This window comes from Prinia subflava, chromosome 22 (genome assembly GCF_021018805.1).
Source record: "Prinia subflava isolate CZ2003 ecotype Zambia chromosome 22, Cam_Psub_1.2, whole genome shotgun sequence".
Classification (NCBI taxonomy): domain Eukaryota; kingdom Metazoa; phylum Chordata; class Aves; order Passeriformes; family Cisticolidae; genus Prinia; species Prinia subflava.
In genome coordinates, this window is record NC_086268.1 from 6,929,445 (window position 1) to 7,186,781 (window position 257,337).

Below are 257,337 nucleotides of genomic sequence, written 5' to 3' on the forward strand. Positions count from 1 at the left end.
GTTCCCCATTTGTTTGCAGCAGAACAGTGTGGGGAGATCCTTCCTGGGGGGAGATCGAGAACAAAACCGAACTTAAAAGATAGCATTTGGAGGATTAGTGCAAGAACATCACTAATTATTGTCCCAAAGTTCATCATCAGCATCTAAAATGTTTGTGCCATGCCCTTGGCTGAGGGCTGGGCGGGGTAAACAGGGGAGCACAAACAGCATTGCTTTTATTATCTTCCAATACTTTTACTGTATTCCCCTAAGAAATGCAAGAGCCAGTTTAGTCTGAACACATCCCTGCTGTGCTGCACAGGCTGGGAGGAAAGAAATATTCCCCCTGGCTCAAAGCAGTTGCAATTCCCAGCTCCATGGAAGCTCCCTGGAAGAGTGAGTACTGCCTATTTAATTTTTTTTATTTTCAATTTTATTTTTATTTTTGTATTTTATTCTTACATTTTCTGCTTTTGGAGCAGGGCTGGAAGAAGATCAATGCTTTGTGTCCAGAAAAAAAAGCCTTGAGGAGCAAAAAAAACCAAGTAAGTGCAGTATTTTGGGCTCCCACGTTTGGCACCCAAACACAGAGGATGGTTAATTTGGATTCTGGAGCAGACTGTCTTCCTGAGCAGTGGTTTCTCCAGGATCTGGTTGCCTTTAAGTTGGGCTGATGTGGATCTCCAGTACTGGAGTGAGAGCTTGTATTGTGCTCCGTGGAGGTGATGTGCTCCCGTTGTTAATAATCCTCCTGGGACTAGAATTAGGGCCATTGTGTCATTTTGTTATTGACTGGCTGCCACTAAGGGGAGGCTCAGTGCAGAGGTTACAACCTGGTGAACTGAGCTTGGATTGAAAAGAAGGGGAAAAACAATCTCTTTCCCCTTTGATCAACTGATGTCACTTTTTTCCTCGGTTGTTTTTTTTTTTTCCCTGCCCAAATGTTATCTTTGCAGTGCTGAATCTTTTGCTGAGGGTTTTGCTGCATAAAATGTTGGTTTTGTTGGTGATATTTCTTCTTTCTTTGAATAAATATAAGTAAGAGCAAATAGTAATCATCCTGCTGTGTGTTTTAACGGGTTTGAGGGGATCACACTCCAAGCCCAAAAGGGTTTCTTTGAACAGGGCACCCAAAATTACCTGTTACAATGTTAGGTGACAGAGCTGCCTCACATTTGAGGTATGACTAATGTTCATCATGTCAGTAGAGTAGAAAGAAGACATGAGGTTGTTGAGGCTGTGGCTATGTTTGTTGAACAGTTCCCAGCTAGCCTGGGTGGGATTGATATTTCCTGTAACATCTTCTCTCCCAGTGAAGCCTGAAGGGAATAAAACTCATTGAGTAGAGTCAGCCAATGGCCGGGGGTTGGAACGAGATGATCTTTAAAATACCTTTTAACCCAAACCATTCTGGGATCCCATGACTGGACAAGGTGCAAGTGATCAGTAAAGTCCCCACTGTCCACCCAAAACGATTGCTGGTCATGTGCTGTGGACACAGGCAACCCTGAAATAGGTGGGAGCTGGGCACATGCCCCACTGCAGTCCCTGCCTCTCCAAGGTGGGTTAGGATGTGTGTCTGGGTGAGTTTAATTACTGGGGACCTCATTATTTATCATGCACAGACCTGACTGATGCTGTTCCTGTTATTTTCTGACAGAACACTGAATTCCTTGTGTAGCTCCTGTGGTCTGTCTGCACTGTTGGTCCCCAGGGAGATGCAGAGATGTGGATGATATTTTTTTTTCCATGTCGTGGGCTGTGATTCCCTGAAAATACCTTGGCCAGAAAGCAATGCTGTGTCTCTTTGTTTTTCCACACATTGTTAAGCTTTAAACAATGCTGCACAAGCCAGGATCTAAGGTAATTCTTACCTGCATTTTACCTTTTTTCTTGCCTGTTGGCACACAGAAACACTAAGACTGGTGGCTTTGATGACAAATATTCTCTGCTGCTCATTTAAATTTGGAGAATTGATCGAGGTATCCAGAACACATGTGCTGAAGTGTCTGGAAGGACACTCCAGATTAAATTCACAAGTTGTCTCACACCAAGGGCTGGGAGAATGTCAAGTTTTCCCATTTCCACAAATCCTCTGCTGCTGGTAAACGCCAGAAACAGGTTTTTATCCTGGAGAAACTGGCCATAGAAGCCTTTAGAGGATGGCTGGGTGTAATTTGGATATCTTCTTGCCTCAGCCAGAGGGAAGAGAAACTTCTTGAGACCATATGGAAAAGTGCTGCTTTATAGACCTCAGTACTCAGATCTGTATGCAAAACCTTTTACTGTCGTTGCTGAGAGGTTTGCTGGAGATTCATGGTTTGAAGAGTTGAAATCAGCACTTTCAGCACCACTAAAATCTATTGTTTCAGCTTAATTACTTAACTTAGCTTCCAAACTTAGTGCAATTGCTGTTCAGAAGACAATTGGATTTTCTAGGTCACTCATCTCTTACAGAACTTATAATTTTTCATTACTTTTTCTTCTTTTTTAAAAATCTTAATGCATTTCTTGCCTATTAACTCAAGTGATTTAAGAAAAAACTGTCAGCAGCACATGTTTATTTTCCTCTGAGGATGCACAACCTGGATCTCATCCAAGGCTGTGGTGAGGCTGCACCTCAAATTGTGTGCTCAGGTTTGGGTCCTCCACTACAAGGAAGACATCGTGGTGCTGGCGATTGTCCAGAGAAGGGAACAGAATTGGAAAAGTGCTGCCAAGGAGGGGAAGTTTTCCAGCTCTGGCAGGAGTAGTTTTCTTGGGAAGCTGAGGATTCTTGGATGTGCCTGGGTGGTGATCATGAAGTCTTTGGTGGAGAGGAGGCTGCTCCTGCTTCAAGGATGCTCTGGGTTCCCACAGGAGTTACACAGTGTAATAGGGGTGATACACCCATTGTTAATTATTAATATATTTCCACTGTACTCCGTGAAACTTCAGACCACCAAACAGTTTGCTGAAAGAGTGTGTATGATGAGATGCTCAAATATAATGGATCTTAAGAGTTAGAGTAGCATTATTGAAAAATATACAGTTTTCCCCTGGATGTATCATCTGTGTAATCTCTTAGTACTCACATGACTCACCTCTTTCCTTACATGTCTATGAATTCCTGGTAGGTGTTTCTTTTCCCAGCACTGCTTTGAAAATAGATACCAGTGACTGTGTTTTGTGGGGGGAAATAAAATTTTAAAATCCATGTGTGCCAATGTGTTTCACCAAACAAATTGTCCTGTTTAATAACCTTAATAATATTTATTTTCCCTTCAGGCCATGGGGAGGTTCATGCACTGTGTGAGTACTGAGGCTAGTGCCTGGTGGCTAACAGCTGGCCTGGAGGCCTCACAGTTATAAATAATTATAATTTTATAACATATATAACTAATTATATAATGACCCTAATGATATAACTCGACCAGTTTGAGCCATTGGGGAGCCAGTCTAGGCTGTTGGGGACATGGGCAGCCGTTGGCCAGTTATCCAGATGGCAACTGATTCAGCCCATCAGGACCAACCACATGGACTTTCAAGACTATTTAGGGAGAGCAGCACTCAGTAAGAGTTGGCTGTGGTCACATGAACTTCAGTGTGTTCCGTTGCCTTTCCCCGAAACTGCGCCATTTGTGTTGAGATGCCTCACTGTGCCCAGTTTCTGTTGGTTCTGTGACTTCACCTGGAGCATTCCTTTCAGCACAGTGGAGTCTGGTGAGATGGTTATTGCATGTGCTACTGATTTCCAGAAGGCAACTTGGAAACACCTTTGGTGTAACTGTTTAGATCTGGTGAACCTTTTGTCCTCACGAGGAGGAGGTGAGGAGAAACCTGAGCTCTGCTTTGGAGTCTCCAAAGAGGAGAAGCCTCTGCAACAGCCAGGCTTCTCTCTGCCTTCTTGCCTCAGTTTAAAGTTGGATATAAAGAAAGGTTTTTCTAATGCTTAATATCTTTATCCAGTACTTTCCTCTGGTTTGATTGTGTGTGCTGGGTAGAAATACCCAGATACAGTGATTCTGTGGTGGGGGCAGGAGTTACCTGGACTAAGAGATGAGTTACCTGTATTTGAACCATGAGCTGCCAGCACTACTTGGAAACCTAGCTTAAACCATCAATAGTGCAGCAAAACCTGGGAAAGCTGCTCTCCAGAGTGGCTGCTGGGTTGCTGAAGGAACAGCAGTTGCCTCTTGCTCACCTTGCTATACTGGTGATTTCAATTACCCCTCATTTCTCAGGGTTGTAATGTTAGAAAATAAAGTATGTAGTTCTTTCATTGATGTGTGAGTGTAGTAGAGAGGTGTTATTTGAATCTATCAAATAGCATTGTTTGTATTTGATTTGTAGCATATTTGTGATTCATCTGTTCTGCTGACCTGATGTGTTGCCCTGCAGTGCTCCATCAGCTGTTCCATCACCCGGTGAGTGCTGTCACTGCCATGAAAGGGTGGGGAAAAAAATGTTCTTTCTTTTAGGATTTAGGTGGTTCTTTTTTCCCCTCTCTGGGCTGCTGGCATCTAATGGACATGGTGCAGCTCTTGTTTCTTCCTTTGTCTCTTCCTCACTGGGAGACTCTATTTGCAACACAATGGACAAAACCCCACCTATTTCTTCAATTTATCAGAAAAATAATTCTACCTGGCCAAGCTGTGGCACAGCTCAGGTAAGGGCTGGGTCTTAACTACAACTTGGGCCCAAGCAGTGTCACAGAAACAGAAATTTTTGTTCTTAAATACATGTGAAACTGATTTAGTTTATCTTGAAATTGAAAATATTTGTTTTACATTGTGTAATGTTCTACACAAGGGCAGGAGTTTGAGTTTGTTTAGTTTTAAAGAGAATTTTAGTTAGATTTAAAAGAGGGTTTAGGGGTTTAAAAAGAGGGGATTTGGGGTTTAAAAGAGCAAGTTTAGGATTTAAAAGAGAGTCTTTTAGGTTTAAGGAGTTTTTTTGTATTGTGCTGTAGTTCTGCTTTAACCTAATGTTGTATCAAACATTTTTGTAACAGAAATGTTTGGAAGATGGGAGCAGAAAAGAAAAGTTGGCCCCAAATCCTTGTTGTTCCTAGGGATCCAATGAAGAATGGAAGATGCTTAGCTGCTGTTTTTAATTATTGACTGACAGAAAACTAAGTTACCATATACATATCTGTGTACAGTTTAAGTCTCCTGATGTTCTGTTGCAAATTCCAAGTAAAATTTGGATTTAATTGGCAAAATAAGAACTGGAAGTGCACTTCCCAGCTTAACTACAAGAGGCACAGCTGTAGAGTTTAATTAACCAACTGATTAATTATCACTTGAGCACATGGATTACTTGATTGAGCTTCTGTAGAAACCAGGTTTATATTTTAGACCATATATTTTTATTTATTTATTTATTTTTATTTTAGACCATTATATTTTTTATTTTTAGACCATATATTTTATATTTGAGCTGAAGCCTCTCAGAGAGAACTGGATGTGTAAACATGACTGTTTTGTGGGCAAAACTTTGCCCACAAAACTGTTTTGTGGGCAAAGAAATTCCTGTTCTTCTTGGGGTAGAGAAGGTTTATTCTGTATTTTGTGTTTAATTGTGAAGCTTCTTCTCTTCCAATTAAACCCACTTAAAATATTTTTAAAAAAGAAAAGTAAAAATAAAGTAACTTTTGCTTTAAACTTTTGCTTTATGGTTTGCTTACTTTTATTTTCACTTATTGTTATTTACTATAATTTTCACCTTTTTTTTTTTAGTTATTTTAAATTATTTTTTATTTTTAGTTATTTTTCTTTTCAGTTACTTGTATTTTCACTTCTACACTTTATTTTTAAAACAAAAATATATTTAAAGACAAAAACCCCCATCCAAACATTGCCAGCTGCCCCCATAGTTGTCCCACCTCAGCCAAAATCCAAACAACTGAATAGGTTCTGCCCTGCTGTTTACCACTGTAGAAATGAAAATGAAAGTGCTTTCAGCTAAAAAAAAGATAAATCCAGCCTGGCACCATCCAAGAGACCAGAGTTTCCCCCTTTTTTTGAGGTTGCCATAGACAGAGCCCTACCCCTCAGAGACCTTGCAGCAGGAGACACTAAACAGCTGCTATGCTATAATCCAGAAGGGGGATTAAACTCAACCATCTGCATCTCCCTTACCACTCACTGACATTGTCCAGAGCACAGAACTAGAAGCACCCTCAGCCTCTTCATCATCAGAGCAATATATTTTACAAGGGGAGATTCTTCACAGCCACACACACATGGGATGAGCAGAATGTTCAAAGCCAAGAGTAAACACATTCAAAGTCTCAGGTTTTTTACTTTCTACTGCACAGTCAGATAGAGAAAAGCCCCTGGTGTGCAGGCAGGGACTCAGAGGAGAGAATAGGTGTGCTCCCTGCCAGGGAATGTTCCCAAGGAGCAGGTGAGGATGAGGAAGGAAATCCCAGCTCTCACATGAAACAGGTGAGGTTCTCCTGAGAAGTTGCTGCCTCCAGAGAGGCCTCCAGCCCAGGTCCAGAGGATGTATTTGGACCAGTTCATGTGGCCATGGAGACTGCAAAGATGTTGAGGATGTCAGCAGGATCACCCTCAGGTAAACGGACTCCCCTTGCTCCTTCTGCTCTCACATTCAGGGATCATATGGGGAAATCTAAGGCATGGAAACAGAACAGAACAGTGAAGGCTCCTACCTTCCCACAGCACAGCCAGGCTGTGGGACCCAGAGCTCCACGAAGCTCTAACATGGGAGGATGATGAAGCATTCAGAAAACTGGGATGCTGTTCCAGTATGACACAGCAATTCAGGTATTAAGTTCCACAGACTCTGTCCCATCACCTCGTCCCCTTAAGTGTCTTTACCCCCTCTCACTGACACACATCATGGCAAGGTTTTGGGGACATGGGACCACGGCCCTCAGGTCCAGCCCCTCCCACCACCTTCAGCCTCACACTCCAAGCACCAGAATCCGTTCAGAGATGGGCTCAGGGAACCTCCCTGACACCATCCAGAGACTGATGGTATTAAACAAGTAGCTTGTTCAGCACATAGCCTGTTTTCAAATTGCTCTCAGGAATGCAGTGCTGCTGGAAATAATATTTTTCATTAACCTATTCTGGCAGCACACACAGCCTCTGGGTCAGGGGTTAAGTGCGTCTGCCACAAAGCACAGTCTCCACACAGGTCACTGGTAAATACAGCAAAATGCTCACGTTTTTAACCCACTCACTCCTGCAGAACCACATACACGTGAATTAAACCCTCATCTCTGTCAGATGCTGTGCTCAGCAGAATCTTCTCCCCGCCTCTGCAGCAAAGGTACCAGTGCCTGCTGGGATAAAAACATGAATTTATAGAAAGGAACCCAGAAGATTAAGGCTGCTCTGATTCCTGCAGTGGGGAAATAGCTTTTGAGCCTGCTGCTTTACAGTTCCCTAAGACTTCCATCCCATGATACTGCTAAGGATCACAGCCAGGTGATCTGCATGTGGTCCCACTGAGACATGAAAGCAGGAAAGCTCCACTCACCCTTGCTTTCCCTACCTTACTCTATTATGTCCTCTAAAAACTGTCCTTTTAATCACTGTTGCCTCTCGCTGTACAAATGTGAGAAGCCTTCATCACCACAACAAAGCCACCGATGCCACTGACTGAGTTGCATCTGCTCTGGAGAGCACCCAAATTCCTGTGTGGTGGTACCAACTTTAAGCACCACACTCTTGCTGGACCAAAAGGACACCTCACCTCAAGACTTGCAGCTCTGAAGCACCCCAGGTCAAAGGATTAGGAGGGTTTATGCGCTCCATCAGGTGAATGTCACCTTTTGGTGGGGCAACAAGGAAAGGCTCTAGGCACTGCACCACCACCTGCTTGAGCTCCTCACGAGCACCTTTAGTCTCTTCTGTTGGCCAGGGCTGAGTGATCAAAACCCCATTTCACACAAGTGTTGCTCTGCAAATCAGAGACAAGTATGGTTGGTAAAATCAACCCATCCACTTCCCATCCACTTGCTCCTGTGCACAGAAGGGGTCTGACATTGATCACTGTGCCCTTGCAGGAGGGCTAAAAACAGCTTCAGGAGAAGGGAGAGAAACTGACCCAGTGCTTCCTCTGTTCACAATTCCCAAAGGCTCTTCTTAAACATCCTGTTTCCTACCAGAGAGCTACACTGCTCCTCTCAAAGCACTTTTTCCTTAAAATCAGTTTTTCTGTCGAAATGTAGCTCTCTAAAACATGCTGCAAGTCTGTCCCCAACCAACTGCTCCACTGTGCTCTGAATCATGTAAGCATCTTGCTGCCATGAAACTGCCGATATTTCCCCAAACTGCCCCATCACCACTTTGCTGGGATCAGCCCCTGCACTTGCACAGCTGATACCAGAACACTTGGGACATGCCTTAGCATCCATCTTCAAGCAGCTGAGTTTCAATATGACTTTTCAGAAGCTGCGGTCAAAATCCATTCAGAGAATCTTGGCAATCTGTACCAAAGTGTGGAACTAATAGACTTTGATTCCAGCCTGATGCATTTATTTTGCAGGACTAATTGAACTTATCAAAGGAAAAATCTAATACCCAAATTCAATTCTGGAATTCAATCTGCAGCCTCTGCAATTTGTTTCCCTCGCAGGTCACCCTGCCTGGGGGTGCAGTCCAAGAATGGCTTTGGGCTGCAAATATGCTTTGCCATAACTTAAATTAAATTTAGTTTAAAATCAAAAATCTTTCCCAAGTAGTTGTGACAAGCCAACAGACGGCATTTTCTAGGACAGCATCTGCTCTTTCCTCAGTGTCTGAATAATTTAACCACAATATGGAGGTTCCAGTGGAACCAAGGAGACCAGGTTTAAGGAGAAACAGGACATGCAAGTGCTTCCTGTTCCAAAATTGCTGAACCTTCTTTTTTCCTCCTCTCCCTCTCTTCCTCCAGACCTATTGGAAAATGCACAGATCAATATGGAGGAAAATTAATTCTCTCTATTGACCTCTAAAATGATATTCAAGTAGCAATGACTCTTTGGATATTTCACTGAGATGAGAGAGGAGGAATCTGTGCTTGAGGTCACACCTCAAAGGAAAATAGAGAGGAATGACACATGGGAGCAGAAACAGATTTGAGCTTTACAGGCTGTTAGTTTTAGGTGTTCTGGAAGAGAGACCTAAACCAAACAGTTATTTCCCTCATAAAACAGCAGCAGCGATACAGTGAGCACTAACCTTAATTAGCTGATCCTGCCCTGGGCTCTATGACTAATTATTTCAGATCTGGCCATCCACAAGGAGCAACTACAGAAACTTGTGTCACTGTGAGGTCTTCTTCCATGCCTTCGTATCTAGGAATTCTAAGATTTCCTGCTGTCCTCCTTCTGCTCAGCCCCGTTCCTGAGGCCTGTAGGTAGCACAGGCTCTGAGCACACAGCACAGGGTCCCTGTGGCTCCCAAGGAAGTGCAGGTGGATGGCCAAGGACAGAACAGCTCGATCACAAAGAGCCTTGGCTCTGCCTGCTCCCACAGGTTGTGTGAGCAGTGCCCTGCATGGCAGGAATGGGGAGAACCATCTGCAGGACCTTCCACATGCAGCCAGAGGCAGCCCCAGCTCTCCCCGACCTGCACTCCAGCAGCTGCTTTAATGCTACTCAGGATCTGGCTGTCAGTTTAGTGTCCTGCCTCCTTCTCTCCACAAAGGTCACCAGGATCTGGAAATGCCACAAAATACTCCAGGCATGGTTATACACCAATACTTGAACAGTCTTTCTCACGGTCATGGAATGGTCACATGAGTTTGGCAGGACACGGTGGGAGGAGGGGGAATTAGAGCGAACCCATGAATAAAGAGAACAATGTGGAAGTTAAAGTGTTTATTGATGTGTTTAAACTTTGTACATTCCCCACAGACCACACTAAGGAGTTTGCAGGTAAATCTGTGCATAGTGGGAAGAAACACGGAAAGGGGAAGAAAAAATAAAGTCACAGGAAAAATAGAAAAAATACACCACAGGTTACCAGAACCCCCAGATTTAAAAAAGCCATGAGCATTAACACCAACTATACAAGCATTACAAAGACATGATGATGGTGAGTGAACAATGCCCCTTTTGGTCTTCTTGGGGCCTATGCATCCCATTTCTCTTAAAGCAGGCAGCATCCCTTCCCCAACATGTCACTCTCTTCCCTGCCCAGCTAAGACAGCTCTGTGTCTGTCAGCTCCTGAGGTCCCAGTTATCGCAGTGATTTGTCATTTCTGGCCCAACATCACCCAGGGAGATGCAAAGGCTCAAAAATCTGCAGCTCTTAACTACTTACCATGTTGGTGAGGCAGGAGAGCTGGGGAAATTAGAAAGTAGTAGCAAGAGGGGGCTGTTAATGCCAGGTGAGTTACTGAAGGAAATTGGCTGAGAACAGAGGATTTCAATGCAATACCAGAATTTCCAACTCTAGAGCAGAACTGAATCTGGAAGGGGAATGTGCAGACATCAGTATGCACAAACCATGTTCTAACATTCCACTAGAATAACTATAAACAGAGATGCTAGAAGCCTTTTAACTCCTTGCCTCCAGGGAGTCTTGATTTCTAGAGCCCAAGCTGCTAAGCAGCAGGGTGCACACCACTGGCATGTAAAGATGGGGGGGTTGTTTTGTTTCTTTCTCTTTTCTCCTTTTTTTTCTTGGTATAAGGAATTTTGTTCGTTACCATTCCCAATTGCTTCCTTGCTTATGCTGTAATACCTCCTACCCCTAAATTAATCTCTTTGCAACTCCCAGTGAAATTCACTAAAACAAAAAAAAAAAAAAAAAAAGGAAAAAAGAAGAATGCTTTATATATAAAAGCCAAAATGACTGAAGAGCCACAACTGTGTCCTTTTTTCAAGGTAGGCTGGTACAAACGACCCTCAATATACAGGTGGTCTATCAGAAATAAAAATCAACATTTCCCATTTTTATATATATAGAGCTTGTATCAGACAACAGTACAACAGAACTGGTATTTCTCAGATTATTAAAAAAAAAACCTACATCTCAGTCAAATATCTGCAATAGATCCATTTTTCCCATTTAAGGAGATTTATATATCATATTGTTATATTATCATTTCTTCACCCATTTAAAAGAATGGAAATTGCAACTCTACAGTAGTAATTATAGTCTTAATGATCCAGGAGTTCTGAATGTAAGATGAAGTCCTCTTGAAGCAACTGTTGGTCAGTAGTTGATCCAAAACACTGGACTACTTTGGCCCTTCGCCCGGCACCTTTTCCTGTCGGGGCTATTCTATCTTCATCTCTTTTATATCTGCATCTGCTCCAGGTATTTGTAAGTGGGATTCTCGTAGCCATGGTTTTGCATCTTGCTCAGATGCCGCTCCTCAGGGGTGAGCATCGGGTCAACCTTTGGAAAAAACATATGACAGTGGTCAAGGAGAGGTTTCCAGGACTGATTCCAAGAGACAACAAACACAGAGTGAATACTGTGGTGAGCAGTAAACAGGGAAAAAAGGTAAACTGCAAAAGGTAATGGAGTTGCTTGTTCAGGAGCTGATGCCTCCTGCCCACCTAATCCCCTGTGGGGATGTTCTCACAAATCTGTTATTGCTCAGCCAACACTGCAAATCAGGGACCCACTTCTCCCATTATAGAGCTTGTTATGATTTCCTGCATGGGTGGGGCAAAGGGAAAAACAGCTTTCTCTGGGCTCCATTAAGTTGTCATAGAAATGTACAAGGAAGAAGGATCTGCTCTTCAGCATTTGGCCAATCACAACATCTTAATCATCAATTAGCTGGGAGGATAAATTGCTATGGATTGACTAACTGACTGCCCTGCTGAAGATATTGCCTAAAAAGCTGATTTACTGCTAAATCCTACCCTGAGCCAGCCATGGAAGCCTAATTGAATCCTAGTGATAAGCAAACACAACTCTGGAGTGGCAGGTGCCACCACAGCACACCGGGGACTGGCACCTGCACACCGAGGAACAAGCAGTGGTGGTGTCAGCAGGGACAGAGTTAATTCCTACCCAGCCAGAAGCAGAATTCTCCATGGCCTGGCAGCTCCTGCCATCCTCTACCCCCACACACAAGTGATTCAACACTGACTATTTTCATCCTCACTTATGGAGCTATTTCTCACCTCCACAATTCCATGGCTGATGGTTCCATACTGCCTCTTCCTCAGCATCACCAAGCTAATGACTATAACTGTAGCTATGGCAACAGCAATCACCAACAGCCCAATGAGGGCACTGCTGCTGAAGCCGAAGTCATCACGGAGGGAGCTGTCATTATCCTGGAGGGAAGAAAACAGAGCAGGCTGAGGAAGAGCTATGAGGGAGATGCCTTGCTGAACACAAACCTAAACCATGGCCACTAGTAAGGTCTTTGACCCATCTGTGGTATTGAGATATGACTGATTATACACTAGACAGTGTATATGTATCATCCCTAAGTATTCCACCCCTAAACATTTCACCTCTATATATTCCATCAAAAGGGTAACAAATGCCAAATTCTTTCCCCACTTAGTAGCTCTGGACAGACACTGGCCCATATCACTTCCCTATCCCACAAAACACTTTTGTAAGAGGAGTCAAGTTAATATCTAATGTGTGTTCACTGTTTACATCTTTATGCATAAAGAGCTGTACTGTGTTTCACTCTGCATGAGCCCCCAGAGCAGCATCCAGGCACCAAACCCTGAATTCATGGTAAAAATGGGAATCACAATCCAGCTTTAGGAATTTGCCAGTCCCTGGATTCAGCAGCCACAAACGTACCGGCTCATCCACCAGCCCTCCAACACGCTCTGCGTTGAAAATCATCTCCTTCACATCAAGGGTTTCATCAATTACCTAAAAACGGCCACAAAAGTGTTTTATGGAAGGATCCACACAAAACAGGGAGGAGAAGGAAGAGACCTTTAATGAACACTAGCAAAGGCTCAGGACTACTTACCATCTCCCCTCTGTTCTCAACAGAATGGAATGTTCTTCAACTCTTATAAGCCACCAGAGATAGTATTACAGCTAATTACCTCCAGACTACCTCAAACTGAAGCCCCCCCCTCAAAAAACCCAATAAAAAATAGGTGCTAACTTTGGACCCAGCATTTCTGTTATGTAAGATCTAACCTGTGGCTTTAAAAGAGCATTGAAAGGAAGTCAAAAGCTGACTTTTTAACTTTTTATACCCATGCAACTGAGGCAAAGTGGCTGTCTCTAGAACCTAGAGAATTCTTAACTCTGTGGGTAGAGACAACTGGTGCTGTGTCGCTCACCTCAGAGGAAGGTGAGGCCCTCCCTGCCATGAAAAATATGTAGGAACACAGATGGAACACATTAGCACTCGATGTTTTCAGACAGTGAGCTACCTAGTGAAAATAAAGGGACATCAAAGGGTCTCTGCTTGGGAAAAGCATTCCTAAATCAGAGAGCTCTCAGACTCAAACTGCCAAAGATCTGAAGCTTTCTCCTTCCCTCCCCCTCCCACCCTTCTGATGCTAATCAGTATTAAGAGCCTACCACAGTCACCAAACTGACTCCCCCACACCATATGGATAACGAACACACTGACATTCTGTGAGCTGGAATGAGACATGGAAACAAGCCACTGCTATTAATTAGTGTCCACGGCAGGTTTAGCTTCACAAAATAAAGGTGGAGAACTCACCACATTTTCATCCACCTTGTTCTTGCTGTTAATCACTTTTTCTTCAGCGCCAATCAGCCCATCCAGCTCAGTCATGCCAGAACCTGCACCGGAAGAGCGAGGAGAGCCCATCAGGCCTCAGGAACATTTTGGAAGGGTCACCTACTCTGTGTAGAGCTGCCATGGATCGTGCGTTGAACTGCACAGACTGCTGAGTATTAACCTGTCCTCATGCTGCTGTGTCAGAATGCAGCTCACAAGCTACAGTGACAAATGATTAGGAGGGCTGTTAATGAGGGGAAATGAGGTGGCAATGAGAGGAGCAGACAGGACTCATCACCAAAATCAGGCTGAGGTGTCAATCCAGACAAACCACACTGTTAAGTGTTTCTGTTAGATGTCTCCAGACAAGGCATAACACACAGTTAAGGGCTGCAGGTGTCACCCTGGGTCACCAACACCCCTCCGTGACCCTGGACAGGAGTGGACACACATCCACCTGCCAAGAGCCAGCACACAGAATGCTTGCAGCATCGCCCATTCTGCTGAAGTAAGGCACATCAGCAAGCACCTCGGGAATGAGAATTCCAAGGTCACCTGGCGTGGCTCTGTAACGAGCTACTGTCCCATATCTGGCACAAGCCCAGAAACAGTAAATCCCAGGGCAAGCGAGGAGCAGAGACTCCAGCCTTTGTACCAGAACACTACTACCGCACTTCCAGGGTGGAACCAGCACTGGCTCAAAAGAAGAGTATCAATTAACAGAAGGCTCTGCATAAACTGTTCTGATTCAAAGCATTTATAAATAGATCAGATCAGTGAGAGAGTCTGATGCAAACTGCCCTGACCTGACACAGCACATTAGGAAAAACACCAGTGTTCCAGTGGCGGTGGGGACACTGCAATGACCTGTGACGCACTAGTGCAAGAACAGGACAGTGAAGCCTGAAACCTGCAGTGGGATCTTTCCAATGATGTGGGGGAAATTCTCCTACAGCACTTCAGGCTTTGCTGGTGACTGCAAACGCCCCTGCTGCACAAACTGCTGAGCTTGCAAGGTGCCCAAGACATTATGTCAACAGCTGCTGGAATTGGCAGCATGTTCTTTGATGAGATGCAAGGAAAGGCTACTTGGCTTCAAGGCAAGTTTTTACAGTCACAAGTTTGTATTGCCTGAAAATGCCACAGAAATAACATTTCACTATGAAACCTCTCAGGTTTTAGTGCATCACATTTTCCTTTGGAGGCAGTGACCAGATTCCAAGCACAGCCAAGACTGCCAGTCTGACTTCTCACAACTATTGACTTCCATAATACCATGACCTGCTTCAATGATTGGGATTTTCAGGAGAAACCAGCCACAAATAGTTTGTACAGAACTACCGTATCAGCTTTTGGCCTATGGTTGCATTATTCCAGTCTCAGGAGCCAATCCAGCACAGCCTCCAGGGCTGAGAGTTCAGCTTCTGCACTGAGCTCTATTTGTGCTCTGTGTGCTGTACCAAGTAACAGACCCAGTTCTACGTAGCTCAATGGCACAGTTTAAATTTTATACCTCACAGGGAAAAAAACCCAAAAACGCATACCTGCACAAAAATCCCCCCCCATCCCACCAACCCAAAACTCCCTTGAAACCCTTGAGCAATTCAACGAAAAGGGAAGGGAGAGGAGGAACAAGTATAAGACAATCGTTGTCCCCAGGTCATCAGAGACTCTTATATTCACCCAGACAGGGAGAACTAACACAAATTAATCACCCTCAAGTCAACAAAGCAGTTGTCCAAAAATTTAATAAATAAAAAAATCAAACTAAAGTATCTCCCAATTCTTGCCAGAGCAGTCAGCACACTGTACACTGTTCCACAAGAGAGATGAAGGTGACTTACACTTGCAGAGAAACACGGATAATGAGAATAGTTTGAAGCTATTTGGCCTTCACTGTGTTACAAAACTATGTATGCTCACATGAAATAGTTATTAGCAAAATTTTTTGCTCTCCTTTGAGATATACACAATATATTTGGAACCAAAGGCAGATTAAAACACTGGGTTTACTCCACACACAGCTCATGCAGCACTACTCTGCAAGAGCCTCCCATTTCTACTGATCTTTCCCTGATTCCATATCACTAACGGAGACATTATTTAATGCTAATATTTCTATGCTGCTCTTAAAGCCGCATTTTAGCCAGGCAATGAGCTACTGCAGAATTAATCCTGAGTTAAGGGAGAAAAGGAAGACCATACACACTTTGCTGGTATGGAGAGATGCTATGTGTGGGAAGGTGATGCCGAGGAAAGCACAAACATGGAGGAGGAGTCTCCTGATTTATCTGTCCCATACTAGCTGACTCCATAAGGACAATTAGATGGGAAACAGCCTGTGTCCTGAAGAACACTCAGTCCTTGTTTAGTGGTGTCGTGCAGCATCGAGGACAGGTCCCGCAGAAGGCAAAAGAGCCTCTGGACTGTTCCCCACCAGCACAGCAGGGTTTAATCTGAGAAGTGTCACACATGGAGAGATGCAAAGCACCACTGCAGACACTGGCCAAGGCCACCTTTCCCAAGGGCTAAGAGCCACTCCAGGTACTCCAAGACCCTTGTGAGCCCATCAGGGAGGAACACAGACAATTAGATGCTCAGATGAGCTGGCTTCTTTAACACTAGGCCTAAACAAGCAAAACTGAACATAACTGATCTAAGTGAAAGCAGGGAAATGAAAATCAAGGTGAGTATGGAACTAAAATGAAGCTATCAAACACACTGAGGAGGTAGGAGAGTGATTGAAAGCACTGTGAGGGAGCAGCTTAGAACCAACCTTTTTTCATTGGATGGTACAAATCCGGCTGAGGATCTAGCAGGAGGGAAAACAAAAACAAAAATAGCAGAAAAAGGAGATTAAGAGAGAAAGGAAAAAAGGCTTGTGCATGATTTCTGACTCAGACTCTGGGAAAAGCTTTTAGTCTACAGCTTTAAGCTCAGGACTCTGTTCAAGCTTTTTTAAAGTAAACACGCACACACCAGGTTGTCAACACCCAATTATACAAAAAAAAATTATATACATATTAAAAAAAAAAAAAAAGGGAATTCCTTCAGCCCTTCAGCAGGTCACAGCACCAAGATTAAACATTACACAAGAACATTTTTATTGAAGACTGAAAATTAATTCCGGCGTCAAGACACACTGTAAAAACTTAACACTCGCTGCAAAATGAAAAGAGAGGACAATTTTGCAGAGAAGAATCAGAAAATCATTAGAGCAGCTCAGCAGACATTACGTGCAGCACTGCTTCTCCAGTGAGAGTCCTGTCAGGGCCACTGCTTTATTCTGTGTCACCCAAAGAGATGGCGCTTTCTCTGTTCCAGCTGAGCCCACTGTCTAAGGAAAATCACCAATGAACCCCATGTTCAGTTCCACATACCTTCACTTTCAGGCAAGGCTGGGAAGGTTTTCACCTGGAATGGGTGGAAAGGTTTGCCATCCAGGGGAATTTCTTCACTTTCTTCAGAGCTCACCCTGACATCCACCTGGGACTCAGAAATGGAGGATGTGAACTGATCCATGTCTGCACGCTGCTCCTGCAGCAGCTCATCTGAAAGGAATAAGAGGCATTATTACACAAACTGCATGAAATCTGGCAGCGACACAGAGAGGCAGATGGTTTGAACCAGGCTGAGGCAGGACTGGCAGGGGAACACTGCTCTTAGAGCTGCCAGGTTATTTTATCTTGCATATCTCATCTGGAATTCTCAGTAAAGGCATTGGTTAGAAATACATTCAAATAAGGGCCAAAAGGTTTGATGTGGCAAGAGGTTTTGGCAAGATGGGATTAACCTATAAGGGAAGAAAGCATCTGGGTTTTTTTAATGGGTCTTTTTCATCTCCCTTAGAGAGACAGCTTTGCTATTCTGAACATTGTTGATTAATTTTTTTTTAAATGGACAGTGAAAATTTTTGAGAACAAGCTATTCTGACTGGCTATTTTGTAACATCCAGACAGTATCTTCCCTGAGCCCAAGTGCTTGTTGTCAAGGTCACTCCCTCAAATGAGAGAGCAATCTTTTGGAATATCACTGGATATAAAAACTTGGGAGTCTTTACACAGCAACATAGGAGCTGGCACATACTCACCAATCTCATCCTGGATTTCTTCAGCCACATATGGCACCTTGTACAGCAGAGACAGGCTTTGATTCATCCGTTCCTCAATCACATGAAGATGTGTCATCACCTGCAGATGTAAAAGAGTGTGTTGGAGTAAGCAAGAACTGTCAGTCACTTCACAGTACAGTAAGTTCTTTCCTTACTCAATAAAATATCTATTACTGGTGGATCTGCCATGGTAAGCAACAAGGGACACAGATCCATCCAGTCCAATTCACTGACCGATGCTCTCACACTTGACTAGAAATGGCTGTCTGCAGACAGGGCTCTCAGGAGTTTGGGAAATGTTAGGAGTAAGAGAGGATTCAGCTGACTCTCACTGTAACCAGCTCTCCACTGGAAACACTAAAAGCCACAAAGCTGGTATTTCCCATATGCCCAACATAGTCATAATTCATCTCATGTAGCAGCTTTATTAAATGGATTATCATTCCTGACTGCTACAAAAGATACAGGCAAAAAGAGCAGACAGGCTATTTTATCAGCTCTGGTTTCAGAACAAAGGTTCCTTTCAAACCAACTGTGACATTACATTTGTCCTACACCCACTCATGGCAGCAGTGTTCTCCCTTCCTTTGAGAAATACATTCAAGTTCTGGGCAAGCTCAAATCACTTCTCCCAAGCACGTTAAATCCAGCAATGAAGTCAGGCCTGACCTGAAGAGGGTGCTGCATAATCAGGGATCAAGGAGAGCAAGGAAAACATTTACATGGATGGCCAAACATTGCAAAAAGCTAGTCAGATGGACCTCTTTCACAGTCTGATGTGTGCTTGACCTTTAAGAGCAAGGATGAAAACAATTTAATTTTGCATGTGGCAGCTTGTCAATCAGAGAAATCGACTGAGGAGCTTAGAGTGCATGTGAAAAGTAAAGGGAATGGAAATTGAACTGGACCACTCATCCCTCACATGTCGATTTGTTGACACTGTAGCCTTCAGAATGAATTAAGGACTGTTTAGGGTTTAGCTTAAGAATACAGTTCACACACTCTCTCCTGGGCTGTGGCAGCAGTAGAACAAAACACTGGGTCAGGCTGAGCTTGACATGTCTCTGAAAACGTGATCATGAATTCTACATGGAGAGCCAAGCACCATCATAACCACCACAGCTGCCACCATCCTCCTGGGAATGTGTAGCTTAACAAGAATCCCAACCAGTGGGAGATCAGGAGACACGAGGTGAAGGTTCACTGCCAACACCCAGAAACAAAATGGAACCCACGGAATCTGCCACCTCTCAGAATGAGGTTGGCTTCTGGAAAATCACTGACACCACTCTGCTTCTCACCAGAGATCAACAGGCTCCAGGCCCTGCCCTACACCCTTAACCCAGGCTATTTCCACCTCCTGGTTATACAGTTTTTTATGCATTTTTTCCCCGCTGCCTATTTCTTCCTCTTGGCAGCACTGGATGTACTGCACTGTCTTCCTCCAGCTCTCGATTCTTTCTTCGTCTTGTTTGACTTTTGTGCATTGCAGAATTCAAAGATATGCAGCATACCAGCCACAAACTGGGACTAGGAAGATACTCTTAAAGCTGCAACTGGACAGTGAATTCTCTCTGAACCTGAGAAAGGGCACACCCTCCAAACACATCTTCCGGTGTTAACAGGCCAATCTTGATTTCAATTTTGAATCAGTTTGGCCTTTCAGTACATCTTTCACCACTTTAAAACAAGTGAAAACAAGTATCAACATAATTCCAAAGATTTGCAGTGTATCTGCAATGTAACTCTTACAAGTACAATGGCTAGGTTTGAAGCAACATATTCACATACACTACCCAGCAGAAGGGAGAGGATTTTCTGGCTGTTCAGAAATAAAATACAGTGTAATGGTGCAGTGGGTCTAGTGCTGGCCAAACGCCAGTGCACCCACTAGAATTATTAACTCATTTTCTGCTGTGAGATAAGGATTAGAAGCGGAGCAAAGCAGGCTCAAAATTTTAAAGGATATTAAAAAAACTTTATCAACAGAATTAAAAGAAAAATAGTAAGAAATCAGAATAAACCTTCAGAAAACTTCTCCTCGCCTCCAACTTTAATTTCTTTTTCCCATTGACAATGTAAAGAGACAAATTTGGTACTTCCAGTCAGTTTACCACTTTTAAAATAATCTTTCTTCAGATGACTTAGGGAGAGGAGTTTCTCCTGTCATGCAATGGAGACATTTCCAAGAAACTGTGTTCTTCTGATTTTATTTTTATGAATAGCAGCCGCCCTGAAATCTAGAATCATGAAGTCCCTCCCATGGTTTGATAGTTTCCCACAACTACTCCTATGGGTAATTTCAGTTTATTGGGGTGCAATTTTAAGGATGAACTGTTCTAGTATAGAAAGAAAAGTTCTTTTATCTCTGGGAAAAGGTTTTCTTCTTCCATTCCTGGGGCATGGTTTTAGCTCTCTCATTTCTCTCTGTTCAAAGTTGTCATTGGATCACAGACACCTCAATATATGCTTGGCTTCAACACGGGTGTCTCTGCTCATAGCTGTGGTTAGAACACTACATCCCTCCAATGCATACCATGAGTTACAGGGGGGAAAAGAAGCCTGATGCATCAATTATATCTTCACCATAGCATTACAAAAGAATTTCAGCCCAAGACTAAGGCATCTCCTCATTCTCCTCCCATCTGGGATTTGACTCCTTCTTCACTGATTTGGTATCTCCATGTTCTTTCCTTCACATGTCTTCACCCTTTCCTTTTCCTCTCACTCAAGAGAGGATTGATGTCTGCAAGTTCCATCTGTGCGCTGAGAGTCAGCACCTCACCAGGCCTGCGGATGGCCACGTGGCCTCTGCCAGGCTGTTTCTGGCCCCTGCCGCAGGGCTGCCTCTGCTCTCAGCCGCCAAGCAGAGCCAGCCCGGCCCGCTCTGGAACCTGGCAGAGGCAGAATCTCAGCCGAGCCGCACCGTGCTGAAGGCTGAGCTGGCTGGGCCACACGGCAGAGCGGGGCCGGCCTGGCCTGGCCAGCGTCCCGTTACCTATTCAAAGGCCTGAAGCAAGAGGGTTCTTCCCGGGGCTTGTTCATTTTTAAATGAGACTTCACAGATGCATGATCGGTTTTCTTAAGTGGTTTAACAGGGTGTCAATATTCAAATCCAGCCAGCTGATTGATTCTGTTGGGTCTGGAGGAAGCTGTTAAGCAGTCCTTGCAGAGAATCACTTCTGTAACTGATGGATTTTCTCTTTTCTCTAAAAACCAAGCTATGTTAAACCATGACAAATGGTACAACATAAACTCATCAAAACCAGACTTTCTGATAAAGCTATTGACATTGATCAAATGCTTGGAAAGGGTTAAGAATTATGCTTTGGAAACCAGGCAATAACTCTGCAGAGGCACAAGAAAATTCCCACAAACTTTAAACACATGCACTATGAAGAACAAGCCTAAGGAAAGCAAAATGTAGACAGTTGGAAGTGAGGAAGTCTGTTCAAGATAACCAAGTCCTCAGCAAATAAATTTCAGGGGTGCTTGATAAAAGGAAATATAGAACTGATACTGACCTAGTTCTAAATCCCTAGACTTGTCACTGTGACCAACAATGTATAAAACAGAGCTTAAATTTTTGACACTGAGTCAGGCACCAAGGAAAACCACGCAGAGGGAGTGTCTGGTGACAGGAAGTAAGCACAGGAGAGAAGGCGAGCTCCACAAGGATGAAGCTGCTGTAGTACCCAGCAACACACAGCTTCCAGAGCCTCCAACAGCCAGGGCTGGGCAACAGTGGCTCCCTTGACAGAAATTTGCTCATACCTGGGATTTCATCTGCGCAGCCTTCTCCGGATCCACTGCCAGGACGTGCTGGTAGTGGCGGATGGTGTGCAGCCTGTCCTTGTTCTCGGCACGGACATAGCGCTTCAGGGCCTGCAGGATGCGGTGGGGCTGCAGAGGGGGAGCAGGGAACAGGTCAAACCACTGGAGTGAACCCAAACCTGCAGCTGAAAACAGCGCTTCAGGTGTGAGCCTGCTTTGGAGCTGAACAGATCTGTCACCTGCACTCAGCCCCTGGATATTTTTTTTTAATTAAGCCTGTTTGACTCAAAACACCACACATTACGAACATGGCCTTACAGACACCAAACAAAGCAAGTTTTATTCCCCAGGCAGGAAGGAGAGGGAGCCAATTACAGACCCACTGCCAAGTCTGCAGCACCAACTTCCACAATGCAGAAGCTTTCTAGGAACCAATTCCCAGTTTCTGCAAGCCACGAGCAATCTTCTTACCAAGACATTCCCACCTGCCATTCTACCCAGTGCTATCCCTACTGGAAAACATGCTGGGAAGAAACTCACACGTGGTGGGTCAGCCTGCAGGGCAGCCAGGTAGTTCTCCAGGGCAATGCGACGGCGATCGTTCAGCATGGCTTCCACACGAGCCAGGTGAGTCTCCACCAGCTGCTGCTTCTCACTCGCTGCTTCTTTCTCCAGAGATTTCACCATGGCCTGGAAGTGCTAGAACAAAGAAATGCACTTCATGACCAACAACTCCTGAAACTCCTCAGAACTAACGAAGTCTGTCAAACTCCATATCAAATCCATTTACAGTTAGGAGAGAGAGGCATGGAGAAATGCTGATGCAGATTTCATGTCTGCAAATTCAGTAGTGATAATCTGCCTTCCAAACTTCCTTCACAAGCTATTTGAAAGATCTGAAGAGTGAAAAGAACCTTGCAAATAAAGATCATGTTGGGGTTGGGAGATCCAGGCTATGCTGAAGAACTGACACAATATTAACACTTTCCCCTGACCCTGCAATATGAGAACAGGATTGATTCCTTCAGCCTGGAGCCATTAATTTGAATATGCAGAAGTTTACAAAGGTACTGTATAGGGAATTTTCCTTCAGCACACCTTCAGATCAAATCTCTCTGTATTCTTTTAGAAAGGTCATAACCCTCATTTCCAACCCAACCAGAATAGTCCACTAAGTGTTACGTTTCAACAGAGACAATGACAAACTTTTGGATTTGCACACAGTTCCAAACAGTGACTTATATTACAAAATGCAGGCAGAAAACTGTGTTCCAGGATAAAAATCCAAAGTGGGCTTAAAAGCTGGAGTCAATTACTTAGTTGTATATTGGTTTGAGAGAAATTCACTGAATTGCCACTGCCAGAAGAGCCTTCCCCTAATGATCCCACACTGCAATCTCTCATTAACTTCCCAGTCCAAGTGAACTCTCCTCATAAGGCACAAGATTAGCATTTTGGCAGCAAACCAGCTTTATCTGCTGTCTAAGCTGTTTTCACGAAGTCTGCCCGTGCAGGAAATGTGTGCCCAGAGAGCCAGGGCTGACTGAACCAGGCTCTGAGGCCAGCAGTTAGTGCAAAACAGGCCAAAGATCTGGAATTACAATTTGGCTCCACTGTTGCTACACTTGAGAAGTGAGATCACTTTCTACTAGTGTGTGTAGGAAAGGATGTGGCATAGTATCAGATCATCTCCAGTTTTGAGAACAAAGCAAGCAATTGAATCAAGCCTCCTCTAAAAGGGCAGCTGTTGACAGAGCAGGAAGGCTGTTCTTGCATCTCAAAAATGGAGTCTTTTGGCTCTGAATACTGCAATCTCTCTCAGTAACTTCTCCCTTTAGGTCCTTCAACTCTTACCTGGATCAGAGTCTGCCTTTCTGCCTTGGGAAGATTTACAGCCTGGTGCTCTGCTTCCTCCCACTCCTTTTTCACCTGGACAGGGAAAGGACAGAACACATGAACAAGACACAAATTTACATCTTGTCTTTATGAGCTGATTTGCCTTCACAGGCAGATCCTAACACAGCCTGACAGGGTTTTGAAGGCACAAAAGAGCTGTTGTGGGGTTTAAGCCTAGCACTTAATCCCTGTGAGTAACAAGCCAAGCTTCACACAATCCCAGAAGGGTTTGGGCTGGAAGAGACCTTAGAGCTCATTTTGTTCCACCCCCTGCCATGGGCAGGGCCACCTTCTATTAGGCCAGATGGCTCCAAGCTCTGTCCAACCTGATCTTAAACACTTGCAGGTATGAGGAATCCACATCCCCTCTGGGCAACCTGTGCACCCTCTGAGTAAAGAATTTCTTCCCAGCATCTAATCTAATTCCTCTCTGCCAGCACTGGAGAACTAAAAATCTGACTCCCATGGTATGGTCATACTGAAAGAAACACACAAAAGGCTGGGAACTGGAAAGCAAGTCACTTCACCACCGATTCTTCCTATTGTCCTAGAGTGACTTCCAAAACCAGGACACAAGAAAAACAGGGGCAGCAACCCTACACATGAACAACGGCACAGCACAAAGCCTGAAGGCTGACACTCACCCGGTCCATGCGGTTGTGGTGTCTCACCTCCAGCTGCTCCTTGGCCTTCTGGAAGCGGGCATGTTCATTGTCATCAGCAGGGGTTTCAAAGTAGACATCCACATCATCAGTTGGCACTGCATGAAGAGGGAAGGGTAAGTAGATCAGAAACCTGCAATCCTGGATTGCAGAGGGCAAGAAGAGGAACCTCCATGCCTGCCTAATTAATAGTCTGGCAAGCTGAGCCTACTGAACCACCACCTTCCAGAGTCCGTTTTGGAATCTTTATGGTGCCAATTTTCTGCCCAACATTAGCTCCATCAGCCCAAATGGCAGCAATGACCACAGCTCACAACACTGTTTGGCCTGCACAGTGCTGAGGTGAGCAGCACCCAGCTCCAGAAACAGTGCCTGGCATGGCAGGATAAAGAATTTATTTTCCCTTCCCTTCCACATTGGCTTTGGATGATTTAAGTGACATTCTGTGTATTAGCTATTTGCTCACAAGCTGGCTCCAGACATCATTAATATGATTAGGGAGTTTGACAATAAATCTGCACAAAACCAGTATTTTACACTTCAAACCTACCTTTCCTACCAGATGCACCATGCAGGACTTACAGGCAATGATATTAGACAAGACAGCAACAGAAGGAGGCTCAGTGTGACAAAGTGACTTGTTCAATACACTGGATGGTTTGTAACTTCTAGGCATCCAAATTCGACAAGAGGAAAAACAAAATTTCAGAACTGATAAACTTCAAGCATCTACAGAATCCACATCAGGAGCTCTGTATTCTATATACTGCAGTTCAGAAAGTGCTGAAAGTACTCCTGTGCTACAGTTTTAGGAACGATACATCCCAGAGCCTTTCTGAAAGATTTGTGGCAAACATGATGCACTCTGTTGTTGCCCTTCGCTTCAGGGAAGGCACAAAGGGACAGTTAAGGCAACCTGTCATCCATATTAGTTATTCAGGTGGAAAATCCTCCAACATGTCATTAAAGACCACATGCTTCAGAAAAAAATTACCTGGCACTTCAGCATGAACACTGGGTAAGAGTTTAGCATGCACTGCACCCACCAACCTTCCCTCTAACTAGGAGAAAGTAATGACAACATACAACATAGACATTATTGTTGTGTGCAAGGGACAATGTCATATCAGTCCTGTATTCTGGGCCTGCTCCTGGCATTTCTGAACCAGGCTTGGACACAGAGAATTCTCTTCCCAGCCCCAAATCCTTCTGTAACAGGACAATCTTTTGTACAAAAAGCTCCTGACATCCGCATCTTTTCTTTCACAGCCTCAGTTAGATCAGCCCAATCTAAAGCACTTGCATGAAGCACATTTTGTAAACAGGATTATGGCTGTACAGTCAGGCTGCCAAGCCCCAGATAACACAAAAAGCCTTTCAAAAGCTTTAATGGTAGCTGAAGTGGAAGTGCTGGAGTTCAACAATAAGATTAATAAGGAGGTTAAAATGTTTTTGGTAGTTTTATCATCTGACATAAAAGCCAGTTGAAATTGGTGCCAAAACCCTTAAGCACTCAAAAACACAGGGATTGAGTTGATTTGTATTTCATACCAAGCTGAAAACGGAAATCTGAATTCTATACTACTGGTCTGGTATTTTCCAAAATTAAAATAGCAAGAAAATCCCTACTGCCAGGAGAACAGTAGCCTGCTTTTCAGGATCTACAGGCAAACATATGCATGGTAACACAACTGGGGAAAGTAAGGGCTTTCTTAAATGTATTTTGATTAAAAAGCCAGTTAGGCAAGAGGTCAGAGACAGCCCCTAGTCCCTGGTATAGATCTGGAAGTGGACAGCTAAGCTCTCAGCAAGACCTGCAAGTCACCAGGGAGCATGACAGCATACGGTGAGGGGCACTTTCCCCAGGAACAACCACCCTACAGATCTAGGGAAATGGAGACAGGAGGAGACTGCTGCAAAGGGACAGACACCAGAACCAAAGGGATAAGCTACAGACGGGTCCTCTACTGCCCAAGGGAAGGAGGAGGAGACACCACACGCCAGACAGACAGTGGCCAGCTGCAAAAGGCCAGTGGGAGGCAGGACTTACTCATCTTTTTACACACAGCCATACAATACTCCTCTGACTCAAAATTGTTCCTGTTGCCTCCGCAGCCTCCATATATAAAGCGAATGCATTTTCTCTTGTTAGGATCGAAGTACCAACGAGGCATCACAGCCCGGCAGGGCCCTGTCATGGCCTCCTGGGAGCAGACAGCTGTGTGGAGACGGTGAGAACGTGAGCTGGTGAGGAGCACAGGCCTTGCTGAGCGATTTACATGATGCAGAGGTGGCTCTACTTCACCCTTCCTCTGAGGCACCGGCCTCAGCATTGCTGCTGCACGAACCCAAGGGCTTCTGTCGGTTTTGGGGGGTTTAACATTCCAAAGCATCCATCACAAGTTGGTCAGGGAGATGCCTGCATGAGGTGCTTTGGAGATAGCCAAGCAGCTCGCTCCGTCTCTATATGGAGTTCTCATCTGTGAGAGATTTCTCCAAAGCCAAGGGCTGGGATAGCAACAATCTGCTCTGCTGTTGCCACAGCATTACGCCCCAGGTGCCCCAGTGGAAGAGCCTCCACTCTATAAAACCAATAGCATGGGAAGTCAGTCAATTAGGGCTGCTTAAAGCATCAAAGGATTTCCAGTTCACTGCACTCTGCCTGGACAGACACTCCACATCTCCCAGGGCAGGTGCAGGAGTAGGTGAAAAAGCAGGCTAAACAAAGGGAGTCATCTCCATGCCAGCACAGACACTGAGGTTTTAAGGTTTGAAACATCTATGCACCAAGTATTAAAACTTCATGTAGCCATGGCACAGGGAATGCTTCATGGTGAGCCAGCAATACCAGCTGGGCTGTTTTGAGGCAAGAGAGCAGATAGACTGTATAAATTAGCAACTGTTCATGGTACTTGAGGGGAAAAAGGACTGTATACCCCCAAAACAGACACCTCAATCATATTCCTCCAAGCCTCTTACAACACCTGCAGATCTGCAACAGCCCTGTACACATATGAGCTAAGCCTTGTTTCAGCAAGGAAAATTATCTGCAGCATGCTGGCATTTTACCAAAAAGATGCGAGAAATGCTGGCAATGATTCAGTGATCTGTAGCTAATTGAATTTCATTCCCTCTCTGCTCCTCCCTCCTCTGCAGACACTTCTACATGCAAAGTGTAGGACATCACATAATGCTGAGGCACCACACCCTGAGCCCTCTGCAAGGGCACCTACCACTCAACAAAAGCTGCCACCAGCACAGTAAATTCTACTACTACAGAAAGCATACCTTAACATATAATGAAATTGAGGCAGCTGTGCTGGCTGGCTTTCTTTTGTGGAAGAAAAGTGTTTATGCAAAGGCAGCACCAAGGATGTTCCTCACCCTTAAATGACCAGATGGCACCTCTGCAGAGTATGGACCCCCACTTTCAGCTTCCTCATTTTAAGCTGGTATAAACTACCAGATTTTAAATTTACAGTGGACCCCAAATGTCCCTTTAAGACTTTTCCAAAATTTGCAGATATGCCTTTTCTGACTCATCACTGCACCTTCATGAGGTGCTTGTTCAACATGCCAAATACTGGGCTTCCCACAAGCAGAACTGTTTATCTGGAAACATATGGCCCATGCTCTAGAGTTAATTTCAACACTTGACACAAGCATCATCAGCTTTCCTCTGTTTGCTAACTTATGCGGCAAATAAAACTTCTAAGTGGCACTTATTGACTTGATCAAAACCCCATCACTAACTGACAGCCAACAGGAATGATCTCAAGGGAGCAGGAGGCCTGTGGACTGGAATGCGTCTTACATTTCATGTCACTGCTCACTTCTTTTTCAGCCATAGCCTTGTCGCTGCTGGGCTCTGTGGGGGTCTCTTCATTGTAGTCGTCAACCTTGTAGCTGTCATAGTAGTAATCACGGTCTTCCACCACATCCTCCTCCTCTTCCCCTTCATCATCCTCATCCTCATCTTCCTCCACAGCTGTTCCTGTGAAGTCTTCTACACCTGCCTCTGTAGGGAACTCACTGGTGGGACACAGAAAAATTAGGGAGTAAAGTTAAGGCTAATCACTTGGATGTACCATAATAATAATTCTTTCCATCTGTTCTGGAAACACCAGAAATGGGAAAAATAAGTGTACCAGCTAATGATTAGCCCATCACTCACAGCAAGGGGACACCCCTCACTACTCTCCTGCTGCTGCAGGCAGAGTTTCTCCACGACTCTGGCTTCATGTGGCCTCTTTCCATTTTTCAATAAGTGAAAGTATACCTTTGGAACAGGTTCCTACTGTAGAATCCCAGAATGGTTTGGGTTGGGAAGGACCTTAAAGCCCATCTTGTTCTACCCCCTTCCCTGGGCAGGGACACCTTCCACCATCCCAGGTTGCTCCAAGCCCCATCCAACCTGGCTTTGGACACTTCCAGGAATGGGGCAGCCACAGCTTCTCCAGGCAGCCTGTGCTAGGGCCTCACCATCCTCACAGGGAAGAATTCTTTCCCAGTATCCCATCTAATCCTGCCCTCTGGCAGGGTGAAGCCACTCCCCCTTGTCCTGCCCCTGCAGGCCCTCATCCAAAGACCCTCTCCAGCTCTCTTGGAGCCTGTTTAGGCATTGGAAAGGACTCTAAGGTCCCCCTGAAGCCTTCTATTATTAAGGCTGAATGACCACAACTCTCTGCAGGGATGAAGGGAGAGGGGGTGTTTAGCTCCTCCAGTAAAAGGGGCACTGCAAACCTCTTCAGACTCAGGACACTCCTTTAGGAAAATCAGAAGCACAGAAATTTGCTTAATCCTCCCCACAAGGGAGTTGCTGTGTGAAATATTCCCAAGCAACAGCTTCATGGTACAAAGCTGTCAACATCTACACCAGTAAGAACTGTACCTCTTGTAAAGGTCATAGTCTTCATCCTCATCCTCTTCCTCTTTGGACAGAGCCTCATCCACAACCTTAGTCCGGGGACAGCACACATATTCTGTTCCGTGGAACCGGTCCACTCCGCAGGGCAGGAGCATCCCGTAGCTGTGCAGGATCATCCCTTCTGTCAGACAGGCCTGAAAGGGGAGCCCATTCATGTCAGTTCAGCATCATGCTCTTCCTTTGGATAAAGCTCAAGTTTGCCTATCAGAGATCCCAAGAACGGTTTAAGTTTTACAGCAAAAACAACAGCAACATATGACCTAAATCTGAACATCAAAGGAAAGGGGATTAGAAACTTAGTGTTAAAAAAAAAAAAAAAAAAAACACCACCATGAAAGTCGCAGATTCAGAAACTCCCAGTACTTCCTGGTGTTAACGTTTCACACCCTGGCCCCAACAACTGCTGGTCCGTCAACCTGACAAAGTTCAGGGAAAAAAACCTAAACATTTTGTGCCAGCTCAAGGGAGAACACTTGAAATAACCAGAAAAGGTGTTTGCTGGGCTGGCCATTTCATTAAACTTTCTCTATTAAACTTTACATTGGAGCAAGTGAATAATTGCTCAAATAGACTTTGGGTCAAGACCATTTTACCATGCTGTAGATGAAAACCAATTAGATAATTCAAGAAAAAGTAAAATGTAAACCATGCTTAGACATTATGTCTATACACTTCTCTTAAGATAAGGAAATACTTGCCTTTGAGGTGCCCCAAAAAGAAATGAAGAAAAGCTTTATTATACCTATCAGAATCCTTTTGTGGTTTGCTTTGTTACAGCACAGATTTTAAATGAGACAAATATTGCTGGAAAAGTTCTCCAACTACATTTAAAGTAAATGATTTTTTCAATTTTCTAGACATTAACAAGTTTATCCTCAATTAAAAGACAATTCCTCTAGTACAGCTTTATTTAGACAGATTTTTGCTCACAGGATTTTAAAGAAATAGGAATCTTAAGTGGAGCATCCTTAACCTCAGCTGGTTAACAACCGGTCATAGTGTTGCTGTTTCTACAATTGTTGCTTCTACAAAATGGAAAACATGCATATTGTGTCATGATCTTGTTTTTATTACCCCAGCTTCGAATGGGAGTGCAGAGCTTTTGCAACAGTTTAGCTAGTCAGATAAAAAAACCTACCAACCCATCCCCCCAAAACCATGGGCTAGATTTATTCTGACAATATAATCCCTCTCTTATGTAAAACCTCCACTAATCAGTCCCAACAAAAATCAGTTTGCTCTCAGGCAAGCCCTCCCAACCAAATCCCCAACAGAAGGTACATTAACGCAAAATGTGAAAGAAAAATAGGAACTATCATATGCCCACTGTATCTCCCTCAGAAAAGAAAAGAAAGAGGGATGAGCCATTGGTTAAAGCAGTATCCCAGAGATGTGATTTCAATTCCTAGCTCTGTGATATGGATAAGCTATTTAGGACAGCTTTTCATGAAGAATAAATTGCTACACAGGTTTTTAAAGTCACTTGAGTACTTTTAAATTTTTATTTCCTTGCTGTCTGCCTCAGTTCATTGATTGGAACATGGGAACAGCAATACAGAGAGAAACACTGCTTGCTCCAACACTACAAGCATCCAAGTGGACAGATCCAGAATAAACATCTTGTCCCAGTGGCTCCATTACCTCCTTTGCCACAGTGTGCCAGTGCTGGTGGCTTTCACACACATCCATGCGTTCCTTGTGGAAGAACCGGCATTTCTCAGGAACCAGCAGAACATCGCTTACAAACTCACCCACTGAAAAACACAATGGCCACAGTTCACACTTGTCCAGGTTCCAACAGCAAATAAAGCCCCCATCAGAACTCCCCCAAAGTGCACTCTGTGCATGTGCCTTGAGGGCTTGGTATAGTCTTAAAGGAGACAAGTCACACCAGCTCTGAAAATTATTTCTGAGAATCTGAAGAAAAACAGAGCCTCAGAGATCCCAAGGTAAAACCATGAGCACAGGGTGATTGGGCTGACCCCTAAAGCTGAACTGAAGGCAGAGTTTACAGTGCAAGTTAATAAATAGTTCTCCTTCCATGAAAGGATTGACTCAAGAGATTTCACTCAAATCTTTGAGAAGACTGTGTCTGCACTAGGAAGTTTCAAACTACTTAATCACCTATTTTCAAATGACCTGCATCATACCAAAGTTCCCTCATGCTGTCTGCTGCTGTAAGAGCCTGGAAATTTTTATATGCCGACAGTGTTATCTATATTTTCAGTATTTAAGCAAGACTTGTTTGGTTTTGTTTTGTTTTTTCTCCAGATGGTTTAATTCAAGATCAACTGCAGCACATTCACTGCCCTAACCAAAACACAGAGGGCTGGAAAATAAAAACAATACAGCCTAAATATCAGAGTACAACCAGTCATCAAATACACTGCATTTCAATATCTAGACAACCACAACCTTACTAGCATAAGGAAGCTTTGGCACAATCTTTGTGCAAAACCTGGACTTTTGCTTTTGAGGAAGATAGGAGAGAGAGAATCCCTCTGCTGTACAGACTCTACTTTAGTTGGACTTAAAAGCTATTTAGACTAAATTTCCATCATCATTCAGTTTGTACTAACACACATGAATTAAGGATCAGAATTAAAGGAGCATCATTTCCTGTTCTTACCCCAGAAGTCCCAGCAAACACTGCTGCAGGAATCCAAACATGAAATTTTCTCACAGCTGAGGTTTTTCTTTCTTTCTTGCAGATTCAAATGCTACATTTAGTAATTTTAAAATAAGGAGCGAGCTAGATACTCTGAGAAGACCAGGAAAAGATCTTCAGCCCAAGTGTTTCAAAGCAGCATTCCCTGCACACGTGACCAACACCTTTAGGAGTCATTTGTTAAAATTGAAGAAAAGCTTTTAAGTCAAAGACTTTTTCTCAGTCTCTCCACAAAGCAGAATTCTTTGTCTAAATTTTTCACACCATCTTTTCAAAATATATTTTAAATATTGTTCGCATGACCAATTTTTTGCAGCTCCTTACTGGCAATACTAAAAGGTCATGGACACATCTACGAAGTACAGAGAAGTTACATGGTTTAGAGTTAGATTACCTGATAACTGAAGACAATCAAATCAAATGACCTTCATATCCCTTGGCAATTTCTTACATTTTAAACCAACAGAGGGATTCTATTACCCCCATTTTCTTATCTCAAAACAGGCCAGTTAGAATTTTGAGTTAACCTTTCATCCTACTCTATCAGGAAAGGTTTAAATGCATCTGGTAAGAAAAGTAAAACTGAGCTAACTATAAAACCAAGAAACTGTGGTTATGGGGGCTAAAGGCAGCAGATTCATGGGTTCTTCTCTCCACCTTTGAAATACAAAGGGGTTTTCCTTGGTGCAGGAGGTGCAGAGAAGATTAAACAGGGTGACAGGATCCTACCTCAAGGTACTCTGTGCATTAATGTATCATGGAAAACACAGCAAAGAAATGGAACAAAATCCCTCAGTTTGACTAAAATCCCAGAGAAACACATCATCTACTTACAACAAGCAATAAGACAAAGAGATTTTATAGATATATGGCCTCCAGACTTGCAACTCAGATCTGAAAACCAAAGCTGCCTCACAGGCTAGAGCCTGCAAGTCATGAACACTGTGAATTATACTAATGAAAAACCTGCATAAATAGTTCAATACTTATAAAATTTTAGGGCAGTGTCAGTAAAATCAGCTTATTTTTCAGCTGGAGAATAGGTCTGGGGTAGGATCATTTCTAAAAGAGATGACTCCTTATAAATCCAGGGATCTTGCTTTCACCCTTATTTCCATCAGGAGAAGTTCTCCTTGTGATAACTTGGGCTTGGTTGTTTTCCAAACCTGAATTTCCACATCTATAAAGACTAGCACCTTCCTCCCAGGATGCGTCCACAATAAATTTTATGTTTGATGAAGTGGGTTGAGATTGTCTAGTAGAAGGCATTACATCAAGGACAAAGTACACACATGGTTCTGCTGCTTTGCTGCCCCATCTAATCACACAGTAACCTGAGATACACTCACAAATTATGAAAACTGGTTCTTGCTGACTTCTCCCAGCCATCAGACTCTCCCAAGACTTCTTACAAGCCTTTTCCAGCAGATAACTGAAAACAAAGCCAGCTGAGACTAAGATCACTCCTAAGAAGATACAAGGGGCACTGCAGTGTCACCCACAACCCACAGGTCAGAAGTCACAAGTTAACCAGTTACAACATGCTGCCTGATTCCAGTGGGTGGGGAGATTCTGGAAAGCACCATGAAATCCATCACAGTTTATCTCATACTTCTTCACAGTTCAAAATGGGGACAGGGGATACAGCTGCAAGAAAAAGAGCCTCTTTGAAACAGCAAAGTTTAAATATAGTCATTGAAATAGAATAGAGATCTCTTGCCAAGACCAAGCAGGAAGCCTGAGCACACTGAGTCTCCAAGGCAACAAAATATTAAAGCTTCACAAAAATAGGATCAAAGTATTAAATCCCAGTGTCTTTGTGGTACACAGATACAATAGCCTTCAGGTTTTTATGGCAGTTACAGAGAGAATGGGGATTTGTTTTTCACACCAGGCACTATTATTCTACCGCAGCTGTTACCAAGCTATCGATCTGCTCCAGAAAGGCAGAGTTCCATCTTGTGGAAAGAAAAACATTTCAGTGGGAGTTGTAGAAATGACAACCTGATACAAGACAAGTCTTACAAACTGAGCTGTTTTCTCTGTAAGAAATCAGGAGGCTTCTCCCTTGCTTCTCCCAAAGGAATGCACAGCACACCCACAGCACACACTCACCCAGACATTTGTAGGGCACGACAATGTGAGTGTGGTCCTTGCACTGCTTCTTCCCACGCTTGCACCAGCTGTCAATGCTGACGGGCTGGTTGGCTTCTACCACGTTGGTGATCTGAAGGTCTGGGTACATCTGGAAAGCAGAACAGAGAGAGAGGTTTCTCTCCAGAAAGGACCGAGAATATGTAGAGCGGCTCTTACCAGAGTAGTGAGGCCGATTCTCTGCACAGGAACAAATTGGAGTTTGCACATGGACACACACACTTGTCTAGATCAAGCTCAGGACAGCTGGAGACATAAAAAAGCTCCAGCTGTCTGTCACACAGAGCTTCAGAAACAGGTATGCCACTGCTTTGAGGTAGGAGGAAGCCAGGTCAGGCAAGAGTCCTCACTGGCACCAAGCTGAGAGGACTGGATTTTAATAGCAGTGGAGGAGGAGCATTTGGGTATTTGGGTTTGAAGGAGATGTAGCTGTTTAATTCTTCCTGGAGCAGCTACAAGACCCCCTAGAACAGTGATCACCAGCAAATAGGGTTTAGTAACATCTTTGGACTCTCTCAACACTTGTCAAATTATGCACCCATCTCCTCAGGCTCCTCATGCCTCATCCATTTATGATGTATTAATTTGATCCTTATGCCCTGCTCAAGTTCTCAAGTCCAGACATTGACCTACATTTAAGCTTCTACCACATGAAAGAAATGCAGCCCCAGTTATATCAGCCTTGTAAAACAGTTTAAAAAGTTTTCCAGTCCAGACATGGTACATTCTGTTGCTTTCCCATTTAAAAAAATACATTCCTTGTGGTATTTTACGTGCTGTCACCTCCGAGGAGCAATTAAAGACACTAGACAAGATCAATATCTTACATTGAACACACTAGAAAATGGTTATACCTTTTTCAATAAAGTCTAAAGAGCTCAAAAATACTGACAACATATGATTAAAATATTTTTCTAATATTCTGACTGATCTGAACATGCCACTGAGAAGAGCACAACCACATTTTAACTAGAATAGGTGTCAGGTTTCATTTTACATAACAGGGAGCAGATACTGGTTAACCAGCTCAGGGGCAGAACACTGGGGTAAAGCCCTGCAAACAGATAACGATACCTCTGACTTACTGACCAAGGACCCTTCTGTGGCAGTGTAAGCTTATCTGAGGTAGCTTCTAAATCCCACTGCAGTGTCCTCTCTGCTCTTCCTGGACAGTAACGCAGCAGAACAGAGGAAGGAACTGGACTAGGCAAAAGCAAGCTAATCTGCTGCAGGGTTAATTTGCTACTGAGCAGCTAAATTGGAATCCAATTCCTCACAGCAGTGAAGATTCAGGATTACACAGAAAATCTCACCTCCTGGCAGTATTGCAGAATCTCCTCCTTTCTTCCAAAGCAGCTCTTGGTCCCGGAAGTGTCAGGTTCCCATTTCCCAGTCTGAATGTTCACATGCATATTTAGCTTCCCACAGAACATGGCAATTTGAGGTTCTGCCACCGCAAACCCTGTCCCAGCATTGGCTGCAAGGGCCTGTGAAGACAAACCAAAACAAACCAACTTGATTGCATTATCTGATCAAAGGCTCAACAACTCAAAGAATTAGAAACCCTCTGGTATCTTCTCAGACAGCTCCTGCTTGATCCAGAATACCCGTGGAGTCTTGCAAACAATTTTTTAATGACATTCCTTGAGATGCTGAGACCACCCCAAGTTTTCACCAGCAAGGCATTTTTTTTTCCCAAACCCTGTTTTGATAATTGAAACAATAGCTTACCAAAACCAAGAGGAATTCCCACTAAAAGGCAGCACTACCTGAGCTAAAACAGATGTCTGAAAAACTTCCTAAATAACAAACAACTTTTGGCAGAAGGACCTCTGTGAGGCTGCACACAAGCAAGTATTACTATGACTAACAAATAACTGCATCCCATTGCAAGCATCCTGCTCAAAGTTAAAAGCTATGTGTTTATCCTAATATCAAATATTTGGGATAGAAATACCAAAGATTTTTGCTCAAACATACAAATAAAGATAATTTCTGCTGAATCAGAGAAAACAGATGTGACAACCAGCTTCTCAAAGCCTTTTGTGTCCCATTCTTATGGGGAGCTGTTTCAGATTTGTATTCTGTGCATTTCCCAGACTGCACCAGCAGACATGAACCTGACAGCATAGGCCCACATTTGGTCAAACTGCATACTGATCAATGAAAACAAGATCAGTGCCCCTTTCTGAAATCCTGCTGGCTGACCAAAAGAGGAAAAGAGGAGTCAATTAAATTGCAGATTTTTTTTTTTTTCTGAGAAGACCAAGCGGATGCTGGGCACTGAATAGGCTCACCTTAAATAACTACTAGCTGCTGTAAAAGAGAATGAGGCATAAGGCAAAAAAACAGATGAACTCCAAAAGCTCTTTATGGTGTTTAGGAGAATGGAATCCATTTCAAGTACTCCAGATAGAAAGAGCAATGCACAGAATCTGCTGGCCCTAAGCTACTTTTCCACTGGCAGGCAACACAACTCCAGGCTACCAGTCCTGCCTTCATATTTAACTTTTTGTGCACTGAAAAATGCATAAATTACTGTGAGCACTGTTCATTCCCTACTGCCTGCAGAGCCCCATCGACTCATATCAATATCTGTATTCTTAAGGGAAATAAAGGAGTAAAGAGTAGAACTCCACTGGACAACTTTGTGCAGCTCTTAGTTACTGGATATTAGGAAGAAGAATAACTCCACTACAATTAGCTCATTTCTCCCCCTGCCATTATCTCTCTGCCTGGAGATAAGCCATTTCAACACTTAGAAAGTCAAGGATTGTTTAGTGCTGAACACAAGATTAGTGCTTGGGGGAGAAAACCAACCCGAGGCACAAAAGCATAAATTCAAGTATTAACTCTAGAAAAGTGACACCATGAGTTATAAGTACTATTCACCCGTGCATCATTTAAGAGAAACAGTCTTATACAAGTGGTTTCTACTTACTCTGACCCTTACAACCAACAGATGCTCATGACAGCATGTTTTAGCACAGACTACAAAGTAATGAAACAGTGAACTACATGTAAGAGATAGCAGCATTTATGTACCTGTATCAAAATGCTGCCAAGTTTCACATATATTTTCAAGTTTACTGTGGGTATGTTTGTTGTACTCTCTGTCCTAAGGAAAAAGGAGTCTCGTAGTTCAGGTACAGAAGGGACTCTGAGGAATAGACTGAGGCTGGGAATATGGTGCAGTAACTTGGTTATTTCAGAAATTAAGCCTTTAATAAATATCTTATCACAGTGCACTTGTGACAGGTCTTGCACCACGCTGCTGACACACCCTGCTGTGTCTTTTCAGAAGAAAGAAGCAAATGCAGAATGATCCTTCAGAACCCCCTAAACATACACAAACATTTTAGGAGTCTCCTTTTATCTCTCTCCAAACAAACACCACTTTGGTACCAACAATCATTTTCCAGAGAGCACAGGACCTGACATGCTAAAGGAAACAATCCCTAAACAGTTTTTGTTTGATGACAACATTGCAACTACATCCAAATTCCACTCCTGGGAAAAAACTGAAAAGAAATGCAAGACCAAGAACCCAGGAAGCATTAACCCTTGTAAGAATACAGGCCATCAAAAGAGAATAAATGTATGTGATACGATGGCGCTGCTGATGCCTGAAATCTGGCTCCTTCAAAGCGAACTTAACCAAGTCTACAGCACAATAAAGGAACTTGTGAGCAGAAGAGGTGCAGGCTCCAACAAGAGGCAGAAACATCCATAAGTAATCCATTCATCACACCTCTTGCATGAGCAAACTCCTGTTCAAACACATACCAACCTTCTGAAATCATGACCACCCTCTATTTACATACTGATTCGAGCCAGTCTTTGGTTTTGCTGCCTCTCCAGTTTGCTCCTTGCAAAGGTATCATTCCTCCTTCTTGGATTGCTCACATAGTTTGCATATCAGTTGAGTGCTGTTGCTGTAGCTACCAGAACATGCTAAGCCCCAATTCACAGCTGAGCAAACGAGACTAATTACTTGCTTGATTTCATCACTTTTAATCAATCTTCTGTTGAACTGTGCTGTTGGGTGAGTTAATGAACTTTGAGATACACAGTTGATTCTTTAACCCCAGGAACGGCAAGGCAGGATTTTTAAGCAATGGCTTCAATTTTTCCTGAAATGGCAGTCTACTCCAGTCCTCAATCATATCAGTTATTTAATTTAGTACTTTAATCTCATTTTAGCTGTTATGAGAGAATACAGAACCTCCAAACTTCATGGAGGGCACACCTTTAACACTGACACCTATGCAGGGAAAAAGGTCAGTTGGAAGAGCCTTTTGGGACCAAGTAACTTTCTGATGTTTCCCACAGTTGGCTTTGGTGTATGAAAACTGCAAGCACATCCCTCAGGCTACACTCAAGCATCAATCTGCAAAAGGAAGGCTGTGGAGCACATAAACCAGCATAAAGCTTGGGATAAAGCCATGTCCTTAGTTAAGCTCTTTAGTACTTCAGAGAATTCACCCATTCCACATTGTAAAGGGATGAACAAACCGACAGCACATTTTTCTCTGGGAATTTCCCAGCCATAAATGGAAGCAGCTGCTTCTTTCAGTGTTGGGGAGCAACTATTCAATCTCTTAAACAAGCAGCCTGACAGATCGGGAAGGGCAACACATATATGATGGAAGAGTTCATCCAGTTGTGTATGTCCTTATCAAACATTACTTTAGTAGCTATTATCCTATTAATACATACCCATAACATGAGAGCAAGACCACTGTTATTTGGGAAAAGACTGTTCCATAAACCATTCCTCACTGGAACTTGCATTTACAAGATGTTTCAGGAGAAACTGGGCTCTGCCTTTTGGTGTAATTCTGTAATCCAGTTTGCTTTCCAAGACCAAAGAATTTTTTGACTCCATAAACATATAAATCTCTGGCCAGTTAATGTCAGTTAAATTCCTCATCCTGCCATCCCGTGTCTGATTTATGGTCCTGAGACACTGGAATTAAAGCCTCTAAATCTTCCTTTTCTCTGATGGAAGTATATTGCCCAAGTATACTGGCTTTTATTTACTACTGGCCTCATCAGCTTGTGACACACACTTTGATGTGTGAGCATTACCCACCTGGAGGCCTGGGCTCCAGGCGCTAAAAAGGGACATATTTGTTCTTCCTGCAAGTATCCCTCATCCCAAAGGAGGGACACAAGGCTAGAGACTTTAGTAAAATAAAGAATATTTTACATCTACCCCTGAAACACAAGCAGTACATTGCAGTTCTGGTTTGTAAAGACCTAAACATGAAAACCACATCCATGTCCTTTGCCTTTTATTGCCATGATCTGTTAAACCTCATCACAACATAACTTATTTCACATGCTTTCCACATAATTCCCTATGGAATGCTATTCTAGCATGCTGCTGGGGACTTCAGGATTGAAGGGTGATTGGAGCTTTTCTCTTGTAAGAGAAGCTGGTAATTATAATTCACAGAAATAAGTTCCTGAGAGCTTTCGTTAATAGCAAAAAAGTATCTGCAAAATATCATATTTAACTGAATTCTGAATTTTCAGAGAGGTCAAACATGACCACAGCCTTGTCCAGCTGATCAGATTAGCCAGAATGAGCCTTTATTCCAGCAAAACCAGAGTGGATGGGAGCGTGAAAAGCATGGAGAGTTTGTGAGGAGAACCCACATCACCCATGCTTTCCATCAGGCTTCCTCTGTAACAACACATGAGTAGCTCTCTGCATAAAACCATGGAAGATTAAGGTGTTTTAAGACTAGAACTCCAGCCTCTAGAACTTATAAACTGCTGAAGAAAGCTCCAATGGAGAATTGCATTGACTTGGTGGCCAGAGAACAGATTACTGGTTGCTGAGGGCATACCCTGCCTTAAGTGACAAGGCAGGGCCCTTTGTAGGATTCTCTACAGGTCAGATCAAATTTCCTGCTCCTGAGAGCTTCGTGTATTCCACAACCAATTGCTGCTACACTTAAAAAAAAAAAAAAAAAAAAAAAAAAAAAAAGCAACACTGGTTATTAAATCAAGGTCCATGTGAACCACAACCTGAGGCACTTTGGAACAGGCTGTTCAGAACTGTCCTTATCCAGCTAAATCACACTACCCACCTTAAATTAAAGGAAAAGAATAACTTTTTCTGGATTTTTTTAAAAAAAATTCATTTACTACTCTATCCAAGCAACTCTGTAAATCTCCCTATGTCAGTGCAATACCCACATAATATGGAGGATAGAAAATGAATGCTTTCAAGACCACTGAGGAATTCTAACAGTTCCTTTGACACAAAAATGAGCCCTGTTACTTTTCCAGCCTTCCTGTAAACACAACCCTCCATGGCTGCTGCTTTTGAATGTGTGAGGATTCTAATGTTTTGCCCTTTCTGGGCTGAAAATTTGGTGTGAATGTTTACGCAGGGACTAAACCACTTCAACTGCACCCCCCCATATTACTGTTGCCTCCAGCTGATGTCCATGAGCCTTTTTCCTTCCACAAGGAGAGGCCAGCCCTTGGCCAAATGAAAATTAAGAAGAGCTGCAGTCACAAACTGAAGCTATTGGAAGGAAAACAACTGAGTTGGTATAGTAAAGCTCAGCCCTCCTGGATCACAATGCCACACGGCCCTTAAATCTACCATTCATTGCCATGAATCTCACCTGGGAATTAATGGTAAGTCTGTATTCAGGAAACCAACACTTCAACTAAAAAGTGAAGGGAAGTCGGCAGAAGGACTTTACACACAATAACTTCTGGACAGAATACTTAAAATTCCCCTGGTTTTGGATTTATAACTTGTAAATGCAAGCAGAGCTCTCAGTTCATGCTTAAATGGTGTTTCATGCTTTGTTTTCCTTAGCTCCTCTTCCTGCTTTTATTCAGCAGATAGGTGGCTTGAACCCAGGAAGGCTAATGAATGCCTGACACAGCAGGCAGTAAATCTACAGACCAGCAGCTCATCCTAGCTTTATTGCTTTAGTTTTTTTTAAATTGCTGATAATTACAATAATGCACATGGGCAGGGGTCCAAGACAGGAAGAATTACTGTCTGCAGGCAGATCTGGTGTGAGCTGATAATACCAGCCTGTATTTGCTTTTGAATTTAAATGGGAGAAATCTCACTAAAGCAGTCTTTGGCTTGCTTTAACTTGCTGGAAGGGGTGGAGTTCTCATCTGCTTGTCCTTTATTGACTCTTGTGGTGGAGGAGTCTGCACCAGCAGAGAACTGGGAGCCAAGGCAGGAACTGCAGTGCTAGCTGGGGTGCAGTTTATATTTAGATGTCTGTGTTTATGGTTGACATGAAGCCTTGAACACTTGGAAGTTCAGTGACAATACTCCACGTACTTCCATAGAGCCGACAGCAACCACAGATTTACAAAAGGCCTGCTGCAGCCTGAAGCATTCCTTACTGCTTTGCACATTCCACTGCCTTTCTACAATGAAAATGAGAGGTTTGCAAGTACCTGCCACTCACAGGCAGCAGTTTTGCCCTTGGAATTTGTACTTACGAGGTATCAGATTATTTACCTCTCCCCCTCTAGTTTATCATGCTCCAAAAGGGTGTATATGAGTCAACGGGCACATAATTGCATGTGAGACATTTGCACTGGAACTGCTACATTTCAGTAGGAGTGGCACACTGCAGGCAGAGCTGGAGCACAGCTAGGCTGGGGGAGAGGCGATCAAATCCAGGAAAGCCACGACTCAGCACTGCCTCAGCTTCCTGAAGTTGCTTGTGTAATATGGTTGCCTTTGGCATCCTCTTTTCTATCCCTGGAGAAACAAAGTTTGTAATAATTCCACTGGAACATTCCCTGAACAAATGTTACTGTACTCAGAACTGTGTCCTTTGAAAAAGATTAATTTCAGGCTCTCAAGCTTTCAAAAGTACAGCTTGGGTGTAATGGCTAGGGCTAGAACAGTTTGACACAAAGCCACCTTAAAAATAAAGGCAAGAGAAGAGGAAAGCACAAACACTGATAATCCTCACACAGCACACAGGTAGGTCCAAATAGGTTTAATCAGCCAGGTTGCCTTCTACATGTCACAGGGATGTCAGGGACAATTTCCAAGCTGTGTCAGACACACACACTCATGGCCACTTCCATCCCCTCGCAGCAGAACACTGCCATGGCGCTATTTAGAGTTCCCTTTTCACAGCGCCACAATAACTCCTATCCCAGCACAGGGAGCCAGGCCTATTTATCACTGGGCTAAACTGAGGTACAAAGTCAAGTGACTCGCCTAAGGTCACCCAGCAGCAGGCTCAGCTCAGATTAATGCTCATCTCCTTGCTCCAATCTGTGTCATCACTCTGTCTTGCATGGCCTGACTAATTACAGCTTTCCCAAATTAACTATTTGGGCATCTGAGGCACAGAGACCTAAGATGTCCTGTTAGCCGGTCAGCAAGTGAAAACTTGAGTGCAAGTTAATGTTTACATATTCACTAATATTCTACCAAAAAATGGCCATGGGGCAATTTTGCCTTCCTGGACTACCAGAAGGGAAATCCAAACAGAAGCCTAAGGACAGCAGCTATGGCTTAGTAGTGTTTAAAAAGTTTACTTTCAAGTCTTTCATTTCTGAACTGATTGTTAGTATGAACCATCACTGCTGATACCACAAAGGCATCACTGAGAGCAGCACATGTGCAGGAGGACTGAGAGATGCTACTTTGTAAGTAACGTCTCCACAGTTTGATGGGAGAATTTGTACCATCTTAAGGCACTTTAGCTACACAAGAGTTAGGGAATATAATCACTGTAGTTATCAGGATACAGATTCCATAATACAGAGGAAAGTACATTCAGAAAATCTTTCATTACTTCAAAGCAATTTATTCAAGGCAAAAGTAACTCCTGGACTAAAACTTATCACAAGTCACACACCCACACAAGTTCTCCACTAACTTCCCTAGTGGCCAAAACTGGCAGAAAGGGGACAAATAATTTGTTAACACCAGGCAGACAGAAAAATAACCCCCTTACTACTGATGCAAAGTGATTTAGCATTCCAGGAGGAAACAAACCCAAATTCCTTCCTCAAAACAGCATGAACATTGTTTTACAGATCTTGTGAACTTCACTGGGAGTTGCGCAAAAGAGCCATGGCAGAAAACCTGTGGCTCCTCACTCCATCCACTGACCACTCTGCTGACTCCAGATAAAAAGGCTGCACAGATTGTGTTTTTATCTGAAACACAATGATCCAAAATGCAAGCAGGAAACTGAAGGGCATATTTTAACAGAGAATTTGAAGTGGCAAGGAAAAATTCCTGGGGCAAAAAAAGCAAAATAAAAGAAGGATAACAAGCAGGAATGCGGTTTGCGATGCAGTCTGAGTTTGTTCAAGTATCCATCCCCTACAGAGGTTTTTCAGCATCACAGACTGATTATTTATGTGCACAGACTGCATGTGTTTTCGAACACGATAATACTTACTCGGGATTTCCAAGCCCTGCAATTAGGCTACACAGCAACTTCCTGACCAGCACACAGGACTGATTCAACAGGTCCTGCTCCGACCATGCTGGAGCTCTGTAGGTCATGCCTATTGCTTTCCACCCCTAAATTTGCAATCTTCTGTAAAAAAAAAACCCAAAACTCAACCCAATTAATTGGTAATTCTGTCCTCCAAACAATTCAGATGAAACTTCTAATCTGCAGAAGAAACCATGAGGTTTTTAAGTCTTGGCTTTCCAAACCATGCTAATGACCACCTTTTGAAAACTGGAAACCATGGCAAAAATACAGGGCTGCTCTTGTCCTTGCTGTTGCTCCCTGAGCTCTACCAAGCTTATGCTGATCCAGACCAAAATTAACAAGTTACCAAAAAAAATTATGGAATAGCCTTGTTTTTTCCAGCATAAAAACTGAGGATGCTTTTATACTTCAAACCTTTTAAGTCCACCCAAAAGCACAGGTTAGTTCTACAAATTTCAAGTCTATGAAAACAGTCAGCAGTTAGTACCTGTTACTGAGAACACGTAGCAACTCTGGCTCTTAGTAAATCTATTTCTAAATAATGGAAATAGGTATTTTAAACCAAAACCATCTTCCCATATACCTCCTCCTGTTATTTATTCAGAGTTGTTATGAAGCATCTTTCAGGCAGCAGCTTACATGACTGCTCACATACAAAACAAAATCTTTTAAGAACCTTTAATGTCTAAGTGTGCAAAAATCAGTGCTTTAAAGAGATTCCTATACTGACACTAGGTTTGTTCAGTTCCAGTAAACAACATCTTTTTCCTTAAAGAAAACTTCAATGTGAACACTGTGCCAAGAAAGTTTACAGTTAGCTGCTCATTAGGAAAAGTTTCTACCACTAACAACAAATAAAGTAAGTGCAAGAGAATTAATTTAGCAAAACTATTTCGAATTGTCACCAAAACAGTCTTTCATTTTCTTTCTTGATTGCAGCTATTTCTGATCGTAGCAATAAAAGTGGTGAAAGGCTGCCAGCTGCCTTCCATTACTGCTTGCAAACTGAAGGCGAAGGAGCAAGGCCTCAAGCAAGGGTATAATGAAGAATATCAAGCACTACCCTGGTTAAGTATGGAAGAGGCTGGAGTGCAGGAAGAAGGCTCAGAGCAACACCTGGACTGACACATGAGAAGTCAAATGACAAAAAGCCTTTTGAAGTACCCCAAAATTTGTCAGCAGCAGGGTCACGGAACATAAAAGGACCTCAGCAATGGCTTAATGTATTCCCATTTTTTCTATGCTTTGAAAGCAATTCTTAGTAATTTAGCAACATTTTATTTCTGAAGCATTAATTCATCAGCTGGGGTTTAACAGTCACAGCACCACCCTACAGCTTGGTTTGCACACAAGCGCTAATGGAAGTATTAACCAGTTCCTTCACAGAAAGCAGCAGAGCCCTACTTAGAACAGCTGCCTAATGCTATTAGAAAATTAAGTGGTAATTTATAGAACAGACTCAAGCTGGCTGGGCTGAGATGCTCATTACTGATTTTGCCGATCCAGAAAGTAAAACTAGCTCCACAGAAGCAAGCCTAGAACCTTCAATTTTTCACGGCTATCACTGCAGAATATTTACTGGCTTTGCGTGTTGAACACCTGAATTTCTTATCCTGAATTTCACAGCTCTTCACTCTACTGAGCTGTATAAGATTGTGTAGCACTGCATGGAAATAAAACAAAAAGGGGGGAGGTGATTTTTATTGTTGATAAAATGAGATTTTAACTTGGTAATAGTCTCTCCCAGGTTTCAGTGGGAAGAATAAACACTGTGTACACTGATAATTATTTCCTTGATGTTTCTTTATGCACTTTCTGAGAAATTTCAAGGTAGGGAAGAGAACACGATTCTTTTCTGTCTGCTTAGCTGAAATACAACTGACCATAAGATTAGTGGAAGAAACTACATGCTACAGCTGCACCCACCTGATGGTCGGGTCCTTGATGAGTTTTAAGTAATTTGATACTTCACTGAGGGCTTCAAAGTACAAAGTCAACAGGTGCTGAAAGCTTTATTCCAAAGGTGGAAGCAAAAACTGCCTGCTCTGCAATAGCAAGGGAAATCACTCTCTGAAAAAGAGCAGGCGGAACAGTTTTAGACAATCTTGTTATGCCTTTAAGAGGCACTATCCACTGAGAACTTCCATCACTTCAACTGATATTCCTCCTCAAGGTCTCTGGATGTACTAGTGTTTTTCAATTTGTTTTTTAAACCCTTTGCTGGGGCTGTCCATCTTAGAAGCTTGTGAGTTTGGGGTTTTTTTGGTATAAAGACCAGCTGGAAGAACTGTAAAGAAAACTGTCAAGATATGTTCTTTTGAACACAAGCATTCCAAACAATTCTTTATTTCCCTGCTTAAAAAAGGCTATCCAGCAGGGAAAGAAGTGACTATTTACTTTTACTTAAAGATGCTTTTCTTTCGCCTGCTCAGATGCTCTTGGGAGACACACTTGAATGGAAAAGAAATAAATGGTCGGCCTTCCAAACAAGGTTTGCTTTCCTTGACCCCACGAGCATACAAGGACAGCAATGGAAATGCTGATTTAATATGCAAATCCAATCACCGGGACAGTGGTTGGAGGGTAGATTGATCTGCCTATTGATGCAATTGGCCACTCACCAGTTTCCTAGCCATGGGCTGAGTCATTTCAATAGTGCTTTCTCAAAGTCAAAGGACAAAAATGTTGCATAAAGTTCTAACCCTGGGGAGTGGTGGTTTTGTTCCCCTGGCTGACTTCAGACGTGGCCCACTAAGATGTTTTTTTAATTCAGAAACACAGCTATGCACACATCTCAGCCGCAAATATTAACTCTGCCAGAATCTGGCAAATCCCTGATGTAGATTAGCCCCACAGAATCTATTCAGATGTCTCAAATCATAAGAGAGCAGTATACCAGAAAGCTATGCCAAAATTGCAGCCCGATGATGCAATAGCACAAGACAGCCAGAAGCATATCTCATTCTAATATTCTTACTTTGGACATCTTACCAAAAAACATTGAGAGCCCAAATGAGTTCCTTACCAGACCATGCTTTAATTATCCTGAAGGCTGCCTCTCCCTGCACAATTCCCAGCCAGCCTCAACAGCAGTGGGACCAGTACTACATGGATTTGTGTTATGAGGCTGGGAACATTCTGAGAATATTACACTGAGAACTTTTGTATCTCATTGTATCTCGTCCTCCACTGCTGGAAGAGGAAAACAGGTTTGGTAACCAGCACAAAATGGATTTGTGGGTGTCAAGGCTGTGTGGCAACTCTACAGCCTGGACAACAAAGGCAAACGCAGCAACTATTCAGTCACAGTCACACCACTGTGTTGGAAGCTGTCCATATTTTCATACTTATCCCTGTCAATTAAGGGATGCACATGTTAACCCAGAGAGATGGGAATAAATAAGAACAGTCCTCTGCTTTGGGTTGTTTCCAAAATTAATTCACTGCAGGAAGCATCCTAACGAACAGTGCCAAGCACACTATTTTAAGTGGCACTCTGGAGTCAAGGTGGGGCAGACGGGACCAAATATCCACTCAAACACAGCAGAGAAAAATGAAAGCAAGAAAGTGTCTCTACAGACAGCACTAGGCCAAGCGTTTCCATATACAAACTAAGCCCTGGTTTCATCTTTCTGTGATACTGAGCATTTCAAATCTGGCTCAAGTTAAAGATGTTCCCATTCTGATGCAGTCCAGCAGAATGTATCACTCCAGCATGTTCAGTCTGTCTATATCTTTATTTTGTACTTTACAGGACATTTGGTGTATTCGTCAGCTTAGTGACTATTTTAATCCTCTTCATCAGTGAAGAGCATCATCCTGGACATGCTGTAGATAGAGACTGTAAGATGGACGCTGCTCAGAGATCTGTCTACTCCAAAGCACAGCAGTCATTCCAAGGCAAATACCACAAAACAAAATCTCTGCTTTGCTTGATCTGGTGTATCTAAAGCTTGCTGTTATAAGCAGTAAAAATCAGCCCTCTTTTATGGCCTGAGAAACAGCTTAGAGCAGGTCAGCAGCATCTTCTTAGTGGCAACGCATACCCAAGTCAACACAAGGGGAAGAGGTGCTGAAAATTTAGCACATTAAATCCATCTTAGCTAATGCTGCAGCCAGCTGTGGCTAAATCTTTGTTATGTCCTCAGTAAGAAGATCAAAAGAAATGTAAGAATCACAGCTTAATAAATAGAGTAACAAAGAATTATGAGTAAAGCTATCAGTCACTTAGATAATGAAGAATAATTATTCAAATTTTTTGCAAAAATCTTTAAAGACAGTGACATAAAGCTCAAAAAGCCAAACTGAAACCAAGGACAGCAAAGCAAATGAAGTCAAGTCATCTTTGCTTTTGCCTGGAGCAAAAGGCCATTTAAGGTCTTGGAAAGCAGTGCTTCTCATGTCTCTGCTACAGCACACATGAAGTTTGCAGCCCAAAATTTTCTTCGATGTCTCCATAATATTGTTCCTTGGAGCACCCAGTTTAGAGTTTGTACACACATCAGTAAAAGTATGACAGTGGCTGTTTCAGAACAGCACTGCTCCTGAAATCCATCAGCATCTATTACAAGAGGACTACAATGCTGCATTCTACTCAGAGTCCTGCAGTGAAAGAGGGAATTAACATTCTGTAGATGCTCTGTGGAAAGCCTCCCATATAGTTATACTTCGAAAAGTATTCTCCTCACCACACTAATTCCCATGTGAAGCAAGTTGCAAATCCATCCAAACCCAGGAATTTTAGCCTCAACTTCAAAATGCCTTTTGTCTGTACTGTGGATTTTACATTTAAGCAAATTCAAAAGAAGATTTCCTGCCATTTAAAAGCCCCACTATGTGAGGAATCCAGCTCTTCTAGTTCCTCTTCCTGGCAGCCAGGATACAAAGGGAAGGACGTGTTGTTCAGGGAGGGATCAGCTAGTTTATGTTTATTTTTTTGTCTCTTAACCTGAGAAACAAAGATATACTCTGCAGCATAATAAAAGGATTTAAAATTAAGGATTAATTAAAAACACTATGCAAAAACCACAGCACTATGGAGTCAAACACAGGTAATAGATTGCAGCCCTTGTGATTAGTGCAAGTTCTTATTCACAAACTGAAATGTGCATACCATGAAAAAAAAGACAAAAACTGCATAAGCACATAGGCAGAAGGAGAGGAATGGAACAGGTGACAAGCTGTGATGTAGCCCACAAAGCCAGTTGTGGACAAGGCAAGGATACAGCAGTGCAAACCCTTCCACCACATCCAGCCTTTGCTCTGGCAGGTCTTCATCTCTGCCTCAGCTATTGGGAAATTGCTTCTGAGAAAGTGGCTGTGTCCTAAACAGGACATCCACATACTGACTGGCTTTGTTGCAGGGCAAGTATTGATGCAATTTGAACAAGATAGCATTTATCAGGAGTGACAGGGGCAGGAACATGCCTTTTTTTCCCCGTGTTTCCCCAGTGAGTGTCACTTGCAGTGACACAATGCTCTGTCTCAAGCCCAAGCTTCACACACCCACAGGAGCACAATTTTATTCTGTGATCCCCTCAAGAATTGCCTCAGCCTCTCCCAGGATCTGGCTCTTGCCACAGCATCATGTCCATCCATGCCCAAAGGCTGAGCTCTAATATATCAATACATTGCAAATGCAAAATCTCAATTTTTTTGTCTGGTTACCAAGGGAAAACTTTCTCCACAGCCTGACATTTCCAGCACTGAGGTTCTACTTAAAGCCTCTGGAAATGAAGTGGTTATTGAAACCCTGCAACTCAAACTACTTAGAGGCACTTAACTCTTATCCCAAGTCCAAATGGGAGCTGTGAGCATCCTGCTCCATTCAACAGTAATAACCAGTTTGCACGATAACATGCACCCTCAACAATTTCTCACTCTCCTTTTTTCCTGGCAGGCAGCACATTCCAGTCCATGCACAAGCAACTACTGTACCCTGCATTTCAGAATTCATCTTTGACCGAGGGTGCTAAGGCAAGCTACGTGCTCTGCTTGGATCGTGACACCATTTCATTCCTCTTTACAGTTTCTAAACGTGTTTGTGATCTTGCAGCATAAAACAAAATACCTATCAAATTCATTTTCTTCAGTGAGGGCTTTGATAAATTATGCAGGGAAAGATTCACATTTAAATGCCAATATACTCTCTGGGAACACCAATCACAGGTTTGAATCAACATTTTGCATTTAATCTTTTGAGAAGAATACTTAAGAGATTAAAGCAAATCTGCCCCTCTCTATTTCAGGTCACAATTACTGTAAGACGACCAGTGTAAGAAGTCAACCAATGCTTGGTATTAGTGAATTCTCCTAATTCAAGCAGATTCCTCTAGGATCATTTTTCAAGTTACTAGGCCTGATATGAATGACAGAAGATTAAACACTGATTAAAAAGACAACTAAACTTAGACCTGGCAATGTGTCATGTCAAAACCAAAACCATATAGAGAATTTGGTGATTAAAAGCTTTATGCTAGAGGGTACCACACGTCTAAGCAGAGACCAGCTTCTGTTGTGAATATGCAATCCAAAGCCGCTTGGAATCTAACAGGACTGCATAACATTTATTGTAACAGATGGTATGGGCAAGATTTTTCTTTTTGTTGCTGTCATTTCACACTATGCAATGACATCATAACTAGTGAGATTCATCAACACAAAATCTAAAAAAAAAAAAAAAGGAACAAAGCTTTTGGCAGGGAACTGAAGCTAAAAAAAACATTAAGAGCCTTGAAGAAAAGCCCAAAGATTAAAAATGCAAGTGTTTGGCTTTTGATTTAAGCATCTCAGTACTGAAGTTAGCATAAGGCAACTCCTAGAAAATACCAAGCAGTTTGCTAAACCTCTGTTTCATCTCTGCAACATCATCACCAGATGAAGATTTCTGAGTTCACCTCACTGGCTCCATTTAGAGGTTTGTGGTGACGGGTTAAAGAAGCCAAGCACAACATCTTCATGAGAAAATGCAAGCCCTGCTACAGTAGAGTGTTAACAGAATAATAAAATTCTCACTAATGCAAGAATTGAAAGAAACCAACCCCCCACACCTCAGAACATCTCAGACATTTTAAAATATAACATAACCCGAAAACATTTGTAGTGAGAATAATAAAATTCTCACTAATGGAAGATTTGAAAGAAACCAATCCCCCACACCTCAGAACATCTCAGACATTTTAAAATATAACATAACCCGAAAACATTTGTAGTAAGAATAATAAAATTCTCACTAATGCAAGAATTGAAAGAAACCAATCCCCCACACCTCAGAACATCTCAGACATTTTAAAATATAACATAACCAGAAAACATTTGTCGGAGGAAAAGAGACCTAAATGAGAACAGGAACTTTCAAGGTTAAACATTGCTTTTATCTAAACATGAAGTCATCCGTAAGGAGATGACGATTAGCTACTCTTAAATGGAAAAACCTCACTGAGTATCAACCTGCTGTTAGTCAAGTGAAGCACAGCCCCAGCTAGCTTGGTGTGCCCATGAGTGTCTGCTTGTTCCTGTCCTTGACCTGGATCAAAATACACTTTGCCCTGCTATAATTTTATTAGAGAGAAGCTTACCATATGAAATTACCTAAATGCATCCCAGTCACAGAGCCAGAGCCTGGGATCTGAGTGCTGAGGCATGTTTATCATCTGCCACACCTCGGCATGATACAACGGGTTGGTGACACTGCCAACAGCTGTAACACACCAATGACTCAGCACCTCACCCTGAAGCTTCTCCAGCACCCTGGGAACCAAGGCAGAGCTCCCACCTTCTGTGGCTTTTGTTGGGTTTTCAAGCTGCATCGAAGTTATGCTGGCAATTTTAATGCCCTTCATACTTGGTAGCTTGAAAAAATTGAGCTCAAAGTCATCATTTGATAATGATTTCCTGTTAGTCGCAAAGCACACTGAAGCCATCCAAGCCAAACAATTATTGACTTGTTTCCTCCATAAGCTTCTCTGAAGCTCACACACTGCATGGAATAACAACTTCAGACCCTGCTTCATCAACTGAAGGCCTTGTCTAGTCACACCATTCTATGCCACGTCACCTGAGCAGGAAATCCTGGCACTAGAAGTAACTGGTGAGACTCCTGAAGGTCCAGAGGAGGAATCCCCCAAGAAAGCACTGGTGAAGAAGATTATACTAAACTCTGTATGCAGCCACTGATCTGCAGGTTGAGAACCAAGAGTTCCCTCAGACCATAGCTAATAGATGTTACTGCACAGCCCAACACAGTCACTGTGAGAAACAAATCATCAGGAAAAAATCAGCTCAAGTGATGCCACTATCCTTGCAGTAAATACACTCACATCAGGATAGCCAAGCTTCACCAGTCCTCACAGACTACTGGGCAAGTCTTGCCAGGAGAGATCTCTAAATCAGATGAATACATAAGTATGTACATGAACCAGGTCGGCCTGTAGTAGAGAACAAAAGGCTTTCTGGACCATGCCTCACCCAGGAGTGAGTTTCCCCCTGAGAAACGGAGTGCCAACATGTGATTTGACTTCCCACTGTCACCAGCAAAAATGGAAAGTTAAATAAATCATCAAATGCCATAGACAGCACCAGCATTTGACTGTGCACACTAGTTAAGAGTGACTAGGAGGCTACTGAAGATATAAACCAAAATTAAGGTCTGAAATACATTCATTTGTAGAAGAGCATTATCACAGCAGGCAAACACGACAAACAGGAGTTAGAACTCAATTTAGTACATCTACAGGTTGATCCTTCATGAATAAGGAGTACATCATTTTCCCCAATGGCTGCAGACAAAAAATCCCTGTAATACCTCCAAATGAAGAGCTGGTAAGCAGCTTAGCCACATGTGCTCTTGATCAGGTGGACACCTGATTACATAAAGCCAAGCAGGGTGGGTTTGCCTACTAGAGAGATAAATTGGTGTTTTGATTATTCATCTCAGATTGGAACCTAAGACTTCTACAAATGTACATAAAGACAAAATTTTGCATTTTCAAGGTTGATCCTTCAGAGCAAGCATTAGAACTTATGGACATTTAAAAGCCAAGACAAAAGGTGGATCTCACCTCTGTATTCTTTGGTATGTGGGTTTTCCATGTTCCTACATAAGGCAACATATAGCTTAGAGAACACTCAATCACAAATATATATTAACTTCAACTGAGCGGGCAGATGGAGGTGAAAGTAGTAAATGTAGTGCTGAACAAGTTAAAAAAAAAAACAAACTGGCATTCACAAGCTGTATCTCCCTGTGAAATGTGTTGTGTGCATGTATATTTATCTCCCTGCTTACAACTGCAGGAATTCATAAATTAAACGAGGTCAAATCTAATGTTAAGAAATTACTTTTAAAGAAAATCCCAGTCAAATTCTGTCTCCCAAAACGCACTTTTCCCCATGCACTGCCCCTCAGGAGTGAGACTGCTGCTCCTACAGCACCAACCCTGAATTACCACTTGCCCTATATAAGTAACAGTATTAACAGGCTAAAGTTACTCTTATCCTATGGTATCTGAGGAGGAGCCAACAGCCCTTTGAAACCAGAAAAAAATGTAATTTTGGTTAATTCATAATAAAGAGAATCTGAAAATTTACTCCACTCACATTGTCCTTCTTACTGCTTTATAACTTACACTAGTAAGTACATTTATCTACATATGGAAAAATTTTAAGTTTGCACAATGTTGTCAACCCATTTCTCCCCACAAATCTAGGTTATTGGCACCTATAGGAAAAAGCTGAAAAGGAAAACATCCAAAAGCAAATTATAAAATTAATATAGTTAGTGCATTGTCACAGAGCCCTAAGTATTCCATTAAAGGTACCCAGCAAGTAAAACCTGTGGTAAGAGATGCCATTTCACTGTGACAAACGCACTGCAAGTGCACGTAGAAAAAGCAGAACATGTGCGTAGTGGGTGCAGAAACAGTTTTAGAAAAAAAAAAAGGGGGCAATCTTGCCAGTTCAAATACAGCTCTGAATTAGGAGCCTCACCAGAAGGGTTTCTAGGCCATTGTGAGTATTCAAAGCCTTCCAACTAAAAGCAAGCATCGTCTTAAATTAACACCATGTTTCAGAGGTGCTGACTTCCTGAACTTAAAAACAATGACACCAAGTTTTACTGCACAGAAGAAGCACAAGAGCAAGAGTCTGAGGGATTGCATCAATTTTGAATGCCCCAGGAGTTAAGGGGCAGATTGTGAAATGTCCAGGTGTAGTGAGGGAAAGGCTTTGCCTTCTAACAAGAAATAGTTGGGGATGGTGTATTTCTCTTCTATTTTCAGCTGAGGAACAAAGGCTTTGGTCAATACATGTGTAGAAACAGATGCTGCAAAGTGACTTATGCTTCCAAGATTAAACCCATGCATCCCCAAAAGACACACACACAGGGAAAAGCAATGGCAGAAGTTTTACAAGGCACATCTAGAAACAAGAACAGCTGGTGCAGAGCACAGGGAACTGCACTAATCCTTCCCTACACTCCCAGGTGCTGGAGGAGCAGCAGCGTGTAATTATAACACAGCTAAAGCCACCTACAGAACAGCTTTTGAATAAATTGCAGGTGATGCAACAACCACATTAACAAAAAAGTCATTCAATCCCTGGCAGAGCTATTAATGCCTAAATAACATTTAATTCAGGTGATAATTATTTCGCAGGTGAAACAAGGAGAGCTGAAGGCATCCTCCAAAAAGAAGTACTTACCTTCATGTGCCATCCTACAATGCAGCAGAAAATCCAGAGCCTCTCTGCAGTATCAGATTTGCTTTATTTCCATATCTTTGCTTCAGAGAAGCTTTTACTAAAGCTTAGAAGAGGCACTGCATATAATCACCTTTATAGGATGCTGTATTTCCTAACACTGGGAAGCAAAGTTTTAGGAACTGAGAGCAAACTAAAGTCCATAGGCTCAACACTGGAATTTTCCTGAGCTGTTTCTGCTCATGACTCAAACATCGAAGTGGAAATTTCCCTAGGTGGAGTTCTTTGTTCGATGCAGCAAGCAATTAGAAGTCCCCAAGGTCTGCAGAAATGGCACAAGGCTGATATTTTTGTCAGGAAGAATTTACGCAATACAAGAAAAAAATAATAACACGAAATTCTGCTGCAAAACACACTTTTTTTTTTCCCCTCCCCCAAATCCTGGTGATTTTGAGCAGGCAGGTAACAGATGTAAGCATCCAAGAGAGCTTTGGAAAAATACCAAACCTTTAAAAAATGCAGTATCAAGTCTGCATTGCCTTAGATTTGATTACACAAAAAGGTCAAGTAATAAAAAAAACTTTGCACCTTCAAAGGCCTTAAGGGCACAGCAGAAGTAGTTTATCATTGGAATACAGATCAAATTAGCATGGATTTATTTTCTTTCCCCAGTTGGCATCAGTGTCCTGTTTGAGGTTCTTGGGGACTTCACAAGCAAAACAAGCAAAATTCAGACATACTGCTATGGAAAAAAAATTAATTGCTGGGATCCATAATTTCTCTAAACTCTTCTATTCATATTCATTTGGAAAAGAGACTGTCAGAGGTTATCAGCCATCCCCACACTATGATCTGAAAAAGAGACCAACTGCCACCAGCATCAACCCTTGGGAACGCCCTAGTCAAGAGTTCAAATACAACAATTTAAGAGAAAAAAATAAACTGCCACTCCCCTTGCTCTGTGCAGGACAGAAAGAAAAACAGATTGTAGTTGATAAGAAGATTACCAGGCATTCCAGGGACAGGGAATGGGATCTAAGATAATCAAGAGACAGAAAATCTACCTAATGGGACCCTGCCAATCCAGCTGAAGTAATAATTGCAAATATTGTGACATGGTTTCCATAACTTTCAAAAGACATCTTGATTACTGAAAAAATCAACTGCTTGCATATTTTTCATCACATTATATGATAAAATCCAGTAATGACCACACTGTAAGACGCAGAACAGAACCATTTACTTCCTAAGCACTGCACTGAGAGCTGTTCTTGAGCAAATCTGGCAGCAATAAAGACTTGACAGCTGCAGCCCCCCCACCGACAAGACAATGGGAGAGGATGCAGCAAAAGTAAGGATTAAAATGCCACAGTTGACATTCTATACCAGCAGACAAAGGTGGCTATCGCGCCTTTAGAGGAAGGAAATTGAATTACAAGAAGGTTATCATTTTAATTCTTCTCAAAAAGGTCAATGACCCCCTCCCCGGGGCTGCTGGCTCCTCCTGGAGTGTCAAGGTGTGACACAGCTGCTCTCCCTCTGTGCCATTCCTGAGACAGGCAAAACCCTGGATCTGTTGCATCACACAGACAGCAGGCTTTGGAATAAAATGACAGCTCGATTTGTTTTCCAAACTGAATTTTCATGGCACATGTTCCTAAGCAGCGGATTCCAGAAGGGATGTGCATAGCAGCCAAATTTGTCTCGGATGTAAGAGAGGAAGTGACCTACAGCTGGAGGCGTTGCCAAACAGGTGCAAGAGACTGGATGTAGCATCAAAAGCTAGGACAGTCCTCTGTCACCAAGGCGATGCCAAGGAACAATCCTGGCATTAGCTCCATGCCCTCAGAGCAGCTCCACCATCCTTTCTGCAAGGTAACCTCTGCAAGAGTTGTTCCACAAATAGTTATCAACCACGTTCCACTGATTTACAGAAATTTAACAGAAAGACTGGTACAAAGTACGTGGATTACTACTCCTCAATAGCAACCAAACAAGCAGAAATCATGGACTAGACCAACTCTATACAACACATATTAAAATTATCCCAGAACCATGTTTACTGCCAGTTAGGAATTACCACGAGCTTAGAGCTTTGGATTTTTGCATCACACTGAGGTAGATGTTGTGCTTAACCAAGCTTGCTGAAATTTACTGTAAATTCTCAAATCAAGCCATTCACAAGCAGCCACAAGCCTGCTCTTTATCCAGCCCTAAATAACCCAGAACCTCCACAAGACGGATGCAGCTGTTTTGCATTTCCAAACATACAGGCGTAGATTATTAAACTCTGTTTACGTGCCATTTCTGAAGCTCAGCACATACTTTGCTCCTTGTTTTACTTCTCCCCTCTAATAAGACAGGTTATAGTGTCAAGTTTTTAAACCCGTAAGATTTTTCTCCTACTCATCTTGTTTGGAGAACTAGATTACACCAAGCTTTTGGATTTAGGATAAATCTGGAATTTCCTCTGTCCAATTATTTTCATATATGCAAATACAATAGGTATTTCGTACATACAAAAGTAATTTATACTCACATATGTGTCCGTGTATGTGTCTATCTATACACACACGAGCAGAACCCTATGGGCATCTAAGCCATTTCTATATGAAATGCATAGCCTTTACACTTGGCTGAAGCATCTCCCCCGAAAGCCGAGCTACCAGCTCCAACCCAAAGATTTATTTTGGATCCATCAGCAACCAAATAGATTCGTTCAATCAAGGTTTTTCCTCTGGGGAATGGCCCTCTACTGGCCCTCAGTCTTCTAACTAGACTTATCTGAGGCTGGCCGCTCCTGCTCCCGTGCCAAGAATGCCGAGGTCACGTCCTCAGAAAAACAGCCCGAAGCATCCCAGTGAGACGGAGCTCCCGGCCAGATGAGCCTGAGGGATACGACTTTCCCGAAAACACGGGTAAACGAACTCACCACCCCGGGAAGGTTTCGGAGAGGCTGGACAATCTCCAGGTAGCTCCACACCAGCCAAATACCCCGAACCCCGCTTACCTCCTCCGCCTGCGCACCGGATGCCCCCGGGGAACCCCACCCGCTCGCCCCCGCACTCCCTACACACCTCGATGTATCCGCCGAGGGCGGCCGCGGGCCCGAGGAGCGCCAGAAGCAGCAGCAGTGCAGAGTCCATGGCCACCGCCATCATCCGCCGCCGCCCGAGCGCAACTGCGGCCGCAGCGCCCCCGCGGGGACACGCCTCGCCAGGCCACGCCCCCCTAGAGTGACAGCCGCACGCGCCAATTGAGAGGCGGCGTGTAGCCGCACCCCCGCGACATCATCAGCCAATGGGACGAGGCGCATGATGGGTGGGGCCGCCCCCCGGCGGGAAATGGCTGTCGGGGGTGACGGGAGCCGTGAGGGGCACAGCCAGGGCTGGGGCGCGGTCACCCCTCGGTCCCTCTGTCACCCCAGGCTGCCCTAGGCATGAGTGGCAAGGTAAACTCCGCATCGCGGGGAGCGAAAAGGCCGTGGCCTGTGTGGTGTGTACGCTAAACGCTTCACCCCACCACTGCGGAGAGCAGGAACACTCTGGGGTAATAAAAGCCTAATGAGACGTTTTCCTCATCTAAGAATAGAACAATGGTGTTTCCCACACAAAAAAATCTATCCCTGATTTCTCAAAACCTTTGACCCATGTTCAAGCAGCAAGTTCCCAGCTGTTCGGGTTTTGTAATAAAACTTAACACGTGTCCTTCTTTATTTTTTTTTCCTTAAATTACTGCTATTGAATAATAAGAATGATGATCATCAATGACTTCATCCTGCTGCCAACACTGGGTGCTTTCACCAGACACTACCTGGAAAACATCACATGTGCTGCCACACATGCTGCTCTGTAAACACAGCACAGCTCTCTATAAACTTTAAAAAACATGCATGTGTTTAATTAAAAAACACACACACATCACCATCACCACCTCCAGTCTGTCTTTCTTTTCAACCAGAGCATGGCAGCAGTTCCTTCCAGTGCAGATATTCTGCCACTGCTGGTGCTGCTATTTCAGGACAAACTTCTGGCTTTAAAACCAGGTTTTTGTGCCAAACTTGCATTGAGGGTATTTTAATTTCACCACGTTACTTATAAATAGAAATTTAAAATTTAAACAGAATTTTAAAAAATATATAAATTTAATTTTAAAATAGAATTTTAAAAAGAGCAAACCCTTCAGGAACAAAACAGATCTACTACGTGCAGTTTCTGATACCACAGACCTTCCACATCTGTGAAGAGCATTTATTAGCCCCTTTTTAGTACTTTCTTTATTTTTCCCAATGGAAACATACATCAGTCAGTTCCGGGATGACAAATGCACCCACCTTGAAGATGCATATGCTAAAGATCGCACTGGTTCAAGAAAAGAGATTTTTAAAAATACCAGTATACTTAAGATTTCTTGGATTTTTTTACACTGATGTGCAGTGAACCCACTGGCATTAAGTTAGAAAAGCAGTATTATGGAATCACAGAATGGTTTGGGTGAGAAAAGCTCATCTCATTCCATGCCCCTGCCATGGGCAGGGACACTAGAAAAGGATAGAATATCCTATAGATTCCATTAGTTGCTTTCATTTTTGTGTGAAGATATGTGAAGTGCTTAAATGGGATGGAAAAAGATCTTAGTACAAAATGTCACAGTTATAAAACAATTCCATTCTAAACTTCCATATTTTTTACTGGCTTTTACAACTGCTGTTTTCTGAAACAGGAACCTTGCTGAAATGTTGCAGATGGGGTGAATCTGTACAACAGATAAATAAGTAGCCCAGTTTTAATTAAAATTGCTGACTGGTCCACTTGTCATTTATTGTAGTCTCTTTCTTATACTATTTGAAAACCCTTAAGTTTCTTTTACTGCAGTCTTCTGGCATATGTAATGTGTTTTTTTTGGCCTGGACAAGTTCAGTTGAAAAATGGACTAACAAGTTCTTGAAAACTGACACATTTTAATGTAAGTATTTTAATGTGCAATATGAATACAGGAGTAAATAAGTCATTCAGATTCAAGCTGTTCCCTTTACTTAAAACGGAGGGATTTTTTTTCCTCCCCAATCCAAAATGTACAAGTTCTTTCTAAATCCTTGGGTAGGGGCTTTCATTTGAGGCTGAATTTATGTAGTATTTAAAGTGCTACATAAATTAATTTACCTTTAATATTTACTTAGTGCTTGCTGAGAATTTATGCTCACAGCACTGACTCTAACAATGTTATCCTTGTTTTTCTGAAAAACTTTAAATCTAGTGACTCTTGCGGAAATCTCTCAGATAAGTATGAGGTACAACCTTAGCTGCATTCTCATCTGCTCCTAGTCCTGAACTGTAGATACACCATGGTGTAAGAGCTGAAGTCCTGCAGCAAAGCTGCAACACAGGATGTTCCTCTGCAAGAGAAAGGCCATCAGTGCTCAGTTCACTACCTAAAGAGCAAGTGAGAAATCCAAGTTTGAAGAATAACACATTTCCCTTCACACAGAGATCAGTCCTCCCAGGGCAAAAAGTCCCCAGAAAAAAAGGTTTAATCTCCCAGATCTTGGTCATTCCTTGGTGATCATCAGGAGCTCTACATGTAACTAAATTCATATAACTACAGGGTGGGAGGGAGAGAGATTGAGATAAGAACCTCCAGCAAGATGCAAATGGAATTCCATCAGTTGGAAAAAACCCAAAGGCTTTCAGCAGGGAAAGGCTTTGGGGATGGCTGTTTTCAGGTGCCTCCTGTCCACACAGGAGCAGCAGGTCACGGCAGGCATGGAGAAGCTCACAATGGCCATGTTTAATTCAGTGCACAGGTCTTTTTCAGGTGAGCATTGGTACTTGTCTGTTGCCTGTGACAACAGCACCAATTTGAATGAATGCTGCAAGGCTGCAGCATTCCCTAGGACACCTCTCCTGCTGTTAAACCTGTTAGGTAGGTGACAGCTTACATTTACTTCCAAAAATCATGCTTTACATAAGTTCTGGAGCTCTTAGTGTGCTTTTCCAGGACACCTGTGCTAATGAAGGACTAAGAATCTCATCCTCACCTTTCGCTGCCAATGTTTATTCTGCAAGAAATGTTTCAAGTGAACATCCCTGCCCCTTACCACTTGCAAGACCATGATTGTGTAAATAGAAAGCACATATTTATCATTGCAAAAATGTGCTCTGAAAGAGTAATGTTAAATTCAGGACAAAAGGAGCAAGCAGAAGTCATCAAGGAATGTATCTGGTACCATTAAAATCTCTGGGAGCAGCAACTTTAGCAAGCTGATACATTGAGATCCTGTTGGTACCTGGAAAATTAGTTCAGAGAAGTGAGGAGATCTTTGAAAATTCCCACCATTCTCTTTAACTCCTGAAATTAAAGCATAAAATTAGTCTAGCCAGTGAATTGTAATCCTATTTAGTTAAACTTGATTGAAGATTTAAATGGGGGATCACATCATTCATACTAGCTCTGTGTGACTAGTTCTGTGCAAGGTAGGGCTGAGTCAGCCTGGGTTTTAGGAGGTAGAATGCAAACTGAAGTTAGAAACAACTAAAGTATGTGGTGGGATTAAGTAAAGAGCTCCCCAATCCTTATTACTGGAGTATCATAATCATGCTCCAATATTATTACTGCGGAACACAGCAATGTAAGAAATACTAAGCAGTGCTTCTAGGAAAAATATAGTTCACAATTTGCACAAATGATGCCTAACTGCCCAACTCATCTGGAGCCATCCTGCCCTTCAGACAAAACCTCTATCTGTCACCATGGCTACATAAGGGGCAAAAAGCAATGCAAATCTGTTATTAGCTAACTCAAACTTGATCCAGCATCCAGCTATTTAAGTGCCTGGGGGACATAATATTTCTCCAGACCCATAAATAACATCAGAATGTTGCCAAGCTGGTCTAGAATTGGACATCTGTGTTTGGCTGCAGCACTTCTGTGTGGAAGTCCAGGGTTCCTGCAGCCTTGCAGCTCAGCCTTCCATCTGTGACTCAAAATGACAACACACTGGGGACAAGATGTACGAAGTCCAACAAAGGAAACTGCTAAAGAAACTGGGCTTAAGATATACAGTGAGAATGAAGATGCTCTGTAGAAAGAAGGTAACAAAAATCCAGAAGCCTTGAGAGGTAGACAGGAGCTTAAAATCAAAAAGGTGATTTCTAGGGGAATCTAGTGAAGTTTAGAAGAGTGAAAGGATGGAGAAAACTATGAACAGATGCATTGCACATGGGGTCATACTGTAAAAACAGGGATAAATGGAGTAACTGCAGACATGAGGAAAAGCAGCACAGAAATCTGTGAAAAGAAGTGACAAAGTAAATGGTGGTGGACAGCAAGCCTTTCTGTTTATGCTTGGAGACTTCTTTAAAGGGGATTGGCAGGGAAGGGAGAAAATCTACCCTTCATTATACCAATAAATCCTTAACTCTTGATGGCCATTTTCCCACTGCTCTGACCCATGGCTGAAACAATGCCACTCCTCTTGCTTCCACTGAGGTGTTTGAAGTGCGCAGATCTGCACAGCAGTTTGTGCTGTGTTCATCTCAAACAGCACAACCCTTGCCTACAGCATGTAACAGACTGTTAAGGAAATGAGCCTGGCATTAATACTCCCGTAAATGAAAACTTCAAACTAACCCTTCTGTTAGGTTTGGAGATATTACAGATTTGCTGAAGTGCCAGCACAGAAAGGTAAAATTGCATTGGAAAATGAAAAATGCATCAATCCAGGATTGAAGAGAGTGGCTGCTAAAGAAACCTGCTGCTCCTTCAACACTCTGCATATGAATCTCAACATCCAGAAAATGTACTAAATCTGTGATCTCCTCTCATTTCTAGACGAGGGCCAAAACCAATGGTGAACTTAACTGGACAATTTGTTTTTCTGAAGACTCTCCAAGGCAAAAGCAATGCCTGAGAGACACAAGGAATCCATTTTGGAATAGAATTGCACATATGCAGGATTCACTTCCCAGGAAAAGAAATTACTTCTGATATATAATTCAATAAAATAATGAGCTCATACTCAGAATGAGGGTCCCAAATGCAGAAACAGCAGAGACTAACCACCTTTTTAGCTAATACACAAACTGGGAATTTATGCTGCTCATTTTCTCTCTCCAGATGGATCCGAGGCTTTGAGCACTGGCAGGATCTCAAGGCAGAGCAATGCTTGATGCTTCTCCAAGGAACTGAACACCAACATTGAACCTGACACAGAGAACTCAAAAGACTGGGGGTCGAGAGGTCTACAAGTAAAGGCACAGTGAAAACGCGGTGGGGAAAGAGGAAGGAGATGCTGCTTTGCAAAAAATATTTAGTGAACTCTCATCCTCTGGCTTGGTGACACACATCTTCCTGCAATGGCATGCTGTTTTCTTTATCTCTTCTAGTCCACCTGTGAAGACTGAAGTGACATTTAACCTGTGAAGATGGCAGAATCAGTCGTTCATGTATCAAGGCATCCAAACCATTCCAACTTAAATAAGCTAAGGCTCACAGCTGTGGCAGAAGGCCATCTGAAAGAGAAAAAGCCCACAATTAAAAAGAATCCATCAACTGATATTGGTTTATTATGGTGCTGAGATTTCTCCTGTTGTCCTTGGATGTTTCTTCCCTCACCTTTCCTCTGCTTGCCTGTCACAGTCATTTCAGCAGTGTGAAAGGTTGTTCATTTTACAGAGATCTTTTATGAAAGATGAAAATTCAAATATGTTATAATTAGCTGCAGTTTCACACAAGTCAGTATTATTGCAGCTTTTATATTATATCCTAATTTGTCCCACAAATATATGTGTCAAATATTACAGTAGAATGATTAATGACATCAGACATAATGGAAGGATTAAGCATTGATGCAGGATACTTGCTTGAGAAGAAAAATTTTAACTTCTTTTCACTCAATTTATTTTTGTCCTCTACTGTAAAAGAAACCTGAAATTGAATATAAAAATGGCTTGTGTAACTGGCAAGCAACAGAAGAGATCTGATTCATGATTTAATTCTTCATTCAGTATTCATTGGTAGATTAATAGCCAAACAATCATAACAAATGGCACAGCAATGAACAACACAGAATATAAAAACCTCAGGACTTGTCCTGCTAAATAAATGGGGAATCATTTGCATCTCTGAAGATAAGCATAATTCAACAGCAAGAAATTGATCCTTCCCTCTGCAATCAGGTCTGATTCAGCATCTCTTCCATCAGGCATCATGGAATTGTCTGTGCTAACAAGCTGTTTCATGACACACCAGTTGCCTTTTATTTCATATCCAATCACTTGTTTGAGCAGCTACTCAGTTTACAAGAACAGGACGTATGAGGAAGGACTTATGACACAGGAACAGATAATAAGGAATTTAAAATGTCTAGGAGACACATCATGTCTGATAATACGAGTTACTACGAACCGTAGTCTTCCATGAGCTGCATGGTACCTTTAAGCGCTTTTTTTCCCTGTTGCACTTAAAAGCAGAATAACTGCAAAAATCCCTTCCTTACTTTAATTTGGTTTCAGTAAAGAAGGCTGCAGTTTGCATCATTCTGTTTAAACAAATATTAAGACATTTCCTGTTACAATCATCATTGGGGCCTCACAGTTCTCAAACACCGAGTCATCCTTCTTATTTCAACACACGAATATTGACTTTAGGTGCTGGAAATGCACACCTGGAGACAGAGGACCTGCAGCTTTGTCCTTCGGCACTATCACAAGACTCAATGTTGGGAAGGAGCTGTAGGGTCATTTCTGAGTAGCAGCCTGGTCTTCATCTGAGAGTTGGAGGAAAATCAGTGAGAGACAGGAATTCCTAGGCACAGGAATTCATGTTTGCAGACCTTGCTCAACAAGTTTTTTATTTCAGTGCCCCAACTACACCCAGGCTCTACAGCACTATTGACTTACACACTCATTTAAGAGAGAGACTTCATATTGTGCTCTGGGGTTTTTATAACCTTTGAAACAGAGTTCTTTGGAGGGCCACAAGAAGTGAGATGTAGCAGTGCTTTGGCAGCTTTTAAACTCCTAAGGCAGCAAGAAGTTTGAATATAGGTTCTCTTGGCAATAAGAAATAAAGAAATACATGTACTTGAAGTCAGTGTCAGTTGAATAAAGGCAAAGAGCAGGACACAGCTAAAAGAAACTAGAACATGTAAGAAGAAGCTGAATCCCAGTGTCTCCAAGGGAAGGAGGGGACCGCCTACAACTTCCACCCCAAACCTGTGGCCTGAGGGGGAGAACAGCCTGTTTCTAAATCACATTTTCTAAGAAGATGAGTCATTCCTGAGAGATCTTTAACAAAATCCCTGTCCTGCAACTTTCCAATAGTCTTTTACCATATCTTGCAAAGGGCTGAATTTGAAGTTGCTCCTTTTATTTACCATGATTTTCCCTCATGGGAAGAGAGAAGAGCCTCTGTCTTTTGCCATCACAGCATGCCATGGCTTGAAGATCCCTTTTCTCCCCCAACATTAGAGACATCTTACCCACAATAATGAAAAACACCCTTTTGCAGGACACCTTCACACTGATATCAGTGCATTCAGCATTTTTGGAAGCAAATTACAAGGCTTTCTCCAACTCTAGGCTTTTCTGCCTTGTCTCCACCACTTGGTTGACTCCCCACGGTCTTCACCAAGATGCAGCTCATTGGCTAAGTTATAGAAAAGGAATCTAAAGTAGAGCACTCTTTTGAGGTTGAGTTTTCACTTTATAATGCAAATGGCTGGTAGTTAATTCCCTTTGGGGATTTAAGAGCTGAATTTAAAATGGGAAATGATGATACAAAAATATACATCAGAAAGCATTGCAGTGCGAGTAATGAATACTTTGACACATGAATGCAGATTCTTGGCTCAACAGACATCTTCATTTATCTGTATTTTAACAGTTCCCTCAAAACTGATTTTGGCTAAATTCTTCTCCAACATACTACCTGGTACACTCTCAGTGGACAACAGCAAGGGCAAAAATTGGTTTTCTATTTTTTAAAATCTCATAGATCAGCAAATTTAAACACATCAGTATTTTACAGGGGATGAGAAATACCACCCCCATTTCTGTGAAGAAGTCTAACGAGACCTTTTCTGTACTTACTGAAAATACAGCAGGATGATAGACTCATTTGCCAGTTCTTTGTCGACTGGGAAGGCTAAAAAGCAATCAAAAAAAAGTAGCTGCTTAGCAAAGATGATAAATAAATATTCACTAACCAATTGCAAAAGTCTTCCATCTCCCTTTCTTTTTCATAACTACCATTTTACTTCTAACATGGGAAAAAATAAGCATATATAATTATGTCCTTAGATCAATTAATGCTTAAACACATACACACACAGATACACCCCTGCAACCTTCAAGGGACCTGGGTATGCAAGTACTCTAATCTGCATTTAAAATTCAGAGCATTCCACTCCTTGCATGATCAGGCCTTAAGTAACTCAACCAGATTCCTTCTATTCGTTCTGTCTTCTGGAAAATATATCTTTATATAACCCTTCAAAAGAATCACTTCTGTGCACACGGACACTGGCACAAACACATCAACCAGTTTCCATAAACCTTATCCAAGGAGGTAACTGCGTCAGCGTGAGATGAAAACTACAGATCAAAGTGAGCAACTGCAAAGTTCCTTCCTGGTCTATGTTTAGAAGGGCATAAACCTGGGATCAGGTTGATAAACTAGAAATTATTTGTATTCGGATACACTTCCTTTGGAACATGGGTGCAGAGCTGTGGCCAGGGAGCACATGTGAGGGGGTGAGAGGGGAGCAGCCCCCAAGCCAGGTGCTCCCCTGGCCAACACCATGTGCTGATTCAGCATCAGCTGGATTATCTTAAAAAAGCACACGGGTAGATCTCTTGGCAGGGTCAGTAATTAAATACCTGTACCACCTCAAAACCTAAAAAACAATGACTTACACAAGCCTTATTTCAAGCTTTCCCTCTTGTCTGTACAAGAATAAGACTTTCTGGGTTTGCCCTTCTTTTGTTTCCATGTTTTTCTGCACACTGCAAACTGTCCAAGTTCTCCAGCCTCTGTTCTCTTTTTTTTTTTTTGTTAGACTGACTTCAGTGAAATCCTAGATCTGAAAGTCCCAAAAAAATCAACAAAGAACGCATTTCAGTGTGTTAAATTTGAGAAGTCACAATAAGGGCTGTGGTATGTTACTATGATATCACTCACAGAGGACTGTTACTTCATTGTGAATGGAAACAGCATCTGGCACGGGGCAGGAAATCATTTACTAAAGGAGCATCCAAGCAATGAAAAGTAAGAAAAATAGGATTCAAACGAGTTTATGGCAATGTAAGTTGTTGTCTTCATTGGGAAGGTGTTTCTTTAAAGTCAGGGAAGGAAAAATATTGCACATTATGTCTTTTTGCTACCTTCAACTCCAGTGTTTGCCAATAGCTTTTCAACAATTGCATGATTCACTGTTGAGTATTCCATGCTGAGAGAAGCCAGCATTCTGTACAGCATAGGACTCTTTCATTAATTTTATTTCACATTTCTGTTATCAACCAGCATGCCAGCTGTGACATAAAACCTGGAGAAAAGCTCTGAAAGGAGATAAATTCCAAGCAGGTGTCACAGAAATACTGAATTGACTTTTATTCTTAATTACACCTTCTATGTGGTTTTGCTGTGTTGCAGTTGCTCTATACTAAATGAAATAATATTATTTTAAAAAACGTTTTTCTACACTAAAAGAGAATGTGAACAGATCAAAATAAAACTAGGTAAGAGATGGGGGAAAATGAGAAACAGGCATCACCAGCTCAGTTCTTAGAAGTTCTGCAGGGAATTAATGAGGAAAGAGAAGAGAAGAGAAGAGGAGCCAGGATGTGGAATTCAGTGCAAAGATGAATACAGGAAATCACAGAATCCCAGAATGGTTTGCAGTGGAAGGCACCTGAAAGCCCATCTCATTCCACCCCTGCCATGGGCAGGGACACCTTCCACAAGACCAGGTTGCTCCAAGTCCCATCCAACAGGGCTGTGAACACTTCCAGGGATGGGGCAGCCACAGCTTCTCTTCTCTGCGCATTTACAACCTTTTGAGGTTGAGGAGAACCACTACGATGTGAAGCAGCTCATTCAACTTTTAGGGTATTCTTGGGTGAAACAGAACTCACCAGGGAAGATGAATTCAGCTCGTATCAAGCTGATCCAAGTAGTGAAAAATGACCTTGTCATCTTAGGCCTATTCCTGTCCTTTGCCTTCCTGAATACCTCAGCAACTATAAGAATAACTTTCAAGATAATCTTGCCCCAGTGGCAAAGACATTTCAGTGTAAAAATCAGCTTCTGAGGGGCTGGGCCTGCACCTGGCAAGTCTCTTGATTAAAATTACTCAAAATTTGCTTTGAGAAATAACCTTGCTATTACCACACTCTATTATTCAGACAAATTCACTAAGCAGCAGATTTTGGAAATCTGGGATCTTTTGATAAACCTGAAGAGTCCTATTCCTACCCGAGCTCCCAGTGGGGTGTACTGGCTTTAGAGACAGTCTTCCCAAGCAAATAGATTCTAGAGCCCTGGGAAATACCAATTGTACTCTAACAGCAAAATTATGGAAACAAGTCTCAAGGAAGATCCCTGCAAAATGAAGGCAGAGCAAACCCAACATGGTGCAGGACACACAAGCACTCTCAGCTGGAACTGCAGCCTCATGCTCAGGCAAGCAAATCTGGAATTTTTCCACCATGTGCAGGCTGGGGTTATAGGAGTTCAAAGCAACAGTTTAACAATTCCGTAATAACAGAAAAATGCAAAGTTCTGTCATAACTTTACCATGTAAATCTGTTGCTTTGAATAAAACATCTTTGTTTTGGATCAGGCTTGCCAGGTGCCTGGGCACACCTGGAATACATAACATTTGGATACATCCAGATAGCATCACCTGAGCTTTGACAATGAGAATTAGTTCCTGAAAAAAAACTGCTCAAAATAGTTAGGTCATGCTCTGTTCACTAAAAGATTTTGGGGAAGCAAATTTGTTATTTCCTCCCAGGCCACGGTATCTGCATCCTTCTTCCAGTGTTGTTTCACTGAAGCACAGCAGAAGTTGTGCTACCATTCCTTTCTCTGGGCAGCTCTGTGCTTTTCCCCTGAACAGCACATTCTTAAGTTTTTCCTGTCTGTGCGACTACTGAAGTTTCATTTGTAGCCATCTGTACCCAGGCAGAGGCAGCAGCTTCAATCTTAATGGCTGTCTTGGAAGATATTTCGTTTTTATCAGCTTCAGAGATAAGGCAGCATTAGCTCCCTGAAAAATCTTGGCACTTGCTCCATTTGATTCCTCCTGTTGTCCTAAACCAGTTGTTACCAAAGGCATTCAGATAGCTGTCTACAGCATGGGTAAGTGTGGGTGGAATATATTTATCTTCCAATTTCAACTCAGTTAAGTTGGAGAACATTCCCTCCTTTCAAACTAATCACTCACTAAAACAAACATTTCTCTTCTACCCAGACAACTACCCTCTTGAAGGACACATCCAACTGCAAAGAACCTGTCTTGGTTTGGAAAGATAGGTATCTGTCAGAGGAAACTGGAGTTTCCCTTGGAATGGAGAATGTAAAAACACCCTCTCTCCAAATAATTACAATTTTGCAATTAGGAGCTTTCAGGCAAAAATACAGGAATAGGAATAACAGTTCTTTACTAGGAATACTAAAAAAAATACAAATGAAGTAGTAAAAAAAAAAAAAAAACCAAACAAACAAACAAAAAAAAAAACACCAACCAACCAAAACCCAAAAAAAACCAAGGAAACAAACAAAAGTCCTAGAAAACCCTGAGAGAGTCAGAGATACGACCTGACACCCTGTTGTCAGCGTGTTGGAAGCAGTCCAGATAAATCTTCCTAGAGTAACAGATGTTGTTCTGTGAAGCAAAGATGATCCTGTAGAGAAAAGGGTCCAGTGCTGGCGAGATGGGTCCAGTCTTCCTCCAAGGATTCAGTAGAAAACCAGCTGCATTAGTGTTTGGGATTGCAGGTTTTATCCGGGTGGAAAGGCTTTGGCTCCTCCCACTGGGTGCAGCATCTCCCAATGGAATGAGGTGATGTTATCAGTCATGTGAGAGGCCTTCAATGGCCCATTCACAGGTGATGTCCCTTGGTGGAGGATGGGTGGAGGAGGAGAGAAGAACAATATCTCCCAATGGGTTTCAACAGATGAAAATAGAACACACATTTTTGGTTAGATTTTTCAGCCCAAGACAGAACCACGCTGCAAAAATACTTTGAATGCAGTCCCCAGGGTCTGCTCAGACAGCACCTGCTGCAGGGTCAGGACTCACACAGGAATCCCCAGTCCCCAAGGTAGTGACAAGAAACACAACCCATCCACATGCTATGAGGGTGGGTTCTTCCACTTAAAAACCCAGAATGCTGTAAGAAAATGTCAGCAGCATTTTTCTTTCCAAAGACCTAATTTTTAGCATGTTATGATAAAAAATTAAAGAAGGACTGAAGACCATGGTAAGTAAAGGCTCAAAATTAAGATAAAAAAGCCAACCACAACTGTATTTTTCTTTCAGCAGCAGTCCTATAAGCTGTTAACAAATACAGCAATGATATAAATATTAGATTTAAAACAGTCTCAAATTAGACCTTTATGAAAAAAAGCCAAACCAATTTCTCCAAGAATTCATGGTTAAATTGGGACTAAGAGCTACCTTCAGCACCCAAACAGCAGTATAGCTCCAAGTTAGACTTCAGAGGTCACTAATAAAGCCTCCTGATCCTCAGCAGCTTCACTTGGGCCCACCTCTCCCATAAGCCCAGGAGTCCAATTTAAGCCAAGCTCAGGGCCATCACTCCTTGTCTGAGTAATTCTAGAGGAGTATTGAGTTTTAGTTTAGTATCAACTGTAACTGGCTATGGATTTTGAATCTGTGCTATTGCTCTTGACTAGTTATTAATTATTAATTTTATTAATTATTAATAGATTTCTTTCTTACATTTATTACCAGCCTACATCATGACATGCAAATGTGATTCTAATTTTGGACTAAGGTCTGCCTTGTCCTCTTGAACTTACCTGCTGACCTGTATTTTTGAATACTCTCAGGATGCCATCTCTAGATGAACCTTAGTCATCTTCTATAGGTGCTGAAGGATGGAATGGGAACTGATGAGTATTTCTACAAGCTTGGAAATCCAGATTTTTAGATAAGAGCTGGAGATATCCCAGGGGATGCTTTTTGCCCTTAAAAATCAATCCATCTCTAAAACTGCCTCATCTATAATGAAATATTCTCTGTAAAAGCCCTGTTGCGCCACTAGAGTAGAAGGGCTGGGTAGATGTCTGGGAATGAGGAACATGTTAGACAAGAGGAAATGAAAGAAACACGGTTTGTGTAGTCTGACAAAACAAACCTTGGGAAGGATGTGACTGTTGTCTATAAATACATCAGGAGAGTAAACACTGGGGTAAGTAAAGACCCCACTTAAAAGGCATGAGGTAAGTACAAATAGACTTCAGAAAAAAGAACCAGCTTGTCTTCAATAATGTTTTTAGTCTCTTGTTCAAAATTGCAAGAATAAAAGTGTCACTGATGATGGAGACTAAAATGCAACAAGAACACATCCAGATCACGCAGCAACCGCTGGATTTTATTGTCAGGCGCCCCCTTATATAGGGGCCTCAAATTTCCCATGCTTACATATGTGATTGGTTAAGGATCTTCACTCCTCCCAGCTCACTGGACAATGGTATGGGTGCATTCATACTTCAAAGGGATTGCCTGGGGTCCCGTGTTTGACTTTGAAGCTGACTTAACGGCAACACACCCGGGTACTTGTTTACCTCTGTTCCCTAACAAGCTAGGCTGGTCGAGTTGGTTTCTGTTAGGCCAAATTCTCTGTGCAGCTACAGAGCAGCTGTAGCTGTCACATAACAGTCTCAGTTTCTCATCAGGGAAAGCCTGCTCAGGTTACACACTGAGGTGTCTGTGACAGAGAGAACTCGGTAGCTTGGAAACCCTCTGCCAGCTCCTACATCTGTGAAAAAGTCAGACTTCTAATTTCTAACTTCTGCAGAAGGGGGAAGACACCATCGGACAGATAAGTATTTTTATCCTTATACATACTGAAAAAAGGATACAGAGTTTTCCTAGCTAGGAGACTTACTTTTAGCTGTTCTATAAAAAGCCAAGATAAACAGAATATAGAGTTAGTACATGCACTAAATGAAATCTTAAAATACAGGGTTTTTTTAAAGAAAATGTGGCTGCTGTTGAAACATCTACCATAAGTTATCACTGAATGTGTTTTTACGTTGCCTCTTTTATTCATCTACCAAATGTATGCAGAAGCAGGAGGAAGATCTCTGAAGATCCCTTTTTTCCTGACAGAGGTGGGGGAAAGCTGACTGCCATCTCATCACCACAGTTTTGAAAAAGGCTGTCAAAGGCTGTATGAAGTCCTTGTATAATGCACTATAGGAATAATTTTATAGAGAATATTAAACCTTTATTTAACTTTCTAGTGAACTCAGAAATATTGCAAAGCATGGAGAGTTTCCTGAGTCATTCTGGCCTGCTTAATGGAAAGGAAACCCAAACACCCTCTGTGTTTACTCTGCAGTTGATGCACAAATTATTTCCTTCTAATGGCCATCCTTCTATACAAACAGGGCTGGGCCGTGGAGACACCTAAACTCTGGTGGGAAATCAGCCAGTAGTGTTGGGTGCTGGCAGTTTAGTGCTGTCTGCATCATGGTAGCTGAGATCCTTCCCAGAGAAGAAATGTGTGCACTAAATCAACAGTAATCCTAGCTAAAGAAGTAGCTGACCTGAATTTGAAGTTGAACTACATCTGTCCAGTGCAGATTTCTGGGAAATGCTCCAAGAATGAACAAGTCTGGTAATACAGAAAAGAACTGGGTTGCACCGGAGTTCCTGGACTTGCCTAAACTGGGCTGACTGGAACCACAGCATGCTGCCTGCAGAAAGGCTGGGGCTCCACAGGAGCAGCTGAGCACAAGAAGGAAAAATCCTTTTCTAGCCCTTCAGAATCTTCCAAAGAGACAATTTGCAGCAAAAGCTGTGAAATGTCAAACTCCCAGTTGATTTCTGTCTCCTTAAAACCATGAGATCTCAAGGCATCATCAGGAGCAGCAGCTGCCTTTATAAATATTGCTCTAATGGAGTCAGGGAGATATTGGAGTAGCAAAATATTTTCCCTGCAGGCATTTTGGCATCAGTACTCGCTTTTCCTATCCCAACACCCCAGCAGGGCTTTGCTAAATAGATACTCAGTGAACTGAAAAGCTGCCTTTTCCTAAAACTTGCTGTATCTTTTACCAAATGACCAGTGAAAATTATGGATTTGGGGGGGGGGGGGTGGTGAAGCAAGTTATTTCCTGTTTTATTTCTGTGCCTCATTATTATTAAATATTGTAGGATAAATGCCACTTGTTTGGGGACAAATCGGGCAAAAAGAGCCAATAGTGAATGCATGAGGTGAAATGCTTCAGCTAATCGTATGTTTTTCATTTAAAATAAAATTTAAAATTTTGAATTGATGCAGATGCTGTTGTAACACCCTCAAACTTGTTTTAGTCAATTTTATTTTCTTGCAGTTAAAGGGATTAATTCAGCATGTTAAAAAAACCCTAATATTTTGGAGGAGGAATTATCCTCAGAACCAAAATAAAATAACCTTATTTTACTTGTATGTGTTTTACATGAGGCCACTTTAATAAAATTTATTGTGCCTGACTCTGAACTAGTGAATTCATGTTTTGTATTCTCTGTGCAGGATAAAAAGTAATTACATTTCAGTTGCATTATAATTTAGCAGGTTGTAGCAGACACAGGGACAGAGCTGAAGTTTTCCCATCTTCTAGATTGGAGTTTTAAATCACAGCCAGCTGGTGACTGCATGGAGGTGGGAAGTGGGTGCCACAAAGCACAGCACAATTCAATGTGCAGTTTAATTTGGGAATCTAGACCTAAGTACCTACTTGTCATGCACAGAATGAGACTGGGAGGTCACCAGGGCCAGGGAGGCAGTGGCTGCTTCTATAACTCAAATGAGTTTAGAGCACTTGAGCATTTTTCTTTATCATGTTTAATCTATATGTTCCTCAAAATGGGATTATGTCATGGAGAAAAATCCAATAACTCCAACAAAACCTGAAACATCCCTACAGATGGGGAAAAACCAGAAAATCTTTGTAAGGAGTCTGAGAGAGGGTTGAGGAGCAGCTTTAGGGTGTGGGGTCCAGGTGTGGGAGGCTTGTTTTTAAGGCAGAGACTTAGGAGTGGTTTTTCTAGGTGAAAGGAAGGGGTGAGGATGTCCAAGGGAAAGCGGGCAAGAGGATAGTCATGAGTAAATTAAATAGGATGGAGTTCCAGTGTGCTTTTCCACCTGGAATCTGAAAAGGGAGAAGACTGTCAGTACACTTTCTTCCATGTGGGAACTAGTGGAAAAATGTGCATTGGAGTGACCAGAGGGAAGAGATAGAACAGGCAAGATGAGAGAAGTTGCTGCAGCAGCTGCATCCAAATGAGATGATGCAGGGATGGAGACATGTATCTGATGGCCTGGGAGCTGAGCGAAAGGAGGATTTTCAGGAGGGTTACAGCACCTTCCAGACTGGAGGTGAAGTGGGTGTATTTCATGTAGTTCCCTTGAACAATGCCGATTAGAAATAAATAAATTAGCCTAATGTGAAAGCCTCTCTCTCTGCTAGCACAAGGCTGTGGGGGAAACAAAGCCTGTGCTGGAGTATCAGAGGCAACATATGAAATGTGTGAATTACAATAGGCATTACATCAGATGCCGGATACTGCAGGGGATGAATCAGACCAGCATCTGGCAGCTTGGTGCATCCACGGTGAACTTGCACTGATTTGACTACAAATGGAAAAAAAAAACCTGTGGAGCAACTTTCAGTGTGAGCCTTGTTTCAGGAAAGGGCTCTGTTTTGTCTTCCACCGTGGGACATCTCTTGTGGTGGAGCCACCAAGTCTTCAAGAATGTTACGGAGACTCTTGGAAAACCCAAATAAAAATGCACTTCAATTTTTAAAAAAGTAATACATGTAGCTTTTAAAATTTATAAGAAATAAAGTGGTTTCATTTGCTTTTATGTATTTCCTTGTAGTACTTGTTCTCCTAAAGTTTCAGCACAGTATAATGAAATTGAAACTGATTCTGTGGGACAGAGAAATAAATTGGCTCCATGACTCCCACAATTTAGAGAATGGCCTAGAGGTGTGAAGAAGTATAGTCAAGGGGAAAAAAACAACAAACCTCTAAGTTTAACGAATACTGCTGACTTGAGGTTTAAAACCAATATCTATCATTTTAAGATCAAGTTCATAAACACAATTTAGAAAATCTGTATCTCTGTGGGCTGTTTTTGAAATTCTGATTGCTCATGGAAGGGAGTCAGTACAACAGGGGATGATTTCAATTTACAACAGCAGCTCTTAATTTAAAAGACGAGTCCAGGCTTTAAAAGGACAGACCTAATAGAGAGTTACACATAATGGCACCAAAATCTGACCCTTTTGCTGTTCTCCTAGCACACAGCCTGAGCAGAACCAGTTCTGTAAAAGTAGTAATTAATATTTAACCCAAATTTCCCCTTCCTGTCCTTCTGGGCTTTGGTCAGTTGGCCACAATGGCCCATTGCGGGATCTGCAGCTGCCCACACTGCAGTGAATAGTGGTTTACACACAGTGCATGAAGCCATTTAGAATAAAACTAAAAGGTCCCAAACACAGGGATTGCCTGGCTTAAATATCCATTGAGCTACTTGATTAAAGATCTACCCCAATGTGTAGAGCAAATGAGCAAAACGAAAGGGATGTTTTTCCTTGTCACCATAATACAAACAGAGAAATACTAAACCACAAGTATGGCAGTAACTGCACTGGAATGACCAATTAGTTACATTTTTGAACAATTGTAATTACCCTTCTTTGAGCAGACATTTAGGACTCATGTACCATGAAAAATTTAAGTTATAGCACCATTAAGGGTCGTTTCAGGCAGAAGGAGCCCTTTAGTGGGCATTTTCTCATGGGTTGACCTTCGACAGATATTAATAGCTCACATATTAATCTCAGATATTAACAGCTTCAGCTTTTAGTTTATCAGCTTTAAGTAAAATTCCAGTGGAATCCGCTGGTTTTGACACAATTTTACGTAATTGTGCTCCAAGGGGCTGCAGAGCATTCCGGATGGGAGCCCACGACAAGTTTGCGATTAACCTCCGCATCCAGCAGGGAGCGGGGCATGGGCCCCGTCCTACCTGTCCTGGAAAATGCGGAGTGAGGGGTGTGGGAGGTGCCGCCACCCCGCCCCTTCCGCTGCCAGGGGCGCCCGGCGCCCCCCCACCCCCCCAGTAGGGGGCGCTGCCAGCGGTGCCCGCACCGCCTCCCCCAGTGGGGGGGCGGAGCGCCGTGATGAAACAAGCGCCTTGATTGGCGGAGATACCCCTGGCGGGGATGAGAGCGGGGCTCTGATTGGCCGCCAGCATCCGAAGGTGGGAGTAAAAACCCAGGCAGTGCCCTCCCCCCCCCCCCCCCAGCCTGCTCCTCTCCTGGCAGATTGGGGTGTTCCCCTCCCCCCCGGGGTGTTCCCCTCCCTCCAGACCCCTGACCTGGGCGCTCCGAGCCTTTCCTTGAGGAGTTCTGTGCCCCTTCATGGCTGGCGGAGGAGTTTCAGCCAATCAGCGCGCGACGCCGCGGCTTGTTGCCAGGCAGATTATGGTAATAAGGCCTGCGCGGCCACCCCCCCCCCCCCCCCCCCCACCCCCCCCCGTTCTGCAGCTACCATTGTGAGGTGAGGACAGGTGGGGGGGTTCGGGGCCGTCGCGGGGCTGGCGACGGCGGCCGGGGCGCGGCGCCCGCACAGGACCCCCTCAGGTAACGCGATGGGACGGTCCGGGAGGGCAGCGAGGCCCGGGGACGCTGCGGGGACCCGCCGAGGGTTTTAGACTTGTTGTTTTAGTCGCACCCAAGATGGCGCCCGGAGCTGGCGGCGCGGGGCCGGGATAAACCGTTCGTTCCTGCCAGTGGGGGGGGGGGGGGGGGGGAGAGTGGAAGTAGGGCGTAGTCATTCTCCTTTCCCCCCCACCCCGCGGGAGAGGTACAGTCCGCTTACCCCCCTCCTCGCCCCAGCCGGGATCCCCCACCCGCCCCGGACACGGGGAGAAGGGGGTGCCCTCACCCTTGCTCCCCTCCCCTCCCTGCGTGGTACGGTCCGGACCCCGGCACCTGAGCGGCGGGGGGAGGGTGACGGAGTCATTTTTTGCCCCCTCAGCACTGTGGGGGATCTCATCTCTCCACCATAATTCTCGGCTGCTCACCCCGCGCTCAACCCAGCTCCCCCACCCTTGGCAACCAGCCCGGCCCATCCTATCCGCTCAGCCTCTGCCTTCGCCGCCCGCCCGTGTCCCCCCTCGGCCCTCAGTGGTTGGGGCCAGCTGGCCGCTGGGCGCTCTCACGAGGGGCTGATAGCGCCGCCGCCCTCCGGCGAGGGCGGCTGCGGGGGCGCGGCGTTCCCTCGTGCTGGGGCGCGGCGGCGGGAAGCGGGCGGTGTGAATGGGGGTGGGGCACTCGCGCCTGCTGATTGGCTGTATGCCTCGCGCCCCTACCTCCTATTGGCCTAGCTAGGGGACGGGGCGTCGCACCCCGTTTTTGGATTGGCTGCTGATGGCCGTGGAGATTATATCAGAGGGTATGGGTGAGGGTCCCCAGTCTGCCCTGTGAGGAGCAGTGGTGGGGTGTGTTCTCGGAGTCCCACCCTCACGAGGTTCTCTTGCCCCAGGGGGTTTCTAGGGGGCCCAGGTCATCAGTGTGGCTCCAGAAAGGCAAGACTTCTGTGGCCCTGAGGCTTGGTATGGAGAGAAGTTAGGCCCTTCCCTACTTACCTGAGGTGGTTCTATTCATGAGGGTCCTGGTGAGAGTAGCAGTAGTTGCTGCAGGTGGAAGCTGTGGAGTTCACCGATCTCCTGCCAGTGGGCTTGTTGCCAAAATTCTGTTGTGGTCTTGGGTATGGTTGTAGCAAGTGGATGCTTGATCTTGTGGCTCTCTTGCTCTATGGGCGTTTATGTTGAGTTTTCCGTTTCCCCTCCTGTGCCCTGGTTCTATTAAAAGTGATTTGATGTGAGTTTGTTAAATGGTTGAGCTGGAATGGAAGAACGAGGTTCTGATGCTGTGCCTTTTAGAATTAATCATCCTAAAGGGATAATCCACCTTTTTAGGGTTATTTCCCAGTACAAGAGCTATGTGTGTTCACCTCTTTCCTCTCAGCAGTACATTGCAGAGCCTTAGGAGGGCTCTTGCAGGGTCCCTAAATTAAAATTTAAACTTGGTTTAGGCTAGTTATAGTAGTCATAGTCCTGACAGCGAAATGAAGGGTTGGTGTTTGTGATGTACTTGTTGGTACTTCGACATCAACCTGTCTAGTGTATCACTATATAGTTATATATTTATGGTTCTTACAGTTCTTAAAAGAATGATCAAGTGCAAAGCTGGATGTGTAAAATGCCTATCAATGCTTGCCTGTGAGTTTGAATGCAAGCAGAGACAATACTGAATTTTACCAAATTCTTTTGTCAGATTTTAATAATTCAGTTATTTTTTTTCTTCTAGTTCAGTTAGAAGATGAGATGCTAATGAATCACCAACTGATTTTACAAGAGAATTCTTTGCATCTTTTTTGGACATGCTAAAATAATTGTCAGTCTTGAGCCTTAAAAAGCCTTCATTTCTAGGAAAAGAAATACAGGAACATGCATTGCTCTACTTGGTCCTTACATGGAAAACTCTGAAACTGTGATGGGTTTTGGCACTTTGCTACGTGGATGCTTCTCTTGTATGAAAAGAAACAGTTTTATTACCTTGTTTATAGGATGGATATCAGTGTAATTGTTATTATCATTATCTGATAGAATAATTGACAATTTGATTTTAGAGTGAAACTGGTCTGTAGTATTGTCTGCTCTCCTCTGGTCCCCTTAGTCCTACTCTTTGCAGAAAATCCCTGGATGAGCTCTCCTGGGGTAAATTGCTCTGCAGTGAGCATCTGCTTCCAGTGTGTTCCTGACCACCTGCAACTGCTGGCAGCTGTGTACACTGAATTCTAATGGACGTTTAAGTGTATCTAATTAAGGGGGCTGGTTTTGTATGGTGAATTTTGTTTGGACTTCAACATGAGATTGGGTCTATTTGTCCCTTTTATCTCCTGCTAGTAAAGCATGCAGTTGTTGTATCGTAGTCCAGAAAGGGCTCTATATGTCAATCCCCACCTGTTTGAAAGTGCAGATACTCCATTTGTTCTCTGGGGTTGCAGAGTAGCAGCTATTCTGAAGGAGCCATGTTAGGTATGTGTCTTTATGTGCAGAACAAGGTAGTTTTATTTTTTTGAATTTTACAACAGGTGAAAATTCAGAGGTGAAGGGCAGGGGGGTGGGAGAGGGAGAGAGGAAGCAGCACCACATGCTTGTAGGAAGGGGAAGAATCTCCTCCAACCGATGGTTGTTTTGGGAAGAGTTTACTGGAGGAGGAGGGATGGGAGACAAAAAATTGGCAAGAAGAAGCGGGAGGGGAATGGTTTGTTTTCTTTCAGCAATCCCTAATAGAACCATCTTGAGGGTTGTGTGGGCAGAACTGTAGAAGACACTGATACAGACATTTATTTTGCTTTTGTGTCATCTTGTGCTTTAAATGCATGTTTTCCCTGCTTCCTTGCTTTATCAGACTTCTCTTCCTGTGACTTATAAACCAAATCCTTTAGGAAGGCAGGGTCACTGCCTCGAGCAGCTGGAGCCCAAGAACTGCAGTATATGATTCAGCAGTCCATGATATCACAGGAACCTCAGAGGATGAAATATTGGGAAGACAACAACATGAGGAACATGGCCATAGATTTAGGAAGCGGAGGGTGGGAGGAAGTCAGTTGCTGGAGTGGATATTGTAGATGTTGAGCAAATAGGAAGAGAGGTGACTAAAGAAGAGATTTGCATATGTAGAAAGTAATGAAGTTGACTCTGTCTGCTGAGAGAGTGGACAGTGTGAGAAGCATTTTATTGTACAAGAATTAGGACTGAAGTGAGATATCCTTGGAGCATCTCTGAGTAGAAGTCTAAACCCAGCCTAGGTAGTCCCCGGGAGGATGTTAACCTGTGCTCAGGCTGGATTCTCTGCTGTATTCTGTGATAGAAATGGATTTTTAGCTACTTACCTGAGAAGTTGTGAGAGAATAGTGATATCAGACTGGTGTGCTGTCACCTTCAGTGCCTGGGCACTGTCTCTTTAGGAAAAGGATTGTAACATGTGATGGGCACAGCAGCAGAGGACTGGCCTTGGTCTTAGAGATCTCTTCCAGCTCATTGTTGCTTTGATGATGGATGTGCCATAAGGATATGGATATAGATAGATTCATTATACACAATGGCAGTGAAAAGTGAGTTGGTGTTTGGCTGAGCTTTTCTATTTATTATATGACAAAATAAATTGAAGCCTTTTTTCCCTTTGAGGAAATAAATAATTCTTGCTAGTATGATTTCCATTTTTAACTCACCAGTAAAACATAAATACTGTGGTTTTACATGACCTGATTGATAACATTCACACAAAATGCACCAGGGCCAGAGTTCCTTGAAACAGTATGTGCCTGTGATGGATGGAAATGCAGAGGAGGTGACGACAGTCTGAGTCAGTCCTCAATGAGGTTAGAAACCTTCTTGCTGCAATGAAGGCATGTTCCTGCTAAAGGATTTCAGGAGATTCGCTGGATCTGCCTTCTAGGCAAACTGGAATAATTAAGTGTGGGATAAAGCTTTTTGCAGGCACATGTGATGTTCCTTTTCAGCATAATAAATCATTTTCATATTAAAAGCTGGAGGAAGACTCAGTCATAAAACCCCTTTTGTACCAATCTTGCTGCCCTTGCACATGGCTTGGGTGACACAGAGTTGTCAGTGAGCTCAGTCGTGGGTGGATTAAGCCAATAGTCCCTGCTGTTATTGCTGCAGGAAACCTCAGGCTATAGCAAGGCTCTGGGGAGTAAATCCCATTAGCTGGTTTATGCACCATTACCATATTGTAAAGTGGGTTCTCATTTGAGGTACTGAGTGGCTTTATTCCTCCCTGAGCAGGGAGGTAGTCTTTTCCCCTTGCTCAGCTTTAATATTCTCCCTTTCTCATCCCAGAGAAGGGACAAAAATGAGTGTTTGGCAGCCACTGGCTTAGATTTTTCAGCAGAATGCCCTTAGTGAGCCTTGCAGAGGTTGCTGCTGATGAAGTCTCCAGAGATTTTGTCTCTGTATCTTCTTGTGCAGTCGCAGCATGGAAAGAAACTGTCATTCTTTAGTAGCAGGTTTGCCAAGAAAATATGGTTATTGTTGATTTTTTTTTGGTGGTGCATTTTTCTGACTTTCAGAGCTTACCTTTGAAGCCCTAGGTGAGTTCACTGGGTTTAATTTGTGTTTAAAACACTTAGACACCAAATACAAACCAGCTGTTAGTGGTTTTCTCTCACTGCACTGTTCACTTCTGAGTGGTTGTAGGGTGATCATGGATACACCTCTGAGGGGCCACTCCTGGAGCTGTGGTGGCTCAGGGTGTCTAATGCTGAGGCAGCAAAGGTAACAAAGACATTGCTGTTGGATAGGCAATGAGGCGCTTTGCCCCTCTGAGCAGTGCCTTCCCATCCTCTGGAGCTTAATGCATTGCATGGGAGAGCTGCTGATTTAATAACACAGCTTCAGAGAAAACACCATCCCACAGGATCTGGAGGGAGCAGTTGGAGAGTGTCGCAGAGGTCAAAAGGATATTTTAAGCAAGATTTCAAAAAAAAAGAACTGTCAGGCAATGATACCAAGGTGCTTTCTAGGCATCAGGAGCAGCAGAGGAGAAGTTTTGTCATTAATGACATTTTCTGGATTGAATGTAAAATGCAAAACTAAAGAGAGATGGCTGTAGGTCTGTGACATTAGCAGATCCTAGAAAGTGTTGAGAAAAGGAAGGTAAATGTGAATGGTGTTCTGAGACAAACCTGTGTTGTCTTGAAGGGATGGTTAGTTTATTTGCACAGCTCAGAATGAGCTAATGTTCCACTAGAGGAGATATTTTAAAATCACAGGAACTGTGCTGCTTCTTGGATCACGTTGTGTTGTGATTGGCACAATATATACTGACACACAGGACTGCCACTGCCTCACCAGTTCCATACTGGAGTGGTACTGGACTATATTTGTACTCTCTGGTTATGCCTATTACTGTTTCAGCTTGTGTCATCACCCAGCATGGACAGGGTGAGGCATGAGGCATGTGTGTTATTTGGGGAGGAAAATGCTGTGTCTGCAGTTACTGTAAATACTTAAACATCTCCCACTGGCATTTCTTGCTCATGTTTTTGATGCGCATTGGGGTGCTGGCGGAATTTTGGGTAACTATTGGGTGATGTGGCATAATTGACTGATCTTTCAGCTTCCAGAAAAGTAAAATTTCATCATCTTTAAGTTACTGAAGTACTTGCTATAAGCATTAAACAAAAACAAAACAAAACAAACAACAACAAAAAAAGTATAACAAATAGTATTTGAACCAGGCCTCTTATATTTTATAGTGGAGAGAATATAGTTGTGACATACATAACACGTCAATTTAACATGACTTTAAGCAAGCTGTTTGGATTACTGATTTACTGAACCTCTACATGGACTTTTATTACAAAATTTAACCTACTTTCTTCATATTGAGAAAAAATCAATTTATCCTATCATAATGCCTTTAATTATCTTTTTTTCTTTTAGGATTTCTGCAATTGAGTTTGAATTTCTGTTACACATATTCTTGTGGTGATTCCTTGGATGTGGCAGAGCTTCCTGTTGAGGTGCCTGTCTTGGTCTTTATTTAGCTTGTCTGAAAATAGCTAATGTGTTCGATACCATGAGAAAAATCAACAATTGCAAAGGATAATCCATGGGCAAACAGTGTGGAGAGCAAACAGAGAGCACTCCCTGCATGCCAGTGATTTGGCAATGCTTATGTCCAAAATTTCACATTTGTTTCTGCTAAAAACCTACCAAAGCTAAGAGAAGACCATATGGAAATGGTTAAAATTTTGAGACACGGTGGCTGTCAGTGTCATGGCTGTAATGGGTTTTGAGAGTGGGATCTAGGGAAGGAAATAAGATTGTGCAGGATTAACGAGAAGGAGCATCCTATGGAGGACCAGTGAGCAAAGTGAGTTTGGTCTTCTTGTCATCAGTGTCAGAAAACTTGCTCAGGTGTTGGTGTTTTGTGGCATTTCTATTGTCAGTGACTTTGGATAAGATTTTTCCAGCTCCTGGCCTTGACTGTAGGGCCTGTTTCACAGCTGAATTTGAACACTTGCTCCTGCCCCCCACCTTCTTTATTTACCTGTCCCTGGGACCTCTCTGGGACACAATCTGTCTCCTAAATTGTCTTCACTCTCAGCACATGTATGTTTCCAGAGAAATCTACTTTTCAGTGTGTTTTCATAATTACAGATGTACTGAGGGAATGCATACCAGAGGCAGATCCGAGGATGAACTTGGAAGTACAGAAGCTGAAAGCATCAGCAAATCCTGCAGTTCCTCCTACTATTGTCCCTTATTGCTGCGCAATTGTCTGGGCTGAGCTGTTTATTATTTTCATTTCTGTCAAGAACAACAATAACCAGACTGTCTATAGAATCTGCAGCATTGGGCCACTGAATTTGGCTCAGCCTTGCTTTTCTTTCCCCCAAGATTTTAAGTTAGTCCTAACTTTCAGAACCATGAAATAACTGTCTTCTGCTTTCCTTTCCAACTTTTTGGTACTTCTTTTTTCAGAGATGAATCTTAATACCCAGTTTTGTCTTTTAAAGACCTTGCCTGAACCTTTCAGTCCCCTTTGTACTCAAGTTGTAAGTTATCTGTGCCAAAATGACTCTGCAGGAGTGAGTCAGCATCTTCCTTCAGACCTTCAGTTCTGCTGGTGGGGAAGGTCAGCCAGAAATTCTGCTACTTGTTGCACCATGTGGAGTTAGCCAGAACTGTGCCTTTCCCTTAATTCAATTAGTAGTTAATATAATCTCATTCTTTCTAATAGGGTAATTATATATTTTTTTTAAAAAAATCAAACCACCTCCAGTTGAAACCTCTAATGTTTGTTTTTATTTTTAGTTTTCTAAGCAGTTAGGTAATTGATTAAACTACTGGCTACTGTTAGTGCAATTACTTGTATTGGCTCTTGATTAATTCTGGCAGTCTAGGAAAAGAGCTGTTGTAGATAAACCAGCTGAAGAATATCAACAGGATGGGTGTTAAATTTTGCAAAGAAGTTGTTTGCCTTTCTTTTGCAAAGAAGGTGTTACTGACATAAATGCTGTCACATTTCACACGGGTAGAGGTGATCATACACCTGATATATGTATATATTTATAAATTCTGAATAAAGAACATATACCTGATAAAATCAGTGAAAGAGGTCAGTGAATGAGGTAGGATTAGATATGAGAAAATCCCTAATTTAATCCTTAATAACATAACAAGTAGCTAGGAAAAAGGCTCTGTGTAGGGATGGATGGTATTTATTTAAAGATTAGAGCATGTGTGCACTTGGATATATAAATAAATAATATTTTTCTGTAAATTGCCCTGACTTTCCACACTTGGAGAACAAGGCTGGTGTTTATAACTTCTAAATGTTTGCTGCAGTTAATTTGTTCATACTAAGTTCAGGCATTGAATGCCGGTATATGCATTTCATTTTAATTTTTTTCCTAAGTGCTTTTTGGGGATGTTTTGTATTTGAGAAATATTAATGGAGATGAGATTTCTGTTCCTGTGTTCCTATAACTGGAGATGTTTGCATATAAGAGAAAGTCAGAAGAGTTCCTCAGTGTCTGCTTTTGTGGGGTCCATGTGTGCTGGGTTGCTCAGCGTGAGATAGAAAGTGTTAACTCCAGTCACCAGTAACAGCATGACTTGGTGTCTAGCAATGCCCAGAAATATCTTCCCCACTGTTTTTCTTTGTCTGTATGTAAGTAACACAATTTTTTTGCTCCACCACGCAGTTCAGTGATGTTAGCCTGAAACTTCCCTGCCCTGGTGATTTATATTTTTTTCAGTTTGTCAATGACAAGCCAAATGCTAGCATTTATAGAGATAAATTATGACTAAAATAATTTGCATTTAAAATGCAAATGAATGAAAGCATCAGCAAGGAGCCTTCTGCTCTCTTCCTGGTGCACAGATGGGTGCTGTTGTTGGATCAGCTCAGCAAGGCACTGGATAGAAAATAAAGTTAATTGGAGTAGCTGAGAAATGAAATGGACTCAGCCTCATGATAATTCCTGGCCTGTGATTTAATATGACATTAGAGACTAAGGATTGGGAAGGTGCTGAACCACCAACTAAACCAATCACCAGAGCTCTAAATTACCCTTCTGGGATTGCAATGGCAGATTGAGAGGCAAATTGCAAGAGGTGAATAAAACCAAGCTTGGAAGCAGTTTGTCAGGATCTCTGAGAGTTTAAGATACATTGTTACTTTTTAATAGTTAGCTATTCTAATACTGTACTAATCTGGGACTGGGGTTTTGTCCAAGGTCAACTCTATCTGTACATGGAAAACCAATTGGTGCTCAAACAATTTAGGCAAACTGAGGAACTGGTGATGCATCTCTGAACATTGTGTTTTCTTGTTGGAAGTGTCAAGTCCATTTTTTGCATTATTTACTGATTTCTAGGCCTGCAGGTACCAGAAGGACAGTGAGGAGAAGCTGGATGGCCTGTGTCCAAGGAAAGACATGCAGGAAGAATTCAGAGTAATCTTTCAGTGCAATTGGTGCAATGGTTGATTTGTTTCCTCCTTAATGGGACATGGAAAGTGGTGAACAGCAGGATGACCATGCTCAGTGAGATAAGATTTCTGTTCCCTTATTCCCATAATGTAAGGTGTTTGGGTCTTGTAGGAAGTGTTTGTAAAGCCAAACCTGCTTTACTCTGTGTTACTGAAGTATAGTAGCTGATAAATCACTCATGGCTCTGTGCCATGTGTTATGCTGGTTTTAACGTCTCTGTTCTCTTTTTTTTTTTTACAGCCATGTTGTTGACGATCACCTGGTCTTCTGGAGGCAGAAACACATTGAACAGATGAATCCTTTCAGCCAGACATTCCTCTGGTAGATCTTTTTCTCCTCATAGAGCACCCAGGCAGGGAGGAGATGGACTTAAAAGAGGAAAGTCCTCAGGTGTGGACTGAGTCTGCAGCACAGGAACAGAACACTGCTCAGGTGATTAGCCAGAGTTCTGCCTTTGCTCAGGCTGGATTGGGATTGGTGGAGAGGGTTAATTCCCATTCGGCCCTGATTTAGAGTCTAGAAGCTCTGCTTTCATTTGAACAGAAATACAAACATTTCTGGTGTGATTTGGTGTTAAAGCTTCAGAAACTGAGTCGTACAAACTGCAGCAGTGAAGACACAGCTCTGAGATGAGCTGAACAAAACCAGGCTTTAGTTTTGTTCAGCTGTGGCTTCTACACAGCTTCTTCAGCTGTGGCTGTAGAAGTTTCAGTGTCCAAATACATTTATAACCATGTGGGAGAGAGTAAAAGGTGTTCAGAGTAATGAACATGAACAAAATCTGTGCTCTGTAGCAGCCATTTTTGATGGCATCATTCAAATCAATTGGAACTGTGGGTGGACCTTGGGGAAAGTAATACAAGTAATTTTTTCCAGCCAGACATCTGGGTAGTGAGGAAGGGAGAAATGTTAATTGTAAGTGACTAATGCAGTCAGGTTCTGCTGTATGCAGCTCATCCCTCTGCCTCTGAGACAATGCAGCTGGGAATTTCTAGAATTCTGTAAATTGATTTACTCAAATAATATGGTAGGAAAAGGATGCTGCATGATATTTGACCCACAAGCAGAGAAATTCTGCCTCTCTTAGTAATTCCAGCTTTGAAATTTGCAAAGAAAGGCAGTTTTCAATGTCGTGTATTTCCTTCTCTCTGCAGTGGGATAAGCATGCTGCTGTTTGCACATGGCAGTTTTAAGGCTTAATGAGTATTTGCAAAGTGCTCTCCAAATGTGAAATTGTAGTGTTTGTGAGAGGATTTATTGTACAGAATCAGCACTGAGCATCCACAGGAGAGTACCAGGTGTCTTCTGAAGCATAAGCTAAAAAGTGAAACAAAATAAACAAAATATGTAACTGTGGCATCATTTTATATGAAAGAATTTTATGTGACTATGAATACTTGTACTCAAACTAGGTTTCCTCCTGTTCTTCCCATACACTAAAAATGCTTTTCAGCATGGCAAAAGCTACACATGTTCCTGTTTTCACCTGAATCCAGTGTTCTGGCTCATTTAATATAGGCCACTGATATCATCAGTTATGATCATAATGTTCTGGTAAAATCGACTCGTTTAGATTGAAGTGCTGCCCTACACATAACTTGTTCAGGTAGTCCTTGGAATCTGTGCTTAATGTTTTCAGGTATAGGTTTGTCTGTTTAAATAGTTGAATTTTCTACTGCTGCACATAGATACTACAGAGAAGCAGTCTAATATGCCTTACTGCTGCCTCTGAGAACTGCAACACTATAATTTGAAGAGTGTCAGAGTTAATAAGTTACGTTAGACTCTCATCAGACAGCAAAAATTCTCCAACTACAGAACTGAATGAAATCATTATCATAAATCCTGAAAGGGATATGAGCATAAAGGGTAACAATATCCCAATAAATTTAATAGATACATCAGTTCAAATATGAACTTGTTCCCTCACAAATTTTCAAATTATCGTGCAAGATCTAGGTATGGGTGGGTGCCCTTTGTAGCAGTTATGTCTTGAGTTGCAATGCAGAGGAAAACCAGAGACTGATGGGAGTTGTGTCCAGATTTCTATTGGTAGAATAATTGAGTGGGATTTGAAATGTGTGTTTTTCACTGTGTTCAGGTTAGTTGGGACACAAGTTCTCTCTGCTTTCCAAGGCACCTCATGACTCTGGTGCTGTGTCCCACTGGCCTGTGTTGGTGCGAGTCCAGGATCTGTTTGTTCCTCAGGTGCACTTTGTCCCCGAGGGGGGAGCAGTGGCCCAGATCATGTACAGTGACGAGCAGGAGCGTGGCCCCCCACAGCAGGTGGTTTACACGGCTGACGGCACCTCCTACACCTCTGTGGACACCTCGGAGCACACCCTCGTTTACATCCACCCCGTGGAAGCTACGCAGGCACGTGTGGTTCTGAGCCCACCCTGGTTTTGGCACCTAGAAAATACAACAGTCTTGTTTGGGATGAAAGCCAGTTACCAGCCAAGTTGTATGACTGGAAAATAGCAGGCAGTTGCTCCCAGCAGTTTTCTCTGTTCACTGCTGAGCAGGGACTTCATGCTGTTCATTTGTCTGATGTGCAAATCTGCTTATCAAAGGATGGTGAGGCTATGAATTATGAAATGCTGGTTACTTCACTGAAGGTGGATGAGATTGTAATTTACTCAAAAGTATTTTCCAGAACAAGGATAATCTCACCAGAAATTCTGCCTCTTGTATCCAGTAAAGAGCTAAGAGCTATCTATGTTGGTTCTGGAAGAGTCTTTGTTTTGTGTAGTACAGTTGTCATAATTGATAGTTACAATAACAATTGTCTTTTTGCAGAGCATCTCTGTTTATTCAATGTAATTTTGTAGTCTCTGCAGAGTTACTGATTTTTTAGACCATTTACATTATTGTTCTTCTGCATAATCATACCATATAGCCTTTATTCCCTTGCAGCACATGTTTATAAGGGGTCAATGGGCTATGCATCTCTGCTTCTCTCTGTGTGGACTGATTAAAAAGGAACAGACTTGCTTTGTCAAGAGTGTTTTATAATATCTTTGCTGACAGGGCAGATTAGCTGTGCGGCAAAGTGCATGTGCCTGACACCCTCAGCACGCTGGCAGGGCCTCATGTGGCCCAGTGTGTCTTGTGCAGCTCTCAGGTGTCCCAGAAAACCAGCTTCTATGTGGAGGGATATCCCGAGAGGATATCTCCCAGGAAGTTACTGGCCAACTAACTCCAAAACTCTGAATGCTGTCATTGTGTCAAAAGATATGTAGTATTCAGACACTCTTCTGCATCTAAGGTGAAATTATCACAGTGCTAAAGGAATTTGTATTGTACCATGCTTTATTTTGTTGTAGCTAGGCTGCTACAAGCTCAAATATTTCAATTTTGGCTAAGTAAGGCTGGCCTATGTAAATTCTTAGTCTTGCTTTTCCTGGAATTCTTTCAGGGTTGTTCTTGCAGAATATTGAAGTTGGCATGACTGCTATGAAATTAAACAGCATCCTGGCCATATCAAAGTCCCATATAGGATGTGGATGATAGTTCCTCAGAAGAAAGCATGCAGCAGTCTTGTGAATTTTCTGGAAGAAAAAGCTTGTGGTTACCTTCTATCCTGCCTTAAAGTGTTACACATTAAGGGCATAGACAGAGCTATTAAATTTTATCCTGTAGATTTTATCAAATCAACAATTGACCAAGTGATTTTGGTAAATAAAAAAATAAACTGTGAAACACTTTAGCTGTTCAGATGCAAAGTGCCACATAAATATATTAACTCATTAGGGAGCTTTCCCTAATTTTTAGTTTCTATGTGAGTAGATCTACTTGGGTAAGTTTAAGTAATGTGCTGTGATAACAGGCAGGTTAGAAGATGACAAAAGGCTCAAATGTGGGTTATTCTGTGGTGGCAGGGTAACTTTTGTGTGAGCTGGGAGTAAAAACCCCCAGGGCTGGTTTGATAAGCCTTTTTCACTTTGTCTAGACTCTGTTTACAGATCCGTCCCAAGTGGCTTATGTTCAACAGGATGCTACTACCCAGCAGGTAAGGAAGAGATATTACTCATTTTGGGCCTAAAACTGTGAGGGAACAGTTAGGGAAGGTAAAGGGACATTCATGTGGTGCGGGAAGGTAATGAGCTGTCTCTGAAGTTGTCTAGTGACAATCTTGTGCTGTCACCCTGATCAAGACCAATGACCAGCTTGAGCATGAATGACAATAAAAGTTAAGAATGATTTTGGGTTTATTCTCTTTAATTAATATTCAACAAGAATTCTAATTTACTGCCCCAGATAGCATGAAAAATCTTTCAACGGTGTCCCTGCAGCAGACGTGGCTGATGTCATCTGAATGTGCCATTTTGGAAAGGCTGGATTTTCAGTTGTACTCATACAGGTTCTGATCCAAATGCCTTTAAGTCCACAAAAGGCTCTTGAGGAACAGAAAAATTGGATTAAATTGTAGGTTTACTAGAAACATCACAGGAAATTAAGTGCAAAACCTGAAGAAGTTCAGTGACTGACTCCCTTATCAGGTGTGCTGGGTTTGCCAGTGTGAGGTGGGCTGGGAAGAGACTAAAACTGCAGCCTGTGTTTATAAGGTTATGATGGTTTTTACTTATTCTTTTTACATCCATGATGCATGCAGAAGTTTTGTTGTTAACTGTTACTGATATCTTTGGGAACTGCACTGTGGTAATCAGCTGTAGGCAGGTACTTTCAGAAATTCTCTGCTTGTCATAGACTTAAAATCATTATTGCTTGGTGGGTCTTTAATGACATGTGTGAATGGATGTGTTAGATCCAAATTATCACCAAAGCCATCATTAAAATGTGTGTTTATTGGCAGTCTTGGGGCAGAGTGAGGGATTGAAAGAGTGCTGAAAATAATTTTTCTTGCAAAAACACCTAAATGGTTGAGGCACAGACGGAAAGCAATGACTGACACAATAAAGGTGTTACCTGTCATCTCATTCTCTGGAGTTTTGTTCCGGAATTTTTTGCTCCATCAGTTCCCCTGCATTAAGAAGGCAAAAATTCCTATTTAATTGTCTTAAAGCTCATTCAACAAATATATGATTAATTAAAAATAGAGATTACTTGTGCACAGTGCAGATGGTAGTGACAACAGAGGTGATCTGCTGTTATTATCCCAGACACACTTGTCTATGTGTCCTCAGCCTGTCCTCCATTCCAACACCGTCTGACAGCAGTCCTAACACTTGTATTAATTTCTGGTGAACAGTTAATCCCTCATTATATCAACTCCTGCCTTTGCAGTTGTTTTTACATCAGCATTTCAGGTGGGACATCCCTGAACTGACAACTAATGATAAAATAATAATTAAAGCTCTTCTTGTCTTTCAGAGGAAACTATTGTAGAAAGAAAGTGAAATGTTTATAAAAATAATGCCCATAATCCGTGCAGTGGAAGTGCAAGTAAGGGTATGTTTGGTGTGATTAGTAGTAGGCAGTGCTCATAGGGGGTACAAATAGATCCAAGTCTGTGTGACCCTCTCATTGCTGGCACACTGGAGGAATAATGATGCCACCTGGCACCAGAAGCCTCAATACTGTACTGTTATGGTGATTTCCTCCTCACCATCACACCGTTCCCTGAAGTCTTTTTGCTGTTGTTTTTCAGGCCTTTCATAAATTTCTCTTCATTACTCTTTGTCTTTAAACAAAACAACTGGTTTGGAGTTCTAAGACTGAGTGCTTACATTACAAATTTTGTTGTCTGCTCCCTCACTACTGGCCGAATTCACTGTTCTCAGTTTTATCTGATATTTATTAAACACTCTGCAGAGAGGCAAGAGCTTGTATTTTGTCATAAAAGCTGCTCAAAAGTCAGAGGCACAAACTAGAAGCCACATGATGTCAGCTGTAGAGAAGGATGAGAAGTCATGCAGAATAAGGGTGCAAATTCCTCTATAGATAAGCAGGAAAAAAACCCGCAGTAAAGGTGATTCCTAGGGTCTTAGTTGTGCTTTGTTTTCTTGCTGAATGGAAGAGAACAGTGTGATAATATGCATTAATTTGATTGTTACAGCACAAAAAAGTGAGTATGTAAACAAAAATGTATAGTATGATCAAATGTAAAGAAAAATAATTGTTGGGATCCTCTTGTTTGGGAGCTTGATCTTCTCATGAGGTCAGTACACCATCTTGGTTTTTTAATGCATCCTGGCTCATAGAATCACAGAATGATTTGGACTGGAAGAGACCTTAAAGCTTATGTAGTTCCAACCTCTCAGGGTTTGCTTGAGGAAAAAAGAAACCAAAAAAAGAGGAAGTGTTTCTTAGTTCTTCTTTGCCTTTTCCTTTGAAAACAAAAGTAAATTTGGGCATAGAGGAAAAGAGACCCCAAATCACTGGTTTTACCAAGAGCTAAAGAGCTCCTAACATCTATTTTTAGTGCAATTTGAACCCAGGCTGAGTAGCACTTTAATTTAAAAATGTGTAATAGGTAATTCAGAATTTGCCAAGTCTGTAGATTTGAAGCCTTTCCCTTTCTCCCAGGAACTGCAGGTTCTGTTGATACCCATCATCCCTATTGGAACCCCAAAAATCATGGGAATGCCATGGTTTTTGAGTGAGTGCAGGGCTCAAGGGAGCTGTGCATGCCAGGCCCTGCCCGTGTTTTAAGTGACTGATGGAAATGCTGCAGTGCTAAAATGAGTGCCTGTGATTTTAGGTAACGGTTCTCTTGCCTGCTGCTGCTCAGAGCATGAATCCCACCAACCTGTCTGTGCTCGGCAGCGTTGCTGACCCCCCCCAGCCAGTGGCTCAGGAGCAGGGGCCACAAGCAGATAGAGTAAGTTGCCAGGCACCCTTTCCTTTTCCATATACAAGTGCACTGATTCCATTGCTCCATCATCTCTGGGGATGAAATGTGGCTGAGTGATCCGGGAGGAGATGTGAGAAAACTGTAGCGCAGATTTGTACTGTCTTCCGTAGTCTCACCATGGAATGTATGAGGGTTTAGGAGATCATGTATTTAATATACAGAGAAACCTGTTTCACAGATGGTTCTGTGAGCAGCTACCTTAAAGTTATATCAGTGCTGAAAAGTGAAGTTAACAGAAGGTGTAGTGCTGACTGCCACATCCACTGGGTTTTTTCATCAGTGTTTTCAGGCAGCTCTGCTGGATGTAATATTTCTTGTTCCCTACCTGAGAAACCTGTGTGGGTGGTGGAATATACACCAAACCTCAAATGTTGTGGGTTTTTTAAGGAAGGAAAGGGCTAAACTTGAAAATCAGTGGAAGAATGCAATGCCCTCAACTGTCCTTCGTGTCCCATAGTTTATATCTAGTCTCCACGTTACCTCACCTCTTACTGACCTCTACCTTTTTACTCTGGTGATTTGTTTTGTTGGATTGTAAAGAGAAGATCATGTGCCCAAGTGCAGGATTCTCTCACTTGTACAAAAGAAATTAAAATACAGCTTTAGGCTCTAGGTAATATCCCCAGAGCCTGGACTTTGTTTCAAACTTCCTGCAAGGGTCCAGAAGTTCCTCTGAGTTCAGTTTCTTCTGAGAACTGAAACCTTGGCAGGATAGAGCCAGAGAGTAATACAGGTTTTTTGAGTGAGGCCATCAGCAGCAGCGAGCCATGCAAAACATCCTCTGGCAGTCATTTAACACCTTCCCTTGTCTTCCTCTTCATTACCAGAGGCAGCAGGAAGGGTAAACTAGCAGGGACCTTCGTTGCTTGTCCTTGTGGTTTTCTTCAGGAATCAGCTTGAATTGTTTTGAATTCTCTCCTCAGGCATCATTACCGGTGCATAACCAGGTGTTACCTCCTATGGAGGCTGTGGATGGTTCTGATCCTTTAGCACCTCTGCAGAATCAAATGGAAAGGATAGAAACAAAAGAGGAAGATGATGAGGATGAAGATGAGGATGAAGATGGGGAAGACACTGACATGGATGAATGGGATCCAGATCCACCTCGACCCTTTGATCCCAATGATTTGTGTAAGCATGTGCAGTTATATGTAGTATGCTACCTGCCCCCTCCTTTTTTCTTCCTTCTCCATCAGCCCTTTAGTAAAGAGAGGCAAAAACCCATCCAGATTTTAGCAGTAATTAGTAAATGTGAGTCTTAAGTCCCCAAAATGTGAACTCTAATTGGGCTGCTTTACTGAAAAGATAAAATTCTGTCTTTAGTGAAGCCTCTGAGCTGCTTTGTTCTTATTTTGCTGGATACTGGCCTGTCTAGTATTTTAAAATGTAGACAGACTATTGGCGTAAGTGTTCCCACAGCTGAGCCAAACATGTTTAGAGAGAGATAAGGTTGTCTGTGAGTTGGTGTGTGAGTGTCTGCCTGAAAGTCGCATCCTCTCTGCCTTTGTGTTGCAGGGTGTGAAGAGTGTAATAACGCACATCCCTCAGTGTGTCCAAAACATGGACCTTTGCATCCCATCCCAAACCGGCCTGTGCTGACCAGGGCGAGGGCCAGCCTTCCCCTGGTGCTCTATATAGACAGGTTTTTGGGAGGTGTATTCTCCAAAAGGCGTATTCCAAAGCGTACACAGTTTGGGCCTGTGGAAGGACCCCTGGTCAGACAGACTGAGCTCAAAGACTGCTATATCCATTTGAAGGTAAGAGTGAGAAAAGGGGGAATCATTTTGTGCCTAAGCTTTGATTTTTCATTAATTTGTCACTCTACCTTGATTAATTCACTAGAGATGTTTTGTAACTTCCACCTCTGAATGTAACTAAGAAATACCCAGATTGCTTTGGCATCAAATCTGCTCTTTTAGTCAGGGTGACACACTAATCCTGGTGAATGTTCTGGCGTTATGGTCATAGGAGATATATACATATACATATATATATATATATCCTATGACCATAATGCCATACATATATATATATATATAGGGTACAAAACATGGAAGGCTGTGATTCACTCTCACATGAGCTGAAGCAACATCTGGACATAAAAACGGCGGCCCCTTCAGAGTACATTCTGCAGCCATTCTTTTGTGTCATGTTGTAAACTCGGTTCAAAATATTTTTCTTACTTTTCTGTTCATAAGATGTAGGGGATAGGAGATATTTTTATTCCCTTTCTTTTGCCAAGCAATGGGGTAAATTGGATTTGAGTGGCTTTTATCCATTTATTTACTGGTTTCACTATAAAAAATTGATCCTTTATGTGTTGGAGTTTAGATCCACAGTCTTAGGAGGGCCTAATGATGGGTGATGGTCAGTGTCTGACAAGCAAGTTGTGACATAGGCAGATTCAGCAACCAAGAGAAATTCAGCTAAGGAGGTGCTGCTTCCTGATTGAGGCAATGTTATGAGTCAAGAAATGAAAGGAAAAGTGTTAGAAACTTCTGACTGATGTTTCTGTAGCCTACTAAAGCTACAGCTTTAGCCTACTAAAACTATAGCTTTAGTGTGTCATTTGTTAGAGTCACATGCTCATACTGTCCCTGGCCCCTTTAATGAAGATTCTTGTCCTTGAAAGCCTTGGAAGGATCCATTGTGCCTCCCTCCTTAATCTTTACCTGCGGCTAAATATTTTTCTGCCTGTTTCTAGATCCATGTTAGTACAGAGAAAAAATTAGCTATGCTTTCATTGCTCCCCTAATGTAACAGTCGCATGGGTACAGTAGTTTTCTTAGTAACTCAGATTCTTTTGTGCTGCCAGGCAGTTACAGTCACATGTAATTGGATTTTGCTACAGGTTTCTCTTGATAAGGGTGACAGAAAAGACAGAGATTTGCAAGAGGACCTGTGGTTTGAACTTTCCAGTGAGGCTCTGTGTAACTGGATGATGTTTGTGCGTCCAGCTCAAAACCACCTGGAGCAGAACCTGGTGGCCTACCAGTACGGTCACCACATTTATTACACCACCATTAAAAATGTGGAGCCCAAGCAGGAACTCAAGGTATGGCATTGCTCGTGTGCCAGGATTCTCTTTTTCTACTGATTAAATAGTACCTTAAAAGTTCCTGCTTAATAAGTGCCAGAAACTATGGTTGTGAATACTTTTAGAGCTTTTTTCCCCTCTGATGGCCTGAATTGAATGTCACTGAAATCAGTAAGTAGTTAGTCTCCAACATAGGTATTTTAATGAGCTTTGGTTCATGAGGAAGTTTAAAATAAAAATATGTAAATTGTCTCTCCCTGTCATGCTTTACACAGCTGATACAATCTAATTTTTATTGCAGCAATCAATTTTTTTTTTTAAATTCTGGATGCCCTTTCCAGTTAGCCCTGTGTGTTCCTGACTTGTTTCCTGGTGCCTTAAGTGAATATGGTCTCTCCCTTTACCTGGCTTTCCTGGAGCTTTTGATACTTTGCATGTGAAAAATGATAAAGGATATTGTGACTTCTCTGTGCTTTGCCTTTTGTTCTCTCTAAAAATTTATTGATTACATTGAGCTCAAAGCAGCGTGGCTGGCTCAGATGGCCTTAATCTTCAACATTTTTGGGGGGATTGGGTGGGGGGGGCTAAAAAATTTTGATGTCAGGAAATTTTGTTCTTCAAATCTCTTCTTGCATGTAGATTTCAACAATTTGTTTGGGAAAACAATTGTTTAGTAAGTGCACTTACTAAATCAGGGCAAAAGCCTACTTCTACTGTTTAAGAGCAGGACTATCTGAAATCAGTGCTTAATTTTTTTTAAGCTGAATTACTAGAAATCTTACAAATCCATTTTATTAGGTGTATTCAAACAACATTTTCTCAACTGTCTTTAAAACAATTTGAAATCAGACTTTAAATCTGTACAGACCTCCATGTGGGAGCATCATTCTTCTTACTTTATGTTTTAGTAGTTCTTTTGGGATAAAATGGTTGGCTAATTGAAAGACTTGGTAACATGATTCCTTCCCCAAGTGGATGTAAGGCATTTATGCACATTTTGTCCAGAGATTGAAGTAGTTGAAGCTGGGAAGTTCTGATTTGCCTGCTAGGTGTGTAGTCCAGGAGCTCCAGGCTCTCATCTTTGCCCAGCTGGTGACATTCCTGCAGAGTAACAGACCTGCTGGAGAGTCCTTGAAATCCTACTCACCTCTGCCTGTGGCCCACTGCAAGTTCAAACTTGTTTGAGTTTCTCATGCTGAAAATCTGTTGATGCCTTCTTTGAGAAATCTCTCCTAAAATCCACTCTTTTTCATCAAACAGATGAAGAGATGGAAGAATTCTCAGCTAAATGTGAGCATCTGCTTTTAGGCTTTAATAAACTTTGTCTTCCTGCCTCTTGTGGTTGTCTTTGCTGAAGACTTGAATTCCTTGTATGACAAAAGTGGGTCTATCATGCTGGCAGCCTATCATGCTGGATGCCTAGCAGATCTTTGTTTTAGGAAGCAGGACCATATTGCTTCAATCCTTCAGAAGCATTTTAAATGAGTCTATGTGGATGGTGCTGCCTACTGGCTGTGTAAGGAGAGCAGGGAAGAAATGGGAAATCCCCCAAGTTAATAACATTTCCATTCCTCTTGGTACAAATATCAGTACTCTGCTGACATCTTTCCTTTACAGTCATGTAGCTGAGTTTGAAGAGATTAATCTTATTTCCTTTAGAGCTACTTGTTGCCATGTGCGAGATTAACATTCATGTTAGGAAGCTAGACCTTTAAATTAAATGGATGTACTTCTGAGCAAAGCTCTTTCATTCCTCACTGTGGGCACATTGATCTTACCGGTCTTTATTACTGAGGATGAAAGGAGCAATAAGAGTTAGTGGTTGAGGCAAGTGAAGTAAATGTATAGCTTAAAACCCATTTTCAAATAGATTTCCATTAGTTTTGGCTCCGCCTAAGTCTCCTGTTACCTTGTGCTCCTGCTGCAGGTGTGGTATGCTGCCTCCTACGCTGAGTTTGTGAACCAGAAGATCCATGACATAACTGAGGAGGAAAGGAAGGGTAACTTCGGATCTTCTGCTTTCAGTGTGGTAGTGGTTGCGAGTTGCACTCCATACTTTCAAGTATATGGCCTGTATAGTGTTCCCAAATTTCTGCAAGGTTGGGAAAAGCTAAACTAGATCTAGATTGTCTTATTGGAGCTTATTACCAATACTCTTCTCATGAGAATATTACCTTAATTTAAGCTGTTGCTTCAGTTTCTGGGAAGCTTTAGCTTCCAGACCTCCCTGGAAGAGGTCTGTTTCTGTACTCAGTGTCTACTGTGTGTCATAAACTGAGGTGTGACTCCTTTAGATTTAGAAATTTCCCTTGCTCTCCCTTCACTTATGCCAGAGGCATAGTCCTGTAGGTGCTCTTCCATACAAGGGTGAATTTCAGAATCCCCCTGAATTTCTAACAGTGTTGATATAGTCCATGAGAATTGTCCCCAGTGTTCTTTCTGTGTCTCTGTGATGAACTATGATCAGGGCACAGTGCAGAGAGCATAAAAGCAAAGACCAGTAGAGCAGGGCTGGGTATTCTGCAGCCTGTCTAACCTTTAGGGGAGAAATATGGCCTACAGAGAATAAAGAGGCTGGGGGCAAAAAAATTAGGTGTTTAAATGGTGATGAGTTAAATGGTGTTATTGACATTTCCAATAGTGCTCAGGGAGCAGGAAAAGAACTGGCCATGTTACGAGTGCAATCGGCGTTTCATGAGCTCGGAGCAGCTCCAGCAGCACCTCAACTCCCATGATGAGAAGCTGGACTTCTTCAGCAGGTACTGACAGCCTTAGCTTCACTTGTGGATCACTGTGGTGCTTCCCCAAACATGCAGAAAGGAGGGGCTTTGTGCTGTAGATCTTAGTGACCAACTCAGGAGAGATCAACTCAGCACCAGAAGGAAAAATCATGGCAGTAGGAGGCTGACTGGTATAAGAGACTCTGTGAAAGAAGTAGCTTGAGAGAAATAAATACTCTGTTGAAACTGGTGAGGTTTGTTTGTTTTTTCTGTTGGTGGGTTTTTTTGGTTTTTTTTTTTGAGAAAGACTTTATTTAGAAATTAATTAGACTTAATTAGACTTAATTAGAAAGACTTATAATGTTTCAGTATCACAGTATTGAAATAATACATTTCTCAGAGATATAGAAGTATGGAGCTTGGAAAACAAGGCTTCTAGTGCCTCACTGGCCTGGCAACATAGTTTATCGTGGCCTATTAAAAACTGAACCTACAAACACCTGTCACAGAGCAGAAGACATTGATGCCTTCTTTCTCCTGAAATGCAGCAAGTGACTCTGTCTTGTTTTGCGTTTTTGACGCAAAATTGTTCCCTTCTGTTTAGTGCCTGACATAAACAGCTGAGTGCTTTTTGGGGAGGGATATTATGGCTTCAGATTTTATATGGGTTTCCTTGTGCACTTGTTTCCAGCACACCATAAACTGGGGTGTTAGAAGTGAGAGGCTTGCCATGGCAGAGGGCTGGATGGAAGCAAGCAGTCCTCTTGGTCTCTTGATTGCTGATAGAAATTTTAATGTGTTCTGAACCTTGGTTTCTCATAAAGCACAAAATAAATAGATACCACCCAGAAACCCATTGTTTTTGCTACCGGAATTTCTTCAGTTTTTATTACTTACTACATTTTATTATTTACTGCACCATTGTTGCTGAGTTGAATGGGTGAATATGGATGCTGAGAAAAAAAAGCATAAAATCAGTGGAGAATCCAAATTCATCTTTTTTTGTAACTAACCTGGAGTACTCTTGTATTCTGCAGAGCCAGAGGACGAGGTCGTGGGCGAGGAAAGAGGAGATTTGGACCAGGCAGACGCCCTGGGCGCCCTCCCAAATTCATGCGCATGGAAGTAACCAGTGAAAATGGTGAAAAGTGTGAAGAAGGGACACAGGTATATTTTTAGAGATGAAGGGAAAAAATAGCACATGGAATCTAAACTCTTGACTAAAAGAATCTGGAGCATCAGTGCAAACTGAGGGTGTGCTTTGGACTTACACATGAGTAATTCTTGGTTTCTAGCTGGAATTCTCTGCCAGGAGAGCACACCCCTTCCCTTCTATAAAACCTGTAAAATCACTTGGATTTCTGCAGGAAGTTTCACTCCAAAGCACTAAGAAGTGAGGTGACTTATTGTGGCAGTTTAGCAGCCTCACAGAAGTAATTTAGACAGTAAAACGATTAGGAATTCAGGCTTCTACTTGTCCTTTCTGGAATGTGAGATCAGCCTGCTCTTACAACTGTTGCTGGTGGAATTAAATCAGTTTGAGATATGATTCTCTGTGATGTTTTAATATTAACAGAAGGGCCTCCTGTAGGCAGGCTTAATGCAAAATGTTCTTTTGCTTGTAGCTGTTGGTAATATTCTGCAGGGATGTAATATGATGCATTTAAGTAAAATGCTAAATTCTCTGATGCTTAGGTTACCACTAAGTCCTTTTATGAGCAGTGACAGGAGGGATCAGTGCTCTGTTTTATGACTTAGCTGAAAGCTGATATCTGGAGTGGTAATTTTCCTCTGGCATCTCACTGGGTCATGGCTCTGTGCTGACTCAGAGGGAGGAATGTATACTCTGCCTGTGAATTCTTGCTGCAATGCCCTAAATGCTGCATTAGGTGCAGGCAGTTGTGAGCTCGCTCTCTCTACAGGCTGACATGACAGCATCATTTAGACAAACAAACCTAATGCTCGTCCCAAAGCTTTCACTCTGGGGAGATGGTGCTTGCTGGGTGCAGTCCAGTGTGTGAGTGGCCTCCGGACTGGAGATGGGTTGTGTCCTGCCAGCTTGGAGCATGGCCCAGGGCTGGCTCACATGTGTCTGTGCAGTAGGACAGGGTCTGGGGGTCTGCTCACCGCACTAAAGCTGGGCATGAGTTCTGACTGAGAACTGCAGAGTCAGGATGCTGAAAGCACAGCTGAGTGTCAGCAAGGTAGAAACTTGCCACCCAGACCTGGGCTGGACACTGAGGTGGTGTATTGTTTATTAAGGGTCTCTTTCTGGTAAGCACTTATGGTCTGTAAGGGCCTCATTCCTTGGTTTTCTTCTCACACACTCAGTTTTGTGTTCTGATAGTACCAGACATCAGCTGACATAATTAAAGATTAATTCTGGTGCTCTGTTTCCTAACTTGTGCTTTTAAGTTTCTTCAGTTGCATTATGTCATGTCAAATAAGGATCTAAGTGTGTTTTTTCATGTAACAAAAGATGATTCTATTCCAGAAGAGTTATTGGAACTTACAGGGAGAGAATGTAGATTTTTGCATTTGCTCACATCACCTCCTTTTTATGCTAATACAAAAGGGGAGGAAGAACAGCTGTGTGTGACATACGGAAGTGATGTGCACAGAGCTGGAAACTGGGTAAAAAAACCACATAGTGCCCAGTGTGATCACCTCGTTTGTCACTCTCCAGTTCAGTACTCCACATAGTTTATTAGAAAGAAGACACTGCAAAATGACACACAATGTTTCAAAGCGACAACAGTTTCCACGAGACAGAAATTCTTTCCTGGGTCTGCACTATTCACTTTGGTTAAAGCAGAAATAGTCCTGAATGCAGAAGAGCCTTCTTGGCTATTAATAGCTGATAATGCTCATTGTCTGTGGCTGGTCAGACAAAGGAGGTGGCCCATGGAGAATTACCCACCTGCAGCACTGCCCCCCTGGGTGATGCTGCTGTAGGTGAAGGTGATGTGTCACACCCAACATGCGAAATGACAACACAGAGGCAGGAGGTCTGCAGTGCAAGAGCTGCTCCCCCCAAAAGAGAGTGAGCCTGTTTATTTCTTTAATTTTTATACATTCATGGGTCTGGTTGTGGATTGGCTGCTGGGGTACTACCCCTTCACCCCACTGGCCAGACCAGCTGTCAATCAACATTATTTTTAGGCTAGAAATACGTAAACAAGAAGGCTTGTTTATATTCCAGGGCGTGAGAAACTAAAAAACTGACTCCTAATATTGTGCAGAAACTAAAAAAACCTGACTCCATCTTATGAACAAAACAGAAAGCTTTAGAAAAACTCAGAAAAAACAGAGTGACAGTGATGTGCTGTAAGTAGTAGTGGACACAGTAGTAGCACTGTAGGAGTTAGTGCAGACACTACACTACACTGTTTTGTTTATAGCTTGTGATTAAATATGTACAAATCTTGTTGTATGCTGAGTATTATCAAAGTGTTTTTCAGTGGGTGGGGGGAATAATCACTGGTTGTATGATTTGCGATTTCAGGACTTGCTGCATTTTTCCAGCAAGGGGCAGTTTGATGAGGCCAGACAAGCCCCACTGAATGGGCTGGAGCAGCAGGAACAGACTCCGGTGCCACCAGAGCCGCAGGCAGCACTGCAGCAGCAGGACAACCACGTGCTCCACGTACAGCCACAGCATGAGGGTAGCACGGTGCCCACGCAGAGCACCATGACGGCAGATGACATGAGGCGAGCAAAGCGCATCAGGGTAAGCACAGAGGATGGAGGTTCACATCCACTGTAACCCAGGGAAGGCTAGGCCTGCCTGCCAGGGCCAGCTGATCCTCCTTTCACTGTTGTATCCATTTCCAAATCCCAAATAAAGCATCTCATTCCTAGCAGTTTTCTTTGCGCTGAGAGGAAGACAAATCTCTCATGAAGGACCAGTATCTCATAGGTGCTAGTGAGAACTGGTCAGGAGCTGGAGCTGATTGAATTCCATCACAGTAATTCTTGCTTGGAAACACAGTCCATCCAAGCTGGCAAGCAGCAGTGCTTCAAACAGCTGGCAGAATTGTGGTGCTGTGGCACAGACTAACAACTTCCTCACAGTACTGTGTCTCTCAGAACTCTCTTGCAAATAATTTAAAGAGGAACCACAACCTGAGTTTGGATGCATTTAGATGATGATGATACTTAGTGATAAAGTCCTTTTTTGAGGTACAAAACCCTGCCTTTGAGAGCAAAACCTGTGTTAAGAACAAACACTTCGAGCCTGAGCTCTGTGTCAACTGGCTGAGCTGCTTTTTCTCTACTATATGTGGGAAGGAAATTATTCAAGCAAATAATCCTTGAAGCTTTGCAGCTGGGTGATCAGTTTATTTAGCTTAAAATCTTTTTCTTCCATGTTAACTTTGGATTAAGGAAAGAAACAGCTGCAGTGGGGGTAAGTGTTCATTTTTAGGGAATGGGGAAGGATTAGAAAAGAGTTTAGTAACTATTCTGTATAGGAAGATATTGAGCCAAGTTTTGCTTGCAGTTTACAGCAATATATATGCAAGACCAATGGTGATGTTACCCCAAAAAATGCTGTGGAATATCTTGAAGGAAGAGTTTGGTTGGGGCACATTAAGACTGCACACTTTTTAACCATACAAAATGCTTGCAGTCTCTGAATGACAAGTTTCTATCAGTGATTTCATTTTCATATGTTAAAAGCTTGGGGGATTTTTACTGAAAGTATTGAAGGGTGTATAACAGAGAGAGATGCTGAAGTTTTGACAGAGCATGAATGTACTGTTTACAGTGTGCTAGTGTCCTCAGTAAGAAAAGAAAGTGTTGGCCACTTCCCTGAACGTTTGAACCCAAGATGTGAACTTAAGATCCTCTGAAATAATAAATGTAGGAAGAAAAGGACAAAAATTCTTAAGTTACTTCTTTGTCTTGACTTAGCTTTTGTACTCTGTAAATTCATCACAAATTGATGACAGCTCAGAGGAGTGCAGTAGTGGTTCAGTGACACATTTGTATCTCAAGTCTTCCAAACTTTCCCTGTATCTGGCAGCTTTTGTTGGGCAGAATCCTGGAGATGTTTCAAGCCAGGAGCACTGGCAGAATGGCAGATGGATGGTTTCACAGACCTTTCCATATTGCATCAGACTGTGAGCAATGAGCACTTGAGATAAGGCTAAACTGGCAAGCATCATTTTTTAAGCACTGAAAAATCACCCTCCGAACACTCACTTGACTCAGCTATTCACAGCACTTGCCTACAATAACATGCACTTCATACTAAACGCAAGCAAGCATTTTGGTTTTAGATATGTGGCACATTATTCATTTCCAAAGAACAGGTAGAAAGTCCTGACTCCTGCTTATGATTCTGAAACCTGCATAGCTCTAATTCTTCCTTATTAAATATATATAATTCCTTCTTTCCTTATACTTAAATAGTATTTAGTTTTCAAAACCAGTTGTTCTTTGTGAATTGCTTCAGCTTTTCTAAGGCTTAAGACAGTGGTGCTCGGAGACTGTTTTCATGCTAGCTAGAAGCACTGATCTGTCCTGCTCCAGAGGTCAAGTCCTGACAGGATCAGTTCATTTTTCAGCCTCTGCTTTAGAGCCTGTGGGGTTTCTTTGGAGATAGACCTAACTATGACAGTTGTGTCCCTAGTAGTGAAGAGAGATACATCCACCCTTCAAGAACTCTTGTAGAAAATTAGAGGAACATTGTGGTCCACAGCCAAAATGAGTGTTTGTTTTTAGTTCAGTTCTGGGCAGTATGTAGGATGTGTGCTAATGCCAGAAACAGGAGGGATAGGAATATGATTTGGAAAGCACAGTCACTTCCTTCATCATGAAAGAAATGCAACTGGTTGAGTAACAAGGAGCATAGCCAGTAAAATGAGGTTAGAAAAAGTCCCTTCTTAGCTTTTTTACTCTCCTTATCCCTAACCTGTTGTCATCCTGCCTTAATTATTCCCTTCTGCTGAAAGCATTCTGTTCTCACTGATTCTGCAGTGCACATTGCATCCTTGTTAATCAGGCCTAGGAAAATAGGGAAGGTCACAAAACACCTTCAAGATTATCTGTGTTTTTATCTTTGCCCCTCAACTCCCCTTGAGCAGTCGTAAACTACAGAGTTAACCTTGAAGATCTGTTTAGTGTTTCCTGAGACAGAAACCTCAAAGCAGTAAACTCTAGTTGGAAGAGCCCTTGTAGTGACCTGCAGAAGTCAAGGTTTCTGTTTTCTCAAGTCCATTGCATAACATAAGTATTTTTCTCTCTCTCAATGCTGCCTGCTCAGCTGGAGCTGCAGGTAGGTTTGGGTTTTTGTTTCATTGGGTTTTTGCTGTATCTAATCCAATGGTACGTATCAACACTGCCTTCCATGTTGTTTTGTCCAACTCCTGTTTAGTGTTTCCTGATTTACCCTGCACTATAAATTATCACATTCATTCTTCTTTAGGTTACCAATGTCCAGAACAAAGTGTTTGTTACCTGAATAACAATTTGCGTTCTTCTAGTTATTTTCACACTAGTTCTTTGTAGATTTAAGGTGGATTTCATAGGAGTAAATTGCTTGAATGAAGAGCCGTAATATCAGTCTTAAAGTTTTGGAGAATTTGTTTGCACAATTGTTTGTGCTGGATCTATACTACAAGTTAATGAGACAACAATTAATTCTTTTGTTCTGTTTTTACAGTTGATAGATGAGCCAGGCAAAAAGCAGGAAACCATTTAATCTTCTGTAGCCCTTGAGATAACAGGGCTATGTTGAATCTGGCCTGCTGTATTAGCAGTCAGCTCCCTGCTAAGGTACCAGTGATCAAAAATCAAATTAATACTGCAGTTAGGACTTGAAATACATCGTTTCACCTATGTTTTATTAGCATCTTCCTGTGGGGAAATTAATATCCTTTGGATTATAACCAGCACAGTAGTTTTTGCACAGCAGATGACCGTCTTTCCAATTCCCAGTGTGACTTACAGCAGACCCCTGTGTTTCCCATTGTCTTCACTTGTAAAATGGAGAATGGTGATGACAGCTCCTGGGAAGCCCTATTTGGAGCTCCTGTATTTAAGTGTTAATTTTTTTTTGGTAGCAAAACATCTGTTCTGTTCCTTCCTGGAATGACAGTCTAGGTTTCCCTCTGCAGTTCAGATAGTGACAAGGATCTTTCAGGTTCACAAATTTAATTCTTAACACAGCACTTAACAGTATTCCCAAGCTGTTTCCTCATTCCAGCAGAAGAGCTCCTAACTTTACTTAATCATCATTAGCTGTTGGCGTGCACTTAAGGGACATGGCAAATGTCAGTTGTCAGGTGCCACATTCCCACAAGCAAAGGAGACAAGAAACCAGGGAAATCTGTTTGCAGAAATCTTGACTGTGTCTCATGGAGAAGTGGGTCATATGGAACACTTGTGAGCAGAAGTGTCAGCAATATTGTAGTGGAATCCATGTGATTTGGGTTGGGAGGAACCTCAAAACTCATCCAGTTCCACTCCCCTGCTATGGATGGGTACACATTCCACTATCACAGGTTGTTCCAAGCCCCATCCAATATGGCCTTGAATGCTTCCGGGGATGGGGGAGCCACAGCTTCTCTGGGCAGCCTGTGGCAGGGCCTCGCCACCCTCACAGCTGAGAATTTCTTCCTAATATGCAACCAAAACTTATACTCTTCCACATTATTTCTCTAACTATCATGATGTAGATTCTGTGTATAATGTGAAAAGAGAAGACATCAATAAATAATGGTGGATATTTCTTAGACTTTTTGTGGAGGAATGGAGCATTGAAGTGTACTTTGAGCGCAGTATGGGTGACAGTGTACTGTGGGATTTCATAGGGCTCAATTCCAGCTTTGCAAGTATCCAATATGAAAGTTCTCATCCATTATTGAAATGCAGGACCACCTTCCTTCTTTCTACAGGCAGTGCATCCAGCAGCATCTGTTCCTCCAGCAGAGAGTGCTGGGTCAGGATTGGGATGGCTCTATAACATTTATCTGAAGGGTAAGAGCAGAAAACAGAGAGAACAATCATGAAATGTTACAGAAAAGGCAGAATGAAGGCAAACACACACCAAAACAAAATAGGAGCTGAGGAAAGACATTGTGCACAGTAGGAGTGGAGAATTGCTCACAGCTTCTTACCTGCTGCTCCTAAAGCTTCAATTCTGCCCTTACCATCATGTTTTGAAACTCTGTTCTTCTTTTTGGCAATAGTAAAAAAGTTCAGACTGGCATTTCTTGAATTTATGTTCCACTAGAAGTTCTCCAAGCAATGCTAAACCACTGCTGCACAACTCTGTGGTGATGTTTGATGCAGAAGGTGATCTTGTAAAGGGCTGTGGAATTTCATAACCCCTACTCCTGAGGGAAACACAGAGTGCTGGCTCACCATTCCTTTGTGTGGTGGCTGAACTTATGACATGATACCCAACAATCAGCTGGAATTGCAGCTTTTCTCAGGCCCATGTCTGTGCTTCAGAGAAGACTTCGTTTTATTTTATAGAAAAAGGACATGGTTAAAGACAAGTCTGCTAAATCAGAAAAAGTCAGGGATGGAGAGAAAACTCCTGCACTGTACTCCACTAACTCAGGATGTAGCTGCAAGTGTATCCCCTGACTTCTGCCTATCACAGCCTCTCCTGCTATAAACTGGAGGCAGCTTGTGATGGAAAATAATTTCTTGAAGTTTAGGTTCATTGATCATCCAGTATATTTAATCCCAAATATATATGGATGTGGAATCTATACAAGGTAATGAAAGCTAATGGTCTCTTGGATGCTTCTTTCAGAATGCAGCTCTGCAGCATCTGTTCATCCGGAAATCCTTCCGCCCGTTCAAATGCCTGCAGTGTGGGAAGGCCTTCCGGGAGAAGGACAAGCTGGACCAGCACCTGCGGTTCCATGGGCGAGAAGGGAACTGCCCTTTGACCTGTGACATCTGCAACAAGGGCTTCATCAACAGTGGTGCCCTTGAGAGCCACATGAAGTTCCACATGGACCAGAAAACGTACTCCTGCATTTTCTGCCCCGAGTCCTTTGACCGCTTGGATCTGCTTAAAGATCATGTGGCCATCCATGTCAATGATGGCTATTTCACCTGCCCCACCTGCAAGAAACGCTTCCCAGATTTTATCCAGGTGAGATGCTGTACTGACTTGAACTACTGTTTTGCGGGTCTCTCACAAGGCTGTGTGTTTCTCAGTGCTCTCCCTGTATAACAGCACAGCAGTTCATTCTCACAACGTGCAGGGGTCCACCTCAGTCAGAAACTGAAAAGGAAGAGTGACCAAGCACTGCTAGGCATTGTCAATGTCTTGTGACACTGAAGTGCTCTGTCCACTAAATCATCAGATGTGATGCTTCAATCTGGCATTAGAAGGCACTATACTGCAGAAGGGTGGGTGCCTTATTCCCAAAAAATGCCTGAAGCAGAGGTCCTGTCTACTACATCTCCATGGCACAAAAAGGAATTATTTTTTGCTGTATTCAGCTTGTACTTGAACACACCTTGCCCTTTGTCATTAAAATTCTGAAAAAAAAAAAGCGTCGTTTTACATCTTTAATCCCTTGCCTGTTTTCTGTCAGGATCATTCATTTGAACAGCTTGAAGAAATGCCAGAACAGATCAGGATAGTCTGCTTCCTGACTTCCCCTCTGGGCTTCAGCTGGGCACTTTATTCTCCTTCCCTGCACACTGCACTGGAGCAGTGAGTAATGCAGCTACTCTGCACTGTGCTGAGCACTTGGACAAGGTCATTAGTAGAATTTAAAGATTCTATTTCCATGTCCAATAAGAACATCTGAGATGGACCATGCACATATTCATTATCCTTCCTAGGGACAAAGCAATTGATGTGTCTTACAGAGCTGCCTGACTGAAATTGAAATGTATAAATCCAGTTTAGATCAGTGATAGGAACAGATAGACTATGCACTAGGCTAAAGAGGAAAGGATGGGGGGAAGTCATTACTAATATAATTTCATCCTGGCAAAAGTCCTTTATCTTCTGTAAATGTTCAACAAGGAAGAACATTTATGATTCAGAAATGGTGTACTGCAACTTAATTCCCTGTAAATTTTCCCATGCAAATGACTGGAAGTCCCATGGCTTTTTTCCAACTATTCAGTTGTATTTTTGACATTTAACAATGATTTTTTTTTCTCTTCTTGCTCTGTGAATAATTAAGACTAGTCACTGCTGCCTACTGAAATAGTTCTATGTGGAACAGTTAGAGATACCAAGTTGTTTTATGTATGATCAGTATTAGAAGATGGTAAGGATTTAATTAGAGATCCATTTCTTGAGTAATGCTTGCATTTCAAATGTCAAACTTCATTAGTTCCCTAATTGGGGGGAGGAAAAAAAAACCTCTAGATGTTTGAAGAGGTGAAGGATAGTCCCAGAGTATGGAGAAGTAATTACCATTCAGGAATGGTGCGCAAATGCTTTTCTGATTAAGTTTTTTTTTCTTTGTCAATTGTAATTGCAAGCTGATTGTGTCTGATTGAAGGGAGTTAGTCCCCATGTTTTGGTTTCTTATAAATGAAAGGGAGATAATGAACTTCAGATGAATGTGTTAACTCGAGGGCAATTCTGTTCAAATGGTACATGGTGGACTTTCACTGCCCATTAAGTGAAACTGTGCAATAGCCGATGCCTTCAAGAATCAGTCTTGAGGAAAACAAATCACCCATCCAGATAAATGATAAAGATGTTATGGCTTTATAGAAACTATTGCTGAGATATCAACTGTTCTAGATCAAATACTTTTAAAACCAAAGCAGATAAGACACCTCCAAAAACTTTTCCTTTTCTGTGATATTGCAGAGAGTTTCCTAGACTGTGTTACCAGTCGCTTCTCTCTTGAAGAAATTTCATTTTTCTGTGCCATTGTAGGTCAAGAAGCATGTGCGCAGTTTCCATTCTGAGAAGATTTATCAGTGTACAGAGTGTGACAAGGCTTTCTGCCGCCCCGACAAGCTGCGACTCCACATGCTGCGGCACTCGGATCGCAAAGACTTCCTGTGCTCCACTTGTGGCAAGCAGTTCAAGGTGAGGTGGCTCTTGGTTGGATCTTTACTAGTAAAAAAACACTATTCCTTACCCTCCTTCAAGGAGATAAACTCATGTTCTCAAAGGTGAAAGAAAATAACGTAAACACACTAGATTGGCCCGTGAGTTGCATGCATTGTTTGGTGTCCTGTGTGAGCTATGACATCCATTTCTGAAAGACAAAGGGTAAGGTCACCTCAGCATCTTATTTCAAACGTGATCTTATTCCTAACAATTTAGTAACAAAGGAACTTTCTATCTGCTCATTAAGAATTGGGACATGATACACCTCCATTGCCAGGTGTTTGGGTTACATTGCTATCAGTTCAGTTAAGAAACTTCTTAATGATGCCAGTGGACTAAAAATGTTCCTGGCCAAGATGCCCGTGTCCATGGTATCCATCTTGTCAGCACATGCCATCCAGATGCCTTTCCAAATCCCGTTGGAACAGGTGGAGCAAACTGTGAGGCAGGTAAACTGTAGTGGCAGCAGTCTGCTCACTGTCACTGAGTTTGTGATGGGACACTGAGGGACAGGATACTTCTAGGTGAGGGAACACATTTATCTGAGAGGAAGATTTTTCTCTCTGGAGAGAGATCCCTGAACAACTCAAACTGTGGCTCTTACACATAACAGGCAGCATGGCAGTTTCTGTGACGTTTGTGACATTTTTCTCCCCATTTTCTCCTTCCCAGAGGAAGGACAAGCTGCGAGAGCACATGCAGAGGATGCACAACCCAGAGAGGGAGGCCAAGAAGGCTGATCGGATCAGCCGCTCCAAAACCTTCAAGCCTCGAATTGCGTCCACTGACTATGAGAGCTTCATGTTCAAGTGCCGTCTCTGCATGATGGGCTTCCGCCGCAGGGGCATGTTGGTGAGTGCCTAGGTGCTGTTACAACCTCTGTACTCTATTCTGATGAATAGGTAAGGAATAAAGATGGAATTCCAGCATTGGAACAGAAGGATCATAAAAGGGTTTGGGGGTAGAAGGGACTTTAAAGCTCACCCTGTTCCACCTATCTGCCATGGGCACTTTCCACTAGACCAGGTTGCTCCAAGCCCTGTCCAATCTGGTCTTATCCACCCAGGATGCTGTGAAACAAATTTTGTAGCTGAGTTGAGGTGATATATCTTTTTTTAAACCTGTGTGTTTTACCTCTTCAGCAAATTGCGCATCGTTACTGCCTGTGCTGTACATCTGGTTGTCAGTACCATATTTCAGTACTAAGTAATGCTGATTAATGTGTACTGTATTTAACAGGAAATGAGATGAAAATACTGCCTTGTTCAGCCTTACTGCCTTGGTTTTTCTGACTGTCTTTCCTGTTCTTTTTTTCTCCCCCTTCTCAAGGGCCTCTTCTGGCCATATTTTGTCACTGCCTCTGGGTAAAGGCTGTTCTGCAGCAAGAGATTGTTTGCAAAGGTTTTATGGGGGTTCTGATCTGGGCAGAGGCTCTCACACTACCTCATTCTCAGATATCAGATACAAGACAGTTCTGGCAAACTATTTCACCCCTTCCTACCTAATTTTGGTTAGAGAAACGGTAAATGAGACCTAGCAAGACCACCTTTACCTTCAGCAATTAAATATGAGTGCACAATAACCCTTGCAGCAGCAAATGCTTCCAGTGCTGCTGGCTTGCATCGTTCAGTTTTGGTTTGGTGTTATCCATGTCTGGAAGAAGGACCTATCGTTTGGCTTCCAGATGTAATATGTTCCTGTTCTCTGTTTCTCCTAAGGTGAATCATTTATCAAAGAGACATCCAGACATGAAAATAGAAGAGGTGCCAGAGCTCACGTTGCCCATCATAAAACCCAACAGAGATTACTTCTGTCAATACTGCGATAAGGTGTGTGGGAAGTCACCTCTTGGATGATAGCTCAGTCCCAGTCCTGGATGCAACCAGTTTGTCTCTGCATAGAAATCTCTGGTGGGGTTTGTAGCTTTTCTGAGGGTGCTTGCTAGCAACATTCCTGCAGTACAGTCCAAAAACAAAGAAGACAAAATGCACTTAGGCCAAGGCAGTGGAACGCTAATTGAAAGCTGCAGTTTTCCCTTTCTGCTGTGTTTGGCATTGGAAAACTTGAATACTGTTATCCAGCAGATAGTCACTGACCCTCAGTCTTGTGTTAGCCTAGGACTAAGTATCCTGTCTGTGTATAATTCCTGGCCAGTAAGAACTTCTGGTTTCTGCATCACTTCTAAATGTTAGTCTTTAACACATTTCATTATAAGCTGCTTACTAGGTCATATGCCAGTAATTCCCAGTGGTCAGTGGAGCCTGAAGCTGCTTCTGCAGTGCCTGTGGGTTCTTGCTCTTATTCTCCTTTGCCTTTTATGCTTGGGGGCCTTTATTTACCGGGAATTCTATTTTGACTGTCTTTATCTTCAGTATGTCTTTCTGTGATGCCTCTTTCCTTTTGTTTGAGGGGTGAAAAAATACTTTTAATTATTAGATAGTATTTGTTTGTTGATGTGCCTAAAAAGAACTAAAAGGTATGTTGATCACTGAACTAAAACAATTCGATGCTTTGTGTCAAGTGGAGACATCAACCCTCATAACAAATTAACATTGTGCTTTTGATCTTCAAATATGGCAAAAAGGGTTTTCCTCTTACCTCCTTGTCTTGCTTTGGTGTTTGGTTGTGGCAAACAATATGTTCTCAAAAGGCTTCTCTGTGCTACACAAGGAGTCAGTTGCTTTTACAGGCTGATGAAACACTGAAGTTGTATGTTCATGCCTTTTGTTGTAATTGTTTGGGAATTTAACTAACTGTATTCTCTAAAGCAACATGCAGACCTTCCAGATCAAAATAACTGGTAGCTGTTTCCTATGCAGACTCCAGGATTACACCATTTTAATTCCAAATCTTTGCCTGCAGGTGTACAAGAGTGCCAGCAAACGCAAAGCACACATCCTGAAAAATCATCCTGGTGCTGAGCTACCTCCAAGCATCCGGAAACTGCGTCCTGCAGGCCCGGGAGAGCCAGATCCCATGCTGAGCACCCACACTCAGCTGACAGGCACTATTGCCACCCCTCCAGTGTGCTGCCCTCACTGCTCCAAGCAATACAGCAGTAAGGTATGGGAGTTTCTGGCCTCAGACAGCTCTCCCTGAAGATGCTCTTTCACCACAGTCTCTGTCACCTGTCTGTCCACAAGCACAACACTCTTCTTCTCAGTCGGAGTGCTGGTTTCGTGCTGTGTGCTGACAGTGCAGGCACAGTCTGCTTGTTTTGGGGCCAAAAATGCCATGAATAGAGGGTTTGTGTTGAAAGGTTACCAGAGCATGATCATGAATGGAAAGGCTTGGAAACTGCTCTCTGATACAGTTACAGGGGAGATGAGCAGGGAAACAAACACAGAAAAGATGACCTTTGGAAAAAGTCATAAAACACTTGTCTATGCGGCAGTAAAAAGCTATTGAGGACAATACTTCAGTGTCAGCTCTAATCAGCAGCAGATTTGTGGTCCTTGTTTTCAACTTTGTTGACCAGAAGATCTCAAAGTGTGAATCTTGATGCTGCTTTACTGAGGGAAACCTAAAAGCTGTGTTTGGCCAGGCTATTGGATTTCACATGGCCCCGAGCAGAGTTACTGACCATCCTCCCAATGCTCCTTTGCTTCTCTCTGCAGACGAAGATGGTGCAGCACATCCGCAAGAAGCACCCAGAGTTTGCTCAGCTCCCAAACACAATCCATGCACCGCTGGCGACAGCCGTCATCAGTTCCACGCCGGCTGTTCTCACCACTGACAGCACGACCGGAGAAACTGTTGTGGTAGGGGCTAGAGGCACATAAGGGCAGTGCAGGGACACACACAGAACAGGAGCCTTGTGGTGTTAGTAACCCTGGTTTATTTGGCAGACATCACTCTAAAACTTCTGTCAGGATATTATTTGAAATCACTTCTGGTTTTGAGCCTGTATGGTCCAGTTTTGCACTGTCAGGAGCTGTTCATTTCTTTCTGGAGCTTTAAGGATTTGTCTTTTATCCCCAATCCATTTCCTTCTTTCATTCAGACCTACTGACTCCACATAATGAATGCAGGGATGCACATCTCCTGGATTTGCTCTGGGAATTTTCTCCTTAAGTGAGAGATGCAATTCCTGGCATCAAGAGGACAAGTTTAACAGTGACTGGGGACTGGATCAAACTGTGTTCAGGGTGTCAGATCTTTTTGTAATCCTTTGGACAGCACAGCACTGAGCAAGATGAATCTCCAGTGCCTGATCTCTTTATCGTTAATACATCAGCTGCCACAGAAGTGAAAGCTGAGACTAGAAAATGTATCCTTTAGTGTTGTGGGATACTATGTCCACAACTAGTTTTAAAAGTCCTATTGATCACAATTTAAAACTTCTTATCTAAAGACTAACTGCATACAAGTCTGTTTTGCTTGGAAATGGAGATGTTCAATCAGGATTTGAAGCTGTAGGCTTCATAAACCTGATTAAGTTATGTACTAAATGTCTTGATACATTAGAAAATACAGTTGTCACTATGACAGGGGAGGAAGAAAGGTGGAATATGTCCATGAACCACTTTTTGACTTGGAAACCAAGTCAGCTCTTCACAAATAAAGGACTTTTGTTGTTTAACAGAATACTGTTATGTCACAAGATGAAAATAATTCTTTTTATTATATGTTAAGTTAGCCGTTAATGGTCCTGACTAGGATTTAGACAGAGGAGAGCAATTCTAGTTGGTGAGCCCTGATGACTACTTACGACCTCAACCTCTGTACACATTAAGCTTTTGTAAATAAATGACCAGACCCACCGTAAGTGTAGACGAAAGACCTATAGCTCTGAAGAAGTACATCAATATGATGATGATCTGTATCTCTCTCTCTCCCCTTGCTCAGACAACAGATTTACTGACCCAAGCAATGACAGAGATATCCCAAACCCTCACTACAGACTACCGGACTCCCCAGGGAGATTACCAGCGCATCCAGTACATCCCTGTGTCTCAATCCACAACTGGCTTGCAGCAGCCTCAGCACATACAGCTGCAGGTTGTTCAAGTGGCCCAGGTGAGTAATCTGGTGGGGATCTTGCTGTGCTTTTGACCACTTTGCTAGAGCCCTAACATGTTTTCTTAGGGCTCTAGCACATAAAAAAGTGGTAAGGAGTAGTTACAACAAGTGCTGCAGCTACTTTTTACAGATAAATCAACTGATAAGGCATAGGGTTCCCTTCATAAGCACTTGTACTGGGCATAAATAGTCCTGCCAGCCTTGGTCAGCTTGCTGGAGACACATTGACACAGTCCTGACTTAGTTCTACCCATCTGGGCAGCCTTGCTCAAGTCTGCTCTAGGAATGTTTTCCAGCAGGTGGGAAAGGTGGGTCAGTGGGTGACCCATCTTCTGCAGTTCAAGACTGATTTGTACTTCCTTGTCCTCAGTCAGAGCCAAAATTTTGGGGCTAGAGAGAGTGGTTGCTTGTTCCCTTCATAGCATCTGTTAGAATATTCATTCACTTGATGCTCAACAGCCTCCTAAAAATGAAACCAGAGGGTAACTAGAGTAACTGCTCTGATGAAAATATCTCAGGAAGCTGTAAGAAATTGGTTATCCACTGGAGGAAACTGAAACCATCATGTGTTTATATTTTAATGTGGAATTCCTTGTTCTCTCTGGCTTCTCATTACAAATCAGGTTCTGAATTTGGTTAATAAAGGCCTAAACATTGGCCCCAGTTGATAGTGACTGTGGCTGTTGTAACGATACAAGAGAATGAACACTGATGCCTGCAGGTAATATTAGCGAGTTCTTAATTTTATAAATATCCAAGACTAGTAATTCAATTACTGCAATTGATATCATTAGCAAGTATTGCTCAAAACCTTTAAAAACCTCTGAGCACTTGTCTTGATGCAGAGCTTTGTCAAACTACAGAATTGGATATGCAGATCTTGAGTATGTATACATTGTTCAGAAAGATGCTTACAGAGCAGTGGTTAATATTAATCCTGGCCTTTGAACCCTTTGGTTTAGTCCAGCCACTGCCACAAACAGCTTGTATGATGTTAGGTAAGTCCTTTCTGTTGGTATCACTGAGATAAAATCATTGTGCCATCACATATGTTAAATGTACTTTGTCTCCTGGGGTACAAAGAAACCCAACAAGGTTCAACAAGTGTGCTCCACTAAGACTCCTACTTCATTATTCCAGACCTTTTGTCCCAGACAAGGTTTACATGGCTGCTTTTGTAAAGAATTTGAGGTATAGACCTCTGCCTAATTTTTTCCCCAGGCTACCTCACCTCACCAGTCCCAGCACTCCACTGTGGATGTTGGGCAGCTCCATGACCCCCAGACATACACCCAACATGCCATCCAGGTGCAGCACATCCAGGTCACAGAGCCATCACCAGCAACTCAGTCATCATCACAGGTATTACCCTCTTCTCTTCAGAAAATGCTTTCCCTAACAGCCTGCTCAGCTGGAATATTGCATGTGCTGATGGAGGGGATACTGTTTTCTTTGTGATTTAAAGGACCACCCATGAAATGACTCTCCCATTGAGTTCAACAAACAGTGCCCAGATGTCTTGGGGTGTATGGAGGTGTTTTGTTGTGGGTTTGTTTGGGTGGGGTTTTTGGCATGGGTTTTTTTCCCCTTAACAGTATGTACAAAGGAGAGATAAATGATTGGAAACAGACACATTTGCAACTAAATGAAGTCTGTCAGTTGGAAGATGTAAATGGAAATTGGCATTCCTCAAATACTTGAAGTGCAGCTCTTTATGTCTTGGGTAGAATTTAGCCTCTTATCTCAGGTCTCTGCCATAGACTCACATTGGCAAGCAACAATATCGCTATTTCGGTTTCCTGGTCTGAGCTTATTGACCACAGAGTGAAGCAAGTTGGAGGAGAGAGAGTTCTTGTGCTCAATATGCTCTGGAACCTTTCCTGTGTTTTCCCTTAATGAGAAGTTTGTATTTGTGACAGCACAGAGCTGTGCAATCCGTACTACATGAAAAAACACTTGCACCCTTTTTTTCTGTAGGTTGGGGGTCAGCCTTTGAGTCCCTCCTCGCAACAACCTCAGCAGGAACTCAGCCCCTCACAGATGCAGACAAATACATCAACACCAAACCAAGCCCTCCAGCAGCAGCAAGGCTCCTCAGTCCAGCACACATATCTCCCTAGCAACTGGAACTCATTTCGGAGCTACTGTAAGTGTCAGCAGTAGCTCTAACCTACCTATCTGCCAAGTGTGTCTGACTAACACATGCCCCACATCTCCAGCTACCAAATGGGACAGTGTTCTCAGAGTTCATTAAGCTTTGTGGTTAATATTCATAGATACCAAGAACACAGAGCATCAGACAAATGTAAATGGTTGTACCAGCTCTTCTACTATCATCCATACTGATCCAGCACATGGTTTAGACAGGCACACTGGGTTCCTTTATTCCAAGGAACTTGTATACAGCAAGAATCCATGAGTTGGATAGCTACTTGTTCAAATTTGCATGCATGCTTGAAAGAATTGTGTGGAAGAGGAGTGTGACATGAAGATGATTTCTCATGTCCATGCAGTTCTGGATGATAATTCTGTGATGATTTGAGTGAGAACAGTATGTGTTTTCTCTGCATGAATTGCCAAATCTCCAGCTCGTGTTATCTGGCATAATTCTGCTGAGGCTTGTAGGGTTCTGCAAGGCCTTATATCACCTGAATTTCTATCCAATATCCACTGTTTCAGACTTTAAATATTTCTGACAAAAGACATGATCTTTGAAGGTTGTCTTTGAGTTTGACCGGAGGTCTTGATTTTCCAATTTGCAATTTCTTAGCATCAGAGATTCAGATGATGACCATCCCCCAAGGGCAGTATGTGATCACAGAGACAGCTGTGGGTACCCCGGTCACCACTGTCAACACAGGGCAAGTGAAAGCAGTTACTCAGGTAAGGAAAACCATCATGGCAATATTATCAGGCATAAAGCTATTCAGCTTGAAGGTTTAAAGAATGCCAAAATCATGACTGGGTAACAGAGTGGGGGTACCTAAAGAAGTGCAGACTGTACAGTATAGTCTGCGTGTAACCATCTACAAGGCTCTTGGCTGTCTTGCTGTTGTATGTATGACTCCTTTCAGTTTAAAAGCTCCACTTAATCACATTCACAGAACAAAATTATTTAGGGGTACTGCTTAGTCTTAAAAATATTTATGATTAAGCAGTACCCACTAAACCAAATTTCAGAATAGCTTCTGGAAACATTTCAGTAGCTCCCTTTTATCTCTAAGATTAGAAAATAAGAAGAGTTCCTGCTATTCTTGTAAGCAATCCAGCATAAGAAGACAGATCATTGGCCTGTATTGATCTTGGTCACTGGGAGTGCAACTTCTGCTAGAACATGTGTAATACAAGAAAAAACCTTTCAGAATAGTTGAATTGAAAATTGCTGTTTTAATCTGTACTGATGGTCTAATTGTGTAATGAGTTTTACCATTTGTAAATTAACCAAAAGCCAAGTAAGTCCAATGTCCTTTGAATGAAGACAGGCATTATGTTGCTCTCAAATACATTTAAATGAAATACAGCTTAGTTTAAAAGTTCCTTGTTCATACCAAAATGTCTGCCAGACTATTAGAACAGAGAAGTTACAGAAGATAGAGTGGTTATTAATTATTTTCTATATTCCCCACACAGACTCACTATGTGATATCTGAAGGTCAGCCTGATCTGGATGGTAGACAAAACTCTTCACTCTCCAGTGAGGTTCAGGTGGATGTTTCCCAGCCCCCAGCCCATACAGATCCCTTGGAATCCCAGACGAGCAACCAGCAACAAACCACCCAGTACATCATCACAACCACCACCAATGGGAGTGGCGGGAGCGAAGTGCACATCTCCAAACCCAGGACTTTCTCAGCAGAGCATGAGTGAAAGAGCTTCATGGTGCCATTTGCTCGTCCTTGCCACCTCCCTGAGAGCCCAGATGTGGGGTACCCTGGGGCTCTATATGTTTCAATGTATCTGCTCACTTACCTTCCACTAAAATCTTGGAGCTCTTAATGCTTTTAGAGGGTTTAATTCACAGTGACCATGCAATACCCTCAAAATCTTTCTGGGATGCTTTTTTGCAGCTTTTAAGAATAAGGACAAGAGAAGTGAAACCTCTGCTGGCCCTGGACTTTATTTTTGGCATGTCTGCTGACCTTTATTTTTCCTTTCTGGAAGTGTGTCCAGCAAACAATTTTATTTCAACTGTATGGGAAAAAGCTTGCCTAACTGAAGGCTTCCTAGCAGATTGTCATATGTATATTTTTAACAGGAGCCATTAAACAGGAGAACATCATGTAAATTGCTAGAATATGGCAGAACTGCTTCCTGTGGCTTCTAGCAGCCAAGGTGAAGCGGAGCGTCCCTGTGCCGTGAGCAGACTGCCTGCAGAAAGGAGCAGCAGCAACCAAGTGCTGGCTCCTGGTGTCCCTGTATGGGGATGGATTGAACAATTAAGCTGTGAAGATGTGCTGAAGCAGTCCATTAAATTATTATTTTTCCAGCCCTCCAGAATTGTTTACATGCTGTCTGTCCTGCCCTGTTTTACCCAGCAGTTCCAAAAAGCAGGAAAAGCACAGTCTTAAACCCATGTTGTTTGGAACAAACTGATTGAAATCCTAGGAGCACCTAAGGGTAGTACAGAGCCACTGTTACTTCTTTTCCCTCCAGTGTTTGCAGGGAAAATTGATTTTTTTGCCTGTAAACAAACAAAAACAAACAAACAAACAAAAACACAACAAAAGATCAAACCAACTAACAAACAAAAAAGGCTCAGCTAAACCTGCACAGCAGCTTCTGCTGTTATCTAAGACAGTTGTGCCAGGAGAAAATGAGAATACAGGGCACGCCTCTGAAGGGACAGGGTCATTATCTCTGTGGCCACCTCAAAGTAAATATATTTCTTCTCTTCAAGACTGGATGGAGAGTTGGTTATTTGGATTTTTTTTTTTCCAAATAACCTTGTTAACAATGCACTGTAATTCCTTTGGGCAGTTCCAGAAGACAACCAGCCCTGGACTCGGGAAACACACAAGAAACATGCTGGTGGACCACTATTTATGGGACATGGAAAGCCATCCATGAGGGTTGCCTGATGTGATGGACCTGGTCTAGGGACCAGGAGAAAGGGAAAGAGAAGGCTGATCTTTTAAGGCCATGTAATATGTTTTTCCTTACATAGTTCTCCTTCACAGATTGTCTTGGTTGGTTGTTTAAGGCATTCTGGTGGTTGCAAGAACATGACTAGAACTCCGTTGACTCCTGATGGGATATACCATGTATGTCTGAAATTCCATTAATTGCTGGAAAACTCATCCCAGAACATCAGTGCATAACAAGATACATTTATTTATAAAACAAACACAAAGAAGGGTGCTGTGTCTTAGAGGCCCTTGAGACAGAAGAACTTGAGAGATTTTTTTGATTTGTTTTCTCTTGTACTGCACTGAGTGTGAATATGGGACTCTTCCATAGGTATTCCCAAGGATTCAGGTGTGGATTACCCATGTCAGTAAGCACTACACTTGGTGATACCAGGTTTTATGGAGCTAAAGCTCTCTGACGTGAGAGAACTCCACACTCAAGCTGCACAAGAGCAAATCTGGTTTCTTGTGGGCAAAGCCTGGTAGCAGGTATTGCTTTGGTAATTAATGTATCTGTTAATGTGGCATGGAGATAGTATTGAGATAAATCAGTTGGAAAATACTGACCAGCTCAGAACCGGTCTGAGGTAACTTTGAAGTGACTTGCCAGAATGTGGATTACTTTGTTCCTGGGATTTCTCTTCTCTTGCTGTACCACCATACTGGGGGACTAATGAGCCTGGTAGAATTAACATGGACCAGAGTCCCCATGTGGTCAAGTGCAGTGATGAGTGACCTGAAGTTCTGTGGATTTGGCAGCCCAGCCACTGTGGCACTATGGGCAAGCAACCACAATGCCTAGTAAGTAACTTGAATTCATGTTGCTGAGGACTTTGGAATTAGAATGTTGAGCCTTGCAGTGTTGTTCTTGTGGGAAAAGAGCAGGGAGAATTTTATCTTGGCTTTCTTCAGGCTGCTGCTGATTTAAAAACAAGCCAAAAATGCTACAAGTAGTAGGAAAATAGCAGAGTTGGAAATGGGAGAGTGGAAGTACTGGGATACTGCCCTGCAGAAGCAATTTTAAGTCTTAAAAGTTTGACAATAGGTGAACATGAAATATGTTCCTATTAATGATGTTGCATACATGGGGTTTAAAAATTATTTTGCTCTCTTCACCTTTGTTAGAACGGTTCATGAATGAGGACAGTTGTACCAGTTATTTTAAACTGAAAACTATTTAAAAGAGAGAACCATTTTAAAACAGCCTTTTTGAACTCAAATCTTCCTCATCAAAGTTCCTCTGCCCCGCAACAGCAGCATGCTCGGGCTATTGGCCTTGACTCTAGGTGAAGTTAATTCCAAGTTGAATGACTTGCCTGTGAAAGAAGCATGCCTGGAAATGGAAGTACTAGAGATTGTCCTTCCAAAGTAAGGAACTACAGTGATTGTACAGATGGCGAAGGTTGCACAGATTTTTTTTTTTTTTCCATTTCTGCAGCACAGAAGGTATAGGATGTATTATTATTGTTTTTAAACCAGAGCAACCCAAAGATCTCTCTGTCATGTCCCACAGAAGTGTAAATCCAGAGTCCTCTCGCTTGCCTGCAAGGTCCGTGTTTTGTTTGGAGATGCTGTCCCTTGAAGGCGTTTTGGGTCAGATTCTGTATTTTCCTGGGGAAAAAGAAAACAACCCCAACCCATGCACCCTGATCTTGCACCTCTTGGACTGCTCGGGCCCCATCTATTATTTAACTGTGTATGTTTATTGTACATTTGGTGACCGTTGTTGTGTTCAGAGTCTCGTACAACCTGGCAGGTGTGAAAAAAAGAAATACCAAACCAACCTGAAAATAATAAATCTGTTTCTTTTTTTAAATCACTCGCAATGACCAGTATGTTCATTGGGGTAAGGTGTTCATTGGAGGATGAGTGGATGTGGCTAAATGGGATGGTAACAGTTTAGAAGTTACAGGGAAAAAAAAATTTTGCTACGCTCTGGATAGAATGCAGAATTTCCGACCTCCCACAACACAGTCCAAGGGAGTGTGAGTGGAGTGGACTGGAGCTCCCTCTGTTGAAACCCTTGCAAAGTAAGGAATTTTTAAAATTTAAAAGGTACTACTTTCTAGCTGATCAGCTGCACAGCATCTGAAAACTGAGGGGGAGATAAGGATGATGGATCAGCAAACCATGACCAAATCCTGCTAGGAGTGATTCATGTCCTCATCCAGGGTTATCTCTGGTACTATCCTGACAAATCCACTCTCAAGGTATGACCATCACTCACTAGTAGCCAAGGTGAAGGGGCCAAGATGTGTCACTCAAGCTCCACCTAAAAGTAAAGAAAGAACAAGTTAAAAACAGGGAGAAGTTAGGGAAGAGTCCATCATAACTTCTGCACTGAATCTGTCTCTCGCTCATTGGGTAAGACCTGCACTCTGTAACTTATCGTGAGCCAGGTTTTGTCACAGATTAGAGCTCGTCTGTATATTGCTTTGAACACATTTTTGCTGTCAGGTGCTGTCAGGTACTGTTACCTGCAATCTTGCACCTTAACCTTTCAAGATTTTATTCAAAGAGTGTTATTCTGGAAACTGTTTATGTGAGTGCTTGGAGGGCGCTGGCAGTGGGTAACGGCGTGGAGACACAGCAAGAACGTCTGTTTGCTGTACGAAAATTTGCAGCATTAAAATTCAAAATATTCAGCCTTCCACCACTTCACTGTCGTATTAGCACAGCATCTCAATAACTAACCCACTGCAGTCAAGCCCTGTAAATCTGCGGCTGACCGGAGGCTTCGGCATTGCACAGCTGCTGCATGCCCAGGGGAGCTCGCAGCCGCGTCCTCCCGCACCCCGACGCCATCTCGGCCTCCGGGCCTGCGCCTCCGCGCAAGCGCACTGCGGCGAGACAGGGCGTTCGCGCAGGCGCGGCAGCGCCGCCGCCTTCCGCCTTCGGCTGGGCCGCGTGAGGGGTATGAAATAAACCAGTTTTCTTTGTTTTCTTCGCTGTCCCACCCCGACTTTAGCGGGGCTTTATTGCCCTTTTCTTTATTTCGCGTGTTTCATGCGTTTCTTCGCAGCTCAGAGCGGCCCGTCTGTGTCGCGCCGGAGGGGACGGGGTTCCTGGCCCTGTCACACGTTCAACCTAAGACAAACCCCACCTTAGACCTGACCTTCGGTTCTGCACCTTAAAACCACCTTCAGGGTTTAAATGTAGTCTGTCCTGGTGTTTAGTAGTGTTGAAAACAGTTGCTGCAACTGGGAAGGAAAGTGAGATGGGTCAGCTGTACTTCCCAGCCTGTCTGGAAAAGCACTTCTCCATTGGCATGACCTGTGCTGTAGTTGAAGAGTAAATGCTTCTATATGTGTGGTTTATATATATATGTATGTATGGGTTTTATATATATGTGTGTGTGTGTATACATGTGTATATACATGTATATATATGCATATATACATATATATATATGTATGTAACCTTGCTATATATGTACACAGGTATTTCAGGCCAACTCCACAGCTTCCATTTAAACAACCACCCATCAAAGTTTGTTCCTCCATCACCCCTCACATCGGGATGGATGTATCTGGGTTTGGGATTTTTGTTTGTTGAGGGTTTTGCTGTCATTGACCAGGAGCAGGAGGGGTGGAGAATGGATTCCCTGGATCACATGCTCACAGACTCCCTGGAGCTGGAGGGCAATTGCACACGGATCATGGAGGACTGCATGCTCGGCACGACCCGGGTCAGTCTGCCCGAAGACCTCCTGGAGGATGTGAGTAGTGCTGAGACACTTTACCTTATCATAACCTCTGTATAAATGACATGTTTAACTCCCTTTTGGGGACTCACAGAGCAAACTGAAAAGGGGAGGTGTTTCTGACAGCCTTGGAAGAAGTGTCAAGAGTTGGCACTTTTTTGATTAATCTCAGGACAATATCTTTTAAATCAATTCTGTTATGTTCTTATTATTTTAAAATTTCTTTAAGAAGATTGTTACAAGCTTTGAATTTATTTTCTTGTTGTTAGTAGTATCAATTTCTTTTTATTTCTTTTCAGTTTTCCTTTTTATGCTCTATTGTTTCCTGTGTTTCACAAAACACTGTCTTGTGACTGCTGTTACTTAAAAAGCATCAAGGGCTAGAAAATGGTCAAGGATGTGTCTGCCTTTTCTTTACTGTTGTTTCTTGCTTTCTTTAGCCTGAGATCTTCTTTGAGGTTGTCAGCTTGTCAACGTGGCAGGAGGTCCTGACAGATGAGCAGCAAGAGCACCTAAAAAAATTCCTGCCTCACTTCCCTGAGAACAACCGAGAGCATCAGAACAAGCTCATCTCGGCACTGTTCAGTGGGGAGAACTTTCGGTTTGGGAACCCACTGCACATCGCCCAGAAACTCTTCCGGGGTCAGTCAACCTCGTGAGCTTCCCTGTGGGTCTGGAGCAAGTTCTCAGCTAGCAGCTGAAAACCCAGCTGTGTGTTTTGTCTTTGTTACAGATGGACACTTCAATCCCGAGGTGGTGAAGTACCGGCAGCTCTGTTACAAGTCACAGTACAAGCGGTACCTGAGTGCCCAGCAGCAGTACTTCTACAGGCTGCTCAAGCAGATCCTTGCTTCCCGCAATGTGAGTGTGCTCTGGGTTGAATAACCTGTCTTTATAAAAAGTGTCTTGGTGCAGTCACAGTTCTCTGAGGCCTTTCATTTAATGAAATGAATGATTAATGCTTCTGGATTTTCCAGTGGCCCAGAGAGAACTCCAGACCCATTGCTGTATTTGCAGATTTCAGGTTGTGTAACTCTCATAGCTCTCACTTGTGTGTACTGTCTTCTTTTCATGTCCACCCTGTCTCCACTTCCTTCATTTACCCCTTGGCAACATACTATTTAGTTAACAAGTCATTCTGCCTTTGTTTGTTTACCATTTCTGAAACAAGTACAGTTGCTAAATACAGTTAGAAAATATGTGGATCCAAACCTCTTGATTCTCATGCCTGCAAATCCCTGGTAAAGTCTTCCTCTGTGGATACTTCTGTGATCAAATTGTTGCCAACTGAAATGTGTTTGTTTGCTCATATATCTTTCATTACACTTAGACATTGAAACATAGGGCATGTAGGGATGAAGAAGAAACTCTGTTTTTATAAAATGCTCTACAATGTTGTGGGAAATAGAGAATCCCAGAATGGTTTGGGTTAGAAGAAACTTCAAAGCTCATCTTATTCCAACCCCCTGCCATAGGCAAGGACAGCTTTTACTAGACTAGGTTGCTCCTGGCCTTGAACACTTCCACGGATGGAGCATCCACAACTTCAGTGGGCAACATATATGGAATACATAGGAAGTTAGCTCCTCTGTAGCCATGAGAGGAAAAACATTTTTTTCAAAAGAGACAGTGTTCTATGTTGTTACATATTTGTGTGGAAACTACACCTCACACCAATGATTTAAGTTTTTCTCAACAGTCCACATAAAATGACAGATAGTATTATGTGTGCAGAAGAGGGTGCAGAAATTTCACCTGGGTTTTTTTTCTCCCCTTTAAATGATGGTCTAAAATGCTAGGTTTAAAATCCTGTGTGTGGCAGATACTGATCCTTCCTAAGGTTTCCCTTGTACAGATCTGAAGTGCTGATGGCACCGCATGGAAGTATCTGATCTGGACTTACTTGTCCTGGCTTACAGCACTACAGCTGACATAGCTAATGTCACATGAATCTCTCCTTTCAGCACTTGCTGGAATTAGCCAGGAAAGGAGGCCCTGACATGACCCTAAGGAGAAAGCACTTCCCACCGATGTATGACTCGGAAGAACGAGACAGACGGACACATCGGCGCTACTTGAAGATCTTGAGAGAAGTGAAAGAGGAATGTGGAGACACTACCTTGTCTTCGGATGAAGAAGGTAATGCCCTGGGCTGAACTAAAGACTCCAGGTGTGAATGGAAAAAGACACATTTTTGATGTGAGGACGGAGCCTTTGATAAAAGATTGGATTCTGGGCTCTGCTTCCACTGGCTGTGATCTAATGAACACATGGTAATAGTTACACCAGTAGATTGATAATTGGTTTTGCAGAAGTAAATTTATCTCTGTTTTAGATCTAATCTCTTGGCCTCCAAGTTCTCCAGCACGCTGTTCAAGTCCACCAGTTCCCCTGAGAGTGATCCCCACATTGTCAACCTTGGACATGAAAACTGCGGGTGAGAGCCAAACAAGGGGTCAATATGGATAGCGGGGGGAGAATTACCTTGAGACAAGAAATGACCTTTAAAATCTATTGTTTGATGGGAAATCTTGTAATGTTTCATTTTTGCAGTCTCCACCACAGTTGGCTCTTTTCTCAGTTTAATCTTTTTCTTCTTGCAAGGCCCATATTTGAACACAAGAGTCATAGTTTCTGTAATACTTCTGATTCCTCTGTTGTATTTTGCCTTTAGTGGTTGAAGCATTAGCATAGTCCAGTTCAAAATACTTCGGAATCTCTCCTAAAGTGACTGTAATCAATTCTGCAAACTCTTCAAGCAGGTTCTGGCTTCTTTTCTCTTTCATGCTTACATAAGCAGTGAAATCTGATGACTGATAGTGAAGCACTGAAATGAGCAAACGAATGAATGAATGAATGAAAGAAAGAAATTCATATATGGAGCAATTCGTTACTGAAATTTTGAGATTGCTGGAAGTGTAAAGGGATAGAAAATGGCATTTGAAGAAGCGTGGAAGGTAACAGTAGTGGAAAACTGCAAATAATTACTTTCATTGCAGACAAGATAGAACTTGGGGAAAGCGATTTAAAGATGATGCTGAAGAAGCACCATGAGAAACGAAAACGTCAGCCTGTAAGATGTTAAAAGTCTTGGGGGGTGGGACCACATTTTATCTTTGATGTTTTTATCTCTTTGTCATAAAGGTCATGGTACTTCTGAGTGAGAAAATGATTGCTGTTTTTTGTGTGCACCCACCCAGCAGCCCTTTATTGTAACCTGGGGTTCCATTATCAGTGTATAGATGCAACTCCTGGCCATGTTTATCTGGACAGAAGGATTTTGTAATTTTAATTATGTGTTTTGGGGAGACAAAATTTTGGATGTCAGTGTTAGAAGACTTCCCAACTGCAGTAAATAATCTAGTAAGCTGATCCTGACTGAGTTTGGTGCATTTTAGTACTTGGGTACTTCTTCATCTTGTTGCTGTCTCAACACTTATTCCTTTCTCCATTTAATTTCTCTCCCATTGTCCTATGTAGGATCACCCTGATCTAGTCACGACAGACCTGACCCTTGAGGACATCATGACTCGAGTGAATGCTGGCAGGAAAGGTTCCCTAGCAAGTCAGTGGATCTTTTGCCTTTTTCATTTCATAGAAGTTGATTTAAAAACTAGAGGTTTTCTCTTGAGGGAAAAAGTAAAGATTTATGACAGCAGCTGGGAAGATGGAATGATTGAGGTGTGAATGAGTGCACACAACATACACTTCTAGATACATACTTTAATAGTTTAGGACTCACATTAAGGTGTAGTAAGAAGATGTCTGATTATTCTTTTTAACTTTAATCATATCTAAAGCCTCATTTGACCCTGTGACCCTCAAGAAAAAGGTGAAGGACAAGGAAGATAAGAAAAAAAAGAAGCTGAAGATTATTAAATCTGAAGTGGAAGATTTGGCTGACTCTCTTGGCAATGCAGATGGACTCCCATCAGTGTCTCAGGATTTTTCCCCCCTCCCTCTGTCGTCTATCAAAGAGGAGTAAGTGCTTCAGAGGGCCCTGAACACCTTGCATGGATGGAAAAAGCAACATGTTTCAGCTCACATTTTTGTGGGACTGTTGCAGGCTGTGTTTTTGTGCAGTTTGGGATGTGTGAAGTGTGTGGTGTTCATGTTTGTATATAGAAGTGAATATTTACTCAGGAAATTTACTCTGCTTGTCTTTTCTTTCATTTGAAGACCTCTTGAAGATATGAAACCATGCCTTGAAATAAATGAAATATCATCCAGCTTCTTTTTCCTTCTTTTGGAGATACTGTTTCTGGAAGGACCTGCTACCCTCTCTGTGGTAAGGAACCACCCACTTATCTAGGAATCTTTGCAGGAAGCAAAATCAAAGAATAGAGGAGCTTATACCTTTGTAATAGTGATTTTTCTCCAGACTTATTTTGATGTAAATTATAATAAGATTTAGATTACATATTAAAGAAGTTAAACCCTGTGGGAGTGCTACCACATTCTGATTTTAACTTATTTCATGAGTTTAATCATTTGAATCTGTGAGTCTTTCCATACCCATTCCATAGATCATGGTTAGATATATTTTATATATTAATGGCAGAGATGGGGAAGTGTTTTCCCCTTCTTTGGTGCTTGTGTGTGGTTGCTTGAAAAAGTCAGGTCATTATTTCACATATATAAACACCTTTTTGTCCCCTGCATATGTTCAGCTGGTTTGTTTTCTGTGAAGACAGTCATAGTTTAAAGTGTGAGATTGTTAACAAAATAATTCTTTTTCCTCTTCAGCTTGAAGATAAAGTTCTCGATTGGCAATCTTCTCATGCTAGTGCACTAAATAACTGGTTCTCCTTTGCCCCTAATTGGTCTGAATTGGTTTTACCTGCCTTGCAGTATTTGGCCGGTGACAGCAGAGGTAAGAAGAGACATTAAAAATACTAATACACTGTTCTAGTCAGTGCTGGTTTGCTCGATTCAACTTTTCATTCATCACCACAACAAATCCCTGTATTGCTGGCAGCGTTTCTGTGATCGTCTGTTTGGCTGACATGTCTTGGTTGTGGTCGACTTGTTTTGCATGTGGATAGTAGATTCCCAAGTATGTGAAACTGTCTGTGAAATTGCCTCCAGACACAGTTTCTCATATTCAGATCGTGGCTTCAGGCAGGGTGTTTGAAGCAGGAAGAAGTTGGTCTCTAACAGTGTGAAGTTGTAGTTGTCTTTGGAGATAATAAAGAATGAACTAGATGATGCCCTGAGCAATCCACTGAAACATGAGGCTGGCCCACCTTGGACTTGGGCCAGCTGAGTTTCAGTCATTCCTTTCAAACTGAATTATTCCGTGGTTCTGATTTGCTTAGTGGGAACTTTTAAAGGCAGAGACAGAGTAGATTGTGGTGGCCTTGCAGCATATTGTCCATAATGCTGGTGAATACTGTAAATCCCAAGTTGTCTTCCCATGAGCCCATGAATTTTCACTGTACAATAACAGTCACTGGGGCCTCATATTTCTTTTTCCTCTTCAGCTTAAAGATTAAGTTGTCAACAGGCAATTTTCTCATCCCAGTGCACTAAATAACTGGTCTGAATGTGACGAACAGCAGGAACAGGCTCTCATCTGACAGCCCGTTGTTGGAAGGCTCATTATCCTGTTCTGTTCTTTCCTTGTGTTTGCCCTTATACTCTTAGATGCTCACCTTCCCTTTGGGCAAGGATAAATTTAGAGATGCGCTTACATAATCATTTAAAATGCTCTTATCTGTCACTGTGAGTCTTTAACTTCACACTTTGCATTCTCACTGTAGGATTTTGAGTTGGACAGTTGTCTAATGTCTCTGACATACACGTTTGTCATTGTAGATGCTCCTTCCAGCTTCTCACCTTTTGTTGAATTCAAGGAAAAAACTCAGCAGTGGAAATTGCTTGGTGAGTTCCTCATGTTCTTCTTGTACTATAGTAAAGGTTTGTTGTTTTCTCCAGGACTTTACTTTTCATCTTGCTGCAGCCTGGAGAGAAACACAAACAGAGCTGTTAATTCCATGGTTAGATATTTTCTTTTCTTTTCTTAGCTGAGCTAATGCATGGTTTGGATTTGAGGTGTTCACAAGATGTCAGTATCAGCAGCAGACAGAGCATAAATGAACAAAGGCACTGGGCTGTATTTCTTTCTGTTGCTGACTTAACTATGTTTGTCAGCATTCAAATTTATCTGAATACCTTCATAATTTTCCTTCTGTAGAGTATACCTGTCATGATTCAGAGTAGTTAGTGATTATTACAATTGCAAAGGAATTAAGCTTCTCTGCAGAGCAGACTGATAGTACTCTCATTTTTAAAAGTGGGAACCAAAGAGCAAATTGATGATCAGTGTGCTTAGGCTCATACTGATTGAATTACAGATGTTTTGTGTTTGTGTTCATTCCTTTAGTTACTACACTGGATGTTTCATTCTTAAGTATGGTAATTCTAGTGATCATATCTTCAGGCTTGGACTGGCAGAGATTTGGAGTCAGGGAGCTTTTCCTCTGATCCCTTTCACAGTTTTTGGTGGGGGTTATGCAGGCAGGTGTTTCTGCTCGTGGATTCAGTAACTGGGGTCACTTTGGAGAGTGGGAAGAGGTGACTGTGTCCCAAACAACATCTTGCCTTCTCTGCTAGGAGTTGAAGCGCCATCCTTTGTACCAGCACAGGGGAAACACTGGGATTTAACATTTCCTAAGCGTGGAGGTGTTCAAGTCTTGCAGTTTGAACATCTCTGACTGGTGATGCATCAAGGAGGGAAGGGGACAGGAGAGGACTGGAAATTATAAGCTGCTGGCTTCCTAACAATTAAAACACTTCTATTTTTACATTTTTTTCATACTAGGTAGTTACCAAGATCATGAGAAGGAGCTGGCAGCACTGTTTCATCTCTGGTTGGAGACCAAAGACCAGACTTTTTTCAAAGTGAGTCAGACAAAAATCACCTTCTAGGAGCATGAAACGTGACTGTGTTCTACCCAACACTGACATTTCTCTCTTTCTCAATAGGAAAATGAAGACAGCTCAGATGCCATGCCACTGCCTAGAGTGTAAGTGTGTAACACTGCTTGAAAGCCTTTGTAGTGCTGCTGAAGCTGTGAGATTTGGGCCTTGTGCCTCTGTGTCTCGGTTTGAAAGACAGATATCTGCTAGGAAGGGGCAGGACCTCCCTAGAGATGGAGAATTCAAATCCCCTCCCTCCAAATTATTCCAATTAAAAGGAAAATTAAAGGAGTTTTCAGGCAGAGGTATGGGGGTAGGAATAACAGTTCTTTACTAGTATATATGACAAAACGACAAACAAACAACAACTACCGCATCAATAATAAACAGAACCAAGAACCTTGAGGGCTTTCTTTTACAAAAGCCCAGAGCAGTTTGATCTGGGTGCCCCTGCAGGACTCCGAGAGGCCGAACTGGAAGGAAGGAAAAGTCCCGGGCTGGTGGATGAGATGAGGAGCTCTGTGCTGGCAGCTGGAACAGCAGGGGTGCCCCGGCAGGGCTGGGCAGTGCAGGGCTACAGAGTAGCAGGAGAGCCTCAAAGGTCCGAAGAAGCAGCGGCGGTGGTGGGAGAGGCTGGAGAAAGCGAGCTCAGGATTCCCGGGTACACAGCAGATGACGATAGGTTTCCCAGGACGAGGCAGAGTCAGAGGGCAGCCTGACCGTCCTCCTCGGCGCTGAGAGCAAGAGTGCCTCCCCCTCCCCCAGATCTGTCTTTTTTGCCTTTCCCAAAGCTCATCATCTCTCCCCTCTGAGGGACACTCCCAGGGACTCAAAAACAATAGGTGTAGCTTCGTGCTGCTATATCCCTCAAGCACTCTTTTTGTTCTGACTAAGTAGTCATTAAGGCTTCTTGGAAACTTATGGGAAAAAATTCTGTGAGAAGAGGGGAAAAAAAAAACAAAACCAAATCTAACCCCCAACACTCTGGATCTTAAAGTAAAACAATTTTACATCATGGAGCAGGAGAAAATTTGATAGTTTGATTGTATAAATGCAGTAACTGGACTTTAAAAAGTCGACTGATTTTATCGAAGTTCACATGTATTATTAGAGTAAAGCTGTAATTTAGTTTAAGTTCTGCTAATGAGATTATTTATAGTCCTTATTTGCTTTCAGGTAGTGCACACAGCGTATTTTAAGATTTCTGCAGGGCTTTCTTTTGTTACCATAAATGCTTTCAGAATTTGTTCAGGAGAATTTGCAGAAGGATGAAGGGATTCATCCTTTCGGACAGCTGTGGGCTTGTGCTCAGAAGTGATGGTGCGCTTTGTTTCAGAAGGACTGACTATGTAGTCCGGCCCAGCACTGGAGAGGAGAAAAGGGTGTTTCAAGAGCAGGTAAGAAGAAAATCTTCATTTTAAAGGCACTTGCTGAAATAGTTGGCCACTAAACCATGAGAATTCATGTGGGATGGCAGTGTTATACTCTACACAAATGTAGTTAATATGAAGAATTGATACATTGTTTCTGCCTTGAAGTCGGTACCTTGGTTTTGCATAAAACCTGCTAATGACATAGCCTGCCTAGCTGCTTGTTCCAAAACCATCAGTATTTCCAGTGTGTAAAATTAATTTGATAAAAAGTAATTGGATAAAATTAACAAAATTGGTACTGTCAGTTGGTTGTGCCAACCCCAATGTCTCCTTTGCGATCCCCCACCATCAGAGAGGGACTTGTCTCTTTATTTTTTGGGCATGTATGTGTGCAAGCAAAAAATAAGTGTCAATAAGTGCTCCCATCTGCTTAGTTATCTTGTCTGTGGTAGATGCAAGTGGGAATTCGAGGGAAAACACATGACAGGGATTCTTCTACCTTCTCTCCATGTGCTGTCTGCAGGACAGATTTTATAAGATAAATTTTGGAAATCTCTCTTTAGCCAGATAAAGGGAGGAAGGGGAAGAGGACAGAAGGTGTATCTCTTGTATTTCTGGCACTTCTGTAGTCTGTGCAGCTGCTTGACAGGGAATGCGCTGCACCTGCACACCTTGTGTAGGTGGAGCATTGTATTTTGCGTGAAGTAGTTTGTGATTTTCTTGATCCAAAGTAAACTTATATTTGAACCTCTAGTTTAAAAAGGCTTTCTCTAGAGAATAATAACAACTTACCTTGTAATATAACATAAGGTTTTGCTGTATGTTTCCTGGTAAAGTCAGTGCTCTTGTGTCCACCTCCAGGAGCGTTATCGTTACAGCCAGCCCCACAAAGCCTTCACCTTCCGAATGCACGGCTTCGAGTCAGTTGTTGGTCCTGTGAAGGGGGTATTTGACAAGGAAACCTCCTTAAACAAAGCCCGGGAACATTCTCTCCTGCGCTCAGACAGACCGGCATATGTCACCATTTTGTCCCTTGGTAAGGTCATAGCCAAAAAAACTTTTTAAAGAAGAAAAACATTCCTCTGACCCCTCAAACAACGACTTTAGGAATCTGCATTGGGGTTGAAAGCTGTTCCCCAAGTTCATCACTATTAGCACAAAGTTGGCACAGTTATGTGTCTTTAAATGATCCTTTATAATTTCTCCTCGTATTTTTGAGGGATTTTAGGGGCTAGATTTTAGTAAGTAGGCACTGTGAGAGCAAGGGTAATAGAGCAGTCCCAAAACATATCTGGAGTGTGGTATGGAGTACCTGAGTACCACTGCCCAGTTACAGCTGGAAGTAAGCTCTGGTTTTGTGTTTCAGTTCGTGATGCTGCTGCTCGCCTCCCTAATGGAGAGGGAACTCGAGCTGAAATCTGTGAGCTGCTCAAAGACTCCCAGTTCCTAGCTCCAGATGTCACAAGTGCTCAGGTAAGTTGGCTGTCATGTCTGGCCTCAGATTCTCATAAATACACACTGCATGGACGCAGGCAGTATTCAGTGGCAAAGGCTCAATAATTTTTATGCTGTTGCGATGAGCAAAAGGGAGCTGTGTACTACTATGGTGAGGTGCTGCAAATCTGCACCAAATTTGGATGATGAAAAACCAGCTAGAAAAGCCACAGTTAACACTGTCATAGAGATGCTCACATTTTAGATTGAGGAACAGTCAATTTTCAGAGCTTTGGTGGAAGCTTCATTTAACCCAAGATGGCAAACACTATCCTGTGCTGCAACATCTGCCCTCAGTCATTCTCACTCATGGAGATTCCTCACAGTTTACTCAGGTTTTATACCAAATAAGATCACTTTTCTATTCACCAGTTTTAGCTAGTCCAGCAAGAGATATCTTGTAATCTGTGAATTCTGAACTTCAGGTTAACACTGTTGTTAGTGGTGCTCTGGACCGATTGCATTATGAGAAAGATCCCTGTGTGAAATACGATATTGGGCGGAAGTTGTGGATCTACCTGCACCGGGACAGGAGCGAGGAAGAGTTTGGTAAGCCTGGGTTGGTGATATCTTAAAAATTAAAAATGTTTATAAAGATGGATAATGAACATTAATTTGTCAGTCTAGCTTTTTTTCTAGTCAGTTTGCTCATGTTAGTCCTTCAGCACTTAAACCCAGTCTTAGAGAGCAATGTGTCACTTTAAAACATTTGTTTGAAAAATACCATCCCACATGCAAGAACTGCAGATGTATGTTCTTGTGTGCCTTATTTTCAGTCTTTTTGGCTAATTTACAAAGATGTTTTTCTTTGCACTGTTACATGACTGTGTGTTTAATTCCTTGTCTGAAGAAGAATCTACAGCTCTTACCTGGCCTCTTACTTAAATCAGTTTGCTTGTGTTTCAGGAGCTCTAACCATTAATTTGTCCTTGCAGAACGGATCCATCATGCTCAAGCTGCTGCAGCAAAGGCCAAGAAAGCTCTTCAGAAGCCAAAACCTCCAACTAAAACGGTAGATTTCTTTGCTCAGGGTTACAGAGCTGCTTTTGGGATTGAGAAGATTAGTCTTAATTTAATCCATAAATTCTGCATCCATAGCAGATGATGAAAATGACCACATTTAAGTTAGCAATCCATGATGTAAATGAATGTCAGTAAGCAAAATGAAGAGGGAGAGAGAGAACTTTTCCTCCACCTAGCTTCCACTGTCCTCTCGTTTGTGCTCCCTATCAAATGGATGGTCTTTCAGATCTAGTCTTGAGGTTAATTTGTAGCAGAGTGTGTGGAACACATCTGCTCTTCCCCTTGCTGTGCTGAAGCTGTCAGGATATGAATGTCTGATATTAAATATGTCTGAAGTACTTGTCTATTGCACATTAACCAAAGTGGAATTCTGCATGTTCTGAATGTTTGTCACAACTGAGGTGCATTTTTCCCTGAGAGCAAGAGCAGCCAAACACACTAATTCATCCATGGTTGCAGCTGGGGAAAGGCAGTCAGTCATGTTTGATTTTAGGATTTAGCAGCAAGGTGTCATACAGAACTCGGGTTGAAGTGCTTGGCCTACTGTAGGGTACAGCAATGAACTGCAGATTTTGTGATGCTGGATGTGGTTTCTTTGTAGAAGTCGAGTAGCAAGGAGGGTGCTGTGAAAGCCCTCCCCACCAGCACAGCAGAGCCTAGCCAGCTGAGCCTCAGTGACTCCAGCATGCCACCAACTCCTGTGACTCCTGTGACACCAACTGCACCTGCATTGCCAGCAACACCCATCTCACCTCCACCAGTGTCTGTGGTCAGCAAGAGTGTATCTGGTGCTGCATCAGAGCCAGCAAAACCCAGCCAGAGGTACTGCTTCTGTCCCCTATGTCACTTGGGAATGCTGAAGGCTGTTTTTCAGTAATTTGTATAATTCAGTAATGAGAGAGTTTGGTTTATTTAGCCTGGGAAAGAGGAGGCTCAGGGATGAGCTTATCACTCTACAACTCCTTGAAAGGAAGTTGGAGGCTGGTGAGAGTTGGACTCTTCACTGAGGAAACAGCAACAGAACAAGAGGGCTTAGTCTCAGACTGTGCTAGGTGAGGTTCAGGTTGGGCATCAGGAGGAATTTCTTCACAGAAAGTGTGATTAGACATTGAAAAGTTGCCCAGGGAGGTGGTGGAGTCCCCACCCCTGGAGGTGTCTCCAAGGAACAAGTGGACATAGCATTCAGTGTTCTGGTATGGGTGACAAGGTGGGGATCAGTCACAGGTTGGACACAATGATCTCAGAGGTCTTTTCCAAGCTCAATGATTCTGTGATTGTGTGAATTTCCTACATCTTTGCTGACCTACTGGCTCTGTCTTTTCTGTAGTGTTCTCCTGATGTCTTCCCCCACCATGCCCCAGCTGGGGACATTGCTGTCCCCAGCTCCGAGCTCACAGGCACAGCTGGGGCCAGCGCCCACCCCGCGTGTGGTCAGTCACAGCAGCTCCTCAGGCCTGCCACAGGTCCGTGTGGTCACTGCCCAATCCAGCCTCCCAGCTGTGTCCCAGCAAGCCCCAGTCGTCACCCAGCAGCAGCAGCAGCAGCCCACGTCAGTGCCTCAAATCCGTGTTCCAGCTACAGCCACACAAACCAAAGTACTCCCTCAGGTGAGTTGGAAGGGGTGGAGTAGCTCTGACATCTGATCTGACTTGCAGTGTTTTGGTGTGCTGCACAGGCATTCTGTCCTCATTTGGAGCATGCACTAACTGCAGGGAAGAGCATAGAAACAGTTTTACATATGCAATACTGTTCAGTGCTCTGTTTTTCACCTATTTACCTGACATCATTAAATTGTGCATTACGTAAAAAGTCCATAGAACTTAGAATCACAGAATTGTTAAACTTGGAAAAGATCACCACTGTCAAGATCATAAAGTCCAGCCATGAACACAGCAATACCACCATGTTCACTACTAATCCATATCCACACATTTTTTTGAACACTTCCAGGGATGGTGACTCCACCACTGCCCTACTCAGTCTGTTCCAATGCTTTACTACCCTTTCTGTGAGAAAAATATTTCCTAATATCCAAATTAACCTCCCTTGTGTAACTTGAGGTCAATTCCTCTTGTCCTGTCATTTGTTACCTGGAAGAAGAGATCGACACCCACCTCATTACAATTCCAAGCAGTTGGAATCCTTGTAAGGGAATTCTTGTGAACTCCCCTGAACTCACAAGCTAAGGCACAATACAAAGAAGAATCACTAGACCATTCCTACTGGTAGTCTGCTCATAGTCTTCCTTCTCTCTTCCATAGGCTGTGATGACTCTGCCTGTAAAAGCTCAAAATAGCCCTGTGCAGGTGCCAAGAGCAGGAAACTCCATGGCCAGTCAGGCAGGTATCACTGTGACAGGGCTGCCTGCAGTGCCCAGCCCTGCTGTGAAGCCAGTGACCAGCTCTCCAGGCAGTTCTGCTGCCAGCACCTCCTCCACCACTGTCATTCAGAATGTGGCTGGCCAGAACATCATCAAGCAGGTGAGAGGGAGGGAGAGACAAGGAACTTAACTCTATGACCTGATTGTTTCCTCTTTGTTGTGCAGATGTGAACATTTGGGAGCTGTAATGCTGTGTGAGTTGATGGACTGTGCAGACTGACAGAGTGCTGGTTTTGTGTGTTTGAGCCCTGTTTTCACGTACAGGTGAAAGATGCATTTTGTGCAGGTTCTTTAGTGATCTCTCCTTCATTATTTTTGGAAAAGAAACTAGCCCCACAAGTATTTCCTATTTCAGATAGGGTTGGGAATGCCACCTGATATACAACCAGAACCATTTTCAATAATGTACTGAATGCTAGTCTTATTCCACTTGCATTCTAGTGGGAGCAAACATCATTCTTTTGAGAAGTTCTGCTTTGAGGATGCCTTAGACTTTGTTCTAGTTTGACAGAACCATTTCTCTGATCTCTCCCAGGTGGCTATTACAGGACAACTTGGTGTGAAGACCCAGGCTGGAAGTGGCATCCCACTCACAGCGACCAATTTTCGGATCCAGGGGAAGGACGTGTTGCGCCTGCCGCCGTCCTCCATAACGACAGATGCAAAGGGTCAGACAGTGCTGCGCATCACTCCAGACATGATGGCCACCCTGGCCAAGTCTCAAGTCACTACTGTCAAACTGACTCAGGACCTCTTCACAGCAGCTGCGGGAAGCAGTGCTGGTGGGAAAGGCATCTCTGCAACTTTGCATGTGACATCCAACCCTGTCCAGACTGCTGATTCTCCGGCCAAGACAAGCACGGCATCTCCTGCCTCTTCCAGCCCAGCTGGAGGCACCGTGGTTAAAGTGACTCCTGACTTAAAGACTGCAGAGCCAACAAGCTCTGCTTTCCGCCTGATGCCTGCCCTGGGCGTGACTGTGGCAGATCAGAAGAGCAAAGCCATGACCACAGTGGCATCCACAGAGGCCAAGCCAGCTGCCACGATCAGAATTGTGCAGGGGCTGGGGGTGATACCCCCCAAAGCTGGCCAGACCATCACTGTAGCCACTCATGCTAAGCAGGTGCCGTCATCATCGGCGGCAAGTGTTGCTGGCACAGGCCACACCTCCTTACCCACCGTGAGTGCCACAGTGTCCAAAGCAGTTGCTGTGGCCTCAGGAGCTGCAGGGACCCCCATAACAATCGGCACAGGAGCCACGGCTGTGCGGCAGGTGCCTGTCAGCACCACAGTGGTGTCTACGTCCCAGGCAGTGAGTAATGCTGAGCTCTCACTTGGGGTGGGGAAAGAAGGGGGGTGCCAAAATACACTGATGTTTTATGGCTGAAAACTGCTCTTTGCATCTACAGAGACTCAAATTAATATGGCAGAATCATACAATGATTTAGGTTGTGGTGGACATTAAAGCCCACTCAGTCCCACCCCCTGCCATGGACAGGGACACCTTCCATTAGATCAAGTTGCTCCAAGCCTCATCCAACCTAGCCTTGAACACTTCCAGGGATGAGGCAGCCACAACTTGTATTCTGAGTATGGGTCTGCAACTCATTTCATGTCTAACTCATTTCAGCTAAATGCTTCCAAAAAGTCAGATACTTTCCTTATCTCCTCTTGCAAGTGAATGAAATAAACTTTGCATATCTGAAGTTCTACCTCATGCAGCTCTGTGTCTTGCCCCACACCTTGGCAATGATTTCCCTTGGAATGGTGTCGTAGAGCATTCAGAACTAGAAGTGCTTGTTACTTGTATTAACTTTTTTACTGATTTCCCCCTTTAATTTTAATGCTATTTTAATGCCCAGATCTGAAGGCACCATAAACTGTATTGTGGTTACGTAAGCTAAATGACACTATGGTAGTTTCCTAAGGATAAAAATCATGGGTCTTGTGATGCAAAGATCATGCAGATTTTCAGGGTTCGGGCAGCTTTGTAGTGAATGAGAGGGAGGTGAATTTTAAGGAGCCTGAACTGGAACACAGATTTCATCAGCAAAGCTGCTGCTGGTTTCTGCTCACAGAACTCCCACAAAGCAGACGATGTTGTCGAGCAGTTCCTCTGCTGAGCTCCCCATGGCTCATCATGTGTTCTTCCCATTTCCCAGGGCAAACTTCCGGCACGGATCACAGTGCCCCTGTCAGTGATCAGCCAGCCAGTGAAGGGCAAGAGCGTGGTCACTGCCCCCATCATCAAGGGCAACCTCGGCGCCAAGTGAGTGCTTTGCATCTCATAGTTCTGCTTTGGAAATTGGCTGAGGAAGGTCTGTGTTCAGTGGGTTCCTGGGGAGCAAGGAAGCAGAGGCTGGAATAGGATTGCAGTCTGTTAACAGGTCCATCAGCTGCAAGAAGCTGAGTGGATATGGTGTCTGCAATGAGGTTGTAATTTTTAGTTATTTATTTTGAGACACAGGTTCTTGCAAATACATTGAAGAAAAAACATTCTGTGCCTTGAAACCAGCTGTTCAATCGGTTCTGTGTGTTTAAGCAAGAATTAACACACTGAAAAATATCTGTAATCTGAAGCCATCTCTCCAATCAAGAGAAGTTAACTGTCTTAGTGAGAATTCCTCTGGCATTCAGATATTGAAGGCTTTTTGTTTATTTTTCCATAAATTCTGATAGTGTCTTCCTTAACTAATAATTCAAGTGCTCAGCTGTTTTCTGCATTGAGAAGTGTTCAGATCTGATGAGGCTAAGCCAATGATGTGCATGGTCCAGAGTTAATGGGTGTGATTTGTGTGCTAAATTAATTTTCTATCAGTTATAAATACTGACATAAACTTGTTGCTAGTGTATCTGCCAGTTTTATGGGGAAAAAAACCCACTACTTAAAATGGTTAGTATATGTGTAGAACTATGATCTGCTAGCAATTGAAGAATGGTTTGGAGTTGGAAAGATCAAGCCTGCTGTTCTGTTTACTAACCTTTCAACAATTATTTTTCCCTAGCATCAGTGGATTAGGCAGAAATATCATCCTGACTACAATGCCAGCAGGGACTAAACTGATTGCTGGGAACAAGCCCGTGAGTTTTCTGACTGCACAGCAACTACAGCAGTTGCAGCAGCAAGGCCAAGCCACGCAGGTAAGGGCGCCTAGAATGATCGTTCTCTTTGCTTTTTTATGACTTAACATCTCCATGAGGACTTTACACTGAATACAGGGGGTTGCAGAAAAAGAACAGGCATACACCTTGGTTGTAGTGTCTGCACTAAGCACATAGAATCCATCATCACCTTTACCTTTCTTCATCCAAATAAAGTTTTTACATGTTTTTGAAGCACTGCCAGTATAGTGAATGTAAAACCAAAGGTCAGGATTTTTCTATACACTCAGCAGTCTTTGTAGTGCTTTGTACTTTGGCTTTTGTGGGTCACTTTTTCTTGAAGAAATCACATAGCTGCTTTGCATATCCATCTTTCTGTCCGGAAACGTAGTGTTCCATAATTCCAGATAATTAATCTGCATTGACAGCTGATAGTAACAAGTCCGTAGAAGTGAGGTATCCAATGGATCCAAGTCCTTCTTCTTAAAATGTGTAAAAGCAGCTGACATACAGGTTTATATTCAAACCAGTTTTCAGGCCTTCCTCTCTAATCTGGAAATCTCTCACCACCTCACATGGGCAGTGGATGGAGTGATCTTCTGACAGATTCTGTTCTGGCAGTGTTTTTGGTGCTTGGTGTTGTTCCAATAAGTGAGTTTTTGTTGGCAGCAGAAGCAGGTACTTCACCAGAGCGCGATGCAGGATGCAGTCACTGTGTCACCAGGTTGTTCTTGAGACGAGCTTTTTCTTTCCGTTTCACACAGGTGCGAATTCAAACAGTTCCAGCCTCCCATCTCCAGCAGGGAACAGTCTCTGGCACTACTAAAGCAGTGTCCACTGTGGTTGTGACAACAGCTCCGTCACCAAAGCAGACACAGGATCAGCTGTGAAAACTGGTTTGAACATGGATCAGTTTCTAAGAACTTCCCTGAGCCTGTTGTCATCCTCCATCCAACCAACCACCTGAGGCTCCCTAACCCCAGCCATGACGTGGGATTGGACTGGGTTCTGCCCTTGCTTCTCCAGGGTCAGCACCATGATGTCTAGGTAGAAATTCCACAGAAAAAAACATGCTGTACCTGCAAAACAAAATGTTTCAATCCAGAAGTGTAAATCCAGGTTCTGTGGAATTGATGATATAAGAAATGTCTTCCTGTTCTTTTTCCATCCAAAGGACTTTCGACAAATACAGCTCCTGTGCATTTTCGGTTGTAGACAAAGCAGTTATCTTGGATCTTCGTTAAGCAAGGAAAGTTGCTTGGAAGGGATTATTCAGTGGCTTTTCAAAGTCATGGAGAAGATGTCTCCTTTTACTGGAGTCTGGCTGTCACTGCTGTTATCTAATGACTCAGGATTGTGTCTTTGACACCAGAGTTATTGTAACTCACATCCATGTCAGGTTGCTGTCAAAGACAGGGTGAGACTCAAGGTGATTTTTTGCTTTAACAGTGAATGACCATGGAGGAGAGGGAGAGGAGATACAGAGGGTCACTATGTGAACAAGTCTGTCAGCAAATGGGACTGTAATGGAAAGGAAAAAGTTGATGTTCACAAGAAAGATCCTCTTTTAGTTTTCCTCAACAAATGAACGTTTTTATCAGTGGAAACTAACTGTATCTTGGTTTAAAAGGTCAGGATATATTTTCAAATACTCCCAAACTGTTGTCTCTTGGGTTCTGAAGAAATACTTTAACCTGTCACCCTGGCTATTAGTTTTGGTTTTACTTTTTCAGTTTTATCTGTCTATGTAAATATTTTTGAATTTTGCACATAGTAGAGATGAATTTGTGACTGTTCTGACATAACCTTGAAGCTGAATGAGATCAAAAGATGTGTTGGACCAGGAGAAGAATAAAAGTGTAGAAAGCCTTACAGATCCTTTCGTTTCCCTACAGTGTGTTTTCTGTACAGTCATTGTCCAGTTTGCCAAGGACTAAGAGCGTGTCCATCTTCTTGGTGAGATGGTTCTTTTTAACCTGGTCTTTTTTGGTAGGCTTTTTTTTAAAAGATGTGGTTTGCTCCAAGTTATATATTATAGAATATAATACATTTAAAGAACCAAATTGTACAGTTCAGGGCTGTTGTGGCTGGAGCTCTGTGCATTACTCTTTTGCTGGGCTTCAAGCTGGGGTTGTGGATCTTTCTGTACTGTATCTAACCCACTTCAGTGCAGCTTTGAAGGAAAAGAAGTATTTCAGTAAGAAAATAAGTGGCTGGAGTTAGCAGTACACGTAAGTTCAGCATTTGAATGTGAGTGCTTGAATTACGATTTACATGCTTCAGGAACAATTTAGAGTGACAAAGGTTTTCTGTCTTGCTTTGTCATGTTTTGTATATGTTTTGCACATCTATCAGTCAATAGCCAGCAGAAAGATTGTGGTTTGGGAACGAGGTGTGGACATTGCAAAGTCCTTTTAGTTGTGAAGTTAAAAGAAGAAATTAAGGAGGCAATAAGCAATTTCCTGCTATTGCTTATGTGAAAGAGCCTCTAAATTCAAAATATAATCAAGATAATTCTCCTATGTTCTGTTCATAATTAATAAATTAATAATTAACCTGCAATCAAGTGCTGAAAGGTGGTTACATTGTGAAGACCTTTTAATTTCTTTCAATCCTCATGAATGTCTTGCTGGACACAGGAGGCTTTGGCAGTATTAAACTTAAGAAAACAAGAAACCTGCGTCTAATCCCAGAAGTTTAGTGTGTTTCAAGTGGTTGCTGCTAACTAAGTGTCCTGCTCTTGATCACCATCCTACTTTTGAGTAACCTTTGCATCCTGGCTGCTTCTCTTAGGTTCCTGCTCATTTATTTTGAAGTCTGGTTTTTGGGGAAAAGAGCATCAAGCACTGCATGTCTTCTGGTTTTGAATGCCCATGTGCTGGCTTGGATGGTGTGAGAAACAACTGCTCACTTTAAAATTTTAGGAGGTTTATTAAACCTTAACAAATACAACAAAGGACTAAATAAGGAAAAATTACAGCGCTGGGAACATGGGACTAACCCGCCGTGTGCTCAACCACAAAATGGCTGCTCTGCCTTTTATACCCCTGGTGCTGCATCAGCCAACCCTGGCCCCTGCCAAGCCTGTCAGTCAACTTCTCTTTGCCGGTCCATTGGTGGACTCTGCTTTCCTGCAACTTGATTGGAGGTCAGCTGTTGCCATGCCACGCCTCCTAGCAACAAGCCCTCCCACCTCCCAAATGTCCTGACTGCCAAGGTCCGGTGCCAACAATACAAGGGGGTGGGAAACCAGGACTGTGAGGAGATCATGTTACAATAACAACTGTACATCAATAAAACAGCTCTTAATGTACATATAATATTCATCCCTTAATTGTGAGAGCAAACCATTGCATTACCCATCTATAACAGTAGGATGTGTTTACTCCTAGCTCTCAAGAACAAAGTACAGCCTGTTGTGACTCAGCTGCTCCGCACTTGTCTGATGAGCTGCTCCACTGTCGTTGAAAAACAACCCTAGGCTACTTTGAGTCAAGAGCCCTTGTTTTTAATATGTAACTTTTAACTTTTACGTACCAGGCAGAAGGGCAGAGAAGGGTTACAATGATTTTGGGGGATGTGCTGAGACTGGGGGAGGGTATCTATAAACTAGACTGTGCTCCAGGTGGTGTATGCTCCCACATTCTCTCACTCTGCAGCCTGAAAACTGTTCTGAATGAGTCCTGCAGTAAGAGCTGCAAGGGCAGCTTGCAGGGGAAGCGAGCCTAGAGAAAGTATTTATAATGATATTACCCATTTTCCACCTGTCCTGCCTGAAGCTAAAGGGGTATTGTTGGAGGTTAGATTTGCCTCTTTTTTTACTTACAGAATTTTTCCCCATAAGTTTCTAAGAAACCCTAATGACCGTACTCGGCAAAAACAAAGAGAGTAATTGAAGGACATGGCAGCACAAGGCTACACCTATTGTTTTTGAGTCTCTGAGAGTGTCCCTCAGAAGGGAGAGATAACCGAGCTGTGGGAAAGGTAAAAAGACAGAGCTGGGGGAGGGGGGCGCACTCTTGCTCAGTCAAGCTGCCCCTCGCTGCAGGAAGAGTTTACGGCCATCACTCTGCCTCTGCCTCGTCCTGGGAAATCTACCGTCATCTGCTGTGTACCCAGGAATCCTGAGCTCGCTTTCTCCGGCCCTGCCCCCACCGCTGCTGCTTCTTCAGAGCTTTGAGGCTCTCCTGATACTCTGTAGCCCTGCACTGCCCAGCCCTGCCGGGACACCCCTGCCGCTCCAGCTGCCAGCACAGAGCTCCTCATCTCATCCACCGGCCCGGGACTTTCCACTGTTCAGCTCAGCCTCTCAGAGTCCTGCAGGGGCGCCCAGATCAAACTGCCCCGGGCTTTTGTGAAAGAAAGCCCTCAAGGTTCCCAGTTCTGTTTATTATTAATGCTGTAGTTGTTGGTTGTTTGTCATTTTGTCACATATACTAGTAAAGAACTGTTATACCTATCCCCATACCTCTGTCTGAAAGCCCCTTTAGTTTTCTAAATTAGAATAATTTGGAGGGAGGGGATTCAAATTCTCCATCTCTAGGGAGGTTCTGCCCCCTTCCTAGCAGATACCTGTCTTTCAAACCAGGACAGGCATTCAGCCTGATGAATCTCTGCCATTACCTTTTCTTGTTATAAAATAAGATACAGCCTGTTTTTATTACAGTGAGGTGCTCACTAGGTATCAAAGAGCCTTGTTTATCTCCCAAAAGCTGTAGATTAGGAGTTTATTTCCACCAAGAGAATACTGCATAAAACCCGCTTTAAAAAACTGAGCTTGCTACACAAACAGCCACAGGCCATTTAAAATCTCTCTAACCTTTATTTTAACCACTGCTTTGTTTTATTTAAATTGTGGGGGAAATCTGTATTTATATACCTCAGTAGGATGCCCTCATAACCCCATGAACTCATCTTGAGGTTACCTCTGGTGTCCTTTCAAAACAATCATTAACTGGACATGTTTTAACAGTTGATCTTCATTTTCCTAATACCTTTGAAAACATTGGCAGTGTTTTTAGTAAATGCAGAAACCTTGTTACTTGTTTGTCATGTGGCAAACCTGAACCACCTCACAATAAACCCAATTCTTGTGCCTGCCACAAGCTGGGTACGTGGTGCCTGAGCTCAGGACCCTTCTGGCTGGGTGCTGTTCAATCCTGTAGGATGGCATCTACAATCCTCTAGAATTTAGACTTTGCCCTATAGCCTAAACGCTAAACACAGCAGTTTGTTGCAGAGCTGTGGGGAAGGGAGAATATGTGCTGCTGGGTCCATGCTGGAAATTGGCTTTGATAGAAAAATGGTTTAATCCTCTATTTACCCCCTTTGCAACGGACTTATCTCAATCTGAGATTTATTGGAGCCTAGCTATGTGGACAGACCAGATGTTTGTAGATCCAGAGGTGGTAGGCTGAAATAATCTTTCTTGTGCTTTGAATTTCTCCATAGATAATTCTGAATTTCTCACCCCAAGACTGCATTTGCAGCTGCTGATCCCTCCAGAGAACAATTCATTTGACCTCCCTCCTGTTCCTGTAGGGTGAATCACCCTCTGGATAAAACCATTTGGTCTTGTGGTGTTAAAGGAATTCTGCATGAGTCGTGCAAATTCGGCCTAGTAATTTAGGGATGACATGGGTTATGTCAAGTGACCCGTTCAATGTGGATTCGTTCATTCGGGCCTGGATTAATTTTGTACATGATACCCTGCCCTGAGGCCTGAAAAAAGAAACTCATTTTAAGAACCAATTTGTTTCTTTATGTCTGGAAATGTTCAGCAAACTATTTGGTGAGCCTTGCACCCATATCTCCTAACATTATTTTTTCTCACTGTCCTCCAGTTTGCACCTGGAACAGAATAAGTCACCTGCCAGACCCAAGATCCTTGAAGCAAAAATGTGCTGGTCCTTCAGAGCTCCAGGACCAGCTGGTTTTGTAATGGCACTTAAAGAAGATGCCGATCAGATCCCAGAGAAGCATCAATAAGTAGCTGTGCTGACCCACAGCAAGGCCATCAGGGCCTGGAAAACAGAAGAGCAAACCTGCTTGAGGTCACAGTGTTCTCCCTGCATGCTGACACTACTTGAAGAGTTAACAGGGACCTGCAAGGTGCTGGCATTGTTTGGAATTTGGTACGTGGCTTTAACGTTTCTATTTGTCATTCTGAGTCAATTTATGGTAACAATGGAAAATTTTTCGGTATGTGCTTGGGGAAGCAATGACTGCTTGGTATTTACAAGACATGCATACAAAAATATACTTCTATATATAGAAAAATATGCTTTATTACTAAAAAAAAAAAAAAAGGAATTTGCATGGAAGGATTTTAAACTGCTTAAGCAAGGTACTTGTAAGTCAGCCTGTGGTGAGAATTGTTCTTGTGTACTCAGTTATACAGTGAAATTATGGGCATGAGACAGTCACAAGCCCTCAAGTCACTGCAGCTTTATGAATGACTGACCTCCCTTTGTCTGTGTAAAGAAGTAAGTTCAGTTTCACGGCTGGGAATGTCCTGAGTAGCTTAATGACAATCAGTAACTAGGTAAGCTGAGCTTTTGCTTCTGTCAGTGCTCCTGTAGTGAGAGTGACTTCCAACTTAGGTAGCCTCTGAAATGGCTGTGAAGGTGCTGGAGCAAAGGCTGTTATCTGTCCTGCCACTTTTATCATTGCAATGTCATATGCAGCCTCTGTATTTTACCAAAAATCCTAAACTTAGCTGGGCTGTTGTTGCAACCACTGCTAGGATAGCTGGGAGGAGGAAAGGTGTTAATGTGCAAAGCTGAGTATTTCCCAAAAAGCCCTAAGCATTTCCTTGGCAGAAAGATAACACCCTATTCCTTTGAAGGGCAACAGGAAAATTTGGTCTGTTTTCAGGCAGTTGTGACCAGGAGAGCCCCAAGTCAGAAGGACGAGTCCCTTGTTAATTATTATAAAGCTGAATTAGGCTGGTTGACAGGATTTATTGTATTCTTATTTTTAAGCTTGTGTTGTGGAGGTGAGTCAAAGAGATGGGGTGGGGGAGCGGGCTATGAAAGGGCACAGTTTTCTGCTCATTTAGCAAACCCAGGCAGTCCTTCCAGTGGGAAGAAAACTTCCACTGACTGTGTCTATGCACCTGAATTTTAACAGTTTTGTCAAGAATGGCACAGTTTGCATTAGGACTGGATGTAATCCCTGCTTATCTTTTTCCTGCTTTTTTATGCTCTAAGTCAAGCATCATAAAGAACAAGTGGGTGGGAACAGTGGTCTTAGTTCATAGATTCTCCAAGGGAAGTGCTGTCTTCTCTTAGGAGTTCAGATGGGTTGCAAGGTGAAGCAGGTTTCCCAACATCTCCCTGCTATCTGGTGGAAGGAATCTGTGGGCTGTCCTTCAGCCCTTGGGAGTCAGCAACAAATACTTGAACTATAGAGAATTTCTCAATTCACCAGTTTTTCATGCAGTGAGAGAGATGCATTTTGGATATTATGAAAATTCAAAAGACACATTAATGGTAGAATAGATTGTCATGAGAGGAGGGGAGTTTCCAGGCAAATATTATACCCAGATATGCCCCATTTGGGGTGGAAGATGGACTAGAGCAGGTCTGCAAGCATGATCCAGCCAGCAGAGACTTTTAGCAATATCCAAGAGAGCACGGATTGATTCTCACCTCTGCCAGACTGACACTGGGGGGAGAGCTCACATCCTGTTTTTCTGCTTTAGGTGGGCACATCAACAGCATGTGCAGTGTCCAGCACCCAGGGACAGCTGGAACATCAGGCAGTTTGTTGTCTGAAAGAGAGCAGGAGCTGGACCATGAAATAGCAAAAACACATGTCCCTGGTCCTGGGCACCAACAAAGTGAGAGAAACAAGGGGAGTTAGTGAAAAGTCCAAGCTGTATGTTTTGTCTTTAGTTGAAAAAACCAACACAAAGTCTGAACTTGTGGAAAAGAAGGAGGCAAGGCAGAAAAAAGAAGCTGACGCAGCTCTGCCAGTTTGTAATAAACCAAAAAGAAATGGGCAATTCCAGTGCATGGTCTGCATCTGTCTGCTTTAAGCTAAGTCAAGGCCTCAGTTTACACATTCGCAGCATTAGAAGGCAGATTTTACCTGACTTGGAGCCTTGGGCGTGCCCAGTGGTTTCAAAACGCATGGTGCCAGAAACCAGGCGGTCAGGTCTGCTCACTCTTGCATTTACAGTTTGGCTGGCAAACACTGCTGCTGCTGATTCAGAGCTCAGAAAAGAGGTTCTCTGCTTTCACAAGCCATTGAAGAGCTCAAAAAGGAGACCTGGATGTCTTTATAGTCCTGGTAGCAAGCTTACATTCCAGTGTTTCCTGGTGCTTTGTATTCCTTTGGGAGCCCCATGACTGACAGGTGGCTGGCACCAGAAGGACAGGCACATGAAATGACCCCCCTGGGTTGTGGAGGCGAGTCTAGGAGCTGTCTGAGGTGTGTTGGTGGCTGCTCTCACACCCATGTCATCCCTGGGATGGAGCAGGGCACTAGACCCCTTTGTTCTGGCCAGCTTTCATGATCTCAGGAGGCAAAGCTACTTCTGATCTCGCCAAAATCACGTTTTGGGAGCAGGGCTTTCATTTCTGAGCTCATGAGAGAAGCATTTGAGATCAAAGGAGAAGTTCCCATCCAAATGACAGTAATCCTTGAACAGCTTTGGGAAGGGGAGTGGCACCTCTCTGTTCTGCCCCAAAGCAGCGTGTGGCCAATTGAGGGCAACTCACTACACTATTCCAGCTCCCATTCTCCACAGTCAGTAATTATTCCCTTGCATTGCAGATGGAGAGACTGGATCAGCCCAAGATGACTGTGCCCATCCCCAGCGGTACCCAGCCTTTACTCTGGGGGCTTCCTGTTCGGGTGGAAAGCACAGCGCTGCTGGATGACGTTTTCCTCTCCTCCCACTGAATCAGCCTTTTATTTACTCTTTGGAATGCAAAGTAACAGGACACCCTGTGAGTTTTATCTCTCTCCCAATCTTTTGTAATGCTTTGGGAGTTGCCAGACCGGATTGAGCGTTTGAGATGGGGTGGTTTCGGGGTTGCCTGGCAGGAATCTGGGTGGGAGGGCACTGTCGGTGAAATTTGAGAGTCGCGCTAAGAGCACAATCCTTGAGCCACACTATGGGAAGGAAAAGCCTTTGTCCCTGACTGAACCCAGCCCGTCGCTGATGTGGATGGATGGTGCTCCTTTGCCAGAATTACTAGCAACTGCCTCCACCGGAAAACTTTCCCCCACAGGCAGCCGGCCTTCATTCCTTAAGTAAGCAGTTCTTCCCTTCTTTCACGTGCATGGCATTCCCAGGGCTGGGAGCTGATGCGGAAGGATCCTGCCTGGCCAGTGTTTGCTGCTCCTGCAGCTGATCCTTGTTTGGGGTTTGAGCTCAGGGCGATTTAGTTCTTGAAGCTCGCAGAGATTCTGACCAAGCCGGGCTTGGTTCTCAGACGTTAGGGCTCTCCTTCCTCCCAAACTTCGGCTCTCAAGATGCTGCTGTGACTACACTGAGACAACGCGAGGAGGAGGAGGTGACAGCTTTTATTGGATAAAGTGCTTCCAGGTGGAGCAGAGGCTTTGCGGCTGACTGCTGCCATTGCATGCGGGTGAGTGCCTTGAACTTCGTTTTATTGCGTTTTCACCGTGCCTCAGGTGGGCTCAGTATCCTTCAGTCAGACATGGAAGTCTCTTACCAAAAAAAGCACGTGGCAGAGGGGTTGGGAATTGTTATTGTGTGTTTTGGGGGTGTACAGTGCCCAGGAGGGGACCTGTTTCCCACCACGGTGACTCGGTAATGACTGCAGCAGAGCCACGAAGGAAATTCCTGTGCTCCAGCAACAGATAAAAGGGAATCCTGGTATTGAGGCCTCGAACCAGCTGCCTCCCAGCTATATAATATTTACGTTTAGCACGTGTATTGCTTGCTGGTTTTCCCCACGGTGATTGTGTCCCTTGTTCAAAGAGGGCCCATGAATTAGTTTGTAAAATGTCAGTGGCTTGAATGGCAGGAAACAGTGAACATTCACAGCACTGTGTCGAACCAGGGATTTTGGATCTTCACATTTTGCCCTCATCATCCACCCTTGAGCAGGGGTGTTTGTCTGGCATCAGCCTGGAGGAGATCAGTGGATGGGCCAAACAGGAAAAATGTGTAGAATGCAGGAGCAGTGTTTCAGCTGGTGCTTTGTACCCAAAACACACTGTTTCACGGGGGTGCAGGCAGGCAGGTAAGGGAGTGGCTGTAAAAACAGCGCTGGGCAGGGCTGGGCTGGGCATCAGCGGGTGCGCTGAGAGCTCCTGACATCAGCAGCCTGACTAACATGGCACCTTTTGAAGGGGAGTGCCTCAAATCCGGGGATGCTTCCTCCCGTGCCGAGTTCCGCGGTGGGTGGAATTCTGGCAGCTGCTGAGGCGGCAGGGAAGGCGGTGGTTTATGTGTTTCTACAAGAGCACAGAAGTTATATTGTGTTTTTCACCATGGCAGGATCAGAGACCTCACTCCGCCTCTATTTTTCCCCCAAAAAACACCTGCAAAAAGCCTGCGAAACTGCTCCGCAGGAGACAATTTAGAGCAAGGGAAAACAAAGGAGTCTCAGCAAGGGTTCGTGTGATCAGCAACCCTTGTTGTACCAGAACCAGAGTTCTGGGAAATTTTAAGTGTTCAAGTGTTTAAAAAATTCCGTTTCAAGGCTGGCTGTAATTGGTGTATAAATGTTTGGATCAGCGGTAGGGTGGCCAGTTCAACTTTTGATGGGCATATCACATATTCATACGGACTATCACATGTAAGATGGAGAGAGGAAGAACCTCTCCATGAAGAAGTGAGTTTGATCTCGCTATTTTAATCCTGACTTGCTCTTGAATGTGAGAAACCTAAATATTGGAGTGTGTGTGTATGAATCATATTTTCAAGAAGGGGTAAATGGTGAAGTAAGACTGAATGCAGCTTTCAGTGTTACGAATTCTTTCAAACCTGCATTACACTGTTCTCAGAACTCCAGTCCCTCCTTTAGTCCCTCTGTTTAGTATTAAACCATACAGTCCCCAGGGGCTGTTGCTGTGTGAGCATCTCCTGAGTGCCACATTTGGGTGCACATGCAGTTTCTGCAGCGCTGCTGTGTCGTTCACTTTGCATCCAGTCTCAGTTAGCCAAGAGAAAGCTCATTCCTACAGCGCTGTAAGCCTTGCTGAGGGCAGGTTTTAGGCTGGGAAAAGGGAATATTTTGCTTCTGAGTGTATCAAATGTTTTTGGGAGCACGAGGCTTGTCCCTGGGGTAAACGATCTGTTCCTGCTGAGAGTGGCCTCCTTCCAGTGGGGTTTCATAGCATGATAATGTTGTCACCTGAGCAGAGATGAGACCCTGGATACACAAAGCTTTTCTTTAGGAACTGTGCATCTCTGCGTGCCACCCAGCCCTCCTATCGACTGCAGGGCGGCTTTTCTTGGTAAAAGACAGATTTTTCTGGTTTCATTTCCTAAAGCAAAGCTTGTGGCTGAAGGACCTCTTGAGTGAGCTGATGTGAGGCTTTTGGGCGCAGCTTTTTGGGCCGGGGTTTTCCCTTATTTCTGTGGAGAGCAGAGGCGGGGGCCGCAGCGGGACCCGGGCGCGGCGCAGCAGCCGCGGGTGTTTCCGGCTGCCCGCACCTGCCGGCAGCGCAGGAAGGAGGGGCCGCGCTCCGTGCCCGGGCCGCGGCCTCCGCAGCATGGCGGCCTGAGGCGCGGCGCTGCCCCGGCCATGGAGCGCGGCCCGCCGGCCGACGGCGCGGGCGTGCGGTACAGCACCCAGCTGCAGGTGAGAGCACACCTGGGCGCGGGGAGCTCCCACAACGCCTGCCAGCCTTTTGCTGAGCTGCCTCGTCCTCTTTGCTCTGGTTCCTTCAAGCCTGGTGGGTTCAAGGTGGCTCTGGATCCCTCAGGAAAGGGGGGATTCCACCTCACTCTTGGGTAAGGTCAAGAGAACCTGTTTGGGGGACTTTGCTGAGCTGAGCAGAGCAGGAAAAAAACCCCAAAACCAGCTTTGGGAAGTGGCGATCTCTACCTGTCTGTGCCGGCTTTGGATCTCCTTGGTGTCGGTGCTGCCGTAGCTCCACAGGGGCTTTGGTTTCAGCTTAAGCTGAGGGCATTGGAGTTGTGAGTAAAGGTAAACTCCGTGCGGGTGAGCCGTGTGCAGAGCCTGGCTCTGGGTTGTTTAGCAACAGACCCAACTAAACCTGTTCAAGCGTTGTAAGGCAAATTTTAACCGAGGGCTGTGAGACTTCATTAATTAACGCTGCATTATCAATGTGTTCTGAGACTTGAGAGAGCTTCTTGTGTAGATCTTCCTGGCTGAGGGTCAGGCAGGGACAGCTGAATTTGGGTTGCACCTCCAGAGCCTGTTCTCTACCACAGCGCTGTTCCAAACACAGGGGTTTGGGTTAAAGCAGGACAGCAGCATTTCCCACTCCACCTGCAGGCTGTCTGATGTCTGTCTCCAAGGCCTGGCTTTAGTAGTTATTATCTCGCAGCAACAATGGAGCTGCTGGTTCTGGCACTGATCAAAAAGCTGGCCTGCAGCAAGAAATTTTCCCTTGCCTCCAGTCCCACTGTCCAGTGTGTGCCATGGCTGAGACTTGGAAGGAGATGCTCTCACTGAAGCAGTTCAGCTCAAGCTCCTTGTTCCTGGCCAGGTCAGGGTGATACTTGTGGGACATGATCTTCCTTGCCTGGCTTGTTCTCCTGGCAGAAGGTAGCTTTGTGCTCTGATTTGTCTTTATGCAGGACTGAGGGCTTTAGCAGGTCATTTCCCTGCTTCTGGATCAGTTTCCCCCTGTGCCAGTTCAAGAGGGGCTGATCAAATTCAGAACAGCTTCCCTGAAGACAGTACCTGCCCTCCTGGCAGGAAACAACCCAAGGAGTTTGTCCCCTGTGGACTGTTGTTGGACTTGGCCCCTTATGAGCATGAGAGTGGAGGAAATGAGTGGTTTTGCAATGTGCTGTGTCTCCTCCTGTGCTGGTAAAGGAGCTGCTGTAGTTCTTGGGCTGAGGAGAAGCTGCTGCTCTTCCTTGGAAAGGTGCAGAGTGTTTCCTTGGGGTAGTGGCTGGCAGGTGAGGTGCTGCTCAGGCCAGTTTGGCTGCTGTTGGTGCCAAAAGCAAACAGGGATAAGGAAGACACAATGAGAAAAGGGTTGAGGCCAGACCTTTGCTCAGCAAATGAAAGATCACTCTGTAAAACCCTTGAGGGAGCAGCAAGAGTGTTTTGAGGGCCTGGCTGTGGGAAAGGTGTCGGAGCAAAGGTTCTCCCCTTGCCCTGGGTTGAATGTATCATTTCCATCCAAAGGCCGCCAGGGACAGACTGGGAAATAATGTCCTACTATATCCGGGCCATGGGCTGGGGCGGGGAGGGAGCAGCCAACAGGGATGGGTTTAGCAGACAGGTTTCCTGGTTGGTGGTGCTTGTGTTTCCCTTGCTGTTGGCTTCAGACGTTGGAGACTTGTGGTCGTGATCCATCTCAGAACTATAGTAATGAGTGAAGTGTCACAAGGATTGTGGAGGTCAGGGTCTGGGGCTCATCTGCTCTGGTTAAGGTGCTGGAGGCAGTTCTGTTTTCCAGACAATTCTGTCTGTACCAGGAAATACGTACGAGTGATTTAAATGAGCTGCTTGCATCTGTGGCATGTTTCTCTGCTGCTCTTGGGACATCACTGTGTTGAAAGGAGGAATTTCATGGCTCATAGCTACACAGATCAGGGCTGTAGGGTACCTTTATTCCCAGCTTCTCTCCAAGAATTGCTAAGATGTAAGCATAAAATTCTCTGCTACCACAGACAGACATAAGCATGGTAGCTTTTTCTGAGCTGCTGTGATGCAGGACAGAGCTTCACCGATCAGCCAGGATGGGGCAGCAAGCCAAGCCTGTGCTATCTCTGCAAACATTAACATGAGTTTCTTCTGTAGTAAAGCTAAAGGAATTTGGTTTCTAGTATGACTCAGGGTGGTCACAAGACAATCAAGTGCTGTCGAGGGTTAAGCTCAAACTTAGTGTGTGAAATAGGTGTGTGTGACCTGTATCTTTCATTATTGCACCAGCCCTCTGTGCCTGGAAGATACAGTCTGGAGGACTCTGTCCTTGAGCTCTTGCCCCATATTCCGTTTTTAGCTTTGACGTCATTATTTTATAGCTTCATTGCCCTTAATACAGAACTGAAGATGAAAAATAATGCACTGGCAAAGTTTCTTCAGTGCTTTGCTGCTCATGATGGAGCAACACAGCACGGATACACCTAACATAAGCTTTGCTCCCATGTGTGCTGTTTCCATGTATTTCTTTTTAAGAGTAAGAAGAGAAATGAGAATTTCTCTTCTTTTGAGAAGAGAGATGAGATTCTTTTCAGATCTTTTTCCAAAGGAGTTGTTGGGGTTTGCTGCAAGAGTTGGTGCAGGAGTTGATTTAAGGGTGGTGTAGGTGTGCTTGAGCTACTTGGGTGAAATGAGTTGCACATGCTGTTTACATTTGTTTTACTTTTTCTGGTGAGAAACAGGCTGTTTCCCCTTATGCCAGCACTGCAAAGCTGGTGTTGGCTCTCAGGGTGATCCAGGAATTCTCAGCTTTTGAACAGATGACTTTTCTGGATCTTTTTGCCGCACAAGCCCACCCTGAACTCTGAATAGGCTTGCTGGCTGTGTCCTGAGATGGTGGCTGAGTTGACAGGTTTCATTCCTCTCATTTCTCATGTGGTATTTGTTTTAGTTTTTATTGAACACCACCCAAGGCAGGTGTGGCTGGAAAAGGGGAGGTGGGAATTGCCTCTTGGTTACATAGGCTGGGATCTGCAAGTTGTAATTACCCGTAAGAGTCTAACCATGCAGTCCAATGACTCTGCTTCATCTCCAACCTCCCTACGCCTCCTCCAGCCTGGCATTTTATGGGTTCCTTTCCTTTGTTGTGTACATTGGTATCAGACAGATGCGTTTTTTTGCTGTGAGATTTGGTTGCACACCTGCTCTTACCTTGTATGATGTGGGCAGCTTTGGCCCTGAGCAGTCCTGTGGCAGACCAGCAGAGTTTGGAGTTGGGAAAGTCAAAGGAAGGAGGTGAATCTCATGTCTGGTGCTGGATGATCAAGTTACATAGTGGTCATAAGGGATAGGTGAAACTAATGACCAGGAGCCCAGTCCTTCTGTGGGTCAGGGTCTTGTGAACAGGTGCAGACACCAGGGGAGAGACGGAGCAGCTGTTTTGGAGAAGAGGGGAACAGTGAGGGGTTTGGTACCTGGGACACATCACCATGTTGGTGGGACTGCGAAACATGGCAGAAACCAGCCTCTATGGGGGGCGCTGATCCCAGAGGGACCCCTGCTTTGCACACATCATGCTGGATGATGTACTCCATGGCATATCCCAGCCTTTCCATGATCCTCCACTGCAGGAGGATCTCTCTGCTTTCCCGTAAGATCTCCAGTGCAGAGCTGGTTCCCACCACCCGTGTGCCAGCTGCATTTCCTGCTGACAGAATTAGTCACTTCTGCATCTGGTTTGTCCAGTTGGACAGAGCACAGTTACTGTCTAAAAATATATGGTGTGGCTTACAGAGGAGGAGTGGGAGGTCTACTCTTCCCAGAACTGAGCTCTCTGCACAGAGGAGCAGGAGCCCTCCAGGCGCTCAATAAATCCATCTATATGCACTTCTTTTTCAAGTTTCTTTGTAGAGTCGGTACTCCAGGGTAAACTGAGGCATGAGAGACCTGGGGCAGTGCCTGTCTGAACCTTTCCCTGGATTAGTGTTGCTGCCACAGCTGATGCTGTGACCAGATCTCTCTGACCCTGTGTGGGAGCCTGGCTGTACTGGCAAGGACTGAGTGAGGAGGAACAAGAGGAAGTAACTGCTCCAGTGACTAAGACAGAGAGAATATCAAGGGAGGTTTTCTGTTAATAATGTTTATTGGAGCAGTTTCCTCGAGAAGGGTGAGACAGTCAGAGCTTGAGTCACCTGGGGCTAGAGATGGTTTCTGGAGGAGCCATGGACAAGGTGAGAGCAGAACGTTCAGCTCCTCTCTGGTTTACAGCTGCCACTGTTCAGAGCACGCGAGGGAAATGTGCAGCAGCCATCAACTAAAGGAGATTAACAGTTGTCTTTTTCTTGATTTAACTGTGATCTTTGAGCCTGTCTTGCATGTGATTTTGTCTGGTTTCCATCTAGCTCAGAGGACGGTGACAGGGTACCTTTCTTCCTAAGAGTTGGTAGCAAAGGGGAAGTGCAGCACAGGGAATGAGAGAGGCAGAAGCTGAGCTGCACTCGTGGGGCACAGACAAGTCTAGTCCTCACGTCAAATGGGTGGTTTCTGTACTGAATGTGGGCAGGGAGGTTTCAGCCTCTTGGAGTTCAGGACACGGGGCCTCATCTGAGACCTTCTGCATGGCCTGATTCCTCATTCCAGCAGTGCTTGGGGGATCCTTCAGATCCTTCACTGGCTATTGGGAAGAGTTTGCAGGAATGGCTGTTGCTTACCCAGGCTGTGATGGATGAGAGCTCGTCATACAAGTGTCTGTGTTGGCTGAGGAACATAATGGCATCCATAAGGTATGGGAATGGGAGAAAATGAGAGCTGGAATACAACACAGAGGGCAAGAAGGGAAGGAAACCTCTTTGGATTGTGTTTCCTATGTGCCTGTAGTCACAGTTAACTTCTGGCAAGTAACAGTGTCAGTGGCTGCATGTGCATGCACCCTGTACTGGAGGAAAAACAAAAGTAACCTTCCCAGAAGTCCCTGCACTCCTGTCATTTCTCCTGTGTTGCTGCTGGCTCAGCTTAGGAGCAAGAACAAACTGACAAAGGCATGCTGTAAACTCTCACAGGTTTAACATTTTTCATCCTTTTTTTTTTTCCAAGGAAGGCAGAGAAATTGCCTAAAGAAAGAGCAGGTGGTGAGTTTTCCTGCCTAATTTCCTTGCTCTCAGCAGCAGTGCATGTGCCTGTGTGTGCTGAAGGCAGAGGGGAGCTTTGTTTGCCTTCTGATTTAATCACAGTGGTGATTTTCTCTCTGGGAGAGTTTTCTCCCTGCAAAGACACAATTTTTAGCTCAAAGGGGATGTTACAGTGCATCAGCCACATTGTTGTGCAGGGTTGTACAGCAGGAGCTCCTGCTTACCGCTGAGCCTGATTTTTTTCTGGCAGCTTGGTGAAACTGAAGCATAGGAATTCCGCAGAGGGCTGCAGGTCCCCACAGCTGAAGGTTTTGTTATGGAAAATTGGTTTTCTTTGCAGTTCTTCCTTGCTGGCTTCAGGAAGTCTGGGGAAACTGACAGGTCATTTAAGCCCCTGAGACTGTCTTCTTGCCACAGGCTCCTGCAGATGTTAATAAAGAATTAAATACTTTGCTTTCAGCCAACAGCGGCAATGTCTTGGAAGTCCTGAGAAGGCTCAACATTGTGAGCAGCCCTATGGAGGGAGAGAGGATGTGTTTGCAAGTCTCGTGACCGATTTCTTCTCTTTAGCAGGTTTGGGGGGATTTACTACATGATTGGAAAACTGGTAGGAGCCAGATGGATATTTGGAAGACAATGTGTCAAACTCCATGTAGTCTTGACTTTGAATGAAGAGTTTCCTTATTTAGGATGTCTCTATGTATTTAAGCTTTATTTTGTCTGTCATCTGTTTCAAAGTTTCCTTGGGTTATATCTTCAGGCTTTTCCTGTGTGATCAGAAGCCAAAGAGGATTCAGAGCATTCCCCATGGGATTGTCCTCTGCAGTCCTGCTAGGTCTGTTTATTTTGGAAGTGGGTGGATTCTGGGGATGGAAACAGTTCATTCTGCCTAGCCTTAGGCAGTAAAATTCAAAAATGAACAAAGGCTCCTTCCCTGAACCGCCAAATTATAAACTGGGAGGATTCTGAGAGCAGCTGGTGTGAAAACTGGTGAGTCGCTCTGGTCTTGGTGGTCTTCTGGTGTTTGCAGAGGATTAAATTTACAGAGTCCTTGACAAAAAACTTGGACTAAGGTGCTTGCCACTTTCCTTTCTGTTGTGAAGGGCCGCGGGCAAATACCACAAGAAGGAGAGGCTGCAGTGGGGTGTGGAGGATGGGAAGAGAGCACAGGCATTGGGTGAAGAAAAGGGCAAAAGAAGTGGGGAAATGGTTCAAGTGGGAGCTGGGCTTTCCTGCCAAGCGAGGCTGAGGAATGATAAGATGAAGCACCTACTGGAAGTTCAGTAAGGAAATTGGCTGTTGGTTGGCTTGTTCCTTATATCTGCACAGCAGGCTCAGAGGTCCCTCTGTTGGCAGGATCCCCTTTGCTAATTGTTTTTTGTAGAATCACAGAGTGGTTTGGGTTGAAAGGGACCTTAAGGCCCATCCAGTCCCACCCCCTGCCATGGGCAGGGACACCTTCCCTCTCTGCTGCTCCAAGCCCTGTCCAACCTGGCCTTCAACATGGCCAGGGATAAGGCAGCCACAGCTTCTTTGGACAACCTGTGCCAAGACCTCACTACCCTCACAGGGAAGAATTTCTTTCCAGTATGGTGTCTAACCCTGCTATCTTTCATTTCAAAACCATTCCCCTGTGTCCTATCAAGCCATACCCCCCCTTGTCCATATTTTTCCTGAATTGAGGGGCTTGTGACATTTATATCAAATTAACTGAAGCTGTTGGAGTAGGTTTGTTTGAGCCCTGGGCTGAGAGAGGGCAGGCAGAGTCTTACCCTGTGTTCGTGGAGACAGTGTTACCTGTGTTACCCTTCGAGAGCACGGGGCATGTGGAAATGCCACAGATTTTTGCAAGCTAGCACTTTGTGTCATGGTGTCCATGCTCAGGTTCCAGGGCTCAGGAAGCTGCTGAATGCCTGCTAAGGAGAAAATGGAAAGGTGGTGAGCAAAGAGATGAGGGATCCTCCTGCTTTGGGCCTTTGCAGCAGGCTCGGTGCCCTTCCTGCCTAAGGGAGGCATAGATAGGAAGCAGATGTGGTGAGCTCTGCCCACACCACTGCCAGTGCTGGGAGGAGAGGAAGTGCCATGGTAGGTGCAGATCTGGGCCCCCACAATGTCCAACAGTACTAAGGATGCTGTGTGGGATCCTCTGAAAACATCTGGGTCTGCAGCTGTTCCAACCCCCCCCAGGTCAGATACATGAGCAGGGCAAGGATGGAGAAACAGAACAGAAGGTGAGAGAAAGTGAAGCCCTGAGCACCAATGGTTTTACAGCTGATACAGAGCTCGATGCTTCAACACATCTTCTATTTCCTCACGCAGCCCATTATGGGGTAGTGATAACAGCGAGAGCTGTGTCATTCCTCATTCCTTTCTTCCACGTCTTGTCCCGAGAGCATGGTTGCTCATGGACTGTGGGGATGTTTTGCATGTTCACCTTAGTTTTTTGGTTTATTAATTGTAACGAGTGTTTGTGCTGCATGGGAGATTCCAAGCAGAAACAGAGGTGTGCTGATGGCCCAAGAGGCATGACAGAGAGCTGCGAAAATGTAAAGGAGGGAAGCAGCTTGATCTCCTATTTTAGGGAAATGCTATTTATAGCATGCTGTGCCCCATGAGCTCTGGGTGACATACCAGAGCACTTTGTGGGGATGTTTTAATATTTCTCTGCAGTTTCATCTGCTGAGGCAGATTTGGAGCTCATGGGCTTGTGACTTGCTGTGGTCACTGGAGGGTATGTGGACTTGCCCCTGAGTTTGCTTGAGCTCATGACCTTATATTAGGCCCAAAAAGGAATTAGGTGTGTGCAGAAAAGCAAAGAAACCTTCAGGGTTTGTCCTGCCATGGATGTGGAGCTGACAATGCTGAGGTGTGCCCTCAGTGCTGCTGCCTTCCTTGTCCCCAAATGTGCTTCAGGCTGCTCTGTGGCTGGACCTCCCCAAGCCAGGCTTTGGAAACAGCCTTCCCACAGTCCTGCCTTCCATTCTCTCCCAGGACATGAACAACCTGGATGAAGGGGTGGAGTTCCTCCCTGCCATGAACTCCAAGAAGATGGAGAAGCGTGGCCCAAAGCGCCAGGTGGTCATCATCGTCCTGATCATTGTTTTTCTGCTTGTCTCACTCACCACTGGCCTCCTGTTTTGGCACTTCAAATGTGAGTGTGGCATCTGGTGGGTGGTGACATGTAGGGTGATGCCCTGGGAACTTATCCATCCACATGGAAAAGCTTTGTTACCCAGTGTTTCTCACTTGTGCTCTCTCAGGCTCTGGAGACACCATGTCCACCTCCCTGCCCCAATTGCTGTCACTGAGGATCTGCTGTGACACCAGTCCCAGCCCTGACTGCCCTTACTGACCCTGAGCTGTTCTCTTCCAGATAGGAACACACCTGTCCAGAAGGTTTTCAATGGCCACTTGCGGGTTCTGAACTGGGAATTCCTGGATGCCTATGAGAACTCCAGCTCTCCAGAATTCAGTATGCTGGCCAAGAAGGTGAAGAGCACGGTAAGAGGTTTCTTACCTCCTTCCTTCTGCAAGCAAAGAATTTTCCTCTTGCCCTGTGGCCATAGGGTTATGCCATATAAGATTCCTTGGAGCTTTCACTGCTTGCTACTGGCTGGGAGCAGGGACCTTCCTTGGAGCTAGATCTTGACATCCCAGCTCCAGCCCAGTGCCACAGCATCTCCTGTGTCATAGGAGCTTCCAGGGCACATCCCAGAATCACTGAATGAGTCAGGGCCAGGAACTGAAGCAGAAGGGTGTCTGAAGGAGGCTGAGGCTGTGGCTGGTCTTGCCTCTTCCCTCAGACTTGGGGATTCACTTCCCCCAGGGAAGATTGGGGTGAGCTGGGTCAGAACAGGCTGTGATGGGCAGCTCTGGGCTCTTCTGGGGCTCTCAACTTGCCTTCTTTCTTTCTCTGGCTCTGCAGATTTGTGCACCCAGGGATGCCAGGTATGTGCCCTGGTTTTCCTTCACAAGCTTGAAGCTCTGTCTGTCTTTAGCCTTTCCCTTTTTCTCACTTCTAGACATGCTGAACACCCCTTTTTAACCCTTTCAGGTGGAGGAGATCTACAAGAACCATGCTGATATTGGTCCTTACCACAAAGAGACAGTGATCACTGCCTTCAGGTGAGTGTTAGGCACTGCCTGATCCCCATCCCAGATGCTGGGATATCACACTAGCTATTTACCTTCCTTCCCAGGATGCTGGGATGGAAGCACCCCAGTAGTCACTTTTAGTGACACAGGAAAGGATGAGCAGTAAAAATTGACCTGAAAATGCATTTTGTTTTCTGCCAGATGTCTTGGGAAAATCAAAGTGTGGTGCAGTGAACTGCAGTGGGTGATGCTGGAGTGGGTGGCAACAACAAGAGAGATTCCCTGGGCTGGCAGGGGCCTTTGCTGTTTGCTTGTCATTGAAACTCTCCCTTCCCTGTGGCCAGGCTCCAAAAATGGCTCATCAAGTAGTCTGGCCCCTTCTTCTAGTGGTATTTGAGTCCTCCTATGTCTGTCCTTGCCCTCATCCCACAACTGCCCTTTCCACAGTGAAGGCAGTGTCATTGCCTACTACTGGTCAGAATTCCTTGTGCCCAAATACCGGGAAGAGAGCCTGGACAGGGCAATGGCTGACAAGCAGAGCCTGGTGCAGAGGTGGAACCCCCGCCTGAGAAACCCCATGCTGAAGGTGGAGTCGGTCATTGCTTTCCGTGAGTACTGGTTCTGCTATCCCTGGGCCTCTGCGTGGGATCAGGTGGGATATTTCTCTGGAAAGAGAAGGTGCTGGTCACAGCCCTCCCATGGGAAAGCCAGCCCTGAGGGTGGTGTAAGGATCTGGATGTCACATCACAGCCTGAAGGGGGCTGCACTGACATGCTCCCCTTTGCTGGAATGCTCTGTCTTCTCCTCTGAGCCCAGGGAAGAAGGACAGGGATGAGTTCTCCCTCTGCAGAGGAAAAGTTAGCTCCCTCAGCTGACAGAGGCCAGGCAGGAGCAGCCTCCCCTACCAGTTTGTAGGGAGGGACTCCACAAGCGAGGCCAGATCAATGACAGTCCAAGGAATAACCTCAGTTTTGTGCCCAGGGACTTCCCATAATGCAAAAGGTGATGCCAGCTCTGTTTTCTCCTGCAGCTGTGGACCCCAGCATAGCTCACTCTGCCCGGGACAGTAAGTACATTTCTTCTTCCATCTCAGTGATTTCTTTAGGGTGGTGTTTCTCTTGCAGGATGGGGAAGGGTCTGGAGAGAGGTGCTCTGCATGCAAGGCAAACCCCAATGTGCTCCTTGGAGCTGGTTTGGGGTTGGACAGACTGTGGCACAGGCCTTGCTGTTATCCAGGAAAAGCCATCTGCCCTGTGATAGTCTGCAGGAATTATTCTCTGCATCCCAGGGAAAGGCAGGGCAAGACTTGTTTGTGTTGTTAACTGTTCCCTACTCTCTGGGCAGACAGCTGCATGTTCTCCCTTCACGCCAAGGAAGGAGAAGTCACCAGTTTCACCACGCCGGGCTTCCCCAACAGCCCATACCCCAACAATGCCCTCTGCTACTGGGCATTGAGGGCAGATGCCAGCTCCAGCATCAGTCTCACCTTCAAGACCCTGGAGCTGGAGCCATGCAGAGATGACAGTGACTACATCAAGGTGTACGACTCTCTGAGCCCCGTGGAGCCGCACGCCTTGGTTAGGTGGGTGTTCCTGTATGTTACCAAATCCAGAGTGATCCTGAGATGTCCTGCTCCTGCTACTGCTCAGAGCTGAGCTGTGCTGCTTGAGGCTCCCTGTGCAGCAGTGCCTTATGGATTCTGTCTTTTGCTTCCTAGGCTTTGTGGGAATTATGCCCCATCCTACAACCTGACCTTCCTGTCCTCCCAGAACGTCATGCTAGTCACATTAGTTACCAATAAGGAGGGGCGATTCCCTGGCTTCAAGGCTGAGTTCTTCCAGCTCCCAAAGATCAAAGGTGAGCAGAGGCCTTGGCCTGTTTCCCCATCTTTCCCTGCCATGGGCAGCTGTTGCAGTGTGCTTACCCCGGGGAATTGCTTCAGGCAGCTGAACAGGGAGGTGGCTGTGGCTGCAGTCAGTTTGTCAGGGGTGTTTCCAGGGCTGGAGCACCTGGAAGCAGGTCACCTCTTGGTGCTTACCTTGCCTATGGTGTTCTTGGCTGCAGTAAAGATGATCCCCAAGGGGGCAAAAATGAGAATTATGTTGGGTTAGACATGCAGATGCATGTATACAGGAAGCACGCAGTAGATCTCCTGTGTTCTCTCAAGCCTTGGAGCAGAGCTGCTCTCTGCAGAGAGTGACTTAACCTTGTTAAAGACTGTTAGCCCTGCCTCTGATGTCAGCCAATTGAGGCTTGGAAAAAACACATCTAAATCTCTAACTTATTTTTACCTTCTTGCTTGTGTTTAGCTTGTGGTGGGACCCTGAAGGGAGACAGTGGCACCTTCACAACTCCCTATTACCCAGCACACTATCCCCCAGACATGGACTGTGTCTGGAACATTGAGGTGAGATGGGCCCTCTCTTTCCCGTAACAAGTCTGTCAAATGACCCTGGTTGTATAGGACATGGTGCAAGGGAGCTTGCAGCAGCTGGGATCCAGAGGCTCCAAGTCTGGCATGACTGAGGGAGCCTTTAGGAGCTAGGGGCAAAGGCAGAAGAGGTTGCAAAAGGCCTGAACCCCAAAGGAGCCCATGAAAAAATCCTGTAACTTCACACAAGAAGGATGAGAGTGTGGGCTTTGGGCCAGGGTGATTACTGGCTGTTGACCAGAGGTCTGGCTTCCACCCCTTTATATGCCTGTTCCACTGGGGATTCTAGAGAAAAGGTGACTCAGTAACTTTTATGAAGCTGTTTCTTTTCCTGCTGGAAAACTGACCTCCCCTTTCCAGTTATCTTCTGTCCTTCCCCCAAGCACAACCCTCTTTCTGTGAAACAATTCCTTTTTCCTTGCTCCAGAAAGCATCATCCCACTGACTGTGCTTCCTTTTGCAGGTTCCCTCTATAAAGAATGTGAAGGTGCGTTTCAACATGTTCTTTGTGCTGGAGCCCGGGATCCCAGTAAGCTCCTGCACCAAAGACTATGTGCAGATCAATGGCACGAGGTGGGTGTTGGGTGGCTGAACCCACGGAGGGGCTTTGTTTAGTTACACAGAACCTTGTGCTTTCCCTTATTTGCTGAGGGAACAAGTATGCTGGGGCTGTCAGGGCTAGAAGGAGGCAGGAGGATGCCCAGGACTGCCCCATGATAGGTGGGGAGCCCCACACTTGGTTCTGTGGTGTCCTGAAGCCAAACCTCCACCAGATGCTGTGGAGCATCACAACACACCGGTTATGTGTGGGAAAGCAGGAACATCCAGGGTAGGTTTGCTTGAACGAGCAGCTTTCCATTCTTGGGGCACTCGTATCCTGTGATGCATTTCCTGATGCATTCCCCAGCCTTATATCCTCTGGCCCTATAAGCTGGGCCAGACAGAAAGCTTGGTACTTCACAGGCAGGTGATTAATCTTTCACAATATTCACAGTATTTTGGACTAGGGAGCTGACCCTGTCTCAGAGAGAAGGTTTCAAAGTCAGCACCTGCCTCTGCAGTGCTGTTCATGTACATGATCCCACCCACACGTGGTGAGATGGGATCCTGCACAAATCCAGTGTGTCTGAGATCAGACACATCATGAGGCAGGCAGGGATGTGGAAGAACTTGTTCCCGGTCAATCCTAAGGTCACAAGTTGGTGTTTACAACTGGCCCAAATCTTCTGCCAGCAGCAGCAGAATTTGGACCCTGAGGCCCAGCAGTCTGTGCTGGGATCAGACCTGTTCCCTGCTCTCCTGCCCCCTCAGCTCCCAGGCTGTGGAGGGAGATCAGGGATAGAAGGAGGTTTTCTTGGTGCTGACCTCCAGCCCTTTGCCTCCCTTTTGCTCTCTCCCTGCAGGTACTGTGGGGAGCGCTCTCAGTTTGTGGTGGCCAGTACCACCAACAAAATCGAGCTCCGGTTCCACTCAGACCAGTCCTACACAGACACAGGCTTCTCTGCGGAGTTCCTGTCCTACGACTCCAGTGACCGTGAGTTGAAACTCTGCGGCTGGGGTGGGGAAAGTGATTTCTCTGAGATCTGGAGCTTCCCTGTGCTTACACTGCCTTGTAAACTGGGAAGCAGCCTTTTCCAGGGGGATAGCAGCATGCCTTGCTTTCCTGCAAACCTCTTGGTGTTCCTGCTGTGTTCTGCTATAAGCAGGCATAGGGAACTCTGCATAAAGGATGTAGAGGGGACGCCAGGAGGGCTCATGTGTGATTTTGTCCCTTTCCCCCTCTCAGCCTGCCCTGGCAAGTTCACTTGCAATACTGGCCGCTGCATCGACAGGAGCATGCGCTGTGACGGGTGGCTGGACTGCGTGGATGGCAGTGATGAGAGGTCCTGCAGTAAGTCTAGCCTTTGTTTCCCTTTGGCACAGCATGGGAAAGGTCATGTTGCTCCAGGGTGGTTAGGCTTGTTCTGGGTGACTCAGTGCTGGCTGGAACCAGCACTGCCACCTTCCTCCAGGCTGGAGTGAGACGGTGTACAATTTGAGATCCGTTCTCAGCAGAGGAACTGTGGGTTCCTGCTAATCCAGCCCTCTCCCAGTGGCATCGCCCTCCTCTTCCAGTTCCTCCCAGCTGGGAATGGGTTTTTCTGTGTAATCCTGCTAGTTGGGTTTGGCTGAGCTGAGTGGTGTGGAAGGACACATTTCATTACCCAGCTGGGCAAGCTTTGCAGAGCTTACCTGGAAAACCCGTGGGACACACAGGAGTTGTTTCTTTGTGCAACAAGTTTTCCTCTTGGATTAGCAGAGGTGTCCTACAGTAAATGTTATTGTCCAGGGTCTGCAGTTTATTAGAGAGGACAAGATGCCCTGGTTTGAGAGGGCAGTTATCTTGGGAAGATGGCCCATGATCCTGGATTCTCAGGTGCTTTCCAACTGCTTGCAGCAATTGCTTTGCTTCAGCCTCTGGCTGTCCTGCTGTTGTGATGTCAGCTTCAGCCTCCACTGCTTCAGACACAACAGCTGTCCAGAATAGTTTTGTTCTCCAGAAAAGTGGAAATACTGTGGATGTACTGGGTGTGTCATGTATTTATGTACACGTGCACAGTCCGTAGCTGATCGCTGGGGATCCCAATTGCTTGCATACCCACTGGGAGAGCTGCAATGGTGGGCGGGTTGCTGGGGTCTCCACAGATGCTTTTGCAAGCCTCTCCCCTAATTTCTATCATTGGAACAGCCTGCCCAAGGGAGTCACCATCCCTGGACATGTCAAGTAAATGACTGGACATGGCACTCAGTGTTCTGGTCTGGTTGACAAGGTGGTGATTGGTCTCAGGTTGGACTTGATGCTATTGGAGGTCTTTTCCAACCTCAGTGATTCTGCGATTCTTACTCTATTCTTCCAGCCTGTACGGAGCAGCAATTCAGGTGCCAGAATGGCTGGTGCAAGCCCAAGTTCTGGGTCTGTGACAACGTGAATGACTGCGGGGACAACAGCGATGAGCTACAATGTAGTGAGTGACTCACCCTGCAGGCACAAAGGGCTGAGGGCTCGAACAGGCACACAGGGGGCCATGGGGGTGATGGAGGCACATGGGATGGAGGGAAGCAAGTGCTGTGCTGGAAATGAGCAGGCAAAAAAACCCAGGCATGGCGAGGACTCAACTGGTACAGGTGAAATGAGAGCTCAGAGGAAAGAAGGATGAGCAGAGGTGTAGGAATAGAAAGGGCTGAATAACTGAGTGGTGGTGTGCAGTTTGGAGAAGAGATTAACGACACAGTGTGTTGGAGCTGCAGAGGCTTTACTTGTCTCATGTGCTGAGGTCCTGCAGGATTCATACCCAGCCCTCAGGAGCTGCTTTCTGTCCCCAGGCTGTGCAGCTGACAGCTTCAAGTGCGACAATGGGAAGTGTGTGCCCAGCGCACAGAAATGTAATGGCAAGGACGACTGTGGGGATGGGAGCGATGAGGGCGGCTGCAGCACAGGTGAGGGTGGCTGACATCAAATGCAGCCTCTGATGGAATTCCTTGGGGCTGGGCACCCTCGTGTGTGTGTTTGCATGGTGTGGAAATGCCCTAGGGGTGGGCAGAAGAGGCGAAGGTGATGTGACCTCTGCAGAACCAGGGCTAACCCCTGTGCCTCCATCCTGCCTGCAGTGGGCCAGACCACAGTCCCCTGCAAGGAGTACACCTACAAGTGCCGCAGTGGACGCTGCATCAGCAAACAGAACCCCGAGTGCGACGGGGAGCAGGACTGTGAGGACCACTCTGATGAGGACAACTGCAGTGAGTGCCTGAGGAATGGGGGAGACATGCATGGGATTCTGGGCTGGACCTCTCAGAGAAACACCCCAGTGTGGCAGAGAGGGCCCCAGGGTGTTTCTGTACAGGAGTTTAATCTTCAAATACCCAAGCCACGTTCTTTAGTGGTCTGTGGAGTGTCTGTGTTGTTGAGGAGGGCTTAGATGGGTAATACAGGGGTTATCTCCCCTTTACAGAGTTGGCCAGTAAATGTTGTAGCTAATTTAGCATCTGTGCAGACAGCATCAGCCCTTCCTGACATGGGTAACAGGGCACTTGTGGTGTCAGATGTCCTGGAGGAACAGAGGGGAGGCATGGGATGGGAACAGGAGAAACTAAGCACCCCTTCTTCTCTGCCCTAGACTGTGGGCTCCGCTCCTACGTCAGGAAGTCACGGATCGTCGGTGGGCAGAACTCGGACGTGGGAGAATGGCCATGGCAGGTCAGCCTGCACGTCAAGGGCCAGGGCCACATCTGTGGGGCCTCGCTGGTGTCAGCAAACTGGCTGGTGTCAGCGGCACACTGCTTCCTGCCACTGCAAGGCATCAGGTACCGGCCTCACGTCCCTGTCTTTAATGTATTTCACCAGAATCACAGAATAAGCTGAGTTGGAAGAAACCCTCCAGGATCACCAAGTCCAGCTCCTGGCCCTGCACAGCACCATCCCCAAGAGTCATACTATATGCCCAAGAGTATTGTCCAAATGCATCTTGAACTCGGTCAGGTGTGGTGCTGTGACTGCTTCCCTGGGGAGTCTGTTCCAGTACCTGACCACCCTCTAGGGAAAAGAGCCTTTTCCTGATATCTGAGTTAAACCTCCCCTGACACAACTTCAGGCTGGTCCTGTCACTGGGCACCCCAGAACAGGTATCAGAATCTGCTCCTCTCCCTCACAAGGAAGTTGGAAGTGTTAGCTGCAATGAGGTCTCCCCTAAGTCTCCTCCAGGCTGAAGAGACCAAGTGCCTTCAGCTGTTCTTTATACGGCTTCCCCTCAAGGCCCTTCACCATCTTCATTGTCCTTCTTTGGAAACTCTCTAATAGTTTAATGTTATTCTTATATTGTGGCAACCAAAACCACACACAATATTCCAACACTGACTCTGAGAGGCATTCCACAAGGTTTAAGGTAGTGAGTGGGTGCTGTCTCCAAGATGGGGTCTCACCCTGTGTTTCACGGCCCCCATGCAGGTACTCAGACCCCAACCTATGGACAGCCTACCTGGGGCTGACTGACCAAGGTGACCGCAGTGGCCCCAATGTGCAAACCCGCAAAATCAAGCGCATCATCTCTCACCCCTTCTTCAATGACTACACCTATGACTATGACATTGCTGTGCTGGAGCTGCAGAGCCCCGTCACCTTCACGGCCGTCGTGCAGCCCATCTGCCTGCCCGATGCCACCCACAACTTCCCTGTGGGCAAGGACCTGTGGGTGACCGGATGGGGAGCGACTGCAGAAGGAGGTGAGCACTGGCATCTGATTTGGTGCTGCATTGATGTATTTTAAACAGGTTGCCAAGAGAAGTTGTGGCTGCCACATCCCTGGAAGTGTTCCAGGCCATGTTGGACAGGGCTTGGAGCAACCTGGTCTAGTGGAAAGTGTCCTTACCCGTCGTGGGGGTGGAATGAGATGGGTTTTAGCTCTCTTCGAATTTAAACCATTTTGGGATTCTACAAGTCTATGATTTCTGTGTTTCTTGAGGGAAAAAACAAGGAGCTGCTTAAAAATGTGGTTTTTTACCTAAACTGCTCCTCCATCTTGGCAGGCACGGGAGCCTCCATCCTGCAAAAGGCAGAGATCCGGCTTATCAACCAGACTGTGTGTAACCAGCTCCTGACAGACCAGCTGACGCCACGCATGATGTGTGTGGGGATACTGACCGGTGGTGTGGATGCCTGCCAGGTAAGGCAGCACCTGGATTTAGTGCTGGTTATTAGGTAGGGAGACAGGCCTTTTCTCAGGCCTGCTCATTCTGGTACTTCCACTTGTATTTACATTTTTAACATAAAACAAATCTATGGGAATCCTCCTGGATTCAGACACTGGACAGATTACAATGGGCACCAGCAACAAGTTGTATTGATGCATAAGACTCAAAAACAGCCCAAAACCACAGGATTTAGACTCCATTCACCAGGTAGGATGTACAACTGTACTCCCAACTTCTGGCTGTTATTCAGTCTTAGTTAGCAAGCCAGGCTGCTTGAGTGGTATTTTATGGCTCTTTGTTCTGGCACTGTGACTCTTACTGCCATGCTTAAATATTTGTTTCAGGGAATGGCCAAAAAATTGTAATGACACCTGACTTAGATGGGGATTTACTGATTATTTCTTGCTCTGTTTTTGTGATTGACTTTAACACTGTGCACAAGGGTGATCTATGGGGTTGGTGCTTATGCGCCTGTGTTGTTCTGTGCAGGGAGACTCCGGGGGGCCTCTGGTGAGTGTGGAGCCCAGCAATCGGATGTTCCTGGCTGGTGTGGTGAGCTGGGGTGATGGCTGTGCCCAGAGGAACAAACCTGGGGTGTACAGCCGGCTCACAAGCCTGCGAGACTGGATCCAGGAGCACACAGGCCTCTAGAGATGGGTCCCTTCCTGGACACCTCTTGGACAGCGCTGGCTAAAGACACTTGGCAGTGTCAGCCGTGCACAGCCTCTACTGTGAACTTCAACCCTTCCTCTACCTCGCTGCAAGCGCCTGGGACTCCCTGTGCAACCAGAGCTGATGGTTTGGTTTAGCCCTTATTCTTAGAAATCCATGTCTGGAGAAGTTTCCCTTGGGGGATAAGCTAGTGCACCTCTCATGACCAATTTGAATGAGCTATCATTCAAGACTACATATAGTAATAAACTTTTAAAAAAATCAAATTAAAAAAAAAGACAAACACTTTCTGTTTAGAGGCAAACTTTATTGGACAAGTTCAAAAACAAGGTTTCAGCATATATTCTGTTATGCATCTGTTCTCTAATGGCCGTCCATACCCCTTTTTTCTGGTGTTCAACCATAGGGGGGTTGAAGGGAGGTCTTACTATAGTTTTGAGGGGATTCCCTTTGGGATCCCTCCCTTGTGCCACACCATGGTCTCCTCCTTCTGTCCTCTGTTCAACTCTGCTTCTGGCATGGCCAAGTCCTGGGCTGGGAGCCTGAAAGAGAGATGTTGGACTGAAACACCATCACTCACCCCAAAGAAAGCCATGGGCAGGGCTCAAACACCATCATTCATTGTGAGGGAAGCCACAGGGAGAGCTGCTGGCACACATGGAGACCCAGAGCCACTGGCATTGTGCCTGAACATCACACTGAGCTGAGCTGATGCAGCGTCTGGTGAGCCCCAGATGCCTGAAGTCACTGTGCAGAGCACAAGGGCTGCACTGAATTCTTCCTGGGGTGCTCCCCAGAAGGACACCGCCAGTCAGCTGTGCACACCAGCCTTACACCTATCTTATTTTTGTAAAGAAAAACGTGACTTGTGAATGTGCTGATTTTCTTCCTTTATTCTCTGTAATCTGTTCTTGCCCCAGCAAAGCACACTCCAGCTGAGTTAGTCCCTTCCTCACCTGTAAATACATTGTTTTGTAAAACTCTCAGAACTGAGATGCTGCAATAAACTGGGATATTTTCTATTACTGTGGTTGTGTGGTTCTCCCTGAGTTTCTGTGCAAGTTCCTGAAACAGAAACCTGCAGCACAAGCCCCCAGTGCTAAGGGGGAAGCTGAGCCTCTTCCAGTAAAACACTTCATTACTGCTATGCACAACAGCTCCACTGTGGTGAAGGGACATGCAGAGTCTGGGCAGAAACCTTCACAAGAAACAGTGGTAAGGGCTCCGAGGAGGATGGTTTATGCCTCAGCCCTCTGCAGAGTTAGGGAACATTCTGAGATCTGTGCTTACAGTGCTACAGCAACACAAAAAGAAGCATTTACTGTGGTCATTCTCTTGCCCAGGGAGCATCAGCAGCACTTTTGCAGCACTGAGCAAATAAAAGTACAAATGTTTTAATTCCAGTATCCCACAATTTGCAGTTAAGCTCCCCAGACACATGGGGAAAGCTTCCATAAACATGAGTTGTTACAGATGATGGTCCCCAGAAGGTAGCTGGGATAACACAGGATGCAAAAGGATGAAACAGTTCATGAGACGAGACCAGCAGTTGGGCCCAGCACCTGCACTCAGGGGAACTGCAGTGGGCTGTTCCATCACCGGAACACCAGATCCAGTGTCTACTCTCTCTTCCTTGTGCCCACATGCAGTTTGGGGATCCTGCCACAACCAGCAGGATCATGGCCAAGCAAGAAGAGGGCGGGAGATGATTTTCCAAGTCGAAATGTGAACCCTGTGCATACAAAACCACAGAGAAGTGTGTTCAGACAGGTTTTGATTTACTGAGCACAGTTTCACCTACCACAGCACCTTTCCACAAAAGCCCCATTCCAGAGTCACTTCCCTATGTCCAAGTGCTAAGAGAGAAACAGCCCATGAACTGGCAACCAAAGGTCCACCTTGCCACCAGACCACCAAGAACATGTGAAACCTCAGTTCTTGCTCCTTCATAAGGATTACGAATGAATTAAAAAATGGAAGAAATAAAGACAAACTCCAGGCCTCTGAGCTCCATCCCCACTAGACGTCCCTCTTGGCCAAGGCATAAGGACTCATGAAACAGCATTGCCAGGAAGGAGGTTTAGGAAGTGGGAAGGGACAGGCTGCAAATCCCAGATCTCTCTGCTGAAGTCCAGAGGAAAGGGAGGCAACAGGAGAAAGAGAGAATGAATGGGCAGGGCAGGGAAACAAGTGTAGGCAAGATGGAGAACTGAGCCAGGCAGCTCAGAGCAACTGGCCTTCCCTGCAGGGTGCCCAGGTTGGGTTCTGTGGGGGAACAGCAGTTCCAAATCAGCCTGAAAAGTTTCATCCCTTAGCAAAAGGTTCAAGAGTTTGCTGAGACCCACCAGTCCATTTGAGTTTTATTCTCAGTCTATCAGCAGCTCCCTGGATTTTCCCCCTGTGCCTCATCACTCAGGCATCAGAGAAAACGGTTTTATTTATTTCATGTGAAAAGAAACCATCTGTCAGACCTCAAAAGCCGTATTTCATGTTGGTGCAGCACATTTCTGACAACTCAGGATTCTGGCAACACAAACCAGCCCCAGTTTGTGCTCAGTTCTGGTCAGGGCAAAATACCACTGAACTGGGAATGGGAAACACAGGAGTCCCATCAAATGATGGCAATACCAGACCTTTGTGTAATCCAGCAAGAGCTCAGGCTTGTCCCCCTACACAAAATACAAGGGGCTGATGTTTTTCACACACACACACACACACACACACACACACACACAATCACTAGGTTGGAGGAGACCTTCAAGATTGTTGAGTCCAACACCTCAACTAGATCACAGCACTGAGCGCCATGTCCAGTCTTTTTTTTAAACTTTTTTTGTATTATTGCACCCATCTTCTTAGAAACTGTGAGAAAAGTAAAGAGATCAGGGAGCCAAATAAACTCATCAGGGGCAACCTCAGCCTGGTAACACAAAGAATAAAAGAACAGTGTCACGGAAGAGGGAGCTGAGAGTGTTATGTGCACTGGAATACTTGGGTGGAAGGCTGCATTCCCTGAAAGTGAAGCCAGGCAAGGCTACTGTCACCACGGCAGCTGCACAGAGGACAGCTCCCGAGCAGGAACAGCTGACTTAAAGGAGGTAAGCCATGAGAAAGAAAAGCATGTCTCCCAGAGAAATTACAGCTTATCAATCATACATCCCACATGACTGGAGAGCTTTTCACACCCCCTAGCTGGGTGTGAAAGGCTCTCCAGTCTCTGGTCCCATACATGTGGGCAGGCAAGTCCAGGCTTGTGCAACCAAATCCACAGAGAAGTGTGTTCAGACAGGTTTTGATTTACTGAGCACAGTGTCACCAACCACAGCACCTTCCCACAAAAGCCCCATTCCACAGTCACTTCCCTATGTCCGAGTGCAAAGAGAGAAACAGCCCATGAACAGCCCTGAGCTACACAGACTATCTTGCTTCACCCTTCTCTTTTGGTTGCCACAGGCTACTCCGGGCAACTCCACATCCACAGCAATCTTGGGTACTTAAAATATCCTCTTGGCATAAAAGAGAATTGGCTCTCTTCCTGCTTGGCTAATCCCCACTTATTTGCCTCCTGGCCTTCTTGGCTGACTCCGGGCATCGATTCTCACTGTGAGTCCCTAACATTCTTCCAGTCTCCCAGAGGGAGGATGCACAGCGGAGTTCTCCCCCGCCCTGCCCCCACACTGATGGCGCCGGGCCAGGAAAGCCCGCGCCTTTCCCTGGCTCTGCCGGCGCCCATAAACACAACCACACCATGACCCGCAAAAGGAGGAACGCACCGCCACAGAAACACCTGCAGGGCAGAGCCCGAGCTGCAAACGTCCTTGCTCCCAAATGAATCTACGGTGCCAGCACAGTAAGATTTCTCCCTGATCTTCCCCTTCTAACTGCATACTCTTCATTGCACCAAACTCAAAGGGAAACATGAACTCCTTTGCCTTAACAAAGCTCTTCATAATCTCAGAGTCCCTAACCAACTTGAAAATATCTGCCAAAAACAGAGGTTGCAGAAGTTCCAGCTGAGAAAGATCTTGCTGCCCACAATTTCAACTGCACCCATCAAACTATAAGCACACACCCTGCTGTGGGCACTGTTATAAACAAGTTTTGTCTAAGTAATCCAAGTTTTATTTAATTGTTAAGATCCTATTAAGATTATTGATATCCACTCTGATTTGTTAGTTAAAAGTTTACCTCATCTGTTAAGATTGACTCCAATTGTTAGTATCAGTCCCTGTTAAGAATTCAACTTGTTAATCGTTTTCACCTATTCACCCCTCACTTGTATATCCCTGTTTCATTCTTCAGGTATTGCCCCTGCTGCTCCCTAAAATGGCGTCCCATATGCAAATAGAGGAGACAGTGGAACACTTAGTACTACTTAACACTTAGTTACTAACACTTAGTTACTGGAACACAGGGTACTACTTAGAAATAAAAGACTCTTAAAACAATGAGCCAGAGCAAAATCTAAGACTGAAAGTAGTACCCCTAGATTGCCACAGCAGTAAGACTACTAGCCAAGGCAGCTTCATCTGGTCGCCATGACCTGACAGTTCTCCATCTGCAGGACACCCTTGACAATGAGCTGAAGTTTACTTCCTGGGTACGCCTGTGAGGATGGAAGCCCCAGCTTTGCTGTGCAGCAAAGCTGGTTGTGTCTTCTCCTTGGCGATGCCAAAGGGAGAAGAAGTGGTGCGTGTGGCTTCTAGAGGCCCCACCCAGAGCAAATCTCTCTAATAAAGGTGTTAAAAAAGAGCCAGTGTCCGTGCCCTGATTCTTTATAACAGGCACTTTATTTCTCAGTTCTTGGTACCCTACTAAGCCTTCAATCTCACAGAGTTGGAATCCAAACAGAACAGCAACAGCAACTGCCCACACACTAAGGCTTCGTTCTTCACCATGTGTGATCCAGACAGAACTGAATCCCACCTATGGCATTCAACTTTGCTGCTTTACAGTGTGTATACTACACACAACCACTGTGTGTTGTGCACAGCTTTTCTCAGCTTTAGGTACATGCATATCCTTTTTGTTTTGCAGAGTCCACACTGTTCATGTAGGTCTGGCTCAGGGAAATGTGGCAGGAGTGAAGCACTTGCTGGGTTAGTGGTTTTATGTCCAAGCCATTCACACAACATCACCATCTGGGTGACTAGAAGGGGACATGCAGGACACGTATTTGCCCTGGCATATTTTTGCGTGTGAGATGTCTCTATGGATCTTTCATCCTTGTGAAGCTGTAATGTGCACAGTGATATGTGGAGAGTCTTTCTAACGAATGGCTACATAGCAAAGGCCATGATACTGTTAAACTAGTCAAGATTTAACTGTGTGTACATGCTAGACGTGAAGAAGCAGCTGGGTAGACGTGAGGAAGAAGCAGGGACATAAGCATAAATTTATGCAAGTACAGAGAAAATTGTAACCATATTGTAAACTGCAAGACCTTCTGAACAAAGAATATGCGTCAAGATGTTGTAAACCAATCATGAGCTGTAATTTTGCTGGAGATCTTTGGACCTCCCTATTGATTTAGCTATATGGATGGGTCCCACTCACTTTATGGGTGCATTGATTCAGCATTTAAAGAAAACGGGGGAACAATGGGTGCTTGAATGGGTTATGCCCCCACTACAACAACAAAAGACTGTATGGCAAAAAATTGAATTACTGAGCCTACTCATCAAGAAGGGACGTCAATGTGTGTTACAAGTCATAGGTCTGGAGCCTGAAACAATTTTTCTGCCATTGCAACGAGATACACTGGATTGGTATTTGGCTAATTCTGCTGAATTGCAGGAAGCACTATTAGGCAGCACTAGTACTATCGCGCCTAATAACAGCAAGGCTCCATTGAAATGGGTAGGGATGCAAAAATGGATGTTAGTCCCTAAAAGAAGTGACAGGCCTATACCGGGAGCATTTACTGTATATACAGACGCTGGAAAGAAATCCCGTAAGGCTGCTATTACATGGCAGGAACAAGGGTCTTGGAAAAAGAATATGTTGTCAGCAGAAGAGACCGACACCTTGCAAACGCTGGAGCTTTTTGCTGTGGTCTGGGCAATATCTCATTTTGTAGAACCAATTAACGTGGTGACTGATTCACTATATGTGGCAGGTGTTGTTGCACGAATAGAGGATGCCTTTATTAAGGAAGTACAAAATCAAAGACTCTATCAGCTTTTGGTGCAGTTGAGAAAAGCCTTACATCAGCAAGAACAACCTTATGCAGTAATTCATATTCGGAGCCATAAGTGGGACATTGGCCTAGGGGAAGGAAATCAATGAGCAGATGAACTTGTGTCTGCAGCTACAACAGTGCCATTGCCTCAGCATGTGTTAGCACAAGAGGCTCACTCTATTTTCCATCAGAACGCAAAAGGACTTCAGAAAGAATTCCATATTTCACATGCTGAACCTACTGCAATTGTCAGAAGTTGCCCTATATGCTGTAACCATAATGGAGGTTTAGGGCTAGGAACAGGGGTTAACCCTCGTGGAGTAGCAGCTAATGAGATATGGCAAACCGATGTCACACATGTTAATAGCTTTGGCCGCCTGAAATATGTTCATGTGACAATTTACACATATAGTCACTATATTTGGGCAACACCTTAGTCAGGTGAAAGGGCTATCCATGTAATTAGACATTTAACCAGTTGTTTTGCAGTTATGGGAGTCTGTCGACAGCTGAAGACAGACAATGGTTCAGCTTATATCAGCAGTAGGGTCCAGGCCTTTTTGAAGCAATGGAGTGTGAAACGTTACAGGAATACTGCATAATCCTAGGGGACAGGCAATTGTAGAACGAGCAAATGGTACTTTAAAAACTTCTCTTGAAAAGTTCAGCCATATCACAGATATTCAGGAACGTGTGGCCAAAACATTGTTTGTATTGAACTATTTGTGTGTGTGTGTGTGTTTGGGTCATCAAAGGTACCAGCAGTTATCACACACTTTGACAGCTCTAGTGGGAACAAGACAGAACCAACAGAAGTATGGGTTAGGTACAACTGTTTAAAGACAGGTTTATGGCAAGGTCCAGCAAAAGTTTTATATTGGGGAAGAGGATATCTATGTGTTTCTACCCCTACAGGACCTGAGTGGATTCCAGCTCGGTGGACGAAGCCGGCATTAAAACCCCAAAACGGAGGACGTCAGGAATCCTCGGTTACGCCTGGATGGTCTGGTTCGCCTTATCGGAAGTTTCTACAGACAGTGATTGAACCTTCTATCTGTTATATATATACAGTGGACAATTTTACATATTTGATAACTTGCTTAGCAAATTACAAATTAGGAGGCAATAGGTTTTCCTGTTGTTATTGTTGTTTGGATCAAAAGCATGGTGCTTGGGTTTTAATTTGCTGTGGAGGATGTAATCAACAAAAGTGGGTATATCAGAAAGAACTGCAGGGTGATCCATGGTGTATTGCGTGTAAAGGAGCTTGGAGGAGTGAGAACCCTCGCCAAGCACTTGAGAGTGAAACCCGGTTACCTTATCATCAAGCACTAACATTATTTGAGAGTGTAGAACAACAGCGCCTTGCTTTTGCTCGCTGGCAGTTGCAACATTTAATGAAGAGAGTAGCAGCTGTAACCAGCACACATATAATTCAAAAAAGGTGTGACACAGACTGCTATATTCCTCGCTTGTGGGCCATTACACCACAAGACTGGGAGCATCTCAATAGGAGATTTAGAAAACTTAGATATGAAAGCAAAAGCAAGAAGGGTAAGAAGCAAACATGAAGGTCTTACACCTATTGATCTTTTATTTTTGTGTAACAAATGCTTGGTGGATTCCCCCACAGCCAAAAACAAACATCTGGGTCACTATGGCTAACCTAACTAATCAGAATACAGTATGTCTTTCTCTTTCATCTCCGGGAAACCCCTTTTCTACATGTTTGGTAGGATTACCTGTTGATGACTGGCCTTGTCCTTCCTTTGTCCCTCCTTGTAAAAGGAACAATTCTCGGTCAGCAGTAGATACTTGGGATATGTGGGTGCCTTATCTACCTTCAGCACCCTTAGAGCCACAAGAAATTGAGTTGTTAGGATCAGTTCAGACTGATGGATGTGTTGTTTTTAACTTTATCAGTAAAACTTTACGTTCCGGGAATAATCATGCCGCAATAGTTAACTCTTCCCTAGCAGTTTATCGAAATTCTACATTTTGGTGCAACTATACCTCTCCTAAAGTTTCTGTATCTACCTTAGCACCACGTCAGTTACCATCTGGAATGTTTTTTATTTGTGGCAACAGAGCCTGGGCAGGCATTCCTTCTAGGATGAAAGGTGGTCCGTGTACATTAGGACGACTATCGTTGCTTACCCCGAACACATCTATGATTTTAAATCGAACACGTGCTCGAAAGCGAACAAAAAGAATGGCCCATCAGTTTACATCGGAGTGTAAATCAAACATGGAATTTTGGTCCCCGGATAAAATAATTGCTGCGTCTATTTTTGCCCCAGGAGTAGCATCAGCTCAGAGCTTGACTACTCTCAATAAATTAGGGTGCTGGCTGGCAAAACAAACCACTGCCACTTGCTTTAAGCAACTTGCTAGTAGATGTGGATTCAGTCAGGCATGCGACTGTTCAAAATTGGGCTGCGATCGATTTTTTGCTTTTAGCACAAGGTCACGGCTGTGAGGAATTTGAAGGAATGTGCTGTATGAATTTATCTGATCATTCTCAGTCCATTCATGCTCAAATCTCAAATCTACAGAAATTGACAGGACAATTAAAACTGCAACAGGGATGGGGCCTAGACGGATGGCTTGCTTCTTTGGGATTAGGTCCTTGGCTGACCTCAATGCTGAAAATAGTTATCACAGTAGGCATAGTGATTCTTTTGTTAATTATTTGTATGCCTTGTATCTGTATCTGTTTACAAAATTTGATGCACCAAGTCGTTCAAAAAATGTTTGATCAGCAACTCCTTGTTCAATCTAAAGAAAACGGGGGAATTGTGGAGTCTTTCTAACGAATGGCTACATAGCAAAGGCCATGATACTGTTAAACTAGTTAAGAATTAATTGTGTATACGTGCTAGACGTGAAGAAGCAGCAGGGTAGACATGAGGAAGAAGCAGGGACATAAGCATAAATTTATGCAAGTATAGAGAAAATTGTAACCATATTGTAAACTGCAAGACCTTCTGAACAAAGAATATGCATCAAGATGTTGTAAACCAATCATGAGCTGTAATTTTGCAATATGCATGAGCTAATTATCAATACTATATAAGTGTAAATAGATCCAAATAAAGCGGAGACTTGCTGACCATGATAGCATGAGGCTTGTCTTCCTCTGTTTTTCTAACAGTGATACTGTGAGCAGAGAAGCACCGTGCACAGAGCACAGTGATCTGGTGGCGCTTGGCAGGTTGTAAACGAGAGAGGACTGCCCCTTTAAATGTGGTGCAAACAGAAGCTTCTACAAGTTCTAGGGGGAAGCTCTGGGCAAGCTTCAGCAGAAGCAATACTTAGGAGTGTTTAGCTGCCAGCAGAGGTCTGTGCTAGAAGTAGAACACGATTCTCCTCTGGGAGAATGATAGAGCAACGGGTTCCAAAAGGCATAGAAAAAAGCTGCAGAGCACAGGGCTGAAGAGTGCAGCATATAGGCTGCAGGCAGAGCTTGGCTTCTGTAAGGGAGTCATAAGGAGGCATTTCAACAAGTGCTACTTGTGCTGCTCCCTATCCTTCTTCCAGCCCTCTGTGAAAACAATTGCGCATATATACACACTGAGACCCAGACAACACAATGATAGATGCAGTGGAGAAGGGTAGGACTAGAGTGCACCGGTGAGTTTGATGCAGCTTACGCCCAGCAAGCGGATGGTGCAGCCCAGCACCTGCTTTTACTCTTAGATCTTTTTTCTATGAGAGGAGCTGCTGAAAGTTGATAACAGCTATGAGAGTGGAAAATATGATGGCATGTCTATCTGAGAATGGAGGTAGAGTGACACACCCTGTTGTGCGCAGTTTCATGGCTGCTTGGAGAAGGGGTACTTCAAGAATACCTGTTTTGGCACATTCTTCTGGGTAATCTGTGGGCTGGGTGATCATAGACTCTGCAACACTAAGAGTTTAAAAAAGAACTAATCTCCAAGTTGTGTGGTGAAGTCCAACATCAGCGCTTTACTTTTTCCAGCAGCAAGAGCAAGCTCAGCTGACTCCAATTGTGAACGAGCTGTCGCTGAACCTCTGCAATTTGGTACAAGGCACTCTGCTTAGCCCTGTACTCTGCAGCTTTGTTCTTTGCATTTTGGAACTTGTTGCACTTACATCCCCACGGGGGCGATTCATCCTCTACTTCATGTAAAGAACACTGTGCCCACACTGAAGCACCCTAGCGAAATTCTTCTGCCGAAAGATGCTCAGGCCATGTACTTTACATGGTTAGAAATACATATGCCCTTATTCCGCCTCTCTTGTCATCTGAATCTAAATGGAAAGCTTCTCGGCTATGTCTCCAGCCGAAAACTGTACCAAGAAAACACAGTTGCTTGGAGCTTCCCCCTAGAACTTGTGGAAACTTCTATTTGCATCACAATCAAAGGGGCAGTCCTCTCTCATTTACAACCTGCAAACCACCACTAGATCACTGCTCTATGTGCATGGTGCATCTCTGCTCAAAGTACCACCCTCCACATTACAGCTTCACAAGGACTAACGATCCAGAGACATCTTGCACAGAAAAATGTGCCATGAAAAAAACATGCCTGGCATGTCCCCCTCTAGTCACCCAGATTGTGGTGTTCTGTGAATAGCTTGGACATAAAATGACTAATCCAGCATGTGCTTCTCTCCTGCCACATTTTGCTAAGCAAGAGCAACATGGACAGTTTGGACTCTGTGGAACAGAAAGGATTTGAATGTACCTAAAACTGAGAAAAGACTGTGCACAAAATACAGTCATTCTGTATAGTATACACGGTGTAAAGTGGCAAAGGTGAGTACCATTGCTGGGCTTCTGTTCTGTCTGAATGACATAAAATGAAGAATGAAGGAGCAGAGCACCAGGCTCATGTGCACAGCTGTGTTGTCACAGTTCTCTGTGCCAGGTGTAGCCGAGAACCTTTCCATTTACATTCAGAAGACAAGACAGGCAGAATATGGGGCTGCTTAGCTCTTAGAAAGAAAACATATGACCCAGAGCTGTTTCGGCAGAAGCAATACAGCCCTCACAGTGTACGGTGGGAGAAGTATGAGACAATTCACCTCCAGAAGAATGAAAGCACAACAGGGTACAAAAGTTGAAGAATAATCTGCAGAGGACTGGGTTGCTGTGCGCAGGGTACAGGCTGTAAGAAAAACATGGCTAACCTTCCAACCAACCTCACAATGACAAGTTGTAAGGAAGCAGTTAAACTAGAGCTACTTGTGCTGCTACCTATTGCTTTTGCAGCCTTCTGTGAAAGCAATTGCCCCTTGCCTTTAGGCTCTGAGGTGCAGAGAACACAATCGTAGATGCAGTGGAAAAGGGAAGGACACAGTGTTTGGGTGAGTTTGCTGTGACATACGTGAGGCAAGCAGAAGGTGCAGCCCTGCAATGGCTTTTACTTCTAGAGCCTTTTATTGGAAGAGTAGCAGCTGAAATTTGGCAGCTGAGCTACGAGAATAGAAAATGTAGATGGGCACGCCTCTCTGAGAAGGAAGAGAGGCAGTGTGCGATGCACTGTTTCAGTACTGTTTGGAGAACATAAACTTCGGTTCTGCAGATCTCTGCAACACTGAAGGGGTAAGAAAGAGACTAGCATCACCTTTTGAGATGAAGTTCAACAGCAGCATGATACTTTTTCAAGCAGCAAGAGCGTGCTTGGCTTACTCCAATTGTGAACCATCTTTTCCTAGACTTTTGCAATTGGGTACACTGGTCAGTTTTATTTCCCATGTATCTCACGGAAACCTATTTTGTTTCACATGGAAAAGAGCCACCGTTTGTGTCTGGGGCTGGGAGTGAGCTTCTGCCTCCTAAAACTCTGAAGAGGTAGAAATTCTCCCAGACAAAAGCTGCCAAAACCCAGAACTCTTGCTGCCCTTGGAGTGCCAAAAGCCTCCTCCAAACTGAAATCAGGAACCTGGTGGAGTGAGTTTTGTTTCCCGTGGAAAAGGGCCACTGTTCATGTCCAAAAGCCTGTGGCCGGGAGGGGGGATTCTGCCTCCTAAAAATAAGAATGGCACAGGAATTCTCTCAGAAGAAAACTGAAAAATCATAGGTCTCTGGTTTCCCTTGGAATGCAAAATGCACACAAGCCAACAAACCAAAAGATGAAAGTGTCACCTATGGCGGTGTTTAAAGCACTTGGATGCAGTAAAGGGATGTTTGGTAGGGAAACAGAACCTTGAAGTGAGCATGTCATGTAGGGATTTCTGGAACTCTGCCTGAAGGTCCCCCCTAAACCTCCAGTTTTTCTAGCTAAAGCTCCCTCAGAAATTCCTCCACAGGGCTTGTCCTCCATATCCTTTCCCAGCTCCCTTGTCCTTCTCTGCACACGCTCCAGCACCTCAATGACTTACTACTGGTGAAGACCAAGCAGTGCTCTCTCTGTAAAACAGAGCTATGAATTCTTTAAAGCTCTGACATGGAAAGTATCAAACAGCCAGCAATGTCTTTGCTCTTGCTTCTGCAGACATTGCAGACTCTAACTGTAGCAGAATTTCATCAATTGCTGGAAAAAGCAATTGCTTCAGTGGCCTCTTTGCTTGCTGGGAAAAAAAAAAACAAACAGGGCTTGTGCACAGAGCAAACCGACAGAGCCCAAGCACACAAACCGAGAGCTAAATGCAGCGTTCTCTCTGCAAAAAGAAGCTTCATGTTCTATACAGCTCTGACATAGAAAACAAGCAAAATAGCCAGCCACATCTTTGTTCTTGCTGCTGCAGACATGGAAAACACCACTTGTAGCAGAATCTCCTGGATTCTCCTGGATCTTCCAGCCTGTCCTGGAAAAGGCAGGAAAGTTACTGCAGCAGCTTCTTTGCTTGCTGGGAAAACACAAAACCAACAGCGCTTGTTCATTCTGGCAAACGGAGAAAGCAGGAGCTCGCCAACCTAAAGCTGACTGCACTGTTCTCTCTGCAAAAAGAAGCTTTGTATTCTATACAGCTGTGACATGTAAACCAAGCAAGAAAGCCAGCAAAGACTTTGCTTTTGCTGCTGCAGACATGGAAAACTCCAACTCTAGCAGAATCTCATCCAGTGCTGGAAAAGACAGCAAAGTTGCTGCAGTAGCTTCTTTGCTTGCTAGGAGAACAGGAACAGAAGAGGGGTTATGCACTGGGGAAACCAACAGAGCCCAAGCACAGAAACCAAGACCTGAGTTCTGTGTTCTAGCTCCAAACCCAAGATTTTAATTCCTTCCAGCTCTGACAGGGAAAAGTAGCAAATAGCCAACAACACCTTTTGTTCTTGCTGCTGCAGACATAGACAATGCTAACTGTAGCAGAATCTAAACCATTGCCAGAGAAGGCAAGAAAGTTGCCACAGTAGCTTCTTTGCTTTGAATCAGGAACCCAACAGGGCTTGTACACCAAGGAAACCGACAGAGCCCAAGCACGCAAACGAAGAGCAGAGGCTAGTGTTGTGTCTGCAAAACTGAGATTTTAGTTCTTTCCAACTCTGACAGGGAAGAGTGGCAAATAGCCAGCAACGCCTTTGCTCTAGCTGCTGCAGACATAGAAGACTCCAGCTGTAGCAGAATCTTACCCAGTGCCGGAAAAGGCAGCAAAGTTGCTGCAGCAGCTTCGTTCCTTGCTGAGACAACAGAAACCCAACAAGGCTTGTGCACCGGGCAAAATGACAGAGCCCAAGCACGCAAAACGAGAGAGAAGGCTAATGTTGTGTATGCAAAATGGAGATTTCAGTTCTTTCCAGCTCTGACAGAGAAAAGTAGCAAATAGCCAGCCACGTATTTGCTTTTGCTGCTGCAGTCATGGAAAACTCCAGCTGCAGCAGAATCTCATACAGTAACGGAAAAGGCAGGAAAGATTCTGCAGTAGCTACTTTGCATGCTGGGAACACATGAATTGAACAGGGCTTATGCACCAGGGAAACGGACAGAGCCCAAGCATACAAACTGATCGCTGAAAGCCCTGTTCTCTCAGCAAAAGGGAGCTTTTAATTCTTTCCAGCTCTGACAAGGAAGAGTAGCAAATAGCAAGCCACGTCTTTGCTCTAGCTGCTGCACACATGGAAAACTCCAACTGTTTCCAAATGTCATCCAGTGCTGGAAAATACTGGAAAGTTGCTGCAGCAGCTTCTTTGCTTGCTGGGAAAACACAAAACCAGCAGAGATTGTGCATCAAGCATACTGAGAAACCAGGGGCACACCAAGCAAAAGCTGTTCTCTCAGCAAAATGAAGCTTTGTGTTTTACACAGCTGTGACACTGAAAACTAGAAAATCACACAGCAACACCTTTGCTCTTGCTGCTGCAGAAATGGAAAACAACATCAATATCAGAATCTCAGCCAGTGCTGGAAAAGGCAAGAACGTTTCTGCAGCAGCTTCTGTGCTTGCGGGGAAAACACAAAACCAACAAGGCTTGTTCCTTCTGACAAATGGAGAAAGCAGAAGCACACCAAACAAAAGCTGACTGCACTGTTTTCTCTGCAAAACAAAACTCCGTCTTCTTCTATACAGCTCTGAAAAAGAAAAGTAGCAAACTAGCCAGCAACACCTTTGCTCCTCTAACTCTCCCAACATTTGGGACACTTCCCCATAGCCTTTCCACAAATTCACACCTTCACCTCCGCCTTCCAAATTCAACTGCAACCGCCAACAAGACACTTCAAGGCCTTAAAACTACTAAAACCACCAGCAGCATCCCCAAAAGTGCCCCAGGCTGTCCCTCACTCTACTACCATATTCCAAAAGCACAAATCACCCCAGCCCCACCTTAAAACCACCAAAACTCACAAAATTCATTGCACCCTGAGTGTTCCATCCCCACCAGACTCTCCCAGTCCCTGCCTGTCCAGGGCTGACCTTCAGCCCAGGCTCTCTCACTGTCCCGGCTCCTGCAGAGTCCCCGCTCTCAATTCCTTGGCCCCCTGAGAACACCCGGCAATGGAACCTTGGCCTGAAAAGGAACCATTTTGGTGCTCCATAGCCAGCCCAGAACTGAAACTTTGTTCTTTTTGCCTGGGTGCAGAGACCCCCTAGGGTGTTTTCTGCACAGAGTTCCAACCCTCAGGTTTTGCTGAAGGAGCTGCCTACAAATGTCACACTGGCAGGACCCTGTCCTTGCTGTGACCTGCTCTAGCTGGGCATGAACAGAGTTCCTGCTCTTGCATTCCAGCTGTTGTGCAACCAAAGCTGAGGGATCTGGAGCAGCCTGAAGGCAAAAACTGCAACATGAGCCTCTCTCCAGGGGGAAATCTCTCCCTGCTGGTCCAGCCCGTGGCAATGCTGCCATTCTCTGCTGCTGCTGGGGCACTGGCAGGTCTGGCTGAGCAGGAAAGGTGACCTTGAGCCAGGAGATTTCCTTGGCTGCAGCAAAGCCTGGGCACGCAAAGACCTTCCTGGCATTGTGCCCTGGGCCAGCACGGATTGTGCCACAAGACATGACCCTAAATTTCTTCTCCCAGGCAGCCTTTAGGACATGGAATATGGAGAAGCCAGAGCTGACTCTCAGCTTGGAGCAGTCCTCCAGAAGGATCCTGGGTGTGAAGCAGCCTGAGAACAGGGTTTACGTGTCAGGGCAGGGGAATTCAGAGCCCTTTTCTCCCCTGGTGTTATGGGTTGGCACTGGATAGATGTTAATGTACCTATGAATATATGTTTTTTCCCTAATAACTACTGTGGGATGTGATCAGGAACAGAGCAGAGCAGGCTTAAATCTTGAAAACAAAAAAACTACTAAAACTTTATTACATTACATAAGAACAGAGACAGAAAAACTCTTAAACACACACAGAGACAGAAATAAAAACTTCTCAGAACATTTCTTCTCCCAGTTTCTACCCCCCACACATTACTCTTCACAGACTAAACCTTTGGGTTTTAGATTAAACAATCACCACTCAAAACCAAACTAATCTTCAATTTAGCAAGGGAGAGAGGAGTCTCTCTTGCACCACAGACTGTTCTTCAGAAAACACGGGTCTACCTCTATGTCACCCCTGGCACCGCCCGGAGAAGTTTGCCAGGGTGACACTCTTTTTTTCTTATGTCTAGCACTTTCACTGCTGTCTATAGTCTGAAAGCTGCATACAGGGCTCTTTTAAGGATACTTGCATGCCGAGCTCTTTCCCTTTTTACCCAGGGGCCGAGGTTTTGAGAGCAGGTCTCCCCTGAGGACAGAGGGTGCCACTTCACTCTCCTTTTCTCTTCTCTGCTCGCTCTACTCTTTAAGTGCCAGTCACTGTAGCAAAAGTAAGGGCAGCTGTATCTACCTAAAATGTAGTTTTATGTTCAAAAGAGACTTAAGTTTAGTCTATGGCTGACATTATGCAAGAAAAGTCTAGCTTAGAAAGCTACTCTTCTCATTCTTTGCCTATCGGGTTCTTTCTAATTGTGCTTTATCATCTCGGTCTCAGGCCGCTTCCCTCTCTCTTCTAAAACTACTAGTCATGAGAATCAATGTCTAAGAAAAGTTTCTTTCTGCCAAGCAAGGGTTAACAGTTTCTATCTCCTGGCAGGGTGCAGGCTCAGGCACTCCTAGGCTCGGCAACTCTCACGTGGCTGGGCACCTTCTCTTGGAGTTTGGCGGGGGGGAGGGGGGTTGAGCACACACAGAAGACACTTCTACAGTTTTCTACCCCTCCATCTTGGACGGGGCAGTTCAGTTCCAGTCCTGTCTACTCTCTTCTCCTCCCCCTGGGGCTCCGGCTTACCTGAGCCCAACTACGTGTTTCTCCTCCCCCACTTAGCCTCATGGCTGGGCAGGGGAAGGAGGCCTGAGACGTCTCTCTGCTGAAACTGGAATCTAAAAAGAGGCCGAACCCCCCTGGAGTCTTGCTTTTAACTCTTTGTGTCCTCAGAGGCGTGTTTAAACCTCTGAGTGACTAATCCAGGTGCCAGCAGAAAAGCTGATCACTGATTGGCTTACTCACATCCCCCTGGAAAAATTGACCTCCCCCCCCGCAACTACGACACCTGGGTATTGAGGGTCTGCATTTCCAATGGCCCTGCAGCTGCCAAAGGGGCATTTTTCAGTCAGCTGAGAACAGTTCTACTTAACGCCTGTCTAAACCTGCTTTTCCCAGAAATGTGCCCAACGAATCCTCATTTTCTGCAGCCCCAGGTCTTTTGTGTGTGTACACGTGAGAACTGAAGGATAAAATTACTTTGCTTTTTCTTGTTTTTGTTGTTTTTTTGTTTGGTGTGGTTTTTGTTCTTTAGTTGGGTTTTTTCCCTTGTTTTTTGGGGAGGTTTTTTGTTTTTATTGGGGGTGGGTTTTTTTGTTGTGGTATGGGGCTTTTTGTTGTTTTTTTGAGTTTTTATCTGTTCTCTTTTTTTTATTATTATTTTTAATTAACTCCCCCTGGCAGCTCTGGGCAGAGCTCTGTAACTGCATCTGACACTCAGCTGTGGTACTGTGGAGGTGGCCAAGGGACCTTCCCTGAGCTCTCTGCAGAGGAATCCACATCAGCCCAGGCCGGGGTGGTCAGTGGCCAGTCAGTTCTGTTGAGTGGATGTGGCTCTGGACACTTCCCTTGGAGTGTCTCCAGAGAGGGAACACTAGGGCTGCCACCACTGTAGTGTCACACAATCACAGAATGACTGGGTTGGAAGAGACCTTCAAGATCATCGAGTCCAACCCACACCCTAACACCTCAACTAAACCATGGCACTGAACATGCCATGTTCAATGATCCTGACTCAAACACATCCAGGGGTGGTGAGTCCACCACCTGCCCGGGCAGGCAATTCCAGTACTTTATCACTCTCTCTGTGAAAAACTTTTTCCTAATATCCAGCCTAAATTTCCCTTGGCACAGCTTGAGACTGTGTCCTCTCGTTCTGTCAGTTGCTGCCTGGAGAAAGAGACCAACCTCCACCTGACTACAGCCACCTTTCAGGGAGTTGTAGAAGAGTGATAAGGTCACCCCTGAGTCTCCTTTTCTCCAGGCTAAACAACCCCAGCTCCCTCAGCCGTTCCTCACAGGGCTTGTGTTCCAAGCCCCTCACCAACCTTGTGTCCCTCCTCTGGACATGCTCCAATGTCCCAACGTCCTTTCTAAACAGAGGGGCCAGAGATGGACACAGCACTCGAGGTGTGGCCTCACCAGTGCCAAGTAAAGGGGAAGAATGGCCTCCCTGCTCCTGCTGCCCACACCATTCCTGATCCAGGCCAGGAGCCATTTGCCTTCCTGGCTACCAGGGCACACTGCTGGCTCATGTTCAATCACTGTCACCAGTACCCCCAGGTCCCTTTCTGCCTGGGCACTGTCCAGCCACACCGTCCCCAGCCTGTAGTGCTGCAGGGGTTGTTGTGGCCAAAATGCAGGACTTGGAACTTGGACTTACTCAACTTCATCCTACTGGACTCTGCCCATGCATCCAACCATTCCAGGTCTCTCTCCAGAGCCCTCTTCCCTTCCAACAGATCAACACACGCTCCCAGCTTAGTGTCATCTGCAAATTTACCATTCAAAGACTCAATCCCTGCATCCATGCCGTCAATAAAAATATTGAACAGAGCTGGCCCCAGCACAGACCCCTGAGGAACACCACTGCTCACTGGCCACCAGCTGGATGCAGCACCATCACCACCACTCTCTGGGCCCAGCCATGCAGCCAGTTCCTAACCCAGCAAAGAGTTCTCCTGTCCAAGCCATGGGCTGCCAGCTTTTCAGGAGTGTGCTGAGGGACACAGGGTCAAAGGCCTTGCTGAAGTCCAAACAGACAACATCCACAGCCTCTCCTGCATCCACCAGGCCATTAAAGGAGGGTCACCTGGTCATTAAAGGAGGGCAGGTTGGTCAAACACAACCAACTCTCTTTACCCTTCCTAAACCCACGCTGGATGGGTTTGATAGCCTGGCCATCCTGTAGGTGCTGCTTGATGACACTCAATATAAACTGTTCCATTACCTTACTGGGTACTGAGGTCAGGCTCACTGGCCTATAATTACCAGGATCCTCTTTCTCCCACCCTTCTTGTGAATGGGTGTCACATTGGCCATCTCCCAGTCCTCTGGAACCTCACCAGTAAGCCAGGACTGTTGGTAGATGATGGAGAGCGGCTTCACAGCCTCATCTGAGAGCTTCCTCATCACCCTGGGGTGGATCCCATCTGGGCCCAGAGATTTATGAACATCCAAGGGGCTCAGCAGTTCTCTGACTGCCTTCTCCTGGATAACAGGGGGACCATCCTGCTCTCTGATACCATCAAGCAACCCTAGAGGACAGTTGTCCTGAAGGCAAGTTGTCTTTCCACTAAAATCTGAGGTAAAGGAGGTGTTAAGCAGTCCCCCCTCTCCACATCTGCAGTTACTAAGTTCCCTCCCTCATCCAATAGGGAGCAAAGGTTGGTCTTACCCTTCCTTCTAGTATTAATGTAATTGTAAAAACATTTATTATTTTCCTTTACAAATATCGCCATTTTAAACTCAAACTGAGCTTTGGCCTCCCTAAATTTTTTTTCCTTACATGCCCTAGCAGTCCTCTTAAATACTTCCTGAGAGTCCTGACCCTCCTTCCAAAGATGGAAGATCCTCTTTTCATTCCTAAGTTCCTCCCAAATCTCCTTGCACATCCAGGCTGGATGTTTGCCTCACTGACTTGTCTTTTGGCACATGGGGGCAAGTCTGTCCCTGTGCCCTCAAGATCTCTATTTTGAGGCATGCCCACCTTTGCTGAACTCCTTCGTTTTTAAGGGCTGCTTCCCAAGGAACTCTCTGAATCAGTCTCCTAAACAGGCCAAAGTCTATTGCCCGCTGGAAGTCCAATGTAAAAGATCACCTGGGGAATGCTATCAGCTCTTATCTGAACTGAAAAATAAATAAAAACTCACTTGATTAAAGAAAAAATGTAATGACACGCAGCTTGAAATCTTCCTCCCTAAAAGAACTACAAACTGACTCCAATCAGCTGCACAAACCCTGGAGACTTGAAGACAACTGAAGGAAGAGAAAGAGCCCATGAAGAATTTCTGTATTTAAATAAGCCCTGCAGTGGATTTGGGGCTGAGTCCAGAGCCCTCAGACACTGAGAGAAGGCTGAAGAAGCTGCTCCAGGAGTCAGAAGCAAAACTTCAAGTCCCTTGGAGCTTTAATGGGCTCCAGTGGGGGCAGGGACTGCCAAAGGCTCCCCAGGGACTGCTGAGAGCAGATCCCTGAGGCCAGGAGTGCAGGGAGCCAAAGGCTGTGAGCAGGGAACTGCAATGCTGAGCAAGGCCTGGCTTGGCTGGAGGGAGCAAAAGGGCCAAGCCCTGAGCCCAGGCTGGGACAGCAGGGCCTGTCCCTCACGGCTGCCTCGGGGCTCTTTGTGGGGCACTGGGATGGCAGGGGCAGCAAGGACAAATGTCATCAACCTATGGGACACTGCAGATCCTGCTGGAACCAAGGGGCCAGAGTGACCCTGTGGGAAGTTGTGGAACCAAGGGGTCATTGTGGCACTGCTGGGGCCCACGGAACCAAGGGGCCAGGGTGACTCTGTGGGGCTCATGGAAACAAGAGGCCACTGTGAGCCTGCAGGGCTGGAACACCCCAGAACACTCAAATGCTGGGGAACCAAAGGTTCCTTTACTTGACTCTGGAGCTCAGGAGAAACACCAACCAGATATTCTCAACATGGACAGAGGCAGAGAATATTCTTGGCAGGAAGGGCCCCACAAGGATCATCAAGTGCAGCTCTAAAGTGAATGGCCCACACAGAGACTGAACCCACAGCCTCGGTGATACCAGCACCGTGCTGTAACCAACGGAGCTAAGAGGGCACAATGACACAACATTTTACTGGCAAAATACAGACAATCAAGGAAGTTTGGCAAATTGAGCTTACCAAACATCTAATTCAACATACAACTCTTATCACAGCATTTACTTCCTAAATTTCACTTAACATAAAATCCTTTAAACCCTTAAGATGTTAAGTTACCCAAAAATGTTCCAGGAAAGGCAAGTAGGATCACAAGAAGAAGAAACAGAGAACAACAGCAAGACAGCAGTTCTAAAGAAGGACACACATACAGGTACCAGCTGCTCGGGTTCCAGCATCACTCACAGAGGAATTCCAGAAGGCAGCAGGAGCCACACCATGGGCTGCCCTCGTGCTCTGGCTTTTAAACCCCTGGACCTCCATGGGCCCGCATCTTGGGTGGGACTTCCAGTTGCTTGTCCAATCAGAGTCAGGATCAGCAGCAGCTGATACTTTGTGATTGATTAAAAGCTGACCCAATGAGAGTAGGGATAATGTGGTTTTGTCTGTGATTGATTGACAGTTCAGCCAATCAGAGATAGGTCAGCACTGCCCTGGCAGTGTGATTGATTGACAGCTCGGCCAATCACAGCTGGGTTACCACACCGGCTGTGCACTGTGGTGCCCCATGGGCTGAAGGAGACCATTGTGAAACTCAGGGTTCCCCAGGAACCAAGGGTCCCTGGTGACCTTGTGCAGCCCGTGGTGTCACGGAGGAACCATTGTGACACAGTGAGGGCGCGTGGAGCCGAGGGGCCATTGCGACACATCAGGGCTCTGTGGAACCACTGCAAGGCCTCATGAAAGCACCGGGCCATTGTGACACTGCAGAAGCAAAAGGGAACATTGACACTGACACTGACACTCCAGGGCCTCATGGAACCAAGGAGAGCATTGTGACCCTGTGGGGTCCCACCAAACCAAGGGAACATGGAACAGCTCTGGCTGGCTGGGCCTGCTGGGGCCCACCTGACAGGTCCGGCTGCCCTGAGCATGTCGAGGGCTGCTTCTCCTCTGGGCCTGGAGCACTAGGGCTCTGGGCTTTCCTTCCTGTGGGGGAGAACTGTCCTTCTCCTCCAGGGGCCCATGGCCAAAACTGGGATTCCTCCTCCAAATTTGCTTCTATGCAAAGATTGTTCCCAGATGAAATCTGCCAGGAGAGACAGATCTGGCTGCCTTGGCCACCCGGGGGCCGCCTCTCCTCTGCCTTTGAAACACTGGGACCAATGTGCTTTTCTTTCCTTTGGGAAAAAATCATTCATCTAAGCAGGGTGCCCATGGCCAAAATTGGGAATCTGCCTCCAGAATTCCCTATATCCAAGGATAGTTCCCAGACAAAAGCTGCCAGGACTGACAAATCTGGCTGGCTTTGGCTTCCTGAGGGCTGGCACTCATGTGCCTGTGAAACACTGGGGCTCTGGGCTTTCCTTCCTAATGAAGAGAACTGTTCATCCTGTCCATGGGCCCTCAGCCAAAACTGAGATTCCACCTCCAAAATTCCCGGTGTCCAAGGATAGCCCCTAGATGAAATGTGCCAGGAGAGACCGGTCTGGCTGGCTTGGCCTAAGGGTGGACACCTCTTCTTCCTAAACACTTGGACTTCGTGCTTTTCTTTCCTATAGGAAAAAAAATCCATCCTGACCAGGTGCCAAGGTCTGAAATTGGGATTCCACCTCCAAAACTCCATATATCCAAGGATTATTCCCAAGTGAAAGCTGCCTGGACGGACAGGTCAGGCTGCCCTTGGCCTCTTGTGGGTCCCTCTCACTTGCTTTACAAAAACTGGGACTCCGTGCTTTCCTTCCAGTGGGAAGGAACTGTCCTCTTTCTCAAAGCGTCCAAGGTCAAAACTGAGATTCCTCCTCCCAAATTCCATCTATCCAAGGATTCCTCCATGACAAAAGCTGCCAGGACAAACAGGTCTGGCTGGCTTGGCCTCCCAGGAGGCATCTGTCTCTTCCTCTGTCTTTGAAACACTTGGGGTCTCTGCTTTCCTTCCTATGGCAAAGAACCATCCTTCTTATCAATGCAAAAATGGCTGAATATGTGAACTCCACCTCCGAAATTTCCTGTATCTAAGGGTTGTTTTCAGACAAAAGCTACCAGGACAGAGACATCTGGCTAGCCTTGGCCTCTGATGGCCCTTTCATCTGGCCCTGAGACAGCAGTGTTCTGTGCTTCCCTTCCTGTGGAAAAGAACCATCCTTCTCCTCTGGATGTCCGTGTCTGAAATTGGGATTCCACCTCTAAAATTCTGGATATCCCACGGTTGATCCCAGGCAAAATCTGCCAGTACTGTCAAGTCTGGCTGGCCTTGGCCTCTGATGACTGCCCCTGCCATCCTGGGGCTCGGTTCTTCCCTTTCTGTGGAGATCACAGGGACACTGTGGGGACATCATGGAACCAAGGGGATCCTTGTGGCACCCCTGGAGCCCATGAAACCAAGGGGCCACGGTGACACAGCGGGGCTCCATGGAACCCAGAGACCATTGTGACTCTGGGGGGCCTTATGGAACCATGGAGACCATTCAGAGCCTTCAGGGCCCCGTGTAACCAAGGGGACATTATGGCACCTCAGGGCCTCATGGAAGCAAGGGACCATTGGGACACTGTGGGGGCCCCTGGAACCGAGGGAACATGGAACATCTCTGGCTGGCTTGGCCTCCACGGGGCCACCTGACCGGTCTGTCTGATCTTGGAATGTCAAGGGCTGCCTCTCCTCAGCTCCTGGAGCACTGGGGCTCTGTGCTTTCCTTGCTATGTAAAACACCGTCTTTCTTTTCATATGTCCAATGCCATAATTAGTACTCTCCCCTGTTGCCATGAATTTTCCTGGTTTGCTGAGCGTTCATATTAAAGGAGAAACGTGCAGTTTCTCACGCTGGTGAATTGTAAACACAGGACCATGTTTTGTAAATACTGGCAATGTTATGAATTCTTTCTCCAAGACAAGGGGAGGTTGAATGACAGCCTCCTGGACCAATGTGACAGGAGAGGTGGCGATACCCTTCTCCAATCCATGGTCACCTTGACACAGATATATAATGGAAAAATAAACTAAGGGCAGGGTCTTCTGCCCTGCTGCTGTTGATGCACCCAGATCTGTGTCCCCAGTCTGTTTTCCTGGTTGGGCCTCCACGGTGATAACTGGCGCCTATACGTGGTCAAGTTGCAAGCTAGTGAGGAAAGAAAAAGGAAGAAAAAAAAAAAATCTGCCTTCTACAGCTGCAAAAAGAAGAAACCCACGATGTTATCAGAGGAACGATTGATGATGGAACTGCTCCACTCCTTTTTGTTGTCCTGTGACGCTGACTTGACCAGGAAACACGTGAGAGAACTGTTTAGCTGGGGGAAGAAACTTGGAATTTTTTATAGTGCTGAAAAAGCACTCTCAATCGACCCATGGAAAACCCTGGGGGAAAAACTTTTTTTATCCGTTCTGAATGGAAATATGAGAGCTAGCGCTCTCCTAGGGACCTGGGGAACAGTCTTCTCACTTCTAAAAGAGGCTGGAGAGGACTTTGAAGTTGATTCTGGGCTTTCGACAGGAAGCAGGACTGGCTCCCCTGCGAGCTCCGTCGCTTCTGACGAGGATTGCTCTGATGCAGGGTTAGAGCTGATGCAGGAGATCCCAGCCCCCATGTCGGGGGTTGGGCGTGGCCAGCGCGGGTCTCGGAAGGGCTGCGGGACTTTTGTGAGCCTTTTTGCTGGGCCACTGTGCCCGGGCAGTGCCGCTGGCACGCGCGCGCCGCGTCCGCCTGTGTCGCGCCGAGCCAGAGCGGTTCAACGCCGCTCCCGCCTCTCCGCCGGCCCTGCTCCCCGCCCCTCACGGGCCCGGCATGCCGCGGCGACCCCCCCGCTGCCCGCCGCCGCTGCGGGGTCCGCCCTGCAGCTGCTGCGCTGAGCCGCCCCGCCTCAGGCCCCCTGCGGGGAGCCGGGGGGGCCGCCGTGCACGCAGCCCCCGGCGCTGCCGGTGCCGCCCCCTGCCGCCACCTCCCCGGCCCGCCCCGCCCCTCCGCGACCTGCTCCGCGCAGGATTCGGCAGGCGAGAGCGGCGGGGACGGCCCCTCCTTGCCCCGTCCCCCCGCCGCGCCAAATGCTGTGCGCGGGGTCGCTGCCGCCGGCGGTCTGTGCGGTGCCCGCAGCGGAGCCGCCGCCGCCGCCCACCGCGCCGCGCCCGGCCCCACGCGTCCGGTGCTGGTCCGGTGCTGCGGGGGGAGGGCTGGGCGCAACGCTACCCGCTGCTGCGGGGCCACCCGCGATGGACAGCCCCCCCGCGCCGCCGCGCGGCCCCGCCGCATGCCCCCTCCGTTCAGAGGGGGCGAGGCCGAGCGCTGGAGCCGCAGAGCTGCCGCCGGCTCTGGTCCCGGCCACCGACCCATCGGCTGGCCGGGCAGGAGCTGAAAGCTGTGGCCCGTCGGCCACGCCCCCCTGCCCAGCGCGACAATCACCTCCCCGCTCAGAGAGGCGTCTGAGCGAGTCACTGTCCCCCGCCCGCCCCCCCTACGGGGCCGGGTCGGCTGTGGGAGATGATAACGGGGCAAAAGCGCTGTCTGATGTGCACGCTTTTCCTGTCATGAAATCGGATGAGGTTTTTAGTCCTGCATCCCAGCCAAACCAGGCTGCTGAGATAACGGAGCTGCTGCCTGAAGATGCAGCTTTGCCCGAGCCAGTTCAGGGACCTGTGGGTTTGGTTCCACAGCATCATAGCCATGATGACCCATCATGGGCAGTCCCGTTTCCCTTATCAAGGGACGTGGCAGAAAATAATACAAGCTTCACTGAGGCAATTCAATGGATCAGTGCAGAATTTGAGAATTTGATCTTTCCTTATGAGATGAGAGGTTTTGCAACAGTGATGCTTGAACCTCAACAGGTTTTTATCTTTGAGAGAAGTTGGAAATTCCTAGCTGGACAAATGGCTGTCAAAAATAGCCACCTGCCTCGAGATGATCCCTTGTTTGGGGTCGGAGTTGCCCTACTTATGGGGAGGAGTCAATATGCTTGCCCTGATGTGCAAGCTGGCCTTTCTCGCACTGTCTTAGATTCGTGCAGATACATAGGGATATCTGCATTGATAAAAACCAGGTTATCCTTCTCCCCAAAGCAAGACTTCTCAGATATAGCACAGAAGCCAGGTGAACCTTTTCATCGACTTATAGTGCGTCTGATGGATTTTTTAGAAATGAGAGTCCAGGATAGCGCTTTAAGAATGATATTGCTGGAGCAATTAGCAAGAAGCCATGCTAATTCTGCTTGCCAGAGGCTCCTGGAAACCATTCCAGAGACTTCTAATCTCCTGAAAATGGTCCAGACCTGTGCAGTTCTAAACACCTGTGATTGTATGGTGATTACCCCAACAGCTGCTTCACAGCCGGCTGAACAGAGGCAGAATGCTGGACATGAGACACAGGCAGATATTCAGCCTAATGGAGAACAGGAAAAGGAGGCACAGAAAGTGACTCCCTTGTTTCTCTGCGCACAATGTGGGGGTCCAGACCATACTGCAGAAACATGCAAAGCAGTGGGTCATGCCGAGCCCACGCCAAGCCAGAAAACTCAGAGGCGAAGAAAAAGACGAAGACGTCAGGGGGACGAAACAGTTTCCCAAGCTCTAGAACAAGAGCAAAATTCTCTGGCTGGTTTACAGCCATCATCTCAAGTGTAGGAAGTGTTGATGTTGCCACATAGCTATGGTCTGTTTTCTTTGGACCTTGCAGTGGGTTTCTACGTTCACATCCTATGTTGCATGCATTCTTTGAGAAAAAGTCAATTGCTCAATTTGTGTTTTCTAAGTTCTCTATCCTCAGGTTCTGCGATCCATGCTAAGAAGGCGGCCGCTGAAAGTCTGCTGAGCTGCCTCAGGTGCATTGGACTGATCCTGTTTGATCCTGAAACCTTGTGCACCCTGTGCCACCCTAGTACCACCCATCACAGAAGCCTCTTCGAGATCCGATTGACATGGACACGGACTGGCATCCTCTCTTTTCCTATATGGCCTCCATAGAGACTTTGGATCCTGTGGAGCTGCTGGACAAGGACTGATGAAAGCAGTGTGATGCTGAGAGCCAGCGGACTGTTAATCATGGACTCAGAGGAATTGTTTGCTACGGCTCAGTTTTATGTATGGTAGCCATTGTGACCTCTGTGGGGAAAGGGCACGTTGTTTGGGGGTTGTGGTTTTGGGACAGAATTTTTGAGGTTCAGAATTTTGAATTGAGTGGAAAAATTTTTCTTGGAATGCTCCTGCCTTTTGCACCGTATATTCCCTTGTATCTTATAAAAATTTAAAAATATGAGGGTGTTGGTTGAATTATGTTAGACTATGCTCGAGATATTTTGAGCAGGTTATTGGAAGGGGTTCAAGGTGAAACCCTGGGTAGCAAAGGCAGAATCAGACCAACATGTAGCCCTCACACCGTTACCTAAATGAAGGTCGGTGAACTTTATACAGGTTTTTTTTTCTTTCTTTTTCCTGTCATAGAATTGTTCATTTTTCTTTTTTTGTTTTCTTTTTAATATACTTAAAAGGGTGAGATGTTGCCATGAATTTTCCTGGTTTGCTGAGCATTCATATTAAAGGAGAAACGTGCAGTTTCTCACGCTGGTGAATTGTAAACACAGGACCATGTTTTGTAAATACTGGCAATGTTATGAATTCTTTCTCCAAGACAAGGGGAGGTTGAATGACAGCCTCCTGGACCAATGTGACAGGAGAGGTGGCGATACCCTTCTCCAATCCATGGTCACCTTGACACAGATATATAATGGAAAAATAAACTAAGGGCAGGGTCTTCTGCCCTGCTGCTGTTGATGCACCCAGATCTGTGTCCCCAGTCTGTTTTCCTGGTTGGGCCTCCACGGTGATACTCCCCAAATAATTTCTTATATGCAAGGGTATCTCCCCCCCCCCCAAAAAAAATCTGCAAATCTGCCAGCTCTCCCTGGCCTTGGCCTTTGATGGTCACCTTGCGTCTTCCTGGGAAACACTGGAGCTCTGTTCCTTCCTTCTTTCCTTCCTATGGAAATGAACCAGCCTTCCTGTCCAGGAACCATGGCCAAAATTAGAATTTGGCCTCCCAAATTCCATATATCCAAGGATTGCTCCCAGACAAAAGCACCCAGGAAAGAGATGTCAAGTTGGTCCTATCCTCTGGTGATGTTCTCAGACTATAAGCAGAATGTTTTCAATTGCAAAAAGTTTGGTGGAACCCAGATATCTCCGAAGGTGGGGTTTGGAGGCCTCAGGCACATGAGCACTAGATAGGGACAAAGGAGCTCTGTGCACCTTGGAGTGGAGGCTGAGGACAGTGGAGGACAGCCATGAGAGTGTTTAAAGGGTGGTTTCAGAGATGGTGGATCCTTCTCACCTAGTGGAAAACAGCAAGAGAAAGAAAGAATTAATGCCAGGTGCAGCTGGGGAGGCCCAGACTGGACACCAGGAAAAAGGAATTTCCCTGCCGGGGCAGGGCTGTGGTGCAGCACATCCCCCAGAAGGAGTCTGGAGCAGCCCAAGGCTTTGTGTGCCCAGGCAGAGGCAGGCAGGATGCAGAGCTGTCAGCAAAGGAAGGGGCCAGCCAGGTGGGGCAGCCAGGGGATGAGGACAGCCTGCAGAGACAGAGGCACAGGGCAAAGCCCTGACCTTGGGGCCCTCCAGAGCTGCTCCTGCTCCAGGCCCAGAGCCCATCCCAAAGCTGGGGCAGCCGGAAAGCTCTGCCCATTTCTGTTCATTGCTGCTCTGATGAGGATGGGTCTCCAGCCCCTTGGAGGTTTCTGATGAAATTTACTACTCAAGAGGCCACTTCTTTCTTTAGCTCTTTAGTTTAGGAATTCAGTGTGAAACAATCCTAAATATTTGTTCAAGAGACCCGAACAAGAAAAGCCCGCTGGGATAATTTAAGTTTTCAGTTTTTCTGTGGTGAATTAGAAAGATTTCAGAAGTGTATTCAAAAGGAGCAAATTATATTGAAAATAATGCAGAAAGAAGGGGTTTGTTCTCTTTTCTTTTGCTGTTTATAGGTTGATATCAGCAATGTCCAACTGATATTGACCTCCAGCACCTTGTAATGTAATCTGAATAGGTATGGAAAAACAAGACCCTTCATGGCTGACAATCAATCAGACTTTGTCTCCACCCTGTCCCAACCATTTCTCTCATCCCACCCCTGGCACTCCCATGGATCAGGAATGCTGTGGCCAGCAGGAGCAGGGCAGTGATTCTTCCCCTGTGCTGGGCACTGCTTGAGCAGCACCTCGAGTGCTGTGTCCAGTTCTGGTTCCCCCAATTTAGGAAGGACATGGAGGGGCTGGAGTGTGTCCAGAGAAGGACAACAAGGCTGGGGTGGAGTCTGGAGCACAAGTCCTGTGAGGAGCAGCTGAGGGAGCTCAGGGTGTTTATCCTGGAGAAGAAGAGGCTCAGGGGAGGCAAGGCTGTTTCAGGGCACAGGTTGGACTTAATGAACTCAAAGATCTTTTTCACCCTTGCTGATGCTGTGATTCTCTGAAACTGCGCTTTGAAGAGTTGCAGGATGAGCCTGGGCCTCCTCTTCAGAAGGTCCTTCAGCAGCCCAGGTCCCTGAGTTTCTCCTCACAGCCCCAAGCCCATCCTGTCAGTCCTGCAGAGCCTCTGCAGCCCTTCCTCATTGCCCAGAACAGGGAGCCCCACAGCCAGACACAGCAGGCCAGATGTGACCCCTGGCATATGATGCCTCTGGCAAGGGAGCAGCACGAGGCACTGCAGGAGCCTGCAGAGAATTCCTGAAGCACTTGGAGGATGATCCTGCTCCCCAAGGGACATTCTCATGGTGCCAGCTCAAGAACTGAAAGGGGGAGTGGGGCCAGAGAGGAAAGGGCAGCCAGGGATGGGCTGTTTGCAGGGGAGGGAACAAGTGTGGGCAAGAGGAAGAAATTTCTACCAGGAAAAGTAAAGAAAGCCAAGGTGAAGCAAAGGAAATGCTTAGGCCACTTTGGGGGTGGCTGCCAGGCAGCCCTAGCTCTTAGAAACAATGTCTGCAGTGGAACAGGAAACTCACAGCTGATGGGAACAAACTTTCTGGCTGACTTCAGAGGCCACCACATGAAAAATAAACCTCCTTTATTCCCTTTAAGGGTCTAAGCTAGCTCAGTCCTTCTCAGGCCTAGGAGGATTATATCAAAGAGACAGGAAAAGGATTCAAAAGAGGCTCTCACCCTTAGCTGCAGTGATGTTTATTTCCAGGTGGTGTCTGAGGAGAGAGAGAGAGATCCCAGGGGGACAGGGTCTTTTCTCAGGATTTCTGAGGGAGGGGCAAGCTGGCACACAGCCAATGGGGTCAGAAAGGGAAGGAAGGGTCAGACTACATGACAGGAGTTCCAGGGGTCCCTGGGTGGGGAAGAAACCATGTTTCCCAGGGGAATGTAACATCTCCTCCTTTTTTTGTTTAAAAAGATACAGAGAGAAATCCTCAAATTCTGTTTGACACGGAGTGTGGGTTTTCCCACCACTTATGGTTGGTAGGGAAACCAGATCGCTTTAGATTTGCCAACTCTATATGGTTGACTTCTGAGGTAGAAGATATGAGGCCGTTAATAGCCTTGAAAATCAAACAGCGTAGGATCCCGAATGCTATGGTTACAAGGAAAAGGATAACAAAAAGTAACAAAATTGTTTTAACTACAGAAGTCCACCACCCAGTGAATCCCCAGCCCTTGAACAGTTCCTTGATCCAATCTTCAGATTCTTGCTTCACTTGTCCGATCATGTTGTTCATGCTTCGGAGGGCAGCATGGATGTTTGGAGCCTTTGAGGACAGATTCATGCAACAGAGTCCTTCAAATTCCTGGCATTCATGTCCATGCAATAGCAAAAGATAATCGATAGCAGCACGGTTCTGGATGGTGGCCTGTCTGGTAATCTCCTCGTCTTCTAGGAGAGAGCTGATGGCGATGGATGTTAAATTAGCTTGCTTGACCACCCAGCACTCTAGGTGGCCCAATTCACCTAGAGCTTTGGCTGCTGCTACCCACGGAAGAAACAGGGATACAGCAACTCTTTTTGACTTTGCCCAATGAAAAATGTCTGAATTACAATTTGGGTCCAAATTGTCAGCACTCCTTTTTTGAATTTTGTCAGCCGATTTGTTTTTTTGAGTCCATTCACGAATTAAAGTTTGGTTGGGTGTCAATACGGACAATCGCCCTATGGTACATGGCCCTCCTAAAAGCCAGGATGGAATTCCTGCCCATGCTCGATCCCCACAAACCAAGAACAATCCTCTAGGGAGGCTTCTGGGGCTAGAGTGAGATGGGTTGTCTGCTACAATGTGGCTTATATTATGACACCACCTCTTTGCAGTAAATTCTCCCCGGAACTGCCTTATAAGGTGGTACTCGTCAGTGCTAGAGGGTTTTGGGATGACAGAGAAATGGATGCAGTATGTTGCAGGGGAGGAACCCAATAGTTCTAACTCCTGGGGTTCATGAGCTGCCTTGGGCAAACCCCGCACCCATTCCGCTAAGGGGTTCATGGCCCTTGTGTGGTTGTGGGGTGTGTGCCTCTGGAATTTCGTTGGACCTGTATTTGTCCAAACTTGCTGGGAATTCTCCAGCCTGCAAAGGAATTCCTACCAGACAGGTGGACATAGGGTTCCTAGCTGCTGCAGTGGACAAACATATGTTTTCTTGCTGAAGTGTCTGTGCCAGGGTCACCCAGACATTCTGACGCGGCTGAGGGACGATCCATGCAGCTGCCAGACTGTTCAGCATTAGCAGGATGACAACTTGGATGGGGTTCATCATAGGGTTGAGTGGGAGGTAGGTTTTCTCTAGAAGGGAAAAATAAACATTTTAAAAACATGTTAAAAGGTTCCTGTTTCTGCCAGAAGGAATCCACACCTAGGGAGGTTCTTTCTTTTCCATCCGGCAGCGTCTTCTCTTCGAAGCATCAGTCACTTGCTTCTCATCCCCTTCTGCTGGAGCTGGATTTTTGGGGACAAAAGGTTTCACCCACTTCTGGGGAATCCATCGGGGGCCTGAGGGAGTAGCCACACATGCATAGCCACGACCCCAGGTCACAAGCTCATAGGGACCTCTGGTTTCCCAAGTTTCAGGATCCCTAATCAGAACCGGTGGACGCTGAGACAATTTAAACTGATTACCACTGTTAAAATGACCTACCACAGGTGGACTCATGTTTTCAAATGAACAGTTCAGAAAATTTATGGTAAACATGGCTTTGCAGAGCTTCTGCTGTGGAGTCATCCATGAAGCCACGGAGTTCTGCCTAGCCAAAACCTGTTTGAGCGTCAGGTGTGCACGCTCAATCACAGCTTGACCTGTGGGGGAGTGAGGGATGCCAGTTTTATGCTCCACTCCCCACTGCTGGATAAATTCTAGGAACTCCTTGGACACATACGCTGGGCCATTATCAGTTTTGATTGTTTTTGGAATTCCCAACACTGCAAAGGCTTGCACTAGGTGCTGCTTGGCATGTATGGATTTTTCTCCTGCGTGGGCAGAGGCATACACTGCACCTGAATATGTGTCAATACTCACATGAACATATTTGAGGCGACCAAAACTAGGAATGTATGTGATGTCTGTCTGCCATACCTCACAGCTGCCCAGGCCCCTGGGGTTAACCCCCATGCCCATTGATGGCATGACCTGGAGCCGGCAGTTCGGACAGGTACCTACAATGGCTCAAGCCTGGCTCCATGTTAGCTGGAATTGTCGGATCAGGGCCGGCACATTTTGATGGTAATGTTGGTGACTCAGTTTTGCCTGCTGGAAGACATCAGGGAGATGTGCCTTTTCAACTGGTGCAGCAAGGGAGTCTGCCTGGCGATTCCCCTCTGCGATCTCACCTGGCAAATCAGTGTGTGACCTCACATGCATCACGTAAAACGGGTGCTGTCGATGAGAAACCAAATAGATTAGCTTTGAAAGCAACCTGAAGAGATGTTCATTCTCTATTTCTTTGAGCACAGCCTGCTCCGCTCCGAACACTACTCCCGCCACATAGGCAGAGTCAGTTACCAAATTGATTGGTTCTGAGAACTTCTCAAAAGCTCTTACCACTGCGGCCAGTTCAGCCACTTGGGGGGATCCCTCCAGAAACTCAACATCAGCTTCCCAATGCTGAGTCCGTGGGTTCCTCCAAGTCATCACCGACTTGTTGGAAGCCCCTGACGCATCTGTGAAGACTGTGAGAGCTTTGAGTGGTCTCCGACTCCTTTTCTCATGAGGAATGAGGTGAAATTCCTCACTGAACAACTTGTGGGATGGGGCATGGACTGATATTTGTCCCCTATAGCTGTCCAGAGATAATTGGAGACTGGCATTACTCTGCAGCAAATGCTCAAACATCTCTTTGGTCAATCTCTCAGGAGAGTTCTTTCCCTCCTCTGAAAGTCTGACCGGGAGGTGAATACATGCAAAGTCACAACCTGCCAATTCACACAATCTTACCCTGGCCTTCCGAATCAGCTGAGCTATCAGCTCCTGTGGCTCTGTGATGGTCTTGGATCTTTGGTGGGAGAGGAAGACCCACTCTATGATCAAGAGTGAATCTCTCTCTTCCTCGATCCATTGAAAAATCAAACCATGCAGGTGTGGCAGTTTTCCTAGAACAATAAACTGGAAAGGCACCTTTGGCTCACACCGGTGAGCCTGTCTCTCTGACAAGGCTTTTTGTACCTTTTCGATTGCTGTCTTCGCCTCTGGGGTCAGCTCCCTGGGAGACATCAGCTCCTTCTCCCCCTTCAATAAATTGAAGAGGGGTTCTAGATCTTGATTTGTGAGGCCTAGCCAGGGTCTTACCCAATTCAAAGACCCACACAGGGAGTGGAGATCTGCTAGCGTTTTTGGATTGCAACCAATTTCTAAGCTCTGTGGAACAACAGTCCTTGCACTGATTTGCAAGCCCGGGTATTTCCAAGGTGGCATCCTTTGAACCTTGTCCTCCTGTAATTGAAATCCAGCAGAGGTTAGAACTTTAACCACTAGGTCAAGCGTGTGTTGGAGTATAGAGTCATTGGGGCCATACACTAGCACATCATCCATGTAGTGAAGGATGATGGCTTCTTTTCTCTGCGCGTATTGGAGACAGTAATGAGGCTACATATTGTTGGCATATGAAAGGACTCGATTTGAGACCCTGGGGAAGGACCCTCCAGTGATAGCACTTCATAGGGGCCTGTCTATTGACAGTGGGAACTGAGAAGGCAAACCTTGGGGCATCTTCAGGGTGCAATGGAATTTGGAAAAAACAGTCCTTGATGTCTAAGACAGCCAATTTCCAATCTCGGGGGAGCATTGTTGGAGTGGGCATTCCTGGTTGGAGGGGTCCCATGTCTTCTACTATTTTATTAATTTCTCGTAGATCATGGAGCAACCTCCACTTGTCCTTTCCCAGTTTCTTTATTACAAAGATCGGGAAATTCCAGGGGCTTGTTGTCTCCACAATATTTCCCTGAGCCAATTGCTCTTCCACGAGTTTTTCCAGCACCTTGAGCTTTTCTTTGCTCAAAGGCCACTGTGCTACCCATCTGGGGGTGTTTTCCAACCACTTTAACTTCTGGGTAGGGCGCTCCACAGTGGCTACTTGCAAAAATCCTGGGGTGTTTTAGGAATGACCAATTGGACTCCCCACTGGGACATGGTGTCCCTCCCCCACAGTGGGGCCTTATAATCTGCTACGAAAGGACGGACATTCGCCACCCTTCCATCAGGTCCCTCAATTTGCACCACGTTTTTCGAAATCCTTGCCATTGTGATTCCTCCTATGCCCTGAAGTTTGCCAGCCACAGGCTGTAATTCCCAGTTCAAAGGCCACATGCTTTGTGGGACTATCGTCATGTCCGCTCCTGTGTCGAGCACTCCTGCCACTAGGAGGCGCTCTGACCCACAAGTAATGTTGCACGCCATAGAGGGTTTAGGTTCCCCCACCACTTCTGTCCAGTAGACCTGTGGTGATTTACCGTCTGCTGTGATCTCTGCTGGAACCGGAATGGCTTGGGCAAGAATTTGCCCCGCTACCAGATATAAGGGTGGTTGCATACAGCAAGCCAACAACATGAGGCCTATTATTTTTCCCTTAATGGTCATGGGAGCTGTCTCAATTTCCAAGGGTGTGTGTGCCGTGTCCCCAATAACAAAATACTCACTGTCCAATCCCATGTGGTAAACCGTCAGGTCCTGTGAGATGTTAGACAGGTCAACTGTTATAACCATCCACTCAGTAGATCTGAAATGAAAACCTTTGGTAGTTAAAAGTCTAAAACGGCCAAGTGGCTGCCAAACCTTGTTAGTTGAGCATTTAACATTTACATTTTTCTGCACCCCCACACCCTGTGACCTGCCCTCCCCCTTTTTCTTTAAGAGAGAGGCTTTTGCCAATGTGAGTCCCACTATATTTATATCTTTGCGCGTTGTAGTATCAACAGCGGGCACGCGCTGTAAATTCAGTCTTTTTGTTTGTGGGATTTCTTCTGCTTCTGGGTCTGAGGGCAGGATCTGGTGAAGTGTCCTGGTTTCCTGCAGCGGAGGCAGGTGATGCTCTGCAGCTGCTCTGGTGCAATCGGTTGGCTGCTTGGGTTTGGTCCTGCAGGGGCTGTATTCTGTGGGTGTGTTGGTCCAGGATGTCTTTCAGATGTGCAGAACATTTCTGCCCTTCTGGAACAAGCTTCTATCATCTGGGACAGAGTAGGTGGAGGTTCTAGGGGGAGGCTAAGAATAATTCTACGACAGGTCTCATTAGCATTTCTTTGAGCCATCTCTTTGATCAGCTCTGCCTGCACCACGGGATCTGGTACTTGGTGTTCCACCTGTGTCCTCAGACGATCAACAAACTGTAAGAAATTCTCTGTAGCAAATTGTTTAACACTGATATAGCTTCCTTTCCCTTCCATTGATGGTAGCTGATAAAACATTTTCTCTGCTACATTGCTAATCCTAAGTAAAATTGGTTTGGATAGCACTCGAGTTTGTTTTTCGGGGCAAGTCCAGACACCTTCACCACACAGATGGTCAAATGTAATATCATTATTCTCAGTGTCCTTAGCCATATTAGGGTTTTGCTGAATCTCCTGTAAAATTGTTCTTAAAGCTCTTTTCCACATATTGTCCCACAGATCATACTCTGAGGGAGATAACAGACATCTGAATAAGTCCTTAATATCACTAGGAACCATTTCATTAGAATCAAATGTGGCTCTAAACATACCTTTAAAAATGGGAGTGTCCCTCCCAAACTCACGCTGTACTTTGCACAGCTCTTTCTTATCTTGGTAGGAGAGTGGCTGGTATTGCCTGGATCCTTGCCTTCTACCAACATATGTAACAGGAGCAACAGAGAAAATGTGTTCATCTGCATTTGCCAAGGGTCTGGAAACTGCTGCCGGTCTCTCAGTGCCTGGGGACACTGGAGGTACACCGTTTGCAGTTCCTTGGGGGTTGGGAAGAGGAGGCATGCTCTGTCCGTGCTGGCTCGGCAAACCAGGCTGTCGCCCTCCCCCCGCTGTGAGGCAATCACACCCCCCACCGTGGCGGTGAGGGGAGGGGGGCCCATCCCCCTCCGTGCTGCTGGAGCAGCCGGGAGGGAGGCAGGGGGAGGAGGGGTGGGGTGGGGCTGACGGAGGCCAGAAGGGGTTGGCACAGGGGTAGGGGGCAGGGGCAGAGGGAGGGGGTAGGGGGGAGAAGGGGTTGTGGGAGGAAGGTCGGAGCACGTGGGAGCTGCCATTAGTATCAGCCACGTGGAGACTGACCCCCAGGGGCTCTGCAGCCTGGCAGAAGCCTCCAGCCGGCGCTGCACTCCCACCGAGATCAGTCGGAGAGAAACTGGCTGTGTTAGAGGAATCCCGGGACGATGGTAAACCCGGATATAAAGGTGGATCAGAGAGAGGATTACATGGGGAAAGTTTTTGCTGCTGGCTAGGTTTGCTTAACTCTAGAAGATGTTTACGAGCTTGCAAAAATATGGGAATAAATACAGAAGCAGCGTGATCATTATTTTGTACTTTGGCTGTAATCACAGTACCCACGTGGTCCCAAAAAGAAACAGTATCAATCTGTAACAAATCAGCTTCAGTAAATTCATGTTCTAACCAGCGAACAAATTTTTTCTGCAGCCTTTTGGAAATTTTAAAGTTAATTAAAAGGTCTTGGGGTTGTTTTAATACACTCTTTTGATGAACAGATAGCTGAATGCCCATAATTCGATATTACTGAAAGCTATTTGCTCAAAATCCAGCCTCCAGCTGCTACAATCAGCTGTATATAAATCCTGTTTCTCCTATGTCCAGAGAAAACAGACAGGGAAAACTCTGGGGCGGCGGTCGCGTATTTGCGCCGTTTCTCCAGCCCCGGTGGCACCGGGGGGGTCCGGCAGCCTTGCTTGGCCGATGGGGTACCTGCCTGGGCCTTCCCCGAAAAACAGGGCTCCCTGGGTGTAGCGGCTCCAGCGGCCGGCGGGCCGCGGCAATCGTAAACAAAAGAAAAAAAAAGAAAAAAAAATCCTAGCCACTGGGTCCTAAAGTCCACCCGCTTGCTATACTCCCAAAGGTAAATTAACTCCCTCCCAGTTTGTGGTACCAACCAAACGGAGGTCTTTACCTGGTCCATGGGAGCATATACTGAGTCAGGAGCAACTGAAGGTCCTGTCTTTAGCTCACTCGTGACTGGGCAAAAATCACAAGCTACGAGCTTATCCCTACCCACCTATAGCAACAAAATGTGGCCAAAGGGGCTAGGGTAATTGAACTTCTCAAAAAGCTTCTGAGACCCTGTTAAGGTCCCCAGTTTCTACAAATTATTGACCCCCACTTGAGCACCAATTGAAAAATAAACCTCCTTTATTCCCTTTAAGGGTCTAAGCTAGCTCAGTCCTTCTCAGGCCTAGGAGGATTATATCAAAGAGACAGGAAAAGGATTCAAAAGAGGCTCTCACCCTTAGCTGCAGTGATGTTTATTTCCAGGTGGTGTCTGAGGAGAGAGAGAGAGATCCCAGGGGGACAGGGTCTTTTCTCAGGATTTCTGAGGGAGGGGCAAGCTGGCACACAGCCAATGGGGTCAGAAAGGGAAGGAAGGGTCAGACTACATGACAGGAGTTCCAGGGGTCCCTGGGTGGGGAAGAAACCATGTTTCCCAGGGGAATGTAACAACCACAAACCTGAGTGGTTTCCCTGTTGTCCCCCAGTATCACCACGGAGGCCTAGCCAGAAAACAGTCTGGGGACAGATCTGGGTGCAACAGATCATTCAGGGCAGAAGCCCTGCCCCTTAGTTTATTTGCCATTATATACCTCTGGCAAGGTGACCATGGATTGGAGAAGGGTATTGCCACCTCTCCATCACATTGGTCCAGGAGGCTGTCATTCAACCTCCCCTTCTCTGGGAGAAGGAATTCATAACATTGCCAATATTTACAAAACATGGTCCTGTGTTTACAATTCACCAGTGTGAGAAACTGCACATTTCTCCTCTAATATGAACGCTCAGAAAACCAGGAAAATTCATGGCAACATCTCACCCTTTTAAGTATATTAAAAAAGAAAACAAAAACAAAAAACAAAAAACAAAAAACAAAAAACAAACAAAAAAAAAACCACAAAAAAAAAAAGAAAAATGAACAATTCTATGACAGGAAAAAGGAAAGAAAAAAAAACCTGTATAAAGTTCACCGACCTTCATTTAGGTAACGGTGTGAAGGCTACATGTTGGTCTGATTCTGCCTTTGCTACCCAGGGTTTCACCCTGAACCCCTTGCAATAACCTGCTCAAAATACCTCGAGCATAGTCTAACATAAATTAACCAACAACCCTCATATATTTAAATTTTTATAAGATACAAGGGAATATACGGTGCAAAAGGCAGGAGCATTCCAAGAAAATTTTACTACTCAATTCAAAATTCTGAACCCCAAAAGTTCTGTCCCAAAACCACAATCCCCAAACAACGTGCACTTTCCCCACAGAGGTCGAATGGCTACCATACATAAAACTGAACCATAGCAAACAATTCCTCTGAGTCCATGATTAACAGTCCGCTGGCTCTCAGCATCACACTGCTTCAGTCTGTCCTTATCCAGCAGCTTCACAGGATCCAAAGTCTCTATGGAGGCCATATAGGAAAAGAGAGGATGCCAGTCCGTGTCCATGTCAATCGGATCTCGAAGAGGCTTCTGTGATGGGTGGCACTAGGGTGGCACAGGGTGCACAAGGTTAAACGGGATCAGTCCAATGCACCTGAGGCAGCTCAGCAGACTTTCAGCGGCCGCCTTCTTGGCAAAGATCGCAGAACCTGAGGATAGAGAACTCAGAAAACACAAATTGAGCAATTGACTTTTTCTCAAAGAATGCATGATATATAGGATGTGGACGTAGAAACCCACTGCAAGGTCCAAAGAAAACTGACCATAGCTATGTGGCAACATCAACACTTCCTACACTTGAGATGATGGCTGTAAACCAGCCAGAGAATTTTGCTCTTGTTCTAGAGCTTGGGAAACTGCTTCGTTCCCCTGATGTCTTAGTCTTTTTCTTCGCCTCCGAGTTTTCGGGCTTGGCAAGGGCTCATCATGACCCACTGCTTTGCATGTTTCTGCAGTATGGTCTGGACCCCCACATTGTGCGCAGAAAAACAAGGGAGTCACTTTCTGTGCCTCCTTTTCCTGTTCCCCACTAGCCTGTGTCTCATGTCCATCATTCTGCCTCTTTTCAGCCGGCTGTGAAGCAACCGTTGGGGTAATCACCATAGACGCACAGGTGTTCAGAACTGCACAGGTCTGGACCATTTTCAGGAGATTAGAAGTCTCTGGAATGGTTTCCAGGAGCCTCTGACAAGCAGAATTAGCATGGCTCCGTGCTAATTGCTCCAGCAATATCATTCTTAAGGTCCTATCCTGGACTCTCATCTCTAAAAATTTCATCAGACGTGATATAAATTTATGAAAAGCTTCCTCTGGCTTCTGTGTTATATCTAAGAAGTCTTGCTTTGGGGAGAAGGATAACTTGGTTTTTATCAATGCAGATATCCCTATGTATCTGCACAATTCTAAGACAGTGCAAGAAAGGCCAGTTTGCACATCAGGGCAAGCATATTGACTCCTCCCCATAAGTAGGTCAGCTCCAACCCCAAACAAGGGATCGTCTCGAGGCAGGTATCTATTTCTGACAGCCATTTCTCCAGCTAGGGATTTCCAACTTCTCTCAAAGGTAAAAACCTGTTGAGGTTCAAGCATCACTGTTGCAAGACCTCTTATCTCATAAGGAAAGATCAAATTCTCAAATTCTGCACTGATCCATTGAATTGCCTCAGAGAAGCTTGTATTATTTTTTGCCACGTCCCTTAATAAGGGAAACGGGACTGCCCATGATGGGTCATCATGGCTATGATGCTGTGGAACCAAACCCACAGGTCCCTGAACTGGCTCGGGCAAAGCTGCATCTGCAGGCAGCAGCTCTGTTATCTCAGCAGCCTGATTTGGCTGGGATGCAGGACTAAAAACCTCATCCGATTTCATGACAGGAAAAGCGTGCACTTTAGAAAACGCTTTTGCCCCGTTATCATCTCCCACCGCCAACCCGGCCCCATGGGGGGGTGGGCGGGGGACAGTGACTCACTCAGCCCCTGCTCTATGCGGGGGGGTGATTGTTGCGCTGGGCAGGGGGGCGTGGCCGACGGGCCACAGCCTTCAGCTCCCGCCCGGCCAGCCGATGGGTCGGTGGGCGCGGCCAGAGCCGGCGGTAGCTCTGCAGCGTCAGCGCTCGGCCCCTCCCCCTCTGAACGGAGGTGTGTGGTGAGGTGTGGTGGGCTAAGGAGAGGCAGTAGGGTGGGGATGGATGTGTGGGAGTGGACTGAAGTTTGTGCAAGGTGAGGATTGGAAGTGGGGATGGGGTGTTTTTGGCATTTGGAGTGTGTCACCACACCTCCTTCTTGCCTTGCACACCGCCTTGCACGCTTCCAGCCAGTCAGGGCCTTCTGCAGCTTCTGGGCCAAACCTGTGCCATGGCCTCACCACCCTTGCAGCCTGCAATTCCATCCCCACAACCCATCTCACCCTGCCCCCAGCCAGCGCAAAACCTTCCCTGTCTGCTCTCCCTGCACACCCTTGCCAAGTGTCTCTCGCAGCCAGCAATTGCTGCTTCTCCCTGCTGTGGGCCACAAGCTGCAAGCTCCTTTTCTCCCTGTCGACCAGGCTGGGCCCAGAGCCAGAAGAAGCAACATTCCCCGCAGCTCTGTGGCCGCTGCCTCGGCTGGGCCGCGGCCCAGCACGCGCAGCTGACAGCGGCCAGGGGAGCTGCTGCTCCTTCCTAACCCTGCCACTGGGCCAGCTCCTAATGTGCCCCCCTCCCAAAAAAGCCCAATTTTCATCGCATATCTATTGTGTCACCAAGGGATCAAAGCTGGGACTGCCACCTCTGTGGTGTCACCAAGGGAGCAAAGCTGAGGCTGCCACCTCTGTGGTGTCACAAAGGGAGCAAAGCTGGGGCTGCCAAATCTGTGGTGCCACAAAGGGATCAAATCTAGGGCTGCAACCCCTGTGGTGTCACAAAGGGATCAAAGATGGGGCTAACACCTCTGTGGTGTCACAAACGGATCAAAGCTGGGGCTGCCACCACTATGGTGTCACAAAAGGAGGAATGCTGGGGTTTCCAGTGCTGTAGTGTCAATGAACCCAGCCCTTTCCAAGGTCTCTCCAGCTGCCTGCCAAAGGGCCTTTTTCACTGGGCTGGGAAAAGTGCACTTTTCTCCCTGAGAAAAGGCTGTTGTCAAGCTCCTTTAGCTGCACATGTTCCTAAGAAAGGCTGATTGTTTGCATTCTCAGGTGCTGTGTGTGTGTAGGTGAAAGTCCTGAGGGTGGGAGCAGCTCTGCCCGGTGAAAGAGTGGTGTGTTTCTTGGTGGGCTGGAGTGTTTCATTTCTTGAATTTTCCGTGTCATCTCTGGGCAGAGCTCTGTTACTGGATGTCACACTTGGGTGCGGGAGAGTGCAGCTGGCCAAGGGTCCTTCTTCAAGCAGAGTGCAGAGAAATCCACATGAGCCCAGAGTGAAGCCAGTCAGGTAGTCAGGTAAGGCTCAGTTGTGTTGACTTTACAGAGCTCTGGATGCTTCCTTAGGGAATCTCCTGAGAGGGAATATTGGAGTTCCCCACTCTTTTGTGTCACAAAGGGAGAAATGCCAGGGCTGCCACCTCAGTGAGGTGACACAAATGGAGCAAAGCTGGGGCTTCCACCTCTGTGAGGTCACTAAGGCAGCAAAGCAGGGGCTGCCACCTCTGTGGTGTCACAAATAGACCAAAGCAGGGGCTCGAAATCTCTGAGGTCACAAAGGTAGCAAAGCTGGGTCTGCCAAATCTGTGGTGTCACCAAGGGAGCAAAGCTGGGGCTGCTACTTCTGTGGTGTCACAGCTGCAGCAAAGCTGGGACTGCCAGCTCTCAGGTATGACACAGGGAAAAATGCCAGTGCTGCCAACTCTGTGGTGTCACAAAGGTCGCAAAGCTGGCGATGCCACCTCTGTGGTGTCACAAATAGACGAAATTTGGGGCTTCCAAATCTGTGAGGTCAAAAATACACCAAAGTTGGGGCTGCCAAATCTGTGGTGTCTCAAAGGGATCAAAGCTGGGGCTGCCACCTCTGTGGTGTCACAAGTCGAGCAAAGATGGGGCTGCCAAATCTGTGAGGTCACAAAGGGTTGAAAGCTGGGGCATGCAGCACTGTGGTGTCTCAAAGGGATCAAAGCTGGGGCTGCCACCTCTGTGGTGTCACCAAGGGAGCAAAGCTGGGGCTGCCACCACTGCGCTTTCAAAAAGGGGGGAATGGTGGGGTTTCCAGTGCTGTAGTGTCAATGAGCATAGCCGTTTTCAAGGGCTCACCAGCTTCCTGCCAAGAGGTTTTTTTCATTTGGCTAGGAAAAGTACTCTTTTCTCACTGAGAAAAGGCTGTCGTCTAGCTCCTTTAGCTGCACATGTTCCTCAGAAAGGCTGATTGCTTGCATTCTCAGGTGCTCTGTGTGTGTAGGTGAAAGTACTGAGGGTGGGAACAGCTCTGCTGGGTGAAAGAGGGGTGTGTTTCTTGGTGGGCTTTGGTGTTTCATTTCCTGAATTTTCCCTGTCAGTTCTGGGCAGAGCTGTGTTACTGGATGTGACACTTGGATGTGGGAGTGTGGAGCTGGCGAAGGGGACCTTCTCCAAGCAGAATGCAGAGGAATCCATATGAGCCCAGGGTGAAGCCAGTTAGGTAAGGCTCAGTTGTGTTGCCTTTACAGAGCTCTGGATGCTTCCCTGGGGAGTCTCCTGGGCGGGAATCTTGGGGCTGCCCCTTCTGTTGTGTCACAAAAGGATGAAAGCTGGGGCTTCCACCTCTGTGGTGTCACAAGTAAACCAAAGCTGGGGCTGCCAAATCTGTGAGGTCACAAAGGGAGCAACAATGTGGCTACCACTTACGTCGTGTCACAAAGGAATCAAAGCTGGGACTGCCACCTCTGAGGTGTCAAAAAGGCAACAAAGCTTGTGCTGGCACCTCTGGGGTGTCACAAAGGGTTGAAAGTTGGGGCATGCATTGCTGTCATGTCACAAAGAAATCAATGATGGGGCTACCACCTCTGTGGTGTCACCAAGGGAGCAAAGCTGGGGCTGCTACCTCTGCGATGTCACCAAAAGAGCAAAGCTGGGGCTGCCATCACCGCCATCACAGGCAGGGCAAGCAGGTCTGGGCTCTGCAGCAGGTACAGCACAGTCAGTCAAAGCAAACACGGCCTCTGCAAACACGGCCCAGGAACCGTGACAGTGTCCATTGTTCCTGCATGGGTCCCTGAGGAGGGTGTCTTGGTCCAGTGGGTGCAGCTGCAGGGAGAAGCTGGGATCTCTCCTGTGCTGTGGCCCAGGGTCGATGGGGGTCTCAGCCTCTGACAGTCATGAGGCAGATGAGGGATTTTCAGACCGACTCTTACAGGATGCCACCTCTGTGGTGTCACAAAGGGAGCACACCAGGCGCTGCCACCTCTGAGGTGTCACAAAGGGAGCAAAGCTGGGGCTGCCAAATCTGTGAGGTCGCAAAGGGTTGAAAGCTGGGGCATGCATTGCTGTCATGTCACAAATGGATCAAAGCTGGGACTGCCACCTCTGTGGTGTCACCAAGGGAACAAAGCTGGGGCTGCCACCACTGCGGTTTCAAAAAGGGAGGAATGGTGGGGTTTCCAGTGCTGTAGTGTCAATGAGCCTAGCCCTTTTCAAGGGCTCTCCAGCTGCCTTCCAAGGGGCCTTTTTCACTGGGTTGGGAAAAGTGCTCTTTTCTCCCTGAGAAAAGGCTGTTGTCAAGCTCCTTTAGCTGCACATGTTCCTCAGAAAGGCTGATTGTTTGCATTCTCAGGTGCTGTGTGTGTGCAGGTGAAAGTCCTGAGGGTGGGAGCAGCTCTGCCCGGTGAAAGAGTGGTGTGTTTCTTGGTGGGCTGGAGTGTTTCATTTCCTGAATTTTCCGTGTCAGCTCTGGGCAGAGCTGTGTTACTGGATGTGACACTTGGGTGTGGAAGAGTTGAGCTGGCCAAGGGGTCCTTCTCCAAGCAGAGTGCAGAGGAATCCATATGAGCCCAGGGTGAAGCCAGTCAGGTAAGGCTCAGTTGTGTTGACTTTACAGAGGTCTGGACTCTTCCTTGGGGAGTCTCCTGGGCGGGAATCTTTGGGCTGCCCCCTCTACTGTGTCACAAAAGAATGAAAGCTGGGGCTGGTTCCCCTGTGGTGTCCCTAAGGCAGCAAAGCTGGGGCTGCCACCTCTGTGGTGTCACAAAGGGAGAAATGCTGGTGCTGCCAACTGTGCTGTGTCACAAAGGCCGCACAGCTAAAGATGCCACCTCTGTGGTGTCACGAATAGACTAATGCTGGGGCTGCTAAATCTGTGAGGTCACAAAGGGAGCAAAGTTGGGGATGTGTCATGAGCCAAAGGATGGCCGTGATGGTTCATTTTGATTTCAGAGTGCAAAAAGAGGCAATGATAACTTAGTTCAAGGAAAATCAATTGTATCTTTATTGATACACACAATTATGCGATAGTAGAGAAGGGAAAAGAACAGAGAGAGAGAAAAGGGGTAAAGGAGGGTAATAGCTACCGACTGGACAGACAAGAGTCCTCGTGACACTGGAAGCCAAGACTGCCTTCGCAGTCCTCATGGCGTGCAGGTCAATGGAGCCATCATCCACCGGGAAGGCCTCCGAGTGTGAGTCGCAGGGGGAAGCTTTTATAGCCATGTTAGAAGCAGGGGGCACCCGGCCAATGCAGGCAGAAGTGGGGGGCACCTGGCCAGCATGGGGGGAGCACCCAAGAGTCACTGTGAGGAAGCCCGTTGCTCTGGGAATCAGGTGCAACAATTCAGATCAGGCAGGTTTGGGGCAAGCAGGTCTGGGCTCTGCAGCAGGTACAGCACAGTCAGTCAAAGCAAACACGGCCTCTGCAAACACGGCCCAGGAACCGTGACAGTGTCCATTGTTCCTGCATGGGTCCCTGAGGAGGGTGTCTTGGTCCAGTGGGTGCAGCTGCAGGGAGAAGCTGGGATCTCTCCTGTGCTGTGGCCCAGGGTCGATGGGGGTCTCAGCCTCTGACAGTCATGAGGCAGATGAGGGATTTTCAGACCGACTCTTACAGGATGCCACCTCTGTGGTGTCACAAAGGGAGCACACCAGGCGCTGCCACCTCTGAGGTGTCACAAAGGGAGCAAAGCTGAGGCTGCCACCTCTGAGGTGTCACCAAGGCAGAAACGCTGGCGCTGCCACCTGTCTGGTGTCACAAAGGGTTGAAATGCCAGTGCTGCCGATACTGTGGTGTCACAAAGGGAGCACACCAGGCGCTGCCACCTCTGAGGTGTCACAAAGGGAGCAAAGCTGAGGCTGCCACCTCTGAGGTGTCACCAAGGCAGAAACGCTGGCGCTGCCACCTGTCTGGTGTCACAAAGGGTTGAAATGCCAGTGCTGCCGATACTGTGGTGTCACAAATGGAGCAAAGCTGGGCCTGCCACCTCTGAGGTGTCACAAAGGGAGCAAAGCTGAGGCTGCCACCTCTGAGGTGTCACCAAGGCAGAAACGCTGGCGCTGCCATCTGTCTGGTGTCACAAAGGGTTGAAATGCCAGTGCTGCCGATACTGTGGTGTCACAAATGGAGCAAAGCTGGGCCTGCCACCTCTGTCGTGTCACAAAGGCAGCAAAGCTGAGGCTGCCACCTCTGAGGTATAACCAAGGCAGTAAAGCTGGGGCTGCCACTTGTGTGGTGTCACAAATAGACCAAAGCTGTGGCTGCCAAATTTGTGAGGTCACAAAGGGAGTAAAGATGGTTGCCACTTCTGTGGTGTCACGAAAGTGAGCAAAGCTGTGGCTGCCAAATCTGTGAGGTCACAAAGCAAGGAAAGCTGGGGCTGCCACCTCTGTGATGTCACAAATGGAGCAAAGCTGGGGCTACCACATCTGTTGTGTAACCAAGGGTGCAAAGATGAGGCTGCCACCTCTGTGATGTCACCAAGGGGGCAAAGCTGGGCCACCCAACTCTGAGGTGTATGGAAGGCAGCAAAGCTGGGGATGCCACCTCTCTGGTGTCACACGGAGAAATGCCAGTGCTGCCAGAACTTGTGGTGTCACAAAGGCAGCAAAGCTGGGGTTGTCACCTCTGTGGTGTCACAAATAGAGCAAAGCTAGGGCTGCAAAATCTGTGAGGTCCAAAAGGGGGCAAAGCTGGGGCTGCCACCTCTGTGGTGTCACAAAGGAATCAACTCTGGGGCTTCCACGTCTGTGGTGTCACAAATAGACCAAAGCTAGGGCTGCAAAATCTGTGAGGTCCAAAAGGGAGCAAAGCTGGGGCTGCCACCTCGGTGGTGTCACAAAGGGAGGAAACCTAGGGCTTCCACATCTGTGGTATCTCAAATAGACCAAAGCTGGGGCTGCCAAATCTGTGAGGTCACAGAGAGTTGAAACCTGGGGTATGCATTGCTGTAGTGTCACAAAGGGATCAAAGATGGGGCTACCACTTCTGCGGTGTCACCAAACGAGCAACGCTGGGGCTGCCATCACTGCGGTGCCAAAAAGGGAGGAATGGTGGGGTTTCCAGTGCTGTAGTGTCAATGAGCCTAGCCCTTTTCAAGGGCTCTCCAGCTGCCTGCCAAAGGGCCTTTTTCACTGGGCTGAGAAAAGTGCTCTTTTCTCCCTGAGAAAAGGCTGTCGTCAAGCTCCTTTAGCTGCACATGTTCCTCAGAAAGGCTGATTGCTTGCATTCTCAGGTGCTGTGTGTGTGCAGGTGAAAGTCCTGAGGGTGGGAGCAGCTCTGCCCGGTGAAAGAGTGGTGTGTTTCTTGGTGGGCTTTGGTGTTTCATTTCCTGAATTTTCCCCGTCAGCTCTGGGCAGAGCTGTGTTACTGGATGTGACACTTGGGTGTGGAAGAGTTGAGCTGACCAAGGGGTCCTTCTCCGAGCAGAGTGCAGAGGAATCCATATGAGCCCAGAGTGAAGCCAGTCAGGTAAGGCTCAGTTGTGTTGACATTACAAAGGTCTGGACGCTTCCCTGGGGAGCGTCCGGGGAGGAAATCTTTGGGCTGCCCCCTCTGTTGTGTCACAAAAGGATGAAAGCTGGGGCGTGCTCCTCTGAGGTGTCCCTAAGGCAGCAAAGCTGGGGCTGCCACCTCTGTGGTGTCACAAAGGGAGCAAAGCTGGGGCTGCGAAATCTGTGAGATCATAAAGAGTTGAAAGCTGGGGCATGCATCACTGGCGTGTCACAAAGGGAACAAAGATGGGCCTACAACCTCTGTGGTGTCTCAAAGGGAGCAAAGCTGGGGCTGTCACCTCTGTGGTGTCACCAAGGCAGCAAAGCTGCGGCTGCCACCTCTGAGGTGTCACCAAGGCAGCAAAGCTGAGGCTGCCACCTCTGAGGTGTCACCAAGGCAGGAAAGCTGTGGCTGCCACTTCTGTGTTGTCACAAATAGACCAAAGCTGTGGCTGCCAAATCTGTGAGGTCACAAAGGGAGCAAAGCTGGGGCTGACACCTCTGTGTTGTCACCAAGGCAGCAAAGCTGGGGCTGCCACTTGTTTGGTGTCACAAAAGGGAGCAAATCTGGATCTGCCCCCGCTATGGTGTCACAAGTAGATCAAAGCTGGGGCTGCCACCTCTGTGATGTCACAAATGGAGCAAAGCTGGGGCTACCATCTCTGTGGTGTAACCAAGGGTGCAAAGCTGGGGCTGCCACCTCTGTGGTGTCACCAAGGCAGCAAAGCTGCGGCTGCCACTTGTGTGGTGTCACAAAGGGAGCAAAGCTGGGGCTGCGAAATCTGTGAGATCACAAAGAGTTGAAAGCTGGGGCATGCATCGCTGTCGTGTCACAAATGGGAACAAAGATGGGCCTACAGCCTCTGTGGTGTCTCAAAGGGAGCAAAGCTGGGGCTGTCACCTCTGTGGTGTCACAAAGGGATCAAAGCTGCGGCTGCCACCTCTGAGGTGTCACCAAGGGAGCAAAGCTGAGGCTGCCACCTCTGAGGTGTCACCAAGGCAGGAAAGCTGGGGCTGCCACTTCTGTGGTGTCACAAATAGACCAAAGCTGTGGCTGCCAAATCTGTGAGGTCACAAAGGGAGCAAAGCTGTGGCTGCCAAATCTGTGAGGTCACAAAGGGAGCAAAGCTGTGACTGCCAAATCTGTGATGTCACAAAGGGAGCAATGCTCGGGCTGCCACCTGTGTTGTCACAAAAGGGAGCAAATCTGGATCTGACCCCGCTATGGTGTCACAAGTAGATCAAAGCTGGGACTACAACCTCTGTGATGTCACAAATGGAGCAAAGCTGAGGCTCCCATCTCTGTGGTGTAACCAAGGGTGCAAAGCTGGGGCTGCCACCTCTGTGGTGTCACCAAGGGACCAAAGGTGATGCTGCCAAAACTCTAAGGTCACAAAGGGAGCAAAGCTGGGGCTGCCACCTCTGTGGTGTCACCAAGGGAGCAAAGCTGGGGCTGCCACTTGTGTGGTGTCACAAATAGACCAAAGCTGGGGATGCGAAATCTGTGAGGTCACAAAGGGAGCAAAGCTGGGGATGCCACCTCTGTGTTGTCACGAAAGGGAGCAAAGCTGGGGCTGCCACTTCTTTGGTGTCACAAAAGGGAGCAAATCTGGAGCTGCCCCCGCTATGGTGTCACAAGTAGATCAAAGCTGGGACTACAACCTCTGTGATGTCACCAAGGAAGCAAAGCTGGGGCTGCCACCTCTGTGGTGTCACAAATGGTGCAAACCTGGTGCTGCCAGCTGTGTGGTGTCACAAAGGGAGCAAAGCTGGGGCTGCCAAATCTGTCAGGTCACAAATGGTAGAAAGCTGGGGCATGCATCGCTGTCATGTCACAAATGGATCAAAGATGGGGCTACCACCTCTGTGGTGTTTGCAAGGGAGCAATGCTGGGGCTGCCACCACTACGGTGTTTAAAAGGGAGGAATGGTGGTTTTTCCAGTGCTGTAGATTGAAGAAGCCTAGCCCTTTTCAAGGGCTCCCAAGGTGCCTGCCAAAGGGCCTTTTTCACTGGGCTGAGAAAAGTGCTCTTTTTCATTGAGAAAAGGCTGTTGTCAAGCTCCTTTAGCTGCATATGTTCCTCAGAAAGGCTGATTGCTTGCATTCTCAGGTGGTGTGTGTGTACAGGTGAAATTACTGAAATTGGGAGCAGCTCTGCTTGGTGTTTCTTGTGGTGTGTTTCTTGGTGGGCTTTTATTGCCCTGAGTTTTTCCTGGTTTGCTGAACGTTTCATATTAAAGGAGAAGTTTGTACCTTCTCACGCTCCTTTAGTGTACACATCAGCTATGTTCTATAAACATAGCCATTGTTTTTACATTCCCTGCCGGGACAAACAAGACTGTGTAACAGTCCCCTTCACCAATGTGACGTGGAGGTGGGAATTCCTTCCTCGAATCCACAGGCCTCATAGTAAAAGTATAAAGTAGGTTTTCGTAAATAAACCGGGTCTCCTGCCCTACATGCTCTGATGCACTCAGATCTGTGTCCCCAGTCTGTTTTCTGGCTAGGCCTACACGGTGATAGGCTTTGGTGTTTCATTTCCTGAATTTTCCCCGTCAGCTCTGGGCAGAGCTGTGTTACTGGATGTGACACTTGGGTGTGGAAGAGTTGAGCTGGCCAAGGGGACCTTCTCCAAGCAGAATGCAGAGGAATCCACATGAGCCCAGGGTGAAGCCAGTCAGGTAAGGCTCAATTGTTTTCACTATACAGAGCTCTGAACTCTTCCTTGGGGAATCTCCTGGGAGGGAATCTTGGGGCTGCCCCCTCTGTTGTGTCACAAAGGTATGAAAGCTGGGGCTGGCTCCTCTGTGGTGTCACAAAGGCAGCAAAGCTGGGGCTGCCAAATCTGTGAGGTCACAAAGGGAGCAAAGCTGAGGCTGCAACGTCTCTGGTGTGACACAGGCAGAAGTGCTGCTGCTTCCACTTCTGTGGTGTCACAAAGGGACCAAAGCTGGGGCTACCACCTCTGTGGTGTAACCAAGCGAGCAAAGCTGGGGCTGCAAAATCTGTGAGGTAACAAAGGCTTAAAACCTAGGCCCGGCATCACTGTCATGTCACAAAGGGATCAAAGAGGGGGCTACCACCTCTGTAGTGTCTCAAAGAGAGAACAGTTGGGGCAGCCACCTCTGAGGTGTCACAAATAGACCAAAGCTGGGGCTGCCAAATCTGTTAGGTCACAAACGGGAGCAAAGCTGAGGCTGCCACCTCTGAGGTGTCACCAAGGGAGCAAAGCTGGTGCTGCCAAATCTGTGAGGTCACAAAGGGAGCAAAGCTGGGGTTATAGCTTCTGTGGTGTCACAAAAAGGGTGCACATCTGGGGCTGCCACTTCTGTGGTGTCACAAATAGACCAAAGCTGGGGCTGCCAAATCTGTTAGGTCACAAAGGGTTGAATGCTGGGGCGTGCATTGCTATCATGTAACAAATGGATCCAAGATGGGGCTACCACCTCTGTGGTGTCACAAGGGGGGAAACTTGGTGCTGCTACCTCTGTTATGTCACAAAGGGATGAAAGCTGGGACTGGCTCCTCTGTGGTGTCACCAAGGCAGCAAAGCTGGGGCTGCCACCTGTGTGGTGTCACAAAGGGAGAAATGCAAGGGCTGCCAGCCCTGTGGTGTCAGAAAGGCAGCAAAGCTAAGGCTGCAACCTGTGTGGTGTCACAGAGGGAGGAAAGCTGGTCCTGCCAAATCTGTGGTGTCGCAAAGGGATCAAAGCTGGGGCTGCCTCCTCTGAGGTGTCACAAAGGTAGCAAAGCTGGGGCTGCCACCTGTGTGGTGTCCCAAATAGACCAAAGCTGGGGCTGCCAAATCTGTGAGGTCACAAATGAGAGCAAAGCTGAGGCTGCCACCTCTGAGGGGTTACCAACACAGCAAGGCTGGGGCTGCCAAATCTGTGAGGTCACAAAGGGAGCAAAGCTCGGGTTGCAGCTTCTGTGGTCTCAAAAAAAGGGTACACATCTGGGGCTGCCACTTCTGTGGCGTCGCAAATAGACCAAACCTGGGACTGCCAAATCTGTGACTACACAAAGGGAGCAAAGCTGCGGCTGCCACCTCTGTGATGTCACCAAGGCAGCAAAGCTCGGGCTGCCACCTCTGTGGTGTCACCAAGGCAGCAAACCTGGTGCTGCCAGCTGTGTGGTGTCACAAAGGGAGCAAACCTGGTGCGGCCAAATCTGTCAGGTCACCAAGGCAACAAAGCTGGGGCTACCGCCCCTGTGGTGTCACCAAGGGAGCAAAGCTGGTGCTGCCACCTGTGTGGTGTCACAAAGCGAGCAAAGCTGGGGCTGCCAAATCTGTCAGGTCACAAACGGTTGAAAGCTGGGGAATGCATCGCTGTCATGTAACAAATGGATCAAAGATGGGGCTACCACCTCTGTGGTGTCAGCAAGGGAGCAACGCTGGGGCTGCATCCTCTGTGGTGTCACAAAGGGAGCAAACTTGGTGCTGCTACCTCTGTGGTGTCACCAAGGGAGCAACGCTAGGGCTGCCACCACTACGGTGTTAAAAAGGGAGGAATGGTGGTTTTTCCAGTGCTGTAGAGTGAATGAGCCTAGCCCTTTTCAAGGGCTCTCCAGCTGCCTGCCAAAGGGCCTTTTTCACTGGGCTGAGAAAAGTGCTCTTTTCTCTTTGAGAAAAGGCTGTTGTCAAGCTCCTTTAGCTGCACATGTTCCTAAGAAAGGCTGATTGCTTGCGTTCTCAGGTGCTGTGTGTGTGCAGGTGAAAGTCCTGAGGGTGGGAGCAGCTCTGCCCGGTGAAAGAGTGGTGTGTTTCTTGGTGGGCTTTGGTGTTTTATTTGCTGAATTTTCCCTGTCAGTTCTGGGCAGAGCTGTGTTACTGGATGTGACACTTGGGTGTGGAAGAGTTGAGCTGGCCAAGGGGACCTTCTCCAAGCAGAATGCAGAGGAATCCACATGAGCCCAGGGTGAAGCCAGTCAGGTAAGGCTCAATTGTTTTTACCCTACAGAGCTCTGGACTCTTCCTTGGGGAATCTCCTGGGAGGGAATCTTGGGGCTGGCCCCCTCTGTTGTGTCACAAAGGGTTGAAAGCTGGGGCTGCCACCTCTGTGGTGTCACCAAGACAGCAAAGCTGGGGCTGCCACCTCTGTGGTGTCACAAAGGGAGAAATGCAAGGTCTTCCAGCCCTCTGATGTCGCAAAGGGAGCAAAGCTGGGGCTGCCCCGTCTGGTGTGACACAGGCAGAAATGCTGCTGCTTCTAATCTGTGGTGTCACAAAGGAATCAAAGCTGTGGCTGCCACCTTTGTGGTGTCACCAAGGGAGCAAAGCTGGGGCTGCGAAATCTGTGAGGTAACAAAGGCTTAAAACCTGGGCCACCCATCACTGTCATGTCACAAAGGCAGCAAAGAGGGACCTACCACCTCTGTGGTGTCTCAAAGAGAGAAAAGTTGGAGCAGGCACCTCTCTGGTGTCACAAAGGGATCAAAGCTGGGGCTGCCTCCTCTGAGGTGTCACAAAGGCAGCAAACTGGGGCTGCCACCTGTGTGGTGTCCCAAATAGACCAAAGCTGGGGCTGCCAAATCTGTGAGGTCACAAACGAGAGCAAAGCTGAGGCTGCCACTTCTGAGGTGTTACCAACTCAGCAAAGCTGGGGCTGCCAAATCTGTGAGGTCACAAAGGGAGCAAAACTGGGGTTCCAGTTTCTGTGGTCTCACAAAAAGGGTGCACATCTGGGACTGCCACCTCTGTGGTGTCACAAATAGACCAAAGCTGGGGCTGCCAAATTTGTGATGTCACCAAGGAAGAAAAGCTACGGCTGCCATATCTCTGGTGTCACAAAGGGAGAAATGCAAGGCCTGCCACCTGTGTGGTGTCAGCAAGGAAGCAAAGCTGGGGCTGCCAAATCTGTGAGGTCACAATGGGATCAAAGCTGACGCTGCCACCTCTGAGGTGTCAGAAGATCAGCAAAGCTGGGGCTGCCAAATCTGTGAGGTCAGAAAGGGTAGAAAGCTGGGGCATGCATCGCTGTCATGTCACAAATGGATCCAAGATGGGGCTACCACCTCTGTGGTGTCAGCAAGGGAGCAACGCTGGGGCTGCCACCACTACGGTGTTTAAAAGGGAGGAATGGTGGTTTTTCCAGTGCTGTAGAGTGAATGAGCCTAGCCCTTTTCAAGGGCTCTCCAGCTGCCTGCCAAAGGGCCTTTTTCACTGGGCTGGGAAAAGTGCTCTTTTCTCTTTGAGAAAAGGCTGTTGTCAAGCTCCTTTAGCTGCATATATTCCTCAGAAAGGCTGATTGCTTGCATTCTCAGGTGGTATGTGTGTGTAGGTGAAATTCCTGAGGGTGGGAACAGCTCTGCTTGGTGAAAGAGGGGTGTGTTTCTTGGTGGGCTTTGGTGTTTCATTTCCTGAATTTCCCCCGTCAGCTCTGGGCAGAGCTGTGTTACTGGATGTGACACTTGGGTGTGGGAGAGTTGAGCTGGCCAAGGGGACCTTCTCCAAGCAGAATGCAGAGGAATCCACATGAGCCCAGGGTGAAGCCAGTCAGGTAAGGCTCAATTGTTTTCACTATACAGAGCTCTGGACTCTTCCTTGGGGAATCTCCTGGGAGGGAATCTTGGGGCTGGCCCCCTCTGTTGTGTCACAAAGGGTTGAAAGCTGGGGCTGGCTCGTCTGTGGTGTCCCTAAGGCGGCAAAGCTGGGGCTGCCAAATCTGTGAGGTCACAAACGGGAGCAAAGCTGAGGCTGCCACCTCTCTGGTGTCACAGAGGGAGAAATGCAAGGGCTGCCAGCCCTAAGGTTTCACCAAGGGAGCAAAGCTGGGCTGCCACCTCTGTGGTGTCACAAAGGGAGCAAAGCTGGGGCTGCCACCTCTGTGGTGTAACCAAGGGAGCAAAGCTGGGGCTGCGAAATCTGTGAGGTAACAAAGGCTTAAAACCTGGGCCACGCATCACTGTCACATCACAAATGGATCAAAGATGGGGTTACCACCTCTGTGGTGTCAGCAAGGGAGCAAACTTGATGCTGCTACCTCTGTGGTGTCACCAAGGGAGCAAAACTGGGGCTGCCACCACTACGGTGTTTAAAAGGGAGGAATGGTGGTTTTTCCAGTGCTGTAGAGTGAATGAGCCTAGCCCTTTTCAAGGGCTCTCCAGCTGCCTGCCAAAGGGCCTTTTTCACTGGGCTGAGAAAAGTGCTCTTTTCTCTTTGAGAAAAGGCTGTTGTCAAGCTCCTTTAGCTGCACATGTTCCTCAGAAAGGCTGATTGCTTGTATTCTCAGGTGGTGTGTGTGTACAGGTGAAATTACTGATGTTGGGAGCAGCTGTACTGGGTGAAAATGGTGTGTTTCTTGGTGGGCTTTGGTGTTTTATTTGCTGAATTTTCCCTGTCAGTTCTGGGCAGAGCTGTGTTACTGGATGTGACACTTGGGTGTGGAAGAGTGGAGCTGGCCAAGAGGACCTTCTCCAAGCAGAATGCAGAGGAATCCACATGAGCCCAGGGTGAAGCCAGTCAGGTAAGGCTCAATTGTTTTTACCCTACAGAGCTCTGGACTCTTCCTTGGGGAATCTCCTGGGAGGGAATCTTGGGGCTGGCCCCCTCTGTTGTGTCACAAAGGGTTGAAAGCTGGGGCTGGCTCGTCTGTGGTGTCCCTAAGGCGGCAAAGCTGGGGCTGCCAAATCTGTGAGGTCACAAACGGGAGCAAAGCTGAGGCTGCCACCTCTCTGGTGTCACAGAGGGAGAAATGCAAGGGCTGCCAGCCCTAAGGTTTCACCAAGGGAGCAAAGCTGGGCTGCCACCTCTGTGGTGTCACAAAGGGAGCAAAGCTGGGGCTGCCACCTCTGTGGTGTAACCAAGGGAGCAAAGCTGGGGCTGCGAAATCTGTGAGGTAACAAAGGGTTAAAACCTGGGCCACGCATCACTGTCACGTCACAAATGGATCAAAGATGGGGTTACCACCTCTGTGGTGTCAGCAAGGGAGCAAACTTGATGCTGCTACCTCTGTGGTGTCACCAAGGGAGCAAAACTGGGGCTGCCACCACTACGGTGTTTAAAAGGGAGGAATGGTGGTTTTTCCAGTGCTGTAGAGTGAATGAGCCTAGCCCTTTTCAAGGGCTCTCCAGCTGCCTGCCAAATGGCCTTTTTCACTGGGCTGAGAAAAGTGCTCTTTTCTCTTTGAGAAAAGGCTGTTGTCAAGCTCCTTTAGCTGCACATGTTCCTCAGAAAGGCTGATTGCTTGTATTCTCAGGTGGTGTGTGTGTACAGGTGAAATTACTGATGTTGGGAGCAGCTGTACTGGGTGAAAATGGTGTGTTTCTTGGTGGGCTTTGGTGTTTTATTTGCTGAATTTTCCCTGTCAGTTCTGGGCAGAGCTGTGTTACTGGATGTGACACTTGGGTGTGGAAGAGTGGAGCTGGCCAAGAGGACCTTCTCCAAGCAGAATGCAGAGGAATCCACATGAGCCCAGGGTGAAGACAGTCAGGTAAGGCTCAATTGTTTTTACCCTACAGAGCTCTGGACTCTTCCTTGGGGAATCTCCTGGGAGGGAATCTTGGGGCTGGCCCCCTCTGTTGTGTCACAAAGGGTTGAAAGCTGGGGCTGCCACCTCTGTGGTGTCACCAAGACAGCAAAGCTGGGGCTGCAACCTCTCTGGTGTCACAAAGGGAGAAATGCAAGGTCTTCCAGCCCTGTGGTGTCAGAAAGGCAGCAAAGCTAAGGCTGTGTGGTGTCACAGAGGTAGGAAAGCTGGGCCTGCCAAATATGTGGTGTCACAAAGGCAGCAAAGCTGGGGCTGCTACCTCTCTGGTGTGACACAGGGAGAAATGCTACTGCTTCTAATCTGTGGTGTCACAAAGGGATCAAAGCTGTGGCTGCCACCTTTGTGGTGTCACCAAGGGAGCAAAGCTGGGGCTGCGAAATCTGAGAGGTAACAAAGGCTTAAAACCTGGGCCACGCATCACTGTCATGTCACAAAGGGATCAAAGAGGGGGCTACCACCTCTGTGGTGTCTCAAAGAGAGAAAATTGGCGCAGCCAACTCTCTGGTGTCGCAAAGGGATCAAAGCTGGGGCTTTCTCCTCTGAGGTGTCACAAAGGCAGCAAAGCTGTGGCTGCCAAATCTGTTATGTCACAAATGGAGCAAAGCTGGGGTTGCAGCTTCTGTGGTCTCACAAAAAGGGTGCACATCTGGGGCTACGACCTCTGTGGTGTCACAAATCGACCAAAGCTGGGGATGCCAAATCTGTGAGGTCACAAAGGCAGCAAAGCTGGGGCTACCACTTCTGTGGTGTCACAAAAAGGGAGACAATTTAGGGCTGCCCCACTCTGTGGTGTCACAAAGGGAGCAAAGTTGGGGCTGCCACCTCTGTGATGTCACCAAGGAAGCAAAGCTGGGACAGCCACCTCTGTGGTGTCATCAAGGGAGCAAACCTGGTGCTGCCACCTTTGTGGTGTCACAAATGGAGCAAAGCTTGGGCTGCCAAATCTGTCAGGTCACAAACAGGAGCAAAGTTGAGGCTGCCACCTCTGAGGTGTCACCAACTCAGCAAAGCTAGGGCTGCTAAATCTGTGAGGTCACAAAGGGAGCAAAGCTGGGGTTGCAGCTTCTGTGGTCTCTAAAAAAGTGCACATTTGGGGTTGCCACCTCTATGGTGTCACAAATAGACCAAAGCTAGTTCTGCCAAATCTGTAAGGGCACAAACGGGAGCAAAGCTGGGTGTCACAAAAGGGAGACAATCTAGGGCTGCCCCCTCTGTGGTGTCACAAAGGGAACAAAGCTGGGGCTGCCACCTCTGTGATGTCACCAAGGAAGCAAAGCTGGGCTGCCACCTCTGTGGTGTCACAAATGGAGCAAACCTGGTGCTGCCACCTGTGTGGTGTCACAAAGGGAGCAAAGCTGGGGTTGCCAAATCTGTCAGGTCACAAAGGGTTGAAAGCTGGGGCATGCATCGCTGTCATGTCACAAATGGATCAAAGATGGGGTTACCACCTCTGTGGTGTCAGCAAGGGAGCAAACTTGATGCTGCTACCTCTGCGGTGTCACCAAGGGAGCAAAACTGGGGCTGCCACCACTACGGTGTTTAAAAGGGAGGAATGGTGGTTTTTCCAGTGCTGTAGAGTGAATGAGCCTAGCCCTTTTCAAGGGCTCTCCAGCTGCCTGCCAAAGGGCCTTTTTCACTGGGCTGAGAAAAGTGCTCTTTTCTCTTTGAGAAAAGGCTGTTGTCAAGCTCCTTTAGCTGCACATGTTCCTCAGAAAGGCTGATTGCTTGTATTCTCAGGTGGTGTGTGTGTACAGGTGAAATTACTGAAGTTGGGAGCAGTTCTGCTGAGTGTTTATTGTGGTGTGTTTCTTGGTGGGCTTTGGTGTTTCATTTCCTGAATTTTCCCCGTCAGCTCTGGGCAGAGCTGTGTTACTGGATGTGACACTTGCATGTGGAAGAGTTGAGCTGGCCAAGGGGACCTTCTCCAAGCAGAGTGCAGAGGAATCCATATGAGCCCAGGGTGAAGCCAGTCAGGTAAGGCTCAATTGTTTTTACCCTACAGAGCTCTAGACTCTTCCTAGGGGAATCTCCTGGAGGGAATCTAAGGACTGCCCCCTTTGTTGTGTCGCAAAGGGATGAAAGCTGGGGCTGGCTCCTCTGTGGTGTCACCAAGGCAGCAAGGCTGGGGCTGCAACCTCTCTGGTGTCACAAAGGGAGAAATGCAAGGGCTGCCAGCCCTAAGGTTTCACAAAGGCAGCAAAGCTGGGGCTGCCACCTCTGTTGTGTCACAAAGGGAGCAAAACTGTGGCTGCCACCACTCTGGTGTAACCAAGTGAGCAAAGCTGGGGATGCGAAATCTATGTAGTAACAAAGGGTTAAAACCTGGGCCACGCATCACTGTCACGTCACAAAGGTATCAAAGAGGGGGCTACCACCTCTGTGGTGTCTCAAAGAGAGAACAGTTTGGGCAGCCACCTCTCTTGTGTCACAAAGGCAGCAAAGCTGTGGCTGCCACATCTGAGGTGTCACAAAGGCAGCAAAGCTGCGGCTGCCAAATCTGTGAGGTCACAAAGGGAGCAAAGCTGGGGTTGCGGCTTCTGTGGTCTCAAAAAACTGTGCACATATGGGGCTGCCACTACTGTGGCATCACAAATAGGCCAAATCTGGGGCTGCCACCTCTGTGGTGTCACCGCGGAAGCAAAGCAGGGACTGCCACCTCTCTGGTGTCACAAAGGGAGAAATGCAAGGGCTGCCAGTCCTAAGGTTTCACAAAGGCAGCTAAGCTTGGGCTGCCTCCTCTGTGATGTCACCAAGGAAGCAAAGCTGGGGCTGCCTCATCTGTGGTGTCACAGACGGATCAAAGATGAGGCTGCCACATCTGAAGTGTCACCAAGGGAGAGAAACTGGGGCTGCCACATCTCTGGTGTCACAAATAGACCAACTCAGGTCCTGCCGAATCTGTGAGGTCACAAAGAAAGCAAACATGGGGCTGCCACCTCTCTGGTGTCACAAATGAATCAAAGATAGGGATGCCATGTCTCTGATGTCCCCAAGGAAGCAAAACTGAGGCTGCCAAATCTGTAATGTCAAAATGGAAGCAAACATGGGGCTGCCTTCTATGTGGCGTCACCAAGGCAGCAAAGCTGTGGCTTCCACCCCTCTCGTGTCACAAATAAACCAAAGCTGAGACTGCGAAATTTGTGAGGGCACAAAGGAAGCAAACCTGTAGCTACCACCTGTGAGGTGTTACGAAGGCAACAAAGCTGTGCCTGCCACCCCTCTGGTGTCCAAATAGACCAAAGCTGAGGCTGCTAAATCTCTGAGGGCACAAAGGAAGCAAACCTGTTTCTGCCATATCTGAGCTGTCACCAAAGCAACAAAGCTGTGGCTGCCACCTCTCTGGTGTCAGAAATAGACCAAAGCTGGGGATGCAAAATCGGTGTGGTCACAAAGGGTTGAAAGCTGGGGATGCAAGCTCCCTGGTGTCACAAATAGACCAAAGCTGGGGCTGCTAAATCTGTCAGGTCACAGAGGAAGCAAATCTGGGGCTGCCACCTCTCTGGTTTGACAGAGGGAGCAAACCTTGGGCTTCCAGATCGAAGGTGTCACAAAAGGAGCAATGCTGGGCCTGCCTCATCTGTGGTGTCACAAAGGGTGGAAAGCTCGGGCTGCAACATCTGTGGTGTCACAAAGGGATCAAAGATGAGGCTGTCACCTCTGTGATGTCACCAAGGAAGCAAAACTGAGGCTGCCAAATCTCTGAGGTCAAAAAGGGTAGATAGCTGGGGAATGCTGCTCTGTCGTGTCATAGAGGGATCAAAGATAGGGCTGCCACCTCTGAGGTGTCCCAAATATACCAACGCTGGGACTGCTAAATCTGTCAGGTCACAGAGGAAGCAAATCTGGGGCTGCCACCTCTCTGATTTGACAGAAGGAGCAAACCTTCGGCTGCCAGATCTAATGTGTCACAAAAGGAGCAATGCTGGGGCTGCCTCGTGTGTGGTGTCACAAAGGGTGGAATGCATGCATGCAAATGCATGCATGGCCACTTCTGTGGTGTCACGAAAAGAGCAAAGCTGAAGCTGCCACCTGTGAGGTTTAAATAAGGGAGCAAATCTTGGGCGTCCACCTCTGTGGTGTCACAAATGGATAAAAGCTGGGTCTGGAAAATTTTTGCGCTCAAAAAGGGAGCAAAGCTGGGGCTACTTCCTTTGTGGTGTAAGAAAGGGATCAAAACTGGGGCTGAAACATCTGTGGTGTCAGCAAGGGAGCAAAGTTGGTGCTCCAACTTCTGTGGTGTCACAAAGAGACCAAAGGTGGGGCTGCCATCAGCCTGGTGTCACAAAGGTATCAAAGCTGTGGCTCCTATCACTGTGGTGTCATAAAGGGAGCAAAGCTGAGGCTACCACCTCTGTGCTGTCAGAAGGGGATCAAAGCTGGGGCTGCCACATGTATGGTGTGACGAAGGGACTCAAAGGTCAGGCTGAAACCTCTGTGATGTCACCAAGGGAGCAAAGCGGGGGCTTCCTCCTCTCTGGTGTGAGAATGGGAGCAAAGCTGGCGCTGCAACCTCTGTGGTGTCACAGAGGGAACAAAGCTTGGGCTGCCACCTCTGTGGTGTTAAAAAAGGGAGGAAACCAGGGTCTGCCACCTCTGTGGTGTCACAATGGGAGCAAAGCAGGCATGGCAACCTCTGTGGTGTCGCAAAAAGAGCAAAGTTGGGGCTGCCACCTCTGAGGTTTAAATAAGGGAGCAAACTGGGGCTGCCACCTCTGTGGAGTCACAGAGGGAACAAACCTGGGGCTTCGACCTCTGTCGTGCCACAATGGGATCAAAGCTGAGGCTGCCGAATTTTTGAGCTCACCACGGGATCAAAGCTGGGGCTGCCACCTCTGTGGTGTCACAAAGGGAGCAGTGCTGGGGCTGCCACCCCTGTGGTGTCACAAAGGGAGCAAAGCTGGGGATGCCACCACTATGGTGTCACAAAGGGAGCAGTTTGGGTCTGCCAATGCTGTGGTTTCACAGGGTCTAGCACTTTGTAAGGGCCGTCCCGCTGCCTGCCAAGCGGATTTTTTCACTGGGCTGAGACAAATGGTTTTTTCTCCCTGAGAAAAGGCTGTCCTCAAGCTCCTTTAGCTGCACATGTTTTGCAGAAACGCTGATTGCTTGCATTCTCAGGTGCTGTGTGTTTGCAGGTGAAAGTACTGAGGGTGGGAGCAGCTCTGCTGGGGGCAGAGTGGTTTCTTGGTTGGCTTTCATGTTTCATTTCCTGAATTTTCCGTGTCAGCTCTGGGCAGAGCTCTGTTACTGGATGTGACACTTGGGTGTGGCAGAGTGGAGCTGGCCAAGGGGACCTTGTCGGAGTAGAGTGCAGAGGACCCCACATGAGACCAGGCTGGGGCTGCCACCTCTGAGGTTTAAATAAGGGAGCGAAGCTGGGGCTGCCACCTATGGGTGTCACTGAGGGAGCAAACGTGGGGCTGCCACTTCTGTGTTGTCACAAATGGAGCAGAGTTTGAGCTTCCACCACTGTGGTGTCATAAAGGGAAGAAACCTGGGGCTTCGACCTCTGTCGTGCCACAATGGCATCAAAGCTGAGGCTGCCGAATTTTTGAGCTCACCAAGGGATCAAAGCTAGGGCTGCCACCTCTGTGGTGTCACAAAGGCAGCACAGCTGGAGCTTCAACCTCTGTGGTGTTACAAAGGGAGCAAAGCTCATGCTGTAACTTCTGTGATGTCACAAAGAGACCAAAGGTGGGGCTGCCATCAGCCTGGTGTAACAAAGGTATCAAAGCTGTGGCTCCTATCACTGTGGTGTCATAAAGGGAGCAAAGCTGAGGCTACCACCTCTGTGCTGTCAGAAGGGGATCAAAGCTGGGGCTGCCACATGTATGGTGTGACGAAGGGAATCAAAGGTCAGGCTGAAACCTCTGTGATGTCACAAAGGCAGCAAAGCTGGGGCTGCCACCCCTGTGGTGTCACAAAGAGAGCAAAGTGAGGACTTCCTCCTCTCTGGTGTGAGAATGGGAGCAAAGCTTGGGCTGCAACCTCTGTGGTGTTACAGAGGGAGCAAAGCTTGGGCTGCCACCTCTGTGGTGTTAAAAAAGGAAGGAAACCAGGGTCTGCCACCTCTGTGGTGTCACAAAGGGAGTTGTGCTAGGGCTGCCACCCCTGTGGTGTCGCAAAGGGAGAAAAGCTTCACCTGTCACTTCTGTGACGTCACAAATGGGATCAAATCTGGGGTTGATTCATCTGTGCTGTCATATAAGGAACAATGCTGGTGCTGACACCTCCAGGGTGTAAATAATAGAGCTTATCTGGGATTGCCACCTCTGTTGCGACACAAAGGGAACAAAGCTGGTGCTGCCACCCCTGTGGTGTCACAAACAGAGATAAGTTAGGGCTGCCACCTCTGTGGTTTCACAAAGGGAGAAAAGCTCTTTTTGCCACATCTGTGGTGTCACAAGGGAATCAAAGCCAGGGCTGCCACCTCTGTTGTTTCACCAAGGGAGCAAAGCTGGGGCTGCCGCCTCTGTGGTGTCACAGCGGTAGCACAGCTGAGGCTGCCACCTCTGCAATGTCCCAATGGGATCAAAGCTGAGGCTGCCTCCTCTGAGGTTTAAATAACGGAGCAAAGCTGGTGATGCAGCCTCTGTAAGGTCCCAAAGGGAGCAACGGTGGCGATGCCACCTCTGTGGTGTCACAAAGTGTGGAAACCAGGGTCTGTCAGCCCTGTGGAGTCACAAAGGGAGCGAAACTGGGGCTGCCTCCTTTGTGGTCAGAAAGGGATCAAAGCTGAAGCTGCCACATCTGTGGTGTCAGCAAGGCGGCAAAGTTGGTGCTGCAACCACTGTGGTGTCACAAAGGGAGCAAAGCTCGTGCTGTAACTTCTGTGGTGTCATAAGGAGACCAAAGGTGGGGCTGCCATCAGCCTGGTGTCACAAAGGTAACAAAGCTGTGGCTTCTATTACTGTGGTGTCATAAAGGGAGCAAAGCTGAGGCTACCACCTCTGTGCTGTCACAAGGGGATCAAAGCTGGGGCTGCCACATGTATGGTGTGACGAAAGGAATCAAAGGTCAGGCTGGAACCTCTGTGATGTCACAAAGGGAGCAAAGCGAGGGCTTCCTCCTCTCTGGTGTGAGAATGGGAGCAAAGCTGGCGCTGCAACCTCTGTGGTGTCACAGAGGGAACAAAGCTTGGGCTGCCACCTCTGTGGTGTTAAAAAAGGGAGGAAACCAGGGTCTGCCACCTCTGTGGTGTCGCAAAAAGAGCAAAGCTGGCATGGCAACCTCTGTGGTGTCGCAAAAAGAGCAAAGCTGGGGCTGCCACCTCTGAGGTTTAAATAAGGGAGCAAACTGGGGCTGCCACCTCTGTGGAGTCACAGAGGGAACAAACCTGGGGCTTCGACCTCTGTCGTGCCACAATGGGATCAAAGCTGAGGCTGCCGAATTTTTGAGCTCACCACGGGATCACAGCTGGAGCTGCCACCTCTGTGGTGTCACAAAGGGAGCAGTGCTGTAGCTGCCACACCTGTGGTGTCGCAAAGGGAGCAAAGCTTCACCTGCCACTTCTGTGGCGTCACAAAGGGATCAAATCTGGGGTTGATTCATCTGTGCTGTCATACAAGGAACAATGCTGGTGTTGGCACCTCCGGGGTGTAAATAATAGAGCTTATCTGGGACTGCCACCTCTGTTGCGACACAAAGGGAGCAAAGCTGGGGCTGCCACCTCTGTGGTTTCACAAAGGGAGAAAAGCTCTTTTTGCCACATCTGTGGTGTCACAAGGGAATCAAAGCCAGGGCTGCCACCTCTGTGGTTTCACCAAGGGAGCAAAGCTGGGGCTGCCGCCTCTGTGGTGTCACAGCGGCAGCAAAGCTGAGGCTGCCACCTCTGCAATGTCACATTGGGATCAAAGCTGAGGCTGCCTCCTCTGAGGTATAAATAAGCGGGAACAAAGCTGGTGATGCCACCTCTGTAAGGTCCCAAAGGGAGCAACGGTGGTGATGTCGCCACTGTGGTGTCACAAAGGGAGGAAACCAGGGTCTGTCCCCCCTGTGGTGTCAGAAAGGGAGCGAAACTGGAGCTGCCTCCTTGGTGGTGTCAGAAAGGGATCAAAGCTGGGGCTGCCACCTCTGTGATGTCACAAAGGGAGCAAAGCTCATGCTGTAACTTCTGTGGTGTCACAAAGAGACCAAAGGTGGAGCTGCCATCAGCCTGGTGTCACAAAGGTATCAAAGCTGTGGCTCCTATCACTGTGGTGTCATAAAGGGAGCAAAGCTGAGGCTACCACCTCTGTGCTTTCACAAGGGGATCAAAGCTGGGGCTGCCACATGTATGGTGTGACGAAGGGACTCAAAGGTCAGGCTGAAACCTCTGTGATGTCACCAAGGGAGCAAAGCTGGGGCTGCCGCCTCTGTGGTGTCACAGCGGCAGCAAAGCTGAGGCTGCCACCTCTGCAATGTCACAATGAGATCAAAGCTGAGGCTGCCTCCTCTGAGGTTTAAATACGGGAACAAAGCTGGTGAGGCCACCTCTGTAAGGTCCCAAAGGGAGCAACGGTGGCGATATCGCCTCTGTGGTGTCACAAAGGGAGGAAACCAGGGTCTGTCCCCCCTGTGGTGTCAGAAAGGGAGCGAAACTGGAGCTGCCTCCTTGGTGGTGTCAGAAAGGGATCAAAGCTGGGGCTGCCACCTCTGTGGTGTCACAAAGGGAGCAAAGCTCGTGCTGTAACTTCTGTGGTGTCACAAAGAGACCAAAGGTGGGGCTGCCATCAGCCTGGTGTCACAAAGGTATCAAAGCTGTGGCTCCTATCACTGTGGTGTCATAAAGGGAGCAAAGCTGAGGCTACCACCTCTGTGCTTTCACAAGGGGATCAAAGCGGGGGCTGCCACATGTATGGTGTGACGAAGGGAATCAAAGGTCAGGCTGAAACCTCTGTGATGTCACCAAGGGAGCAAAGCTGGGGCTGCCGCCTCTGTGGTGTCACAGCGGCAGCAAAGCTGAGGCTGCCACCTCTGCAATGTCACAATGGGATCAAAGCTGAGGCTGCCTCCTCTGAGGTATAAATACGGGAGCAAAGCTGGTGATGCCACCTCTGTGGGGTCCCAAAGGGAGCAACGGTGGCGATGTCGCCTCTGTGGTGTCATAAAGGGAGAAAAGCTGTCATGGCCAGCTCGGTGGTGTCACAAAAAGAGCAAAGCTGGGGCTTCCACCTCTGAGGTTTAAATACGGGAGCAGAGCCGGGGCTGCCACCTCTGTGGAGTCACAGAGGGAAGAAACCTGGGGCTGCCACGTCTGTGGTGTCACAAAGGGTAGAAAGCTGGGGCTGGCTGATTTTTGAGCTCACAAAGGGAGCAAAGCTGGGGCTTCCACCTCTGAGGTTTAAATACGGGAGCAGAGCCGGGGCTGCCACCTCTGTGGAGTCACAACTGGAGCAAAGCTGGAGCCGCCACCTCTCTAGTGTCACAAAGGGAGCAAAGCTTGTGCTGTAACCTCTTTGGTGTCACAAGGGGAACAAAGCTGGGGCTGCCACCTCTGTGGTGTCACAAAGGGAGGAAACCAGGGTCTGCCATCCCTGTGGAGTCACAAAGGGAGCAAAACTGGGGCTGCCTCCTTTGTGGTGTCAGAAAGGGAGCAAAGCTGGGGCTCTAACCTCTGTGGTGTCACAACTGGAGCAAAGCTGGAGCCGCCACCTCTCTAGTGTCACAAAGGGAGCAAAGCTCCTGCTGTAACCTCTGTGGTGTCACAAAGGGATCAATGCTGGGGCTGCCACCTCTGTGGCAGGAACGCTGATTGCTTGCATTCTCAGGTGCTGTGTGTGTGCAGGAGAAAGTACTGAGGGTGGGAGCAGCTCTGCTGGGGGCAGAATGGTTTGTTTCTTGGTGGGCTTTGGTGTTTCATTTTGTGAATTTCCCTGTCAGCTCTGGGCAGAGCTCTGTTACTGGATGTGACACTTGGGTGTGGCAGAGTGGAGCTGGACAATGGGACGTAATCGGAGCAGAGTGCAGAGGAATCCAGATGAGCGCAGGCTGAAGTCAGTCAGGTGAGGCTCAGTTGTGTTGAGTGCACAGAGCGCTGGATGATTTCCTTAGGGCATCTCCTGGGAGGGAGTATTGGGGTTGCCACCTCTGTGGTGTCACAAAGGCAGCACAGCTGGAGCTTCAACCTCTGTGGTGTCACAAAGGGAGCAAAGCTCATGGTCTAACTTCTGTGGTGTCACAAAGAGACCAAAGGTGGGGCTGCCATCAGCCTGGTGTCACAAAGGTATCAAAGCTGTGGCTCCTATCACTGTGGTGTCATAAAGGGAGCAAAGCTGAGGCTACCACCTCTGTGCTGTCAGAAGGGGATCAAAGCTGGGGCTGCCACATGTATGGTGTGACGAAGGGAATCAAAGGTCAGGCTGAAACCTCTGTGATGTCACAAAGGCAGCAAAGCTGGGGCTGCCACCCCTGTGGTGTCACAAAGAGAGCAAAGCGAGGGCTTCCTCCTCTCTGGTGTGAGAATGGGAGCAAAGCTGGCGCTGCAACCTCTGTGGTGTCACAGAGGGAACAAAGCTTGGGCTGCCACCTCTGTGGTGTTAAAAAAGGGAGGAAACCAGGGTCTGCCACCTCTGTGGTGTCGCAAAAAGAGCAAAGCTGGCATGGCAACCTCTGTGGTGTCGCAAAAAGAGCAAAGCTGGGGCTGCCACCTCTGAGGTTTAAATAAGGGAGCAAACTGGGGCTGCCACCTCTGTGGAGTCACAGAGGGAACAAACCTGGGGCTTCGACCTCTGTCGTGCCACAATGGGATCAAAGCTGAGGCTGCCGAATTTTTGAGCTCACCACGGGATCACAGCTGGGGCTGCCACCTCTGTGGTGTCACAAAGGGAGCAGTGCTGGGGCTGCCATCCCTGTGGTGTCGCAAAGGGAGCAAAGCTTCACCTGCCACTTCTGTGGCGTCACAAAGGGATCAAATCTGGGGTTGATTCATCTGTGCTGTCATACAAGGAACAATGCTGGTGTTGGCACCTCCGGGGTGTAAATAATAGAGCTTATCTGGGACTGCCACCTCTGTTGCGACACAAAGGGAGCAAAGCTGGGGCTGCCACCTCTTTGGTGTCACAAAGGGAGAAAAGCTCTTTTTGCCACATCTGTGGTGTCACAAGGGAATCAAAGCCAGGGCTGCCACCTCTGTGGTTTCACCAAGGGAGCAAAGCTGGGGCTGCCGCCTCTGTGGTGTCACAGCGGCAGCAAAGCTGAGGCTGCCACCTCTGCAATGTCACATTGGGATCAAAGCTGAGGCTGCCTCCTCTGAGGTATAAATACGGGAACAAAGCTGGTGATGCCACCTCTGTAAGGTCCCAAAGGGAGCAACGGTGGTGATGTCGCCACTGTGGTGTCACAAAGGGAGGAAACCAGGGTCTGTCCCCCCTGTGGTGTCAGAAAGGGAGCGAAACTGGAGCTGCCTCCTTGGTGGTGTCAGAAAGGGATCAAAGCTGGGGCTGCCACCTCTGTGATGTCACAAAGGGAGCAAAGCTCATGCTGTAACTTCTGTGGTGTCACAAAGAGACCAAAGGTGGAGCTGCCATCAGCCTGGTGTCACAAAGGTATCAAAGCTGTGGCTCCTATCACTGTGGTGTCATAAAGGGAGCAAAGCTGAGGCTACCACCTCTGTGCTTTCACAAGGGGATCAAAGCTGGGGCTGCCACATGTATGGTGTGACGAAGGGACTCAAAGGTCAGGCTGAAACCTCTGTGATGTCACCAAGGGAGCAAAGCTGGGGCTGCCGCCTCTGTGGTGTCACAGCGGCAGCAAAGCTGAGGCTGCCACCTCTGCAATGTCACAATGAGATCAAAGCTGAGGCTGCCTCGTCTGAGGTTTAAATAAGGGAGCAAAGCTGGTGATGCTACCTCTGTGGGGTCCCAAAGGGAGCAACGGTGGCGATGTCGCCTCTGTGGTGTCATAAAGGGAGAAAAGCTGTCATGGCCAGCTCGGTGGTGTCACAAAAAGAGCAAAGCTGGGGCTTCCACCTCTGAGGTTTAAATACGGGAGCAGAGCCGGGGCTGCCACCTCTGTGGAGTCACAACTGGAGCAAAGCTGGAGCCGCCACCTCTCTAGTGTCACAAAGGGAGCAAAGCTCGTGCTGTAACCTCTGTGGTGTCACAAGGGGATCAATGCTGGGGCTGCCACCTCTGTGGCAGGAACGCTGATTGCTTGCATTCTCAGGTGCTGTGTGTGTGCAGGTGAAAGTACTGAGGGTGGGAGCAGCTCTGCTGGGGGCAGAGTGGTTTGTTTCTTGGTGGGCTTTGGTGTTTCATTTTGTGAATTTCCCTGTCAGCTCTGGACAGAGCTCTGTTACTGGATGTGACACTTGGGTGTGGCAGAGTGGAGCTGGACAATGGGATGTAATCGGAACAGAGTGCAGAGGAATCCAGATGAGCCCAAGCTGAAGTCAGTCAGGTGAGGCTCAGTTGTGTTGAGTGCACAGAGCTCTGGATGATTTCCTTAGGGCATCTCCTGGGAGGGAGTATTGGGGTTGCCACCTCTGTGGTGTCACAAAGGGAGCACAGCTGCAGCTCCAACCTCTGTCTTGTTGCAAAGGGAGCAAAGCTCATGCTGTAATTTCTGTGGTGTCACAAAGAGACCAGAGGTGGGTCTGCCATCAGCCTGGTGTCACAAAGGTATCAAAGCTGTGGCTCCTATCACTGTGCTGTCATAAAGGGAGCAAAGCTGAGGCTACCACCTCTGTGCTGTCAGAAGGGGATCAAAGCTGGGGCTTCCTCCTCTCTGGTGTGAGAATGGGAGCAAAGCTGGTGCTGCAACCTCTGTGGTGTCACAGAGGGAACAAAGCTTGGGCTGCCACCTCTGTGGATTTAAAAAAGGGAGGAAACCAGGGTCTGCCACCTCTGTGGTGTCACAATGGGAGCAAAGCAGGCATGGCAACCTCTGTGGTGTCGCAAAAAGAGCAAAGCTGGGGCTGCCACCTCTGAGGTTTAAATAAGGGAGCAAACTGGGGCTGCCACCTCTGTGGAGTCACAGAAGGAACAAACCTGGGGCTTCAACCTCTGTCGTGCCACAATGGGATCAAAGCTGAGGCTGCCGAGATTTTGAGCTCACAAAGGGAGCAGTGCTGGGGCTGCCACCCCTGTGGTTTCACAAACAGAGAAAAGTTAGGGCTGCCACCGCTGTGGTGTCACAAACAGAGAAAAGCTTTTTTTGCCACATCTGTGGTGTCACAAGGAAATCAAAGCCAGGGCTGCCACCTCTGTGGTTTCACCAAGGGAGCAAAACCGGGGCTGCCGCCTCTGTGGTGTCACAGCGGTAGCACAGCTGAGGCTGCCACCTCTGCAATGTCACAATGAGAACAAAGCTGAGGCTGCCTCCTCTGAGGTTTAAATAAGGGAGCAAAGCTGGTGATGCCACCTCTGTAAGGTCCCAAAGGGAGCAACGGTGGCGATGTCACCTCTGTGGTGTCACAAAGGGAGGAAACCAGGGTCTGTCCCCCCTGTGGTGTCAGAAAGGGAGCGAAACTGGGGCTGCCTCCTTTGTGGTGTCACAAAGGGAGCAAAGCTCATGCTGTAACTTCTGTGGTGTCACAAAGAGACCAAAGGTGGGGCTGCCATCAGCCTGGTGCCACAAAGTTATCAAAGCTGTGGCTCGTATCACTGTGCTGTCATAAAGGGAGGAAAGCTGAGGCTACCACCTCTGTGCTGTCACAAGGGGATCAAAGCTGGGGCTGCCACATGTATGGTGTGATGAAGGGAATCAAAGGTCAGGCTGAAACCTCTGTGATGTCACCAAGGGAGCAAAGCTGGGGCTGCCGCCTCTGTGGTGTCACAGCGGCAGCAAAGCTGAGGCTGCCACCTCTGCAATGTCACAATGAGATCAAAGCTGAGGCTGCCTCCTTTGAGGTTTAAATAAGGAAGCAAAGCTGGTGATGCCACCTCTGTGGGGTCCCAAAGGGAGCAACGGTGGTGATGTCGCCTCTGTGGTGTCATAAAGGGAGAAAAGCTGTCATGGCCAGCTCGGTGGTGTCACAAAAAGAGCAAAGCTGGGGCTTCCACCTCTGAGGTTTAAATACGGGAGCAGAGCCAGGGCTGCCACCTCTGTGGAGTCACAGAGGGAAGAAACCTGGGGCTGCCACGTCTGTGGTGTCACAAAGGGTAGAAAGCTGGGGCTGGCTGATTTTTGAGCTCACCAAGGGAGCAACGCTGGGTCTGCGACTTCTGTTTTGTCACAAAGCGAGCAAAGCAGGGCCTTCTACCTCGCTGGTGTCACAAAGGGAGCAAAGCTGGGTTGTTCACCTCTGAGGTGTCACAAAAGAGCAAAGCTGGGCTGGCCATCTCTGTAGTGTCACAAAGGGAGGAATGCTGTGGCTGCCACCTTTCTCATGTTACAATGGGGGAAACCTGAGATTGCCACCTCTGTGATGTCACAAAAGGAGCAAAGCTGGGACTGCCACCTCTGTGATGTCACACAGGGAACAAACCCGGGGCTGCCACCTCTGTTGTGTCACAAGAGGAGCCGTGCTGGGGCTGCAACTTCTGTTTTGTGATGAAGGGAGCAATGCTGCGACTGCCACCTGTGTGGTGTCACAAAGAAAGCAAAGCTGGGGCTGCCACCTCTATGGTGTAACAAAGGCAGCAAAGCTGGGGCTTCCAGTGCTATCATGTCACAGGGCCTCGGTATTTGCAAGGCCCCTCCAGCTGCCTACCAACACGGTTTTTTCACTCAGCTGAGAAAAGTGCTCTTTTCTCTCTGAAATAAGGCTTTCTTGAAGCTCTTTTAGCTGCACATGTGGCTCAGGAACACTGATTGCTTGCATTCTCAGGTGCTGTGTGTGTGCAGGTGAAAGCTCTGTGGGTGGGAGCAGCTATGATGGGGGAAGAGTAGTTTGTTTCTTGGTGGGCTTTGGTGTTTCATTTCCTGACTTTTCCCCGTCAGCTGTGGGCAGAGCTCTGTTACTGGATGTGACATTTGAGAGGGGCAGAGTGGAGCTGGCCAAGGGGACCTTGTTCCACCAAAGTGCAGAGGAATCCACATGAGCCAAGGGTGAAGCCAGTCAGGTAAGGCTCAGTTGTGTTGAGTGCACACAGCTCTGGACGTTTCCCTTTGGACATCTCCTGGGAGGGAATATTGGGGCTGCAACCTCTGTGGTGTCACAAAGGGAGCAAAGCAGGGGCTGCCACCTGTGTGATGTCACACAGGGAACAAAGCTGGATCTACCACCTCTGTGGTGTTACAAAGGGAGCAAAGCTGGGCGTTCCACCTCGGTCATATCACAAAGGGAGCAATGCTGGTCTGCCACTTCTGTGGTGTCGTAAAGGGAGCAAAGCTGGATTTACCACCACTATGGTGTCACAAAGGGAGCAATGCTGGGGCTTCCACTGCTATCATGTCACAGGGCCTAGCATTTTTACAGGGCCCTCCAGCTTCCTACCAACAGACCTTTTTAACTCGGCTGAGAAATATGCTCTTTCTCTCTGAGATAACGCTGTCTTCAAGCTCTTGTATCTGCACATGTTCCTCAGGAACGCTGATTGCTTGCATTCTCAGGTGCTGTGTGTGTGCAGGTGAAAGTACTGGGGGTGGAAGCAGCTATGATGGAGGCAGAGTGGTTTGTTTCTTGGTGGGCTTTGGTGTTTCATTTCCTGACTTTTCCCCGTCAGCTGTGGGCAGAGCTCTGTTACTGGATGTGACACTTGGGTGTGGCAGAGTGGAGCTGGACAATGGGTCGTAATCAGAGCAGAGTGCAGAGGACCCCACATGAGCCCAGGCTGAGGCCAGTCCGGTAAGGCTCAGTTGTGTTGAGTGCACAAAGCTCTGGATGATTCCCTTGAGGCATCTCCTGGGTGGGAATATTGGGGTTGCCACCTCTGTGGTGTCACAAAGGCAGCACAGCTGGAGCTTCAACCTCTGTGGTGTTACAAAGGAGCAAAGCTCTTGCTGTAACCTCTTTGGTGTCACAAAGGGAGCAAAGCTGGGGATGCCACCACTATGATGTCACAAAGGGAGGAGTTTGGGTCTGCCAGTGCTGTGGTGTCACAGCGTCTAGCACTTTGTAAGGGCCGTCCCGCTGCCTTCCAAGGGGATTTTTTCACTTGGCTGAGACAAGTGGTCTTTTCTCCCTGAGAAAAGGCTCTCCTCAAGCTCCTTTAGCTGCACATGTTTTGCAGGAATGCTGATTGCTTGCATTCTCAGGTGCTGTGTGTTTGCAGGTGAAAGTACTGAGGGTGGGAGCAGCTCTGCTGGGGGCAGAGTGGTTTGTTTCTTGGTGGGCTTTGGTGTTTCATTTTGTGAATTTCCCTGTCAGCTCTGGACAGAGCTCTGTTACTGGATGTGACACTTGGGTGTGGCAGAGTGCGGTACAAGTGCCACAAGGGGGCAGCACTGGAACGGGCACCGGGGAGAGCTGAAGTATTGTACTGCGTCCACAAGAAGGCAGAACCGGGACGGGCATAGAGGAGAGCTGCAGAACCGCATAGTGTCCTCAAGGTAGTAGCACTAGGGGCCCAGCTCACTGCGGCTCCTGTAGAAAAGGCACGGGGGAAAGTTGCAGTACCGCGCTGTGTTTAAAAGCTGGCAGCACTGCGACGGGAATGAGGAGAGCTGCAGTACTGCTCTGTGTCCAGAAGGGTGCTGCATTTGACGGGCATGGGAGAAACCTGCAGTACTGCACTGTGTCCACAAGAGGGCAGCACTGAGACAGGAATTTTGAATAGCTGCAGTACTGCACTGTGTCCACAACGGGGTAGCACTGAGACAGGAATTTTGAAGAGCTGCAGTACTGCACTGTGTCCACAAGGGGGCAGCACTGAGAAAGGAGTTTTGAAGAGCTGCATTATTGCACTGTGTCCACAAAGGGGCAGCACTCAGACAGGAATTTTGAAAAGCTGCAGTACCGCACTGTGTCCACAAGTGGGCAGCACTGAGACAGGAAAGAATAATAGCTGCAGTACCGCACTGTATCCACAAGCGGGGCAGCACTGAGACAAGTGTTTTGAAGAGCTTCATACCATACTGTGTCCACAAGGGGGCAGCACTGAGACAGGAATTTTGAAGAGCTGCAGTACCGCACTGTGTCCACAAGGGGGCAGCACTGAGATAGGAAAGAAAAATACCTGCAGTACAGCTCTGTGTCCACAAGGCAGCAGCACTGAGACAGGAAGGAAAATAGCTGCAGTACCGCACTGTTTCCAAAAGGCGGCAGCACTGAGATAGGAAAGAAAAATACCTGCAGTACAGCTCTGTGTCCACAAGGCAGCAGCACTGAGACAGGAGATTTGAAGAGCTGCAGTACCGCACTGTGACCACAAGGGTTCAGAACCGGGACGGGCACAGAGGAGAGCTGCAGTACCGCTCTGTGTCCATATAGGGACAGCACTGGGTCGGGCACATGTAGAGCTGCAGTACCACACTGTGTCCACAAGGGGGTAGCACTGGGATGGACACAAGGAAGAGCTGCAGTACCGCACTGTGTCCACAAGAAGGCAGAACCGGGATGGGCATAGAGGAGATCTGCAGAACCGCATTGTGTCAACAAGGTGGTAGCACAAGGTGCCCAGCTCACTGCGGCTCCTATAGAAAAGGCACGGGGGAAAGCTGCAGTACCGCGTTGTGTTTAAAAGGTGGCAGCACTGGGACAGGAATGAAGGAGAGCTGCAGTACTGCTCCGTGTCCACAAGGGGGTAGCACTGAGATGGGCAGCAGAAGGAGCTGCAGTACCACACTGTGTCAACAAGGGGGCAGCACTGACGGGCATGGGAGAGAGCTGCAGCAGAGCACTGTGTCCACAAGGGGGATGCACTGGGACAGGCACGAGGGAGAACCTAAGTGCCACACTGTGTCCACAAGGGGCAGCACTGGAACGGGCACCGGGGAGAGCTGAATTACCGTACAGCGTCCACAAGAAGGCAGAACCGGGACAGGCATAGAGGAGAGCTGCAGAACCGCATTGTGTCCTCAAGGTAGTAGCACTAGGGGCCCAGCTCACTGCGGCTCCTGTAGAAAAGGCACGGGGGAAAGTTGCAGTACCGCGCTGTGTTTAAAAGCTGGCAGCACTGTGACGGGAATGAGGGAGAGCTGCAGTACTGCTCTGTGTCCACAAAGGGGCAGCATTTGACGGGCATGGGAGAGACCTGCAGTACTGCACTGTGTCCATAAGAGGGCAGCACTGAGACAAGAATTTTGAAACAGTACCGCACTGTGTCCACAAGAGGGTAGCACTGAGAGAGGAATTTTGAAGAGCTGCAGTACCGCACTGTGACCACAAGGGGGCAGCACTGAGAGGGGAGTTTTGAAGAGGTGCAGTACCGCACTGTGTCCACAAGGGGGCAGCACTGAGAAAGGAGTTTTGAAGAGCTGCATTATTGCACTGTGTCCACAAGGGGGCAGCACTGGGAGAGGAAAGAAAAATAGCTGCAGTACCGCACTGTGTCCACAAGGGGGGCAGCACTGAGACAGGAGTTTTGAAGAGCTGCATTATTGCACTGTCTCCACAAGGGGGCAGCGCTGAGACAGGAATTTAGAAGAGCTGCAGTACCGCACTGTGTCTACAAAGGGGCAGCACAGAGAAAAAAACTTTGAAAAGCTGCAGTACCGCCCTGTGTCCACAAGGGGAAAGCACTGAGACAGGAAATTTGAAGAGCTGCATTATTGCACTGTATCCACAAGGGGGCAGCACTGAGACAGGAAAGAAAATAGCTGCAGTACCTCACTGTGTCCACAAGGGGGCAGCACTGAAAAAGGCGTTTTGAAGAGCTGCAGTACCGCACTGTGTCCACAAGTGGGCAGCACTGAGACAGGAATTTTGAAGAGCTGCATTATTGCACTGTGTCCACAAGGGGGCAGCACTGGGACAGGAATTTGAAGAGCTGCAGTACCGCACTGTGTCCACAAGGGGGCAGCACTGAGACAGGAATTTTGAAGAGCTGCATTATTGCACTGTGTCCACAAGGGGGCAGCACTGAGACAGGAAAGGAAAATAGCTGCAGTACCGCACTGTGTCCACAATGGGGCAGCACTGAGACAGGAAAGAAAAATAGCTGCAGTACTGCACTGTGTCCAAAAGGAGGCAGCACTGAGACAGGAATTTTGAAGAGCTGCAGTACAGCACTGTGACAACAAGGGGGCAGAACCGGGACGGGCACAGAGGAGAGCTGCAGTACCGCACTGTGACCACAAGATGGCTGCACTGGACGAAGATGAGGGAGAGCTGCAGTACCGCTCTGTGTCCATATAGGGACAGCACTGGGTCGGGCACATGTAGAGCTGCAGTACCACACTGTGTCCACAAGGGGGTAGCACTGGGATGGACACAAGGAAGAGCTGCAGTACCGCACTGTGTCCACAAGAAGGCAGAACCGGGATGGGCATAGAGGAGATCTGCAGAACCGCATTGTGTCAACAAGGTGGTAGCACAAGGTGCCCAGCTCACTGCGGCTCCTATAGAAAAGGCACGGGGGAAAGCTGCAGTACCGCGTTGTGTTTAAAAGGTGGCAGCACTGGGACAGGAATGAAGGAGAGCTGCAGTACTGCTCCGTGTCCACAAGGGGGTAGCACTGAGATGGGCAGCAGAAGGAGCTGCAGTACCACACTGTGTCAACAAGGGGGCAGCACTGACGGGCATGGGAGAGAGCTGCAGCAGAGCACTGTGTCCACAAGGGGGATGCACTGGGACAGGCACGAGGGAGAACCTAAGTGCCACACTGTGTCCACAAGGGGGCAGCACTGGAACGGGCACCGGGGAGAGCTGAATTACCGTACAGCGTCCACAAGAAGGCAGAACCGGGACAGGCATAGAGGAGAGCTGCAGAACCGCATTGTGTCCTCAAGGTAGTAGCACTAGGGGCCCAGCTCACTGCGGCTCCTGTAGAAAAGGCACGGGGGAAAGTTGCAGTACCGCGCTGTGTTTAAAAGCTGGCAGCACTGTGACGGGAATGAGGGAGAGCTGCAGTACTGCTCTGTGTCCACAAAGGGGCAGCATTTGACGGGCATGGGAGAGACCTGCAGTACTGCACTGTGTCCATAAGAGGGCAGCACTGAGACAAGAATTTTGAAAAGCTGCAGTACCGCACTGTGTCCACAAGAGGGTAGCACTGAGAGAGGAATTTTGAAGAGCTGCAGTACCGCACTGTGACCACAAGGGGGCAGCACTGAGAGGGGAGTTTTGAAGAGGTGCAGTACCGCACTGTGTCCACAAGGGGGCAGCACTGAGAAAGGAGTTTTGAAGAGCTGCATTATTGCACTGTGTCCACAAGGGGGCAGCACTGGGAGAGGAAAGAAAAATAGCTGCAGTACCGCACTGTGTCCACAAGGGGGCAGCACTGAGACAGGAGTTTTGAAGAGCTGCATTATTGCACTGTCTCCACAAGGGGGCAGCGCTGAGACAGGAATTTAGAAGAGCTGCAGTACCGCACTGTGTCCACAAAGGGGCAGCACAGAGAAAAAAACTTTGAAAAGCTGCAGTACCGCCCTGTGTCCACAAGGGGAAAGCACTGAGACAGGAAATTTGAAGAGCTGCATTATTGCACTGTATCCACAAGGGGGCAGCACTGAGACAGGAAAGAAAATAGCTGCAGTACCTCACTGTGTCCACAAGGGGGCAGCACTGAAAAAGGCGTTTTGAAGAGCTGCAGTACCGCACTGTGTCCACAAGTGGGCAGCACTGAGACAGGAATTTTGAAGAGCTGCATTATTGCACTGTGTCCACAAGGGGGCAGCACTGGGACAGGAATTTGAAGAGCTGCAGTACCGCACTGTGTCCACAAGGGGGCAGCACTGAGACAGGAATTTTGAAGAGCTGCATTATTGCACTGTGTCCACAAGTGGGCAGCACTGAGACAGGAAAGGAAAATAGCTGCAGTACCGCACTGTGTCCACAATGGGGCAGCACTGAGACAGGAAAGAAAAATAGCTGCAGTACTGCACTGTGTCCAAAAGGAGGCAGCACTGAGACAGGAATTTTGAAGAGCTGCAGTACAGCACTGTGACAACAAGGGGGCAGAACCGGGACGGGCACAGAGGAGAGCTGCAGTACCGCACTGTGACCACAAGATGGCTGCACTGGGACGAAGATGAGGGAGAGCTGCAGTACCGCTCTGTGTCCATATAGGGACAGCACTGGGTCGGGCACATGTAGAGCTGCAGTACCACACTGTGTCCACAAGGGGGCAGCACTGGGATGGACACAAGGAAGAGCTGCAGTACTGCACTGTCTCCACAAGAAGGCAGAACCGGGATGGGCATAGAGGAGATCTGCAGAACCGCATTGTGTCAACAAGGTGGTAGCACAAGGTGCCCAGCTCACTGCGGCTCCTATAGAAAAGGCACGGGGGAAAGCTGCAGTACCGCGTTGTGTTTAAAAGGTGGCAGCACTGGGACAGGAATGAAGGAGAGCTGCAGTACTGCTCCGTGTCCACAAGGGGGTAGCACTGAGATGGGCAGCAGAAGGAGCTGCAGTACCACACTGTGTCAACAAGGGGGCAGCACTGACGGGCATGGGAGAGAGCTGCAGCAGAGCACTGTGTCCACAAGGGGGATGCACTGGGACAGGCACGAGGGAGAACCTAAGTGCCACACTGTGTCCACAAGGGGGCAGCACTGGAACGGGCACCGGGGAGAGCTGAATTACCGTACAGCGTCCACAAGAAGGCAGAACCGGGACAGGCATAGAGGAGAGCTGCAGAACCGCATTGTGTCCTCAAGGTAGTAGCACTAGGGGCCCAGCTCACTGCGGCTCCTGTAGAAAAGGCACGGGGGAAAGTTGCAGTACCGCGCTGTGTTTAAAAGCTGGCAGCACTGTGACGGGAATGAGGGAGAGCTGCAGTACTGCTCTGTGTCCACAAAGGGGCAGCATTTGACGGGCATGGGAGAGACCTGCAGTACTGCACTGTGTCCATAAGAGGGCAGCACTGAGACAAGAATTTTGAAAAGCTGCAGTACCGCACTGTGTCCACAAGAGGGTAGCACTGAGAGAGGAATTTTGAAGAGCTGCAGTACCGCACTGTGACCACAAGGGGGCAGCACTGAGAGGGGAGTTTTGAAGAGGTGCAGTACCGCACTGTGTCCACAAGGGGGCAGCACTGAGAAAGGAGTTTTGAAGAGCTGCATTATTGCACTGTGTCCACAAGGGGGCAGCACTGGGAGAGGAAAGAAAAATAGCTGCAGTACCGCACTGTGTCCACAAGGGGGCAGCACTGAGACAGGAGTTTTGAAGAGCTGCATTATTGCACTGTCTCCACAAGGGGGCAGCGCTGAGACAGGAATTTAGAAGAGCTGCAGTACCGCACTGTGTCCACAAAGGGGCAGCACAGAGAAAAAAACTTTGAAAAGCTGCAGTACCGCCCTGTGTCCACAAGGGGAAAGCACTGAGACAGGAAATTTGAAGAGCTGCATTATTGCACTGTATCCACAAGGGGGCAGCACTGAGACAGGAAAGAAAATAGCTGCAGTACCTCACTGTGTCCACAAGGGGGCAGCACTGAAAAAGGCGTTTTGAAGAGCTGCAGTACCGCACTGTGTCCACAAGTGGGCAGCACTGAGACAGGAATTTTGAAGAGCTGCATTATTGCACTGTGTCCACAAGGGGGCAGCACTGGGACAGGAATTTGAAGAGCTGCAGTACCGCACTGTGTCCACAAGGGGGCAGCACTGAGACAGGAATTTTGAAGAGCTGCATTATTGCACTGTGTCCACAAGGGGGCAGCACTGAGACAGGAAAGGAAAATAGCTGCAGTACCGCACTGTGTCCACAATGGGGCAGCACTGAGACAGGAAAGAAAAATAGCTGCAGTACTGCACTGTGTCCAAAAGGAGGCAGCACTGAGACAGGAATTTTGAAGAGCTGCAGTACAGCACTGTGACAACAAGGGGGCAGAACCGGGACGGGCACAGAGGAGAGCTGCAGTACCGCACTGTGACCACAAGATGGCTGCACTGGGACGAAGATGAGGGAGAGCTGCAGTACCGCTCTGTGTCCATATAGGGACAGCACTGGGTCGGGCACATGTAGAGTTGCAGTACCACACTGTGTCCACAAGGGGGCAGCACTGGGATGGACACAAGGAAGAGCTGCAGTACTGCACTGTCTCCACAAGAAGGCAGAACCGGGATGGGCATAGAGGAGATCTGCAGAACCGCATTGTGTCAACAAGGTGGTAGCACAAGGTGCCCAGCTCACTGCGGCTCCTATAGAAAAGGCACGGGGGAAAGCTGCAGTACCGCGTTGTGTTTAAAAGGTGGCAGCACTGGGACAGGAATGAAGGAGAGCTGCAGTACTGCTCCGTGTCCACAAGGGGGCAGCACTGAGATGGGCAGCAGGAAGAGCCGCAGTACCACACTGTGTCAACAAGGGGGCAGCATTGACGGGCATGGGAGAGAGCTGCAGTAGAGCACTGTGTCCACAAGGGGGATGCACTGGGACAGGCACGAGGGAGAACCTTGGTGCCACACTGTGTCCACAAGGGGTCAGCACTGGAACGGGCACCGGGGAGAGCTGAAGTATCGTACTGCGTCCACAAGAAGGCAGAACCAGGACGGGCAGAGAGGAGAGCTGCAGAAACGCATTGTGTCCTCAAGGTAGTAGCACTAGAGGCCCAGCTCACTGCGGCTCCTGTAGAAAAGGCACGGGGGAAAGTTGCAGTACCGCGCTGTGTTTAAAAGCCGGCAGCACTGTGACGGGAATGAGGGAGAGCTGCAGTATTGCTCTGTGTCCACAAAGGGACAGCATTTGACGGGCATGGGAGAGACCTGCAGTACTGCACTGTGTCCACAAGAGGGCAGCAGTGAGACAGGAATTTAGAATAGCTGCAGTACCGCACTTTGTCTACAAGGGAGCAGCAGAGGGAAAAAAAATTTTGAACAGCTGCAGTACCGCACTGTGTCCACAAGGGGGCAGCACTGATACAGGAAGGAAAAATAGCTACAGTACCGCACTGTGTCCACAAGGGGCCAGCACTGAGACAGGCATTTTGAAGAGCTGCAGTACCGCACTGTGTCCACAATGGGCAGCACTGAGACAGGAATTTTGAAAAGCTCCATTTTTGCACTGTGTCCACAAGGGGGCAGCACTGAGACAGGAATTTAGAAGAGCTGCAGTACCGCACTGTGTCCAAAAGTGGGCAGCATTGAGACAGGAAAGAAAAATAGCTGCAGTACCGCACTGTGTCCACAAGGGGGCAGCACTGAGACAGTAATTTTGAAGAGCTGCAGTACTGCTCTTTGTCCTCAAAGGGGGAGTGCTGAGACAGAAATTTTGAAGATTTGCTATACCGCACTGTGTCCACAAGGGGGCAGCACTGAGACAGGAAAGAAAAAAAGCTGCAGTACCGCACTGTGTCCACAAGGGGGCAGCACTGAGACAGGAAAGAAAAATAGCTGCAGTACCGCACTGTGTCCACAAGGGGGTAGCACTGAGACAGTTGTTTTGAATAACTGCAGTACCACACTGTGTCCACAAGGGGGCAGCACTGAGACAGGAATTTTGTAGAGCTGCATTATTGCACTGTGTCCACATGGGGGCAGCACTGAGACAGGAACTTTGAAGAACTGCAGTACCGCACTGTGTCAACAAGGGGGCAGCACTGAGTCAGGAAAGAAAAATAGCTGCAGTACCGCACTGTGTCCACAAGGCGGCAGCACTGAGACAGGAAAGAAAAATAGCTGCAGTACCGCACTGTGTCCACAAGGGGGCAGCACTGAGACAGTAATTTTGAAGAGCTGCAGTACTGCTCTTTGTCCTCAAAGGGGCAGTGCTGAGACAGAAATTTTGAAGATTTGCTATACCGCACTGTGTCCACAAGGGGGCAGCACTGAGACAGGAAAGAAAAAAAGCTGCAGTACCGCACTGTGTCCACAAGGGGGCAGCACTGAGACAGGAAAGAAAAATAGCTGCAGTACCGCACTGTGTCCACAAGGGGGTAGCACTGAGACAGTAGTTTTGAATAACTGCAGTACCACACTGTGTCCACAAGGGGGCAGCACTGAGACAGGAATTTTGTAGAGCTGCATTATTGCACTGTGTCCACATGGGGGCAGCACTGAGACAGGAACTTTGAAGAACTGCAGTACCGCACTGTGTCAACAAGGGGGCAGCACTGAGACAAGAAAGAAAAATAGCTGCAGTACCGCACTGTGTCCACAAGGCGGCAGCACTGAGAAAAGAGTTTTGAAGAGCTGTAGTACCACACTGTGTCCACAAGGGGGCAGCACTGAGAAAAGGGTTTTGAAGAGCTGCAGTACCACACTGTGTCTACAAGGAGGCAGCACTGGGACAGGAGTTTTGAAGAGCTGCAGTACCGCACTGTGTCGATATAGGGGGCAGAACTGAGACAGGAATTTTGAAAAGCTGCAATATTGCAGTGTGTCCACAAGGGGGCAGCACTGAGACAGGAAAGAAAATAGCTGCAGTACCGCACTGTGTCCACAAGGGGGCAGCACTAAGATAGGAAAGAAAAGTAGCTGCAGTACCGCACTGTGTCCACAAGGGGGCAGCACTGAGACAGGAATTTTGAAGAGCTGCAGTACCGCACTGTGTCCACAAGGGGGCAGCACTGAGACAGGAAAGAAAAATGGGTGCAGTAGAGCTCTGTGTCCAAAAGGCGGCAGCACTGAGACAGGAGTTTTGAAGAGCTGCAGTACCGCACTTTGACCACAAGGGGGCAGAACCGGGACGGGCACAGAGGAGAGCTGCAGTACCGCACTGTGACCACAAGATGGCTGCACTGGGACGAGAATGAGGGAGAGCTGCAGTACCGCTCTGTGTCCATAAGGGGGCAGCACTGGGTCGGGCACATGTAGAGCTGCAGAACCACACTGTGTCCACAAGGGGACAGCACTGGGAAAGACACAAGGAAGAGCTGCAGAACCGCACTGTCTCCACAAGAAGGCAGAACCGTGATGGGCATAGAGGAGAGCTGCAGAACTGCATTGTGTCAACAAGGTGGTAGCACAAGGTGCCCAGCTCACTGCAGCTCCTATAGAAAAGGCACGGGGGAAAGCTGCAGTACCGCGCTGTGTTTAAAAGCCGGCAGCACTGTGACGGGAATGAGGGAGAGCTGCAGTATTGCTCTGTGTCCAGAAAGGGACAGCATTTGATGGGCATGGGAGAGACCTGCAGTACTGCACTGTGTCCACAAGAGGGCAGCACTGAGACAGGAATTTAGAATAGCTGCAGTACCGCACTTTGTCAACAAGGGGCAGCACTGAGAAATAAATTTTGAACAGCTGCAGTACCGCACTGTGTCCACAAGGGGGCAGCACTGATACAGGAAGGAAAAATAGCTACAGTACCGCACTGTGTCCACAAGGGGGCAGCACTGAGAAAAGAGTTTTGAAGAGCTGCTGTACCGCACTGTGTCCACAATGGGCAGCAGTGAGACAGGAATTTTGAAGAGCTGCATTATTGCACTGTGTCCACCAGGGGGCAGCACTGAGACAGGAATTTTGAACAGCTGCAGTACCGCACTGTGTCCACAAGGGGGCAGCACTGAGACAGTAATTTTGAAGAGCTGCAGTACTGCTCTTTGTCCACAAAGGGGCTGCACTGAGACAGAAATTTTGAAGATTTGCAGTACCGCACTGTGTCCACAAGGGGGCAGTGCTGAGACAGGAAAGAAAAAAAGCTGCAGTACCTCACTGTGTCCACAAGGGGGTAGCACTGAGACAGTAGTTTTGAATAACTGCAGTACCACACTGTGTCCACAAGGGGGCAGCACTGAGACAGGAATTTTGTAGAGCTGCATTATTGCACTGTGTCCACAAGGGGGCAGCACTGAGACAGGAACTTTGAAGAACTGCAGTACCGCACTGTGTCAACAAGGGGGCAGCACTGAGAAAAGAGTTTTGAAGAGCTGCAGTACCACACTGTGTCCACAAGGGGGCAGCACTGAGAAAAGGGTTTTGAAGAGCTGCAGTACCACACTGTGTCTACAAGGGGGCAGCACTGGGACAGGAGTTTTGAAGAGCTGCAGTACCGCACTGTGTCGATATAGGGGGCAGAACTGAGACAGGAATTTTGAAAAGCTGCATTATTGCACTGTGTCCACAAGGGGGCAGCACTGAGACAGGAAAGAAAATAGCTGCAGTACCGCACTGTGTCCACAAAAGGGCAGCACTGAGACAGGAATTTTGAAGATTTGCAGTACCGCACTGTGTCCACAAGGGGGATGCACTGAGAGAGGAAAGAAAAATAGCTGCAGTACCGCACTGTGTCCACAAGGGGGCAGCACTGAGACAGGAATTTTGAAGAGCTGCAGTACTGCTCTTTGTCCACAAAGGGGCAGCACTGAGACAGAAATTTTGAAGATTTGCAGTACCGCACTGTGTCCACAAGGGGGCAGCACTGAGACAGGAGTTTTGAAGAGGTGCAGTACCCCACTGTGTCCAAAAGGGGGCAGCACTGAGACAGGAAAGAAAAATAGCTGCAGTACCGCACTGTGTCCACAAGGCGGCAGCACTGAGAAAAGAGTTTTGAAGAGCTGCAGTACCGCACTGTGTCCACAAGGGGGCAGCACTGAGAAAAGAGTTTTGAAGAGCTGCAGTACCACACTGTGTCCACAAGGGGGCAGCACTGAGAAAAGAGTTTTGAAGAGTTGCAGTACCACACTGTGTCTACAAGGGGGCAGCACTGGGACAGGAGTTTTGAAGAGCTGCAGTACCGCACTGTGTCCACAAGGGGGCAGCACTGAGACAGGAATTTTGAAGAGCTGCAGTACCGCACTGTGTCCACAAAGGGGGCAGCACTGAGACAGAAATTTTGAAAAGCTGCATTATTGCACTGTGTCCACAAGGGGGCAGCACTGAGACAGGAAAGAAAATAGCTGCAGTACCGCACTGTGTCCACAAGGGGGCAGCACTGAGTCAGGAATTTTGAAGAGCTGCAGTACCGCACTGTGTCCACAAGGCAGCAGCACTGAGACAGGAAAGGAAAATAGCTGCAGTACCGCACTGTTTCCAAAAGGCGGCAGCACTGAGATAGGAAAGAAAATACCTGCAGTACAGGTCTGTGTTCACAAGGCAGCAGCACTGAGACAGGATATCTGAAGAGCTGCAGTACCGCCCTGTGTCCACAAGGGGGCAGCACTGAGACAGGAATTTTGAAGAGCTGCAGTACCGCACTGTGTCCAAAAGGGGGTAGCACTGAGACAGGAAAGAAAAATAGCTGCAGTACCGCACTGTGTCCACAAGGGGGCAGCACTGAGAAATGAGTTTTGAAGAGCTGCAGTACCACACTGTGTCTACAAGGGGGAAGCACTGAGAAAAGAGTTTTGAAAAGCTGCAGTACCGCACTGTGTCCACAAGGGGGCAGCACAAAGACAGGAAAGAAAAATAGCTGCAGTACCGCACTGTGTCCACAAGGCAGCAGCACTGAGACAGGAGATTTGAAGAGCTGCAGTACAGCACTGTGACAACAAGGGGGCAGAACCAGGACGGGCACAGAGGAGAGCTGCAGTACCGCACTGTGACCAAAAGATGGCGGCACTGGGACGAGAATGAGGGAGAGCTGCAGTACCGCTCTGTGTCCATAAGGGGGCAGCACTGGGTCGGGCACATGTAGAGCTGCAGAACCACACTGTGTGTACAAGGGGGCAGCACTGGGACAGACACAAGGAAGAGCTGCAGTACCGCACGGTGTGTCCACCATCCTCATCCGGCCACTTCGGCTTCGGCCTGCAAAAATGCCGTGGCATTCAAGATTTCTCCCAGATGCAAGATGCCACATTTTGGAACTCAGGCTGCTTTTGGAGTGCCAAATGTCTCCCACAATCTGACATCAGGAACATGGCCAGGTGAGTTTAGTTTCCCATGGAAAAGGGCCACCGTTCGTGTCCACCACCCTCATCCGGCAACCTCGGCTTCGGCCTGCAAAAATGCCGTGGCATTCAAGATTTCTCCCACATGCAAGATGCCACATTTTGGAACTCGGGCTGCTTTTGGAGTGCCAAATGTCTCCCACAATCTGAAACCAGGAACATGGCCAGGTGAGTTTAGTTTCCCATGGAAAAGGGCCACCGTTCATGTCCACCACCCTCATCCAGCCACCTCGGCTTCTGCCTGCAAAAATGCCGTGGCATTCAAGATTACTCCCAGATGCAAGATGCCACATTTTGGAACTCGGGCTGCTTTTGGAGTGCCAAATATCTCCCACAATCTGACACCAGGAACATGGCCAGGTGAGTTTAGTTTCCCATGGAAAAGGGCCACCGTTCATGTCCACCACCCTCATCCTGCCCAATCCTGCCCTATCGGCTTCGGCCTGCAAAAATGCCGTGGCATTCAAGATTTCTCCCAGATGCAAGATGCCACATTTTGCAACTCGGGCTGCTTTTGGAGTGCCAAATGTCTCCCACAATCTGACACCAGGAACATGGCCAGGTGAGTTTAGTTTCCCATGGAAAAGGGCCACCGTTCATGTCCATCACCCTCATCCTGCCCTATCGGCTTCGGCCTGCAAAAATGCCGTGGCATTCAAGATTTCTCCCAGATGCAAGATGCCACATTTTGCAACTCGGGCTGCTTTTGGAGTGCCAAATATCTCCCACAATCTGACACCAGGAACATGGCCAGGTGAGTTTAGTTTCCCATGGAAAAGGGCCACCGTTCATGTCCATCACCCTCATCCTGCCCTATCGGCTTCGGCCTGCAAAAATGCCGTGGCATTCAAGATTTCTCCCAGATGCAAGATGCCACATTTTGCAACTCGGGCTGCTTTTGGAGTGCCAAATGTCTCCCACAATCTGACATCAGGAACATGGCCAGGTGAGTTTAGTTTCCCATGGAAAAGGGCCACCGTTCATGTCCACCACCCTCATCCTGCCCCATCCGGCCACCACGGCTTCGGCCTGCAAAAATGCCGTGGCATTCAAGATTTCTCCCAGATGCAAGATGCCACATTTTGCAACTCGGGCTGCTTTTGGAGTGCCAAATATCTCCCACAATCTGACACCAGGAACATGGCCAGGTGAGTTTAGTTTCGCATGGAAAAGGGCCACCGTTCATGTCCACCACCCTCATCCTGCCCAATCCTGCCCTATCGGCTTCGGCCTGCAAAAATGCCGTGGCATTCAAGATTTCTCCCAGATGCAAGATGCCACATTTTGCAACTCGGGCTGCTTTTGGAGTGCCAAATGTCTCCCACAATCTGACACCAGGAACATGGCCAGGTGAGTTTAGTTTCCCATGGAAAAGGGCCACCGTTCATGTCCACCACCCTCATCCTGCCCAATCCAGCCACCACAGCTTCTGCCTGCAAAAATGCCGTGGCATTCAAGATTTCTCCCACATGCAAGATGCCACATTTTGGAACTCGGGCTGCCTTTGGAGTGCCAAATGTCGCCCACAATCTGACACCAGGAACATGGCCAGGTGAGTTTAGTTTCCCAGGGAAAAGGGCCACCGTTCATGTCCACCACCCTCATCCTGCCCAATCCTGCCCTATGGGCTTCGGCTTGCAAAAATGCCGTGGCATTCAAGATTTCTCCCAGATGCAAGATGCCACATTTTGCAACTCTGGATGCTTTTGGAGTGCCAAATGTCTCCCACAATCTGACACCAGGAACATGGCCAGGTGAGTTTAGTTTCCCATGGAAAAGGGCCACCGTTCATGTCCACCACCCTCATCCAGCCACCTCGGGTTCTGCCTGCAAAAATGCCGTGGCATTCAAGATTTCTCCCACATGCAAGATGCCACATTTTGGAACTCGGGCTGCTTTTGGAGTGCCAAATGTCTCCCACAATCTGACACCAGGAACATGGCCAGGTGAGTTTAGTTTCCCATGGAAAAGGGCCACCGTTCATGTCCACCACCCTCATCCTGCCCAATCCTGCCCTATCGGCTTCGGCCTGCAAAAATGCCGTGGCATTCAAGATTTCTCCCAGATGCAAGATGCCACATTTTACAACTCGGGCTGCTTTTGGAGTGCCAAATATCTCCCACAATCTGACACCAGGAACATGGCCAGGTGAGTTTAGTTTCCCATGGAAAAGGGCCACCGTTCATGTCCATCACCCTCATCCTGCCCTATCGGCTTCGGCCTGCAAAAATGCTGTGGCATTCAAGATTTCTCCCACATGCAAGATGCCACATTTTGGAACTCAGGCTGCGTTTGGAGTGCCAAATGTCTCCCACAATCTGACATCAGGAACATGGCCAGGTGAGTTTAGTTTCCCATGGAAAAGGGCCACCGTTCATGTCCACCACCCTCATCCTGCCCCATCCTGCCCTATCGGCTTCGGCCTGCAAAAATGCCGTGGCATTCAAGATTTCTCCCAGATGCAAGATGCCACATTTTGCAACTCGGGCTGCTTTTGGAGTGCCAAATGTCTCCCACAATCTGACACCAGGAACATGGCCAGGTGAGTTTAGTTTCCCATGGAAAAGGGCCACTGTTCGTGTCCACCATCCTCATCCGGCCACCTCGGCTTCTGCCTGCAAAAATGCCGTGATATTCAAGATTTCTCCCAGATGCAAGATGCCACATTTTGGAACTCGGGCTGATTTTGGAGTGCCAAATGTCTCCCATAATCTGACACCAGGAACATGGCCAGGTGAGTTTAGTTTCCCATGGAAAAGGGCCACCGTTCATGTCCACCACCTTCATCCTGCCCAATCCTGCCCTATCGGCTTCGCCTGCAAAAATGCCGTGGCATTCAAGATTTCTCCCACATGCAAGATGCCACATTTTGGAACTCAGGCTGCTTTAGAGTGCCAAATGTCGCCCACAATCTGACACCAGGAACATGGCCAGGTGAGTTTAGTTTCCCATGGAAAAGGGCCACCGTTCATGTCCACCATCCTCATCCGGCCACCTCGGCTTCTGCCTGCAAAATTCAGTGGCATTCAAGATTTCTCCCAGATGCAAGATGCCACATTTTGGAACTCAGGCTGCTTTTGGAGTGCCAAATATCTCCCACAATCTGACATCAGGAACATGGCCAGGTGAGTTTAGTTTCCCATGGAAAAGGGCCACCATTCATGTCCACCACCCTCATCCAGCCACCACAGCTTCTGCCTGCAAAAATGCCGTGGCATTCAAGATTTCTCCCAGATGCAAGATGCCACATTTTGGAACTCGGGCTGCCTTTGGAGTGCCAAATGTCGCCCACAATCTGACACCAGGAACATGGCCAGGTGAGTTTAGTTTCCCATGGAAAAGGGCCACCGTTCATGTCCACCACCCTCATCATACCCAATCCTGCCCTATCGGCTTCGGCTTGCAAAAATGCCGTGGCATTCAAGATTTCTCCCAGATGCAAGATGCCACATTTTGCAACTCGGGCTGCGTTTGGAGTGCCAAAGGTCTCCCAAAATCTGACACCAGGAACATGGCCAGGTGAGTTTAGTTTCCCATGGAAAAGGGCCACCGTTCATGTCCACCACCCTCATCCAGCCACCTCGGGTTCTGCCTGCAAAAATGCTGTGGCATTCAAGATTTCTCCCACATGCAAGATGCCACATTTTGGAACTCGGGCTGCTTTAGAGTGCCAAATGTCTCCCACAATCTGAAACCAGGAACATGGCCAGGTGAGTTTAGTTTCCCATGGAAGAGGGCCACCGTTCATGTCCACCATCCTCATCCGGCCACCTAGGCTTCAGCCTAAAAAAATGCCGTGGCATTCAAGATTTCTCCCAGATGCAAGATGCCACATTTTGGAACTCAGGCTGCCTTTGGAGAGCCAAATGTCTCCCACAATCTGACACCAGGAACATGGCCAGGTGAGTTTAGTTTCCCATGGAAAAGGGCCACCGTTCATGTCCACCATCCTCATCCAGCCACCTCGGCTTCTGCCTGCAAAAATGCCGTGGCATTCAAGATTTCTCCCACATGCAAGATGCCACATTTTGGAACTCGGGCTGCTTTTGGAGTGCCAAATGTCTCCCATAATCTGACACCAGGAACATGGCCAGGTGAGTTTAGTTTCCCATGGAAAAGGGCCACCGTTCGTGTCCACCACCCTCATCCAGCCACCTCGACTTCGGCCTGCAAAAATGCCGTGGCATTCAAGATTTCTCCCACATGCAAGATGCCACATTTTGGAATTCGGGCTGCTTTTAGAGAGCCTGGTGTCTCCCACAATGTGACATCAGGAACATGGCCAGGTGAGTTTAGTTTCCCATGGAAAACGGACAC

General features: G+C 46.3%; 4 protein-coding genes and 1 long non-coding RNA gene across 21 annotated transcripts; 3 read left to right on the forward strand and 2 right to left on the reverse strand.

Moving 5' to 3' along the window:
- Positions 1–9,787: 9,787 nt before the first annotated feature.
- On the reverse strand, positions 9,788–57,221 carry APLP2 (amyloid beta precursor like protein 2). Of its 3 annotated transcripts, XM_063418070.1 has the most exons (18): positions 57,064–57,221; positions 35,132–35,305; positions 33,780–33,909; positions 30,638–30,750; positions 28,961–29,130; positions 27,884–28,101; positions 26,120–26,287; positions 24,052–24,167; positions 23,366–23,440; positions 22,052–22,210; positions 21,512–21,640; positions 17,717–17,816; positions 17,007–17,177; positions 16,403–16,438; positions 13,606–13,688; positions 12,714–12,788; positions 12,071–12,226; positions 9,788–11,330 (listed from the first exon to the last, which is right to left on the reverse strand). In XM_063418070.1, the coding sequence occupies exons 1-18, from the start codon at positions 57,145–57,147 to the stop codon at positions 11,229–11,231; spliced, it is 2,259 nt and encodes a 752-aa protein (XP_063274140.1). In that variant the 5' UTR covers positions 57,148–57,221; the 3' UTR covers positions 9,788–11,228. The 3 variants fall into 3 exon arrangements, with proteins under 3 accessions (XP_063274140.1, XP_063274142.1, XP_063274141.1); XM_063418072.1 differs by lacking the exon at positions 26,120–26,287; XM_063418071.1 differs by lacking the exon at positions 16,403–16,438.
- Positions 57,222–58,926: 1,705 nt separating this feature from the next.
- LOC134561040 (uncharacterized) lies at positions 58,927–75,895 on the reverse strand. Of its 3 annotated transcripts, none has more exons than XR_010082852.1 (6): positions 75,786–75,895; positions 68,807–70,104; positions 65,902–66,068; positions 65,077–65,131; positions 63,651–63,752; positions 58,927–62,496 (listed from the first exon to the last, which is right to left on the reverse strand). It is a non-coding gene; the product is annotated as an uncharacterized LOC134561040 (long non-coding RNA). The 3 variants fall into 3 exon arrangements; XR_010082850.1 differs by lacking the exon at positions 75,786–75,895 and adding an exon at positions 75,613–75,738; XR_010082851.1 differs by lacking the exons at positions 63,651–63,752; positions 75,786–75,895 and adding an exon at positions 75,613–75,738.
- PRDM10 (PR/SET domain 10) lies at positions 75,582–118,225 on the forward strand. 9 transcript variants are annotated; one of them, XM_063417619.1, is made up of 25 exons: positions 75,782–75,877; positions 81,775–81,854; positions 84,720–84,887; positions 85,074–85,265; positions 87,042–87,209; positions 88,786–88,845; positions 91,498–91,617; positions 92,574–92,781; positions 93,166–93,407; positions 94,502–94,705; positions 96,615–96,687; positions 97,329–97,446; positions 98,445–98,574; positions 100,913–101,137; positions 106,178–106,525; positions 108,287–108,442; positions 109,139–109,318; positions 110,185–110,295; positions 111,329–111,529; positions 112,084–112,227; positions 113,315–113,485; positions 114,710–114,850; positions 115,466–115,634; positions 116,259–116,371; positions 117,119–118,225. In XM_063417619.1, exons 4-25 carry the CDS (start codon positions 85,197–85,199, stop codon positions 117,353–117,355), a joined length of 3,588 nt encoding a protein of 1,195 aa, XP_063273689.1. In that variant the 5' UTR covers positions 75,782–75,877; positions 81,775–81,854; positions 84,720–84,887; positions 85,074–85,196; the 3' UTR covers positions 117,356–118,225. The 9 variants fall into 9 exon arrangements, with proteins under 9 accessions (XP_063273692.1, XP_063273687.1, XP_063273693.1 ...); XM_063417621.1 differs by having other exon boundaries at positions 84,720–84,797; XM_063417616.1 differs by lacking the exon at positions 84,720–84,887.
- Positions 118,226–121,458: 3,233 nt separating this feature from the next.
- NFRKB (nuclear factor related to kappaB binding protein) lies at positions 121,459–140,486 on the forward strand. 2 transcript variants are annotated; one of them, XM_063417614.1, is made up of 26 exons: positions 121,459–121,528; positions 122,192–122,332; positions 122,758–122,959; positions 123,051–123,178; positions 124,282–124,456; positions 124,653–124,754; positions 125,317–125,390; positions 125,798–125,882; positions 126,118–126,298; positions 126,497–126,605; positions 127,064–127,190; positions 128,135–128,200; positions 129,141–129,220; positions 129,305–129,345; positions 130,575–130,635; positions 131,473–131,647; positions 131,978–132,084; positions 132,531–132,654; positions 133,041–133,117; positions 133,730–133,950; positions 134,456–134,735; positions 135,390–135,608; positions 136,044–136,820; positions 137,671–137,777; positions 138,514–138,649; positions 139,375–140,486. In XM_063417614.1, exons 2-26 carry the CDS (start codon positions 122,210–122,212, stop codon positions 139,498–139,500), a joined length of 3,903 nt encoding a protein of 1,300 aa, XP_063273684.1. In that variant the 5' UTR covers positions 121,459–121,528; positions 122,192–122,209; the 3' UTR covers positions 139,501–140,486. The 2 variants fall into 2 exon arrangements, with proteins under 2 accessions (XP_063273684.1, XP_063273685.1); XM_063417615.1 differs by having other exon boundaries at positions 130,578–130,635.
- Positions 140,487–147,674: 7,188 nt separating this feature from the next.
- ST14 (ST14 transmembrane serine protease matriptase) lies at positions 147,675–169,458 on the forward strand. 4 transcript variants are annotated; one of them, XM_063417628.1, is made up of 20 exons: positions 147,675–147,874; positions 148,057–148,212; positions 158,502–158,661; positions 158,884–159,011; positions 159,565–159,635; positions 160,053–160,213; positions 160,636–160,671; positions 160,950–161,187; positions 161,323–161,462; positions 161,915–162,012; positions 162,500–162,609; positions 163,440–163,570; positions 163,823–163,927; positions 164,934–165,041; positions 165,400–165,513; positions 165,685–165,813; positions 166,191–166,377; positions 167,018–167,292; positions 167,596–167,732; positions 168,250–169,458. In XM_063417628.1, the coding sequence occupies exons 2-20, from the start codon at positions 148,207–148,209 to the stop codon at positions 168,409–168,411; spliced, it is 2,496 nt and encodes an 831-aa protein (XP_063273698.1). In that variant the 5' UTR covers positions 147,675–147,874; positions 148,057–148,206; the 3' UTR covers positions 168,412–169,458. The 4 variants fall into 4 exon arrangements, with proteins under 4 accessions (XP_063273698.1, XP_063273697.1, XP_063273700.1 ...); XM_063417627.1 differs by having other exon boundaries at positions 147,675–148,212; XM_063417630.1 differs by lacking the exon at positions 148,057–148,212.
- The last annotated feature ends 87,879 nt before the right edge of the window (positions 169,459–257,337 follow it).

Coding starts and splice junctions, on each gene's coding strand:
- APLP2 (XM_063418070.1), bottom strand. CDS start 57,147: ATGATGGCGGTGGCCATGGACTCTGCACTGCTGCTGCTTCTGGCGCTC. Junction 29,131..30,637: donor GGCACACTGTGGCAAAGGAG/GTAATGGAGCCA, acceptor CTCCCCTTTCAG/GCCTGTCTGACAGAAGGGAT. Junction 12,227..12,713: donor GAGGGCTGGTGGATGAGCCG/GTACGTTTGTGG, acceptor TCTTCCCTCCAG/GATAATGACAGCTCCCTCCG.
- PRDM10 (XM_063417622.1), top strand. CDS start 85,197: ATGGACTTAAAAGAGGAAAGTCCTCAGGTGTGGACTGAGTCTGCAGCA. Junction 106,526..108,286: donor GCTTCCCAGATTTTATCCAG/GTGAGATGCTGT, acceptor GTGCCATTGTAG/GTCAAGAAGCATGTGCGCAG. Junction 109,319..110,184: donor TCCGCCGCAGGGGCATGTTG/GTGAGTGCCTAG, acceptor GTTTCTCCTAAG/GTGAATCATTTATCAAAGAG.
- NFRKB (XM_063417614.1), top strand. CDS start 122,210: ATGGATTCCCTGGATCACATGCTCACAGACTCCCTGGAGCTGGAGGGC. Junction 124,457..124,652: donor CTTGTCTTCGGATGAAGAAG/GTAATGCCCTGG, acceptor TCTCTGTTTTAG/ATCTAATCTCTTGGCCTCCA. Junction 125,883..126,117: donor CAGGAAAGGTTCCCTAGCAA/GTCAGTGGATCT, acceptor TCATATCTAAAG/CCTCATTTGACCCTGTGACC.
- ST14 (XM_063417626.1), top strand. CDS start 150,343: ATGGAGCGCGGCCCGCCGGCCGACGGCGCGGGCGTGCGGTACAGCACC. Junction 161,463..161,914: donor CCAGCTCCCAAAGATCAAAG/GTGAGCAGAGGC, acceptor GCTTGTGTTTAG/CTTGTGGTGGGACCCTGAAG. Junction 167,733..168,249: donor GTGGTGTGGATGCCTGCCAG/GTAAGGCAGCAC, acceptor TGTTCTGTGCAG/GGAGACTCCGGGGGGCCTCT.